General features: G+C 42.7%; 1 protein-coding gene and 1 pseudogene across 1 annotated transcript; both read left to right on the top strand.

Annotated features, from left to right (window-relative positions):
• The first annotated feature begins 24,052 nt into the window (after positions 1 to 24,052).
• On the top strand, positions 24,053 to 149,942 carry C4H8orf34 (chromosome 4 C8orf34 homolog). The gene is made up of 13 exons (XM_066624407.1): positions 24,053 to 24,126; positions 46,817 to 46,964; positions 47,390 to 47,521; positions 57,483 to 57,611; positions 68,485 to 68,513; positions 70,424 to 70,593; positions 71,605 to 71,771; positions 91,679 to 91,814; positions 114,440 to 114,525; positions 119,250 to 119,317; positions 133,171 to 133,291; positions 143,358 to 143,860; positions 149,820 to 149,942. Exons 1-13 carry the CDS (start codon positions 24,058 to 24,060, stop codon positions 149,940 to 149,942), a joined length of 1,881 nt encoding a protein of 626 aa, XP_066480504.1. The 5' UTR covers positions 24,053 to 24,057.
• A 53,022-nt stretch (positions 149,943 to 202,964) lies between these two features.
• On the top strand, positions 202,965 to 203,081 carry LOC136649845 (5S ribosomal RNA; annotated as a pseudogene).
• Positions 203,082 to 240,767: the final 37,686 nt, after the last annotated feature.

The following is a 240,767-nucleotide window of genomic DNA, read 5'->3' as shown; positions in this document are numbered from 1 at the left end:
ATGTCTACTTTAGGGTGTTAGAAAGGACCTGAGCTGAGAAGGGCATTTCTTGTGTAAGGCAAGCTATACTGAAATCCATACTGGCAACAAAAATATCAACTGTTCACGCTTTGTTTAATTTGGAACTTACACAGAGCCATCATATTGTATTCCAAATGTCTTTTAATCCAACAACTAATCTCAAAGTTGGATCTGTCCTCTGCTATTCTGCATGATTCATTCCATACGTAAATAAGTTTTAAGGTGTTAAGTGTCTAAATAATCCAGTTTGTTCTGTTCATACTTTGAACAAGGGATTCTATACAAATTGATTCTTAGCTCTGTTTCTGATGAAGGCATTGACAAATCTTCATATCGTTAAGGTTTAGGAGATGCTTAGTTCACAACTCAGGAAAACTAGAAAATGGGAATTTTACTCACCTGTTTCCTGTTTCTGGTATTCTGGAATTCTGGTTCTGGAATTCTTGTTTCTGGTAGAGGAAGAGCATTCCTAATGATCTGGGAAAGCCCCTCGCACCAGCATGAAGTAGGGTTGACTGTTAAGAGCTTCTCCTCTAGGCAGGCTGACCATTTCTCCAGACTATATTAATGAGCTGAAAAAACAATCATGCCTCCAACCAGAAGTGCACCTTACATGTCAACCCTTGACATCTCCAGTTGTGTACATCCTATAGTTTAATTCTTTTTAACTCTTTCAACCTCCTAGCTTCAACCCTGAAACAATTCATACTGCCCACCAGCCATGGAGCAAACATTATCCTCCATCAATAGTGCTTACAAAATAGCAGGTGGGTGGAATGCCCTTCCTCTACCAGGAACAGGAATTTACCTGGTAAGTAAAATTCCCATTTTACTTAACAGTTAACAGTTGTTAAGTCAACCCTACCTCGTGGTGGTGGTGAGGGGCTTTCCCAGATCGCTTGGAATTTCTTTCCTCTTAATATTTGCTTCCTCTTAATATTTTAATTCTTGGATGTTGCATTTTACAGTCCAATCCTAACTAAATTCCCATGCGGTGATGCAGGCGCGGGGGAGTGGCCTACATTACATCTCCTGGTGAAAATTTGGCTCCTGGAGGTCTCCTTGGGGCAAGGGGATATTTGTCCCTGGGCAAGCTCCAGCAGCTGCAATGGATCAACCTGGACCTGCAGCTGCAATATCGCTGGTGCAAGTCCAAGTTGATCCATGCAGGTGGATTGGGCCCAAAAAGAGGAATAGGATATGGTGCATGCAGGCTATCCCTGCCCCATTCCTCCCCTTCCTCACCCTCACAATGGGCTTACCTGGTCAGGTGGGCATTCCTTGCTTTGCTGGTATGCATAGAAAGACTCCAGCCTGCCCACTGGTATGCTGGCTAGTAACGCTGTCACAAAACAATTTGCAGTGCTTTTGCAACAGCATGTGCTGGTGGAACATGCATTCCACCAGCTCATTACTTAGGATAAGGTCATTAATTTTCTTTCCTTGTGAAGGCTTGCCTAAGAGTAGTCATCAATTTTATAAGTATGACTTTGTTTCTCCAGTCTTTTGTGGATGGACAGCAAAGATTAATCCAAACCATTTTGGCTGCTACTGGCTTGTGCTCCTTTATTGCTGGAACCTGCCTAGTATCAGATTTTTCTACATTTTTAAAAAGTTAGGGGTATGTGTTTTTTGTATTTGCAAAATAAAATGAAAAAAGCTAATTTTTGTCAATAAAATAAAATAAAGCTTTTGGCTGATATATTGCTATCCCCAATTTCACCCTCCACAATGCTGATTGACCATTCTTTGATCTCTTCCATGTGCCTTCCATCAACTCAGACAGTGCAAGGTCTCTTAGGGTGCAACTCCTCAAGTGGGAATAGGCAGGTGTAGGCTGCAAGGGCAACTTTTGGCCTTGGCCTGAAGAAGGAAGGCCTTCCTCATCATGTCGCCATGCCACACGACTTCCAATTCAGGCTGGAAGCAAGTGTAGACATGACTCTGCCAGTGCCGCAGTGGCAACGTTCGACTTTGGCCGTACCTGGGAAGGTTGTGGATGGGACTTCATTACTCTACTGCCACCCCATGCCAGCAAGTATGACCTGGGGTCAGTAATCTTAGGTGTGATTATGCAGGCACCATCAGGTAGCTTCTGACCTCATCCCAGTACCACACCAGCAAGTCTAGATGTACATTTAGGTGCAACTCTGTAAATGCAACTAGTGTCCCTCATTCCAGACAAAACTCATTCCAAATGAGCAACTCTCTACTGGTTGTGGACTGTGTCGGTATTTTTAAAAAGCAAATGTAAGTTATAATTGAATAAAAACACAAAACATATTTTGCATTTTTTATTCAACAATTTTTTCTTTCTTAAAAAATCCATTTTCAAACACCCCTGCTTATAACATCACCAGGACCCTCAGAAATACCAGGGTTTTGGATGCAGTTACCCTGAAAATACTTTTCAGCAGCAGATGAAGACCTTTTCATTTGCCCAGTCTTTTTAGATCTGTTGGTTTTAATCCTGGAACGCTGCCTGTTCTGTTAAATTGCATTGATTTTTACTGTTTTAATCATTGCTTGAAGTTCTTTTGAGAGTACTTTCGGACTTAAGAATAGGGTATCAAATGCTATAATTTAATAAACAACAAAGCATTTAAACTGGCTACCCCATTGATTTCCCCCAGGGAACAAAGTCTGCTCACATTCAAACAGTCTGGTTTAACTAGTTGTTAGGATCAGTGGGTAGATCATGTAATGCAGTGGTTCCCAATGATTTTTCACTTGTGTACCCTTTGGCAGCCCATTTCCATAAACTGCACCCTTCATATTAGCAAAATGTTTGTAATTAATATAATTGCTGTTATTTCAAATTTATGTTTTCAATTTCTGAGCCATATCTGACAATGCACAATTTGATGACCAAAAGCTAGCAGCTGGTGGGGCTTTTGCAGCCAGCTAGCTGCTTTCCTTCCTGCCTTGCCAGCCCCACAAGACATTCCAATACAGGCGTGCCTTTTCCTGCCATTAGTCAGTTCTTTTTTGAGTACCCCTAAAGGTCCTGGCAAGTACCCCTGGGAATACACATGCCTCAGGTTGGGAACCACTGCTGTAATGCAAACAGCTTGATTAACCAGTACTGCTGCTATACTATTGTATTGGCAACCTTCAGTCTCGAAAGACTATGGTATCGCGCTCTGAAAGGTGGTTCTGGCACAGCGTCTAGTGTGGCTGAAAAGGCCAATCCGGGAGTGACAATCCCTATACTATTAGTTTTTAATGCCACATGTGAGTGGTCTGCAAATCATGACCCAAGAATACCTTAAAGCATCAGCTGTTGAAATGAAATATACTGAAATGTTGGATTACGATTCAGTACGCAGGAACTTATTTAACTTATGTTCATGTATAGAGTCTTGCACAGTTGAGAATTTTATATAGTGATGAATAAGTGATGGCAATGCTGTTTTACAATCAACCAGAGTTATTAGAGCTTGTGTTATATATGAAAATTCTGCCTATAAATTCTACATTTTGGTCCCAATCACATTGGCTATCAGCCAGAGAGTCCATTTTATGTAAGAGACTGCTTGTACACCACAGGGGTTTTAATTCCCTCTCATTATGCACTGCAAGCTGCTTTCTAAACTCACCCAAGCTGCTTGCAATGCTGTGTGTAGGTGAGAGCTGAGCAGATAACTCACATATTTTTCTTGATTGTGGTTGTTACATTGAGTTGCTTTGAAATTAGTGGAACTTGATGATTCCAGATAGGGCAAACGACAAAGCATGGGATTGCACAAGTGATGCAAGCCAGTACGTCAGTCAATGAATAGGATTGGAGTCCAGGTGTGTAAATATAGCTGTAGTGAGAAAAACAGAATTTTATCTACAGCGTCATTGCCTGTTCGACCAATATTACGCAGATATACAATTTGAATGTACCCAAATTCATTTATTCAAGAGCTCCTGTGTGTAAGTACAACTAGCTGAATTTTCAGATCTAAGATTTTTATGTGATTGTGTCATTTGTTTTCAAAATAGAAACAGACGTATTACAATAAACATGACCCTTTAAAGTACCTACATTGTGTGTGTGTGTTTTAAAAAACAGTTTTTTAAAATGTATCGCAATCGTAAAACTTTGTTCTACTCCACCCATTTATTTTCATTCTTTAACTGTACTCTACAAAAAGAACTCTTGATTGACACACTATATAGCAAAGAAAAGCACTCTATTACTCCTTCATCATTCATAGCCTATGAGGTTCTAAAGAAAATTCATATCAACAATCTAATGTTTCAATACATCTTGCCTTATGACATTGGCGTCACTATGGGGGTGCAGGATACACCAGGTGACGCACATGGGGAGGAGACACCACTATTCACCAAAAATTTTTAATACTTGGTATTTTTGAATAATACCATCATGTTATGTATCAATCGATGTGTGATTTAATGCAGAATGCAATGAAATAAACCACATTGAAATAACTCAATCCTGTCAAATGTTATAGCCAAAAAACCAGCAATGGTGGGATTATGGTACATTACCATGCCCACCATCTGGGATGTTGTTCTGCCCACTGCATGGGAAGAGGTCCACAATAGTGGTGACCCACTGGCCTCATGACCAGGTGACGCAAACTCTAGTGACACCACTGCAGCAGTGCTTGCTGGTGGAGCACAAGCGGGAAGGCTGGAGTCTTCCTGCAAGCTCCAGAGAAACCAGATGCTGCCGCCAATGGAGATAAGGTGGTGGTGAGAGGCGGGGGGGGGGTGGGGGAGGGTGAAATGAGGCGATGATAGGAGTGGGGGTTGGGCAGACCCCGTCCGGGAAGGGGATAGGTTTGGAAGCACCAGTGGCTGCCAAATTGTAATCCCATTCCTGGACCTGATCCTGCAGTGCAGATGCATGCAAACCAGTACCAGCTATTTCACTAGGACAGGGTTGAGTAGACTCTTCCGCACCATGGAAACGATGGGTTTCCTTTTCTAGAGCAGACCTCCGCAACTAGCCCCCCACCCAGGATGCAGTGATAACTACTTTTGTGCTCACTCATCGGTGAGGAGAAGAATAGGATCGAGCCAACAAATCCACTATGGCATAAGATCACCCAATGGTAGCAAGAGCAATTAGAGAGAACAGAGGAAGGGAAATGTAGGATCAGTGAGGAGGGAGGTCCAACATAACTATTGGCCTGTCCTATTGGAAGACTCTTTCCTAATACAAATACCAGTCCAGGAAATTTTTTTCTACCACAATGACAAAACCAAAGCCAGCTCTCCAAGCCCAAATCCTTACGTATGTATTTCCAAAGCAGCCAAGGACAGCAATATTTTTCACTCTGCCAGGCATAGCAATCTATGCATCAGAAAAATCTTGTACAGTACTCTGTTATTTTTATTTCACTTTCACCTGGCCAAATATTTACGTATGAAATAACTGAAATTCTTGAAGATGAAAGTGCTGAAGTCTTTTATCTTTGTCAAACATAACTTTTTTGCCTTGTAGATTAACACTAGTTTTTCACAGGCACATGTGGAAAAAAATGTATTATTTCTGAAGAGATTCTGTGGAAATGGGGAGAGTGCAGAAATTGTTTTCCTGCTTATATGACCATAGACCAGCACTGATTGCTAATAGTGGCAAATGTTTATCAGCGTCTTGCAGCCTCAGTATGCTGTGATTTGTTGGATGGAAAACTAATGCTACCTTGTGCATTAATATTTTTAGATTACTTTTAACCCAATCTTACTTTCTGTTGTTTTTGTCAAAAAGCTTTTACCAAAACCTCTCACCAAAAATGTATCAGATATTGGATGACAGATTTTATTGATCAGAACCAGGGATAGGCACTTGAGTCCTTAAGACTCGACTTGAATTACAAAAACATGTGTAGGCATTTTCTCACTGACTATATGCCAGTCCTAACTAAGCTTGGCACCAGAGCAATGCACATTGCAGCAATAGTGGCTGCTTTATGGCAGTCGCAAAGGAGCCGATGCCACTGCATACTGCCAGGCCACTGATGGGGAGGTTGGAGCAGCCTCCCACATGCTGGAAGATGACCAAAGACCCGCCAGAGCAGGTAAGGCCGTGCAGGAGGTAGAAAGGGGTGTTCAGAAGGCAGGAGTGGGCAGAATGGGGGAGCAATGATACAAGTCTTGATGGCCTCTTGGGTCTACGAAACAGGTTATACATTTTCAAATAAATATATTTAGTAATACAATCAGTTCTCTTTATACATGAATTAGCGATCTGTGAATTCGCTTATCAGAATTGCTACCTCCCTGTTGCAATTCTGGTGCACTCAAGGTGGGGGGGGGCTTGGCACAGCTATGAGTAGGCAGGCAATGGCAAGAGAGGTTGCAAGGCGATGAAAAGAGACAGTGGCCTCCTCATGAGCAGAAGGCAGCACCAGAGACATGCAGAGGGGAGAGGAAGAGACGTCTATTCTGAATAGATGAGGGAGGGGGTTGGGGTTGCAGTAAGCCACTTATACTCCTTGTTTTATAGAAAGTTGTCTGGATTGGGTCAATTTTTATGCATCAAACGGGCATTGGTATTGGCAGGTGGGGAATTGTGGGACATATTTATGTCTGCTTCCAGACTTGTCCACCATCTTGGGGACTCCAGCTGAACCTTCACAACCCTGGCAATGATGAGAGGAAGATGATGAGAGGTCTCTGGAAGGTTACTTGAGGGCTGATTTGGGGCTGGGGCAAGCCCAGGGAAGAAGCCAAGAGAGATGTGGAGGATGAGTGAGGCCCCCCATCTCCACTGCTGAACTCTGTTGGGTCAGCAACCTTCAGTGAGTCAAGGGATAGCCAGCACTGAGAAACCGTTATCCCCACAACCTTCAATGCTTTGAGGGACATCCAACATGGAGAAAGAGGCATCAGATGTTGATGAGCCCTCTTTACCACCCAGCCTCATAGACTTCAAGTTAAGATTCAGGTTCATAAAATTCAAAGAGTGTATGGTGAAGAGGGTCCCCTGGAACCTAACTCTATTTCCCCATAGGCTCAATGATTCAGTATCTGCTAATTTGGCATCCACTAGGTTTTCCAGGAACCTAACCCTAGAGCAGTGATTTTCAACCTTTTTCATCTCACGGCACACTGACAAGGCACTAAAATGGTCAAGGCACATCACCAGGTTGTTGACAATTGACAAGGCACACCATGCTGCCAGTGGGGCTCACATCTCCCATCGGCCCTATTAATAAATGACCTTCCCCCAATTCCTGTGGTACACCTATGAACCACTGGCGGCATACCAGTGTGCCATGGCACAGTGGTTGAAAATGGCTGCCATGGAGGATAATGAGAACTGAGGATAAAGTTATGAGGATAAAACTTTTAACTGTTGACAGGCTGGCTGGCTCTCCTTCTTTTATATTAGAATCCACGGGGTTTGTTTTAGATTTTTTTAATTATTTGAAACTGTTTTAATTATTGTTTTTAATTGTGAATTGTGTATTTTTATTGTTGTAGGCCGCCTTGTGTGCCCATGGGCGAAAAGGCAGGATATAAATTAATAAAATAAAATAATAATAATAATAATAACAACAACTGACTGAACTGTCTTTCTTCATATGGTTTCACTCATTTGTTAAGATCTGGGGGGATTCCCTTGCACATCCTGCAGCCTTCTGAGGCTAGGCAGAAAGAGATACATGAGAGGCTCTTCTTGATAGTGCCCTCAACTCTCTTGAATTCTGGCCTATCTTTCACCAGAGACTAAAGACCTGCTCTTTCAGTTTCCTGGGGACTCTTGATTAGTTGCTTCTGGTTGCTTTGGTTAATGTGTTTTGCTGCTGCTGCTTGATATCTGTACTGATAGTTTCAACTTCTTATTATAAGCTGCTTTGCATTCTCTGCATGGGAAAAATGCAGGGCATAACATTTTTAAATAAAAATATCGCATTACACTTTTGTTGTTATTAATTCCCCTATATTTCCAGACTTAGATATTTTTTAAAGTTTAAATATTGCTATCATTGTAATCAGCCTTTTCTTCTTCCCTTTATTTCAAAGAGAAAAGATATAACCCACATTCCTTTACTGTCTAACAACCCTATCCTATGCATGTCTATTCAGAAGTAAGTCCCGTTAGAGTCAATACGGCTTACTCCCATGAAAACATGAATAGGATTGGGCTGTCAGTCAGCTCATCCATTCCTTTCTTTTTATTCACAACTATAGTCCAGTGACAAAATCTGTTATTTTTCCCCCCTGCTATTTTGACTGACAGCAATGCATTGCATTGTGCTCCTGACAATAATCTTATAACAAAGTCCATTTTCTTTTTCCTGTTCCATTAAATTGTCCACATCTTTCAGCCGAATCTCTAATGCTCTATATATTCCCACACATCATTAACTCCCATTTTTCATGTTATAGTAAAATCAGTAATTCACATTCCTTCTCCTCCCATGAAGTTTTGAACATTTTCTTCCTCAAATGTTTATGCAGCTTGGGCATTTTATGCTTTTTTACTATTAATTTTTTTATGTATGGAGTTTTATACCTATTCATTTCTCTACCTCTCTCACAACTAAGCACCAATAGTCAAAAAGTCAACTCAAGTGTCCCCCAAAGTACACCTAGAGTGAATTTCATGCAATAAATATGTAACATAAATATTTCATTTAAGCTTGACCTGGAACCAGGTTACTTGAAGGACCACCTCCCCACATGAACCTGCTCTGCTCCGTGGTCTATTGGCTACAGAAGTTCAGCTGGTGGGGATGTAAGGCAAGGTCTTTCAGTAACAGTATCCAGACTGTGGAACTGCTTCCTTTGTGAACCCTGGTTTGCCTCTTGAAACAATGGCTAGCTTGCTCAATTTCCCTTATGAAAATCTTGTTTTGCATATCATTCTGTTCATTAGTTTTTGGTTGTCAAATGGCTTTTTTGGTCTCTTTTTGAGTTTTGTCCAGTTTTAAGCTTGTTTCATCGCATACTGTGAGTCGACCTGATAGTCCCTTGAATGGTACAGAAAGATGGCATATATGTATTTTGAGTAAATAACTATTACTATTGTTATTTTCTTATCTCTTTCAAATAATGCATATGTATAAGTTTGTATCTATATTAATGATATATTTCTTCTGTTAATGTAGTGCAAGAGCCCCATTCTACACATCATACAATCTGAAAATTTGACATAACAAGACAATATGTTTATTCTTTATTTACATTATGCCTTCTCATAGACTCAGGGTGAATTACATAAACATGCTGAACATAAAAACCATTTTTAATGGGGTTTTAAAGAGTTATTCCATTAGAAAATCTATAGAACTTCAGTTTCTCCAGGTGTATGTCCCTTCATAGTGCAGTAGTCATCCTGGCTGCCAACTTTCACTTTTCTAAGCTCTTGCAAAAAGCTACATCAAGCATCAGAATGGTTTCTCAAAGCTGTTATCTGTTCTTTTGCTGGCTGACTCCTTCACACTCCACTTCTCCACAGAGATACACCAGCTGCCTCAGTCTCCCATCCAAGCAACTGATCCAGCTCAACCTCCAGACCACAACCCTTGCCCAAATCTGTTTTCCCCCCCTGCTATTTTGACTTGATCAAGTATTTGTCATCTCATTCATGATGTTGTCAACACTGTTCACACACACACACACACACACACACACACACACACACACACACACACACACACAATCTCAGGTTTACCCAACCCAGAATTAAAACCAAATTTTGGCAATTTATACTTAGTAACAGAGAAGCCAGGATGCAGCAAATGGTTGTTTGTGGGGCTGTTGATGGGATAGCAGAACAAACAACCTCCAAGTGCCATTAACTAGGCTAAAAGTAACCATGAAAGAGAATTTTTGAAAATAATATAGATTTTAGTGAAAAATACAGAAAAACAAGGGAGAAAGCAATATTTATTTATATGGCCAATTGCTTAAGAGTCTAAATATTAGTCAATAAATACTGCTTTCTCCCTTGTTTTTCTGTTTAGTGGTTGTGGATGGAAGATAATTGAAATAGGCTTGGACAGGCACAGGTTAGGTGAGCAGGGAGGCTGTGTTGGGCTGTGAGTTGGGCTGAATTTGCTGGGCTGAATAATCTTCAGAGATGACCCAACAGGAGGGAAGGCGATTAGAAGGAGTTTTAAAGCAGGCACTGGGACCTGGAGGCGGAGGGTTTATAAGGCACAAAGATGTGTTAGAGGAAGGAGAGAGAAGGGAAATTACTAACATTACCATAAGATGAAGCCAGGCTGCACAGCTTCAGGTCCTGAATAAAACATAGCCAAAAATGTGCCCCTTGGTGAGCCTGGAAGAAAGTTTCTCTGAAGTTGACAGCAGCTAATGTGGCTGGAGGCTTTCCAAGCACCGAACAAACCTCTTCAAAATGGACAGACTGGAAGTCTCTATTGGGTAGAGACTACAAAATGGGCAGTGTGATCTCTCTTGGTGTAGAAGGAAAAGAAAATACCGAAGTTCTGCTACCAGAGCAGCCATTTTCAACCACTGTGCTGTGGCACATTGGTGTGCCAGGAATGGTCTGCAGGTGTGCTGTGGGAGTTCAGGGAAGGGTCATTTATTAGAAAGCCCATTGAGAGATGTGAGCTCCCCACTAACAGCATGATGTGCCTTGTCAATTGTCCAAAAACTGATGGTGTATCTTGACAATTTTAGTACCTTGTCAGTGTGCTGTGAGATGAAAAAAGTTGAAAATCACTGTTTCGGAAAGATAGTTAAGAGGGATCTGAACAAAGAATACAAACATTCCAGGACAAATAATGTTAGTTAGAGCATCACTTGTTTGTGCAGCCAGGAGCTTCCTATGATTGATTGAATTGATTGTCCTTCCAGGAGAGCACAAAGGCTTAACTACACCCCAATTGCAGAGGTTCCTGACAAAAGGTATGGCAGGGTGTATGCAGTACCCATGCTTGGGTCATTGTTAGGAGACATATTCCAGAGAGTAGTTTGAAAAGACTATTCAGATGCACTGGGTAGTTATTATTTAGGAAGATGTGTGCTTGTAAATGAGACTATGCCAAGGTGGAGAGACCAAATTTGCAAGACATTCAAGAAGGGTGACACAAAGATGACATGCAATGTTGCAGCCTTTTGCTCAATAGCCCTTATCTAGCGTGATCTTGATTAGATGTGCCTCACCCCACAAAGGCAAAGCCCTGGATGATCCTCTGGAATGTCTTCTAAGGAACCAAGATGAAGTCAGGCAAGACTATGCACATTTGAAAAGGGAGGGCACTGGCACCAATAAAAAGATAAAACATTGACAGATGCTTTAGATAGCAATGCTACCTCTTTTCTTTGGCATGGTGACAGGCTTGCTCTTTGCTTCCAGTCCTTTTTACATTTTGGTTACTATGTTTAAAGTAATAGCACCTGGGTCTTTTTGTATTATTTTTAGCGTGAAGCAAGTAATATCAGCTAACTGATACATTCTGATTCCTTTTCAAAAAATGAAATCCATGTCTTTCTTTGATCTTTAATGCCAATCAGAATCTGATCTCTTATGGAAGAATCTCTTGTCACTGGCTCATCAGCTTTACCTTTGTTTAAAAAAAATGTATCTGAACTCACTTTCCCTCCAAGTCCTCCTGTGAACCTTCTGTCTCACTACTGTTTCACTTTTCTTTGGAATACAAAACTCCAACATTTCAGTTACCTATATAATAGTTTTGCCCTCTCAGCCTGATTTAGCTGCATGTTACGAAAAACATCAACTGCTTCTGATTCTGCAGTATTCAATAACACAGCTATCATATTTTTCATAATAACCTGCTGCCTTTCACAGTTTCGTTTGAATCCATTCCAAGATTCCAAAGAATTACATGACAGCTTCAGGTCACCTCTTCAGATGTTGCATCTCTGCAGCTTCCTCTGTCCTACAGTAGTCTTTCAGACATTTCTGTGTACCTTGCCACGGTGCTATGTTATATTCTGCTAAACTCTGATTAAACTGGAGGAAGTCTTCAGATTAAACTGGTTCTATTACAAATACAAGATAAATACCATCTGTATTTGTGAACTATCCTCCTATTTCTGCAGACTAGGATATGCTAAGTCTGATTCTGTATAATAATAAAACATAAATTTGCTTTCTGAAAGGAACAATTTATTTATTTACAAATTTATACCCTGCTTTATCTCCTGGTGGGCATTCAAAGCAGCTTAGTTCTTCAACATGCCTAACTTAGTATGTTAGGCATGCTACCAAGCCCAGCTACCAATCTTAATTGGACACATGCAGGCTTGAGCCTAGGACTGTACTGTTGTACATAAGGTGCTCTATTACTGTGTTAAAAGCCCCTCCCAAATATTTATATATGCATACAAATTGGGCCAGGAGAAAAGACTGGTTGACGACCTCTACCTTCTCATACTTTCTTAGGAAGACTGACAAAATAGAATGTTGAGAACACTGTCAGATGGTTTGACCCAATAATTTAGGAAAAACAGCTTATTTCATTCTAAATTTAGTGGAAATTGGGTTTAACTTCTAGAAACATTTGTTATGAAAGTTGACTGTGAAACTAATTATTCCAATTTCAATTCCCAAACCTTGTTAAACAGTAATCAATTCACAATCCAATTTATTTGTACAAATAAAATGAAAACTGCAAGGAAGTAATTTTATTAAGAATTATATTATCTTGCAGGGTGCAACTAGCAGAAATGCTGATATATCCATGATTGGATTGCCTTTTAAAAAAATGGCATATAGGTTGGGAATATGGGAAGTGAGATTTTACTCTTCCCCCTTGCTGTTTTTCCAGTTGAAATACCCCTTGTAAAGCTGCTGATTGTCTCATTTGGTAAAACATATAGGAATCTGTGGAAAGGGTTAAAGCCCATTTGGCATCGTCCCCCTCCCTCCCAGGAGGAGAAGCTATTCTAGACAGTCCTAATACAATACTGTAATAAGCTTAAGTACATGAACATGAACTAGTTGCATATCCTTCCCCAGCTGATGCTTGCTGCCACTCCCCTCCCTTCCCTGTTATCTCCCTTGAGTTGATTTTAAATTGTGAATCCACTGGACAGACACTTGTATTTTTGTGATGCGTCATACTTCTAAACCCCTTCCTGCTGTAGGCCCCTGCTCATGAGAGTCTTTCATGCTTTAGGAGCAGAAATTCAAGAGAGAGACAGGGGCTGTGGAAGGAATAAGAGATCATCAAAAATCATTCCCACCATTTGTGTGAATGAAGATGCTTCCATTCACAGAAAACGCTCTTAGGATGCAGACCTCTAAAAACCAAGGTATGTAGACCATAAGTCATAAGTACTGTAGTCCTAGGACATTATCCAAGAAACAGGAAATTTCCATTCCTTACTATAATCAGAAATATTGGCATCTATTGTACAAATTCCATGTACAAATGCTTTTACGCGAATGCTCGAAGTCTCCAAGCAAAGATGGGAGAACTGGAATGTCTGGTGACTAGGGAAAACATTGATATAGTGGGCATAACAGAAACCTGGTGGAATGCGGAGAATCAGTGGGATACTGCAATCCCAGGCTATAAACTCTACAGGAGGGACAGGCAGGGGCATGCTGGAGATGGGGTGGCCATTTATGTTAAGGAAGGGATAGAATCCAGCAAAGTAGAGATTGAAGGCAGATTCGACTCCACCATAGAATCTCTGTGGGTTAAATTACCAGGCCTGTGGAGCGATGTAATACTGGGGGCGTACTATCATCCTCCAGACCAGAAATCGGAAGGGGACCTTGAAATGAGGAAACAGATCATGGAGGTGACATGGAGGGACAGGGTTGTAATCATGGGGAACTTCAATTACCCTCATATTGACTGGGACAATTTGTGTTCTGGTCACGAAAAGGAGACCGGATTCCTTGAGGTGCTAAATGACTGTGCCTTAGAGCAGCTAGTCATGGAGCCCACCAGAGGACAGGTGACTCTGGATATAATATTGTGCGGTACACAGGACCTGGTTAGAGATGTCAATGTTATGGAGCTGTTGGGAAACAGTGATCATGCTGCGATCTGTTTCGACGTGCACGTCGGGGGAAGAATACCGGGCAAATCTCTCACAAAAACCCTTGACTTCCGACGAGTGGACTTCCCTCAAATGAGGAGGCTGGTTAGAAGGAGGTTGAAAGGGAAGGTAAAAAGAGTCCAATCTCTCCAGAGTGCATGGAGGCTGCTTAAAACAACGAATAATAGAGGCCCAACGGAAGTGTATACCGCAAAGGAAGAAGGGCTCCACTAAATCCAGGAGGGTGCCTGCATGGCTAACGAGCCAAGTCAGAGAGGCTGTAAAGGGCAAGGAAGCTTCCTTCCATAAATGGAGGTCTTACCCTAATGAGGAGAGTAAAAAGCAACATAAACTGTGCAAAAGAAATGTAAGAAGGTGATACGGGATGCCAAGCGAGACTATGATGCATGGCCAGCAACATTAAGGGGAATAATAAAAGCTTCTTCAAATATGTTAGAAGCAGGAAACCCGCCAGAGAAGCGGTTGGCCCTCCGGATGGTGAAGGGGGGGGGGAAAGGGGAGATAAAAGGAGAATTAGAAATGGCAGAGAAATTAAATGAGTTCTTTGCACCTGTCTTCACGGCAGAAGACCTCGAGCAGATACCGCTGCCCGAACGGCCCCTCATGACTGAGGAATTAAGTCAGATAGAGGTTAAAAGAGAAGATGTTTCAGACCTCATTGATAAAATAAAGATCACTAAGACACCGGGCCCTGATGGCATCCACCCAAGAGTTATTAAGGAATGAAGTTGCTGATCTCTTGACTAAAATATGCAACTTGTCCCTCAAAACAGACATGGTGCCAGAAGATTGGAGGATAGCAAATGTCACGCCTATCTTTAAAAAGGGAAAGAGGAGGGACCCGGGAAACTATAGGCTGGTCAGCCTAACATCTATACTGGGTAAGATGGTGGAATGCCTCATCAAAGATAGGATCTCAAAACGCATAGATGAACAGGCCTTCCTGAGGGAGAATCAGCATGGCTTCTGTAAGGGTAAGTCTTGCCTCATGAACCTTATAGAATTCTTTGAAAAGGTCAACAGGCATGTGGATGTGAGAGAACACATGGACATCATATATCTGGAATTTCAGAAGGTGTTCCACACGGCCCCTCACCAAAGGCTACTGAAAAAAACTCCACAGTCAGAGAATTAAAGGACAGGTCTTCTCCTGGACTGAGAACTGGTTGAAGGCCAGGAAACAGAGAGTGGGTGTCAATGGACAATTTTCACAATGGAGAGAAGTGAAAAGCGGTGTGCCCCAAGGATCTGTCCTGGGACTGGTGCTTTTCAACCTCTTCATAAATGACCTGGAGACAGGGTTGAGCAGTGACGTGGCAAAGTTTGCAGATGACACCAAACTTTTCCGAGTGGTGAAGACAAGACGTGATTTTGAGGAGCCCCAGAAGGATCTCTCCAGACTGGCAGAATGGGCAGCAAAATGGCAGATGCGCTTCAATGTCAGTAAGTGTAAGGTCATGCACACTGGGGCACAAAATCAAAACTTCACATATAGGCTGATGGGTTCTGAGCTGTCTGTGACAGATCAGGAGAGAGATCTTGGGGTGGTGGTGGACAGGTCGATGAAAGTGTCGACTCAATGTGTGTCGGCAGTGAAGAAGGCCAATTCTATGCTTGGGATCATTAGAGAAGGTATTGAGAACAAAACGGCTAATATTATAATGCCATTGTACAAATCTATGGTAAGGCCACACCTGGAGTATTGTGTTTAGTTCTGGTTGCCGCATCTCAAGAAAGACATAGTGGAAATGGAGAAGGTGCAAAAGAGAGCGACTAAGATGATTACTGGGCTGGGGCACCTTCCTTATGAGGAAAGGCTACGGCGTTTGGGCCTCTTCAGCCTAGAAAAGAGGCGCCTCAGGGGGGACACGATTGAGACATACAAAATTATGCAGGGGATGTACAGAGTGGATAGAGAGATGCTCTTTACACTCTAACATAACACCAGAACCAGGGGACATCTGCTAAAATTGAGTGTTGGGAGAATTAGGACAGACAAAAGAAAATATTTCTTTACTCAGTGTGTGGTTGGTCTGTGGAACCCCTTGCCACAGGATGTTGTGATGGCGTCTGGCCTGGACGCCTTTAAAAGGAGATTGGACAAGTTTCTGGAGGAAAAATCCATTACAGGGTTACAAGGCATGATGTGCATGTACAACCTCCTGATTTTAGAAATGTGCTATGTCAGAATGCCAGATGCAGGGGAGGGCACCAGAATGAGGTTTCTTGTTATCTGGTGTGCTCCCTGGGGCATTTGGTGGGCCACTGTGAGATACAGGAAGCTGGACTAAGTAGGCCTATGGCCTGATCCAGTGGGGCTGTTCTTATGTTATGTTCTTATAGATAAGTCTACAGTACATGGACAGAACGCATATTTCCCAACTAATCAAAAGTCTCATGCACTCACAGAGTTCCGCCAGCGCACTGGACTTCTGAATTATGACCTGATGCAAAAAGAAATCAAACCAAGAGCTAAAAGCTGGTCATAGAATATTTGTTTACTGGAAGTTTGTAATAATTGGCATATAGCAATATACAACCGTACAGAGAATGGGGCTCTTGCCCCCTCTGGTGTCTAATGTGGTACGACTGCTTCTGGGGTATGAATGTGCTCCAGTCAGTTGAAGGTGTTCCTATATAAATGTTGAGAAAATCCAAGTTTCAATTTCTATGAAGATCCATAAAGCTTAGCACAGCTACTCCTGCTTCCTATTCCTATAGTAAGGCTGAACTAATGACATGCCTTTGAGTCAACGGTTCACACACTACTCTCATTAAGGGACTCATTCTGTTTTCTTGTGCTTCACTGTGCTACCCACAGTCAGGAGGAGTATAGAAATTAAAATGAAAAATAGGATAGACAAAAGTTGGGTCTGCTAAGACTATGATAATGAACACTTCAGTGTGGATATAAAGCTCACCAACCTAAAAGTAAGTCTCAAGAAAAGCATATATTCTTTCCTAATCTCTACCAAACTGTTATTTGTATATGCTAAATACCATATTTTTCACTCCATAAGACGCACTTTTTCTCCCCCAAAAAGTGTGTGTGGGGGGGGGGGGGAAGTGTGTGCGTCTTATGGAGCGAATACTGCAAAAAAAACCAAAACTCCGCCCCCGGCCCCGCCCCCTGCCCGCTCTGCTCTGTTCGCCTTCCCAGGAAAGTGTGGGTGGGATGGCAATCTTGCTGAGCAAGCCCTCCTGTCTACTCAGAAGTAAGTCTCAGAGTCAATGGGGCTCACTCCCAGGAAAGCGTGGGTGGGGTGGCAGTCTTGCTGAGCAAGCCCTCCTGTCTACTCAGAAGTAAGTCTCAGAGTCAATGGGGCTCACTCCCAGGAAAGCGTGGGTGGGGTGGCAGTCTTGCTGAGCAAGTCCCTAGAGCAGGGGTGCTCATTATGTCGATTGAGAGCTGCCAGTCGATCTCCAGGCAAAATGAGTCAATCACAGGCTTCTCTCCTGTCCAAGCATCCCTAGGAGTGAGCCCCTGGCAGGCTTGTGAGCCCAGGGAGGCAGCCTAGGGAGTGAGCACCTGACAGTTCTGTGTGGTTCTGTGTGCAAGGGGTTTTGCACTGGTCTTGCTGTGATGTCTATACAGAGATCTTCCCTCCCCCACACCTTTCCCCTGCTTTTGCACTGGTATGTATGGAGATCTGCGCCCTCCCCCCACTTCCATCTGTTGGTTCTGTGTGCAAGGGGTTTTGCACTGATCTTGCTGTGATGTCTATACAGAGATCTTCCCTTCCCCACACCTTTCTCCTGCTTTTGCACTGGTATGTATGGAGATCTGCCCCCCCCCCCAACTTCCATCTGTTGGTTCTGTGTGCAAGGGGTTTTGCACTGGTCTTTCTGTGATGTCTATACAGAGATCTTCCCTTCCCCACACCTTTCCCCTGTTTTTGCACTGGTCTGTATAGAGATCTGCGCCCCCCCCCCCCTTGTATTGGAATCCAGGAAGATCTGGTGAGGAGGTAGATGTGGTGTCAGCAGTGGCCCCTTTAAGGGTAAGGCCTGGGCATCCAGCAGATTGTGCTGCACAGCTGCAGCCACTGGAAGGCAATAGGGCCCTCAGGGATATAAGGAGTACCAGAGGCAGAAAGGGTTTGTGGGTTTTGAAGGAGTGCAGGTTGGAGAGGAGACTGACTGTGGAGTGTGACTGGACTTGGATACCCTGATGGATTTGACTGACCTACCTGGAACCTGACCTTGGACTAATTTGGCTTATTGGCTCTGGACTCTGATTTGGTGACTCTGATTGATGGGACTGATTTACTTGGCATCTGTGGACTGGAACTGGACTCACTTTTGCTTGCTGCACTGGTGAGTTGCACAAGGGGGACTGATCAGCCTTAAGCGGGCACGAGGCCCAGTGGTTTGGAATTTGGCAGAACATCATTGTAGCAGAAAGATAATGTGATCCCCTATTTGAGTGCACCTGCCTTTGTGAGCTTCATAAATTCTGACTCTAGTGATGATGAGTTCTTGGGGTTTCCAGAAAACTAGAGTACTCAAACCTTTAAGTCTCTCCATTTGTTAATGACAGTGATAATGGTTCTTAATGCCACTGTTGACTGCTGTTCACTTTACATGGTTCAAATGTTATTCTGTTATAGTTTATTAAATATTTTATTACACTATTTGGTTCAGAATATTTTTTTCCTTGTTTTCCTCATCTAAAAACTAGGTGCGTCTTATGGTCAGGTGCGTCTTATGGAGCGAAAAATACGGTAGGTGAAAAGCCAAGACACTTCTCCCAACTAATCATTTAATGCAGAGGTGTCCAAACTTTTTGGCAGGAGGGCCACATCAACTCTCTGACACTGTGTTGGGGGCAGGGAAAAAAGGAATTAATTTACATTTCAAATTTGAATAAATTTACATAAATGAATATATTAGAGATGGAACTTATATGAATGAATGAAGGTCTAGCAATAGCTCAAGGCCTATAAAAGGCCTTGCACAAAGCAAGGCTGGCCTTTCCTTCACTGCTGCTGTTGGATCACAGACGTGAAACAGCAAGCAATGGAGGGAGCCCTTGTTCCACAGATCACGCAAGAGGTGGAACAGTTACCCTCATACTGAGAGTAGTTGCGTCGGGCTAGCATGGGCTCCAGCAAATCTCCAGAGGACCAGAGGGCTCTCCGCGTGCCAAATTGGGAGTCCTTGAGGGTCACAAGTGGCCCCGGGGCCGGGGTTTGAGCACCCTGATCTAACGTAAACATCTGTGTATATGCTATGTTATTGATTGATAATGATGTGACCCAATGAGATAGTCCCAAAAGATGGCATTTTGACTAGTGCTTCTGTTGGTGGGATATCATGGAAACGGAAGCTTCTTTTGTGAGAGGAATGCTCCCACCATGAATGGGGAGTTGATGGCTGGAGAGCTTGTCTGGATGCCTTCTCCAGTCAGATTTCTTGCTTCATATCTGAAAAAATTTTCACGTTTTGCTGATCTTTACCTAGATGAGAATTAGTCCTAGGAGTCAAGTTATTTTAGTTATGCTTTAGACTAGGATTTCAATATTTTCAGATCTCCTGAATAGATTATACTTCCCCCCCTCAAAACTGACATTGACCAAAAGTGTAGTAATCTTCCTTGACATTAGCTTCAACAAGGAGACAGATTGTTGGCAAATGGTAACTGAGGACCTTTAATGTATCACTCTTACTTCAGTTTTGAACAAACCCATATCTTGGAGTAATTCTGGAGATATTAAAAATACATTTTGGAATATCTGTCTTTAAGATAAAGGGCAAATTGAGAAACACTGTAAAAAGAACACAGCGAATTTAATTTGTTTTCAGACAGATTATCTGACCCAGACTACCAGTGTTAAAAGAATAATAAATGAGAAACTAGATAACAATTTCCTAGGTCAAGAACTGCTATACCTGCATTACATAAAGCTCCAAGAAATGGTCCAAATTCCATTGTGACATGTGGAAGACACTATCAAAATTATTTTTTAAAGGAGCTGCAAAAGGTCAATGATCTCTTTCAGGGAAAGACAGATCTATTCCAGATACACAAGGGAAGAGATATAATTCATTTTGCTGGAAGAAAGAGACAGAAATAAATATATCCAAAAATAAGTGGGTGATATTCTTCTGAAAAATAAAGTTCATTTAAAACATCATAAGCAACTCTAATTAAAATTAAAAATGCCTGATGTTTTCCTCTTAGACTTGGAGCCTGAGGGTCTGGAGGGCAAAAGGGGAGTGTACTGAAGTCCTTTAAGTATCTCAGGGTCAATCTCCAGGATAACCTCTTGTGGGCTCCTCATCAGAGAGCAACACTCAGTCTTGCCACTTATACTATCCATCCTTCACTAAAGCAGGGTCACAACTTTATTCTGGCCACGTTAAAGGTTATTAAGGCAAAGGTGATCCTGCAACTCCTTTATGGCTCCCTGGTTTGGATGGGATCACTTGGTCAAGCTTTTGGGTTGCTACAAGGCAGTGTTCTTTAGGAAGCTGATGGGTCTTCCTAGATGCACCTCTAATGCTATGATCTACCTGGAATTAGGCCAGTCACTAGTTGTGACCAGAGTACAGCAAACAAGATTTAAATACTGGTTGCATGTTTGCTTCCATGCTTGCCTCAACACTCTCATTTTTCAAATGTTATCTGATACTGTGACTCCCAAGTTGCTAAGCTTAGTGTGGAAGAAGGTAAGACTAAGGTTTCTCCCTGGACACCTTCTTTATGCTCCCAGACCCAGAAGCATTTATTTAGACTGTTGAAGCAAAGACTCCTTGAAGACTCCTTGTTTCAAACTCTTCACTCTACTGCTTCCAAGGTCTGCTCCCCCTTATACTTCCATATTCTGTCACCCTTTGGTCAGTTATCCTCTATTTGTTGTTCTTAACAGACTTGAGGGAGTACCAAGCGGTATCCTGTGCCAGATTTAATGTCACTCCCTCCCAAGTTTCCCTGGGAAGATACCATAAGATTCAGTTCCCTAACCATTGTTGCCCTTGTAACTCAGGTGCTGTGAAGACCTTAGCCCATATCTGCTTTTATTGTGTAATCCATGCAGATTCTCGGGTCATCTATTTGGATTCTACCCTAGAGAGCAAACTAGGGGTTTTGGACACAGAGAAATTGCTTTTTCTCTTCAGTGAAGGCCCCCCAGAAGTAACTGGGTGAGTAGCAAAATTTTTTTTGTTAGTGGACCAGAAGTTCCACACTAGACCTCAGTAAACTGACCGTTTGTATGGTTAACGCCTCCATGGAGGGAGTAGTTTGCTTGCATGCTAATAAAGCTTTATTTGATTTGATATAAAGCTGTTTTTTGTTTTGGTATAGGTTAAGATTTTATTCTATACTATAATGAAGTACATTTACACTGCAATTCTATACACACTTTCGTGGGAGCAAGCCACATGAATAGCATGGGCTTACCTTTGAATAGACATGCATATGATGGTGTTGTTAAAAGATTAATGACTAACATACATTTTGGCTACTTGAATGGTCTTAGGACCATATTTGTAATAAGATTTGATAACATTTATACAGACTTCTTGTGCATTGTTCTTTTATGTAAACATAAGTTACAAATATCTAGAAATTATTTACTTAACAGTATCACAAATTTCCAAGGATTTACTTCTAATTATGCTTCTGATTGTTGCCAAAGGGTAATTTTACTGTGCGTATTATAGACAATGTACGCATACAAGAATTACTGCAGACACCCACCCATAAGCCGGTCCCACAGATAAGGGCAGGTTTTGAGCCAACAATCATGGAATTTTCTATGACCCTCAGATAAGTCGGGGGTTAAACTTAGGGGGGTGTCTGACTATAGCTTTGTCTGATTCTACTGGAGGCCAGATCCTGAAAAATAACCCACCACTAATTGTTACCTAAGAACGGTAGTCTCTAATTTATTAAAAACATAGTAAAAGATCATAAGATACATTTTTATTCTTTTTAAATTCTGGTCTTCATCACCTTTTTGTAAGCACTATCAGAGTAAGTGCACTGTAAACATCATACCAGTAAAACAGTGGTTCCCAACCTGGTATTCATGTACTCCCAGGGACACTCAACAGGACCTTTAAGGGTACTTGAAAAAGAATGAAATAATGGTAGAAAAAGGCAGGTCATGCTCCAGAATGCCTTGCAAGACAGGAATGCTTTGCAAGGAACAGCAAGGCAGGAAGGGAGGTAGCTAGTTGGCTGTGAAAGCCCCACCAATAGCTAGTTTTTGGCCATCAATTCATGTATGCACCAGTGATTGAAAACCAGCACAGTAAAAAAGCTGAAACATAATATGTCAAGTGATCCATCACCCAGAATTTCTCAGCACACTTCTGGTGCAAAACAGTGTAAAGGCAGAGTCTTCTGCTCTTTGAACAGATAAAAAGAGAAAGCACTGTGATAAATACATGAATTCTGGGCTTTCATAGAGAGGAGATAAGGGCTTGTATTATTAATTACAAACATTTTGCTAAGATGAAGGGGACAATTTATGGAAATGGGCTGCCAAGGGATATGCAAGTGAAAACAGTTGGGAACCACTGCAGAGATACATGAATCAAATCCACCTTTAAGGTGTCTGGTGTGTTAAGTCAGAAGCTCTATGTACAACATACACCCCATAACACATAACTGGGAGTGTGCAATTCAATTCACAGCAGAGAGATGCAGCTGCATATATTTGCAATGCTTTTTACTCAGAAGAAGACCCACTGGTTTCCATGGTAATAAAAGAATACTTTTATTCTTAAGTAATGGTGCACTGAATTGTAGCCTGGGAAGGAGGGTCCCATTCTGGTGTTTCAAAAAACAGACCTGCTTTGCAAGCATTTGCAGTACAGAACCAGGCTGCAGCAGAAGGAAGGAGAATAAAAGGTTAATGAATTGCTTCTAAGGAGCTGTGCCTAAAACTTGGCACCTTTCTGCCCTTGAAAAACAAAACTTTTCAGAGTTGAAAGGTTTTGCCCTCTGATTGACCCAGAGATAAGGCCAAGTGAGAATTGGAGCTTGATTACTTGGCAAAAATTTCACTATAGGCAAGTATCTATGTATTTGCCCTAGATATAATGAAATTGCTTTCATAAATCCAATGGAATCTGGAAAACAAGTTCAATGTATAGTACATGATTCTCCTCAACCAGCAGATCCCCCCCAAAAGTGGCACTACATATTTGTGACCTAAGGATACTTTTGTAAAAAAAACCAAGTCATCACTTTAAATGCTTGGTGTCTGAAGAATTTTTGTAATGACTAAGGCTGCAATCCTATCCACACTTACCTGGGAGTAAGTCCCATTGATTCTAAAGGGACTTACTTCTGAGTAAACAAGCCTAGGACTGGACTCTTAGGCTGCAATCCTATCCACACTTACCTGGGAGCAAGCCCCATTGATTCTAATGGGACTTACTCCCGAGTAGGCATGCCTAGGACTGGACACTTAGGCTGCAACCCTACCCACACTTACCTGGGTGCAAGCCCCATTGACTCTAATGGGACTTCTGAGTAGAAACGCAAAGCATTGGGCTCTGCAGCGTCCCTGGCCGACGCTGTGAACAGGCGGTGTCCGCGCACACTCCAGCCGTTGTGAGGGTTTCCCATTCATTCTGCAGGCAGCGCGCAGAAGTGACTGTCGGGAAGCTTGCAGGGAAGCAGCGCCCCCGTCTGGCCGCTGGGGGAGGGGCGGGGAGCAGCGCTTCTGCCATTGGCTTCGCGTGAGGCGCTGCCTGTCGCCAGGGAGGGAGCTTGGCAGGCGGCTTCAGCCAGAAGCGGGGCTCCCTCACCGTAACAAGGAGCAACAGACACACGCACCGCACCGCACCAGCGCCGCCGCCTCACCCAAGCCGAGCACTCCCATTCCCGCCTCCATGGAGAGAGGCGCTCCGGCGTGTTCCCTCCTCGCAGCCTGAGGCTCGCCGGCACCCGAGTTAGCCTCGGGCTCCTTCACCCCTCGGTGTCTCCGCTCCGCCCCGCCCCGCCGGCTCTTCCCCTGTCCCCCCGCTCCGCTGTGGAGAGCCTCGGGCCACGCTGTGACGGAGCCCCACGCCAACGGTCGCCTCGGAGGTCCTCTGATGGCGTCTCACCAGCAGAACAGAATTCAAGCCTACCTGGAGAAGAACAGGATCGGACCCCTCTTCGAGGTAAGGCGCTTCCAGTCGGGGAGGGGGGCGGGGGCGGCTCAGCTCAGCTCCTCTCAAGGGGTAGCGCGCGCGCGCGCGCCCAACCCGTCCAACGGCGAGCGCGCGCCAGGCTCGCCAAGTAAACTTTCATTGGAACTGCGCTGCGCCTTCATTGGAACCGTCAGCCGTTGGGGAGCCGTTGGGGAGCGCGAGCGCGCGCTCGGGACGGGGCTCAGGTTGCACCTGCACGCGGGCGTGCTCCACCTCGTCAGTGCACGACATGCGCACGTGCCTCCCCCTTCTACGTTCACTTCCCTCCTCAACCCCTTTCAGGGTGAGGCGTTTGCTCCTCCAGCGGTTGTCTAGAAGGGGCTGTCACCGTCTCTTCAGATGGGAGAAGCTGCACTGGCCAGAACAAGCCTTGTCCTGTCCGCGCTTCCCTGGGAGTAAGCCCCATTGACGCTAATGGGACTTACTTCTGAGTAGGCTTGCACAGGATTGGGCTGTCAATCAGGCAGCCTCACTAGAGGCTTCCTTTCTCTGTCATGTACACGACTCTTCCTCAGGCTTTCATTATCATTATTAATAACAGCGACATCATTATTAATAACAGCAACAACAGGGATGTGCGGGTGGGTGGGGAGGCAGGGGAGGCAGAGCCTCTCCACTGGAGTCTTGCCGTGTGAGGCGCGCAGCCACACAACCCACTTGCAGGTGAGGCAGGGGAGGCAGAGCATCCCCACCAGAGTCCTTCGAAAAGCATCACCTCTGTGTGAGGTGCCCAAGCACACACAACCCACTTGCAGAGGAGGCAGGTGAGGCAGAGCCTCTCCACCAGAGTCCTTTGAAAAGTGCCACCACCTGTGAGGCACCCAAGCACCCCACAGCCCAAGCCCTCTGCCTGCCTGCTCCTCAGCCTTCTCTGCTCTGCCCATGGGTTGTGGGTGCTTGGGTGCCTCACACAGCTCTGCCTCCCCACCCACCTGCACATCCCTGTTGTTGCTGTTATTAATAATAATGATGGTGTGTGCAGAAAGAAGGTACTTTTCAAAGGACTCCAGTGAGGAGGCTCTGCCTCACCTGCCTCCCCACCCACCACACTTCCCTGAATAATAATGATAATGATAATAACAATGATGTTGTGTGGAGAAAGAAGTAGAAAGGACACACACGTTGAAGTACTATACAGTAGTTAAACAAAATGAGATCATTAATGCTTGAGGAAGAGCTGTGTGCATGACAGAAAAAGGAAGCATTATTATTATTACTTTTATTATTGACAGTGTTTATATACTGCTTTTCAATGAAAAGTTCACAAAGCGGTTTACAGAGAAAATCAGATAACTAATGGGTCCCTGTACCAAAAGGACTGACAATCTAAAAAGATGCAAAAAGAACACCAGCAGACAGCCACTAGAAAAGACACTGCAGGGGTGAGGCGGGCCAGTTACTCTCCCCTTGCTAAAAAGAGGAGCACCCACTTGAAAAAGTGTCTGTTACCCAGTTAGCAGGGGTAGCAGGGGCATATGCCAAATGTGTCCCCTTGACACATGGTCCTTATTTACCCCACAACCTATCTTTTCTTGCTCGTGCTTTTGCTTCCCCACTCTTAAATGGTTTTTTCTTTATGATTTCCTGTATATGTGTTCTCACTAATGTGTCTCCTCCACATGTGCTCCCTGCGCATATCTCATTGCTAACTCTTTTCTCTCCTTACATGTGTCTGTGTATTTTAAACAATACAGCTGAGCTGTCACTTAAAGAAATACAAGTATATGCTTCTGCTGATGCTGCAGAAGGCACCCTAGGTTACATTTTTTTTTTCTGTTGCCACATATGCCCTGAGTCAGGGAAACCAGACTGAGTTGGAATCTGGAGTATCTGTCACCTTTGGGCTGTGATCAGAGCAAGCCTGTCATGGATTACTGCTTGGCTATGTGCATGCATTTACTGACAGGAAAAGCATCCTGTGACTTGTCAGGGCACAGAGTCATGGAGTCACTTTGCACAGCCTGGCCACAGAAGACAGCCTGAGGCAGCCATGCTTCGCATTTTCTGTCATTTTGATGTAAGGGATGGACATTGTTCTAGAGTCACACTGGACTGGGACTGTTTAGGGCTACATGTGCAGAGTCAGCATATTGGAGTATTTGCTTCAGGTATAAGACCAAAACACTACTAGACTTTGATAAATCAGAGGGTAGCCAGAGACTTATGCATGCCAGACTCCAGTATGGATGGCACTCAAGTTGTTATCTTCTTTTGAGTAATATGAAACAAAAATATCATGTGAGAGATTAATTCAGGATTATTGGAAGCACAAGGCATATTTTTTTTTAAATGTAATTATAAAAATGGCCCATTTTATTGCAGCATTTTAAGGCATCATTTCTCTCTGACCCTTTTTGTATTTGCAATTACACTCTTCACCATACACTATAGTATACATCAGGGGTGTCCAAAGTTTTTGGCAGGAGGGCCACATCATCTCTCTGACACTGTGTCGGGGGCCAGGGAAAAAAAAAGAATTAATTTACATTTAAAATTTGTATAAATTTGCATAAGTTTACATAAACGAATATATTAAAGATAAACTTATATGAATGAATGAAGGTCTTTCAATAGCTCAAGGCCTATAAAAGGCCTTGCACAAAGCAAGGCTGGCCTTTCCTTTGCTGCTGCTACCGCATCACAGACGTGAAACAACAAGCAGTGGAGGGAGCCCTCATCCCACAGCTCACTCAAGAGGTCAAACAGTCACCCTCATGCTGAGAGCAGTTGCGTTGGGCCAGTGTGGGCTCCAACAAATCTCCGAAGGGTCAGAGGCTCATTGGAGACTGGGGGCTCCCTGAGGGCCGCATTGAGAGGCCTTGAGGGCCACAAGTGCCCCTAGGGCTGGGGTTTGGGTGCCCCTGGTATGCATTATAGCATACAGGCTTCTCAGTTTATATTAGCAAAATTTACAACATCTTGAAATGCTTTACTGGTAAAAATCTAACTTTCTGGTTTCCACTGATACTGTAGTGTATAAATTATCAATGATTAGTCATCAGAAAATTGCCAAGTTTGTCCCACTTGCTCTTCTTTTAAAATGTGGATACACTTTTAGTGCTTTCTTCATTTTTTGTCCTTACAATCATTGTGACGAAGGCCCTTGTTTTGTACTAATTCATCCTACATATGAAAAAACATCATATTGGTATTAATTCTGGGAGATTAAACTGCTTTTTTTGACTTCTCCAGAAACCAGTCATATGGTACTATTGAACTTTAATGAAAAACACATTCACTGAACCACAAAGCATGCTCTGAAATGGATACTATTATTAGTGATTCCAGTTTGAAGAGACGTCAGATAGTTCTAGTTTATAAGTTACAATCAAAAATTGTGATAAACCAGATGCTCTAGTAATTTGTGTATTTATGTATTTTCATGTCAGATAATCACATCTAGAATTTAAACTACTTTGGCCTTTGTGACTAGAGTTGCATAAATTTGTGAGCATAATATTAAGAAATAAAACACTTTACATGCTAAATACTGAGCCTTTTTTTTAAGCTATCTGATATTACTTGGCTAAATATGGCTCAGCTATGTTCATGAGCTACAGATGGCTCTCAGTTGGTGTGATCCCCATATGCTCTGTGGGTTTTGAGTACACTGATTCAACATATCTGATATTTGTAGCTGTAGTCTATTGAGTAGGACCATTCTGGTCTTTGCTGAGTGGGAGTAACCAATACAGTATGTTTAAAACTTAGCATTTATATTGTGTTTTGGAATCATTCAAAATGCTTGACATACTCTATGTCAGTGATTCTTAAAACAACTTCGTAAGTTAAATGGTACAGTCCACATATGTGGGAGGAGCTGAAACTACATAGTATGGTTCAGGTGTTTCAAAAAACTGATTTGCTGGATTCGGATCATACTGTGCATTCCACCCCCCCAACTCTTCCCTCATATGCCAACTGAATTCAGAGGTTCCTGGTTTGTTAAAATGGTGTTTCCTATGACTCTGATGAATTTGACTGAAATATTTAAGCCAGTTTTCTAGTCTGAATGTCATGGGAAATTGGTTTAACAACCATGGAACTTGAATGAGGCAGGTGCTTAACGGGATCAGGTAAGGGGGGGAGAGACCATGCACACAAACAGCTTGTTTCTAGTCCAACAAACCATAGTTGGTTTGATGGTCTGAACTGGATCAGGGAGTTCAGGGCTGATTTGAAATTTGAACTAGGGATTGTCCCTAGTCTTGTGTACTCCCTGAGGCATTTGGTAGGCCGCTGTGAGATATAGGAAGCTGGACTAGATGGGCCCTGGATCTGATCCAGCAGGGCGCTTATGTTCTTAAACTTCCTGTTTTTAAGCTGCAACATTTCAACCCCTATTTACTACTTTTTCTTATACTGTATAATAAACCTTTAGTTATATGGGATGGTGGAGAAAGTTCATGTTCCATTTCAAATACTAGGCTGCATGTCTGAGGGAATGCAGAGGGTGGTTTGCTGCATGATGGAAGGGTAGCTTCTCCCCTTTCCCCTATTACTGATGCACATGTCTAATAGCAATGATGTTTTTCTCATTAAATAATTATATATTTATTTAGATTTCTGATCTACCATAAGTATTAAACTCTAACAATATTTTCAGTCGTTTTCTTATTTACTTTTCTCTGTGACCCACATAACTAACTTTTTACTGCTTTCCTGAAACAGGAGAAGTCTAGGCCAAGATGTGTCACAAGGAGTATAGTTATGTATAGGAAAAATGCAACTGACTTTGGTAAAATAGTAGATAAAGTTACCAAGCTAAGAGTAGATAAAGTTACCAAGCGAAGAAGTTTTGTTTTGTCCCTTTGCTTGGGGACACAGGACCATGCTTAAGGACCCCAACTTTGACAAAAGTGTTGTCCTGGATCAGAGTCCTGCCTCAGTATCGCCTGCAAAAAGTGCAGTGTTGCAAGTCATTAACTTTCCAACATTCTTTCCAAGTAAAAACACCCAGTTCTTGCTAGCCCAACACGATCACTCCTGTGTGAAAGCAGTAATGCAGCCATCTGTAACTTCAGCAGCAGTAACTCAGGGAGCCAGTATAATTCTAAAGACTTTCCTCTGGGCAAAGTATGATTCTTGGGTGTCCACTGGAACAAAGCAATTACAACATGGAAGGGTGCTGTTGTAAGAATGTTCCTTTGGTCTTAAATTTTAGTCATATTAAATCATAAGGTTTAGGGCCCAATCCCAATTCTTTCCAGTGCTGATGCAGCTATAATGCAGTCCTGAGATAAGGGAACAAATGTTCCCTTGCCTTGAGGTCTCCATGACTACTCCACTACCACCACAGGATGCACCACACACCCTGTTGGCATGGCTGCATCAGCGATGGAAAGTTGTATAGAATTGGGCCATTAGATTTTCTCTGTTTGCTTTTTAAAGAGAGTAGATGGCATCAGTGGAAGGCCTGATCAAACTAAACTTTAACCCTCTTCTCCCTTCTTTCCTACTGTCTTTCTTACTTGGTTGGGTTAGAAGGTGGCAGTGTTTTGTTATTCAGTTATTTTTGTTATTCAGTTGTCGGCGTTGCATGCGTTCTGGCTCCCTTTTTTCTTTCCTTATTAATGCTCCCCCCCCACCTGACAAAATCTCAGGTATCCCTATGCCCTATTATGACTGCTTCCTTCATCCTCTCCCTCTCTTTTGCCCCTAGGAATCCCCAGATTTTCAGTGTTATCTAATTGAGCTGTTTCTCTTCATTGAACAGTAAAGAGTCACTATTTTCAAAATAACTGAGCCGCTTCGGTTGCCTCTAAGCAACTTCCATTGTTTGTTTTGCCAAGGTCTTCATAGCTGCACCTGCTTAAAAGCGTCAACCAAACCTGTTTGTAACTTAGATATTCATAACTTGAACAACTGTAATTCAGGGACTTTCTTTTCCCCTTGTTTTATTTCATTGAAAACCAGTCATCCTGTCTTTCTTAGAATATGAACCAGAACTAGGAAGATGTCAAACCTTGTTTGACAGCTGGCTCATTAATGTGTCTTAGTTTATTCAAGATGTTCATGAGGGTGAACCTAGATTAATGATGCCTTCCCAACTTCTAATTGAAGTATATGAGTTGCAAACAATATATATTGAAAAAGCCCAATTTAGCTTACATTAATGTTGAACTGAATAATCTTCCCACCTAGCAATTCAAATACATTTCAGTAGAGAAAAGAGAAATAATATTTAGAGTTAATTTCTGCCTAGCAAATCCGCAATATGCTTGGCAGCTAAATGGTTACTAAACAGACATGTTTTTACACTTCTGCTTACACTTTCAAGGAGGTAAGGATTTTTAAAAATCATAACCAGTATAGCAGTGGTGGAATTCTTCAGTAATCCAGACTGTGGCTCTGAACTATTACCTTCACTGGTCCTTGTGACAGAGGCCATAAAAAGCTTTATTATGGTTGTGTGTGTCCGTTCTTGTACTTTAGATTTTTCTGTATGTTTTTCTATATATTTGGTATTTTTATGTTTAAGACTAACTATATGGTACTGCTGCAGTGCCAGAATGGCAGCTTTGGCATCCTATTGCTGTTTGAGCAGCTGGCAGCAGCTCCTGACGCCTCCTTGGGGGAAGGGGACATACATCCTCTTCACCTGAGTAAGGGAAGGAGCCCTGCGATGGGGCTACTCGTCCTGGCTATTTAGCCAGCGCAGAGTAAGGGACGCCTCATGTCAGGCTGCAAGGCCTGACACAGGACTCTGGATCCAGCAGAGCTCTCTTTTGTCCCACTCACTCCCCCGCCACGCCTTCACCCCGCCCTCTGCCCACCCCGGAACGTGTCTTCCCTACTCCCCTTCCTTCCTGACTTAGCTCTCCACCGCCCAGTGCTCCGAGCAACCACTGGGCAGCGGACTGCTGGCCTCCGACTGGCGCTGACCCAGTGCAGGCTTGCGCTGGGCCAGCTCTGATGCTAATGCCCGTGAATGTGCCTTATGGCACTCAATAGGATTGGACCCTAAGTGTGTTTGGCTACAATCCTGTACTCACAATCCTAGGAGTAAGCACCATTGAACTCAATAGAACTTCTGAGTAGACATGCATAGGATTGCACTTTTAGTTTTTACAGGAATATTTTTCTGCATTATCTGCATAGGTTTCTCATCTCCTTCCCAGGGGCCTTTCCAGTTCCTTCTATCTTTCCTGACCTCTGGCAAGTCTTCCTCACCTGTCATTTTTTCTTTCCAATCCTCTGCTTTGTACCTGGACTCCCCCTCCACTTGTCTCATCCCTTTTCTTGACCTCTTCCATTTTCTCTTATCTGTCTCATTCTTTATGCTGGCGCCATTCCTCCCCTCTTCCATGCCAGTTCTCTCCAACCTTTTCCCCTGCTGTATGGAACTTCTGAAGCGCTGGAAGCAACCCTGTTAGCTGACTTGCAGCCCAATCCTATACCTGTCTACTCAGAAGTAAGTCCCATTCTAGTCAATAGGGCTTACTCCCAGGAAAGTGTGGATAGGATTGGAGCCTTAAGGCCCAATCCTATCCAACTTTCCAGCACTGCAATGCAGCCCCAAGGTAAGGTAACAAATGTTCCCATACCCTGAGGAGGCTTCTGTGATTGCCTCCCCACCATAAGGTGCAGTGCATTCCCAATTGGCACAGCTGCACCAGCACTGGAAAATTGGACCTAAGGTCCCAATCCTATGAGCCTCTGGCTCTGGCACTGAGCTGGGTGTTGCAAATGTGCTGTAAGGCATGCCCGAGACACCCAGAGAGAAGTGAGGGCTGGCCCAGTGCAAGTCGGTGCTAAACCTAGCACTGGCTGGACAAGCACTGTAAGAGCTCCAGGCGGCTGTCAAGGGTCTTAGGAACAGGTGGAGGTATTCCAGAGCGGGGAGAGGACAGGGCGGGGGAGGAACCAGAGCCCTGCTCTGCTGTGGCCCAACACAGAGTTTCTTAAGTCTGCTGGTAAAATAGCCAATGCGGACTTGTGAAGCCCCATTGCGGGTCTTGGGGCTTTACCCAGGGAAAGGGAAAAGACCCCTTCCTCCGAGAAACCTCCAGCGACCCCAATGGTGCCACTGGCTGTCATTCAACTGCCCAGCTGATTGGCGTAGCCTCACCTCCTCTCAGTGCTGCTGTTCCTGTCCAGGGTTCACAGGGGGTTATAGGACAAAGCAGATTGGGACTGCAGCCGAGAGTGAGTGGTAGGGTGCAATTAAGACTGAGAAAAGGATTAGTGAGATTGCGGGAGGCTGTAGAGATTAGATAATTCAGTGCTTCTCAATGTTTGTCCTCTGCTGTACCACTTCACATGGTCTCCCTATTCGAAGTATCACCGGAAGTAACTGACAGTGACATCATTGCCAGTTACTTCTGGGTTGGGAGGCCAATTGTGACACAACAGACATCATTTAGAGGCTCAGGGTGGATGGGAGAGCTTTTTCGAGCATGGAAAAGCATGCTTTGGCGCCTCCTACCGCTGTTTATTGTGTCCTGTTCCTGATCTAAAAGTGCCTCTAACCCCTGCTAATTGGGTAAGAGGCACTTTTTCAAGTGGGTGCTCCTTTTTTTAGCAGGGGGAGAGTAACCGGCCAACCTCACCCCAGCAGTGTCTGTTCTAGTGGCTATCTGCTGGTATTCCTTGGCATCTTTTTAGATTGTGAGCCCTTTTGGGACAGGGAGCCATTTAGATATTTGATTTTTTTTCTGTAAACCGCTTTGTGAACTTTTAGTTGAAAAGCGGTATATAAATACTGTTAATAATAATAATAATAATAATAATAATAATAATAATAATAATCTTGCTGCTGGGTGGCAGGGGTCCAGGGGTCCCACGAGTACCACCAGACACCATATCAGGCACCACTGGTTGAGAAACACTGAGATGTGGTGTAGGACAGAGGGTTTTCAAGGGAGGATAGAGGAAAAAATAGCAGTGGGGCAGGAGAAATATTGGTATTGGTCAGTATTGGGACTTAGACTTAACTTGTGGCTGTCCATAATTTTACTAATTACATAGATAGAATTGCATTAAATAATTACAAAAGAGCCCTTTCAGAAACCAAATTATTTCTCAGAGTGGCTCAAGTGCTGGAGGTACTTTTACGATCACTGCCCAAGGAATAAGTAACCCGAAGTGACAGGATTTATTTGTCTTACTCTAGAGATGAGTAGATTTTAAAGAAATTCTCTGAAGACTGTTCTTTAACCTCTTATACTGGTTGAATGATTTTATTTTTGAAATCTCATGTCAAATTTTAGTTTAGTGAGTGGAAAGTGGTATTTGAAGACTGTCCTATGACTCTAAAATTTTAGTGAGCTTAGTAAAAACCTAGACAGTAATATATTTTCAGGTTTTCTTTAACTTCTGTTTTTATTCATTGTCAGTTTACATTGTATCGTTTCCTTTGTATTTAAATTCTATGTAAATTTTGACTTTACTGTTAATTCTTTGAATATGAGATCTTGTCCGTACGTATGTTGTCTCGGTTCTGCCTGCTGCAATTTTGCTTTTGGTTGTCTCTACCTCCCAAATCTGGCATGTCTCCTTCCAGTGTTTTTGTTCTCTCAGTTATGTGTGAGCAAGTTTTACTGTTGCCTTTGTAAAATAGTCTTTAGAAATTTGGAAAATTTTAGTTATTTGGAAAAAAGGCAAAACTGCATATTCTTGCTAGAGTTGACATGATAGAGAGGCAGTACTGCTTCAAGGTAATAGGCAAAATGAGAATCCTGCCCCAGATCCTAGTAGAAATAGATTCATTCGAATGCAAACTCATTTGCTGTTGGACTATGTGGTTTGGAGCCCCAGGTAGTGAATAGCTAACACCACCTGTGAGGATATTTAGAGGGAGAGAACAAGGAATGACTTATGGCTCATTTGTGAGCACGATGGCAGAGTTGATTATGTGTGCCAGGGCCAGATTCAAAGACAGGGACCTGAGGAAAACTGTGTATTTTATGAAGAAAATGTTTTTTCCTGTGTGTATGTTGCACGGCGAATCAGGTTTCAAGAACAAACTCAGCAGACTGAAGTTGTGGTGGTTTCCAAGCTTTTATTCATTGCCAGCAATGAGCTTCTCTTGGTGGTTCAAAATGGGAGACACAGAGTGCTGTGGTAACTCTCAGTGCCTCCAGAGAATAGCAGCCTTCCATAGGTGTCCATTGTTTAAATACCCCTAAGGTCCTTTGTTTGAAAATCTCACACTCTCATTGGCTTGAAATTATGACATCAGTGTTAGCTCATTTTACAGACATCTGGTTGGCTAGGTTTAACTGACCAATAAGAAAAATAGAAATTTGCATTAAAACATGTCCAGAGGCGGCACTGTTCACCCAATTATTACTGTCTTTGCCTATCTCTGCTTATTCTTCTATTGGCCTGACCTTGACTTCATCTCTTTAACATTCTTAGTACCAGGCTTCTTAGGGCTGTGTGCCAGCATTGTTTAAACTAAGTTTTCTCTTATATGTGTACTTTAGGAGATGTTAGTAAGGTATAGTAGTAAACATATATTTATTCTGTATAGGGAAACTAACTTTTAAATAAAGATTTCCTTTTTAGAACTCTTTTCCTATTTATTTTAATTAAACTTAACTTTTCTGTCAGCTTTTAGAGGCTTCATTAATGTTTTGCTGACCAGTGGACTTTCAAGAATGTTGGCCAATTAGACAACTTCATAGACAATTTATTACCTCATTATTTTGTTCTTATGCAGGTGTTTCTTTTATCTTGGGGACTCAGTGTTAGTTAGCTGGACTTGATTTACAAGTGTCCTCATTAGAGTGTCTATGTCCAGTCTTGTTAGACAAGATTAATGGCTGCTTAGCTCAGACTTTCTTAAAATGATTTAAGTTATGTCTCTTTATTTTACGCATCGTGGTGCTAAGAGATAAGTTCTTTAATTATCTCATTTCCTGGCCAGGTGCATCTTTGACTTCTCATTATTTTCAAATCTCCTTATGAGTTATGTTTCAGTTAAAACATCAAACAAGACTTTGAATCTTACAGAATTGGAATGTACTCCAACTAACTTTAGCCTTTCAAGGTTGCTTCTGGCTGCTACTTGTCAATTCTCACTTCTCTGTGTATTCTTACAATTAACCTATTAGAATTAACTTAAACGACCATACCTGTATCAACTATACTTTAAAGAATAGCTTCAATAATTATTAAAGCTGTTTTCCTGGTTTAATTATGTCCAAAATGCTCCTTTTGTCCAGCTTGACTTTCAAGCTTCTGGGGGTGTATTTTCTGTTCAGCCTGGTTCCATTTATCAATCCAATTAACTTTTTGACAGCTGGATATTCTGAACTCATCATTCTGGCAGGCTGCCAAGAGCAACACCCTTCAGGACTGCCTGACCAGCTTTCATTCTCTGTCCTCTGAGCATCCCCCTAAATTTGCCTTTGTTTATTTGTGAAATGCTTAAACACTCAGGCTTCTAGCATTTGTAATGTTCTAAGCATGACTGTATACTTTATATGTTTATTTGGCTAAAAAGGGAAAACTTGTTGAATCACATTCTAACATTCAACTTAGCTTTTCCTATTGCATCCTTTTAGAAAGGAAAGCCTATTAAAACTGTACAAAATACAACTTTTGCTAATTAGCTACTCATCTTGACATATCTGTTCCTTTGGCAGTTTGCCTGGACATTCCTTAAAACTGGACATTCCTTAGGCAGTGCCTGCTTGAAGCTGGGACCTAGCATTTGATTTTTTCCCTATCATATTACCAATAATTAATCCATTGGTGTATTTAATCCTAGAGAAGCCTAAATGAATTTTATTTCAAACCTTTTCTTCTCCCTGGGTAACTTATTTAAAAGGGGAATTTTCCTGCATTTTAGCTGGCGTCCTCTCTAATTCCTTCAAAAGAACATTTGCTAGCTGTCAAATAACACTTTAATTGGGCTTATTTATGGCTAGCTGTACCTTTGGCCTACTTCAAACTGTTTCAAACTGAGAGAGAGCAAAGTTGCTTTTCTGGGCCTGCTTGAGCAACCAAACAGAAGGCTGCTTCTGAGCAAACATACATTTTGGCTTACTTTGGGTATGCTGAACTCTTTAAACATACATCTTCTCCTTACATAACAGAACATGTATGTAGTTTGGATTACTTCTGCCAGCTTGCCTCATGTACACTCGTGTGTACATGAGTGTTTCCCACTGTAAATATGTAATATATTAATCATATATAAACATGTGCATGCATCTTTAAACACTTGTGTATACACCGTAAAGGTTACCCAATCAGTGTTTCTATGTACTTGGTATTTAAAGTAGGAAAATACGTATTGTCTACACTTTATGTGTTTGCTGCAGGCAGTTCCAGTTTACATTCGATAAGCATCCTTACCATGTGTAGTGTCAACATAGTTCAAATGCATCTACATTCACATAGACTCTCTGTTTAATTCAGTCCATTCTTTGCCATCCCCAAAATTCTCTGTAATTCATAGTGTACTGCTTTTCATGCTGGTCATGCTAACCACATTGTGAATTTTCCTCCAGCTGGTGAACACAACACTGTATTATGATAAGGAGGCAGATATCATGCTCTGAGTTCTTAAAAATTTATAAGAAGTTTGGTGAAAAACACATTTTTCATCAAGAAATTCCAGACTGCTAAATTAGTTGAGCTGGATCAGACAGCATAATGTTTAATAAGGTTTTGAGTAAAGGGATTTCTGCTGCCTATACCATCCATTTTACTCCACATGCTATGTTTACTAGTGGGACAATACTTGCCCAGTGTGGTGCGTTCACAGAGTCTTTTTTATTTTATGTGAACTGGCCCATAGTTTTCCTGCCTCCCTGTCCTACAACCCATAAACAAACTGTAAGAGGACTTACAGTTGATAGGTGATGTATCAAAATTACCATCAGCTAATGCAAGTAAGGGTGCAATCCTAACCCACTTTCCAGCACCAACATAAGGACAATGCAGCTTCTAGGTAAGGAAACAAACATTCCCTTACCTTGAAGAGGCCTCTGTGAGTGCCCCCCCCAGTTGCAGGATGCAACACATGTCCCATTGGCATAGTTATGCCAGTGCTGAAAAGTGAGTTAGAATTTGGGCCTAAGTACTTCAATTCTAATAATTTTCAAGAGTAGTATTTTGCAGATATTGTATAGGTGCCAGATTTGAGTTTGTGATTATTGTATATATATTGTACTGCAGAAAAAAAAGCAGACACAGTATTCCTCACCTGTGAGCAAAGAGGATTATGAGTGAGAATTGGATCAGCAATTATATGTGAAATCATCTTTCCTGATTGCTGAATCAATATAATTAGTTTTGTCTAAAGACTTCCTATTATACAAAACACCTTTGCCAAATGTAGATTCCACTGATAGGAATATCTTGCTTTTCTCTGGAAATGAATTTCCATGTCATTTTAAGGCTACAGGGCATTGACTTTTTGGGTAATAGTCTAAGATTAGAATTATTCCTTATGGTAATGAAGACTATGCATTCTAGTCATGCTCAAAGTAAAGAAAAAATGTGTATAAAACAGCATTTTGTGGCAATTTGATCCCAACTATGTTTACTCAGAAATAAATTCAGTTGACTCTAATGAGATTCATCCCAAGTTTTATTTCCTACATAGGAGTGCAGCTGAGCAGCTCAAATCAGTGCATGTTTACTCATAACTTAGTCCTAAGCAAATGTGCATAGGATTGTGCCATTATATTACCTGTAAGCTGTACCACTGAGGATATGATTGAGAAATACTGTACTCAGAAATACTGTACTGTACTCATTTAAGCATATATGTTTATAATTATTAATTCATTTGGGTAATATACTGTTACAGCAGTGTGTTGGTATTTGTTAACAAAAACATTTTGTTTCATTTTAATTTACACATTGCTACTAATATTTATATTAAAGTACACATTCTTTATCTGGACACATTTAAAAGCTTTTATTTTTTAAAAAACAGGAGTCAGAACCCAGAAGTGTACTTGTGGGGGAAAAAAACACTGAAGCTTTCATTGTTTTTTTCTCTTCCCAATGCAGTTCACATGGCTGGGCCGGCATGCTATTCCTTATTTCAAATTTTGTTTGGATTGGGTGTGGGATTTAAAGCTATTCTTCTTAATTTTCATTTCTAATACCTAAATTGTAGTTTTAACAAAGCAATTTTCTGTGGCAAATTGGGTGCCACAGATGTTCTGCAGATGTGCCACAGGAATTTAGGGGAGGGTAATTTATTAGTGTGGCCATAGGGACGTGAGCTCCCGACCAGCAGGGTGGTGTGCCTTATCAATTGTCAAAAAACTGATGGTGTAGCCTTGTCAAACAGAATTGCTGAGCATACATCATAGTCTTGCAAACCTTCTGATTTAGACAAATGTGTGTAGGACTAGAATGTGAGAATCTGGCAGGTAAAATCTGGAACATTCCTGCAGCACTTCTCTGTCTGCCCACCTCCTACTCGTTCCGCTAGTGCTCTGAATTTTTTAAAAGATACTTTGATTTTTTTTAAACCTCATCAAAATGGAAATCAATGAAACACTTGAAGAGAAGTTTGCTATAGCCATCTGAATTGTTATTGGTTTTCTTATTGTAGAATTAATGAGGTTTTATTTCTAATGTTTCACTTAATTCTGAAACAATTAACATTTCAAATCTACCTTGATTTAGCATGTTGATTAAAAACATTTGGATTTTTTTTTTTTAAAGGTATGTATGTGTGTTATTTGTCTCTACTGTGGCAGTGATATGTTTTTATGTGTTTATTGGAAACATAACCTTTCCCCCCCTTTCCCCCCCATGCTTATAAGATGGTCTAACAAGGACATAGTGATTTTTGATGGCCTGCAAGAAGAAATTTTCAGATACTGTATAATCTCAAGTCCTAACCTGTGCTGGAACAGGCAGGTCGAGTGACCTGACTGTATCCAGTGCAGGTTGAGAGGTGTCTGGAGGGCATCTTGGGGTAAGGGGATATTACCTTGTGTCGAGTCAGCCACCCCTATGAGGCTCCTTGGATCTGTACCAGAGATTTTGCTGGCACAAATCCAAGCAACCCATGTAAGGCTGCAGGGCACGGGAATGGTGGTTACGATATGGCATGGGTTGCTGCTGCTTATCTTACCTCTTTCTGGGTCTGATCTGCCTCCATTCTGCCCTCCCACCCCCTTTTCCCACCCCCTGCACCATCCTGCCCGGGCTGGCACAAACGTCTCCCTTTTGACTGGTGGTGGCAGGCCGGCACATGTTGTTGTGCCAGCCCAGGTGGCTCAGGAGTAGTTGCAAATGTGCTTTTTGGCCCATTCACAACATTCTTGGGCCAGTGCAAGGGGCCTGTGCTGGCCTAACAGAAAGTTAGGACTGGGCTCTAAGAGACCTTAGGCAAGCCACTCCCTATCAGTCTCAGTTACCCAGCTGCAACTGAATTCAGTGGAACCTATTTTTGAGTAAACATGCATAGGATTGTATCATTTCTTGCCCTACAAGATTATTGCAAAGAATTCCCTCAAGATAGTTCATGGAAGCACTTTACACTTACATTCAGAAAGTGCTGTGGAAATTATTATTAATATTCTTCAGATTATGGTAGACTAGAGCATTGTCTGCATTTAGTATGTTCCTTTGCAGTGGGATTGCATCTGGGTATCTGGAAAGTAATAAAGGAAATCATAAGTAGTACAGTGTTATACCACATTATACTTTAAAAAAAAATCATATTCTGAATCAAAGTTTGAACTCTGTTTCAAAATCCTAGAAGTACAGTGGCAACTTGGAGTTCTTTTAGAGGTATCCTCTTTGTAGGGAGGTGTGGATTTGGAGAGCTTATCTGTAGTTGACCCTTGGAAATAAATGACATTTCAGAAACACAGGATTAAAGTACTGAAACTGTCACATGGGTGAAATAATAAGATAACATAATTCAGAAACAAATTTGCAGAGTACTGCAATACTTTTAAAAGAAGTTGATAGTTGTTTCAGGTAAAAAGCCCACCACAAACATGTGAATGATAAAGATGAGAAAAATCAATGGAGTTGGAGTGTTGATGAGGATTAAGTATGAACTTAAGTAAAGAACTTACCAACAAATCTTTCCTGTGTTAATGAAAAGAAATACAGTGAAGCTGTGTGGTTGTTATTGATGGCGAGCAAAAAAATAACTCTGAACATTTTGTACGTAGTATCTGAAAACATCCAGTTAATCGTTTCATTTGTCAATGTTCTTTGTCTTGGGTGAAGAAAATTACATAATCATCTTTATAAAATGGTTAAATATAGCTTTTGAATCATTTCGAGGTGTACCATATGGAAAATAAAAAACTAACCTGAAACTGGTCCTATTGCCAGTTATGAAGAAAGATAGAACATGTTTTAATTAACTCAATAGTCTGATTGGTACACTTAGATATGAGCTAATTAGAGTTTTCTTGAAATTTGGTTTATAATTTTTTGGGGCCCCTCCCAGATGCCCTGACCCCCAGCTTACCCTGGAGCAGGCACCCCATGCCCAGTGTGGGGAGGTTTCCCTGCCCTTGAGGGGGGCAAAGAAGGTTGGCTCACCCCAACCAGACAGAGGAGGCTGGCCGGGCAAACAAGGAACACTGAAGGAAACAAGCCAGCAACAGGGAAAGCCTTTCTGCCCCACCTGGAGGAAGGGGAGGGGCCAAAGGGGACAGGCTTTCTCCATAAAATAAGGAAGCCAGGGATGAGAGGCAGTCAGTGTGAAACAGGGAGCTGTGAGATGAATGGTTCCTGCTCCTAGGCAAGGTTTGGCAACTCTGCTAGGGAGGAGGACAAGGGTGTTGGAACCCCTTCCCCTCCAGCCAATCTGAGGCCTCTCTGGGGGTGGAACAAGCCTGCTCCAGGCCCCTCCAGGGCAGGGACCCTACATAATTAATAGGCTGTTAAGTCATTTCATTTGTTTATTCAATGGCAATCATAGGACACCTTGAATACTGTCTTGAACTGAATAGCTGATGGTGCACTGTATGGGAAATTTAGATCAAAATAGATATATATTAAAAGCATGATGTTTAAAAGTGGCTAATTCTATGTTTGTTATTTTTTGTTAGAGCAGAAAAATAATTTAAGATCTGTGTATAACCCATAGAAATTCATCATTCAGTGATGGAAACATTTAAGAAAAAGTTTTCATGTATGAATGGAGGCAGTTGACACATTCAGTTGTGAATGAATAATTAACTGAAGAGTGATACATACATAAATTAGTCTTAAGAAGCAAATCCTATATATCGAATGAATAAATATATAGAGATGCACCCATATAATCAACTAGGTGACCAGTACTGGTCATAATTTCTGGCAACCTCCTGTTGCTAGCATTCCCAGCAGAAAATAGGAGAGGTCTTTCACTTCATGCTGGGTGGGAAAGACTTCACCCATCCCTGACATGCTGTAAGCCCTGGCCAGCATGCCAGGCATGTCTGGGAACCAGTTGCTTTAGCAGTCAGTGGTGATGTCACTGCCAAGTGCCAGCCTCAAAGGTAAAATGGACAGCAGCAGAGTTGCTGGCAAGATACCAGCTGCTGGCATTCCCCCTAACGAGAGACTGGGCTGGTACCTGCTGATAAAGGGACAGCAGGGAGGCCACAAGGGAAAGAGATGTGGAGTTGAAGAGACTAAGAGTGGACACAGGGAGAAGTGAGGCAACAAAGAATGAGGTGAAGGAGGAGACTGAGAGGGCGATGGAGAAGGAGAAGTTCAGTAAGGAGATGCAGAGAGACATGAGAGGAGAAATACAAATGGTGGAAGAAGCAGGTAAGGAAACCAAAGGCACAGAAGGGGGATCCAAAGGGAACAGAGCAGAGAGAGGAACAAGAGAGAGACAGGGCACAGTTTGAGAAGGCAAATGAGGAGAAGAGGACTGATAGTGGTGCTGGTAGTGGTGCTGAGTAAGTAGCACAGAGGCCCAGAAATGGGCAAGGCTAGTGTCTAGCTGGAAGGAGGGAGCAGAAGGCCACAGAACTCAAGGGGGCAGGGGCTTCCTAGAGGTCCAGCCATGGACTAGGGCAGGGGTGTCAAACATAAGGCCCGGGGGCCGGATATAGCCCCTGGAAGCTTTTTATCTGGCCCTCAGGCTCTCAGCTGCTAAGGTGTTACAGCTGAAATGGCAGCCCACATGAAAATTGGGCTTTCCCAAATCTTGAAATATGATCAAGATTTGCGTACTTTTTCTTTTGTCATTTGCAGTTAATGAGCTTTTATGTGAGAACAGGGTCTGATTTCTGACCATTAGCTGCTTAATGATGTCACTTTCTGCTTAATGACATCACTTCCGGCCCTCAGCTGGAGCCCTGAATGCTAACTTCGGCCCTCTGTATGAAACAAGTTTGACACCCTTGGACTAGGGCTTTCCAAATAGGCGGAGGGACAAATGCCACTGCCCCCACCCAGGGTGCTGCGCAAGTGCAGCATATTCCTCCCAACTTGGTGGCTCCCACAATATGAGACCCTTTGATAAGGCTTCAGAGGAAAGTGAACTGGGCACTACATTATCTATACTGGCCCTTGCTCCAGGGGTGATGCAAAACTTTTACCAAGGAGGACAGGACTGAGACAGGCCAAATGAGAGGACTGAGTGAAATAAAGAAATATATCAGGGATGAGGGAGTTACCCAGTTTTTAGTTAGGGGTGAGCAGCCCTGATTCATTTTGGTGACTGTCAGTCAAGCCTTGTAACCAGTCAAGCCTGCCTTTCAGACTTTAATTTTTGGCCCTGGTTGCTGTGTCTCACCACAACCCTTTTGAGACTGTATTGTCCTGATGGAGGGAGGAGGACCCCCATGGTTACATGTGTACAGAAAACTCAGAAGAAGGGTTTGTCTTACTTTGCACTCTACTTTGGAGACACTAAGAAGTAACAAAAATATTTGTTGCTATTTGTGAGCCCATCCAAAGGTTGACATGAAGTGAAAAATGAAGTAAATGACATGAAGTAAATTGTAAATTTTACTCGTCAAAGTAAAAATGACATGAAGTAAATTAACCAGGTGCTCCTCCAAATTCTCTGCATATGTCAGATAACTCAGGGAGGGATGGGAGTCATGATCACAAATAACGACTATTAAGCTGAGTCAAAATTTGTGACCTCCCCTCTAGAAATACATACTTCCCTAAATTCCCACATTCTCTTTTATTTATTTATTTGATTACATTTAATTACATTTAATTTAGTTAGTGAGTTACGTAGTTAGGGCCCAATCCTCACCCCTTATGTCAGTGCTTTCCAGCACTGGCATAGTGGTGCCAATGGGACATGTGCTGCATCCTGCAGTTGGGCGTCACTCACGGAGGCCTCCTCAAATTAAGGGAATGTTTGTTCCCTTACCTCAGAGCTGCATTGCCCTTTTGTCAGTGCTGGAAAGCACTGACATAAGGGGTCGGGATTGTGCCCTTAGTCAGTTAAAAGATTTTTATCCAGCCTTTCCTCTGCCGGAGCAGATGCCCAAGGGAGCTTACAATTTAGAGATTTAAAAAATGCAATTTATAAAAATAATGAATAAACTCAGGGGGAATGCTGGATCTCAACCCCGTACTCTGAGCAGCATAGAATGGGTGCAAGCCGCTCCGCTCTCCTCTGACATGTCACCTCCTGAGGTGACACAAGTCCGAGGAGACCCATTGGGGCTGCGGTGGCTTACCTGGGGGTAAGGGGAAGAGTTTTCCCTTACCTCTGGCTGAGCCATTTTGGTCCTCTATCTTGCACTGAATACAGTGCAGGTCTCCTAGTCAACCTCTTCCAACGCAAGATAGGATTGCACTGCACATAACTCTGCTTAGAGTTTGCTGTCGCACCAAGATTTTATAAATTACTTGAGGATGTAATTACTCTAGAATTTATTCTTGTGAAAATTCAGTAAGTTTTTAGTTTGCTTTAGTTTCATATACTGGTATTTAAAAGTTGAAACATCTGTAGTTATATGAATGTGTATCAGCTTTTCATATTAGTAAACCAATTTATTATTAAGCATTATTTATAAAGTGCCATAAGTGAGCATAGTACTATAAGTAAAAGATGGGTCTGTACCATGAAGAGTTTTCTGTCTAACAACCCAATCCTAACCTGCACAGGAACAGGCAGGCAGGTTTGCCTGCACTTAACTAGCACAGGGTTGGAAGTGACTTTGATGCAACTCAGAGCAAAGGGTATTTTTCCCCTTACCCTGAGCCACGCAATGGGGCTACTTGGATCTGTGCCAGCTAAATTGTTGGCGCAGATCCAAGCAGCCTGAAGTTAGACTGGGGTGCTTGGGAGGGAGGTTGCATCTGGCCTAAGTATCAGAGGCCAGTCCTGCTGCTCTTCCGGGCATACCCTGCCTTCCAGTCTGCCCACCCCCAGCCCCAGAACACCCCCCAAACACCTTCTCCTGGCATCCCCAAACCCCTGTGCCAATGGCCTGCTGGTGGCACGAACTTACCTTTACTGGGGCTTGCTCTGACACGGGGAGGCTGGCGCACATCCTTGCACCAACCTCCCAGACTCCTGCGGGAGTGCTTTATGGCACATTCCTGTGGGAATGTGCTTTATGGCACATTCGTGACACCCAGAAACCAGCAGAAGGGACTAATGCTGGTTTACGTGCATTTCTTGATTGCATTCTAAATTTAGATTGGGGAGAGAAGGAGAACAACAGAGATGGGGAGGATGAAAAGGGGAAGCATTGGAATTTGTAACTTTATAATGTATATAGAAATATAGACAATTTTTAGATATAGACTGGTAAGAACTGGCGTTGTTTCCAACCTGTGGTAGGAATAGTAAATTAATTGTCAGTTAGCCTTGAGATCAATACAGCAATCACATAGGTTCTTATTTGCTCCTTTGAGCACAATGAAGGTGGCAAAGATTAATGAACACCCTCCAGTTGCCATTTATCTTGGGCAAATACACACATACGATAAAAAATCCACAAAATCAGAAGTCCCACTTTCAATTTCTTGAGGTTCTTTTGCTATATATTAAACTGTCTCTCAAATTACCTTCTGTTCTATCAGCTGAGCTGCTGAATCCAATGTGACAGTTCCCACATGGGCAAAATTGTCTGCATAGCATATTGGCTGGATTCTGAAGCTCCATTTAATTCTGATTTGTATATAGAACTTAATTCTGATTTGTATACAGAACTTTGTATACATTTGTATATATGAGCAGGAACTACAGTTCACTGTTGGGGTATAGTTTCATTGGGGAGCATTTCATAAGAACAAGTAATCACAGAAGAATTGCAAAGTTTACCTGTATAACATTTTTCATATAAAAAATAGGATAAGCTTTCCATTAAACTTTTTCAAATGTTTCTTATTATTAACAGTATTAACAGTATTCTTATCAAAATATTGTGTAGTAATGTCTGCAAAACCCAGAGGATATATTTAGAGAGGGCGCAAAGGTTGGTAGTTGTGTGCATGCTTTACTTACAGAAGGTTCCAGATTCAATCTCTGAAATCTTCAACTGGCATCTTCTGAAATCCTGGAGAGCCACTGCCAATCAGTGTAGACCGGTGGCTCCCAAACTTTTCAGCACTGACCAACCTCGTCCTCTACAGTGGATTACAACATGATGCTCCTGGTGATGCTGGAATGCCTTAGGCCCCAGGAGGCCTCTTCCATGTTGTGCTGGGCCCATGAGCCACTCTTTTGGCTTCTGTGGCTTCAGAACATCCCACAAAAGCAACCTGAAGCAACTTTGGTTAAACCGGAAGTTGTGTCTGCAAACCAGAAGTCACTTTCGGTCACTTTTGTGAACCATTCTGAGGCCTGTGGAAGTTAATAGAGTGGGTTGTGTGCCCATGAAACCCAGAAGAGGCACCTGGGCATCCGGCCTACCACATACAACATAGCAACCCACTGCATGTGTCTGGGAAATGCTGGTGTAGACAGTACTGAGCCCAATAACCTAACTCAGTATAAAATAGCTTCTTGTGGGTGCTTCTCTTTTTTAAGCAGGGGGAGAGTAACTGGCCCTCCTCACCCCAGCAGTGTCTTTTCTAGTGGCTACCTGCTGGTGTTCTTTTGCATCTTTTTAGATTGTGAGCCCTATTGGGACAGGGAGCCATTAGTTATTTGATTTTTCTCTGTAAACCGCTTTGTGAACTTTTTGTTGAAAAGCGGTATATAAATATAAATATAAATAAACAAATAATTGTTACTAGATTTCTTAAGTAGGTAGTACTATACACATACACATTTTTCAAAGATTATTGTGAACAAGATAGAATTTAAAGTATTGAAAAACAAATATCTACTCTAATAGGCTTTGTTTAATGAACACCACAGGGGGCCCCCATATCCACAGGTCCTGTATCCATGGATTCAGTTATCTGAGATTGGGTCCTTGGCTTCCCCACGCTTGCCTCCAGAGGGTCCTCTTAGCTCGACAGTTTAAAAAATGCAACTTCTGGTTTCTCTGTGAAATTGGAAGTGATGTTTTTAATGCCTTATAAGGATTAAGAATGAGTGGGGAAGCCCTGGATGGTCTCCTAATGCCTTTCATGGAGAAACTGGAAGTTTTTTTAACTGTTGGGCTGAGAGGATCCTCCAGAAATGTGGGGAACTCTCAGCTCCAGAGGATGGGGGGAGGCGTTTGCCTGTTTTTGTGGTTTCACAGAACCCCCGTGGATACGGAGGCATGCTTGTATAACTTTCAATTTTCTTATCAATGCAAGTTAAAGTATATTGTTAAGACTTCTTTGATTTGATATTTTAAAGGAACTGATGACCAAGCTGATAACAGAGACACCTGACCATCCAATCCCATTTCTTATTGAACATCTCCAATCCAAACAGGGGAGTTGTGGCCAGCTTCAGAGGACGCTGTCTGGATCTGCTGCTCTCTGGGCAGAAAGTGAAAGTTCAGGTATGCAGAACAATAATTGTATATTGAAGAATTCTAAAATTATATTATTGTTACAGGTGGGGCTCCCTATCCATAGTTCCAGGGGACCCTCTACCCCCACTCGTGCCCATTAACATTATTTAAATGCTTAGCCTAGCAGAAAATAATTCTTTATCTTATAGTGTTGCTATAAGCATGCAAGCTTATAGCAATGAGCAGCCTGCCTCCCACAGCCTGAGCACTTGAAAAGACTAGATCGAGATTAACGGGTAACAGTTCACAAAAACACAAAGGAAAGAAAGTAGTGGTTAACATGGTTATCTTTCACGGTTAGACATGCATTTTCCTTAGCGTTCCATCCTGGTTTTTTGGTTTTTTTAATCAGGCTATATTTGCAGGTCAATGTCAAAATATATTATGCAAATCCAATCTTTTTTTTCTAACAGAAAACAAGGGAACAAGAAGGGATTTCAGAAGTTATGATAAACCCTGGCAGACAAATGCAAAGAAGCCTAAAAAATCAAAGAGTGACCTTGCTGTATCTAACATTTCTCCTCCCTCACCAGAGTCCAAATCATGTAAGTGTTAGTTGAATTAATTTCAAGTGAGCTTTTGAAAACATGTACTTTGTGGTTGAGCTGAAAGAAGAGCTAAGCAGGGACTGTTCTTTTAAGCTGAAAGGAATTAGTTTGAAAGACACTTGACTCAAATCTAAGGTATAACTTATAGATTACTACTCATTTTATTATGACTGAATATATATGCTAAGAATTTCATAAAAATGCATATAGTGAGAACTACTGTACTCTTATTGAAAAGCAGAATATAAATATTCTTATTAATAATAATAATAATAATAATAATAATAATAATAAAGTGCAAGAGGTCTTTTCTTGCACTTTGGCATTTTTGAGGATGTTCTATAATGTAGCAATTATGATTATAGTGCTCTGATTTCGTTCTCAAATAAGAATCATAGACAAAATATTGTAGAACTGCTAACTATATTTAACTGTATGTAAAAGCAGAAGTGCAGGATTGATCATCTACAGCAATGGTGCTAAGGAAATTATTCATTTACAGCCAAATTCTATCCAGTGCTAGCTTAGCGGGGTCTCACATCCCATGCTGTTTCCAGTACTTGAATTGAGCAGGCTGGAGATCTCTTTGGTGTCAGGGAACATTTGTTCCCTTGCCTCATGTTGAGCCCCAGCCTGCCCAATGGGCTACTTGGTTACACACAAGCAAAATCACAAGTCCGAGTAGCCCTGTGTAAGGGAAAAGGCTTGGGATGGGGAATAGGATATGGCAGAGGCTTCTTCCACAGCTCCCACCCCCTCCTGGGCCTAATCTGCCAGGTCTTCCCCATCCTGTTACACCCCCCTTCCTGCTCTCCCCACACCCCTGCATAGCTTGTCACAGAACTTACCCACACTGGTGGCTGTTAGTTGCAATTCAGCTTTCCCACTCTGCACTCCTTACTTGCTCTGTGCCGCAAACATACTTTATGGCACGTTTGTGACATCCTACACCAGCAAGCAGAATTGCACTATCCTGAGTACTAGCTACTAATCATCTGTGAGTGTTCCTTTTGTTGGAAGTGGGAAAAGTAGAACATCACTAAAGGAGGCAATATAGCTAGTGAGCTAGCCAGATGCGAGTTACCCTCTCTTTGTAAGGCTCTAGTAAAGCTCTCTTTGCATTGTTAATCTCAGGCTATCCTTTCTTTTCCCAGAATTCCTGTCAAACCTCAAGCAAGCTCAGAGATAAGCCATGAGATCTAGGTATGGCTGGGGATCTAGTTCTGACATAGGGTCCAGATGAGCCATGGCATATTACATGATTGAGGACTGGCCAATTGTCAGATTCTGAAGCAGGCAAATAAGGATACACATAGCCAAAGACAGAGGATGTGGTCCAGGGGAGAATGATGGACAACTTCTGGAGCAGCCTCAAGTTTTATGTGGGTTTCAGTCAAGGATTCAGGCACAATGGATTGTATCCCAAAGAGTGCATGTGGAAATAAGATGCCATTTTGCGCGGTTCTAGTCGTGTGCAAAACAAATTGCACAGCACTGAAATAATGACAGTTTTATATGCAGTTTGTTGTGCAACACTGTCAAATGCAAAGTCAAGGGAAGATTCCATTTGAATTTCTTTGTACAAAAATCTCATGTTATTATGTCCACCCAGCAACTTAAAACTAAACTGATAGTTCCATTTTGGATGTATCTACACTATAAATCTGTGGTTCCCAAACTTCACTTCAGTGCCTCTTGGTGCTGTAGCAAACTGAGGAACATCTGGGGTCTGTGAAAAAAAATTCTGACAACACAAAGGGTACCATGAACAAAGAAACCCTGGGAGCCTGTGCTGTAAACTCAAAGAAGATGAATGGCTTCCTCTGCTAGACAACTAGAAATTATAATCCAGTAAGGGAAGGAGAAATTGGTTGCAAAATTCTCCATTGTATTGCATAAACTCTTGGTCAGGAGTTCCCAATGCAGGTATTTGATCAGCAACCTGTTATGAGTAGGATGACACTCCCTCTTTAGGAGCAGGTCCTCAGTGGGGGTGTTCCTGGACTCATCCCTACTCCTGGATGCCCAGGTGACAGTGCTGGCCAAGAGTGTCTTTGTTCACCTTCAGTTGTTGCACCAGCTTCATTCTCACCTGAATTGTTCAGTCTGTACATTGGTGACATTGAGGCTGAATTACTGTAATAATTCTGGAGCAGCCCTAAATGGGGCTGCCTTTGTTAAAAAACTGTAATTAGTGTAAAACGTAGCAGCCCATGTAGTGATGCAACAAAGCAGTCTGACTCTTGACTGCTTCTGCAGACCATCTGGCGGGGGAGGCTTTCTGTGTGTGCCACCAATCTCTGGCACACAGACTTGGCTAGTGATAATGAGAGGAAGGTCCTTCTCCATAGCAGCACTATAACTGTGGAAGTCCCTCCTTATTGAATTAAGAGCTGAAGCTGCCTTTGAACATAAGAACAGCCCCACTGGATCAGGCCATAGGCCCATCTAGTCCAGCTTCCTGTATCTTACAGCAGCCCAACAAATGCCCCAGGGAGCACACCAGAAAACAAGAGACCTGCATCCTGGTGCCCTCCCCTGCATCTGGCATTCTGACATAGCCCATTTCTAAAATCAGAAGGTTGCACATACGCATCATGGCTTGTAACCCGTAATGGATTTTTCCTCCAGAAACTGGTCCAATCCCCTTTTAAAGGCATCCAGGCCAGATGCCATCACCACATCCTATGGCAAGGAGTTCCGCAGACCAACCACACACTGAGTAAAGAAACGTTTTCTTTTGTCTGTCCTAACTCTCCCAACACTCAATTTTAGTGGATGTTCCCTGGTTCTGGTGTTACGTGAGGGTGTAAAGAGCATCTCTCTATCCACTTTATCCTTCCCATGCAGAATTTTGTATGTCTCCCCCCTCAGGCATCTCTTTTTTAGGCTGAAGAGGCCCAAACGCCGTAGCCTTTCCTCATAAGGAAGGTGCCCCAGCCCAGTAATCATATGTCCTTTTTGAGATGTGGCGACCAGAATTGGACGCAATACTCCAGGTGTGGTCTTACCATAGATTTGTACAACGGCATTATAATATTAGCTGTTTTGTTCTCAATACCTTTTCTAATGATCCCAAGCACAGAATTGGCCTTCTTAACTGCCGCCGCACATTGGGTCGACACTTTCATCGACCTGTCCACCACCATCCCAAGATCTCTCTCCTGATCTGTCATAGACAGCTCAGAACCCATTAGCCTATATGTGAAGTTTTGATTTTTTGCCCCAATGTGCATGACTTTACACTTACTGACATTGAAGCGCATCTGCCATTTTGCTGCCCATTTTGCCAGTCTGGAGAGATCCTTCTGGAGCTCCTCACAATCACTTCTTGTCTTCACCACTCGGAAAAGCTTGGTGTCGTCTGCAAACTTCGCCACCTCACTGCTCAAACCTGTCTCCAGGTCATTTATGAAGAGGTTGAAAAGCACCGGTCCCAGGACAGATCCTTGGGGCACACTGCTTTTCACCTCTCTCCATTGTGAAAACTGCCCATTGACACCCACTCTCTGTTTCCCGGTCTTCAACCAGTTCTCAATCCATGAGAGGACCTGCCCTCTAATTCCCTGACTATGGAGTTTTTTCAGTAGCCTTTGGTGAGAGACCATGTCAAACGCCTTCTGCAAGTTCAGATATATAATGTCCATGGGTTCTCCTGCCCACATGCCTGTTGACCTTTTCAAAGAATTCTATAAGGTTCATGAGGCAAGACTTACCCTTACAGAAGCCATGCTGATTCTCTCTCAGCAAGGCCTGTTCGTCTATGTGTTTTGAGATTCTGTCTTTGATGAGGCATTCCACCATCTTACCCAGTATGGATGTTAGGCTCACCGGCCTATAGTTTCCCTGGTCCCCCCTCCTTTCCTTTTTAAAAATCAGTGTGACATTTGCTATCCTCCAATCCTCTGGCACCATGGCTGTTTTAAGGGACAAGTTGCATATTTTAGTCAAGAGATCAGCAACTTCATTCTTCAATTGCTTAATAACTCTTGGGTGGATGCCATCAGGGCCTGGTGACTTATTGATCTTTAATTTATCAACGAGGTCTGAAACATCTTCTCTTTTAACCTCTATCTGAGTTAATTCCTTGGTCAGGAGGGGCCGTTCGGGCAGCGGTATCTACCCAAGGTCTTCTGCCTTGAAGACAGATGCAAAGAACTCATTCAATTTCTCTGCCATCTCTAAGTCTCCTTTTATCTCCCCTTTCCCTCCCTCACCATCCAGAGGGCCAACCGCTTCTCTGGCGGGTTTCCTGCTTCTAACATATTTGAAAAAGCTTTTATTCCCCTTAATGTTGCTGGCCATGTGTTCCTCATCTGTTCCTCATCCTCGTCTCTTGGCATCCTGTATCACCTTCTTACATTTCTTCTGCCACAGTTTATGTTCCTTTTTATTCTCCTCATTAGGGCAAGACTTCCATTTACGGAAGGAAGCTTCCTTGTCCTTTACAACCTCTCTAACTTGGCTCATTAGCCATGTGGGCACCCTCCTGGACTTAGTGGAGCCCTTCTTCCTTTGGGATATACACCTCTGCTGGGCCTCTTTTACTGTTGTTTTAAGCAGCCTCCATGCACTCTGGAGAGATTGGTCTCTTTTTACCTTCCCTTTCAACCTTCTTCTAACCAGCCTCCTCATTTGAGGGAAGTCCGCCTGTCGGAAGTCAAGTGTTTTTGTGAGAGATTTACCCGGTATTCTTCTCTCGACATGCATGTCGAAATGGATCGCAGCATGTTCACTGTTCCCCAATGGCTCAGTAACTTTAACATCTCTAATCAGGTCCTGAGTACCGCACAATATTAAATCCAGAGTCACTTTGAGCAGGTCTTTATACCATTTTTGTTTCAAATTGTGTTTGTGCCTTGATTATTATTGTTTGGTCTGCTTGTTAGATTTCTGCTTGTGCTTTGATTTCTTGGAGTGCTTCTCTCAATGTTTTATTGCCAAGTTTTTTTAGTATTGATTGTATTTTATACTGATTTGTTTGTATTATGTTTTTATTGATTAAGTATTGAGGATGTCAATAAGGAGAATGGTGGGATATAAATATTTTAAAATAAATAAACCACAGTTACTGGGATTCTTTCTGTGAGAGACAAGAAATAAAGCAGTTTATTTCTATAATGTAAATGTCATCTTAATAATAACCACATGCACATTTGACAAATGTTTTTATGCATGTTTTGTCTTGTGATGTGCCTGTTTTGAAATGAATTTTGTAGAACCAAGCAAATGCCACTGCTTTTGACAAAGTGCAATGCAGACACACCCTTGTTACTCTAGTGATCAACTCCGTCTACAATGAAACTTGTATTGTTCATTTGTTTTTCTGAAATGCATCTGATTTGCACTTATGTACACACAAAGTAGGTAATCATTTAACAATCTGTGTCTGCCACTCCCTGTAAGCCCCTCTGCTGGATATCTGGACATTTGCTTGGTTGCAGTTCATCTGAGAGGACAGCATGTTTAGCATCTTTACTGCTAATTTGCTTACTTTATGCATCTTTTGATTCTGCTGTATAATTCAGATGTGCTCATTTGGTGGTTTTACAACAAAGGCAGATAACGCACAGCATTTGGGGGAATAATAGGAGCTAAAGACCATTTAAAGCTATATTCACATAGAGGAAAAACAAAGAGTGTGTATGTTATACAAGTGAACTCATTGCCTAATCTGAAGGCATACTTACAATGCTGGAACTAGCACTGCAGTGGTGTAGAGCACTTTATGGTGGTTGCAAAAACAAACTGCCATCGGAAGTAACTCAGTGTGGAAGGCGGGAAGTGGGAGAAATGGGGGGTGGATCAAGGGTTGAAGGGGGCAGTATTGGAGACAGTGATGCCACTGATATATCCCGCTACGTGGCCTCGATCTGCCTTACTGGGTCTACTTGGACTTGCACTAGTGAAATTGCCTGCATAGGTCCAAGTAAACCAGTTCTGGTGCTGGAGGCCTACAAATGTTTCTTTACCTATAGAAGACTTTTGGGATAGCCATCCCTGCAGGATGTAGCATGCACTTCAGCAGCACAGCTGCATTGGGGAGGAAGGATAGGATCGGGCTCTCATGGTATGAAATATTTATTTATTCATACATACGTACCCTGTCTTTCCCATGCCGAAGCAAATGCCCAAGGTGGCTTACAGAGCTTTGTAATCAAGTGCAAAATGTCACAACAAGTAAAAAACATCAAATAAGGCATTAAAGCATTAATTTTAATATCGTATGGTGAAAGACAATATCAAAACAGAGCAAAAAAATAAGGCATTAAAGTGTTAATTTTAACATTGTATGGTGAAAGACAATATCAAAACAGAGCAGAAAAATTTTAAGGGAAAAAAGAAAAGAAGTCAGTGAGCCAATGGGGAACTGATGAGTCCAGGAAGGTAGTCAAGTCACCACAGTATATCAGAGATACAGAGGGCAAGAATCCACTCAGCAGCTAAATGCCTGACGAAACAGGAATGTTTTGAGGCTTCACCGAAAAGCCATGAGAGAGGGAGTTGTTTTCAGTTCCTCTGAGAGGGCATTCCATAGTTGTGGTGCCACCATAGTTGTGGTGCCCCTGAGCCACCACCCTTCTCACTTGGGACAAAGGTGGCACTTATAGAAGAACCCCTTCAGCTGAGCTAAGAGAGCAGAAACGGCTAGAGCAGGGGTGCCCAAACCACGGCCCTGGGGCCACTCGCGGCCCTTGAGGCCTCTCAATGCGGCCCTCAGGGAGTCCCCAGTCTCCAATGAGTCTCTGGCCCTCCGGAGATTTGTTGGAGCCCGCACTGGCCTGACGCAACTGCTCTCAGCGAGAGGGCGACTGTTTGACCTCTTGCGTGAGCTGTGGGATGAGGGCTCCCTCCACTGCTTGTTGTCTGTGATTGTCTGTCTTGTCTGTGATGCAGTAGCAGCAGCAAAGGAAAGGCCAGCCTTGCTTTGTGCAAGGCCTTTTATAGGCCTTGAGCTATTGCAAGACCTTCATTCATTCATATAAGTTCATCTTTAATATATTCATTTATGTAAACATATGTAAATTTATTCAAATTTAAAATGTAAATTAATTCATTTTTCCCTGACACAGTGTCAGAGAGATGATGTGGCCCTCCTGCTAAAAACTTTGGACACCCCTGAGCTAGAGTAACTAATTACTGCACCGTAGTTACCTGCTTTGAATACTGAACATTATCCATCTCTGGAAGAAGAGATAATGCTAATTCAGGCAATATGATTGGAGATTTAATAAGCTGCCATACTAACTTTAATAAATGACTGAATGTAAAGTAAGTCAAGGTCAATAGTATTAGTAAGGAATTATTTTATATCTTCCATTAAGAAATTACTCCAGTGTTACAGTGATAAGCAGTTAAACTCATGCCCCTTCTATTGAGGTGAATGTCAAGAATAAATGTGAAACTTGTGAATAGAGGCATATATCTAAAACTCCGGATGAAGTTTTCAAAAGCTACCATAGATACTTGCCTATAAAGTGAGAGCTTTCTGCCAATTTCAGTAAAGCAAGGAGACAATCTAAGGTTTATTTATTAATCAGAACTGAGAAGCATGAACTGAGGAGCAGAACTGAGAAGAATGTAGAACTTTATCACTAAGTTCTCTCCTCCTTCTCTCCAGGCTATTCCATTACACAGAAGGGCGGAATGGCACACAGTACTGCATAAGCACCTTGTTAAGCTCTTCAAAAACAGTGGTGAGGCTCAGATTCTTTTTCCCCTTTCAATCAGTCTACAGGGCAATTAGTCTCCAGGGCAACCAGGCTCCAGGGCAAGCTGTAGCCAAAGTTAGCATTTTTACTTCTGAGAAAAAAGTAAGCAAGGGCTCAACACTTCCATTTAAATCAGGGATGCTCAATAGGTGGATCGTGATCTACCGGTAGATCGCGAGGCAAAATGAGTAGATCGCGGAGTGCCTACCCCCACCCCTTCAGGTGCCTCTGGGAGGAAATGCCGGGAGTAAGGCCCATTGTACTCAATGGGGCTTACTCCCAGGTAAGTGTGGCTAGGATTGCAGCCTCATCCTAGGCACGTCTACTCAGGAGTAAGTCCTGTTATACTCAGTGGGGCTCAAGGTACACCAACATACATTGTACACATAAATGTTATATGTTATGATGGCGCGAACACTGTAAAAAAAACTCTGGTAGATCTCCGGGCCTTGCTGGGTTTCAAAGTAGCTCTCGAGCCAAAAAAGTGCGAGCACCCCTGATTTAAATCAAGCACACCTCATTGTCTTTGACAGGATCACACCTGACCCTTCTGCATTCTCATTCCATTTTGCAAATGTTTGGCAGAGGTCTGGTTTTTCAAACACCAGGATGTAATCCTCATTTGCATCTGAAACAAAGTCTGAGGCTAGAATTCAGCCCACCTTTATGTAAGAATAACACCAATGGAAAGCAATTGGTCTACTTCTGAGTAAATTGCAACTATGTGTAGCTGCACTAGCTCACACTCATTCCTTATTGCTTGTCTCTCAGCTGTGAATTGAATTGTACACTCCCAGTTATGTGTTACATGTAGAGCCTCTGGCTTAACGCACCAGGCACCTTAAAGAAGGATTTGATTTAATGGTTCTACTGGTATGTTTTTTTTTACATTTCATTTACTTTGATAGTGTTTACAAAAAGGTTCTGAAGAATAGAATTTAAGAAGTTAATGAATAAAAATATAACTTATGATCTTTTATTATCTTTTAAATAAATTAGAAACTGTACAGTTCTTAGGTAACAATTACTGGCTGTATTATTTACTACCAATTATTTTTCAGGATCTGGCTTTCGGTAAAATCAGACACCCCCAAAGTTTAATCCCCTTACTTATCCAAGGATTAGAGTAAATTATGTGATTTTTGGCTCAAAATCTGCCCTCAATTTATCTGTGAGATCGACTTGTGCTCTGGTGTGGTAGATTCTTCTGTTAATTCTGGTGGCAAGCTGCAGTTGCACTGTTCTTTACCTAGTAACCACAGTAATATGAGAACCCCCAGACTGTGCAGCCATATTGTTGCTCCTCTCCATCCCACGGTTAACCCAGTTTTTTAGTCTGTGTGTTTTTATGCTATCTAAGCTCCATAGGAAAGAGTTGGTCTGTGATTAGAAAGACAAAGTGATCCTCAGTAGTAGACAGTTGGAGGTGATGCATCTTGAAACTGCAAGCAAAGTTCAACATTGCACTGAAGGTCTGTGTTACTCATACACCCCTGCTGTTCTAGGATGGGGTCATAGCTCAGAGACAGAGCCCATACTTTGCACACAGAAGACTCCTGTTCCAGCCTCTAGTTAGGACTAAGAAAGACCATGTCTGAAAACCCATTGCCAGTCAATGTGAGCAATGCTGCACGAGACAAATCAATAAGGAATAAGACAGATTTTTTCCTATGCTATTAGAATGACAGAGTTAATATAACTATGAGGGTCAGGGAGGAGTTACGTGCTTCTCTTGCCAATTCAGTCCATTGCATAAGAATGACATTATGCATCTGATGAAGAATGCTGTCCTTAAAATACACAAGTCCCTTATTTGTTCTCTGAACTGTTCTGTAGTGATGGCTTTTGTTCAGTATTCTTTGCTGTCATATACCAATCTTTCAAATCTCTTAGGCAGTATCTTGGTAACCCTCTTTGCATGCTTTAAGTTTCCTAGCAACTTAAATTAACTTCTGCTCTCTTAATTATCTCAATTCAAACAAGTTGTATAGACTTGTGTGTTGATATATCAATAGAGAAAACAAATTCACACACAGGTTTGTAATCTAGAGACAAAGTCTTGAGTTTGATTTTTGAATTTTCGAATACATATTTAATTATCAATTTGTATCCAGCAAAATAGGAATAAGAGGGAATTCAGTAGTATCAGGAGTGTTCATATTGTATAGTATCAAGAGGAGTGCCTTTTGTATTGTTATATAGATTTTTATAACATAAAGCAAAAAATTGTGCTTTGTTTTGCTTAGTGCCAAGATCGGCAGAACACCCCAAATGGGACTGGAGAAAAAAATCAGAGCATCATGATTTTGATGAATTAAATCATATTGTTCAAGAAAGTAAGAAGCTGGGCAAAGCCCTGGAGAGTCTTTCTCGAAGTAAGTTGATTAATACAGAATGTTGGCTGCATGTCAGAAATATACTGGAAGGGCATGAGACTTCTTTTCTTTAAGAAGAACCCAAATCTGGAACAACTGTACTGAAGGTAGTGTTCCTATGATCCTAAGGTCAGTGAAACTAAAAACTCATTTAAAATATACTTCATAGTGTTTGTGGCAGAATTAGGCCTGAAAAATATTGTTGCTGAATTCAGTCAATAATTTTCAATGATAATGCTTTTTTATGCTTTTGTTTTTTCCTTTTGGTAGAAACAATAATGCAGCACACTAAGAGCTTTGCAAGAACTAGGATGTAGACTGCTTCAGGAAACAAAGGAATGCCTCGTAATTTAATCATAAAATGTACATTTTTTACTATTATTGTATCCACCTGAGTTTCTCTATGTGGGGTCGCCCTTGAAGACAGTTTGGGAACTGCAGCAGAATGCGGCAGCCTGTGTGCTTGCTAGAGGAATTTGATTTGACTTTGTTGGGTCACTACTGCTGTGGTTGCACTGACTGCACATTCATTTCCAGGCCCAATTCAAGGTGCTGATCTTGACCCTTAAAGCCCTATATGGCTTGGGGCCAGGTTCGCCTACTTCTGTACAATCCAGCCCGTCCCCTCATGTCATCGGAGAAGGCCGTTTTACAAGTGCACCTGCCCCTATGGAAGCGGGAGGGGCAGCGGCAAAGAATAGGACCTTCTTAGTAGTGGCACCAAAGTTATGGAATTCCCTTCCTCTTAGCTTACGAACTGTTCCCTCCATAGAGGCTTTCTGGTGGGGCTAAAGACATGGTTATTTAGATCAGCCTGCTGAATCCACGTCACTTTTAATTTTGAATATTGTGGGGTTTTTTTTATGTGGGGTAGATACTGTGGGTCTTGCCTTTGTTTACTGTTGCTGCTGGCTCATTAGTTTTTTCTTGGTTGAATGTGATACTTTTAATGCTGCCTTGTTGAGTAGTATTAACTTTAAACTTTTAATGTTTATAGTTGTTTTTTTTTACTGTGACTTATTTTTACTGTGTTCTTTTACTGTGTTCTTATTGTGACTTTATGGTTTTTACTGAGATTTTATATTGTAAACCACCTTGAATGCCCTTAGGGAGATAAAGCAGAGTAGAAATTCAGTAAGTAAATAAATAAAATCAGTCTTTTCCTATTGTATAAATTTCAGGAAAATGACTTATCGTGGCTCCTGGGGCTGCTCACTCCTCCAGCCTTCTGTGTCTCCAGGTTCAGCCCCTTTGACACCCTCAACAGCCAGCAACCTCAGGGCAGCCCATTCCATCTGGCAATTTAGACACTGCCATACTAGCATGTATATACCTCTGAAAGACAAATTCTTTTTTTAAAATATAATCCAATACATTGTTAAGGTAAAATTATCTAAGGCCACAATCCTAACCAATTTTCGAGCATTGACATAAGGGCAATGCAACTCTGAGGTAAGGGAACAAACATTGCCTTACTTTGAGGAGGTTTCCATGACTGCCACTCAACTGCAGGATGCAGCACATGCCCCACTGGCATAGCTATGCCAGTGCTGGAAAGTTGGTTAGGATTGTGCCCTGAAAAAAGTGAAGTTTGCAGCAGTTGCTAAGTGATATTGCTTTTATTGAAATCCATTCTGTTAATTTCATCAATTATATAAATGACATCTTGATCCAAAGCACATGTGTTTTGAAATATATCCTTTTACCTATATAGGAATCTACTCTCAGGTGAGTGTGCTTTGAATCACAGTTTGAAAGGCGAACCCATGAACCATAATTGTTAAGTGTTCCAGAGCGACATGACATTGAGGATACAGCCATCTTGAAATGTCTTCCATTTAATATTTGTCTTGCCTGTATGTCTGTCTTGGAATAAGTATTACGCAGGGAGCTGGTCATGCTCCATCTGGTCTAAAAAGTAACTGAATATTGCTACCTTGCATAAGACCAGTCTGAAGTCTTACCAGGTGGCCTATTTTGTACAGCAGGGGTCTCCAAACCCCGGCCCGGGGGCCAGATGCGGCCCACGGCGAGCCTCTATCCCAACCCGCGGCCAGCCTCTTGAACCCTGAAAGCCTCTGGCCCACTTGACCGAACATGACTGGAACTGTGTTCTGGTTGCGCCTGGAGGGTTGCGTCTGGTCTGAGAGGCCAGAGAGGTTGAATGAATGAGCTCATTCATTCATTTATTCACTCATTTAAGTTCCATCTCTGATTTAGTTACATATATTTTATATTTAAATTTTTTTTCTGGCCTTTAACACTGTGCCAGATATTTGATGCGGCCCTCTGGCCAAAAGGTTTGGAGACCCCTGTTATACAGTGATGTAGATCTGTTCTGAAATGTGTACCAGAGAACTGGCTCTTTATTGGTTTGTGTTGGATTAAGAAAGATGCAGCAAAGTATCTGAACTTTGCTGCAAAAGGTAGTTCATAGGTGCTACTTTCCATTTTTGTAATATTTTATTTTTTCACATTGTTGTATTGCTCGGTGGTATGTTTCTGTAATAGCCATTGGATCCTTGCAGCTGTGCTTCCTACCAATTTTATATTAATATTAATTGCTTCCTACCAATGTAATATTAATAGCAAGTGACATGGGAGATAACGTATATGTAAATACACACACAAGGGGTATGCATGCATTCCTACATTTTAGTTAATTTGAATCATGGATGCCACTGAAAAACATGTGTTGGCCTGTTATAAGAAAAATCTACAATCTAAGGTGAGGTGAAGCTTTGTTTAGGACCAACCAAAACCAATAAAGTAAAAAAAAAAAAGAGCTTTTGAATAATTTGTCGCCAGCCAATGGTCAGCAAAAGGGTAGGGGAATGGGAAAAGGAGGCCATGTTGGATTAGCCCCAGCAGCTTGAAGCTTGTTCATGTTGGTCCCTTTCAGTTAAAACACAATTGCGCTTATATCGCTAGGATAGAGGAATTATGTTATTTATATGCAGGATGAGCAGATTCTTCCTTTTCTTTAGCAAAATATTGTTTTTGGACCATACTTGTACAGGGGTTCCGTCTTAGCCAGTAGAGAGTGAAGATTAGTCCTCTGATCCTACATATTTGCTTCACTATATCTTCCAGCAATACCATTTCAATACAGTGGATAGCTTACATTATATGGTTGATCTCCTTTGAAACTAGGAGAGACTGCATTAGAGTGTAGAATAAACCAACCCTGAACCAAATGATACAAAAGTAATATTTTATCACCCAGTGCTGGATAAATGCGGCTATTTTACTCACTTGAGCCTAAGCCATTCTGATAAAGAGAATTGATACCCTCTCTAGAGACTAAAAATTTTATTCAGCAAATAGAACCATGGGATCTTTTTGTAAGTCCATCTGCTGGCTATTTAGAAAAATGCATTGACGTGTATCCCTTGCAAGTCCAGTAGATTTCTTTGTAGGTGTGGGGGCTTACCTCATGCACAGCCTCTCTTCCTCACTGCATTTTCAGAAATATAGGGGTGTTAAGATTAGCTCTGCAGACGCGTGTGGCCTCTGGGAACCAAGTGCCTCTGGGAACTAAGTGCCAGGTAAGGCACAAGAGTTTAGCATCTGGGCGAGGAGAAGGCAAGGAGACCTCTGAGTTTTGGAGAAGGAGAGGAGGAGGAGCAGGAGGAGGAGGTAAGTGTACTCATTCTAACGCTTTGTCTTTCTAACTCCCTGTCTTCTAACCTTAACCTTACCTTTAAAGCAACCTTAAATCAAAATTGAAAGTTAGCACCTAAGGGAGGTACATAGGGCTACTCTGAGCAGGAGCAGAGTCCTACTCGTGAGTAAGAGCAGCGTCCTACTCATGAGTAAGTACCCAAGGGTCAGGCATTTAAATCAAAATTGAAAGTTAGCTGCACCTAAGGTAGCACTTAATCGAAGGAAGGGAGGAGGATAAAGTGAAAAGCAGGTTTTCTACTTGTTTAAATTAAACCTATACTTAACCCAGGTTAAACCTAATCTAAGTTAGAACATAACCTAAACAGGTCAGTAAATTGGGACACAGGATCTAGAGAGCAATAAATAATTAAACAAACCCAAATAAAAACTAGCTTGAGGTTACAAAAACAGTCCAGCCTAAGAGAACAGAACTAGGAGGGAAAGGACCTAGGAAGGGCCAATTCCCAACCCATTAAGAGCCCCATTAGGCTAATCCAAGCAGTCCATTCAGGAGCCTGCAGAGTAGGTCACGCCCATCAGCAGCCATTTGCCTTCCTGAGCTTTTGTAAACTCACCTGGGAAGGCCAGCCCCCCTTTCAATCAGGAAGGAAGGAGGGGGGAGGAGCCAGCCAGGAGTATAAAGCTAGGCAGGCCATCGCGTGAGGCTCTCTGCAGACGCGTGTGGCCTCTGGGAACCAAGTGCCAGGTAAGGCACAAGAGTTTAGCATCTGGGCGAGTTCAGCAGCAGGGCGAGGAGGCCTGGGCCCCATACACTGCCCTTCCTCTTCCCTAGAGAAAAGGGCTGCTATCCAGTGTACGGTTTTTAAAAGGACCCCTAAATAAAACAACAACAACAACAACAACAACAAAAAAGCTATGCAGTCAGACAGCCAGCAGCAGGGTGGGGGCTATCCAGTGTTCTGCATCGAGTGCCACATGTATGACTATATGCCTCTGGGGCATAAGTCATGGGTGTGTCCTCGGTGCAAGGAGCTCCAGGCTCTCAGGGAACGCGTCCGCTCCCTTGAAGCCTTGGTGGCCGACCTGGAGAAGCGCAGGCAGCCAGAGGAGGACCGTGGGGAGACTTCTGGGGACGATCAGGCTTCGTCCCAACCTCAGGCGTGCAGCTCCTCGGCTGCCCGGGTGGGAAGTCTCGGGACTGGAGGACGTCATCCTGGAGAGGAGGGAAACAATCCCCTAGGGGGGATCCCTTCTCCAGGGGATGGGCCCGTATCCGAGCGCACTCGGGATACTCCTCGGCGGGAGGGGGGTCGTGGGCTTCTTGTAGTGGGGGATTCAATTATTAGAAACATAGAGAGGGGGGTTTGCGACGGATGTGAGGACCGCATGGTGACTTGCCTGCCTGGTGCGAAGGTTGCGGACATCACTTCTCGTCTAGACAGGCTAGTAGACAGTGCTGGGGGAGAGGTAGCGGCTGTGGTGCATGTCGGCACCAACGACGTGGGCAAGTGTAGCTGGGAGGTCCTGGAGGCCAAATTTAGGCTTTTAGGCAGGAAGCTGAAAGCCAGGACCTCAAAGGTAGCGTTCTCTGAAGTGCTACCTGTTCCACGCGCAGGACCAGCTAGGCAGGCGGAGATCAGGGGTCTCAATGCGTGGATGAGACGGTGGTGTAGAGAGGAGGGGTTTAGATTCGTTAGGCACTGGGGAACGTTTTGGGACAAGCGGGGCCTGTACAAGAGGGATGGGCTCCATTTGAACCAGAATGGAACCAGACTGCTGGCGCATAACATTAAAAAGGTGGCAGAGCAGCTTTTAAACTGATCCCTGGGGGAAGGCCGACAGGAGCCGAGGGGCATCCGGTTCGGGACTCCTCATCCCTATGGGATGAGGATGGGGAGGTTAGAGAACAACAAGACAAAGGCAGGGTAGGAGAAGAAATTGGGAAAGGTAGGGAGATGGGATGTGATAGACAGTTTGGCACAATGAGAGGATGCGGGGACAAAGGAGCGAATAAGCAGCCCATCCTGGGGCATTCCGTGTATAAATGCTTTTATGCGAATGCCCGAAGTCTACGAGCAAAGGTGGGAGAACTGGAATGTCTGGTGACAAGGGAAAATATTGACATAGTGGGCATAACGGAAACCTGGTGGAATGCGGAGAATCAGTGGGATACCGCAATCCCGGGCTATAAACTCTACAGGAGGGACAGGCAGGGGCGTGTTGGAGGTGGGGTGGCCCTTTATGTTAAGGAAGGGATAGAATCCAGCAAAGTAGAGATTGAAGGTGGGTCCGACTCCACTGTAGAATCTCTGTGGGTTAAATTACCAGGCTTGAGCAGCGATGTAATACTGGGAGTGTGCTATCGTCCTCCAGACCAGAAATCTGATGGGGACCTTGAAATGAGGAAACAGATCAGGGAGGTGACAAGGAAGGACAGGGTTGTAATCATGGGGGACTTCAATTATCCTCATATTGACTGGGTCAATTTGTGTTCTGGTCACGATAAGGAAACCGGATTTCTTGACGTGCTAAATGACTGTGGCTTAGATCAGCTAGTCACGGAGCCCACCACAGGACAGGTGACTCTGGATTTAATTTTGTGCGGTACGCAGGACCTGGTTAGAGATGTAAACGTTACTGAGCCATTGGGGAACAGTGATCATGCTGCGATCCGTTTTGACGTGCACGTTGGGGGAAGAATACCAGGCAAATCTCTAACAAAAACCCTTGACTTCCGACGGGCAGACTTCCCTCAAATGAGGAGGCTGGTTAGAAGGAGGTTGAAAGGGAGGGTAAAAAGAGTCCAGTTTCTCCAGAGTGCATGGAGGCTGCTTAAAACAACAGTAATAGAGGCCCAGCAGAGGTGTATACCGCAAAGAAAGAAGGGTTCCACTAAATCCAGGAGGGTGCCCGCATGGCTAACCAGCCAAGTTAGAGAGGCTGTGAAGGGCAAGGAAGCTTCCTTCCGTAAATGGAAGTCTTGCCCTAATGAAGAGAATAAAAAGGAACATAAACTGTGGCAAAAGAAATGTAAGAAGGTGATAGGGGAGGCCAAGCGAGACTATGAGGAACGCATGGCCAGCAACATTAAGGGGAATAATAAAAGCTTCTTCAAATATGTTAGAAGCAGGAAACCCGCCAGAGAAGCGGTTGGCCCTCTGGATGGTGAGGGAGGGAAAGGGGAGATAAAAGGAGACTTAGAGATGGCAGAGAAATTAAATGAGTTCTTTGCATCTGTCTTCACGGCAGAAGACCTCGGGCAGATACCGCTGCCCGAACGGCCCCTCCTAACCGAGGAGTTAAGTCAGATAGAGGTTAAAAGAGAAGATGTTTCAGACCTCATTGATAAATTAAAGATCAATAAGTCACCGGGCCCTGATGGCATACACCCAAGGGTTATTAAGGAATTGAAGAATGAAGTTGCAGATCTCTTGACTAAGGTATGCAACTTGTCCCTCAAAACGGCCACGGTACCAGAAGATTGGAGGATAGCAAATGTCACGCCTATTTTTAAAAAGGGAAAGAGGGGGGACCCGGGAAACTATAGGCCGGTCAGCCTAACATCTATACCGGGTAAGATGGTGGAATGCCTCATCAAAGATAGGATCTCAAAACACATAGACGAACAGGCCTTGCTGAGGGAGAGTCAGCATGGCTTCTGTAAGGGTAAGTCTTGCCTCACAAACCTTATAGAATTCTTTGAAAAGGTCAACAGGCATGTGGATGCGGGAGAACCCGTGGACATTATATATCTGGACTTTCAGAAGGCGTTTGACACGGTCCCTCACCAAAGGCTACTGAAAAAACTCCACAGTCAGGGAATTAGAGGGCAGGTCCTCTCGTGGATTGAGAACTGGTTGGAGGCCAGGAAGCAGAGAGTGGGTGTCAATGGGCAATTTTCACAATGGAGAGAGGTGAAAAGCGGTGTGCCCCAAGGATCTGTCCTGGGACCGGTGCTTTTCAACCTCTTCATAAATGACCTGGAGACAGGGTTGAGCAGTGAAGTGGCTAAGTTTGCAGATGACACCAAACTTTTCCGAGTGGTAAAGACCAGAAGTGATTGTGAGGAGCTCCAGAAGGATCTCTCCAGACTGGCAGAATGGGCAGCAAAATGGCAGATGCGCTTCAATGTCAGTAAGTGTAAAGTCATGCACATTGGGGCAAAAAATCAAAACTTTAGATATAGGCTGATGGGTTCTGAGCTGTCTGTGACAGATCAGGAGAGAGATCTTGGGGTGGTGGTGGACAGGTCGATGAAAGTGTCGACCCAATGTGCGGTGGCAGTGAAGAAGGCCAATTCTATGCTTGGGATCATTAGGAAGGGTATTGAGAACAAAACGGCTAATATTATAATGCCGTTGTACAAATCTATGGTAAGGCCACACCTGGAGTATTGTGTCCAGTTCTGGTCGCCGCATCTCAAAAAAGACATAGTGGAAATGGAAAAGGTGCAAAAGAGAGCGACTAAGATGATTACGGGGCTGGGGCACCTTCCTTATGAGGAAAGGCTACGGCGTTTGGGCCTCTTCAGCCTAGAAAAGAGACGCTTGAGGGGGGACATGATTGAGACATACAAAATTATGCAGGGGATGGACAGAGTGGATAGGGAGATGCTCTTTACACTCTCACATAATACCAGAACCAGGGGACATCCACTAAAATTGAGTGTTGGGCGGGTTAGGACAGACAAGAGAAAATATTTCTTTACTCAGCGCGTGGTCGGTCTGTGGAACTCCTTGCCACAGGATGTGGTGCTGGCGTCTAGCCTAGATGCCTTTAAAAGGGGATTGGACGAGTTTCTGGAGGAAAAATCCATTATGGGGTACAAGCCATGATGTGTATGCACAACCTCCTGGTTTTAGGAATGGGTTAAGTCAGAATGCCAGATGTAGGGGAGAGCACCAGGATGAGGTCTCTTGTTATCTGGTGTGCTCCCTGGGGCATTTGGTGGGCCGCTGTGAGATACAGGAAGCTGGACTAGATGGGCCTATGGCCTGATCCAGTGGGGCTGTTCTTATGTTCTTATGTTCTTATGTTAAGTAGGTCTCTGGAAAAGAATAGGGCATTCTTCTGGTCTTGACTTCTGCATCTGAATGCTTCAACTTGGTCAAAATGCCAACCTCATACAAACAAGTTGCCCAATCCTACACCCCTCCATCTTCCACCATGCAACCACACAAGATGGAGCTTGTGCTGCATGCTGTGGTGGGGTGGGTGATCAGACAGCCTCTGAGAGGTAAACAAAATATTTTTACTTACCTCCTGGTAGGCCACCTAATTGTCAGTTATTCACTTTGGAGTCCCACCAGCTTTTTTGCTGGCATAAGTCCAAGGAGAGGCAGGGGATGCCTCAGGCTGGAAAAATTGGGATAGGATCCCAGTGCTTGCTGTTGCCACCAAGATCCACCCCCAAAGAGACTCTCCCCCTCCTCGCCCTGAACACCTCTTGATCCACCCATGCTGCTACCTTAGCTGCTGTGATGCAGGCTGGGTCAGTTGGTGATGGGCAGGTAGAACTGTTGTCCGTTTGTTCTGGTGGCTTCAATGTACATCAGTAGTGTGCCATTTATGGCACAGTTGCAGTCTTTATTACAGTGAATGGCAAGATATGCTGTCATAAAGGCCTAATTGGATTGGGCTGTAAGATTATCATTTGAGATTCTCAAATCTGACACCTTGTATTGGTTGAAACTAGACCTGAAGAAGGCAGATTTTGACCAGCATGGAGAGCTACCTCAGGTTGGTAAGAGCTGAAAGGGGCATTCCAAGGAATATGTCCTGGGCGATGCACTGTTCACCGCCAATACTGATGATTTTGATGGGGTGTTGAATATTAACATTTTTTCAAGAAATGAATGGCAGATAGGAAAGATAAAAGCTAATGATAATACTGGCATAATGCAATTAGTAAAAGAGCAAATACTATGTTCTGGAAAAATCTTGTGTGTATATATATAAAATTGGGATAGGTTGAGGCAATTGTTCTCTCTTAGCTCTGTCAAGCAGGCATCTGAGTGAGCTAAATTAGGTCTTCACAGTTTAGTGCTATTTTCTATCTCATGTAAACACCCACACAACTAGAAATAGAGGGATGTAGTTCTGTTGCTATATTAATCCCTACAGGTTTAAAAACAGATAAACGGCTGTTAGCAAAGTGTATTTTGTTCAATATGTATGTACTTTGTAAATGCCAAGTGGGAAAAAGGATTCTGTTAATAGCATTTTGTTTTTCTTATTGATTTGGTCATAAAATGTTAATTACTGTACTCTGTACTACACTAAACTGTTTTTCAGCACAGAATTCAATAAAAAGTCATCCAGATTGAGAAATTCATTAATATGTAGGGAGTTTTGAAAAGCTTTTATGAAAATACAATCCAAACATCTATTTCTAGCCTGTTTTACACATGCCATATGGATTCTACATATGTAATTCTGAGGATACAACCCAGTAGTCTTTCTTTTGGAAAATGTAAATAGAAGCTAATCTAATTATTATCTGTATAGAATTCTGTAATACCATTATTACATAGAAACTCATTTGGATTAATAGGCATTGAAACATTCAGAACATTGTCTAGTCACTTGTATTAATTGAACAGACTGTCTTACGGCTGAATCCTAAGGGCTGTTTGGCTTGTGGAATGTGTGATCCTCCAGCGTAAATGACTTTAGGGCTGGTACAAACATGAGTGTGCCAGTGTATGTAGCCTGGCTGCCAGCACAAGCAACAAGCAGCTGGGCCCACGGGAAGATGGACACTGGACGCCTGCTAGTGCAGGCGAGGACACACAGGGGGTGAGGAAATGGGGAGGGCGTTGAACAGAGTGGATGTGGACAAAACAGGGTGGAGACGGGTGAGGAGGAGGGTGGATCAGGCCTGGGAGGGGGGCAGGTTTGGAAACCAAATCCTAACCCTATTTACTGGGCCCGAGCCACCTTCTTGGATCAGCACAGACTTATGCCAGCTATAGAGCTGCCACAAGTCTGAGTTGAGCCATGGCAACTGCTGGGGCTTCTCTTGGGTCAAGGGAACAAATATTCCCTTTCCCAAAGGAGACCTCAACATGCTGAAACGCCCCCTCGGGAAACAGCGGCAGCCATGTTGGTACCATTGCAGTGCCACATAGGGAGTTGAAATTTGGCTGTTAGTTCAAACATTGTGTGAACATTTTTTCAGATGCATCTTTAAAACCCATATTTACTCTTTAAATATACTTTAATCTTGTTTTTGCTTTATTTTTAGGCATTGCAATTACCGATGAGCTTGATAAGGTGAGAGCTCTTTTCTACCTAGAAAATTAATTTGTTGTGTCATTCAAGTCTCAGAATTTGAACACAAGCAGCCCTGAATGAGGTCTCATTAAGGTGGTTTTGTTTTCAGAAGCTAGTCAGAAGTGAAAGTGGAGCAATCGTTCTCCACTTCCAGTTTTGCGGAAGTGGAGCGTGATCGCTCCACTTTCACTTCTGATGACCTGGGGAGCCTTGCAGACGCTCAGGCAAGGCTCTGCACACCTCCAAAAGGCTGCTGCAGGGACTGGTGAGTGCAACCCAGTCCCTGCAGCCCTACTGAGTGGCGCGATCCTAGGTTCCTCACTGCACCCGTCCCTTAAGGGGAAAGAAGCCAGGGCCCTAAGGCTGGGGTGTCACAACGCCCCAGTCTGAAAACCACTGGTTTCCACAATAAAGAAGCTCTTAACGCAAAGAGACAATCTATCTCCAGTAGCCTGTGCAGCCATCTAGTTTCTGGCAGGGAGTGTCTGTTTACACAACAAAGGCACTAGATTGAACTGAATGTTCTCTTGATAACCTTATCGCATAATAACACAGGTCAATACACATTTTGCTTCCATAAACGTTACACCAATTCCTGGGTATATTTGGGGTGCCGATTTTAAAAATGGCATCCGTTTTGCCCTATCACACCTAGATTTGGAGACACGGCATAGCCTCTTTAGTGAATGGTTCAAGCAGCTTCCTCATGAGGAAGCTACACCATGGCTTCTTCATGAGGAAGCTGCTTGAACCATTCACTAATGAGGCTATATTGTATCTCGAAAACTAGATGTGATAGGGCAAAACGGATGCCATTTTTTGAATCGGCACCCCAAATTCATATCAAACCACCATAAAGTTTGGGAAAAACTTTTCTGACCCTCAGTTTTGTAGGCCTGTGTAATAGGAATTGAAGAACATATCCCTGGCGGTCAGAGAACGTATCTCCATTGTTACGTGGAGCACACCTTTATATATATGGAAACACACATTTTTCTATACCCCAGAAGAAAGATGTCAGCTACAGTTGTTGGAATAAAGCATTCTTGAACACTGATGTAGGAAGAGCATTAAAATGTTAATGTTCCTAAAGCTAGTCTACCTGGTTTTCTTTTTCTGTACAGTGTGTTTTCCTTGATGATAAAATATAAATATTTATAAATCATTACCAATATAATTGAAGTGTTGTGAAAGTTCAGCTTTGGGAAGAGCATGTATACCTACATGCTAAGTGATGTTAATTCTCTGATTGTTAGCATTGAGCTGTCATAGTAATGTAATGTCTCAAGTCATTCAACAACTAACAAAGAATGTTGGAAGAGGAAGGCCAAAATCACAATTTCTTATGCCTCTTCTCTGTAAGCAGCAAACTTTTCAATTTTTATATAATTTCATTACTCTGCATTCTTACAATTGATTTAAAAAACAATTTTTGCTCTTCTGTAGTCATCAGTAACTGCTGATTCAAGTTCTTGTCCAGTAATACATAACACAGAGAAAGCTGTTCATTGAATTGTATCCAGTTCACAGTTGTTTGCACAGGCAGGACTGGCCCATCCATGAAGCTGTAGAAAGATCATTCAAACTCCAGCTCACAGTCTAAGCCATGGTGGCCCATCAGCAGGGGGCAGGTATAACACTAAAGAGTGACATCAGAGCAGTTAACTTCATTTTTATTTCTGTCTTCAATGCCAGTCACATTGCAGTGCCTACACATATGCTTAAAAGTGAGAAAAACAGTTAAATACTTTGTTAGACTGCTCAAAACTGTAAAGATTTCAGTCATGAAATTATTTTTCCAGTCACAAAATTATTTTTCTCATTACAGATAAAATGGTATGTGTTTGTTTCTATCCCTCCTTCTGTCATATTGCCACAAATAGTCAGGAGTAATTTTTTTCCCTTTTTAGGATGCAGCAGCCTTTAACGCTCCTCTTCTACGACCCCGTGTTGTTGGTGAGTGGGTTGGCCGTGAAGAGAATGATGCCGATCCATTAGCTGCTGAAATGCTGCAACCTCCAGTACCAAGAAGCAAAACAGAACAATGGGATAGTGAAGACAGCAGCAGTCCTGGAGGAAGGTAAGATTTGTTGCTGTTCTGAAGAACTTGAGTAGAGACAGAGCCACTGGAGTTTTCCCCTTATTGGTATTCAGTTGCAACAACCTGTTTCTAGCTGATGCAGCGATTTACATGGCTCTCCTTGACTCTCCTTATGCTCCAAACTTAAGTATTTTACCTCGGGCAGAAGTTAGGATTAGATGGAGATATGGCATGTACAGAGCTTCCATGTCTCCTGATATCCTATTGCACTGCCCAGGTATGTTCCTGTATATGCATTTGAACAGAGAGATGAGAAAAAAAGGCTCTGTTGTGGCCTACTGGAATCTTCTGCACATTGACAACTGGTTGTGCCTTAAATCTGTAGCACTTTGTTTGTCCTTGTATTGTGTTTGCTAAATAATGAACGCTGAACATTTTATAAGCCTACCTAATGAAATGAGTAAGGGCCCAATCCTAAAGAGTTTAGTAAGGCACGTTTGCGGGCCCTAGCACCAGTAGAGCGCTGGTGCTAGCCCAGTACTGATCGGTGCTGGGCTAGCACTGGTGGAGCATCGGAGCTCCGCCACTCGCCGCTATTCATGTGCTGCCTGCACTTGCCTGCCGGACTGATAGTAAAGTTAGACACTCTACCCCACACAAGTGATCAGAGGTGATACAGCCCATTTTTTTTGGTTGAAATTGTACTTGTGTTTCCGATGATGGGAATCATGTGCTTAGCCCAAATAAACCACTTTGATTACCTGTGTTGAAAGTAGGGCATAAATGATTTGAAATAAATTTTCTGGATGTGTTGATTAGATAAATGCAGGAGAGGTCTGTTGGTGTTTACTGGATATGTTCAGAAGCGGTATGTTCTTGAATATGATTTCCAGTTCAACAGGAGATATATGTACTGTCCATATGTACTTCTCCCTATCTGGATTGGGCTAAAATATTGTTTTCCCTGGGTATAAATAATCTAAAATAAACAGACTATGAACTATTTATGGAGTAATCAACTAATCAAGGAGGCAATTCTTTCTTTTATAGCTTAAAGATGGAACCAAAGACTAAAGGATTGAAACAGCAGCAACAACAGCATAAAAAACTACTAGCTGCTATGCTTTCACAGGATTCATTTGATTCTATACAAAGCACAGCCCCATCTGTAACAGAAGAAGATATTGACAATGAAGATGATGCAATGGAACTGTTGGGTAATTAAAAAGTTATTTCTCTTATGGTGATTTAATATTCTGTTGAAAGCATAAAGACACAGCATTAGCAATTTGTACTCTCCTCCCAAATTATGTTCACATCTGTGATTAAGCATGGGTATGTTTAAAAAATCTTGGAAGAGGAGGCTTGGTCCTTTAATATCTGCTAATTTTTAAAGAAATGTGAACCTCATTCTACACACTTTCATTTTTCTCACTTGATGGGATGTGTGTGTATCTTGTATGTATAACCAAGTAAAAAAAATAAAAGATAAACTAATAGCACAATCTTATGCACCACCACTCCCAGTGTGGCTGTATCCTATGGATGATTTTTGTATCACTTGGGGACATGGCAATCTCATTTCCACGCAAGTAAAGCTTTGTGTCAGAGAACAGCATCCCAATGAAAAAAGGACAAAGAGTGTTAGATTTCAGGCTTTTTAGATCAGCGTGTCAAACTTGTTTCAAACAGCAGGCCAAATAACATTCATGGTGCCTACTGAGGGCCAGAAGGTGATGTCATTAAGCAGGAAGTTATGTCATTCAGCAAATAGACCAGAAGTACTTTTTCTCACTTAGGAACTCATTAGCTACAAATGACAGAAGAGAAAATATGCAAATCTTGATCATATTTTCAACATATTGGAAAGCCCAATTATCACACAGACTGCCCTTTCAGCAGCGACACTTCAGCACAGCTCAGCAACAGAGCTGGTGGTGGTGCTGGGAAAGCCCAAGGGCTAGATAAAGAGCTTCCATGGACCGCATCTAGCCCCTGTGCATTATGTTTGACATACCTGATTTAGATGATGTGGTAATTCTAATTTTTTTAAAGTGGGTGCTCCTTCAGACAAATATATGAGCTGAAAAAATAGACCATAGCAAAATAATCCAAACATTTCCAAAACTGGAATGCATATTTTCTCTCCTCTATCACAACTAAATTGGGTTGCCATCTTTCGTTTAGGAAGATACCCATTTTTCCACAGTTTTGCACCAATGTTAGCCCTTGCATAACATCATATAGCCTTCATTGTACTTGCTTCTTCATTCAAATGATTTGTTTCCACGCTGTCAGCTGCTTACCTAACCTTGGCCGCTGCTCAAGGAATATGGTGTGCTTATTTTTCTAAAAGCAGTATATAAATTTGCAGTTGGTAGCATTCATGTGCATCCCTCGTTTTATCTTTGCAAATTAAAAGACTTAATTGATGTTGTTAGATTCTAAAAATTAGTGGGTAAACCTAGCCTACGAATATCTAGCAAATGTCAGGCTAATATGAAAAGGGAATATGATAATTAAGTGTGCAGCATTCACACTGAGCAGTGTCATTTAAATTGTGTTCTGGAAAACTTTGTTGTTCCTTGGAGACCTGTCAGGGTTTTTTTAAAAAAATTGAGAATATCAGTAATGGGAGGCAAACTTTCCTCAGAGACAGCTTTCCTAACACTACAGAAAAGCAACTTGCCCACCTCCTTGAGTTGCAGTAGACCCAAACACCTACAGGGAAGTTAGGAACCACATAAGTAATTGTGGGGAAAGAGTAAAGGCAGCAACGCAATCGCTAGGATTGTGCCACTGCTGGGGGAAGAGTTTTTTTAAAAACATATTCTCTGTATTGCTGGCCTCCTGGGGGTGTTTCGGGACCTCATAGATGTCTCTGTAGGGCTCCCCAAGCCTCACAATGACTAAAAATGGATATTGCAACCCTCTTCTGGTTTGTAATTGTGAATCCAGAAGTGGATCACTATCTCTATTGTTAATCATTCTGAGGCTTGGGGAGCCCTGCAAAGGCATCCATTGGCTGCCTATACCCTCAGAGGCCAGCACCTCGAGAAGTAAGTTTTAAAAAACCTTTCTTCCCTGGCAGTGGCATAATCCTAGTGATTGCATTGCTGCCTTCCTACCCCTTAAGGGGCCACAGACAGGCTTGGGTGGGGGCTGGTGGGTTGCGACCCACCAGTTTATGAACCGCTGCAGTAGACTATCATGTGGGTGCTGTCTTAGTTGAGACTGAGCATGAATTCACTGTACACCCTAGGACCTGAAATCTTCTGAAACAAGTAATAATTCCTTGTGTGTCAGTGTTGAAAGGTTCCCTGAAGATGAATGGTTTGAAAACCACTGACAGAAGAGAGAAGTGTGATTATAATTTTTTTTTAGTGCTTGTGATACTTTTTTCTGCTGTTTGGTTCTCTTTCATTTTATCCCGTTCATTTTGGTACAGTAACTTTGGTAGGTTAAGTATACTTTGAATGCATACTTCAAGGTATGCACTTGAAGTACGTTTATAATATATATTCAAGATTGTTTATGCCATGATTTTAATTAGCACATTGTAATGAGTTTTAGTAATGGTTGTATTGTTGGGATATAGTGATACTGGATTTATTGTGAGACAGTGGTTAAGTTCTTTTCCATGTAACATGGAAGTACTTAGTAAAAGCCACAAAAAGAAGTTTGAATTTAATAATGGTTTGTTTGTTTTCTGTATGATTTTATTAATTCAATTCTAAGTTTTTACAGAAGCTAATATATTTTAATGTTAACCATATTATAAACTGTAACCTTCACTGCATTTTTGACAGGTTGCTCATTTCATTAGTTGGGTGCTCAACACCACATGTTCTTCTTGACTGTCTACTTGAGATATTGATTGGTCAAGCAGAAGTCAACCCTAATATGACATTAGTGTGTCCAGGGATTGGTTAGTTACAGTGAAATCCTATGCTGAAGTTGCATGGACTTTCATTGTATCCTAAACCCAACGAGCGCAAAGTTGGAAGGGAAAACAAGAGCCCAGGCCACTCCATTATGGTACAGCATTCTCAGTAATGCCATCAGCATCCATAGAAACCTTGACACAGTCCACCAATCATGGAGTGGCAGCCTGATGTCAATGTGATGTTGACCTCATGTCAGCCCAACATTGGACCAACTTGTAAGAAGCCAACAATTGCACTTATGGATCCTCAAATCTGCTGGCCAGAGAAGTGCCACCAAGTTGAAACAAGCAGAGGGTGGGGGCAGGCACAGGTCTAGTGAGTGGCCATCGCTGGGATGATGCCCCTCCACCAGTTCCTAGGTTTGAGTACTACAGTGACAGTCACCACTGCCAGCCATGGGAAGGTGAACCAATGATGCATCACACTCATGACACAAGGATATTGCATCACCTCAAACCCTGCAGGAGCTACAATGGCAGAGACATTAAAGGAGGCTAACAGTCCAATCCTGAGCCGCCCGGAGTGCCCAGGCTCGGCGGCACTGAAAAGGGCTGCTGCTGAATCCTGTGCCTCCCGCGCTACCACAGGAGGCTGCTCGGGAGAAGGGGACATTCGCCCCCTTCCCCGGAGTAAGGTAAGCAGCCCCGCAATGGGGCTACTCACTTTACCGCCGACCAAAAGTTCTGCAGTAGAGTAAAGGTGCTCATGTAGGGCATGCAGCACTGCACAAGCGCCCTGGATCCTGCGGAGCTTAGCTCCCCAGATCCTCCTCCCACTGCAGGATGCAGCACACACCCTGTTGATAAGGCTGCATCATCACTAGAAAGATAGGATTGGTCCCTCATAGACGTGCAACACAATCCTATCTTGTGCTGGAAAAGGCAGGCCAGGAGATCTGCGCTGTATCCAGCACAAGATAGGGGCCCAAAGTGGCCCAGCCAAAGGCAAGGGAAAACTCTTTCCCTTACTCCTAGGAAATCTACTGCAGCCCCAATGGGTCTTCTTGGACTTGTGCCACCTCTGGAGGTGGCATAAGTCAGACGAGAGCAGAGTGGCTTGCAGCTGTTGCACTGCTTGGGAATGCGGGTTAGGATCTGGCATATCTGCCAGGTCCCAGCCCTGCTTCCTGCTTCCCATCCACCCACTCCGGGACCAGCCTCTGTTCACCTCGGAACACCTCCCTCCCGTCTCCTCCCCACCCACCCCAGAGCCTTGCATTGGCTGAGCTCGGCAAATGCAAGGCTCCCTGTCAGAGTAGACGTGGAGGCTGGATTCAACCTCTGCAGGCTGATGTGCATCCCTGCACCGGCCTGGCCAACTGTAGAGGAGGCACAAATGTACTTTATGGCACGTTTGCGATCCTTCTGGACCGGCGCAAGTGACTTGTGCCAGCCCAAGGACGAGCTAGGATTGCGGAGAACTAAGTGTATGCTTACATCTTCTTCCACCAAAATCTGTCAATGTGTATTTCCTTAATAGTGGCTCAATGCCTTGTATATTCATGCCTTATATATTCAAGTGGCTCATGCCTTGTATATTCAAAATAGTGGCTCATGCCTTGTATATTCAAAAATATTACAGAATGGAATATTCTGTAATAAAACAGAATGAAAAAATTAGTGGATTTCCACATACAAGAATATGGCTGGAAGACAGTGTGAGGTTGATCTCTGCTGCCAGCTATGGACCTTGGAAGTTCAATTGTGCTAAAAATTTGTGAAGATAAACTAGAAAATGTATTTGCATAGTAGATATGAAAAGTGTTTTACATATTGTTTATTACACTGTTCTGTAGTTTTATAATAAATAAATGTGTATTGATTTCTTAGAAAAAGAGGCTATTGTTGTGATCCTGTGCAGTGTTGTAGTTAAGGCATCAGGCACTTGGAGGTACAAAAATTTTTATAAGCCCCCCCATACCCTCTATAACACCCCCCTATTTTTAGCATACCCCATACACTGAATACTCATACACTGAGTACCTTGAGGGGGTGTCTTAGAGGCCTCTGAAAGGTGGTTTTGTGAAAAGTGCCTCTTAAGACACCTCCTCAAGGCATGGTACCTGGGTCAATGTACCCCCTCCATCCACCCTTAGCTACGATACTGATCCTATGAACATTTATTTAGGAATAGGTTCCATCGAAGTCAGTAGGGCTTAACTTTCAACATGCATAGTAGTGTTCTATCTATTAACTGCTGGCTTATCCTGGCATGTAATTTATGGAGATAAACCTGATAGGAAATGAACCTAAAGAAACAACCTGAGAGAATTATAAAGTTGTGAAGAGTCCAGTTTTCAGCTAAATGCGAGAGTAAATCAAGCGCATTCAGTATTTAGATGGCTAAACTAACAAATATTTACTATTTAAAATTTATTAAATGGTGCGGGTCTTTGTAATCCAAGTATGGCTGGAGTTTAGGATTGTCTGCCTTTTGACTTATTAATATATGCTTTACAGTTCATTAAGCTACTTGCCTTGTTGTTCACATAGGATATTACTCTTTCCATCACCTTACAGAGAAGATTAGGAAAAAATCCAAACAGAATCTCATTCAGCTGATGATGGACTTCCATGCTGGGAAAAATTCTGCTTGCTGACTCTCTGCTATAGGTGCAGGGAGTACTCAGTGGTGAACATGCTCCCACGGTGCCCCAGAACCCAGGTCCACTATGGATCACCACCTTTCTGTAAGCCGGCACCCCACCTACCTGGATTGCGATGGAGCCTTGTGCGATACCAGGATCAACTAGGGAAGCATTCTGAAACTTCCACATGGTCTTAAACTGTGCTTCCGGAAAACCAAAAGCAGTTTCCGACCGCATTGGGAACCTCAGGAGGCTTCCTTCGCAGTCCTAGTGGTGCGCAAGGCTCCACACCCAGGGCATTTGCCCCTTGTGTTCAATGGCAAGCCTGCTACTGGAAGTACTTCCAATCAAAAGACTTGCAGAATATTTACTCCTCGCCCCCAATATTTTCCACTTTGCCTGTATCTGCATGGTACCTGTTCTATACCTTCACTGACTTGAGAACTCCCATCACAAGTTATTTTTTCCAGAGGACAGTAGTCTGCCCTTTTACCTGCATCTTCTCTTGTAGAATGCTCCACTCTCTATCCATGCTCTTTGCCATTTGCCATTTTTCTTTCTTTCTTGCACTGTAATTGCATATATATCTTCTGCCATATTGTACCTAGTGCCTGTAACAAGCTAACTATGTTAAGACTGCCACAAGAAAGCTACTTTAAATCTTTCCTCATTTGTTATCTTATTGAGTATTAATTGCTAACAATAGCTGGCTTCTGTACAGAATATAGAACCCAAAGGTAGTACAGTTGTTGTGCAGAAACTGTGCAACCAAACTGTAAATTTTCCCCAAAAAGGTAATGAAAGAGGAGATAACCCTCATTTTCCCCAAGCTTAACACATTGCAGATGTTTCTCTAATTTTGCAGTGAATTGTTGAGACTTGGCAGCCAAAAATCACATCAGACAATCTGCTGCCACTTTGAAAAGTTTTGTTGAAGCAGAAGCTTTATTGAAATGCATGGGGCTTGTGCCAGTGTAGCACTTTGAAGATCAGTGTTTTAATAAGGCAGATACTATAATAGCACTGGAAACAATGTTTTCAGTTACTGTAATGGAAGTTTTGCCTGCAGTTGTTTCTGATATTTTTACATTTTCAAAGTCAGCCCTATTTCAAAACATTTATGAAGGCTGCTTTGGGGACTGATCTCCAAACAAATGGAGCCCATTTTCCAGAATAGTGCTGTGATACTTGTTAGATAGGTATAACATTTAGTATTCTTGACTTAGACTGAATCCCAGTAGCCAGCTCTGTTACTGTGAGGTTTCACTGAGACAGTTTGCATCGACTCAGGCATCGATGAAGCAAAATCTAGATGTGATTGAACATGCTTTGGATTACCTGAATTTTTTTTGCTGGTTATGATAAGGATGAATATGTGGAAAAAAGATTCAAAATTCTATTTTTATATATAATAAGTGCGGCTAGAACACAGTATGCATAATATGGGAAAACTGCAGACATTCCATCAATAGAAGAATGGTGGATGAAAGTTATGGACTTCGCAGAAATGGACAAACTTATGACCTTAAAGAAAAATCAACAGAAAATTTTATGAAGAACTGGAAATTAATTACTGACTTTCTGAATTGGAGAGATAATAATGAGTTAATGAGTTGTGGATTTGAAGATTAGAGGAACAGAGAACATTAATCTAAAATAATAATCTGAAATGGAATACTCCCAACAAGTAGATAAGAGGGATTGTTGGAGAAATACCGCAAATACTCGCCTATAAGTCGATCCCACAGATAAGCCAAGGACAGGTTTTGAGCCAACAATCATGGAATTTTCTATGACCCTCGGATGAGTCCGGGGTTAAACTTAGGGGGGTGTCTGACTATAGTTTTGTCTGATTTTACTCGAGGCCAGATCCTGAAAAATAACCTACAGCTAATTGTTACCTAAGAACTGTAGTCTCTAATTTATTAAAAACATAGTAAAAGATCATAAGATACATTTTTATTCTTTTTAAATTCTGGTCTTCACCACCTTTCTGTAAGCACTATCAGAGTAAGTGCACTATAAACAACATACCAGTAAAACAGTGGTTCCCAACCTGGTATTCATGTACTCCCAGGGACACTCAATAGGACCTTTAGGGGTATTTGAAAAAGAATGAAATAATGGTAGAAAAAGGCAGGTCATGCTCCAGAATGCCTTGCAAGACAGGAATGCCTTGCGAGGACCAGCAAGGCAGAAAGGGAGGTAGCTAGTTGGCTGTGAAAGCCCCACCAATAGCTAGTTTTTGGTCATCAATTCATGTATGCACCAGTGATTGAAAACCAGCACAGTAAAAAAGCTGAAACATAATATGGCAAGTGATCCATCTCCCAGAATTTCTCAGCACACTTCTGGAGCAAAACAGGGCAAAGGCAGAGTCTTCTGTTCTTCAAACAGATAAAAAGAGAAAGCACTGTGATAAATGCATGAATTCTAGGCTTTCATATAGAGAAGATGAAGGTTTGTATTATTAATTACAAACATTTTGCTAATATGAAGGGTACAATTTATGGAAATGGGCTACCATGGGATATGCAAGTGAAAAGGTTTGGGAACCACTGCAGGAGAACCATGAATCAAATCCACCTTTAAGGTGTCTGGTGTGTTAAGCCAGAAGCTCTATGTACAATATACAACCCATAACACATAACTGGGAGTGTGCAATTCAGTTCACAGCAGAGAGATGCAGCTGCATATATTTGTAACCCTTTTTACTCAGAAGTAGACCCACTGCTTTCCATGGGTGTTATTCTTAAGTAAGGGTGCATTGAATTGTAGCCTGCTTCAAATAGAAAGGAGGATTCCCATCCTGGTGTTTCAAAAAACAGACCTGCTTTGCAAGCATTTGCAAAGTAGAACCAGGCTGCAGCAGAAGGAAGGAGAATAAAAGGTTAACAAATTGCTTCTAAGGAGCTGTGTCTGCCTGCTGCTTGAGAAACTTGGTGCCTGTCTGCCCTTGAAAAAAAAAAACTTTTTAGAGTTGAAATGCTTTGCATTCTGATTGACCCGGAGATAAGGCAAAGTGATAATTTGAGCTTGATTGTTGCACGGTGTTTTTAGGGTTCAAAACAACCTCAGCAGCCTGAAATTGTGGTGATTTCCAAGTCTTTATTCATTGCCAGCAATGGGCTTCTCTCGGTGGTTCAAAATGGGGAACACAGAGAGCTGTGGTCTCTCAGTGTCCCAGAGAAAAAGCAACATTCCCTTCTGGGTGTGACCATATATACCTGTAGGTTCTTTGTCTCGAGAAAACTCCAATCATATTTGTTAGAGCCTATGATGTCGGATATGGGGATTTTTCCATTGGCTATTGCCATATCTGGAGCATACATTAAATATCTCAGGTTACTGTATTTGCCATTTTGGAGAACTCCTCCCCTTTCTGTAATGTCAATACTATTTCAAAAGGGGGCAGTGTCCCTCTATCTTAATTTTCCCAATTACACTAATCTGGTAATAATTCATTTATTTAAATCCGTGTTTATACTTATTTTAATCACCTTTTTATCTTCTCTTCTAATCTAATTTTAATTATTTTGTAACTTTTTCCTACAAGAAGTTATTATAGGATTTCTGATTTCCATAAAATCTCTCTTCTCTGATATAAATTGCATTTTCAAGAGAAATCTCTAGCTGGAGGCCTCTCTCCCACATTCCTGAGACTTCCTTATCGGATTCTGCCAACTTTGATTTTGAACAGACTCCCTGTTAATGAGTCTGTGCCTACCAAGATTAATTATTCTTATTACTAGAAATATTCTTAAATTCACTATCTGTTCTGGCGCCTAGGAAAGTCTGGGCCTTTTAGTTGTCAAGTTTGAAATACTCCTGCTTAGATAAGAATTTCACATTCCACATTAGCTGTACTGCCTTTATTTTGCAAGCCTCACTCTAAGGCAGACTTAAATCCTTTTAACTTTGTTTTCCCTTATTAATTTAACTAATATTCAGCAAAGAATATACTTGCTAACTTCTGAGTTGACAAACAATAAATTTTGTAACATCATATGTGCTACTTTTCCCTTTTAAATGACTTTAGAACAGCTTTTAAAGTCCCTTTTTGGTGCTTGAGCTACAGAATCAAACTGTTCAGAAGCTGCATTTTCACTTGTGTACTTCATGTGGCTTCTGTTGACCTCTAATCTCTTCCTACTAATTATTTTACAACTTTTACCTAAACAAAACACTTCTGCTGGTAGCAGAATCTGTCACTCTCTATCTACTGTTATTGCTCTGGCTAATTTTGCTACTGTTTCGGAGATCATAAAAGGCTGCTCTGTTGTCTAATTGTAGGCCTTTCAGTCTGCAGCCTAACTTTTAGATGTTACACTGTTTCTCTGTAAATACATTATTTTAAACTTTATTTTGGTTTAACAATGTCTTTTGGCTTTTAAAATAATCCAATATGCTCTTCTGTGTGTTTTTCCTTCCTCTGCTCAATGCTGTCTTGGAATTGCAGATGAAGAGGGGGGGGATTCCAGCAGCAAGCAGTTAGTCAAGGGGATTCTTTGAAGCTTCAGCTTGAATCTATAAATTTTACCTACTTAGCTTGACAACAAATTGCTGTTATCTTGAGTGTGTCAAATTGGTTTATTGCTTAAGCAATTAACTACCTCTGTTTATCTATCTGGGACCTCTCTGTGTTAGGCTAGCTTTGACTCTGAAGGGTGACACAGAGTTCATTTGATTTCTCTATTTCCAAACTTATTTACTAACTTATCTACCCATTTCCTCTACTGATTATTCTTCTCTTTTAATTTTTGTTCTTATAAAAGAGCAATTAGGAAATATCCTTGATTCCTTCCTAACAGACTTTTCCTTGAGGACTCCTAGCTCGTAGTCCTTCCTCTAAGGCTTCTGGGTAAAATGGATCTAAACTCTTCTTGGCAACTGTGCTTGTGAACATGCTAACATACATATTTCTCTCTAACATAACATAACATTTGATTGATATAAATTCTGATATCCCAAATGCTCTCTCTCATGAGTCTTCTTTGTGAGATGTATTTGCATCTAAAATATTTTGGTTCAGCATAATGGCTACATACAACTTGTAACTTCCAGGGCCTTCCCTCATGATTACTTGGCAAAAATTTCACGTACTATAGGTGAGTATCTATGGTAACATATATATGGGTGTTAATTTAGATTATTAGGAAACAAATCTGTAAGTTAATAATAATAATAATAATAATAATAATAATAATAATATTATTAACAGTATTTATATACCGCTTTTCAGCTAAAAGTTCACAAAGCGGTTTACAGAGAAAAATCAAATAACTAAATGGCTCCCTGTCCCAAAAGGGCTCACAATCTAAAAAGATGCAAATGAATACCAGCAGACAGCCACTAGAACAGACAGTGCTGGGGTGAGGGGGGCCAGTTACTCTCCCCCTGCTAAAAAAAGGAGCACCCACTTGAAAAAGTGCCTCTTACCCAATTAGCAGGGGTTAGACTTCGCCTAGGCTAATTAGAACATTCGACTTCGCCCAGGCTACACTATTAGAAGTATTCTGTGTACTCCTTAGTTTTTTTTACATTTTTATGTATCTTTAATTTTTTTTATTGTGTCTTTCCTTCCCTTATTATTATTATAAATAAATGAAAAAAGAAACTTCTAGAAAAAGAAAGAAAATGCTTTGGATCCTTTTTTAAAAATTATTTATTTTTTTAATTAACACATACAAACATACAAGCACATAACATACATTTAGGAGTGCTAAATACCATATACCATAACTAATTAATCATACTATATCTCCTAATCTATTTACTCATCTATTTCTACCTCTTATTGATTTCTCCATTTATTTATGTAATATACAATAAATTTTCCCTAATGCCCTATACTATATTTTCTAAATATTCACTTTCTACCAAGCGTAAACTAACTTCAGTTGCTCATTAATATTAAAACAAAAAAATCTAATTACCAAAATTATCACTTCAGCTATTTCAACTCCAATCTGATTCTCCAATCTAATTACACTTTTTTCTTTGACATAATAACCACATATAAAACAATTTTTCCACACGTTTACACTTCCAGCTATATTTTTTTATACATTCTAATTCATATTTATCAATTTCATACGTATTCTTTTTTTTTCTTCAAATAAATTTGGACCATTGTTATTAGCTGAATAAAACCTCCAATTTTCTTTAACCCCTCAGATTACCCCTCAGGGTTCTTTTTCTTTCTTACTTTCCATTTTTTCTCCTGTAATATCTTTAATAATTTATCTGTTAGAGATAATTGGGCAAAACACAGAGATAGCAGAAGCGCAAACTGGCAGCTGCAGAGTGTGGTGCTCAGAGCACAGGGAAGGACGCCAAAAAAAGGAGGCAAGACCCAGGGAAGTACCAACACCAGAGTCTATTTACAGGCAGTATTTACAGGTAGAAGGCAGTTCCAAAAATCAGCAAGCAGAGGCAGTCCAGCAAACAGTCCAAGTAGTCAGTAAATCAGGTATCCATCCAGCAGAGATTCATTCAGCAACTCACTCCTACAACTCACCCAGTGGAGTGTGCTTGTTGGCCATTTATACTCCTGTCAGCCAATGGGAAAGGCCATGACCTCATCCCTGAGGAATGTCATTGCATCATCCTGGATGGGGATTGCATAAGCTTTTCCCTTCTCTCCTTGTTCTGTGCAATGACTCAGCACTTTGCCCTGATTGGTCCTTGCCCCATTGTCTGACAGGTATGCTTACATTTGCTTATACACAGCAGCAGTCTGGTAGGCCTGCCTTATCCAGCCACCAAATTGCCTTGCTGTATGGGGCACATACTGTAACATTATCTCTATAACAGATTCTGATAAATCCATACTTTCTTATATAGGGTGTGTTCATTCTTCTAGTTAACTGTGATATATTTTCTCCTTCTTGTTCCAACAAATTTTGTGATTTGTGCACTCCTTTTACCCTGTCCATCTTTATCTTTCTTAATCTCCATCAGCGCCTCTTCTTCGTCCTGTTGATCATGCTTTGGATCCTTTGGGGAAACGATTGGGATTCAGGCACTTCATTATATTTGCTTAAGTACCTTTTATTTCATGGTTATCTTTACCTGTCTATTTCTAGAACAGAAGACCTACTATTTTCTGCCTTGATTTACCCAACAAACTCAATGCATATTACTGGAAATGATCGCTCTTTCAGGAGGATTTTACTGCCATCTAAGTATTTGATAAGTGAGAAAAGTTTGAAAATATTGAAAGTGAAAAGTGAGGACAAATAACCAGTTTTTAAGACATCTACAATGTGGGAAACTAAAGGGTAGAAATAGGTGTATGAAGATGACCTGACAGAATATGTTCCAGGTCAGAGGATCTGTTGCAATAGAATTTGCATTAAATAAAGCTGTCAGTTGGAGGTTGTTTAGGCCCCCTGGTATTTGTCTTTGCATCAAGTGACCTATATGTCAGAATACAAGGACTTTGTGCCCTTTAGGAAGAGTAAGTACAGTGGCACAGTTTGCTCCAAACGTGTTCCTTCCTCTCGATACATCAGAAAACAAGTGCAGTAGTATTTCGTCTGCTGACATTGCTTGCCTAAGCCTTGAACCTGGAAGCTCTTGAACCTAAGTGATTGCTCTGTGCTTACACCTATGGGAGGGGAAAGGAAGGAAAATTTTCATTGCAATCAATATGGAAAAGTAGATCCACTTCCTTCAATAGCCAGTAGCTAGTTATGGCAGAAGATAAGGCAGAAGTTAAGATTCTTCCCACATGCTTTTATAGCTCTTATACCTTTGGTCAGGAAGGGACAATTTCTCCTTTTTACTGTCAAAGTTGCTTTGAAGTGAGCTGGGTTTTTTTTTGTATTTGTTTCAGTGTTGCTGTCTTTTTGGAGAAGCTAGCCTATAGAAAGCATAGGAAAAGTCCTATAGAGATCGGTTGTAACAGATTTATATAAATATGAAATATAGAAACGGAATATGCAGCTAATAATATATTTGATATGTATTCAGCTTGTTATGCATGTACATGCTTATTGTAAGACCTGCTGTTATCTTTTAGCAAGTAGCTTTCTAATACAGGTTGGCAACCTTCAGTTGAAAGACTATGGTATTGCGCTCTGAATGGTGGTTCTGGCACAGGGTCTAGTGTGACTGGAAAGGCCGATTCGGGAGTGACAATCCCTTCCACCCTGGGAGCAAATGTAGTGTGTCCCTGGTCTGTCTCCTTGGCTATGGGCCTTCCTTCTTTGCCTCTTTGCTCAGTCTGTTACTCAGCTTACTAATACTATAGTGTAATGCATTATTTCCAACGCTAGACTGCTGCCACTTGAGGGCACTAATGCATTTTCTTTATGAATTCAGTAATCTACAGTTTCAGAGAATTTAAATATGTGTATGGAAAAGGCTAAAAAGTTAATGCTGCTTATATGCAAGAAATATATAAGGTAGCTTATAGCCATGGGATACAAAGGTAGTTTGATTTAAAAACTAAATAATATCTTGCAAACTCTTTTTATAAGAATATCCAAAATATATTTCTTTGGGTTCAAGTACATCTTCACCTTTCTAATCAAACATTACTAATAATGTAGGTGATAGTTTTTATAATTGTCAAGTATTTCCATACAAAAGAAAGTTAGAACCACATATGTCAAGCCATGAGCATCTTCATTGTTTGCAATGTAATACTTTTGCCACATGGAGGCACATTTATATTTAGCTGACCCCACCACCACATGGGACAAACACAGAAGAAGAGTAGTACTAGCAGTAGCAGTGCATTTATATAATCACTGACCACTAGTCACTGCTGAATAGCTTTGTAAATATGAATAGGTAAACTCCCTTTAGTTATCTGTGTTCTTAATGCTCCTCTATACTAGACACTGGAATGTCTAATTTTAATATTTTTGTCCCAATTTCTTTTATTTATTTCAACACAGGAATATCCAGTAATTAGTAATGCATATCCTGATTCCAAAATGAAATGATGTTAATTCCATGGATGCATCTGTTCCTGAGCTCATGGTTCATTTCCTTATAGTTTTGTCCTCCACTGTCCTGTAACAGATTCCATGAGGCATACAAAATCTTTTGGGAATGTCTAAAGCAGGGGTGCTCACACTTTTTTGGCTTGAGAGCTACTTTGAAACCCAGCAAGGCCCGGAGATCTACCAGAGTTTTTTTTACAATGTTCGCGCCATCATAACATATAACATTTATGTGTACAATGTATGTTGGTGTACCTTGAGCCCCACTGAGGATAACAGGACTTACTCCTGAGTAGACATGCCTAGGATTAGGCTGTAAGGCTGCAATCCTAGCCACACTTACCTGGGAGTAAGCCCCATTGAGTACAGTGGGCCTTACTCCCGGCGTTTCCTCCCAGAGGCACCTGAAGGGGGGGGTCAGCACTCCGCGATCTACTCATTTTGCCTCGCGATCTACTGGTAGATCGCAATCCACCTATTGAGCACCCCTGGTCTAAAGTAACCTTTTGAATCCTAACCTGTGGCTATTTAAAAATATGTTAGTACCAGAAAGGTTTATAAAACAATACCTCTTTCAGCATTGTGCACAGCAGAGCTTACAAATGGTTACTGTTAGATTATTTTCATGATTTGCCCTGGCTTACTAATTTTAGAGTGGAAATGGTAAACATTTCCAGCAGATCACTTGGCAAACTAGCAAAGCTTTACTCCATTGAGAAACTGGTTGCATAAACAATGAGGACATAAAGAAATATGAGTGTGGCTTTCAAGGTTCAGGCAAAATTTGATTAACACTATGTAAACACGTACACGCCATGTAGGCATATATCTGAAAAATCCAAAATGCAGCAAGCTTAACTATATATTGAAGGTAATGAAGTCACTAGTTCAATGTTTGTTAATCAGGAATGATTCCTTAAAATGTAGTTATTGAATGTGACTGCTTTCTCCACATTTTGCAATGGAGATTTATTGAAGAAACATGTAGAGATCAATTTCTTATGAACTTTAGCAGTCCGGCTTGATTTTCAGAAACCCATATGATTTACATATTTCTTGAATATAATGGTGGGCTCTTTTTGTACCACCAATAATAAGGTTTCTAAAAATGCTCCACATATCTATACAGTTGCTATCATTGCTCTCTCTCAAACAAACATAACCACCATATGTGTCTATCACTACGTGTGCAAACAGGTTAGATTCAGGTTTGCCCCGCCTGGAATTAAAACCAGTTGGGGGAATTTATACTCTGTAACCTGAAAGACCAGGACACAGTAAATGGCTCTTGTGGGGCCATTGACTAGAAAGCAGAGTGAACAACCTCAAAGTGCTTCCAAGTAGGCTAACAGTAATGAGAGTTTCTTAAAAGAATACAGGTATAACCTAATTACCTACAGATCTTTTAACCTGCAGTGTTAATGAAATGAGAAGTGCACTTTAAATTAAAGGAAAAAAGTTGTTTAACAGTAGCCTCATTAATGCAAGACAGGACAGCCAGCTGACAATCCATCAATCATCCTCTCTCCAGTCACTTAGAGCAGCTTCTCTCCAAGGCAAGCGACCCCTCTCTTCCCCCTGAGCACATGAAAGAAAATCACTTTGCTTTCTTTTCCAGAGCTATGCTCTGGGTGAAGGGAGGGGTCATGGCTCCGAGTGAAGCCTTTCCAAGTGTCTGATGGAGAGACTGATGGATGTATTGTCTGCCTAATTACTCTGTCTTACATCACAAAGGCAAGCAAGGCTGTTTTTAAAATTGCCTAGCAAAGAGACATTGTTTTTTAAATGGATTTGCTTGAATTTTGTATCATCCATGTGAGTTCTGGGAATGGAACCCTTGTGAATACAGAGACTCATCCTGTATAGGTTTTACTGAAAGATAGAAAAACAAGGAAAAGGCAGGGTTCTCTTATAAGGCCAGGTGCATTGAGGTTTAATGATTGTGAGTGAATGATGACTGAAAATAGTTCCATTTGGACAAGCACAGGTTGAAGTGAAAATCAGGGCAAATGTTATCAGCTGGACTGAAAATCAGGGCAAGGTTATCAGCTGGACTGAGTTTCCTCTGCCTGAGACAACCCAGCTAGAGGGAAGAAGGACATTTTTCTGGAGGAAAAATCCATTATGGGTTACAAGCCATAATGGGTATGTTCAACCTCCTGGTTTTAGAAATGGGCTACATCAGAATGCCAGATGCAAGGGAGAGCACCAGGATGCAGGTCTCTTGTTGTCTTGTGTGCTCCCTGGGGCATTTGGTGGGCCACTATGAGATACAGGAAGCTGGACTAGATGATCCTATGGCCTGATCCAGCGGGGCTCTTCTTATGTTCTTATGTTCATTGTGAGATGTTTAAAACAGGCAGTGAGGCATGGAGAGAGAGTTAGGGGAGTTGGAGGAAGGCGAGAGAAGGGAAATTACTTCTCATTCTACTGGGTAGACTGGGGTATGCTGTCCTTCTGCCATGTGAGTCCAGACTGCATTCTTCAAGTCCTGAGGGAAAATGGAAGAACACAACCAAAAAAATGTCACTTAGTGGGCAGAGTAAGGCAATTTCTCTGGAAATGAGGAAACTACCATGGCTGCGTGTTCTCCAAGCAGGGGAAAACATCCCAGGAATGGACAGAGTGGAAGTCTCTACTGGAGAGGGGCTCACAAAATGGGCACTGTGGATGCTCTTGGTAGGAAAGGGAACAAAAACACAATTGTTTTATTTCCAGAACAGAACTGCAAGTTAGTTATAGGAATCTGAACAAAGAATACAAAGGCATTCCTGGATGAATAATACCATTCGGAACATTGTCTGAGTGTGCAGCTAGGAATGTCCTTCCAGAAAGGCACAAATACTTAACTGAACCTTGGTTGAGAAGGTTCCTGAAGGGACTAAAGGTATGGCAGTTTGTGGTCTACACTCATGCTTAGGAAATACATTCCAGACAGGAGGCCTGTCCATGTGCTCTGGCCATGTACTCTGGGCAGTTAAGTGTAACTTATTATTCAAGAAACCACAAGCAAGATTATGCCAAGGTGGAGAGCCTGAATTTGCAAGACCCTAAGGGAGGATGACACACAGATGCCCTGCAGTGCTTCGGCTTTCTGTTCCAATCAATGGCCCTTGGTTAGCATGATCTTGATTAGAAGAAGCAGTCGTGTCTCACCTCCTCCAGGCGAAGTCCTGGCTGGCCCCCTGGAATGTCTTCTAAGGAACTGGGATGGAAATAGAAGAGACTGTGTGTATTGGGAACGGGGAGAGGGGGGCGGGGGCGGGGTCATTGAAACAGTACACCCTCCTGGATGTCCAGATTTTCTTCCTGTAATACTTTGCTGACATTGGGGATAATATTGTCAAATTAACAGTCCAATCCAACCAAATCCACTCATGGCGATGGCGCAAATTATGCTGCATCCTGCTGGGGATTTTCAGCTGCTGGAGGTCTCCTTCGGGTAAGGTGACATTTATCCCTTTGCCCTGAGATAAGCCCAAGCAGCCACAAGGGGTAAGCTCAGACTGTGCTAGTAATATCTTTGGCACAAGTTTGCATTGATCCGTGCAGGTGGATCAGGCCAAGGAAGGGGGTTGGGATTTGGTGTGTGCTGTCACCACCGAACCCACCCCACCAGGCCTGTCCCATCTCTTCCCCATTTCACTCTCCCCTACCCTGTTCTGCCCCATTCCACTTCTGTCGCTCAAACAGCAGGCCTCTGTTGCTCAGACTATATGCACAGGAAGGCCCTGGCCTTCCTCTTGGTGCGCTGACTCCCTTCACTGCTGCAAAGCATTTTATGGTGCTTCTGTGGCAGCCTGTACTGGTTGAATATGTGTTCTGCCAGTGCAGGCCTTGGATAGGATTGGACCATGATATGTGTTAAGATAAAAGGATATAATTGGAAAACCTACTACCTATAACTTGGGAGAGAGTTCTCCAGATATCCCTTTTCCAAGGAACCATTGTGGAAAAACTCACCAGCAATGCTGTGTCAGTATGTTTAGTTGAGTGACTCTGTGACATCAGCAGACAGTAAATTGCCAATCCCTCCTCTCTATCCTTACATATCCCTAGCTTTGATTGGCAAGCAAATGGTAGGTGTTCTATGCTGGCAACTTAAACATTTGCTTATCAACTTTGTTGTCAGCTAGCCACATGCACTGAGGCATTGTCAAAGAAAAGATTAACTGCATAACAGGCCAAGAAATAAACAAAATATATACACATTTAGAAGGAAACAGTAATCAGCATAGCTGATTAGTAATCAGTTTGGAATAAACAAAATAAAAAACTTCTGTTCAATATGTAAAGGCCCATGTGTCCCTGGGACCTATTTTTTCTACATTTTTTTTCAAATTATAACTCTAAAGCTTTTGGTTAATCAGGAAGCAAAAGGAGATAATTGTGCAAGATCATTAATCATGGATCATTATGCATCCAAACAAGTAATTGCTCAGGTGTTGAAGTGCAAAATACTGCATAATTCTGAAGCTTTGGCTAAACACTGCTTCCTGTAGTTTCGGTTTAGTGCTGAATCATATAACCAAGCATTCTTAGGGCGTAATCCTAACCCTTTATGTCAGCACTGGCATAGCGGTGCCAATGTGCCATGTGCTGCATCCTGCAGTTGGGTGTCACTCATGGAGGCCTCCTCAAAGTAAGGAAATGTTCATTCCCTTACCTCAGAGCTGCGTTGCCCTTATGTCAGTGCTGGAAAGCACTGACATAAGGGGTTAGGATTGCACCCTTAGTGTCATTGGTTCTTCTTTTGATAAAGAATGTTTGGTTGGTTCATGAAGAATGCAATCAACAAGGACTTTTTTGTTTTCTGAGAGTCAAAAGTATTTAGTATACAGAATTCATGACAATTCATTGTTTTAAACGTATTCACATACAAAAGTATATTTATTATTTGTATCAAAAAGATGGAACAATCGAGCCAGGTATTTGGTGTGCAAAAAGATGTTGTGAAATCCTTGATACTTGTCAGTAAGTGCCATGCCAGATGAGGTAGGAATTTGATCTCACGAATTTGGCTTCATGTAAAAGCTTATGAGGTGGGATGGGGAGATTTGATCAGAGAGATAGGGGAGGGAGGTTATAACAGGCCCTGAAGCTGGTATTAGCTCTGCAGTTAAAAACAAGACTGTACTTTGCCATTGCTTTTCAAAGCCAGATATGGACCAGGTGCCCACATGTTTGTATATGGAGTAGCCATGGGAATCCTCAAGGCCCACAAGCTCCATGTGGTCCAGCAGCCACTTATCCCCAGATTCTGCAGAACACTTAGCTAGGAAAAGGTGGCATGTCAGAGGGCCACTTTAGCATGTCAGAAGCATGCCACTTTAATCAGCTCCTTGACCCCAACCTGGGAAAGACTTCATATACTTGAATATTCACTGGGATGGTCTGATGTGGGAATGGCACACAGACTTTCATGCCCAAATATAATCCGTTTACATATACATTATGAATACATTTGTACATTACATAAGAGTGCATTTGTTTTTGCAAATAGTGTTGTTTGCGTTCCAGCTCTTTTACTGCTGGGATTTCCCTAATGATTTTTAAATGGATTTGTTGTTAGGTACTGCAAGTATTTATTTAGTAGTACATTTTTGTTTTCTTTTCCCCCTCCTAATTTGCAGAGGATCTTGATGATTTAAGAATGGAAGGGGTAACCAGTGCCATTTCTTCAGGAAGCAAACTTAACCAAACTCGAAGTTCATATACAGCTGAACCACAAGCCAAGGTCACGCTGAACATCTGTGCAAGGTGTGCCAGGTAAATAATAGGCAAACATGTTCACAAATAGGTTGTTTTTAGGCTTGAAACTGATATTATGCTTCCTTAGGGACAAATGGGTATTGCAAAGTGAAATCTAGTAGACTCCCATACAAAGATTTAAGGAAAAGGATTCATTCCTGTTTTACATTTGGAAAGAGGAACTATCCCATCTGTTTTTTTTCTCCTCCTCATTTAAACTGCTATTCATCAGAAGTTAATTTTCACCTGGGAATGAGCTGCCTGGTTTCCCCTTTGAAAAACAGGGATACCACAGGTAGAGCAACCCCTGATCTTTTGTGGGGTGCGGAGACTATACTATTAAAATTAAATCTCAGGTCAAATTCATCAAGTCATATTGAGGTTATGGGTTCAAAAGGCGGAGTTTCAGCTTATCTAAACTGAATGGAGCTTTGGGAAAAGGAACTTGTTATTGGACTCTTACTACTACCTCCTATTTTATCGGATTAGATCAGGACGTTTTGAAGTTATCATGGTCTGTTGCACCATCCACACTAACAATGTATCAAATTGTTTCAAATATCTATGAAGGCCCCCTGCATTGGCTCCTGAGTTTCACAAATGTGCCATAAGGCACATTTGCACCCACTCAGGAATCTGCTGGGCTGGTGCAGAGGCCTGTGCTGGCTCCTCAGGCCAGATCCAGCCCCTGAGCCAGTTGAATGGGATAAGTTTGTGCCAGGTGGTGGGAGGGTGGAACAGAGGCAGGGAGGGGGAATTTTTGGTTAGGGGAATGCAAAAGGTGGAATGGGATCAGGAAGGGTGGGATTGGCAGCGTGCACTGAATCCTAACCCCCACCCCTGTGTCTTGCAGGCTGAAGTAGCCTGCTTGGATTTGCGAAATAACTGGCGCAGATCAGAGTAGCTCCACAGGGAAGGTTGGGACTTGACATGGAGTAAGGGGAAAAATATCCTCTTACCCCATGGTAACCTCTAAGTTGCACTGGATACAGCCAGTTCTTGTGCAGGCTAGGATTGGGCTGTGAGCCTTATGTCACAGTTTGGAACTATTTTCAGTTTTTCTGCCTCTGAATTTGATTAGTTACCAGAATTACTATGGCTTTTCAAAAGATGATCCAGGGTATTTATGGCCTCAAAAACCATTCTAAATGCACCTGTGTAAATGAAGATTTGGGTGTGTGGGTGATTTTTTGGATTTCACACAGTTGCCTCATAACACTTCATAATCCCATACTTTTGGAAGGAATCTAATCAATATGAAATCTCTCTTGCTTTGGCAGCTGAAAGTATTTTTCCATCTACAGTATGAGAGCCAGAAAATATAACAGCCAAGTAAACTAAGCAGCAGCATTAACTGCAAGTCTTTTTTTTTAAACAAAACTCATTCTGAGAAAGAATTTTAAGTGATACAACCACTCAATTCAACCTTTTGTTACTGATGTAGATTATCAAGAACATTGTTTTTAAATATCTACTCGTTGTATCTTGTTTTGCTGTTAGTTGCATTGGGTTGCCTTAGAAGAAGTTTTAAAAGCAGCATGGGATGGTATTAAGCCAAATTTGAGCATATGTCACTCTACTTTTATACTTCATCCTTTTTTATTTTGTGGCTGCTCTTTTTTGAAAGGCTGACTATTTGAAAGTGCTGATTGAATAATACCCAAGTAGTTTAGTGGCTAACAGCCCAATCCTATCCACACTTTCCTGGGAGTAAGCCCCATTGACTCTAATGGGACTTACTTGTGAGTAGACATGCACAGCATTGGGCTCTAAGACACCAAGCTGAAAATGAGGATGTCTCTGGTTTGAATCTAACCTCTGCCATGAACTCACTAGGTACAAACCACTCACCCTCAGCTGCATTAAGGGAACAATAATCCTTACCTTACAGCAGTGGTTCTCGAACTTTTCCAGCTCGTGCCTCCCCTGATCCTTGTAGACATTGGCCACGGCTCCCCATTACTACACCTCACCTCAGTTACCCCCAAAATGGGGATGAAGGTGTTATAATTATATACTAGAAACAAGGCTGCCAGCACTTTGGGGCTGCAATCCTAACAACACTTACCTGAGAGTAAGCCCCATTGAACAAAATAGGACTTACTTCTGAGTAGACCTGGTTAGGATTGTGCCCTGAGTTTGTTAGCAGTACACCTGGAGGGTTTTGGAAAGGGAGGGGGGAAGTGATGAATTTGCAGGAGGGGAAGACTTTGTTTCTATCTGCTAATTGCAAACTGAGATCTAGAGACTGTTTGGCTGGAATCCTAACCCCACTTTCCTGGGAGTAAGTCCCATTCAACACAATAGGACTTGCTTCTGAGTAGACCTAGCTAGGATTGTGCCTTTTGTCTTACAATAGCAGCCAACAAGAGTATCCCCCCCCAAAAAAAGGAGGCAGGAGGAAAAAGGGGAATGGCTAAAAAGGAATGGGGATTTTAATTTTTAATCAATTTTTGGAGACAAAGCCATCAAGAGTGGCTTTTTTTCTTTTTTGAAGGGGGAGGAAAAAGAGAAAGGTGAGGATCCTTGGTTAAGCTGACACAGACCCCCAGCATAAGAACATAAGAACAACCCCACTGGATCAGGCCATAGGCCCATCTAGTCCAGCTTCCTGTATCTCACAGCGGCCCACCAAATGCCCCAGGGAGCACACCAGATAACAAGAGACCTCATCCTGGTGCCCTCCCTTGCATCTGGCATTCTGACATAACCCATTTCTAAAATCAGGAGGTTGCGCATACACATCATGGCTTGTACCCCGTAATGGATTTTTCCTCCAGAAACTTGTCCAATCCCCTTTTAAAGGCGTCTAGGTTAGACGCCAGCACCACATCCTGTGGCAAGGAGTTCCACAGACCGACCACACGCTGAGTAAAGAAATATTTTCTTTTGTCTGTCCTAACCCGCCCAACACTCAATTTTAGTGAATGTCCCCTGGTTCTGGTATTATGAGAGAGTGTAAAGAGCATCTCCCTATCCACTCTGTCCATCCCCTGCATAATTTTGTATGTCTCAATCATGTCCCCCCTCAGGCGTCTCTTTTCTAGGCTGAAGAGGCCCAAACGCCGTAGCCTTTCCTCATAAGGAAGGTGCCCCAGCCCCGTAGTCATCTTAGTCGCTCTCTTTTGCACCTTTTCCATTTCCACTATGTCTTTTTTGAGATACGGCGACCAGAACTGGACACAATACTCCAGGTGTGGCCTTACCATAGATTTGTACAACGGCATTATAATACCAGCCGTTTTGTTCTCAATACCCTTCCTAATGATCCCAAGCATAGAATAGGCCTTCTTCACTGCCACCGCACATTGGGTCGACACTTTCATTGACCTGTCCACCACCACCCCAAGATCTCTCTCCTGATCTGTCACAGACAGCTCAGAACCCATCAGCCTATATGTAAAGTTTTGATTTTTTGCCTCAATGTGCATGACTTTACACTTACTGACATTGAAGTGCATCTGCCATTTTGCTGCCCATTCTGCCAGTCTGGAGAGATCCTTCTGGAGCTCCTCACAATCACTTCTTGTCTTTACCACTCGGAAAAGTTTGGTGTTGTCTGCAAACTTTGCCACCTCACTGCTCAACCCTGTCTCCAGGTCATTTATGAAGAGGTTGAAAAGCACCGGTCCCAGGACAGATCCTTGGGGCACACCGCTTTTCACCTCTCTCTATTGTGAAAATTGCCCATTGACACCCACTCTCTGCTTCCTGGCCTCCAACCAGTTCTCAATCCATGAGAGGACCTGTCCTCTAATTCCCTGACTGTGGAGTTTTTTCAGTAGGCTTTGGTGAGGGACCGTGTCGAACGCCTTCTGAAAGTCCAGATATATAATGTCCATGGGTTCTCCCACATCCACATGCCTGTTGACCTTTTCAAAGAATTCTATAAGGTTTGTGAGGCAAGACTTACCCTTACAGAAGCCATGCTGATTCTCCCTCAGCAAGGCCTGTTCGTCTATGTGTTTTGAGATCCTATCTTTGATGAGGCATTCCACCATCTTACCCGGTATAGATGTTAGGCTGACCGGCCTATAGTTTCCCGGGTCCCCCCTCTTTCCCTTTTTAAAGATAGGCGTGACATTTGCTATTCTCCAATCTTCTGGCACCGTGGCCGTTTTGAGGGACAAGCCTATGTAGGTCTACTCAGAAGTAAACCCCATTTGATTCAATGGGGTTTACTCCCAGGAAAGTGTGGAAAGGACTGCAACCACACCCAGCAAGATTTCAACTCACCCCAAAGTAGATGGGGGCTGCTCACACACACACACCCAACTTGCAGATGCCACCCCTGTTCCCCCCAGGCAAGATAGAGGGATGCAGGCTGGGCATTTGGACACCCCCCACTAGGAGCAGGCTGTTTTTTTCCTTCCTAAGCAGCCTTGACCAGTCCCAGGATGAGGGGCATACTGGGAAATGTAGTCCTTGGGGAGAGGTTGCACATGGAGAGAGCTCCATGGTGAAATGTGGCACCTCTGCCTGCCTGCCCAGCCAGCCTTCTCTCCCACCTCCCCCCACCATGTTTCACACACACTCCCAGCCTCACACTGCCCCACCCACCTTGTTCACAGCTGCAGAAAAGCAGCAAGTCAGCAGACAGCACGTGGAGTGGAGCAGAGCAGCCTCTCTCCCCGAGATGCCTGGCGACGTCCCTGGAGGCTAGCCATGCCTCACTAGGGAGGCAGGATGCACAGATTGAATACCTCAGCATTACAGGGTAGTTGTAAGAATTGCATCAGGATAGCACATGTGAAATACTTTGCATAATCAGAGATCACTTTGCGAATACTAAATATTAAAACTTCTGGATACCCCGGAAATACTCATGGTCTTACTTTTAAAGATATAATATGGTGCTTTTGTTTTTGGAGAACCTTTAAAGTTTAAGCGTACCATATGAGTAGTGCTGATATTTTGTACCCCTGACATAAAGCTGTTACAGGCAGTTTTCAAGGGAACACTTTGCTGTCCTCTTTTACTAACAGCCCAGTCCTATGCATAACTACTTGGAGTTTAGTCTCATAATAGACTTAGGGCCAAATCCTATGGTCCGCACCACACCTCTGCGGCACGGACCACAGTAGCAAATGTGCCATAAGGCATGTTTGTGGGGCTTACCGCCAGGCTCCCACCGGAGGTGGCTCATTCCACAGCTCAGTGGTGCCTGCCACAGCTGGGCTGTGGATCAGCAAACGGGGCAGAGGCAGAGGTGTTCCAGGGAGGGGGGAGGCCGGCGTGACGCGGGGAGGGGGGCATTCCAGAAGCATGCCTGGGGGCGGGCAGGAGGAGGACCAGCAGAGCTCCGCAGGATCCTTGGCGCTCATGGAGGCTGCATGCCTTACACGAGCGCCTTTACTTTAGCGGCACCCAAGGGGCGCTGCTAAAGAGAGTAGCCTCATTGTGGGGCTGCCTCCCTTACCCAGGGCAAGGGGACGAACGTCCCCTACTCCCGAGGTGCCTCCCACAGTAGCGTGGGAGGTGCTGGATGCAGCGGCAGCCCTCGTGATGCTGCCGAGCAGGGGCGCCCCGGGCAGCTCAGGTTTGGGTTGCCCCTTAGGATTGGGCTGCTGCTCCCTGGGACTTACTCCCAGGTCAGTCTGGATAGGATTTTAGCCTAAATCAAAAGGAATAAAATGCATCATCAATGTAATCACTTACATGATGTAAACTGAATTGATAGAATTATCCTACGGCAAAATCTTGCAATATAAACATTTAGAAAGGCTTAGATTTCTCACAGGTTATATTCTTTACTATTATTGAATTCACGTTCTGGTTATTTTGCAAAAATGGCTACCACAGGCACTCGCCTACAAGTTGATCCCTCAGATAAGTCGAGGGCAGGTTTTGAGCCAGCAATCACGGAATTTTCTATAACCCTCAGATAAGTCGGGGGTTAAACTTAGGGGGGTGTCTGACTATAGTTTTGTCTGATTTTGCCCGAGGCCAGATCCTGAAAAATAACCTACAGCTAATTGTTACCTAAGAACTGTAGTCTCTAATTTATTAAAAACATAGTAAAAGATCATAAGATACATTTTTATTCTTTTTAAATTCCTGTCTTCACCACCTTTTTGTAAACACTCAGAGTAAGTGCACCTGTAAACAACATACCAGTAAAACAGTGGTTCCCAACCTGGTATTCATGTATTCCCAGGGACACTCAAAGAATGGCATAATGGCAGAAAAAGGCAGGTCATGCTCCAGAATGCTTTGCAGGGCCAGCAAGGCAGGAAGGAAGGTAGTTAGTTGGCTGTGAAAGCCCCACCGATAGCTAGTTTTCGGTCATCAATTCATGTATGCACCAGTGATTGTAAACCAGCACAGTAAAAAAAACCTGAAACATAATATGGAAAGTGATCAATAACCCAGAATTTCTCAGCACACTTCTGGTGCAAAACAGTGCAAAGGCAGTTCTTCAAACAGATGAAAAGAGAACATATGTGATGAATACATGAAGTCTGGGTTTTCATAGAGAAGAGATGAGGGCTTGTATTATTAAAAACATTTTGCTAATATGAAGGGTACAATTTATGGAAATAGACTACCAAGGCATATGCAAGTAAAAAAGATTGGGAACGACTGCAGGAGAGCCATGAATCAAATCCACCTTTAAGGTGTCTGGTGTGTTAAGCCAGATGCTCTGCATACAACATATAACCCATAACACATAACTGGGAGTGTGGAATTCAATTCACAGCAGAGAGCTGCAACTGCATATATCTGCAACCCTTTTTACTCAGAAGTAGACCTACTGCTTTCCATGGGTGTTATACTTAAGTAATGGTGCACTGAATTTTAGCCTGGGAATTTATTTCAAATGGAAAGGAGGATCCCATCCTGGTGTTGAAAAAAAAGACCTGCCAAATGCATGCATTTGCAAAAAGGAACCATGTTGCAGCAGCATTTGCAAAATGGAACTGAGGAGAATAAAAGGTTAACTTTGGCTGGAATTTCCCAGTTACTATAGAAACAAATGATCTCTGCATCTCGTCTATGAGCCTGCCTGCTGCTTGAGCAAGAAATGAAGCTTTTCAGAGTTGAAAGGCTCTGCCCTCTGATTGACCTGGAAATAAGGTGAAGTGATAATTTGAGCTTGATTACTTGGCAAAAATTTAAGTACTATAGGTGAGTATATAGTTTGGTCTACCAGTGGTTCTCAAACTGTGGGTCCAGGACCCAACAGGACCCCAAAAGTGGGTTGTGACACAATTTTTGTTGGATCGAAAAACTGACAGGGCAGATTAGGCTATGTGCTACTGGGCAGGAAGCACTGCTGCCCAATCACCATTATAGTCACACCTCTTGGCATTTATCAATCAGGCAGAAGCCTCTAGAGTAGCAGTTTTCAACCACTCTGCTGTGGCACACTGGTGTGCCACTAGGCTGCCTCAGGTGTGCTGCAGGGTCAAGGAGTCAGGCGGCGGCGGCGGCAGCTGTGCACGTGGGAGAAGCAGCCACTTGAAGCCTTGCGTGACAGCAGGAGAAAAAGGAGCAGCCCACGAAGGGGCTCCTGCTGTTGGTGGTGCTTGCCCTATTGCTGCAGCTGCAATCCTAACCACACTTTCCTGAGAGTAAGCCCCATTGAACAAAGTAGAACGTTCTTCTGAGTAGACCTAGTTAGCGTTGTGCCCTCAATGTATTAGGCTGCAATCCTTACCACACTTTCCTGAGAATAAGCCCCTAACAATAATGAATAAGCCCCTAACAAAATAAAACTCACTTCTGAATAGACCTGAATAGTTCCTGAATAGGCCTTACTTCTGAGTAGGATTGTTCTCTTAATTATTTAATTAAATTAATTGTAATATAATAATGTAATTAAAAACTAGTAGTGTGCCTTTACAACTTTAGTGCCTTGTCAGTGTGCTGTGACCTCAAAAAGGTTGAAAATGGCTGCTCTAGACTAGAGCCTCTAAAAATGTTTGGGAACCGCTGAGCTAAACAATAAAATGAAACATGCATTTATTAGTGGTTGCAATCTGAAACTCATCTATCTTTTGCTGTTGTCCCAGAATGTATGGCAAATAAATTCTTGATGAGAATTTGTTCTTTACAGTGCCTGGAATAGGGAAACATAGTCTGCATGAAAAAATATACTGACGGAACCTGCTATGATTTATATACCGTTTTATATAACGTTTATATAGCGTTTTAGCATTTTATAACGTTCCTTGAATCAGGCAGGAAGTGGATGTGGATAAATGTCAACCACCTTCCTGTCATTCCCAGCCAAGGTGACCATGTGCATTTTGTATGATGCAAATCAGTGGCGTAGCTAAGGGGGTGCAGGGGGTAGCAGTTGCACCAGGCATCAAGCTTTAGAGGGGCAACAAGCTGAGCTTGTCACTAGTGACCAAAATTGTGAAAATCTTGGTATGTATGAATAATACCATCATGTTACATATCATTGGAAAGGTAATTTAATACAGAATGCAGTGAAACAAACGGCACTGGAATATCTGTTTTCTATCAAAAGTTACGGCCAATTAACCAGAAAATGAAAACACAACTGACTTGTGGAACAAAAAATGGATTTGCTTAACTCCTAACTGACTGATGAGACTGTTCGTTCTGCTTGCCAATGAGATGTTATTATGATTCAGCATGGAACCAATAACTTTTTATTTATTTACTTAATTAAATTTAATTTTGTCGTGCGGGGGTGGGGGCTACAAAATCTTCTTTGATCCCAGGTTGCAGATAGATGCCTTAGCTATGCCACTAACTGGGGGGAGGCAGCAGAGCAAGTGGGTGGTGAGCTACTGGGGGGGGGAGGCGGGTTCCTCCCAATTTTCACTTTTTAAAAAGCCTGGGTGTGATGTCACTTCTGGTTGTGACATCACTTCCAGGGCAACATTTTGAGCTTGGCACCTGGCTACACGATCATTAGCTATGCCACTGATGCAAATATTGGATAGCAGTTGCTAGAGATGCAAGCTTCTGTTGATGCATGCCTCTGAGGTGGAATGTTTTGCCTTCTGCTGTATAGTTTCTAGCATTTCTTGGGCAGTGTTGTGCCTTGACATCCAGTTATTGGTAAGAGCTTAGTGTACCACATGATCTTAACAGGAATGTGGGATACCTGTTGTAAAAAATTATATTGCCTTGGAACCGTGTGCAACTTGCACATTCCTGGGGTAAAACATTGCACTACAAATTACAATATTAGAGTCTGTAACCCATGTGGGTTCCATGATCTTAGATCATGCTGCTACTGTTAGACCTAATACTACAATTTGCTATGGAAATTGGATATGTTCAATCATGACAAGATTCCTGTGCTAACTAGTATGTAATTCCTTGCAGTCTTTATAACAACACTTTTTGATGTATCTCTGTTTACTGTCATTTGTGCCTTGGCTTTAGATGACCAAGTATCACATACATCTTTACTGGAAGCATCCTGTTGACATGAGAATGAGGAGGAGTTCATGACCTGAACATGGACAGAAAGACAAACACTTGGTTAAAAGAGGAACTTGTCAGAAAGGAATGGATGAGATGTCAAAGGCAATGTGTTTAGATTCAAAGGATGTCATCCTATGCACACCTACTCCAAAATATATTCAATAGGGAATAAATCCCATTGAATTTATTTGACTCATTTCCAAGTAAAACATGGTTAGGATGAGACTATAATGCTGTACTCCGGGCCCACAAACTTAAGTCTTGTCAGTTTCAGTAGTACATGTACACTAACAGTTCATTGAATTGTGTCTAAATGAAAAATGTGTACAATACACCAAAAACTACTATAGTTTTGAATCCCATGCTGCTAAACCAATTTCATGGTGAACTCCCTGTGAATTTCCCCCTTTTAAAAGAAATGGCTCACCCTCATTATTTCCAAATCCTACCTTTGTCATGGGAAACAAACAACATAAGACAGGAGATTTATGTTGCAGCTTAACCAAAATCTCATGGGGCATAGAATTTCCCTAGCTGACCACATTTTCCCACTGAGTAAATCCAGAAACAACACTTGGGGGGAAAAAGGCTGATGTGATAATCAAAACATTCTCTGTTATAGAGTTATAGAGTCTGTCAAGAAGAATTGGTCTCTATGTAAGGGAAAGAAGGAATAACTGTAGTCTTAATTGTCCTTCTGTTGCTTAATCTGTTTAGAGTTTACACATTCGTACTGGGTCTGTCTTAAAGTTTTTCTAGCCCTTACAAAACAAATTGCAAGTGTCTTCTCTTTGTTATGACAGATGCAGTTATTGCTGTTGAAAATCTAGGGTTTCTGTTTTTATAATTTTTAAACAAAGAAAATCAAAAAATAGTTGTCCCTTGAATGTTTGGTAGCGCTTGTTTTTATTGTTTGTTTCACAACTGCAAACACTCGTGAGTAAATCCCACTCAAGTCATCACACTTTAATACTGACCAGTTGTGTATGTGATTGCAACCTATTGTGAATGTAAACATTTGAGTACTAAGGTAGAATATTGCTTGTCACAAATGACATTTCATTTCAATTGAAGGGTGTTGCATTAAATGGGCAACCCAATCCTAACCTGCGCCGGCACAGGGAGGCTGGCTGGCCCGCCCTGTATCCAACTCAGACTTGGGGGTGAAAGTGACTCAGCTTGGGGCAAGGGGAATCAAGAGATCGTGCAGATCTGAGCAACCTGGAGCTGCCCCGGACTGCCGGGGACCAGGGTCCTGCCCTTGCTCACTGGTCCTGGCCTTGCTCACCCACTGCCTGCCCACAGACCTGCCCGCTGTCAGCCCTCCCCTGCCACAAAACACCCCTTCCCCACCCTCCCCGGTCCCCGCACTGGCCTGACTTGGCCAGCATGGGCTTACCTCCTCTGCTGTCCCAACGGGGTTTGGGCCAGCATCTGGATGCCAGCACATGTCTGGCCTCCCTCCACCAAAGGTGACGCGAAAGTGCTTTTCAGCACTTTCACAACACTTTTCAGCCAGTACAAGGGACTTGCGCCAGTCGAGGGTGCCCTCAGGATTGTGCCCTAAGAGAAAGGCCCTCTGACATGCCTCCTGAGACAAGGGTGGAGGGTGAGGATTGACCAAATAGCATTAGTGGGACACCCGGCAGCATGCCCAGTGACTCTGAACAAAGTCAGCAAGTGGAGGAGGAAGAGGGTGGTTAAAACCCTCTGGAAGGCTCTGCAGAGAGGCCGAAGGATTCCAGGAGGGCTGTCACCCCCCCCCACCAGGCACCACCACAGTGTGAATATATTTGCAGTGCAGAAGTAAATGTCTAGCCATCTTTTGTTGTTTCCCTTCTCTTGTCCCAAATAACTGTAGACATGTGAGAGGTAATGGTTTGTGCCAACCCTAACATGAAAAATAGTATTGTTTGCAGTGCAGTAGTTTATGTAGAAGATATGCTCCAGATAGGAGCCCAGCAGAGTTAATTTACACAACATTATTTTCCATCATGAAGTCACCTTTCGTCAGTTTTTGTAGTCACTTGGTTCCCAATCTTGTGAACTTCTGAGCATATTGTCAATTGTAGACCATTCTGCCTTGAGCAGGATTGATTGTACAGTATGTAGTGGCCTGCTGTGGAATTGCATGTTGAACTATTTGGCAGGCAGGGATCAAGCTGTACGACAGTGGTCTTCCTTGAATACACCTCCTCCCCCCAAGCAATTGATTATTCCATTGCCCAGTTTCGGTAGAGCCGCAACAAAATTTTCCCTAATTCACAAGCTTATTTCTAACTTTACACCAACAGCAATTACTATTAAACACTATTAAGGTTTTTGGAAAACCAGCTGCTAATCCATTAAACTATTATTTATGGAGTGATAATTTAGGGGGCTCATTTTAGCATGAAATGAAAATATCAGTAACAGCAGGATCTTAGATGACTCTATTCTAAACATATTGAGATGATGGCAGAGAAACCTGGAGAGACTTGCTTGCCAATGTTTGAATTTCTGGAATGCACTTTACTGTAGCTCTTTAAAAAAAAGAGAGAGAATTCTTTTCCAACAAGCTTTAAAAGTGAAATGGTTCACAGGGAAAGAAAGTATGAAAAGACTGAGTAATTTTTCTTATGTGAGATAATGGCTATAAACAAGTAGCACAGTGCTTCCCAAACTCCTACAAGGGAGGGCGTACTGCAGTGGCGTCACTAGGGTTCACGTCACCTGGTGCAGGAGGCCAGCGTGTCACCCCCATGCAGTGGGCGGGGCAACACTTCAGGTGGTGGGTGTGGTGATCTACCATCATGCCTCCCCTACTGGTTTTTTGACTGTAGCTTTTGATAGAATAAAGATATTTCAATGCAGTTTGTTTCATTGCATTCTGCATGAAATTACACGTTGATTGATATATAACATGATGATATTATTCTTACAAACTGTGATTTTAGTGATTTTGGTTACAAGTGGTGTCACCTCCCCCCAGGTGTCATCTTACTAACACCTTATTGAAGCAGTTCTCAAACTTTTAGCACTGGGACCCACTTTTTAGAATGACAATCTGTCCAGGACCCATCATAAAGCAAATTAAAATAAATAATTATAAATAATTAAATTAGGGGAAGCCAGCCCTGTTCCACCAAGTGAATTTTCTCTGTAATCTGCCTGCAATAACACCCCCCCCCCCAAAAAAAAAGAATCAGTAAGATTTTCACCCCTACCCAGTACAAAGTTCAATTTAAGTTTTTATATTTCAAGCTTATCACTGTCAGGACCCACCTGGCTTTACAAGTCTGAGAGCCCAATCCTATGCCTGTCTACTCAGAAGTAAGTCCCATTATAGTCAGTGGGCTTACTCCCAGGAAAGTGTGCATAGGATTGCAGCCTAAAATAGAAAAAAATTCACCTTACCCTGTCAAGCCTCTGTTTCATTCTTTTTATGTGGGGGGCTGCCTTCTGGAACATTTGTTGAGCTCCAGTTGCATCAAACCAGGACCATTCTGGTGGCCTCACATTTCCCTTTGCCTGACCAGCCCAGGAGCCAAGGCACGTTTGCTTACTTGCAAGTAAACACGACCATGTGGCATTTCACTTAGTTTCACTTTCCATAGGGCTCAATACATTCGCCAGCTTAGAGGGAGGGACCTATTTCTCGGTTGTTTTGGGGGGCTACATTCATTGGATCAGGACCATTCTGGTGTTGGATTCCTCTCAGCCTGCCTTTGCCGACGGACTAAGGCAAGTTCACCTTCTCACAAGTAAACGCGTAGTACAGCTTGGTTTCACTTTCCATTGGGCACCATGCATTTTTTGTTTTCCGGTTTTGTGCCAATAACTTTTGATAGAAAGGAGATATTTCACTCTGGTTTTTTTCATTGCATTCCACGGGAAATTCTGCATCCAACAGCATATCACATGATGGGGTTACTCCTAACCACTGCGATTTTACCGCTTCACCCCCAGTCTGCATCATCTCCCTTGCGCTGTCACCCAATGCGGCCCACACCACCCCCGTAGTGACGCCACTGGAGTACTGTATTTTGTTGGTGGGAGGGGGGAAGGCAGCAACATGATCCCCAGGATTGCACTGCTGCCGGGGACAGGAGAGGAGTTTTCTACTTACTTGCAGCCAGCACTGCAGTCCTGGAGGATTCAGGGAGTGCGGATAGCCTTCCACAGGGCTCCCTGTGTCTGCAAAACTGTAAAAAGAAAAAAGAAAAAAAAATGGACAGTTTCAGTTCAGTTTTAGTGTGCAAACCGGAAGTGCCCGGTTTTTTCTTTTTCTTACAGTTTTGCAGGCACAGGTGGGGTCTGAGCTGTAGGTCAGTGGTAGAGCATGTGCTTTGCATGCGGAAGATGCCTGGTTCCATCCCTGACATCTCAGATAGGGCTACAGAAGACCTGTGTCTGAAATCCTAGAAAGCAACTAACAGTTGGTATAGACTCTGATCTTAGTCAGAAGGAGACAACTTCATTTGTTCATTAGAAAGCATAAGAATGCCTTTCTGAGTAAAACAAATTAACTGAAATACATTACTCCACTTGTAAAGAGGTCTTTACCATACAGTTATAATTAGGAAAATTTGCATAAATGTGTTAATTTGTTTCGTTTATTCCACAGTTAAGCAGCATCTTCTGGATTTATCTTTCATAGCCTTGTTGGCTAGGACCATATATTTGCACCTAGCACCACCACGCTTGCCAGTTGTCCTGGAACTCTCATCAGCTGCTGAACCCATTCATAAAACCTTGTTCTGTGCAGATCCCCAAATCTGCACTTTAGACCTTATCATTATTATATTAAAACTGTTACTGCCTCTGTCCTCAAGGAATTCCAGTAGTGTAGAAGGTTGCTAATGTAAAATTAAGGAGAGTGAATTATTTTTGGAGATTGTAGACAGTATTAATCAATTTTTCCATCAAACATGACAGGTCAGAGACAGACTAACATTAAGAAAAGGATGACTAATTCCATTACACAGGCTGTTAATTCCAGTACTAATACTACCTTTTTGGTGGAGGGGGAAGGGGGAACAGAAGAATGTCTGCTGTAGTTGCTTCAGTAAGGTTGTTTTGAAGGTGTATTGTTGGAAAGAAATATCCTTCATACAGATAATATTTCTGCCCTTAGCTTTGTGTTTTTTAAGGCTGAAATAGAAATTTTATTAGATTGTTTCACAAGCTGGTTACATGTCAGTGTTTTGTTCATTATAAGGATGACATTGTTTTAAAACTACAGTATTTGCAAATAGCCTTTCATATGGTTTTGTAACTGGCCCTTTTAATATGGTATTTTACTGGCAGTGGAGTGGGGATGATAAGCAACTGTTTTTTATGTTAATCAGGAATGCTACAACAAATTAGGAATATTACAGCCAGGGTGACCAGCTACAGTGGAGGACACAGTGCCTGTACCTTTTACCATTATTTAGAAGTGGGAATGTTGGCAGGGGCAGCTCAACATGGAAGGGTTGAAAAAACTGCACCTGCCAAAATACCTGCCTCTATACCATGGTTATGGTATAGTACCATACCATGTTGCAGTACACAGCCGACACCGCAGCTCCAGAGACCCAAAGTCAGGCAAGTACTCCTGGAAAATAACGAGGCACACGGCAGTGCTCCACCACCAGATGTTCCTTTACTTGAAGTATGTACAAGATATTTACAGTTCAAAGGCAGTTTTGCAAGCAAACAGCACAGATAGCTCTCTTTCTTACTCTTACTCCAATCACCAACCTCACCGACGTAGCTTCCCGCAGACACTCCACATATCATCTTCCACACAGCAGCTTACACAGGCTGCAATATATACTGGCACTGGCCAATGAGAGACGGGCTACAGTCTGGTGATCCTATGACTCACCATCTGGTGACATGTCTGGTGATATGGTAATGCATCAGCCACTCCCATGATGCAACAGTGCTTTTACATTGTATGTATGCAGGCCAAGTCATCAGGGCCTTGCCTTGTTCTATCCAGCCTGTAAATTCTCTGCAGGCCTGGGGCATATAGCATAACATATAGGCACTCTGTTCTGCATTGTAGCTGGTCACCCTGATTACAGCACAATCCTATTTATGTCTGCTCAGATGTAAATTCAATTTATTTTGTTGGAACTTTCAGGTAAATCTGTATAGGAATGCAGCCTTACAACCCAATCCTACCTTAATTCCTCTACACTGGTGCAGTAGCACTGGCAGGGGCTTCACCACATCCCATGGGGGAATTTCAGCTGCTAGAGTTCTCCTTGCAGTAAGAAGACATTTCAGGGCCTCTGAGGGGAATCTTATCAGGAGGTACAAGTTTCTTTAGGCTCCCTTCCCTTCTCCATTGAATCATAATTTCATATGATCATTGGAACATAATTTCTACAAATTACGACATATAAAACGATGTAGGCTCTCACACAAAATGTGTATGCTAATCTTCACACTATTTGCAAACTTTTTCTGAGATACTATGAAATTTCTATCTTCCCTCCTTTGGGTCCCAGGCTTTTTGACCCTGGGCCTGGCACTCTGCGACCCCTCTCATGGGCCCTGAGACATTTGTCCCTTTGCTCTGGAGTTATCCCAGCAGCCATAACCCGCCCTCCCAGGGCCTGAGGGAAGGAAGGTGTGTACAGTAGGTTTCATGTTAAACATTGGTCACTTGTTTTTATAGTGGCCCAAATTAAACCCATGTGCAGTGTGGTGTCTTTGTTGGGGTGTGTGAGGTTTAATAGAATGTGCCAGATGCAGGGGCGTGGCAGTGAGATGCAAGTATCTTGTGGTCTTGTGTGCTCCCTGAAGCATCTGGTGGGCTGCTCTGCAATACAGGAAGCTGGACTACTACTACTACAACTACAACAAACCTTTATTAGGCATATAGTTTTATGAGCACCTGATTAAAAGCACAATGCAGAACAATGTGTGGAAGAGAGTCTACCTCTCTGAGACCACAACTGCAAAATCGTACTTCCTTCGGGGCATTTCTAAACCTACCAAGTAGATCATTAGAAGGCAACACGTTGCATCAGGCTAATGTAAAAGCCCTCCTTTCAAAGGGGCACTCTAAGAAGGACAGGTATTTTGGTTGTAGACCAAAGGTATTGTTAAGATGGGAATTTAGGGGCGAACATTTTTTTTGTGCTGCAGCCAAAATCTCTTGCCTTTCTATGTCTGTTGGTCTTGTTATCAAGAGCCTGATAGAAATCTCAAGTGTAGCAGCTGCAATCCAGTGTGGTTGTGTTGCAAGAAGAAGAATGTGCACATGGAGAACATCCAGTGTGGTTGTCTGCCCTTGGCCAGATCCCAAGAGATCTCCTCTATGGAGAACTCGTGCAAGGAAAGCGCCCTACAGGTAGACCACAGCTGCGATACAAGGACATCTGCAAGAGGGGTCTGAAGGCCTTAGGGATGGACCTCAACAATTGGGAAACCCTGGCCTCTGAGCAGCCCGCTTGGAAGCAGGCTGTGCAGCATGGCCTTTTCCAGTTTGAAGAGACACTTTGCCAACAGTCTGAGGCAAAGAGGCAAAGAAGGAAGGCCCATAGCCAGGGAGACAGACCAGGGACAGACTGCACTTGCTCCCGGTGTGGAAGGGATTGTCACTCCCGAATTGGCCTTTTCAACCACACTAGACGCTGTGCCAGAACCACCTTTCAGAGCGCGATACCATAGTCTTTCAAGACTGAAGGTTGCCAATACCTGTAGCAGCTCCTTGTAGATCTTCCTCGAGAGCCATTTGTCTGATTTTCTTATTGAATAGAGCTAAGCAAGGAGACAACAGCGAGTCAGTCAAAAACCCCTTTGGATTTTGGTCAGCCCTGAAGCACACTTTGGCCCAGTATTTTAAGAAACTGGACCAAGCTAGAAACTCCAGCCTATATTGGCCTGTCTCCAGGCAAAGTGCTGTGAAGAGAATGCAATGTGGTACACCTAAGATCTTGTATAGAAAATTAGAATGTATCTTTTCAATTGAATCATTTAATGCTGGCATCCAAACAGGAGTGCCATACAAAATTTGAGGTGTAACTTTGGCATTAAAAGCCTGGAGAGCAGCTGGAATGAATGAGTTACCCCAAGAGAAGAAAAAACGAGTAATAGCCTGAACAGCTAGTTTGGATGAGTTAATTACTGTAAGACGATGGGAAGACCAGAAATGCCGGTAGTGAAACCGGAGACCAAGGTACTGAAATTCCTTTACTTGTTGTATTGATTTACCATTGAAAAGCCAAGACTGTGGTTTCCAAGAGTGCCCAAACACCACAATCTTGGACTTTTCATAGTTCAGCTGAAGGGCATTGTTGGTAAAATATTCTATGCAGGCATTAACCAGTCTCCTTAATCCTATTTTAGTTCGGGATATCAGGGCCATATCATCAGCATACAAAAGAAGAGGGGGAAGCTGGACTAGATGGGGACTGGGTCTGATTGAGCAGGGCTCTTATGTTCTTAAGACCCACCCGCCTTGTTTCAACCCTGTCCATTCTACCCCCCTGCCATGCTCATCCTCCATCTGGTGTGCATTGTTCCTGCTGCTAGTGCATGGGGGGAAAGAGGCTCTGGCCTTCCTGCTGGCACATGCAGCCTTCACACCATTGCAAAGTGCTTTACAGTGCTTTTGAGATGGTAAGAAAGCCTGGCCCACTAGTGGAGTGCATGCTCCACTGGCACACCATATGGATAGGACTGGGTCTCAAGTGCATAGAAATAGACTGAAAATAAGACACCTGCACACTATTGCACTCTATGTTCAGTGTAAAATAGAGAATAAAAATATTTAGTTCAATGAATAAATATTAGAGGAGCTATTCTAAACATCAATCTGCTTATATATTTTAATGTTTCATATATTTTAATATTTATGATAGTGATTTATTCCTACCAATTCCATATCCTGACAACATGGTATTCAATGCTTTATAAATAGTTCATATTTATGCAGTATCAGTTTAAATTCCTTCTTCTTTTTCCGTTTTACATCTTACATGGAATCCATTTTACATATGAGCTATTGTAATGCTGTTCTTATTCTGACTATAAATGTCTGCTTATTTAAAATTATGAGCAGCCCAATACTAACCTGTGCGAGAATGGGGAGGCTGTCTGGCCTGCCCTGTATCAAAAACAGAGTTGGGACTGCTGGTGGCTCAGCCCGGGGCAAGGGGAATTCATTCCCCTTACACCTGGTAATGCCACAGCAACTCCAATGGGGTTACTCAGATCTGCGCCATCTAAAGAGGTGATGCAGATCTGAGCAACCTGAAGCTACTCTGGGTCATCTGGGACTGGGGTTAGGATCCAGCACAAGTGCCCTTCCTAGACTTCCATGCCAGCCTGACATGCCTGGTGCAACCTCACCTTTTCTCTGGAACAATGGCACTTTTGTGACATTCCAAGGCCGGCACAGGGGACATGTGCTGGCCTATGTCAGGGCCAGGATTGCGCCCTGTGTGAAACAGTACAAACACCTGCTATCATAAGGTATACTGTATTAATTCTGTGTTTATATATGTATTTTCTCTGTGATTGATAATGTAGTAATGCATGGTATTCTGGAGAAGTGAAATTTGTTAGGCAAAATAATAATCACTTAATAGATAAAGAGAAATTCTTTCAGCCCTTGGTGGATCTCTGTTACTGCATTTCAATTTGTGTTAATTTAATCCTAAAAGGGTTAGAGTCAGGGCAGGTTAGGATTGCACTGTGAGTCAGACAACTGCAAGCTGGACAGGCATGAAGGGATCAACTGAAATTGCTTTTCTCTGGTTCACTTCCAGGCATCTAGCATACTTAACCAGCAGACTTGAGGAAGCTCAGCCTCTTGTTCACATGTTTCTTTGAGGCATAAGATAACAGAGATGGGGATTAGAGTTGGCAGTGTCCTGGGATGTAAGATGCTAACCAAAGAAGAAAAAGAAAGTAGGAGGCATTGTTAGATGGCTCCAGTGGCATGATCTGGGCACAGGAAGCCCTAGGAAATGTAATAGGGCCAACATAGGTATCAGGACTTGAATTTTTTGTTACGCATGTATACAAATGAACATAATTATAAAAATTTGAAAATAAATTTTAGGAACTTTGTAAGAAAATTCAGGTTGTGAAACATAGTTATACCAGTGAAACTTGTGGTTGCCCCATAAAACAAATGACAATTAAGCAGATATTCCAAATGGATTTTCTCCTGTATTTCTGAAGCTCTGCAGGACCCTCAAAACAATTATTTAATAAAAGCAAGTGGTAGTATGTTGTTCTTTAAATGAACATTCTTTTTCATTGTGCTAATCTGCTGAAGAAACAGTATCTGACTTCCCTTAGCTTCTCTAGACTCTGAATTGTCCCTTACTCTTTCCAGTAAGTTCTGTTTATTAAACGTTATCGGTGAAATTGATGAGACTGTCAGGAAGCAGAAAAATGTAAAATAGTTCCATGAAGCATTGCTTGTATTCTGATTTTTTTAAATAAATATTTATCTCCCAGGAATGGTTGTAGAAACTAATACAAGGAGGCATTTTAGAGGACACTGTTGACATACACAGGATCACATCCTTAGTAAATCAGAGTTTGCAAAGCCATTTTAGATGTTAACAAATAATTTTTTGTTAAAAAATGAACAATGATATTGAATGTTGTAGCATGCAGCAAGAATGAACTCATTCAGAGTGATTACAGATTTATAGGCTTCATGTTTGTAAGGCAATGAAAGGTGCTAGTTATAAAGAAATAAGAATTTTAATGGAGAGCAGCATCTAGGCTATGCGAATAAATGCCACCTACAACCTCTTTCATTTCACAGAAGGAAAAAAGGACCAGACCTATTTGTTTTTGATCAGTCATTCATATTTATATTCCTGAATTTACTGCCAAGTGGCAGCCAATCCTGAGCTGCCCGGGGCGCCCAGGCTTGGTAGCACCGAGAACGGCTGCACGCCCCGGGCTACCGCAGGAGGCGCCTCTCCTCAGGAGAAGGAGACTTTCATTCCCTTCCCCGGTTAAGGTAAGCAGCCCCGCAATGGGGCTACTCACTTTACCGCTGACCAAAAGGTCGGTGGTAAGGTAAAGGCATTCGTGTAGGGCGCCAAGCCCTGCACGAGTGCCTTGGATCCTGTGGAGTGGAGCTCTGCGGATCTGCCTCCCTCCCTCCACTGGCATGCCTCCAGCCCGCCCCTCCCTACGTCATGCCTCTGCATCACACATCCCCCCACCCTCTCTCCGACCCCCGCCGGCCTTCCCCCTCCCTGGAACGGCTCCACCCCCACTTACCGTGCCACAGCTCAGCAGTCAGGTAGACCACCGAGCCATGGAGGCTGGGTGACTGCCCCGCACTAGCCTAGCACCGGCTGGCGCTGGGCTAGCACGGGCTGGAGCCCAGCAGAGAGGCTTGCAAACATGACTTATGGCACATTTGCAACAGCGCTCAGTGGCACAAAGCTGTGCCGCTGAGCACAGGATTGGGCTCTAATTTAGCACTGTAAAGAAAATAGCACCTAAGAGCAAATATATTTCTGACATTTGAGTAATACATAATATTTTTAGACTATACATTTCATTTGTAACTACCTATGACTACATATTTCATATGTAACTACCTATGTAACTACCTTGTGTGTATGTGTAACATTTCAAAATACAAGATCCCAAATGTAGTCATACTTTGCATATTTTTATAATTTTATTTTTAACAAGGAGCTACAGATTTGTTATCACTTCGTTAACCCTAATAATTTCAGACTTTGAGACAATAATTGCACTTGTAGATCTTTTAGGAGTATCGATAAGAAATGTGCCCCAAGACAATTTGATTTGTTTTTCCTACGTTGTTTATTATTACTTAGAATAGTTATTATTTTCAACAAAAGTGGTTTGTGAAGTAGCCAAATAGCAAAAGGAATTAGAAGATGTTGCTGTGTCTCAAAGGGGAGGGGGTAATAATTTAGAAAGAAACACAAGGGAGATACCAGTAACAGCTAGGAAGTAGGAAGAATTGCTCTCCCTCTCCAATATGTAATGGAGCCACCACTTTAACAGTTGCTTCTGTCCACTTAGCACAGATTTATATGTATTTATTTTATTAGTGGTCTTTTTTGTACATTAATAATCAGCACTGTTTTTTTTTTAATGAAAAGGTGAGGTATAATTTTCTAACAGCCATTCCTAACCTGTATTGGCGCAGCCGGGACACGTGGCCTGTGCTGTATCCAGTATAGGTTAGGAGGTGGCTGGAAGTGTCCTCAGGGTGATGCTTGCAGTTCTCAAACTTACCTGGCCAGCACCACCCCCATCAAGTTCCAGACCCAGAAGTAAGTGCTGGTGACACACAGTGTGATGTCATCAACCCTTACATCAGGCTCGCACCTGGAAAAGGCACCCAAAAGCATGTTGAACAACCAAAGGAGGGTGGGTAGGCCCTTCCGAAGCTTGCCAGACAGCCCAACCTACCACTCTAAACTTCCGCATGCCGCTCCAGCATGTCGTGTGGTACTCGCACTGCTGAGCAGCTCAGTCAGCACAGGTCCCATGATGCCCCAAGACACACCTTGAGAATATCTGAGGTAAGGGGATATTTTTGACTTTACCCCATGTTGAGCCCCAGCCAGCGCTGTGGGGCTTCTCTGGTCCATCCAGCTATATAGCTGGTGCAAATCCAGGAAGCCCAGTGTAAATGCTGGGAGGGGGTTAGGATATGGCAGAGGCATTCTCGGCCAATCCCACCCTCTTTCTGGGCCCAGTCTTTCCCCTGTTCTGCCTTCCCCCTGTCCATGGACGTCCCCTTCCCATGCTTCTGTACTGGTCGGCTCTAGCCTACCTGTTTAGGCTGGCGCTGCTCTTGGATGCAGTGCTGGCAGGACCTGCGCTGCCAGCTCACGAGTAGTCACAAGCATGCATTACAGCATGTTTGTGACACTCTGAGCTGGAGATGTTAGGATTGTAAATTAAACTAAATTTACAAATGCGATTAAAAAAAAAATTAGGGCCCAATTCTAACTAAATGCAGTCCTCAGGGCTCAGTGGCATCCGCACAAGCTCTGCTGCATCAAGCAGGTGACTAGAAACTATGCAGCGGCAAGAGGTCTCCACTGTCTCCTTGAAATTCTCTTTGGTAATGGCCCTGTCTTCATGCAGTGTCACTCTGCAGTGGAAGCTGATGGTCCTTTAGTGTACTGCCTTATAAACTCCTGCTTAAAAAATTATTGCTGCTAGTTGTTAATCCTATGAATAGTCTGTTCAATTTAAAAATTGTTTGTGTTCCAATTTTCTAGACTGCAAGGAGATAATTTGTCAGAAAGAACAGAAAACTTATCTGTGGCATCTCAGACTCTTGAGGAAGGAGTATCAGAATCTGTTGGTAAGTTTTTGAGAGAACAATACTCATAGGTACAGATGTTCTTAAAGGTTTTTATTTTTTTGCAGATTTTGTTTTTTCCCCCAAGGGAAAAGTGCAGAAAGTGGTGTTATATGTTTTTATCCAAGGGTGCATTTGTGCGAATTATAATTAATTGCCTTTAAAGTGTACTAGGTAGGAGATATAGGTGGCAGCATCAACAAAGGCAGCCACAGTCATTACTCAGTCAATTAGGCGTTAGAACATTGTTGTGTTTTTTTTTTGCAGATTTTGGGGTTTTTCCTTTTACAAAATGAGGTGTAGAAAGCAGTGATGTATTTTTATTTCATTATCACCAAAAAATCACACTTCTACTCATAAAGAACATGCATGAATTACAACTATGGTATGTTAGGGTTAACTTCTTATTCAATCAACAGGTCACCTCTTGCCAATTGAATCTTCAGTTGTCTATTTCTGACCATGGTCAAATATTATCAGACATTCCTGTATGTGTAGTTGGCAGGTTATCTTCCTAATATTGTTATGGTGCCTTTGTTAGCAATGGCAGGTCTAAAGGCTGCTTATTCTCTTGCTTCGCATTAGTCATGGGCAAACCTATTCACATAGCTATGTTGTTCTCCTTGTCACCTGCTATGAGTGCAGGCATCTCTGAACAGGAAGATAGGCAGTTTTCATTGACAAGGAAAACTGTTTAGGGCCACCCATGACTCTGTCTTGCTTGCTGTAGTAACCAGGGAATTTCTCTTCCATGCTGAAGTTCATGTTGATGATAAGAACATAAGAACAGCTCCACTGGATCAGGCCATAGGCCCATCTAGTCCAGCTTCTGTATCTCACAGCAGCCCACCATGATGCTTGAAAGTGGCCTGCTACCTAACTTAAGGATAACTTGAAAAAGACTTTTTTTAAAAGTACCTATTACTTTGCTTAGTTTCTGGTTTCTTCCTTTTTTCAATTTTGTAACTCTAGGCTGACTCTGGTGTTCCAGGATAAAAGCCAAGCAGGAGAATGGTTCTATTTTATAGACCCAATGTACATCACTTAGCACTTATTAACATTGAACTGATTGTTGCCCATTAAGTTTGGAGGGGTCCTTTGGGAACAGTTCACAATCTGCTGTGTTTTTTAAAATCCTGAATAGTTTGGTGTCATCTGCAAACTTGGCCACCTCTTTGTTCCCCCACAGATCATGAATAAATGAAGCCCCATCCCAAGTCACATCCTCAGGGGACACCACTTCTTACTTCACTTCACTGTAAAAATTGCTCATTTGCTATTGCTATTCCCTGTTTCCTCTTCTTTAACCAGATACCACGATCTGCCCTTTCATTCCATTATTTAGCATTTTACTCAAAAATCTTTGATGAGGAATTTGTCAAAAAAAAGTTTTGGAAGTCCAAGTACAGTTGTACCTCAGCATCCATGGGGGATCCATTCCTGGACCCCCCCCCCCATAGATACTGAAACCCATGGATAAGTAAATCTGTGGGTCCAGTCCCATATGACCTCTGAATGTGACCGGAGATGTTTTCTAGTCATGTCCGGAGGTGTTCTGAAGCCCAGAGAGACTGCATGTGGCCTCTGCAGGCCTCTGAAAGGCCTCCAGAGGTGACGAAAGGCACTTCTGATTTTCATAAAAACTGGAAGTGCCTTTCCAGCATCTTTGGAGGCCTTTCTGAGTTCAGCAGGGGCTGCGTGTATACCCTCCAAGCCTCAGAAAGCCTCCTGGATGCAACTAGAGAACATCTCTGGTAGTATCTGGAGCTCAGGTCTGGCCTTCCACTGTGGGTTCAGAACCCATGGTGAGTTAAATCTGCTGGTTTAGAACCTGCAAATTAACAGGGCAGACCAGTATGCTATTGTCCACGCAATTGTCTCTATCATGTGACTGTTGACACTCTCAAAGTGCTACTCTTGCAGAAACTATGCTTGTAATTTTATAAGCTTAATAATTTTATCTTCAATTATACAGGGTGTCCACAAAAACACTCCCTGATTTCAAACAGATATAACATGCAACTTTATTGTAATAATCTTTCACAGTTAGTAGCTTCAGGATGCAGGATTTCATTCAGTTTCATGTGGTAATGAAATGAAATGAAGTTTTATTATATAACCATAGGTCATTACAATAGATAAGAGCACATATCCCAATATGTACATATAAAAGCACAAAATAACATTTCAGCCTACATAACGAAAAGAATAAGGCAAGGGATTTTAATACTTAACATGGATCAGAACCATAAAATAAAGATATTTTTTAAAAGGTTCAATAATAAACAGCCAATTATCAGAATCTTGCAAGCTAATAAAGAGGACAATGAAAGTTAAGTTTGAGACAGCAAAAATTTGGCTCGTATTTTCTTTGCCGACAGGGCAAAGATAGCCACTTTATAGGTGACCTCAGGATCCGAGTCAGCAAGTAGCCAGCAAATCAAGGCTAAAGTGGATCTCACTTGAAACAAAGCAATAATATTTACAGTTTCATGTGGTATAGGGTAGCATTAAAGGCACTCAATGTGCGCCCCTCTGGTTGCTCGACAAACATCGATGCGATAGTCCAGTTCGGTCCAGACGCTCTGCAGCATATCTGGAGTTATCATGCGAACTGCTTCAGTGATCAAAATTTTCAGCTCCTCCAGGGTTGCAGGTGGTGGTGGTACGTAAACTGTGCTCTTCACGTACCCCCAAAGAAGGAAGTCACAGACAGTTAGGTCCGATGACCTCGCAGGCCACTTGCAGAACACCTGATCATCTCATCCAGCATGACCAGTCCATCTGTTTGGCAGGTGCTCATTGAGAAAAAAATGAAATAACTGTTGTTAGAGAATCCATTCACAACATGTTTATCAATATATTTGAATTAGTTTAGATATCATAACATCGTGAAATCAGGGAGTGTTTTTGTGGACACCCTGTACTTTCCATCAGTTTACTAAAAACTGACCAACCTGTAATTTCTCAGATCCCCTTGGATCCACTTTTAAACATTGATGTTACAGTGGCTCCCATCCAGTCCTCTTGCACAGAGGCTGATTAGAGGACAAGCTAACTATTTTTGTTAGAAGATCAGCAATTTCATATGTGAGTTCCCAACGAACTCTTCTCCCCCCTCACTTGGTTTTCACTTCTATTTGTGCTGCATTGGCTGCTGAGATAAAACTTTGCACAGTGTTGAAAATGCTGATGTAAATCTGTTTTCTGAAGACACCAGCACAGTGCTGAGGCTTGGCAGAATTAAACTGCTTATGTTGGCTTTTTGGGTAATGATGTATCACTTGGTTAGCAGGCACAATGCTATTAGACCCAAAATACCTCTCTTGTGACACAATGTTCATTATTAATTAGCTTTTAAAAAAGTCTCAAAACTCACAACAGATGTTAGTGAGAGGAACTTCACTAACTTCATCCTTTTGTATCAGGTCAAGTAATGTGAGAATTCAAGGTCCTGTTTCATCTATTACAGCTTCGTACTGATATAATCTCTAAAGAGCTGTAAATAGGAGCATATAGGCACCAGTATTGAGATCTAAGATATTGCCATCTGAACACTGACATCATGGCTCTACAGAAGATTTTATAAGTGTGCTGTCTCTGTTCTCTAAACCTCTGATAGCCCACAAGCATTGTTAATATGCTACGTGCAGCTAGTGGATCTGTTACTTAACAAAATTTCACTGCTGCTTTTTTTGAATGCTTACATAACGCTTTTTAGTTCTGCTTTACATTATTACAGTTTGCTATTCATAAACTATTGTTATTCTACTTTGTGTCAGAGCATAGCCAATACAGTTATTATTTCCAGACAATAAGAATTATTTCCGTGGTTGATGGTGTTCCCATTTTATGCGGATGTATTTGGTGTTCAGGTGGCAAATCAAGCAAAACCCAACTGGACACCAGTCAATGATGCAATGTATAGATGGTTATTGAGACTGTGTTCCCAAAAGCATGTTTGGTTTAGAAAAATTATTCAATATTTTATTTATTATGAGGTGTCTTTCCCATAAGCCTTTTGCATGATGAAATAATCTTATGAACACACCTTAAAGAGAGCAGATCAGCATTTATCATGTCTTGGCAAATGTTTGAAACTCTAAGGGCTTCCTGGATATGGTAAATCTCACATTTCACCATATCACCATCAATATTTTGTGGGAAATTCACCACAAATTTTCCACGACACAGTGATGATTAAGTTTGTGCAAGTTACAGATCTTTGCAAAGGTTAATTAAATAAAAAGTCTTCAATGCCTTTGCACAGAACACTGATATTTGCACAAATAGTCTCTTTGAAAGTGTCTAGCAAATGTTTCAAGTTATTATCTAGTTGAAAGACGCTTCACAAAGCAGGAACTTTACATTTGTAAACCAAGTAAGTCATGTCAAGCCCTGTTCAGTTCAAGCTGAGATGTGGCTGACAATGGTATATATTGCAAAGGTACAATAGCTCCCCACTGCTCCATGAGCCTTCCTGAAAAGTTGGGGATGGGGGCTCAGCAACACAGTATGTGGTGGCTACAAGGAGAATGGGGATACCTGAAAATCAATGGTGAGAACTGTGAATCAGTTTGTTGCTGAAGATGACATACACTGACTGGTATATGCTATGGATACTTCACTACATTTTTATGCTTTAACATTCTGATAAAGTTAAAAGCTAGTGGTTATTCTTCATTTGGTTGATGAACATAACATTTGCCTCTTTTGAATAGCTTCAGTTCCTGGGACAGAAATCTTGATGGAAAGCAGTGATGAAATGGAAAATACACGGCAAGAAACAGAACAGGTAAGAACAGGAACCTTATGGATATTGACTTGAGTTCCATCAAAGCAGAATATAAAAGTAATGTTTATTATTATTATTAATTTCCCAGTTTGTATAGATTTATTTTTATTTAAAATATTTATATCCTGGCTTTCCCTATCCAGTGGAGGCATTCAAGATGGTGTACAACAGTATTAAAAACAGAATTTTAAGATACAGAACAACAAACATTCATTAAAAATAGAAAAACAACAAACTGCTCAAAAATGAATAGAAAATTGACATTAGTGGCAAAAGAAATCAGAAAATCAGAGGAAGCAGAGAGAGAGGAAAAGAGAGGTTAAGCACTGCTGAAAGGTTGCTTAGGGAGAGGGAACCAACCTAATTCCAGCAAGAGGGAGTTCCTCATGTGTAGTGCCATCACAGAGAAGACTTTTCCTTGTGTTTCCACCAACCAGACTTCTGACAGCAGTGGCACTCATAGGAGAGGCACTCCAGCAGACCTAAAGGGACAGGCCATTTCATACAAGGATAGGCGGGCCTTCAGATACCCTGACCATAAGCCGTATAAAGTTTTAAAGGTAATAACAAACACCAGGAAATGCACTGGAAATCAGTGCAGTTGTTATAGCAGTAGGGTGACTGAGCCAAATTGTCTAGTCCCAGTTACCACATTTATGGCCGTATTCTGCACCAACAGAAATTTCCAAATGGTCTTCAAGGATAGCCCCAAGTAGAGTATTTTTTTATAATTATTCATTCAGTCAAGTCCAGTACTTGGCGGTTCCATGAGCCAGCTCTCTCCATGATTTCCGATCTTGCACAACTTCCTTCAGTTGTTTTATATTTTGGCCAGTGTCTGCTTTGATTACATCCAGCCAACATGTTCATGAGTGTCCTCGTCATCTTTTGCCACTGACCATTCCAAGCACAATGTTTTTCTCCAGTGGTTTTGACAGCATGATATGGCCAAAGTAACTCAGGGTGCAATCCTAACCCGCACTGGAGCAGGCAAGCCAAGAGGCTTGTGCTGCATCCAACATGGGATTGCAGCGAGCAGCGGCTCAGCCAGGGACAAGGGGGAGCTCTTCCCCTTACCCCTGGGTAAGGGCTGCGCGCCCCTATGGGTCTCCTCGGACCCGCGCCACCTCCGGAGCTGCCAGGTTCCAGCCCCACCCCTGGCTCCCTGTGCACCCGCCCAGTAACGCCCCTCCTGCCTACCTGCCTACCACATTCCCCCACGCCTACCTTTGCTGCTTGTGCCGGTGCACTTGTGCCAGCAGAAGCAGCGGCGCAGGAGCCACGGTGGAGGCTTTTGCCTCCCGCGCATCTGGATGCGCCAATGCAGCTCCTGCTTAAGGAGGTGCAAATGTGCTTTATGGCATGTTTGCAGCTCCTCCAGAGCACCTATACTGGCATAAGTGCCGGTTAGGATTGCTCCCTAAGTCTATTATTTTGCCTTCCAATGACATATCCAGTTTTATGCGCTGTAGCATTTCTTTATTCATTTTTTTTCAGTTTATGGAATACACAAGAGCCTCCTCCAACATCATAGCTCAAGAGAATCTTCTTTCGATCTAACTTTTTCATTGTCCAACTTTCATAACTATATGTAGTTAGGGCAAATACAATAGTACAGACTAATCTCCACTGGGTCATTAAACTGACATCCTTATTTTTCCATATTTGATTCATGCTCATCATTACTGCACGACCCAACATAATTCGGTTTAATTTCTTGGCTGCAGCCACCGTTTTGATTAATTAGTGACCCTAGAAAGACTAATTCTTCCACACGTTCAACATCCTCTCCACCAATTACTATTTGATATTTCCATTCTTTGCAGTTGTCTTAAGTTTGGTCTTTGTGATGTTCAAGAAGAGTATGTTATAGTAATCTAATTTTGATGTATATCAATACCTATGGTCAAAGCTGACTGAGAGCCCAATCCTGTGGTCCGCAGCACGGCTCTGTGCCACGGACCACAGTCACAAACATGCCATAAGGCACGTTTGCAGGGCTCACCGCTGAGCTCCTGCTGGTGCTAGCCCAGTGCCAGCCGGTACTGGCCTAGCGCCGGGTGGTGGCCCAGGTTCCAGAGCTCGGCAGTCTCGTGGATCGCCAGGCTGCAGAATGGGAGGCAGCGGTGTGGCCAGGGACGTGGGGGAGGCGTTCTGGGGAGGGGGAGGCCGGCGGGGGCGGGCGGGAGGCATGTCGGGGGAGGGAGAGAGGCGGATCTGCGGAGCTGTGCTCCGCAGGATACAGAGGGCTCATGCAGAGCTCTGCGCCCTACACGAGCGCCTTTACTTTAGCACCGACCTTTTGTTTTGCGATAAAGAGAGTAGCCCCATTGTGGGGCTGCTTCCCTTCCTCGGGGGAAGGGGATGAACGTCCCCTTCTCCTGAGGTGCCTCTTGCGGTAGCGCGGGAGGTGCAGGATTCGGCGGGAGCCCTCCTTGGAGCTGCCAAGCCTGGGCGCTGCGGGCAGCTCAGGATTGGGCTGTAACTCATTTATGGATGCAGTTGTCACACCTGCCAAGCTGTGCAAAGGCTTTGCTGTGCAAAGGCTTTGTTGGTCATTGCTGCTACCTGGAGATCCAGAAGCAATGCTAGGTTCAGGAGAACCTGAAACAGCAGATCTGCTCCTTCAAAATGAGTGCAACCGCACCTAGAATAAGTCAACAATTCATTATCTACATCACAGCTCTGACCAACAGCACCTGTTTTATCCATATTTAATTTCAGTTTGTTTGCCCCCCATCCAACTCTTTATTGACTTCACACAGATGTTCATGATTTCCATAGCTTCCCCAGCATTCAATGAAATGGAGGCAAGGAGCTAGGTGTTATTGTTAACATATTTATGACACGTGCAGCGCAATCCTGAGCTGCATTTGGATCGGCACAAGGGAGACCAGGAGGGTTGCAATCGTGATGTAAGGAGTAGGCCTCTGTGCCAACAGAGGCTCTGAGTCTTGCATCGGCCGACAAAAAACTCTGGGGAGGAGGCGGGAGGGAGGCGTTCCAGGATGGGAGGTGGGCAGCCCCAAGGGCGGGTGGGTGGGGAGTGGGAGGTGGGGCTGGACCCAGCACTTATGCCAGTTCTCAACCCCCGTTCCTGGGGAGTTTGGAGTGGCTTCAAGCAGAAACACAGAAACAAGGAATGAGGAATCTGCGGATTTGTTTTCCCATTTCAGGCTTGATCCGGGGCATAAATGGAGTAAATGGAATGGCGGGCAGAATTGCCTGCATTATTTACACTGTTGTTGTTCTGGGGGGGGGGGAGCATGTATGTGCAAGTCAGTAATGAATAGGATGTGGGCTGACTGTACTATATTTCCATGTGGTATTTGGTAAAGCGTAAGATTTTGTTCAATACAAGATTTTCAGCCTCAGAATCACAGTTGTTAAAAACACAGAGATCTGCTTCCCTAGCAGTGATTTGTGTAGGATTTTTGTTTTTGTTTGTTTTTGTCCCTGTCTACATTAGCTTGACTCCTGGTTTGGGGAGGACTAACTCAGTATGCTTTTGATGTAAAATATGTTGTCATGCTGCCATACTGAGCAGAAAGCTTGTAATTTCAATCACATGGCATTTCAGGTAGAACGGACCCTAATATTGTACATATGGATTAAAAATAGTTGCCAGTATTGCAAAGGAGCTCCAAGAGAGGATTATTATTTTAAGATTACATTTTGAAAGAGTTGAATAGCTCACTTCACATGCATGAACAGTTCATGGAAGCAGAAAGACAGAACAGTTGCTGAACTTTAATAGAAAAATGAATGTGGTACAAAGATCCTGCATTCAGAATATTGCTTGGACACACTTGTTACATGAATAGCAATTGGCTTTCTTAGATCCTCAGTTACTAAAGACCCACAAATGGTTTTCTTTGTTGTGGAATTATGTCAGAAAGCTGATGATAAAATCAGAAATATGCCAAATAAATTCAGGGCACGGCCTCTGCAGCGTGGACCACAGTCACAAACGTGCTGTAAGGCACGTTTGCAGGGCTTACCGCCGGGCTCCTGCCAGAGGTGGCTCAGTTCCGGCCAGTGCTGAGCCACCGCCCAGCGGGCACCCGTGTTCTACAGCTCGGTGGTGCCTGCCACCACCGGGTTGCGGAATGGCAAACGGGACGGGGACAGGAGCGTTCCAGGGAGGGGGGAGGCCAGCGTGACACTGGGAGGGGGCGGGGAGGCCAGCGTGACGTGGGGAGGGAGGGTGTGCCAGAGGCGTGCCTGGGGGTGGGTGGGAGGAGGACCCATGGAGCTCCGCTCCGCAAGATCCTCAGCGCTTGTGGTTGCTACCTGCCTTACACGAGCTGCTTTGCTTTAGCGGCGTCCAAAGGGCAACGCTAAAGAGAGTAGCCCCATTGCAGAGCTATCTCCCTTATCCAGGGGAAGGGGACGAATGTCCCCTACTCCCGAGGTGCCTCCCACGGTAGTGCGGGAAGTGCTGGATGCGGCGGCAGCCCTCGTGCTGCCAAGTGGGGGCACCCCGGGCAGCTCAGGATTGGGTTGCCCCTTAGGATTGGGCTGTCAGCCAACAAAATAAATCACCGCAGACACTCGCCTATAAGTCAACTGCACAGATAAGTCGAGGGCAGGTTTTGAGCCAACAATCAGGGAATTTTCTATGACCCTCAGATAAGTCGGGGGTTAAACTTAGGGGGGTGTCTGACTATTGATTTTACCCGAGGCCAGATCCTGAAAAATAACCTACCGCTAATTGTTACCTAAGAACTGTAGTCTCTAATTTATTAAAAACATAGTAAAAGATCATAAGATACATTTTTATTCTTTTTAAATTCTAGTCTTCACCACCTTTCTGTAAGCACTATCAGAGTAAGTGCACTGTAAACAACATACCAGTAAAACTGTGGTTCCCAACCTGGTATTCATGTACTCCCAGGGACACTCAATAGGACCTTTAGGGGAACTTGAAAAAGAATGAAATAATGGTAGAAAAAGGCAGGTCATGCTCCAGAATGCCTTGCAAGACAGGAATGCCTTCCAAGGACCAGCAAGGCAGGAAGGGAGGGAGTTAGTTGACTGTGAAAGCACCACCAATAGCTAGTTTTTGGTCATCAATTCATGTATGCACCAGTGACTGTAAACCAGCACAGTAAAAAAGCTGCAACATAATATGGAAAGTGATCCATCACCCAGAATTTCTCAGCACACTTCTGGAGCAAAACAGCGCAAAGGCAGTTTTTCAAACAGATGAAAAGAGAAAACACTGTAATAAATCCATGAATTCTGGGTTTTCATAGAGAGGAGATGAGGGCTTATATTATTAATTACAAACATTTTGCGAATAGGAAGGGTACAATTTATGGAAATGGGCTGCCAAGGGATAAGCAAGTGAAAAAGGTTGAACCATGAATCAAATCCACCTTTAAGGTGTCTGGTGTGTTAAGCCAGAAGCTCTACATACAACGTACAACCCATAACACATAACTGGGAGTGTGCAATTCAATTCACAGTAGAGAGATGCAGCTGCATATATTTGCAACCCTTTTTACTCAGAAGTAGATCCACTGCTTTCCATGGGTGTTATTCTTAAGTAATGGTGCACTGAATTGTAGCCTGGGAAGTAGGGTCCCATCCTGGTGTTTCAAAAAACAGACCTGCTTTGCAAGCATTTGCCAAGCAGAACCAGGCTGCAGCAGAAGGAAGGAGATTAAAAGGTTAACTTTGGCTGGAATTTCCCAGTTGCCTGGTGCCTGCCTGCTGCTTGAGCAACTTGACACCTGTCTGCAGTTTGAGAAAGGAAACTGTTCAGAGTTGTAAGGCTTTGCCCTCTGATTGACCCGGAGATAAGGTGAAGTGATAATTGGAGCTTGATTACTTGGCAAAAATTTCACGTACTATACGTGAGTATCTGCGGTATATGTATTGTTTTGAATCAGACAATCATTGGTTAATAAGGTTTCATGGACATAAATCCCCATTTAATGTCATTTTCATCTTAGAGTGTTTTAGTTGATTTCTTTGATTTTTTATTTTCAGCCTGGTGTTAGTCATTATGAGCTTCATGTACAGTATATTGTCCATGTCTGAGAAGTGGAAGATCAGATATATGCTTGGGCCACATGTGAAAATGGTTTGGGAAGAGATGATCTTGAGAATGAAGTTATCCTAAAATTCCTGTGCCAAACTTGTTCTTGATTTTTCTTAATGAGAAATAGCGTACTACAAAAACGTTTGTGCCCTGATCTTGGGAGGGTGTTATAAGTGCCAAAGTAGATTTCTACATATGTACCCCCTGCTGGGCCAAGAGCTACATGTGCTGCACCATGTGTCTTATTGATTATTAAGGACAGCGTAATTCAATTTGCTGTTAAGCATGCTGATACTGGTAGCAGTTGAAATATTGTATGTTGCCAGTGGTGCAGAATCTTGTACCTTTGAAGAACCTCATGTAAGTTTTGGCCTAACGTTTGTTGTAGTTAATGACTTTCATTGGTGTGCTTTTTTCTGGAATGGAAGAGTGATAGTGCGCTTGTGTCTGATTTCAAATGCAGACACATGTGGCTGTTGCTTTTACTTTTAGATACGTTGATATGCAAGTATCTTTCCCCACTTTCTCAGATTATAGTATTCTCCAAAAGATAAGGAATTAATTAAAACGGTGAATTGATTTGGGTCTTTTCTTTTGTAAATGTTCATGTCAGGAAGAATTTGCCATAACCTGAGTAAAGACAAAAATAAATACCATGTATGTGAAAAAATAATGAAGACGTGGGGAAAAAAGCCCTTTTAAACACTGACATATGGCTGACCTCAGCTGCTGGCAAATACATCTTTAAAATATTGCTGTAACAGTTTTCCATTGCTATGATAGCAAGGGCCACTTGAAAGTTAGCTAAGGGGGCAATCCTAACCGGCACTTATGCCGGTATAGGTGCTCTGGAAGAGGCGCAAACTTGCCGTAAAGCACATTTGGACCTCCTTAGGCAGGAGCTGCATCAGCACATCCAGATGCGCCGACACGTGGACGGAGTCAGAAGCCTCCGCCGCGGCTCCTGCGCTGCCGCTTGTGCCAGCGCAAGCGCACTAGCACAAGCAGCAAAGGTAGGTGTGGGGAGGGGGCATTACTGGGCGGGGGGAGGGTGGGGGGAGGGCGGGCCCGGGGGCGGGTGCGCGTGGAGCCGGGGGCGGGGTTGGGACCCGGCAGTTGGTGGAGGTGGCACGGGTCAGAGGAGACCCGTAGGGGCGCACAGTCCTTATGCAGGGGTAAAGGGAAGAGCTTCCCCTTGCCCCTGGCTGATCCGCTGCTCGCTGCAATCCCGCGTTGGATGCAGCGCAAGCCTCTTGGCTTGCCTGCTCCAGCGCGGGTTAGGATTGCGCCCTAAGAGTGGTGAAAAGTTGATTCCAAAGGTAATGTTGACAAGGAAATTTTAATTACCTACTTTGCCTGAAGAGCATAAAACACCTTGCAAATGTAAGCCATTAAATTATATTCTAACAAAACATTAAATAGTAGATAATGACCTGTAGCCGTATCTTCAAAGAGGTTAAAAATGAATAGGTTAAAAAGTCTACTTGCAGTACCAAACAGAAAATCAAGAAAACTTGGCTGCAATCATATCCACACATCTGGAAGTAAACCCCATTGATTATAATGTGACTAACAGCCCAATCTGTTAACTTGTTCAGTATCCAGGTTTGCGACGGTGCCAAAATGGCTGCTGCTGCATCCTATGGACGCCAGGCAGCTGTAGGCAGCTCCCAGCATTCCCTTCCCCCAGGTAAAGTAAGACGCCCTGCAATGGAGCTACTTGACTCTGTGCTGGCTATTTAGCCAGTGCAGAATAACAGCCCAATCCTGAGCTGCCCAGGGTGTGCAGCTGCAGCGGCGCTGAAAATGGCTGCTGCCGCATCCTGTACACCCAAGGCAGCCGCCAGCAGCACCTCAGAAGAAGGGGACTTTCATTGCTGCTACTTGGAGATCCAGAAGCAATGCTAGGTTCAGGAGAACCCCAAACTGCAGATCTGTTCCTTCAAAATGAGTGCAACCTCATTTTGTGCCTTATGGCACATTTGCAACAGTGCACACCGGCGGTGAGAAGTATGCCAAGCCCTGGATTAGGCTCTAAAGCAGCTCTGTGTCAGGCTGGGAGCCCAGTCATGGGGCTCTGAATCTGGCGAAGCTGAGCTATAACTGAGTTATGTAACTGGAATGGAATGATGAAACAGATTTTATCCGAAATGTCCAGACATTTGGCAAACTGATTACAAACTTTACAATAATTTTTTATCATCTATAACAGTGTTTCTCAAACTGGGTCGGGACCCACTAGGTGGGTCATGAACCAATATCAGGTGTTTCCCCATTCATTTCAATATTGAATTTTACTATATTAGACTTGATGCTACCATGGTATGTAACTGCAATTGGGGAAATGTCACAGATCTGTTTTTCTAACAGGCTACTGTGAATATGCTTTTGACAATGATATAAATGGAAATTACTCCTATGCATCCTAGGATTGCATCCTAGGATTGTGAAAAAAATTTCTGGCTGATGATGTCACTTCCGATCATGACATCATTTCCGGTGGGTCCTGACAGGTTCTCATTCTAAAACGTGCGTCCTGATGCTAAAGGAGTGTCAACCACTGATCTATAACATTACAGGCAAGTGCTTATTTGCATACTTGAGACTTTTAGTAGGAACATATATTTGCTACATGGTTCATATATACAAACATTTCCAGTCAGAGATACACATAACAGTTAAATGTATGAAATGTATGCATTTCATTTGTTTGTGAACCAACCAGATCATGCCGTTTTTGCCATAAATGTAACTGCTTGATGATATTAACGTACAGAGTTCTCAGAGTTGACAGAGGTAACTGTTCCTTTCAGGGGAATAAAACTTAGCTGATCTTTGTCAATATGACTGGTTCTGTTCTGTAGGTATGTTTGCTGAAGTTGTGAATGATTTGTTTTTGTTGATAGGGATGCCTCAAAGTAGTATCAACAGAAGGCTGAAAAACCCTTGTCCAGCCACCAGATGTCACTGTAGTCAGATTTTCAGTGATCAGGCTCTAGTTAGTATTAGCCTCTGCTCTGCCTTGTCCACCTGCTCAGAGTCAATTGTGAGGAAAACAACTACAATCCAATAGTGAGCAGTTTATAAAAAAAAGATTTGTAATCTCACAGTTTGTGTTTCAATTCACTCATTTGTCAGAGTGGCCCAAAACCTCCTTGTGCCAAGCTAGGTCCAGAAGCTAGGGTCAGAAGGATTGCTGCTGCCATTCTCAGAGTCTTCAGGCCTGTACATCTGGACCACTCTCCTGCTTCCCCTCTCCTGGTTAAATAAAATAAATAATAAATAAATAAAATATTTATTCTCCTCTGATGGATGAGCACAATCCTGTGCATGTCTCCTCAGAAGTAACTCACATTGAACTCAATGGGATTTGCCCCCAAGACAGTGTGCATTGCATTACAACCTCAATCACTGGAGAGACTGCAGTCAGCAGCTCTCCTTTCACCAGTTCTCCATTACCAATTACTTTTTCTTCAGGCAGCTTTGCAGGTTATAGTCACCAGCAGGAAGCAGTTTTGTGAGTGAATTGTGCAGCTGCCTCTTGCGCTTCTGGTATGCTGCGGGGAGATGTCACTGCATCTGCAATTTAGATAACTCCTGCATCTCACCAGGGGGGAAATGTTGGAAAGTTGATGCTTGTTTGTGTTATGCATCTGCTTCCAGTAAATTCTTGTAACCTCCAAAGTCATTCTCCCAGCCTGCAAAGATACTTAAGGGAAACCGCATCCAGTCTCTCTACTCACACACATAGACAGGATATTACCCTTTTTTACTCTGTTGTTTCCATCTTCCAGCTAGAAAAATTAAACCCTTTGACTAACAAACTCAGATCCCCATGCCCACTTTGATGACACTGATTTTGCTTGACAACCTTATTATTTCAATGCATGATGAATGACACATTGGGATACATGTTATTCCAAGTAGCGGATGCTTGGTAGGAGAGCATAACCCAGACCAGTAACATAACTTTAGAATTGGACAGATGGCAGGAGACTTCAGATGCCACAGGCCACAAGGGAGGCAACACTTTTAATTTGTGTGAACAGTCACCCCACCCCAGCAGGCTGGCTTGGGAAGACATCTTACCTGACTTTTGGTTCCTGGAAAATTCCATGAACAGCTGGCACCTTGCTTTCACAGCACATTTGACCCTGTAAATCCACACCCTGGAAATTTCCTGATTTGAAATACACAAAGTTGTTAGTGACACACAAGAAGAGTGTCCAATCCTAGCTGCTCTCATCAACTCCATGGCTAAACTCAGTCAAGGACTCCATGCTAATGAAGCAAGCGGCCTCCAAAGCTAGCTGCTACACTCTGAAGTAGGGCGCAAAAAATAACAGCACCTAATTAGGATGGGGGTGAGCCATCAAGTCACCAAACAATTGTCCTTGATGGTTCTCCCCACAAAGGTTTCCATGAGCTCTATGGCAGGAAAAGGATATAATAAGCTGGGTCACAGAACTTCACTTGTGTTTCATTTGTCCCTTATGTATCTGCCTTGCTGTTATTGTGATTGTTCACAGACCCACCAATGCTGAGTCAGGCTCCCCCATTGGCCATACTCAATGAACACTGTGCCAAGACAGTACCCAAAACCAAGTGCTCCCTTCTGTTTCCAGCCTTTTCCCTTTCTTCCTGTTATCTTTTCCTGAGCAAAACAAAGACACTTCTGCTGTAGCATCAAGGAAAACCTCCCTTCAAGCTACTGCACCAATGCCTGCTGAGCAGCTGTTCTTTCATGGGCCACCTCACATGCCCCTTCTCCAGGGAAAGCAGTCTTAACTTCCTTGCTCTGCTTTCCTCCTTGAACAGCTAAGGCTGTTGCCTAGCCTCTGAGACACTTTAAGCCCTTTTCAATTTTAACCTGCTTGGTCTTGGCAAATTAGGCCCTCAATCTCTGCAGTGCTTCGCACACAAACTAGCAAAAAAAGAACAGGCATACTTGGTCCCTGGTGCAGTCTTGCCCTTGATCCACAAAACTCCCTTTCCTTGTCTTGTGTGCTGTCAAACTGATGACACACTTAGTGTGCAATCCTTTCTCACCTGCGTGTGAGTGCTGTATGTGCATGTATGTTTAATAATCATTAATTGCTTGTTATTTTTGATCACATTTTCCCTGCATTTGTAGCCTTATCCCCACAATAAAGTTTTGTAGTTGCACTGTCACCCTCACCTCCCTGTTCCTTCCCCACTGAACCACTGAGCTGTGCCGTTGGATCTGTGTTTATGTAGTGTGCATGTTCTGAAAAGCACATTCAGTAACACAGTCCAGTCCTAACTTCCATGGATGATTCTGTGTAAATTTCTGGCATATGAAACGAGCACCAGTGTTAGAATCCACTCTTAAGTGAGTAGTTCTTGGTTTTACAAATATCTATGCTAGCATATTATTATAAGAACTTGACTAGTTACAATTAATTTAAGGGCACTGATTTTATGTTGAGTGCTTGATATTTACAACTGAGCTTACTTTACACTACAGGCCCATTAAGAGCCATTTTGAGCCACAAGAGCAAGAAGCCATACCCAAGAATCCTTAGTAGTTTCCTTAGTCTTGGGCCCATACCTGTTGTGCCTCTTTGTTTCATTTCAGTCTCTGCAAGAGGGGAAGAATAGATCAATTCCATGGTAGTTCTTGCTTGCCATGTTGGAGCCTCCTACCTTTAGCCAAACATTTGAGAGAGAAAAAGAGCATTGTGTAGTTCCTGTTTGTTGGTTTGGAGATACAGGTTGAATTTAGGAACCTTCTCTCTCTCTCTCTCTGTTATAAAACCTTGGCTGGAGAATGATGATGCTATTTTCAGGCATATGGCTGGGTTCTCTAGAGGGTGCGTTTGGGATATGTGCCACTTTACCTTTCCTCTCAGGGTTCTCTGCACTCAATAGATTTCAACTGGCTAGTTGCAGACCTGAAATTACTACAGCAACGTGTCTTTGCATGCTTGAGAATCTCACTATATAAATGTTCAATCATCTTCAGTTATTTCACTTATATAATTAATAATTTGAGGGTTGAATGCTAATTGTTCAGTTGGGGACAAAAATTGAGCTTTTCAAAATTAAATCAATTCTGCTGTGGGAATAAATTTGCAAAGTCATTTGGAACATTCGCATTCCAAGTTCTGCATTAGTAAGGAAATATGCCAGATAAAATCTTTTAGCAGTTTTTATAAAGTTGATTGATGTGATATTTCAATGCAGCCAACTTTTTTTCCTGTACTAATGTAGAACTTCACAGTTTAGATATTTCTTTATAAACACAGCAGTTTATGGGTTTATGGCTAAATAATTTTTTTTTTTTTCAAAATTCCAGTTTATGGATGCATTTAATTAAATGGTATTATGTTCTTTGTTGTGAACAAATTAAAAAAACCCAGAAAAGACACCTACAATTCTGTGATTGAACTGCATTTTGCTGCTTCAGAACTGACAACAGCCCAACTATACAGTCTAATCCTGTCTATGTTACTTGGCATCAAGTCCCATAATTTAAATGGGATTACTCCCATTTAAGTGTGCATAGAATTTCAGCCTATTTGTTTATTTTGAAGGTTTTAAGATCAGTTGCTGATTATCTTGGCTCTATGGCAGATAACACCCCTTGTGTTTCAATGAATAGCTATCTTAAAAAAAAAAAGTTAATCAACAATCTCATTGTTTTTAAGAATCACCTTCCACATCTGGTCATATGTTTTTTGTTATCACCACCAAATGCATTAAAAATGAAATTTATTTCATGGTTCCTCATTTTAAAAACCAACTTTAAAAAGTCAGTTGACCAGGTTCCAATAAATATAAGTAATTCTGAACACCATAGTGTTCAATAGCCAAATGACAGAGCAAGTCTTTCCCTTGCCAACAGCCTATCCAAACTACAGTAATACTGTCATGACTTGTTCCATCTGAAAGAAATATTTTTTGCAGTGATACAATAGCAATGGAAATGCTGTTTTGTCCCCAGAGGTGGTGGAATTATATAGATACTGAGGCCAATTGCTTGTTGACTTAAACTGAAAGCACTCTGCTGAAGTCAATAGGATCACACAAAGTATAAATCACTGCAGACTTTGGCCCAATATGCAGCCTTAGTTTGTGCCAGTACATGCACAGGTAAGCAGTCCTGTACTCTCTAAAATAATTAAATCAATGTGCTGCTCAAGTTGAGATTATGTATAACTGTGGGCGCAATCCTAACCGGCAGTTATGCCAGTATAGGTGGCCCTGGAGGGTCGCAAACATGCCGTAAAGCACATTTGCACCTCCTTAGGTAGGCGTTGCGTCAGCGCATTCAGATGCGCCGACGCATGGATGCAGAAGCCTTCGCCGCGGCTCCCACGCTGCCGCTTTTGTCAGCATAAGCGCACTGACATAAGTAGCAAAGATAGGCGTGGGGAGCATGGGGAGGGGGTGTGGGGCGTTACTGTGCGGGGAAGGGCAGGCCCAGGGGCGGGCGCGTGGGGAGCCGGGGGTGGGGCTGGGACTCGGCAGTTATGCCGGATCCCAACCCCCGTCCCTGGGGTGAGCGGAGCGGTTTCAAGCTGCTCTGCTCTCCTCGGACTTGCGCCACCTCCAGAGGTGGCGCAGGTTCAAGGAGACCCATGGGGGCACGCAGCCCTTACCCACGGGTAAGGCTTCCCCTTGTCTGTGGCTGAGCCACTGCTCGCTGCAATCCCGCATTGGATGCAGCGCAAGCCTCCTGGTTTACGTGCTCTAGCTTTGCGCCCTGTGTGTGTTTTAATGAAGGTTGGAGTGCACACCCAAACATTTTCATATTCTCCTTTGCTTTCTATTGCTTTAGAGTCAACCAGTTTTGGATCTTGACATTATGGGTTCCAAAAGTGGAGACTCTTCAAGCCAGAAGTTGTTAAAAGATTCCTTGGCGGCAAAAGAACTGCAGACAATGGAAAAACACCTTGCTGGTAAGTATAGTGGCATAAATCCCTTGAATTTATATGAACCACTGCTGAAACATTTTGACTGAGTGGGCAAGAAGGAGTTAACTGAATTTTTCTGAACCTTCATTTTGTGTTACTTTGTTGAGTCCACAGAAATGCTCATTCCCTGTAAGAGGGAGGGGGGCATTCATCACTGTTGGGTAGTCCCTCCCACTGCAAGAGGCAGGGCCAAAATGGATTTGGTCTCCTCCCAGAGGGAGGGCTTCCCAGTCCCCAGTTTTGGCACAGAGCAGGTTGTGCACAGAGCAGGTTGTGTGGCAGCTGAGCTCTGTCTAGCTCAGCAATCTCCTGGAATTCTGCAGTGTTTTTGCCTTCCCTCTTGCCTCAAATGCTCCTCTCCCTCCTTAGCCAGGAACAGGTTCGGCATGGAGGGCTTGGGGCTTGCAGGCCTCAGTTTAGGCCTACAGGCCTCAGTTAGGCCTACAGGCCTCAATAGCTTCTCAACTGAAACAGGAGGCCTGAGGGATCCTGCAGACACTCTGAACCTTCATTTTGTGTTACTTTGTTGAGTCCACAGAAATGCTCATTTTAAGACAGGCACTGAAGTTTGACTGTGTATTGTAATCAAAATTTATTTAGACAACTTTCTTACACATTTATTTCCATAGCTCAGTAACTTGTCAGTATTGGTGAATTAATGTTATTACTGTGAGTTTATACTGCATAAATCTTTCCAAATGAATCCAGGAAACCCAGAGTTTGAAGTAAATATTATCCTCTAAAGCTTTTTATCTTATTCTCCACAACCTAAAAAATAATCCTTAGATGCTTGGCTTTGAGCAAATTGTGCTATGAATGGGTCACAAGATTACCCCATAAAAGCACAGAATACTTATTATTGAGACAACAGGGCAATAGGAATTTTCTTGTTCAAAGACAGACTTCCATCATCAGCATTTTAGAATGTTCATTTCATATGTTTATTTCATTTCTTTGACCTAAAGCTACCTTGATGGAGGCAACTTCTAGAATGGAACTGATTCCAAAGGCTTATGTCCCTCCCCTTAATTTCCACAGTTTGAAATTTCACCCTGATTCTAGCTAGGGAGACTTGTATGTGGCATAAGTGTTCCTGACTTGTGCATTTCCTAGAACAGGGGTGTCCAAAATTTTTGGCAGGAGGGTCACATCATCTCTCTGACACTGTGTCAAAGAATTAATTACATTAAAAAAGAATTAATTTACATTTCAAATTTGAATAGATTACATAAATGAATATATTAGAGATGGAGCTTATATGACTGAATGAAGGTCTTGCAATAGCTCAAGGACTATAAAAGGCCTTGCACAAAGCAAGGCTGGCCTTTCGTTTGCTGTCGCTGCTGCATCACAGATGTAAAACAGCAAGCAGTGGAGGAAGCCCTCGTCCCACAGCTCACGTGAGAGGTTGAACAGTTGGCCAACATGCTGAGAGCAGTTGCATCAGGCCAGCGCGGGATCCAGCAAGTCTCTGGAGGGCTAGAGGCTCATTGGAGACTGAGGGCTCCCTGAGGGTCGGATTGGGAATCCTCGAGGACCACAAGTGGCCTCGGGGCCAGGGTTTGGGCATACCTGTCGTAGAAGAAAATGGGTCTGCAAATGTGTCGCTTGATAGGGGAGCAAGGAATTGTTTTCTGAGTTGAAGGGTATGTTTGTTTGGATGTTGTTCAGTCATTAAGTCTTGTCCAACTCTTCGTGACCCCATGGACCACAGCACGCCAGGCCCCCCTGTCTACCACTAACGTCCGGCAACTTCCAGACAGATGGTTTGCTTGGATAGATGGTTACTGATTATAGCATATCAAAAGTCATTCCCTGTTCTTGTTGCTTTGACTTCATCACATCCCTCCTTAAATTCCTGCATTGACTCCCTGGTCACTCCCAGCTCCTTTCCTACTTAAGCTTCTTATCCCTACCTTGCCTCCCCTATCTCTCCGCTCTTACATCTCATCACATCCCTGCCTGACTTTTGCTCCTCCAACTGCAAAACCCTCAGCTGTCCAAAGATGTTCTGCTCTCTAAAACGTCTCCACTTTTCTCCCTTGCTGTCCTGGACCTGTCTCTCACAGTGTCTCCTTGATGCCATCTCCCTTATCTCCTTTAAATTCTTTCTCAAAACCTACCTTTTTCATGAACTCCCTAATATCTATACCAAATTCTAACTAAGCCTAAGTGCCTCTTATTATTATGGTTTGTGGTTCTGTGAGGGACCAGTCTACATTTTTAGTCTATGAAGTACTGGGCTCATAGATGGCAATATATAAATAATAATAGTTACAGGTGGAGCCTGATTATCTGCAGATTTTACGTCTGAAGAACTGGCTCAGCACAGGTCCCATGGACCCGCATTGGGCCAGACTTGGCCCCACCTGAGCCCTCTGAGGGGAACCAGAGCTGTGCTTCGGTCCCCTCCAGAAGGCTTTCAGAAACCCACAGAGGCAGCATGCATCTGCCCCCAAAAATATGATTTCCAGTTTCCTGAGGGAAACCGGAAGTGATGTTTTAATGCCTTTTGAGACATTCTGAGCCCCGGGAAAGCCCTCCAAAGGCTTCCCCAAGCCTCAGAATGTCTTAAAAGGCATTAAAACGTCACTTCCGGTTTCCTTCAGGTTTACCTCAGGAAAATGGAAGTCATTTTTTTCAGGCTCTAGGAGCCAGTCTGAAGCCTGCAGAGGCAGAGGACAGAGGCGTGCTGCCTTTGTGGCTTCAGAAAGCCCTACAGCTCCGGTCCCCTTCAGAGGGTTGAAAGGGGTGGAAAATCACGGATTTGTATATTCACAATTTTCAGTATTCGCTTGGGGTCCAAGAACAGATACCTCGGCCCCACCTGTATTGATATTAAGGTTGCAAAAGTGGTTAGGAACAGGCAGGTATTTATTTATTTAATAATTTATACTCTACCCCCTTCCATTATAGGGGTGACCAAGGCAGCTTCTGGTACAGGATGCTAGAAGAACTAGTGTTCTGTGACAAATGGATAACTGTGACAAACTGTGACAAATGGATAACTATTTTTTTTAATCAGTAGCTATATTTTACAAAATGATTAAGTAAGATTTTCTAAGTGTTCCTAACATGCTCCTGCATCCACTTTTTTGCTGCTCTTATGTCTCTCTAATCACCTCCCTCTTTTGGAGTAGAGCACTCATTCACATCATTGTTACTTGGGGATGATTATACAATGAAGTCACTAAGCAATTAATTTGGGATGGGGGAGGATGTGCTTGGGAATTGCTCTTTGGATATCTGTCAAGATAATAACTTGCCACTTCCTTGCTAATTTCGCATTTCAAAAGTTTTTTTCTGCAGATGCAACATATGTCAGAGATAGTTACACTTATAATGAAAAGTTGCCCCACCCCAAATTCAGCTCATGCATTCTATGTGATGTAATCACTTTGTTTAAAAGTGTTGCTACCCTGGTTGAGAAAACAGCTGAAGCAACAAAAGTGAACAACAGACATGCTGAAATCCAGAATCTGGTGATAGGAATGAAAGATAGCTTCAAAGTTATACAATTTGTCATTATAGAATTCATTTCAAGAAGATGTGAGAAATATCACTTGTGCTTAGATAACTGAAGGTCCAATTTTAAGAACATAAGAAGAGCCCTGCAGGATCAGGCCATAGGCCTATCTAGTCCATCCTCCTGTATGTCACAGTGGCCCACCAGCTGCCTCAGAGAGCGCACAAGACAACAATAGACCTGCATCCTGGTTGCCTCCCTTGCATCTGGCATTCTGACGTAGCCTACTTCTAAAATCAGGAGCTTGTACATACCCATCACAGTTTGTAACCTGTGATGGATTTTTCCTTAAGAAATTTGTCTAATTCCCTTTTAAAGAATCTAGGTTAGATGCCATCACCAAATCCTGTGGCAAGGAGTTCCATAGACTAATTACACATTGGGTAAAGAAACATTTTCTTTTGTCTGTCCTAACTCTCCCAATTTTAGTGGATGTCCCCTGGTTCTGATGCTGTGTGAGAGGGAAAAGAACATCCCTCTATCCACTCTATCCCTCCCCTGCATAATTTTGTTTGTCTCAATCATGTCCCCCCTCAGGCGCCTTTTTACAGCCCCAAACGCTGTAGCCTTTTCTCATAAAGGAGGTGCCCCAGCCCAGGAATTATTTTGGTCTCTCTCTTCTGCTCCGTTTCCATTTCCACTCTATCCTTTTTGAGATGTGGCGACCAGAACTGGACACAATACTCCAGGTGTGGCCTTACCATCATTTTGTACAATGGCATTATAATATTAACTGTTTTGTTCTCAATACCTTTTCTAATGATCCCAAGCATAGAATTGGCCTTCTTCACTGCCGCCGCACATTGGGTCAACACTTTCATCGACCTGTCCACCACCACCCCAAGATCTCTCTCCTGATCTGTCACAGACAGCTCAGAACCCATTAGCCTACATGTGAAGCTCTGATTTTTTTGCCCCAATGTGCATTACTTTGCACTTACTTACATTGAAACGCATCTGCCATTTCGCGGCCCATTCTCCCAGTTTGGAGAGATCCTTCTGGAACTCCTCACAATCTCTTCTGGTGTTTACCACTTGGAAAAGTTTGGTGTCCTCTGCAAACATGGCCACCTCGCTGCTTAACCCTGTCCAGGTCATTTATGAACAGGTTGAAAAGCACCCATCCCAGGACAGATCCTTGGGGCACACCACTTTTCACCTCTCTCCATTGTGAAAATTGTCCATTGACACCCACGCTCTGCTTCCTGGTCCTCAGCCAGTTTCTAATCCATGAGAGGACCTGTCCTCTAATTCCCTGACTGTGGAGTTTTTTTCAGCAGCCTTTGGTGAGGGACCATGTCAAACACCTTCTGAAAATCCAGACATATAATATCCACAGGTTCTACTGCTTCTACTTGCCTGTTGACCATTACAAAGAGTTCTAACAGGTATGTGAGGCAAGACTTACCCTTACAGAAGCCATGCTGATTCTCCCACAGCAAGGCTTGTTCGTCTATATGTTTTAAGATTCTATCTTTGATGAGGCATTCCATCATTTTACCTGGAACAGAAGTTAGGCTGACTGGCCTATAGTTTTCCGGGTCCCCTCTCCTACCCTTTTTAAAGATTGGTGTGCCATCCTCCAATACTCTGGTACCATGGCTGTTTTAAGAGACAAGTTGTATATTTTAGTTAAGAGGTCAGCAACTTCATTCTTCAATTCCTTAATGACTTTTGCGTGGATGCCTTCAGAGACCAGTGACTTACTGATCTTTAATTTGTCAATTAGATCTGAAACATCTTCTCTTTTAACCTCTATCTGACTTAATTCCTTGGTCAGGAGGGGCTGTGAAGACAGATGCAAAGAACTCATTCAATTTCTCTGCCATCTCAAAGTTTCCCTTTACCTCCCCTTTCCCTCCCTCACCGTCCAGAGGGCCAACTAGTTTTCTGGCAGGTTTCTGCTTCAAACATATTTGAAGAAGCTTTTATTATTCCCCTTAATGTTGTTGGCCATGTGTTCTTCAAAGTCTTTTTTCACCTCCCGTATCACCTTCTTAGATTTCTTTTGCAGTTTATGTTGTCTTTTATTCTCCTCATTTGGGCAAGACTTCCATTTACAGAAGGAAACTTCCTTTCCCTTTACAGTATCTCTAACTTTGCTCGTTATCCATGCAGGCACCCTCCTGGACTTAGTCGAGCTCTTCTTCCTTTGTGGTATACATTTCTGCTGGGCTCTATTATTGTTGTTTTAAACAGCCTCCACGCAGTCTGGAGAGATTGGACTCTTTTTACCTTCCCTTTCAGCTTCTCGCTTTCCCTTTCAGTCTTGCACTGATGCAGCCATGCCAATGAGGAGTGCGCTGCATCCTGCGGTGCAGGAGGAGGGGTTTGTCATGCAGCCCTTCTCAAGGTAAAGAAATGTTTGTTTCCTCAACACAAGGCTGTATTGTGGCTGCATCAGCATTGGAAAGTTGGCCCAATCCTATTCATGGTTGCTTAACTTGATGAAGAATAGAGTGGGGTGGGCAGACTTCAGACTTGCAAGATCGACTGTGTGTTTACTAGAACTTTGAGGCCCCCCAATTAAAGCAGGTGCAAAATAGTGACAGGGAAGCAGAGTTAGATGCAAAATGGTGGAACCAGTGGTACAGTGAGCTTCATGAGTCATACACTTGGGTAATTGCCAATGCAAGTACAAATTCTCATTGGAGTTGCAACAGATTAGGAATTTAAACAAAACTCTGAAACTTTTCAGCAGGTAGCATTATCTCTCCCCACATGGTCACTATCTTTCAAACTTGACCAGCAGCAACCATGTTTCAGCAGCTTCCACATCATAGAAGATATGTTCAGGTCTCACTGCAGGCTGACTGAGTAATGAGGCTCCCTGCTTGCCTTTCCTAAGCTAATACCCATTCAAGACTTGAATGGCTTCATCATCCTGCCTCATTTTTGAAACTTTAAGCATTTTTTGCAGTCTGTCTCAGAGCTGTTTTGGGCAAAATATATTTTATCAGTGCCCCATGCCAGTGCATGTTGTGAATTAAACATATTTGCATTATGAATACTGAGATTTGTTTGGGAAAGAAACCAAATTGTTGAACTTGTTCAATAGAATCATCTTTTTTGAATTGTACACAATAGTTAGAGAATCAGGCCTTCCACATGATGACTCATGAAATTTCAGCAAGTGAATGTATTGGCTTGATTTCAAGTCTTCACTGTTGTCACAGAAGAAATTTCTGTTCATAAAATGAGATCTGCAGTAACAAAAGGATCCTTGCTATAAATGGAATTTTCCTTCTGTGAATGGACTGAAAACTTTTAGATCCATTCCATTTATTGCCATGAGATGTGCACTCACACATGCTCATTTTTACATGGATTCACATATTCACACACATACATTTACCAACTTACAGGGAAAGTCGCTACTTGACACAATGAAAACTAAACCTTTTCTACATGCAAGTCCACTCAAGAGGAAGCTGCTGGGCCTATAGTGATTACCTCAAGACTGTGCAGCTTCTTTACATATAGAAAGACAACTGAGGGAAGTGGCATGCTTGGCCATCATCACAGGTTGGTTGAGATTATTGTGCATGCCTTTTTTTTGCCTACTGGTATTCCATTTGCCACCCCACTCCTGATGCTTGCAATACGAGGGTTTCAAGGTGGTTTTATTTATTTTATTTATCTGAGGGTTCCTATCCTGCCTTCTGGTCCTAAAACCTTACCCATGCTTTTCACCAATGCTTCCATTGATCATATATCTCCCCACCTTTTATTTGTACCTCTCAATTTGCTTTGTAATATGTTTTTTCTCTTCCAAATGCTCAGAATGAATGGAATGAACAAATGGTGTTGAGTTACTGTCCTTGCAAAGATTTGAGGGGAGTTAAAGGTTGTTTCCAATTATTCCTCTGCAAATCAGCAGGTGCTAAGTTCCTTGCAAATGTCCCAATTGCTCAGCAACAGTGCCTTCACAGCATATAGATTCATGTTAGTAAAATGCCCATTTAACATCATCACCATTATATTAACATTATGACTATTTATATTTTCAACACCAAGGTTCATAAAACTGTCTATATAATTTAATAAATAAATGGTTCCCAAAAGGTTCACAATCTAAAAAGACACAGAAAAAATACCAGTGAATAGCCACAGGGAAATATACAGTGCTGGGGTGAATAAAGAGTTTCTTTATCCTGCTATCTGTCCTTATTTCCATTCAAATGCCACTACAAGAATTTCCCTAAATAGCAAATGCCTGAAATATGTCATCAGAGGTATATGTGGTGGCTCTATTCTCTTTTGAGATGAGATGCTAATTTTTTCAGTTGTGAAGAGTTCATGCTGAATCAAAACGAATAAATATATTTTTTGTTAAATAAATGTAAACAGGATTGTAGTGGAAACCTTTAAATACCCATGGAGAAGTGATTAAAATGCTTGGCTTATCAGCAGAACCAATCGGTTTTTGTAGATAACTGAAACTGAGCCAAAATTATGATGTTTATTGAATCTCACTGAAGCATAAATATTACAGATCAATTTTCTAATGTGGCTTCCTCCTCTTCACTGCAGATAAGTCAATGAACTCAGTCATTTGCAAAAACACAGGTTAATTTAATTGTAAGAACTCATTCCACATTTGATTTAATTTATGGCATCCACATTATCTTCTGTTGACCTAAGGATTTTAACAGATATTCTGCAAATTCTGATGTGATATGTATTGATTTTTTAAAAGCCTAATGCATAAGACCTTAAAAGCAAAATCATTAAAAGTGAAAAAGCCCTCATTTTATGGATTAATTCTTGCAATCAGATCATTTTAAGATTAGACCCACAATAAGAAATACCTATTCTTGTCCTTTATTAAATAAGTAAAATATAGTATGTGTCCCTTAAATCAGTGTACTGCAACTACCATCATAGGACTCTCCAGGAACAAAACATTGCTCAGAGATTATGTCCCTTTTGAGTTTTTGCTAAAACTGCATTTATCACATCCTGCATCAATAACATCTTTTATGGTGTTAAAAATCTTGCTTTAAAATAACCATTTGGGAGGCAGCGGAAGAAATGCTGACTGCACTGATGGCAATCATATTATTTAGTTGACACAGAATCAGGCGTTTCACCTTAACTATTTTCCTGCTTTTAATGAAAATCCTAGAATTTTTAAAAAGCAGGTCATCTGCTCCAATCTCTTGCCCAATTGAAGGCCCATTCGCACACACTACTCTCCTTGAGAGCTGCACCATAGAACAGACACTTGAATTATGGTGTCGGAGAAGACTTTTGAGACTGGACTGGACTGGAGACTGGACTGCAAGGAGATCAAAGTCAATCGTACAGGAAATCAACCCTGACTGTTCATTTGGAAGGACAGATGATGAAGCTGAAGTTTAAATACTTTGGTCATCTCATGAGAAGGGATTACTCTTTAGAAAAGTCCCTGATGCTGGGAAAAATTGAAAGCAAAAGGAGAAGGGAATGGCAGAGGATGAGATGGTTAGATAGTGTCACGGAGGCAATGAACATGAATTTGGACATGCTCTGGAAGTTAGTGGTAGACAGGGGGGCTTGACGTGCTGTGGTCCATGGGGGTCACGAAGAGTCGGACACGACTTAACGACTGAACAACTCCCCTTGAAGATCAGGTACGTCAATCAAGGATGCAACATGCCACTAATTGAGGGCAGATGCACAGCAAGATGTGCTTACCTAAAAATGAATCTAGATTACTCATGCAATCAAACCAGGTTTTATGTTACTGGGGAAGGAATAACAAATATCACTACTGTCAATGAAAGCCAATTATATTGCATTCATTTAAATGTATTTAAAACTGATTAATTCTTTTTCGTTAAGATTCACTAATTAAAAGTATAAAGTTTTATTACATTAGAAAAGTATACACAAATGCGACTGTTTAAAATGCCATCATATGGAGGCTGCTACATGCAAGAAGGGTATTTAAGTAACCATCGTATTTCAATAATTTTTCTTGTACATTCAACCTAAACAAGTTATTTGCAGCACAATCATATTCATCTTTACTCAGCAGCAAGTTCCACTATGTTCAGTGGGGCTTACTCCAAGGGAAGTGTATATAGGATTTTGCAGCCCTATACTACTTTTAATGTAATGAAATCATCATGAATTAATTTTTCTCTGCAGTCTCAGTGTGCTGGTCTCCTGAATGCTACAATATGTGATGAAACAATGATTCATAATGTTCATGAAAAGCTTTTAGTGTGGTAGGCTGAACAAGCATCTTCTTGTACTTGCCAAATTGTTAACATGACTACTAAAATATAAAAGAGAAATAAACTTCTGAAATGAAATTATTTTGAGGCTTGAGAACACAGTGATTTGCCTGAAGTTAGCTGATAAGTCCATGGCTGATTGAAACCCAAGTTTCCTAGTACTAGAGCAGCAGTTAGTTCGATGTCTTCTCAAGTTAAAAGGTGTTACATATCAATGATGAACAGAACAATAATACAGATATATGTCTTTGTTTCCCACCCAGTCTTCCTTATATTGTTTTGTTCTTCTATGTACGCACAGACATTGCTAAGGACCTAGCACTATGGGAAGAAGGAAGACTGTCGAGGAATATCAGTAGCTCACAAACTAATTTAGTTGCACTAGATCATCAAGGAAATTTTAAAGTCACATCAGGCCAGGACTCAGGACCTCAAGTGCCAAGTCTAACTGGGAAAGATATTCAACTCCAGCTTCAAAAAAACAAATCACCACCATTGTCCAGTAACAATAGACTGCAGGTCTCCAGTGTCACAAACAGTAGGCCTCAATCTCCCAGTACACAGACTACCAGGTCTTTAGTGCTGCCAGCTCCAGCAAACAGGTCTGCAACCCCAACTACTTTGTTACAAAGACCTCTTTCCCCTAGCAACCAAGGAAACAAGGAAGGAATCATTAGTATGCAAAGAAGTCGATCATTAATATCAAAGAACCAACTTGGGAGGACCTTCAGCACTCCCTCAGGATTCCTCGAAACAAGCGGAGACGCTCTAGGAAATGTCACTCAAAGAAGCAGTTTATCTGAAGTAAGCTATTTTTAATTCTACAAATGTATAAAGTTGCAGTTTGATGTTCACTCCTGATTGTGTGTTAATTTTGAATTGGAATTGTGCTTTGTTCCACATTACCTTTTTATGATTAATTAAGAAGAAAAGGCATCAGAAAAATTAGAATCTTCAGTAAAGTTCTCTTCTCTCATGCATGTTGGCAGAATGACTTGAAAATGTCACAGATCCAAGTTGCAACAGGGAAAAATGCATGAGTGCTAGTAGCTTTGTTATCTGTTTGAAAGTTAAACATGCAAAAAGATAATTGCTTCATAAATAACAATTCTTATTGTTAGCATGCTTTCTGGGGGCAGTCTAGGATGCTTTTCAGCCTGCATTCAGTTTCTGTCCTGTTTTTCTTAAATACCTTACTTGGGTAATGACAAAAAAGAATAAAACTAGGAGATGTATTTAAGAGTGAATGCTGAATGATAACATAGCTAGATTGCTGAAGAAGAAAAATCAGAGATTAATTGTTCATGGTGGAAATGCAAACTGAAGAATCAATAAAAATGCCTGCTTTTCGCCCACCACAAGTTCTATGCATAAGTTCTACAAGTTCTGAGGTGTTTTGTGAGATCCATTGTGTCTTCTTTGGCATTTCAGTTGCCATGCAAATAGAGCATTCCCTTACCTTCAGGGTCCCAGCCCATCTGTTGCATGCACATAGGATATTGTACTACTGAGGCTAGCAGGAATGACATGTGAATGCTCAAATGTGGTTGACACAATCCTTATTTGATTGTATAAGGGAGGCATTTCTGTGGTGAAGAGAAAACATGAGCAAGCCATGGTTCCTTTACAGTTTTGTTAGTATTTCTGTTCAGAAACTTTACTTGAAAATGCAGTTGGTACTGTGGTATAAATATGTGCCATACTTCAGCATTGAAATTTTGAACATTGCGTTAATCTTATGAAACTGATTGGCAGGAGATTTAGGACAGACAAAAGATATCATTAATCAGTGTTGTTTGCTACCACAGGATATGGTGATGGCCTCTAGTTCAAAACAGTTTTAAAAGGGGGTTGGACAAATTCATGGAGGACAAGTCTATCAAAGGCTAGTCATGATGGCTATACACTAGCTCAGGGCTTCTCAAACTGGGGCATCGCAATGCCCCAGCCAGAGGGGCCTGGCCTCTGCCCCCTTAAAGGGTGGGGGCAGGGGGGAGGCAGAGATGTGATCCCTAGGATAGAGTTGCTCAGGGGGCTGCAGGAACTGACATTTACTTGCCAGTCCCTGAAGCAGTGTCCTGGGGGGTTGGGGAGCCCTATGCAACCCTTTGCAGGGCTCCCCAACCTTCTAAAAGTGAAAGCAGAGCGATTGCACTCCACTTCTGGTTTTGTGGAGGTGGAATACGATCACTCCACTTTCACTTTCTGGAGACTGGGGAGCCCTGCAGACACTCGCACAAGGCTCCCCACACCCCCAGGATGCTGCTGCAGGGACTGGCAAGTAAACTCTCTATGAGAGTTTGAGAGCCGCTGCACTAGCTCTAGGGTCAGAAAGACTATGCATCTGAATACCACTTGTAGGAGAGCAATGACGGGTGAGGGTATGCTTCATCTCCTGTTTGTGTGTTTCCCAGAAGTATCCTGTTGGCCATATTAGGAATCAGAATGCTGAATTAGAGGGGCCTTTGGCCTGGTCCAGGAGGGCTTTAATTGTGTTATTATGCCTTAAGATTTTCCATGAGTTTTTATTGTTAATCAAATTATGGGCCTGCAACACACACACCTCCCTATCCCAGTTCTAACAAATGAAATTCTTTACAGCTCTTTCTGTTCTTGCAGGAGAGACCATGATATAAACATTCTTTTGTTTTTAAACAGGCATAAAGCAACTCTTGGTAAAGATTAACATATCAGCTGTGAAGTTCATTTTGTAAAAAGACCAAAATTTTAGTTTTGTAATTCCCATCTAAAAGACGGGTTGCGTGATTATCTGAGTCCGTGTACACTTGCCTACAGCTGTGTTGGCATGGAAAATATTGTAGGGAAGATGCAGGTGTGTTGCATTACCAGCTCAGCTTAAATTCAAGTCAAGCAGCATAACATAGATAAATGTTTTTTTATTATCACTTAGATATGAGTAAATAAGGTTTTCTTTCCTGCATGCAGTTATACATAGTCTTTTAGATCTTCAGACTTTCCTGCAAGTGCAGCCTCAAGTGAGACAAATAAGTTTTAGGATCAGAGCGTTCTTTTTTCTTTCAGTGTTTTATGAAGTGTGACAACAGACTGCCAAATCTGCTTCATCTCATTGGGACAGTATTTGTTGCAGTCTTTAATAGTTCTTAATATCCTGATGTTAGGGAAGCAAGACCTAAGGTTTCAGACTTCCATGCTTTTTCTGCTAAAGTGTGCTGTTAATAATAAAACAAAGGCTGTAATCCTGTGCACACTTATCTAGGGGTATTTGAACATAGAGGCTTACTTCTGAGTAAACGTGTTTATGATTGGGCTGTAAGTGTGCTGTCTTGCTTGTTGGTTCATTTTTATTTGTATTTCAGGGCAATATCCTGCCTCAAGGCCTCAAAGTAAACTAAAAATAATCTTACACAAATAACTAACATCTCAACCCTATTGAGGATTGAGTGTTGCATGCAGACTTTTGCAACAGTAGAAGCGACTTTATTTATTTAAAACATTTATACCCCGCCTTTCCAAATACTCAAGGCAGCTTACCATATGTGACAAATACATAATACAATATAAGATTTAAAAAAATAAAAATTTAAGTATTTAAAACCTAAAACATAATTAAAAAGCCAGTGTAGCAAACAATATAACAATTCTAAAAATCCATGTGGCGGTAAGTAAAAAGCAACAACACAACAAGCTAAGCAGATATGTAAATACATGATAGAAGCAACAGGCCAAAAAAATAAATAAAATCAAAATATCCCACCCTTACCCACTTGAGACTGTAGCGCTCCCAGTCCACCAGTGGATTGCCAGCCACCCACTGTAGCAGGTAAAAGTGGGGTGGGGAGGGAGCAAAACTGGGCAGGGAGAGGGAGAATGGGCAGAGAGGCTGTGGGAGGAAGTGAATCTGATATTAATGGTGCATGCTGGATCCTATCCCCCTTTCCTCAAACTTGGACCAGCAACTTTGAAGCAACTCTGAGGAAACCCATTCTGGAGCAGGAGGCTTCCAGAGGTGTAAGGAGATTTGAATCTACTTTCCCCTCTGAAACCTCCTGATACCCTCCCCCCCAGCACACCCATATTTTGCACAGTTGGGGGGGGGATGATAGAATTGGGTTCATAGTGTCAAAGTAGTGCAAATAAGTTGCAGAAGCTAAGAAAGGAAACAAAGCAGAAGACAGGGTTTAATAAACCATTGAAATATTATAGTCTGATTACTTCTTACTGTGAAAATGTGAGAGAAAACAAATTACGTAGTATCACTTCAGTACCATCAATTATTCTCTCTGCAGGCTTCACTCCTCCCTTCCCCCAGCACATGAAAGAAGGCTAAATGGCAGCAATTATCATTGCAGTGAGGTCATTCTTTCCCCCTTGCTGGGGCTCCTGGGGCTCCTGGTGAAGGGAGGGATTGCTTCCTCCTAGTGAAGCCTAAGCTCCTGGAGAGAGACTGAATGACTCTGTAAAAAGACTTTGGGAGCAATCCTAACCAGCACTTATGCTGGCATAGGTGCTCTGGAGGAGTTGCAAACGTGCCGTAAAGCATGTTGGCACCTCCTTAGGTGGGAGCCGTGTCGGTGCATCCAGATGCGCTGACGTGCAGACAGAGGCAGAAGCCTCCAACGCGGCTCCCACGCCGCTACTTGTACCAGCACAAGCTGCAAAGGTAGGCATGGGGAGGGGACGGGAGGGGCGTTACTGGGCGGGGGGCGGGCCCGGGGGTCCCAACCCCCGTTCCCGGGGCGAGACTGCCGGGAACATAGCTGCCAGGTCCCAACCCCCGTTCCCGGGGCGAGCGAAGTAGCTTCAAACCGCTCTGCTTTCCTTGAACTTGCGCCACCTCTGGAGGTGGCGCGGGTCTGAGGAGACCCATAGGGGTGCGCAGCCCTTACCCACGGGTAAGGGGAAGAGCTTCCACTTGCCCGTGGCTGAGCCGCTGCCTGCTGCAGTCCCGCATTGGATGAAGCGCAAGCCTCTTGGCTTGCCTGCTCCAGTGTGGGTTAGGATTGCGCCCTTTGTTTTTTAAATTGATTTGCTGTAGTGTGTTTTTTGCCATCCAGGTGAGTTCTTGGAACACAACCCTCACGAATAATGAGTCTCAACCTGTATTTATTTCAATAGGGTGTGAGTTGCATACTTAAAATACATGTTTGTCTTTGCCACATCTATTTTTTGGTCTTGTTTTGAAAGCAGTATTTTACAACACTTTTTTAAAAGCTGCATTGAAGATGATGTTTGTAACTCTGCTGAATTATAAAATGAATAGAGCTCTCACACAATTAAAGAAGCAAATAGTTCCTTTATTTCTAGATAATGCATGCCTGTCTGGTGGCAGGCATCACATTAGAAGAGGTATTCCTCTCTGGGTGAAACGAGAAATGCTGCTTCTTAAAATGATGGCTGCCATCCAGTCTTGGAAGAAATATATTTTAAAAGTATATATTCTGCTCAGTTAGTTAGGATAATCTTTTAGCTAATCAAAAGCATTTTTAATACATTAAAGTTACATCTCTAAACAGGAATTAAAAAGCAGTTTTTTTAAAAAAAAATTTCATTTATATACCACCCTTCCTGCAAGGAGCTCAAAGCAGTGTACTTCATTCCTCTCATTTTATCTTCAAAACAACCATGTGAGGTCCCAGTGACTGGCCCAAGGTTGCCCACTAAGCTTCATGCTTGAGCAGGAATTTGAACCTGCATTTCCCCAAGTCAATCCAGCATATAACTACCACCCTGCCTCTGAATTGAGTTTAGTGGTGTTAAAACCTTTCCAGTCCTAAGCTTTGTTGCATGCTTAGTAAATGGTTTGTTTTCCATAGCTTCTTTGCCTGAAGTTGTCTGAAAGTCCCCTGCAAACTTTTTTTCTTAAAAATTGAGATTCATGTTCAGTTTCTGACTCCTTGCGTGTCTAAAGAAGCATCTTATGAATCTCAGAATCTTTAGTACTCTGTTTTGTTGACAAAAGTTTATTTAATGAAAAAGAACATTCATATCTACTCTGGTTCACTTGTTGTTGGACTCCCAGCACAGTAACAGCAGTCCAAACAACATTTTTCCAGACAACGTGTCCAGGAAGCCTTCCTAATATGAATTCTGAGTTAAAATTACATCAGCGTCTCTCTCTGTGAAATCATGTCCTCCCTGATCTGAAAGTAATTTAAAAATTGGGCTATTTTGTAGTGAGATCTGGATTTTATTAAATCTTACATCTGTTCAGTGTATACTAAGATGCATTTATTTGCTATTTTTCAGCCTACCTGTTCCATTGATGTTACACCTGTCACGTGATCAAAGAAAACACAATCAATTAATCATATGAGTTTGAGTTGATCATTTGCATAAATTTGTATGTGCATAAAACCAGCAGTGCTTTCTGCATTAGTCTTTGGGGCAGCAACTTCATTGTCCCAGCAACTTCATTGGGGCTAACTCCCAAGGAAATCTCTAGAATTGCAGCCTCCTAGCTTCATGAGCCCAATGTGATGCCATGCTTTGGTGATAGGATAGATTAATTATCCATTTTCCTTTCCAAGCTTACTTCCAAGAGGGGAAGTAAAAATCAACAATAAAAGCAGCGCATGAGATGGCTTCATGCCTTCACCTAACTCTTCCCGATCCTCTCCCCCAAGAGGGAGACGGGAGGATGGCAAGCATACATCAGAACAAAGAAGGATGCCTAATTAATCAGAGGCAGCACCTTTTGGAATGACTTTAATTGGTTTGGTTAATCAATTTAAACAGTGCAGACTTTTAAAGAAAATCTCAACTGCATTTCTGTTTGTGACAGGATGAATTCTTACAACAGCTTCAGCTTGCTCACCATCAGCCCTGGATGTTGCCAAGTGATACTGAAAGTGAAACAGTGGAAGCAGATCCAGATAAACGTGAGCAATTACTGCTTGTTTCTTAGAAATTGGTGGTAGCTCAGAGAATAGGTGCCCTATTTTCATGAGAACATTTCACCCAGCCCAGTTCTGAACTGCAACATACATTTTATTTCCAATGGAAGTGTTTGTGGTGGTGGTTATTTATTAACAAGGATAAAGATTGGCTGGTTTTTTTGATGGGAACCCCACTGTAGGACTGGAAGTGGCCTCAAACGCATTAACATAATAACTCATCTCTTTCATAGATAGAAATGAAAAGTGCGCTGTGCCAAAGGCCTTTGTTGAACAAGTGTAGTAAAACACAACCATATGGCTTGTGAAGAGGCTCTGCCAAGCATTCTGAAGTGCTGTTCTAAAGGACGTGACTACAGTGTTATGTCAGCACAATAAGTTCTACAATCACGTATTTCTCTGCCCTGGTTTTAAAAACTCTGGTTGTCTGAGCATTCTTCTTGGACAATACAGACTTGGGTCAAGGGTGCCAGTACAAAAAAGCATCATTTGAAGGTTAAGGATTTAAATAACAAGCTAAGACAAGGAGCACACACTTATTTATCTTTATGCACTAAGTTTATAACAAATTATATATGGTTGTACAGTAAACATAAATAATCTTGCTGGAAATGTGAATGTTTCAGCCAGTTGGCCTTTTTGTTGTTGTTTTAAATCACAGTAGTTTGTGATCTGCCAGGGTGAAAATGTGTGTCATTTCCTAACACATTTTAGATTTTATAGCTACAGGAGACCAAGCTGTTTAACCAGGCACTCATCGCACCTTCTGCATGGAATTGAAATCATTTAAATAAGTCATACTGACATAAGAAATGTCAGCCTTATGGAGAAACTATTATTTGCTGGAGGCATGCTGGAGCCATGCCCTACCTACAGGGAAAACTAATTTTATAAAAATTATTAAATATTACATTGCTATGACAAATCTCAATTTAAACATAATCTCTAAATCTAAGTATTTCAATCTCTAAATAATATTTAATTTATTTCAGATGGTAATATAGAATTGTTTTAATCATACTTCCTACTCACTTGTGTCAGAGGTGAGGTCACAGCTAAAATCTGGTGCAACAACCGCTTGGATTCCCACATACCACTCTGGTCTTGGAAATTATTTACTGAATTGAAAGAGTTGTGCTCTTGCACGGACTGCTTCTGTGGCAAGAGGAGCAGCAAGCTGGTATCCAAGCTAGTGATTTTTTTTCTAAAGAATTATTTGAGTTCACATGGAATTGAGATACTGTGGCCATGTCCTACGCCTCTTCATCCCTTGTCCCATGAGGAAGTTCCATTGGCGATCCTGGTCCCTGTGCCATCCATGGCCAGGACTGTAGAATGCTGCCTCCCCCAATGAACACTGCTGCCACCCCTACAGGGCCATCTGAGGCTTCCGGAAAGCCTAAAACCCCACTTCCAGTTTTTGGACAAAAACCAGAAGTGGTGTTTAAATGCCCTCTGGAAGCTTTAGAAGGTCTTCAGGGGGCTGGAATAGGCCGTGCTTCAGTCCCTGGCAGGTTCAGTTCCTAGTGTTTTCATGTGGGGCTGGGAAAGAACCCTGTCTGGAACCCAGGAGAGCTAAGGCCTAGTCAGTATGGACAGTAATGAGGTAAATGGACCAATAGTATTACTCAGCCTTTATTCCTCATACTAAGACCAATACTGATTTTGCACCTTGTATTGCTGCTACAAAACAAATTGCAAAATGGCAGATGGACTAGCCATGTGTAAATAATCCTTCCTGAGTTTTATGGTGAGGCTGTCACCCATGCCTAGTTGTCACCAGATTATTACCTAGTCATATGATTTCCATGTAATCCCTGAGAATTCAATGGCAATATTAACCAATTTTGAGCTTATTATAGTTTAAAATAAAGGATGATTGACTAAACTTTAAGAATAATCATTTTTAATTTTAGTGTTATGAATAATAAAGTGTGCATACAAAAAGAAAGTCTCTGCTGCTGAGCATGTATCTAAAATTTTCATTTGCTTCATTGTGAATTCTTGGAGTAAATTTACCCATGTTAAATCCCCAGGCGTTAAAGATGAATGGAGAATTAAGTGACAATGAGTTAATGTTTGCACTTTAGAAAGACCAAATTTTCATGTTACCAACACCTCTATTCTTACAGTAATTTCACTGAGTTCAGCCTACTGAAATGTAAATACAAAATTTGTTTCTTGTTGTCAGGCTGCCAAACTGTTTACTTTAGTTTGAACCTGCAACACAAAAGGCAGAGGGGGTAAAACAAACTCCGTAATTATGAATAATGGTTACCTTCTTACAAAGGTTCTAAGGCTTCAGCAGCCTTGCCTCTTGATTTAAAACCCATATATCAATTTTCATAGTTACCTGTTTTTATTGTATACAGTAGGCTGTTCTTTGTACTATTTTTTTAACCATAGAACAAAGTTTATTTGATCTAAGCAATATAGTATGTATGTGACATCTAAGAATTGTAAATTGGTTAAAGAAATAACTAAGTCTTAAAAAAATAATTATATGGGGTAATAGCAGCCATCTGGTTTTGGAATGCAGTTGCTGTGGCCAAACTCTCAAGTGAACGGCAACTCCTGGAAAATGCGGGCTGCCAGCACCCAGGTGCTGAAATGTTGGCGAAGTGCAGAGGCTATAAAAAGCCTGGCATAGTTTAGAGTGCCAGCTTTCAGTGCAGGTAAAGGACCTGGCCTTGCAGAGACCAGTTTCGTTGCATTTTCAAACTAGCATGAGCTGGGATTTCTCACCCTGTCCCCGGCTGTGCCACCAATCCAAATCTATCTTGAGAGGCTGGGAACCCTCCTGAATAGTGTTGGATATGAGGACTGAACCAGGAAGAGAAAATAGCAGATATCAAGGGGGTGCCTTGGATGAGTGGAAGTGTCTTTCTGCTCAAACAAATCATCTTCAGATAAAAGATGATACCATAGTCTGTCAGCATAGCGTGTACTCAAGTTAACAGTTTGTTTTCAGGTTTTTGCTTATGGCATTGTTATTGTAATTACAAGGCTCTTAAAATTAACAATGTAAGCAGTGTTGGAAATACAAAATTAAGTGACAAGTGCTTTTCCATAAAACACGCCACTATAAGCAAATTAACTACATCACTTTATCTAAATGTGAAATGAAACAAATGCAAAAAAAAAAAAAAAGCAAGTATAGTCAAGGTATCTTGACTTCACACAGACTTCTTGATTTCACACAGAAAGGTTCCTAATTTATCTCAGTTTCAACCCTCAAAATATCCTCCATAGGAAATGCTAACATAAACCATACTGGAGATATAAATGTTTAACTTGTCATTTTGACTTAACAGAACTTTCTTGCATTCAGATAAACATTTCCAGTGGTATTCCAGACTTTCCATGTCCTGTATTTTGTAAAATTTTACTTCATTTATGAAACACATTTATAAGCTGTGGCAAATAAGGAATGTGCAGTGATAAGTTCAAGTTTAAAATATTTATTACAAAATTCTATTTTGAAGACTTCACTTATTCATAATAACTATGATTGTGTCACAAATGCATACAAAGGCACAGGAGATATAAATTTGCAGTAAAAACTATACCATTTGCTCTATATTAGCATGTCTATGTTCATTTTAGCAATTTGCTTGATCTGTCAGGTCAGCGGTTCCCAAACTTACCTGGCAGTTCCTTTTTTCCCTAGGATACACTGTGAATGACTACTTTGTGATGCAACAACATCATCTTCTGTCCAGTACATTCTGGGGGAAAAGAACAGTCAGTAGAAAAAGGCTCCAGTAAGATAGCAGTGTTTCAAGCACTACTGCCACCTTCACTTGTGGAGGTGGTGGCATTTTCAATTAAAAATTAAGAACAGATGCAACCATCATTGGTGTCTCTGGTTAGCCACCCTCCCCCCCAAGCCTATCAAATTTTCAAAAGTTTTGTTGGTCTCCTCCACAGAAGTGACAGACCTCCCCTATTCTTGCTCTGTCAGAGAATGAACCTTTTGTCTTCTCCGTTACAGAGGGCCATGGATGAATCAACACAAAGACAACGCAGGAGCAAAACCAGAAGAGAATCATGTGGCACCTTAAAGACTAACAAACCACAGTCCTAACACTTATATAGGAGTAAGTCCTACTGAACTCAATGGGATTGACTTCTGAGTAGACATGCATAGGATTGTACTATTAGGCTGCACTCCTATGCATACTTTCCTGAGAGTAAATTCCATTGACTGTGGTGAGATTTACTTCCGAGTAAACATGCATAGTATCTATTACTGTAGCATAAAACTTTTGTGAACTATAATCTACTTTATTAGAATGAATTCTTTGTAGTAGGAGCAAATGGAGGTGAGAATTGCTTATCAGGCCTGGAATGGCTTTCTGGTATATGATTTCTTAAACAGACAATAACCTCATACCCATGTTTATAACATTTTTGTACCCACTTTTTTCCATTGTTAAGTGATCATATAAACTGATTACTTAAAGCAATCATATGGAATATCCACATAAAGTAGGCAACTACTACTTTTTTCATGTTTCTTTAATGATTAATAATTGTCTTTTTAACTGATCTTATATGTTTTCCAGGTTTGTGAATGAAATCAGTGGAAGTAATGAAGAATGGTTTCCCATAAATATGTAACTTGCAAGAAAAGAGTTCTTTCATTCATGTAAAATAAAAGCTTATTTTTATAAATTCAACAAAACTAAATGGAATTATTATAATGTGTGGATGCTAAAATGCACTGAACCTCACATTTTACAATGGTGCAGTGGCCTTAAGTACAGGTGGAGGACTGTCACTTTTTAATACATGGTCCGTAATACAGTGTATTTTGTTTAATTTATACCCCTATTATTTTGAATTGACATTTGATATATTCCCCTTTGTCTGATAAAAAGAAAGTTTCCTCAGATATTTTATGCATTTAACTTGAAGGAGGTTTTCTACTCCTTATATTTTTCTAAACTTTCCTCATTTTAGATCAATCATCTTTGAAGCCTTTAGCCATCTCTGCCAGTATGTATGTATAATGTTTAGCCATCACAGCCACGGAGCTGGCTGTTCACTCTTAATCGTTGCAGAAATTGGCTGAGACAATAGAAAGAAGAGAGTGGTGCATCTGTATTTGTGCATACACAGAAACAGAACTGATAGGGAATGATGGTTTCACATTGCTTTTATGGAATTCTAATTAAATTTTGCAGAATTTACAAAACAGGCTGCTAAATGAAATATCATGTGGAATGCAGCATGCATAAGTGGTGTATTAATTTCATATATATGATAACATTTACCCATATTCTAAATGCCCTCAGCATTTGAAAAATAATTTGACAGTTTATTAAATGTATTTATATGTGTTTGAAACAAACTGACTATTCTGTATGGAATTTGAGCAGACATATCTAACAAAGGAGCTATCAGAATGACTGCATTTGCAGTATTAATTTAGCTGTTTATTCTGTTAAGCATGAGTTTGGTCTAGTGCCTTCTTTGATTTCTTTTTCTCAGCCATATCCACATAATAAGATTGCCTGCTGTTACAATTGATATACATTGTGAAATTATTGAAGAAATAAAAATGAAATTCCTATCACAAATATTAAAGCATGTGGTTGTGTTTTCATTCATTAAACTAATAATTGGTTAAGAAGAGTACTGTATCTACTAACAGTCCAATCCTATATATTTCCTTAGAAGTAAGTTCCACTGTGTTTTGGGGGGCTTAGTCCCAGGAAAGTGTGCATAGGATTGAACAAGTAAGTCTTTCCAGGCAATTAAGGAGGGACATAAGAAAATTACGTCCCTCCTTAATTGCCTGGAAAGACTTACCTGTTTGAGCTCAAACTGTAGTGATACCAAATCCTGTCAATATGATGGAAGGGATCACATTGCTGCAAGGGGGATAGTTCTACTTTTTACTCAGTCCAATAGTCTGTAATAGGTTTGCCTTCTGCACAAGTGACACAGTGGCTAATCATTGCAGCAGATGAGCTTTTCTATATGCCGTCAAGAAATGACGGTCTTATTAAGTAACATGTGACTTTTTTGTTCATCCCCCCCCCCCCATATCTCTAATTTATGTCATAAAGTGCATGGCTGAAACCTGTGCTATTTTGCATATGGAAAATGTCCCAACACCGAAAGTGTAAAGCCTGGCACAGTTTTGGTGGGACTTGGCCAAAATAAAAAGCTTCCCCTTCCCACATACTTTCTATTTATGTCATAAGACACATGGTTAAAACCAATGTAATTCTGTGTGGAAATTTGTCCAACTCCTAATGCAGAAAGTATAAAATCAGACACTATTTTAGAGGCACTTTGCCTGGTCCTGGCTTTAAAATTAGAGGAAATGATTGTGGTAGAGGGTGGAGCACAGCCTCTAATCAAATAAAGTGGGACGGGGGAAAGATCCATGAAATAGTAGGCCATTTCTGTGGCTTAGAATGGGGAGCATAGCTTTGCTAATGTTTATTATTTTGTTATGTTAATAAATTTTATGAATGAAATAAATTATTAAATTAATTGGCAGCGAAAACATGATTCATGGTGAAAGCATGCAGTGGCCCAAAGATTGCTGAAAGGAGGTTTGGCTAGTATGGTGACATGCCCCCTTGAGCCCCATGAGCCTGGGACGATTGCATCCACCCCCTCACCATGTTCTAATAATGACACTGATGAGGGCATCTTTGATGTGCTATCTTGCATTTGATACATTAGTAAAATATGCAATCACAGGGACTAGAAATGAAATTCTTAAAGAAATAACACTAAAAACAAGAACCCCAAGGCACAAACAAGACCCCGGAGATTCCAAAGAACATCTCTGGCGTCATATACTACAAGCTGTGTATATATACTAGCCTTTCAGAAAAATACGAGTATGTTCTGTATTTCACTCACTCTTACATGGCATTGAGGAAGGGAAAGATTCCCAATTATGCTTGAAAGCAGTTAGTGATAATTCTCGTTTCTAGTCTGCCTGTTTTAAAATGTATTCCTATCCTATAACTAAAAGAGAATGATGAAAAAGTAAATGCCCTATCAAGCTTACCATCTTCAGTCATCACAACTGTATCTAAGGAGTGCATGAGGAACCCATAAGTTAATTTCAAAAGGTAAGCAAAGAATTCTCCTTGGGGCATATAGAAACACACACAAACACCAAATTTCTCTTTGAATGCCTGCAATCACCATTTTCTTCCTGTTGATGTATGTAATCTAACACCTAAGTGCTCATAATTTCAGTTTTAACAGGTATGGGCCCTTTGTTCAAATTCCAGAGCCATTCCTTGATCTTTTTCTCTTCAGTGTCGCTCCCTTATTGTATCCAGAGCATGTTATCTTCCTGTGGTTCTGCAGCTGGACAAGCAGCAAATCTCATGTACTGTAATCCCCTTCACCAACCTCCATTTTGTTGTTGACAACGGCTAAGGGAATTCCCTGTAACTGAACAAATAGTTTTGGAAATATATAATCACCAATCTCAGCCATAATTTCACATTCAAGTTATTTGGATGGTGATTTAAAAAAAATGCTTTTTCTAGCAGATCATAGCAAATAAGGATCAGTAGATACTTTGTGGGTTTTTTCATCATGTGGAAAAACAGAAATCAAATTTGTCTTTTTCACAATCTTGTGTTAGTGAGGGCAGGAGGTCTGGTCTAGAGGGTAGAGCCTCCCTTAGCCCGAAGATAACATCAGAAGGTCGACAGTTCGAGGACACCGGGCAGCTCCCTGAATGGTGCTCCCGGGCAGCTGAGAATGGTGAGACCTTGAAGCCCAGCTGAGTGATTCCACCTGCTCTTGGTGTGAGCAAGAAGTGTCTTGGCTGCCCTCCATGTGAGAGATGGAGCTGCTTGTCAGCCTGCGTGGGAGAACTGGAGGCCAGAAGTGGGACCAAACCAGGAAGATCCATTCTGAAATGTTGGTTCTTGAAAGAGAGAACCTCTATGATTGTAAAAATCCCCTTGAGGGATTTAGAAATGCCTGCCTATGTAAACCGGGTAATCCGATGACCAGAAAGGTGGTATATAAATACCGAGTTATTATTAATATATTAATCGCATGTTATATCTTCCCAATCTCAAGAAAAGTGATGTCACTTTTGGCACACTGTTTGCACTCAGGCATTGCTTTGATTTATTTTATTTTGTGGTTTACACATTGCCACGTGGCTTCAGGAAGGAACCCACAGGGTGACTGATGACTACAGGGAAATATATTTAAGGCTAGATAGGAAGAATTTCTTAACTATAAAAGCTGTTCAGAACTGAAACAATCTGCCTCATCCAGTCGTGGGCTTTCCTTCATTGGAGGTTTTCAAGCAGAGGTTGGATGACCACCTGTCAAAGATGCTGTAGCAGCTGCCCACACTGAGCAGGAGGTTGTTGATGACCTCCAAGGTCCCTTGTAACTCTTAACATTTTACGATTTGATGAATGAATTGGTGTTCTAGGTATGAAATGAATAAATTCACCTGATTTAAGTTTAGTTATAAATAATGTCGAAAGAATGTAATGCTTTAACTGAGTGACTCCCAACACAGAATGGAGAAGATGATTTAATGAACTATTATTGCCATGCGCCTATGACCAAAACGTTAGTCTTATCAGAACAGTTGATGGAAGGAAGCACAACTCTTCTTCAATTCAGGCCGCAATCCTAACCAACTTTCCAGCACTGACGTAAGGGCAACGCAACTCCGAGGTAAGGGAACAAACATTGCCTTACCTTGAGGAGGCCTCCATGACTGCCCCCCAACTGCCTTACTGGCACAGCTATGCCAGTGCTGGAAAGTTGGTTAGGATTGCGCCCTCAGTCACAGGACCGCCCTCCATATGCATTTTAAAATGATGTGATAGCATTTTTAGGTTTCAACAGGAAAAAAAATATGTCATGGAGGAAAGGTAATCTAATAATGGCCTTCTGTCACCTCATTAAAGCCACCAGTGCTTACCTAAAAGTATGGAATAGGTTAGGATGGTCGTAAGTAGGATACTTGATAAATAAAACTGTATATTTCAAATGCAATTTTAGCACATTTTCACCCATTTTTTGTCATAAACTTGGAGCATTTATCTGCAAGTAGAGGGCAACATAAATTTGTAGTTATGGTCCCATAAGTATGTGATTGCTTTTTGGGGAGTTGATTAAAACACCTCACTACCACATTTTGTTGTGTCTGTTGCTCTTTTGAAAGCTTTCACGAAATGAGGTTTTTGTGGCAGAAATGCTGAATTCCTCTTGCAAACAGTTCTATCATGTCTGTTGTATACTAAGACACTTTAGCCTCAAAAGAATCTCAGATTTGATTCTCAGTGCCATAAAATATATACTGAGATGATGCAGCCCATTAGGTCTTCTGAGAAGTACTTCTCTCATACTGCAGAGAGAGAGAGAGAGAATTTCTTTTTTTTTCACTGATTTTATTTATTTCAGATACAGGTAAGGGGGGAAAAATAGACTAAGAGGAATACAAGGGTTACACATCAGGGAAATAACCTGGGATTACAACATGTCAACCACTAAAATTAAAAAGCCATACATATTTTATCTTTCTTCTCCTTATAATAATTAGTAATTAATCTGAAAAAACCAATATTTATCTAAAATTATCTTTGCATTCATAAAAGGCTTCCAATATCTTCTATTTGAAACATCAATGAATTTCCACATTTACGCATATAATATTTTTAGTAATATATATAATATGTATTTTATAATATTTATAATATTTTTATATTGATATATACAATAGAGTATTTCTTATGGAAATCTTTAATTTCTGAGAGAGATAATTTCTATATATTCAGAGAAAAGAACTCTTTTCATGAAAAATTGGAAATGTTTTTTTGTTAAAAGCTAACACTCCCTTTAACCTTAAAGAGGGGTGGGCAAGTCGATGGGACTTACTTCTGAGTAGACATCCCTAGGATTGTGCAATTAGTAATAGACTTTGGCAGTCATTCAACTCATAAAACAGCACACTGGCTAGCTAATAACAATAATAAATTTGAAGTAAAAAGATAAAGAGAAAAAGGGGGAGGAAGAAAGGAGAGAATAATCTATGCTTTCCAGTTTTGGAGGGTAGCCCCAGGTGCATTTTATTTTAATCCTCAAAAAGAAGGGCATTTAATATTTTTTTAAAGAGAGCAATAAGGGGTAATTTACTCTTTTGTCATAGGGAAGTTCTTGTGCCTCTAGTGTGAAGAGGCATTTTAATGTGGACATGTATACCTCTTAGGAGAGGGTACTGAATCCATTCTTGCAGTTCTCCATTCTGTTCTGCCCAGGGAGTGGCAATCAGACCCTGTTTTCCCACACCTCTCTCAGGGGCTGGGGAGGCAGTAAATCCATTGACCAGCTGCCACCATCATGGCCAAGTGCACTGATCAACAGTTCCTGGGGTCTGGCTGCTTGCCCACATGTCTCTTCCAATCTCCAGCTGAATGTTCCAACTCCTGGCTGAGACCCCCGTGTCATTAAAAGTGGTGGGGACTTTTGAATTTGTCACCGTTTCTGCTGCAAGTTCTGCTATTTCCAGCCTCACCTACCTCAAGTCTCTGTGAGGTCTTATGAAGGTGCAGAGCTAGCTGGGCCTCAGGTGATGAAGATGAACAGGAAGTTGTATGACTGAACAATGAGTGGGGGAAGCAGCTCAAGTAAGGTAGAGTAGCAGAGAGCAGTGCCTGTCATGGATCTCAGCACTGCCTATCTTATACACTTGTGTCTGTATACGGACACATTACCAACCCATGCATTTAAATTGGTAGTGACTGCAGACTTTAATTGTAGTTCACAGACAAGTACTCTGGCAGATTCCTAGTGATTTCCATGGCAGGGCTTTGAACTAACAGCTCAATCCTGAGCTGCCCGGAGCACTGGGCTGCCCTGGTGTCAGAAATGGTTGCCACGGTATCCAGTGTGCCCCAGGCAGCTGCCGCTGGCACCTCAGGTGAAGGGGACTTTTGTTCCCTTCCCCCTGGGTACAGGAAGTAGCTCCTCAATTCTGTGGCAGCTCTTGAGCCAGCACAGAATCAAGGAGACCCATGTTGGGCCGCGAGGTCCAACACAGGGCTCAGGATCTAGTGGAGCTGAGCTCTGCCATTACCAACCCCTTCCTGCCCCACTCTCTTCCCCACCACACCTCCTCCCTGCCCTCCCACCCTGGAATGCCTCCTTCCACACTCCCACACACGTCTCTGCCACCTGGTGGTCCAGGTGAGCACTAGGTGGCAGACAGACAGCCTCCCACTGGCGCTTTTACTCAGTCGCTCCACCATCGGAAATGCTTCAGGGGCTCACTGCCTTAGTAAAAACCACTTGTGGATGCCTCAAAAGTAAGCAAAAATGGTGTTATTTTGTGAAACAAATGGTTTTTTGTGTCTTGAGCTGAAGCCATTTCTGCCCAACTTGCATATACGCAACAGGGATCAAATGTGTACACCTGTGGGCTGGGCAGAAATGGGTTAATATTTTAAATTATGATTTGAGCAGAAATTCTCATTATTTTGCATACTGTGTTGGTCACCGAAAAAACACCCCTAGGCATAAGTCAACATCCAGGCCAGGGCTTTTCAAGTGTGGGGGGGGGGGTTGTGATGCCCCAGCCTGCAGGCCCTGGCCCCTGCCCCCTTAAGGGGCAGGGGGCAGCCTGGAGGCAGGGAGGAGAGAGCAGCGCGATCCTGGGGATCACGCCGCTGCCTTCCCCCGCCCCTGCTGCCTTCCCCCTCCTGCCCACGCAAGAACTTAGTGGCTCTCAAACTCTCCCAGAGAGTTTGAGAACCACTGATCTAGGCTATCATCTTTTGCAGAGCTATCTAAAAAAAGAGTACTGCATGTAGCTCATGCTAAAGAAAGTCCTATGCAAATTTATCTGGGAGTTAATCCCAGATTAACAAATCCACAGTCCTATGCAAATTTATCTGGGAGTTAGTGTCACTGAACATAGGGAGACGTACTTCTGAGTAAATGTGCCCAGGCTAACAGGCTACCTTTTTTAATATTTAGTGGTGGATAGCTGTACTCAAAAAGGGCTGAAGATGGGGGAGTTGGTAATTGATGGTGTGGAGAGCAGGACTTTAAAAGGGATTTTTCTTGCCTCGAGGGGGGGAGGGGGAGCATTAGTAATATTTTGCCAAAGCTGGATGCACAAATGTAAGTGGCAGGGGCAGAATAGAACAGGGTGGGAGGATGTCAAGGGCGGGGAGGGGGGAACAGAGAGTGTTCTGGTTTGTACCCCAGTTTGGACAATCAAACCTATCTACTTAGAGTGCCATGTGAAAAGAAATGCTTGAGAAAGTGGTAGGTGAGGCCTAGGACAGGGTTTCTCTGCTGTACCACTTCACATGGTTCACCTATTAGAAGTATCACCAGAAGTAGCTAATGATGACACCATTGCCAATTACTTCTGGGTTGGGAGACCAGATGTAACATGACAAACACCAGTAAGAGGCTCAGGGTGGCCGGAAGGGCTTTTTTGGGGCGCAGAAAAGCATCCTTTGGAACTCTAACCGCTGAGCCATGCCTCCTGCTGCTGTTTGTTGCATCACGTTCCTGGTCTTGCTGCTGGGTGGCAGGTGTTGCGTGGTCCTGTGAGTACCACAAACACTAGCTCAAGTACCACTGGCGGTATCCATTCTACTGGTTAAGAAACACTGGCCTAGGACTGGTAGTCCTCCTGGTGCTGACATGGAGTCTTGCCTACCCACAAATGACTGTCCAACAACAAGGCCTCAGTGTGGAAGATTCTTGAATGGAGACTGCTGAAAGCCTTCTTGTGTTTCTTTAGCACTTCGGTCCCTCCTTGCTGCCATTCTTCTTAAACAGGGTAAGTTCTTCTCTTCTGTTAGTGGAGTTTTTGTTTTAAAGACAGGATAGAGTCTTTGAAGAGCTGGGCAGAGGAGAGATATTTTTTTAAGGAAGACAAGCTGTGAGATTGAGTTGGAAAGGAAATGGAGGTCAGTTTGTTTAAATAGTTTAACCCTGATTAAGAAAACAGTCCGTTACTTTGAGGCCTTCCTGGACATTTGGGTCTAGAGGTTTCCCCCTCTGCCTACTAGCTGAGCAGCTATTTCAGAACAGAACCACTGCATATTGCTTGCTTGCTTATTGGATTTGCAGATTCAAGACAGAGAAGCTATTTACTGAGCTTATATTGTACATAGTTCAATTGTTTCAGCAAACACCTAGGAAAGAATCACAGTTTTGTAACTGTATCTCTTTTCAACAGAACTAGCATAATGGTAGACTCTAGTAGTATAAATGTAGACAGATCCAGAAGGTCTTGGACAAAGGCCATTCTTGGGTGGGCCCTCCAGTGCCATGGACCCTTGTGTGGAGTGGGTAGGCCCAGGTGTGTCAAGTGGTGTTAGCGGCTTCTGCTATGCAGCTGTGGCAGTGGCAATAATGGCAGCAGCAGTATTCTTAGCACTGGCTTGGCTGGGGGTGCATTTCAATTTTTCTGCTGTGGCCTGGCCCCCAAGATTGGATCTCTAGAAATGACTTAGTGTTAGGGGATCCAACGGCAGTACAATCATCAGGGTCGGTGGGTAAGATTGCTTCTGATTTAAGCTATTCTTGGAGATGTTTTCTCCTAACATGAAGAAATGTTGGAAATTCCTAGGAGAGACTGTTCTCCAGGATTGCTTTCAGTAGTCAAGATTGTTGCTGATTCATGGGGGCTCCAGACTAATTGTGGAGGGCTGGCAACTCTATTGGTGGGTCATCTGGGACCATGGGGGGCAGCATTTGCTATATGCCGATCCTGACACTGAGTGTGGGGGAAGAATGAATAAAAATAGCAACATTAATTTTAGCTATTTTCTTACAGATTTAAAGCAACTATGGTTTTGATATTATGTTGCATGAAATGTATATAAATGGGTTTAAAACTGGTTCATAGCGTCTGAAACAGTTCCCTAACCATTTTTTAAATGGAACTGAACCAGGGTGTTTAACAGTACTGATGAACCTTAATCCAATTTTGTAATGGTTCGATTCCCTGGGAAGAGTCCCACTTCCCTTCCAATCTGGCCGTGTTTCATATTCATATTCTTCCCCCACATCTGCTAAGGAGAAGTCAACAGTGACCCAGTTCTGACACAGAGATTTGCCACTGCATCTTGTTTGGCCATGAGATTTCACAGTACTTCCAGCAGGAAATCGCTTCCAAAAGTGTTAGGCTGCCACTGCAACTGCCTCTTCCTAAGAACAGCCATATCAGCCAGAAAGTGCACTCCATCAAGGAAAGTTTTTGCTCTAATGACTGTTGTTGCAGCAACAGCAATGGAGAATCAAGAAATAAAGCATTCTTTACTTTTTAGACTGATGTGGGGTATTGGAGTCCATAGTGCAGTAGATCTGAGAGTACTCTGGCTATTTGATAAAATGATGGATCTAGAGCAGGGGTTTCTAAACTCTTTGGCCAAAGGGCCCATCAAATATCTGGCACAGTGTCAAGGGCTGGAAAAAAATTAAATATAAAATTTAAATAAATACATTAGAGGTGGAATTTAGATGAATGAACAAATGAATGAATGGGCTCAAATGTCCAGGATTTCTCCAAGCACCAATACAGCCCAAGAAATAAAGCACACACTTAAATGGACCCCCATTCCCCCACCCCACAAGCACAACTCTGATTATGTTTGGTCAGCTGGGCCAGAGGCTCTCAGGGGATCAGAGGCTGGCCACGGGCTGGATAGAGGCTCGCTACAGGCTGCAGGGTTTGGAGACCCCTGGCCTAGAGTGACCCTAAGGATTCTCCCTTGCTATTTTGCACCCTCAGATCTAAGGACCACTTCCATGAAATGCATCCTTATGCTGGAAGTGGTTTGAGGATAGACTTTGGGGAAAATCCATGAACGTCTGCTGTGCAACCTTTGTTTAATTTAGAGAAACTTGTACAAGAACCTTCATGAAAATTAATGGAGATTTTTAACAGCTGTGCTATTAGAATACTTTTTCTTGGATTTTCAGCAAATCCTGAGGCTTTCGAAAGGAAACACATGGAATTTTGCAAACAGATATCATAGTAAAGTGATAAAATGATTCATCTCACATCCTCTGCCATGACTCCTTTTTTTCTTTACATTTTTGTATGAGAGGTTGAAAAATTAGTTTGTGATTCAGGCCAGCAGAGAAGCAAAACAAGCAGCAGTCTTTGACCCTTTCGAAAAGCCATTGCATAATTCTAGCGATGACAACAAACACCGTGTTTGATTTATAACCCAGCAACCTCCATTTAATATTCCCCATATGGCATTTCTCACCCCCTACTTTGTTCAAAACCCATGTCAGTCACATACAAAGTGGTAAAGTTCATTCCCACGGGGGTTCACTAAGATAGAGGATGCGGCAGTCTGACATATTGATCATGAAAAGGACTAGTGATTTGAACATTCTGGAGTTCTAAAGAACTCAGCTCTGTGTTCTCAAATCTTCACATTGCATTACACTGACACTACTGACATTTAAAACCAGAGAACCTTGTTTTGACCCTTTGTGGGTGAACATGTGGGAACATCATGAAGAAAAAAAAGGTTGCTATAAAGTGCGTGTGTGCATGTGTGTGAAACCAACACACATACAAATACTGATTTGAAATGGTTATAATGAAGAGATTCAGTTCTGTTTTGCACCTGCACTTTCTGCTAATGAATGATACCAAAGGGAAGGAGTTACACATAGTTGCCACACTTTCCATGTTCCAGCTACAGTAAACATTTTGTTAAGCAGCTTCCATGGGGAATGGGAAATATGCAAGTTAATGAAGTTTTTACAGTCCTTATTAAGCCTCCCCCTTGTTGCTTACCAGGCAGGGCTCCCTTTGTAATGCCCCTCTACCCCCTTATCCCCCTGAGGGCCTCCAGAAATGGAGGCTCTCCAGTTCCTACACAGTGCCCTCTTGGAAAGAAATGGAAAGTCTTCATTCCTAGAGCACCTTCTTGAGAAGCAGGGAGAGTAGATTGGTACCATAGAGGGGGCCTTGTCTATTAAATGATGAAGAGGGATGAGAGATGAGTGGCGACTTGTTAACTGATGCTTCGTTAAGCAGCAAACTTGGTTAACTGGAAGGAGATGCCAGTTAGCCAAGCATAACCGTTTAACAAAGTGCCAGTCAAGCAAGCTTGTACTGCATTTCTTTAATTGTTTCAAAATGAGTCAGGATAGCTACTAAACAGTTGACAATCATCAAAAAGAACCTTAGCATTCAAATGATAAGAAATTTTGTTCTTACCAAACATTAGTCTCAAACTTCCATTTTCTGTTCTTGAACATTACCTTCATAACAGAGTTAGACCGTTGGTATCTGCAGCTCAGTGCTGTCTGGCTATTAACAAACACCCCTGTCTACCTAGAGATATTTGGGAATGAACCTGGGACCTTCTGAATGCAAAGCATGTGCTAGAGCAGGGCTCTCCAAACCCCAGCCTGCGAGCCAGTTCCAGGGTTTGGAGAAAAGCTTCCCACCCCATGAGCAGAGCTTACCATTCTGCCGTGGCACCACGTGTTTTTCAAACAGAACAGTTCACAGGGATGCTCTGGCAGTCACATCTGTTGCCCGGCATCCCACAAAGCTGTGCCACAGATGTGACTGCCTAGAGCATCCTTGTGACCTGTTCTGTTTGAAAAACAAGTGGTGCCATGGTGGAACAGTAAGGGCCACTCGGGACAGGAGGGCTTTTTTGAGACACGGTGGTCTCCAGTTTGGAGACCAGTGTGCTAGAGCACTGAACAATGGAATCATTTCATGCTCACAAATTCTGATCCTAGCGTTGCTCCTTTTCTTGCTTCGCTCCATGGCGCTGCATGCTTATTCTTGGTTCCTCATTTCTGCCAACTCATTATTGCTTCTCTCCTTTCATCTGCTTCATCAGCCTAGGATGCCTTTCCATGATCATTTTGGTTGCCCTGCACTCTTTTCTCTACAGTATCCTTTTTGAGAGATGGCAACTAGACCTGTACACAGCATTCAAGGTGTTGCTAAACCGTTATACAAATCTATGGTGCACAGAAATACTTGGGTGTTCTGCTGATCTGCTGTTGGAAGCAGCTGCTGGTTTACAGAAGGCACACCCACTTACTTACCAGTAACACAGGGACTGAGATTCCCAGGATAGTGTAGGTACCAAACACTAGGGACTGTATTTCTAACTAGACCCACTGAAGAAATTAATTTCCTTTTGTTTGTTCTTTTTAGTTCAAGCCACCCTGAAAACTTCAGGGTTAATGAAGCATTGGGATTTTATGTGTTTTGCTCTTGAATAGCATCCCAGTTCCCTCTGCTGGGCCTTAGTAGTTACTGCATCCAAGTTACTCAGACTATCCTGCTGAGTTCAGGCATTTTCTATCAGCCTCCTTGTTGTACATTATACCCACCCCCTGTTTGGTTTAATTCCTTTTTTATTTTGGATGTTTAAAAAACTGGTTATATTTTGACTCCTTGCTTGGCGAGACTCATGGATAATTCAGTGCGTCGTAATGTCTGATAGCTTGCAGTCGCTACTGAGATTTGATTTTAAATAAGAACCCCTGGGGTTCTGTGCTCTCCTGGAAGGGGTGGTTTTTTTCCAGATTCCCCCCCCCCCGCCTTGCCTCTTTAGTTTGGGATGGGGGCAGCAGATACATCTACCAATTTCTTTCCCAGGCAGCTGCTGACCCAAGAGAAAACAGAGAGCAGGGAGAGATGTGTGAGCATTAACCATTAAAAATAGCTCTCCTTGGCCTGTGGGTTTCTCCTTCTCTGACATAGATAGTTTTTACTGATGTCAGAGCAGGTCATCTTTTGTCTGTCTTTGGAAAAGAAATATTTCATTTAATAAAAAGAGGATTTATTAATAAAAAATAAATCTTAAACCAGGGGTGCTCACACTTTTTTGGCTCGAGAGCTACTTTGAAACCCAGCAAGGCCCGGAGATCTACCAGAGTTTTTTTTACAATGTTCGCGCCATCATAACATATAACATTTATGTGTACAATGTATGTTGGTGTACCTTGAGCCCCACTGAGTATAACAGGACTTACTCCTGAGTAGACATGCCTGGGATTAAGCTGTGAGGCTGCAATCCTAGCCACACTTACCTGGGAGTAAGCCCCATTGAGTACAATGGGACTTACTCCTGGCGTTTCCTCCTAGAGGCACCTGAAGGGGGGTCAGCACTCCGCGATCTACTCATTTTGCCTCGCAATCTACTGGTAAATCGCGATCCACCTATTGAGCACCCCTGTCTTAAACAGATACATCCATGTCAGGATTTATTAGCCCCAAAGTCTTAAAATAGTGGCCATGGTAAAACTTGATGTAACTTTCAAAAGTCCTGGAAACATTTGGATTAAATATATTTTACTTTAGTCTTTGGTTTGTACACTTTAGCTTCCTGCTTTTTCTTGGCAGGCAAAATAAGAGAACTGTGGGTGATTTGACCAGAAATGGCCTTACTCTGAGACCAATGTGGAATTTACAATTCCAGATCTTCTTGGTTTCAATTGTTAAATAGGAAAAGAACACTTCAGCTGAATACAGAAAATTCTGTATCCAGAATAATAAAACCTTCCAAAATACAGAGGCATTAACACATACTATCATCACAACCAGAGATTACTTTACAGTTAATTATTGTCTTTATAGTAATTATAATGATGCCAACATTATACTCTTGCCTCTTCTGCAAACAGATTATAAAGTCTGGCTCCTTGGCTTAAGCACTGGAAACATGTGAAGTCAGGCAGCATTAATTATTCCATAATATTTTTATTCAGCTGCGGAAAACTTTAAAACTGATTTTTCTTTTGTAAAGACAGAAACAAAGACATGTGTTACCATATGATTTTGCCAGTTAGATGCACATTCATACCTGGAAATAAGTCTCATTGTACTCAGTGGGGCTTACTTCTGAGTAACAATGCATAGGATTGCCTGTTACGGTGCAATCTACTACGCATCTGTTCAGAAATATGTCTCTTTGTGTTCCATGGTGCTTACTTTGTAACCAGCAGTGCTTTTGAAAAAAACACTAGTAACATGTGCATGTGAGGGGAAAACCAGCTATGTGCGGGGATCCTGTGTTGAAGCACATATGTGTAATTTGGTGAAGGAAAATGAACGCAACGGTGAAGGTACGCAGCCGAACACTGTTGAACTGGGATCTAACAAAAGTAGCTCACTCACACTTCATTCTTAATTTTGGAATCAACCAGTAGCATTGCACACAATTTAGCCCCAAGGAAAGTTGCTAGAAGGGGTAGCAGAGGGAGGAGGAGAATGGAACTCTTTGGAAGGAAAAGGGGGCAGGCCAAAGTGGCGCCAAATGCTAGGGAAGAAGGGACAGAGGTAGAGTTGTTGGGCTTTCCAGAGCAACCCAGGAGAAGAAAAGGAGGGTTTTGGGGTACAGGGATGGAAGATAGAAGGGAGAAAGTTAGGGCGCAATCCTAACCCCTTATGTCAGTGCTTTCCATGGGAATGTCCAATGGGACATGTGCTGCATCCTGCAGTTGGATGTCACTCACAGAGACCTCCTCAAAGTAAGGGAATGTTTGTTCCTTTACCTCAGAGCTGCATTGTCCTTATGTCAGTGCTGGAAAGCACTGGCATAAGGGATTAGGATTGCACCCTTAGTGACATTAGTAGGGGTGAAAGAGAAGGAAACAGATAGTTTAGGTTGCAGTGAATGGTTGGCAACTGCACATGCACACCACTGGAGTATCCAGACACTGCCAGAGGAGTTACATTGGCAGTGGGGGTGGGCGGAGTTTAGGGAGGAGAGTAATAGGGCATTTGGGGGGAGGAACCAGGGCGTATCAGGGAAGAGAGAGGCTGGATCCAGAAGCAGGAGCACATGCCGGATCGTATCCCCCATTTTTCTGCCTGCCATTCCCCCGGCTCTCCTTGGACATGCCAGCTATGTAACTGGCATAGGTCTGAGGAGTCTCATAGGCCATCAGGGGCCTATGCCTCTGACAGACCTCCTGATTCTCCCCTTCTCGAGCATGCAGCATGCATGCTCCATTGTGTGGCTGCATGCTTCAGTGTGACGGGGGATAGGACTGGGCATACAGTGAGACTTCTTGATGAAAAACAGCATATAAATATTCTTAATAATAATAATAATAATAATAATAATAATACAGGTATTTATATACCGCCTTTCTTGGTTGTCAGATTTCTCCTCAGATTTTATTCAAGGCGGTTTACAAAGGCAGACTGTTCTAAATCCTGGAAGGGATTTTTACAATTGAAGAAAGGTTCTATCTTTCAAGAACCACAACATTTCAGATGGATCTTTCTGATCTGGTATCACATTCTGGCCTCCAGTTTCCTCCCATGCAGGTTGACAAGCAGCTCCTTCATCTCTCACATGGAGGGCAGCCAAGACGCTTCTTCACTCACACCGAAGAGCAGGTGGAATAACTCGGCTCGGCTTGTCAGCTGCTTCAAGGTCTCACCATTCACGGTGCCGGTGGCCTCAAACTGGTGACCTGCAGATGTTATCTTCAGGCAAACGGAGGCTCTACCCTCTAGACCAGACAATAATAATGTTGAAACATTTTGCAATTAATCGTTTGCAGTCTTAAAGCCTAGCCGGTCTCCCAATCCTTCCTACACATATAAGGAAAGCCCTGCTGGATCTGACCAAAGGCCTACCTAGGCCAGTATCCTGTTTCTCATAGTGGCCCACAAGACATACTTTTCTGCCGCCATTGCTCTGCTGAAACTGGTATATTGCCAATTTGCCACTAAACCCGGAGGCAGCGTATAGCCCTCATGACCAGCAACCATTCTAGACGAGTAGCTGTTTTTCGTGAATGTGTTCAATCTCCTTTTGAAGCCATCCAAGCTAGTGGCCTTCAGCACATTGTGTGGTGACACATTTCACAGACTAATTGTGCACTGTGTGAGGAAGAACCTTCTTTTGTCTGCCCTCGATCTCCTGCCAATCAGTTTCACTGGATGACCCCTGATTCTCATACTGTGAGAGCAAGAGAGAAACTTCTCTCTATCCACTTCCTTTGAGTTACCAGAGACTCTACTGCAAGTCTGTATAAGCAGCCCTTGCCAGGGTTCTATTCACAGAACCCTGTGAATAAATGAGAAGTTGCTGGCACTTGTGTGGAGCTTGTGTGTCCCCCATGCATGCACACATTCCTTAGTGATTTAACTCTCTTGTATTAAAAACAAATTGCAAATGCTCCAGCAGCAATACAAATTATTATGCTGTGCTGCAGATAGAGAGTGTGACTGAGAGAGGCATGGGACTTCCATTCCTTAGCTGAAATTAAATGCTCCTACTAGCTACATTTCCCCCCCCCCACACACAAGAGTATCCTTCATTATTCATAGCAAGTCTTCTGTGTCAACCTTCAGCTATCTCTTAGCCAATTAGAACCATCACTCATGCCACCATTGCCTGTATAGCAAACGCAAGGGATTCTGGATTTGGGACTTCACTGCCAGTTTTAAATAGGACAGTGAATGACAAATGACTGCACATGTAACATTTTCAAGCAGCGAGGTCACACTGGAAATCCCCTCGCTGTGTTCAGTCCAAACTTATATTGAGTTCCGGAAAATAAAACCAAAACAAAATTGCAAGTTTGGAACAGAAGCTGTGTTGCGGGAGGTTTGGGGGTGGAGTGTAGGAGTCTCCAGCAGAGCAAAATCAAACGGCAGCACAACAGAAACTCGAGGCTGATGTCCAAGGCAACTCTCAGAAGGCAAAGAGGCACTTGACATGAGAGTTAGGTTCCATCACCAAGATATATTATATACAAGGATATTTACAGCAACACTGGTCAATCATACAGCAACACACATATACGGCATCCTGATTCCTATTCCTTAACACTCACCACCCTACACGCTCACCCTCACTCACCCCCTCACTCACCGAGGAGTGTTTGTCTTCGGCCTTGGTATATGCACAAGGCACACCCACAATCAGCTGCACAGAGTCAGCAATCAGGAACAGCTGCTCCCTGTTACTTGCTACAAACTGACTGTTCACCACAGCGTTTGTTGCATTCCCTCCTGTGCACAGGACCTGAGTGATTTCCTGGGTTCAGACCTCAACAAGCTGGCTGTGTGCTGTGCTGATTGCTTACCTTACTCCATTACATCATTCAGAAATATTGCCCACCCCCATCTCGGGGGTGGGGCACCATTAAAAACATTCCTGGTGGAATTAACTATTTAAACAACAAGTTGTTGTTGTTGTTGTTGTTGCTTTCATTAAGAACTAGGAAAGGTTTTCTGTTACCCCATTGCTCTCTTGGAAAGCTCCCTGGACCCTGCTTGAATTTCTTAAATGATACAGTCCATGACTGATATGCCTATGAAACTAGAGGTAGGGCAGGATAAAAAGCAGGCTGGCGCTGAAGTAATAAGATCACAGGCCTGCAGCAAGGCTAGGGATGGAAAGAGGCCAGTTCTGTATTAAAAGCGTGTGTCTTTCTGTTCTGTTTTACAGAAAGAGCTTGGCATATTCGAGTTACTATGTATGGATGATATGGATCAACTTGGCCATATAACACTAGAAAACCACCCCCTTAGATGTAGCTATCTCTTGCTACACCTTGCGCATGGTGTTTTCCATAGACACTGTAGATTTTGATGACTGTGAGGTTCAGACATAAGTGTGTGATTTCCCAATGCAAGTAGTCACAGCATGCTTTAGAAGGCAACTAATTTGCTCCCAAACTGTTTGAAAAAGGGTCCTGTGTAATTACAGGCAATGTGTGTTTAAACAGTCTTGAAAGATGATTTTGGTATTTGAACAGGGTCTGGGGTGGAGCCTATTTGGTTCAGGGCATTACCCAAGAAGTCAGGAGAGGAACTGTGTGCCAAGGGGATGGAACCCGGCAGCATAGGCCGGTCTCAGGACACATATTGCAGCAGTGTCGTTGAAGCTAAGCAGACCTGAGTATGGCCATGTCTGAATGTGAGAAGGCTTCTGAATATCAATTACATTGTGCTTCTAGAGATATCAAGCCACCACAGATCAATCTGGATTATGACTTTGTTACAAACATAAAATGAGGACTTCAAGTGCATGTGAAGAAGTTAACTCAGGTAAAGTCAGTTGTAGGCTACATATCAAGTCACATGTAGAAAACAAACTGTATATATAGCATATTATTAAGCAATTAAGCATTTATATGACATTCTGGCAAGAAAAATCTACTCCTAGATAAGAACATTGAGGCTGAGTCTAGTTTTAAAGCTAATCCAAGGCTGAAAACTCAAAATACAAGTTCAGCCTTTTTATACACGGATTTTTTATACACTGATTTGACTCAACAGGAATTGCCCCTGCAAATGAGAAGGAATCTGCTGATCCCTGAAGAAGGGGAAAATGCACCCCTTTAAAATCAGTTTAAAAAACTGAACAGCCCTTTAACAATAGCCTTGTTAATGAGATAGAGAGAGGGCAGCTGGCTGACAATCCTTCAAGCCTTCTCTCTCCAGCGGACCACTCCCTTCCCCCTGAGCATGTGAAAGAAAGGTGATCATTTTGCATTGGTGAAGGGAGGGGCTAGCTTGGAGGACAACTGATTGATGGATTGTTTTCTTAATGACTCTTATCTTACATCACAAAGGTCAGCAAGGCTGTTTTTAAATCACCTGAGCAAAGAAACTTTTTTTTTTAATGGATTTGTTATAGTGCATTTTCTGCCATCCACCTGAGTGCTTGGAACATACCCCATGCGAATAATGAGGCTCAACCTGTACATCTATAGAAGTTCATTCAAGAAACTAGGCCAGGCTGCAAACTACAGGCTAAGTCACTATACATGTTTATGTGCAGTTGCGTAGCCAGGGGAGGTGGTGGTGGTAACAGCATGGCAAGTATTGTAGGTGCGGCGACGTGCCATGTAAGCAGCACCTCCCACTCACTGTCAGAGCCATGGGGCAGCAATGGCAATGCACACACATGCATGTGTGCACCCACCCATGACCTTCTTTCATATGCGCACATACTGTACAACACACCCAGAAGACTACCTGCCATAAACTGGCTGCTGCTTTCATCTGCTCCATGGCTGGCTGGCTTGGGATCTGTTGATTCAGCAACTATCATGTATGTCTCTTCACCACATAGTCAGAATGGCGGCAGCAGGCTCAGAAGAATCCAGCATTGCCAGGGAAATGGAGTTTCCACTATCTCTCAAATGCATCTATTGAGCCAGGAAACCTTAGGACTTTGTTTCTCACTTTCTTGGCAGCTATCTTGGGTATGCTCGGAAGAAACAAACAGTGTCTATGCCTTACAGTAAACTCTTGGATGCTGGTAGGAACGTTTTTCACTGGCCCCTGCTGCTGGATTTTTCCCTCCCTCTTACCAGAGCAGGTTCTGGGAAGGGGAAGAACCAGCAAGAAGAGTTGTGGTACCAAGGCATATGTAAGCTAGGGCAAAATTGAGAAGGTTTTAGGGCAGGCTGCAATTGCAGTCTGTGTTCTGTAGTTTCACTTCTGAGTTCAGTGCCTTTACTAGTTAGTATACCAACTGGTAGAAATAGGGCCTGTACCATAATCGCCCTAAGGCTATTGAGTCACAGAGGATATTCTTTCCTCTGCTTTTTGCAAAACTTGTAAGACTTCTTTTGTTTTTGCTTGCAATTCGAGAAACAAGTTTCTTTTCTCTGCCGACTTTTATTGTCTTGAATATTGTTCAGTTGTTTAGTTTCCTATTTTAAATGTGTTACCCGGGATCTTTTAAATTTTACTTTAAATTGTATGTTCCTTAGAACCTAAAAAATATGAAACAGCAGTATCCCAGATACTTAAATGCCTCCCTTCGTTATTCTGTTCCATCTGAATGATCCTAAAGTTTTTTTCCACAGCTGAAATTAAGATTTATTTTTTTTTACGTCTTAGGTTACAATGGTCACAGATATAAATTAAATCAAAATTAGCTCTTTTAAAGACTGCTATCTAAGGCTGCATACTTATCTGGGGGTAAGTAAAATTGAAGTCAGTGGGACTGATTTCTTTGCAAATGTGCCTGGGCTCAGGCTGTAAAATGTGTTTTTATTTTTCTCCTTGTGCTGCTGTTAGCATTTTGTCTTTACCGCCAGAACTGCAACAAGCTCCCATGTTACTTTCAAAGCCGAGGCAGACACATTGAAAGTATATATTTAAAACCACAATAGTTAGAATATTTTATGTTGTGGAGTACATGAAAGCATTTAAAAGGCAGATCGCATCATCTTTAGTTCAATCCACTTTTTTTCCCCCCCCTGCTGTACAACAGATTAAAACCAGGCTTTCTGGCTGTAACCTTTTCGAGATCTGAATTTCATCAGTGATACAGCACTGGAATGTCTGATTTGAACTATTTAAGATTTATGACTTTCAGTGTTTGCACATGCAAAGTCACACCATCATAACTTTGAGGCTACCTGCTTAAGCCCCCCCTCCACCCACCTACTGCCTACCCACCTGAAACTTTACTTCAGAGAAAAGAAAGATTTACTTGCTTCCCTAAAGAATATTTTTATGAATCATTCAGAGATGTAATAATTATGATCAAAGCATATTTTATAAATTGGAATTAATTACATTTTTAGTGCTGGCCCATGAACAATAAACATGTTCTTGTAGGGAGCCACATTACAGATTAGTGAAAATTCAGAACTTAATTTCTCTCCAGTACATATTTTTGCAGGGTAATAAATGATTTCATACAGACTTTCTGGCTCTGCATGCGTTTTCTTTTTGGCACAAGTTTGCTTAAAAATATAGAACAGACAGTAGCTGTATTTCATAAACCATCCTTTTTTTTTCTATTCCTACTTGTATTGTCTGTGTAAACTGACACGAGAAAAGAAAACTTGGCAAGAGTGCTAAGTAATTAAACTGTGATATTCTTACAGTAATAAAAGAGTTAGTAAGTAGGGAAGCTTGTTGGCACTTGGCACCTTCAGCAAAATGTTATTACTGGTTTTCAAACAGCCTTTGCCTCCAGTATACAAGAGCTGTAATCCAAAAAGTTCACAAGGAATTTTACTGTTGTGCTTTTGCAGGACATATAGCTTGCTCCATCTGCAGTATTAGTATGATATATGAGAAAGGTATTTTTTTGCAAAAAAATAAATCCTTTAAACAAACGTTGCCACCAAGGCAAAGGGTAAACATCTTCCTGAAATACAGACTTAAGACATTTATTTAGAACTGTTTAAATAGCAAGAAGAAATGCAAATTGAGCAATTGTGGGTGCAATTCTAACCCCTTTTGTCAGTGCTTTCCAGCACTGACATAAGGGCAATGCAGCTCTGAGGTAAGGGAACAAACATTCCCTTACTTTGAGGAGGCCTCTGTGAGTGACACCCAACTGCAGGATGCAGCACATGTCCCATTGGCACCGCTATGTCAGTGCTGGAAAGCATAAGGTGTTAGGATTGCGCCCTTAATTAATTAAATTTGATTTTGTTGTGGAAGGGGGGGCTACAAAATCTTCTTTGACCCCTCCCCCCCCCAGCAGATAGATGTCTTAGCTATGGCATCACTTTTAAAAGCCTGGGCGTGACATCACCCTGGGCAATTCAGTAAGTCTGTGAGCAGCAAGTAGCGTGGACTGTGGACCTAGGCCAGAGTTGGCCAACAGGGCCAGATAGGACCCTTTTGCCTTCTCATGTCGCTTGCTTACCACTTGTGCCACTGGTACTTTGGGGATCAGGGGTTGGCCATCTGATGGATTTGGACCCTTGGCCAGTGCCTGACCTGATCATCCACATGCTGTCCCTCCAGTCTGTTTGTGTAAAAGTCCCAGGGAACAACTTGCGCCAGTCTCCAGGCATACCCCTTCAGCTGCTTATAATGGATTCTGTATCCTCACACTTCTGCAATTCAGGGTGCAGTCCTAAACCCTTATGTCAGTACTTTCCAGCACTGACATAAGGGCAATGCAACTCTGAGGTAAGGGAACAAACATTCCCTTACTTTTGAGGAGGCCTCTGTGAGTGACATCCAACTGCAGGATGCAGCACACATCCCATTGGCACCGCTATGCCAGTGCTGGAAAGCACTGACATAAGGGGTTAGGATCGCACCCTGTTTCTTTTACTGGCAAACTATTTTTGCACTTCACTTTGAAAACTGTGAAAGCAACACAGGTATATCTGGACAGCCCCACAAAGTAATGCCACAGAAAGTCTCACTTCCAGACACCGTATCCCCCCCCCCCAACTTTAACTAGCAAACTGGTTAATGATCAGATACCATAAATAAAAATATCATTCTCTCCTAAAAGATACATTTCACGTAGCAGCTGGCCCCAGTCCAGAGACACAATAAGGGGTTCTACACAACTATTAAGTTGTCGTTCAGTGCAGAGTGTAGTTCCTTGTGCAGTCAGGTAACTAGGAGATCCTGCTGTATGACATGCAGCTCTGTAAACAACACTTTACAGTCTACCACAGAAGAAAAGTCTATCATAGGTTACCTGGTTTGTAAACAGTTACAGGCTACACAGGTTACCTACTGGTTTTAGAAGCAGGCTACCTCAAAATGCCAGGTGCAAGGGAGTGGCACCAGGATGCAGGTGCTGTATCTTGCTGTCTTGTGTGCTCCCTGAGGCATCTGGTGGGCCACTGTGAGATACAAGAAGCTGTACTAGATGTGCCTTTGGCCCGATCCAGCAACTATTCTTATTTTCTTATGTTAAGATCTGCATGTGAAACTCCCCCCCCCCCCATGGCTCTATCTCTTTTGCAGATTACAGCAGTAATGAAATCAAGAAAAATCTTGCTTCCTTTGTGAAAAAAGAACTTTCAGAAAACACAATTTTGATATTGTGAAGATAAACTTATGTTTACAAGTGACCAAGAAGGTTAGGAGTTTGTCAGTATCTGCAGATCAGTGAGACCAAGAGCCCATTCCTATGCATATCTACTCAGAATCAATTACCATTATAGTCAGTGGGGCTTACTCCCAGGTAAGTGTGGATAGGATTGCAGCCTAAGGAAACCTACGAGATCTAATCATCTGGTTTGGGTTCATAAAATCTATGCTAGAAATGGTTGCAGACCTCCCCTTGATGGAATGGGTCAAATGCCCTGGGCATGGAGCCTTGTGTACCTCTAGGAGCACGCGGGAAGCCTTTTGAGGCTCCCAACGCGGTCAGAAATTGTGTTTCCGGTTTCCCAGAAGCACAGTTTAAGAGCCCATGGAACTTCAGTAGGTTTCCCCAGTGTGTTCTAGAGTCATACAAGGCTCCACGCACTCCAGGTAAGTGGGGGGGGGGGGTTTGGATTTGCATGAGGGGGGTAGCAGCATCCCACAGGGGGCGTCATTGCAGACCTTTACCCCAAGGCATGGGGCTGGGGAGGTCCACCACAGGCTAGGAAATAGTTTTTGGAAGATGCTGTGTCATCATGCCATTGTAGTAGCATTAGAATTGGATTCATGAATGAGCTTTGTCAGCATGGTGATTGGTAGTTCAATTCTCTGCTAAAGACAGTGTTCAGTGGTAGAGGTTTTATTTACACACACACACACACCCTGACAATGCACACTGCAATAGTAAGAATTTCTCTTTCTCAACCTGTTTTCTCAGGCATGTTTTTAAAAATGCATTCCGTTACTGAGAGCAAAATTTTAGTCTCTCCACTGAATGTTCTCAGGAATTTGGGGTGAATGTCTGAACCAAAGTGTGTTGAAGTATGGCTAGACAGGTTACTGAAGTTTAATATCCATCTTTAAAAGTTAACTGTAAATTAGACATAAGTCCAGGAGCTACAAAAATAAGAGAGCTGTCATTTCATAAACACGTATGGTTTCGTTTATGGTGCTGTTAATTTATTGCGGTGAAATCATGTACACTGTTGCCTTTCAGTCTGTACTCATTTCATAGCTGACAATTCTTTTGCTTGCATTACATCATCATGACTGGAGAAAATATAATTAAAGACCCTATACACAAATATTATGCTTTTGGAAGTGCAATTTTGGACCCCGTCATGGGTTTCAGGCTTCAAAGCAGAAACCCTTTCACAGCTTGTCAAGATGCCTTTGCACGCAGAACTACCCTTTCCAATGTTAAGGTCTTTCAGCTTATGAGTAAGCTGTGGCTCAGTGACAGAGCACAGGCTTTGCATGCAAAAGGTTCCAGGTTCAACCCCTGGCATCTCTGGAACAAAAAAATTCCTGTCTGGAACCCAGCAGAGCCGCTGCCATTCTGCCCAGGCTAATGCTGGCCTGGGGGAAACCAATTATCTCATTCGCTTTAAGGGTGAATCCTATGAACTGCCTGTTCTAGGATTGTTTATACCTTTGTGATTTCAGGACAGTGAAGTCTGCACCCCAGACACATTTACTAGGGAGTAAGCCCCATTGAACAGGCAGGCCGATCCTATCAGGCTATCCCACCCACCCCCAGCAGAACTTGCATTCTGCCAGTGGAAAGAGGAGGATGCCAGCGGAATGTCAATTCTGCCAGCTAGGGCTGGAAAGCCTCCAGTAAAAAGTGGGAAAATTAAGTAGAACTGGGCTGGTCATAGGACTTATTTCTGAACAAGCTTGCATAGAATTCTGCTAGTCACTGGTTATTTAAGCAGCCATTATTTCCTCTCCTGTACAGGCCCATTGAACGCATCTCTGTTCATTACCAGGAAGAAACAAAAGAGGAAGTGTGCACAAACCATCCTTCTGCTTTTTAGAATGTGTGAACTGAGAACTCATGCACCTTCTTCCTGTTAATGTTTGATCGAGTCTCTTCAAGCATTCAGGCTGCCTGCAGGTCGCACTGTAAGCTTGCATGTTTATAGTGTCCTGCAAAAGAAAGAAGCATTTTACTGCAGTAAGCATCTGAACACTGTTAATGGATCTGGGGCAGCATGAGAGGATGCAGAGACAGCTTCCCCCGTATCCATGGGGGGTGGGGCCTGGAATGGATCTCCTGCCAGGTACTTAGAGATGCCTCTACATTTCTTTAACAAAAGCATGACATGGTGGAACTATAACTCAGTAATAAAGCATATACTTCGTCATGCAGAAGGTTGCAGGTTCAATCTGTGGTATCTCTAGGTGCGGCTAGGAAAGATCCCCGAGTCTGAAATCCTGAAGAGCCACTGTCAGTCAATGTTGATTGGACTTAGTTATAGACCAATAATCTGACTAAGGTAGCTACCTAGATCTGAATTGACTTGCTCTATGCCAAGAAACTGACATTCCTTAATTGCACCCATAAGACAGACAAGATGGTTTTGATTGACATCTTGACGCTTACCAGTTTCACAAGTTCTACCATTCCTGATATAAGTCCCTTATACCAGTTGCAAATGCAGTAACACAATACAGACTTGCTTTCCTCAAGATTCCAGTATGATGTAAAACAGAAATGCTGACCTTGGCAATAAACCTCGGTGTCTGTGAAACATCTGCAAACTCTCTGATGGTTCCTTCTCAGTGAAGAAATGTGTGGGAATGGGTTTGGGCCCAATCCTATCCAACTTTCCAGAGCTGATACACCCATGCCAATGGAACATACACTACATCTTGCAGTGAGGAGGCAATCATGAAGACCTGCTCAAGATAAGGGAACCTCAGGGCTGCATTGTGGCTGCATTGGCACTTGAAGTTGGATAGGATTGCACCAAAATCTGAATTGTAATAGTAAGCAATAGAATGTTGCTATTGCTGTTTTGCTGTACTTTATAAGAGCGCAAGTAGCATTTCATCACTTCTTAACATGATCTGATGGCATTTAGCAATTGTATTCCAAATGTATAGAATTGTTTGTCTTTCGAAGTAACATTAAGTCCACATTTTTCTGCTGACAATTCCTTTTATAGTTGAATAGGATGACTACAGTACTGAAAGCGGACAAGGAGGATAAATTTAACATGCGTTGGAAATTTTGTGATTAGCATCATGACTTTTCTAAGTCAGTGGTTAGTCACTCTCAGTGTTTGCAGGGATAGGGCACGTTTGATAGGGATAGGGTGGTTTGCATGATAGGATTATGCCGCCACCAGGGACACAGGGGCTTTTTTCAACCTTACCTGTGACCCTGCCAGCCTCCCTGGAGTGCAGGCCTCCCTCCCTGCGCAGTCCTCTGTAGGCCTCTTGTAAAAAGTAAAGAAGCTATCACAACCCACTTTTAAATAAAGAAAAATGCTGTTGCAAAACCATTGCAGAATTGAAGGGCTGGTGTTACTGGAAGTAACCAATCAGTATCAGTTGTATGCCTACCATAGATTTCCCTGGGGCTACTAGGACCCCGCAGAAGCCCCTCTGAGGCTCCCGAAGGGGCGTGGAAACTGTGCTTCTGGTTTGCTGGAAGCACAGCTTTTAGCACCGGGGAACCTCACAGAGGTTACTCTGGCGTGGGCTGCAGTTGCATGAAGCTCCATGAGCCTCTGGTGAGTAGGGGGGTGGCGATAGCCCGCAGGGGGCGCCATCGCAGAGCCTTGCCCCAGGCGCAGGGCTGCGGAGGTCCGTGGCTGATTAGCACTCTGCACAGCTGACTCCTGCTACAGTGCAGAGGACTATGAAGCTCATTTGGAGATGCCTAAGTACATACGCTTCCACAGTAGCTAGACTGCTCAAATGAATGTACATTTGGACATACCAGTGTGATGCTGATGTTGTGACAAGGTGAGCTCAGAAAATGTTTAGACTGGCTGACATCTTAAGGCCACTTCTAGTCATAAATTCCAAGGGTATCCTGCACTGCAGATTACAAGAATAATCTCTAATTAGAATAATCTAATCCTCTTTAACAAGAATACCTTTAGGTATTTTTCTTCTTCTCTACAAGGAATTGAGCTTGATCATCTGTGATAGTGAATGGCAAGAAATGTGCAGTCCAATTCCCAATGCCAGCAAATAATTCTGAGGATAAAGTGTCCCAGGTACAACAATTGGTGAATAATACTGGCATTGTAGAGATGTTACACTGAAGTTGTGAGCAGATGAGCTCAGGCAAGGTTTAGGCTCAGGATGCCAGAAACAGCTTTCCCAAACAGAAGACCAACCACACAGCTTAATTGAAATTCTGGAATCACATTCGTGTTAGACTTTTCAAAATGTTATTAATAGACTATAAAACAGAAATATTCTGAAAAGTTGCCAGCATTACTTATCATGATTATTTTCTGTCTCAGATGTGTTTTATTGGATTTTAATGATTTAAATTCAAACCATCTAGCATGATGAAATACAGTTGCCGTAGGCTTTTAAATATCTCTTCACAATCATCTATATATCATCGTTAGCATTAAATTAGTAGATATCTGTGTGAAAATTACTAATCTTGGGTGGTCTTAACGTAGTGGACCTATGTATCAATATTTTGTTTCTCTTTATTTTCCTCCCAAAATAAACGCTTCTTCTCTTAAACCCATGGAAGATTAAATGGATAACTAGTTAAGTCCTTCTTCCTGAGATGAATTTCCACCCATTACTTGCTGGAACAAGTTAGGTTGAATTCGCTGGATTACGTTGAATGAAAATGGCTTCCACTTAACTGATGAAATGTTACAGCATTTAAGTACAAATATTACCATACCTTAAAAGTAGTTTGAAAGCCATTGGAACTAGTTTTGTAGCTACTTTGAAGTAGTTTCAGTTGCTTTATAAATTATTATTCCCCCCCTCCCCCAAGTTGAAAATTAAAATATCTCTTGGACATTTGAGTCCTGTAAGGAGGACTCAATGTCACTCTGGTGCAACTGCTCTCCTTCTGGGCCAAAGAGAATGGCTAGAATACTTTGATTGTAGCCTGCCCCCTAAGCAACTAGCTCTAAGAATATGGTCAGAGCTGATACACCCTCTTCTGTAACTGCAGACATGCCTGTACAATGCAATCCTATGCAGGTTTACTGGGAAGTAAGTCTCAGTGGGAAGCCTCAGTTGGTACCTAAGTCCTATTGTTTTCAGTGAGGCTTATTTCCAATAATGTGTGCATAGGATTGAAGCATCGGTGACTGATCTGGTATTTCTTCACCTATTTATACAATTGCATGACAATAAGTAGTTTAAAAATAATAGGGTCTTCCCCCCCCCCCCAAATGAATCAAAGTAAGAATATTGAACCTACAGCAGTTAACTTCCAACAGAAATATTCTTACAGCTAGTTGTAAAAGGATGGGAAGAAGGAGCAGAGGAGACAGGAGAGAAGGGGAGGAGGAGGTGAAGAGCCAGGCAAAGAAAGGAGGTTGGTGGTCAACAACAGGAGGGAATGGTGAGCAAGAAAACAGATGTGGAAGATGAGGACAAAGAAGGTATAAGAGAGAGAGGTAGAGAAAGAGGAGGGAGAAGAGAATGGAGAAAGCCCTACAGAATGGAAGTGATGAGGGAGAGGATATAAAAAGAGGATGACAGACGGGGGGGGGGGGCAGAGAGGAGGAGTGAAGACAACTGGGGGGAAAAGAAAAGAAGAAATGCCCAAGGTTCTTGACATCCAGGGACTAGGATGAGACACTAGGGCAGGTTGCTAACTAGGCTTCTGCTGAGATTTCCTAGAGGAAGGCAGCAGACTGTGGGGCAGTGTGCTTGGTTGAGAAGTGACTCTTGAGGCTAAAGAGCATCCCTTTAACAGAAGCAGGGCCCTCACCCATTTTACTTGCCATCCACATGAAATTAACAAAGGGAAGGAGGGGGCTTCGGATGTGGAGAGGGAGACTAGTATTCACTAAGTAACAACCTCTCCACCTGATTTATATATCCAGTTGCCTTAATAAACCCCTTTCCTGAACTTCTCCTGCAGGCATCCAAGCATCTGTGCCTCAAAATCTCTACAGCATGTAATTCCCCATGCCGTTTGACATGGACCTTCCCCCATGGGATGAGAAAGGGGGACAGGATGCACATAGGGTATGATCCCAATTTCGTCCCTCTGATCATAGGAGTCCTATACATAGTTCAATGCATGAAACAGGTGAATGTGATGTCAGTACTTGATGTTTCCTTGCCAACCAAAATAAACCTTTCTTAAGTGCAGATGGGCTCTTGGATTCTATCCCAAGATGAATGATCCACTTCTAGCATCCTACAGATAAGAGTCACCCTTGCCAAATGGTGCTGGGTGATAATGGTAATTATCTGGCCCACATCAGGCAATGCTATAATGTTTCTGCTTTGAAGACATTACGGAATCAATTGTTTTAAACTATGTCTAGATCAGTGCTTTTTAACCAGTGATATTTGAGGTGGTGTCTGGTGGTACTCGCGGGACTCCTGTATACTTGCCGCCCAGCAGTGAAACCAGGAACGCAACACAACAAACAGCTGTTGGAGGCTTGGCATGGCAGGCAGAGCTCCAAAGCATGTCTTTCCCCACTCCACCCTGAGTCTCTTACTGGTGTTTGTTGTGTCTCATCTGGCCTCCCAACCCAGAAGTAACTGGCAATGTTGTCATTGCCAGTTACTTCCGGTGGTACTTCAAATAGGTGGTCCAGGTGAAGTGATACAGCAGAGGACAAAAGTTGAGAAACGCTCATCTTGATAAATGCTCTAGTGGTGTGATTGTTTTAATGACTCGAGTAATTGTTCTATTTTAGATCAGTGTATCTCCTTCCATTTGTTTCCATTCACTGAATCTTTCCCGGATTTCAATTTTATTTCATGCTGTCTTCTTCTAGAACATGGATACTACAACTATTAAAATTTTTTATAGCACATGTAATTTGTAAAGGGGCTTTTCAGTCCTCATACCATCTTCCTCCTATCATTCCAATTTTGTAGATGGAGAATTAATAATTTGCACAAGGCCATGCAGTGAGTTCGTGCCATCAGTGAGATTTGAACTGGGATAAGCTGAGACTATGTTCAACAAACAATGTTGGTATGGAATTTTTTCTTTCTTTCTCTCCTAACCTATTCCTATCCTATTATTATTATTATTATTATTATTATTATTATTATTATTATTATTATTAACAGTATTTATATATCGCTTTTCAACTAAAAGTTCACAAAGCGGTTTACAGAGAAAAATCAAATAACTAAATGGCTCCCTGTCCCAAAAGGGCTCACAATTTTAAAAAATGCAAATGAATACCAGCAGACAGCCACCAGAACAGACAGTGCTGGGGTGAGGAGGGCCAGTTACTCTCCCCCTGCTAAAAAAAGGAGCACCCACTTGAAAAAGTGCCTCTTACCCAATTAGCAGGGGTAGAGGAGTCAGCCAAGTCATTTCCTGCTAAGGTGCATAGAAATTGTAGTTTTCTACATGGGCAGATAGATCCTAATAGTGCATTATGACACTGGCACAAGCATTCAAGCAGCATAATACACTTTCTGGCCTTCACAAAAGGTAATGCTCTCAGTTGCACACACAGATGCTCCCAGAAGCAGTGACCGGCAAACTTCATGTCAGCTGCTATCAGACATCCGCCACTGATGGTACAACTGTGCAAGGCCAGTAGGGAGGCAGGGTTCCACAGGAGATGGGTGGAACAGGGAGAGGTAGGAAGGCAGATCATGCCCAGGAAGAGGGTGGGTTAAGCGGAAGATTCATAACCCCCCTTCCTGGGCCTGATCCTCCTTCCCAGGTCAATAAGGATTTGCCCCAAGGGAAAGGAACAAATGTTCCCTTACCCCAAGGAGGTCTCAGGAGGCCAACCCCCCCCCCCCTTTGCAGGATGCAGTGGATGTTAAGTACCACTGTGCAGAGAGTTACAGTGAATTGGGCTGTTAGTGTCTCAGAGCCCAATCCTGAGCTCTTTAGCACCAGTGGTATGGGCATACTGCAGGCACTGGGTATTGTAAACATGCCGTAAAGCACATTTATGGCACCCTCCATATAGGGACTGCTGGTGCCGTCCCAGTGCCAGACAGACACTGCCCAGAGCAAGAGAAGAACTCTGGGCAGCGATAAGGTTTGTCGAGGTCAGGGAAGACATTCCGGAACATTCCAGGAGAGGGTGGGGTGGGAAAGGGGTGGGACTGGTGACAAAATAGCTGGCACAGACTGGAGATCCACTGCAGGGCTTTCCCCCGAGGAGACTCGGGGCAGCTGCCATGGTGCCCATAGGATGCAGTGGTAGCCATTTTGGTGCCACTGCTCCTCTGGGCGTTGGGCATCTTAGGATTGGGATGCCCATGAGTTTGGCCAGTAACCAGAGAAAGCTACATGTATAATTTATCCCAGCAGGAAATGACACTTCTGCGCAAATTTAGAAATATGCAGGCATTGTGGGTGAGGCCCATAAAACTTCTATTTTCAGCAAACCCTCTCCACCTCTGGTTCCCTTCACTTTTTCATGGGAAAATTTGCTTGTGAAAAAAGGTAGAAGCAGAAAGAACTGACTTGTGGGGAACTCAGTATTAGCTGCAACTGAATTCTGAAAAGGATTTGGGCTCGACTCTTTTTCTCAAGTGACCCAAATCCAATTGACTGTCAGTACTAAAAATGAGTTGGGCCATTCTGCCCATTTGCATCCAGAATCCTGTCCAAGCTCTGTAACCTTTTAATACTTAGCTCCAATGACGTTCGTTTGCTCCAGTGGGATCTACAATTTGCCAGATATTTAGGATTGTGGTCTTGGAGTTCACCCGGGTCTTTCTTCTCCATTTGGGAGATCTGGTTACAATATAATCATTGACTTTCATAACATTATTATCTGTCCTAGCTAAATGTTTTGTTAGGACAAAAGCCAAGTGCTATTAATTTATATTTCCTGTGTCTGTAATGGCTGTAGAAACTACCTTGTAGCTTTTCTTGATGGTTTTGTTCTTCAGTATCGTATATCATGAACAGAAAACTTTAGTGTCAACTAAATAGATCTGTGATGGAAATATCTCACGGAGACAAATAAAACAAAACACCACTTGGGAGCACCAAGGCAAAAGAACAGAAAAATGCAGCATATTATCTTGGATTTCAAGAGCTTATAGTCAACATTTTCACTCTATGTCATTCTTCATTGAGAGCTGGTATATTATAGCAGCTAAGAGACTTTCTTGGTTCAAACTTCACCCCTGCCATGAATGCACCAGGTAGCATTAGGGCAAACCCTTTCCTGTGACCTCAGCTTCAGTGTGGGGATAATAATAGCTTACAGCAGTGATTCCCAGACTGTGAGCCATGGCTTCCTGGGGAGCTATCGAAACCAGCCAGGGGGGCTGAGGAATCCTCATTGAAAAACCTGCTGCCCTAAGCAATGGGGAGCCGTGGCCAATGGCCCAGTAGGTCAAGGGAGCTGCCAGTCAAAAAAGTTTGGGAACCACTGCCTTACAGGTTTATTGTAAGAACAACATTGTCCCCAGGATCCGCGGCCTCCAGTGGGACCCAGTAGGGCACGAACCTAGATATGTCCATCCGTATGGCATTGAACACAACTGATCTCCTTCCTGCTGCTCTCTGGTTGCAGCAGCTGTGCAGGAGAATCTATTCCTGGTTTGATTCTGGGTATGGGCATCTACAGCCTTGTCTGGGCTCTAACAACAAATCACATATGAAATATTTTGGGAAAACAACCAGAAAAATATATCTTAATGGGAAACGGCCTTTTTATTACATTTTCATCATTTCTTTTTGCAAACAGCCCACAAGGAAATACCTTGCTGAAAATTAAAATGCAAAATTGAAATGTGATTCAAAGTGTCAAAACACTTTATAAATGTGTCACACAAGTGTATTTGACAAACAAATATGCAAGGTGCCGGACAGACAAATCCTAAATGTATCTGGCCATGATAATGTTATTGAAACAACTAGTGATGGGGAAAACATTTATTTTCCCTGGTAGGCATGGAATTGACCTCAGCAAAAAAAAAAGGGGGAAAGCCACTTTTTCAGAGACTCAGAAAATATTTAAATTTATTCCAAGGGCAATTTGGACCTTGTCATGCTCCCCCCCATGTCATTGGGAACACAACAGTGTCTGATTCCTGTTAAAGTCTTCTCCCCAATGATCCTCCATGCCTTCCTTTTTAAACCATTTTCTCTCCCCCCCCCCATTTACTTTTGTTGCTACTGCGATACTAGCATGGGAAGGGAAGGAATTCTTTCTTCCACTCCCCTCCCCTCTCTGATGGCTGGCATACTGCTATGTCCATATGCCAGGTGCCAGGGCTGTTGGGAAATGTTGTTTGTCAAGTGCTACTTTCAAGGCTGGGAGGGACTTTAAGGTCTATTCTGGCTGAACTGAAAATCCTACTCTGAGGAGAATGTTTAGTCCTACAATGTTAATCCAGTATTTGAGGCAAACATCAGACTTCCAAATTCATACTCCCAAACTAAGCAAGTCTGGATACATTACTAATTGAAACACAAATCTTGTCTCTTACAGCACAGTCCTACGCAGGTTTACTCGTACATGTCTACATCCAACTGAATTTAATGGGACTCATTTTTGCCCAGTCCACAGATGCACACATTTGGTCCCTGTTGCATCTATGCAATGTTGGGTAGAAATGGCTTAAGGCCCAGTTCTGTCTTGGAGGTATGATGGTGTACAACGCAATGACAGATCTGCTGACCTCCTGTGTCAACCCATATTTTATACACCCAAAATATACTTTTGTTTATAAAAGAAGTAACAGCGTCCTGAACTTCTTTGGGCAGAGTGGGACAGGGATCCCCTTCCCTAGCTACACATGATTCCTGACCCCATCCACTTAGCTGGGGTGTGGCCAGTCTGTGCTACCCAGTGGTGCACTTGCCACACAGTGGTGACAGGCTGGTGGAGCCCATGGTGAGAAAGGATGAGAGGGTCCTGGCTAACTTTCACACCCAGGCATGGTCTGCACCAGTTAGAAAGGGTGAGGTGGACTAGTTGGACAGACCCTTGGGAGGGTGAGCTTGGGTGGTTGCATAATGACCTAGACTGAGGCCAACTATGCCTCCAATTTATTGGAGCAGGAGGTTGTAACAAGGGGGTCTGGGAGGTGGTGAATTAGGTGGGGGTTTGGATAGCTGTTGGGAAGCACACATGACTGTCCATAAGTCATCAGGGCAGCACCTGCAGCATTGCTTAGTCTCCAGGAGCCACTTGGTCCAGGCATGTGTGTTGCTCTGGGGTACGCACTGGCATTGTTTCAGGGTTGTTAGGGTGGCCTGGCTCCCCTCTGCCCCAGTGCTGGATGCTATTCCACCAGGTCATGTCACTCTGCACCTTGTCAATGTGGGCCAGCAGGTAATTGCACTACCTTTGGACGGGAGGTGAATCAGGAGGTCAGGGCAGCTGGAGCATATGGGAACCCAATCTGTTCATTGCAGCCCCTGCCTGGTACAATCACATGAGCCCTGAGTGTAGCCACTTATGAGGGCACTTGGCTAGGCCACCTGTCTTAGACCTCTAGTGGGGATTGCTGTGTTGAGGCCTGTTGGTGTGGCATCCAAAAAGGATTGGACAAGTGTGTATAGGATTTTAACTTCAGTTTGACAAGTTGCACTGATGTGCAGCTTTTCCTCTCCCTGCCCGTTCCCAACATTTATGGACTGTTATAGCAGGTCTATGAGAAATGACTGGAACAATCTTAGTTTTTTAAAAGGATGTTTTATCTTTATAGATGGGAAATATAAAACCATTATAATTTTGCAAGTCTGAAAATGCAGACCTTTCTCCTATAAACTGCAGAAAAATGACATCAGCTTTCTGGGTGAAATTCAGAAAGCTAATGAATGACTGAAGTATACCAAAGAGTCACGTAAAGGTGATAAAATTCAATGTGTGACATGATGTCTGCCTGCTAGTGGAAAAAAGCAAGTGCAGAGCACTTGAAATGCCCACTTCTGCTGTTAAATATCGACTTGTCTCTTAGACTTGCTGACCTCTTAAATAGAAACATCTGGTTCAGATGTTGATTGTCTAAATGAATTTCCCACCTAAGGCTTACCGTTCATAGCACTTGAAAACATCCCCTTACCACAATATACATGTCAATTATGTAGCACTGTAGGCCAGATTCATACAAAAAGTTGTGCTGAATTAACCTCAGGTGATACGGAATCATTGCTGGTGGTGTCATTTGTGAGATGACTGTTTCACACATGCAAACTATCACTTCATGTTGCACTTGTTGAGTGATGACAAGATATGACTCAAACTTTCATTATGGTAATAGGGTGGTGGATGGAGGTATATATTCCTTTTAATGAAGCATCAACCGACCAGTCTAGCAAATACAGTAGCTTTACAAAGGGTGGTCTATCAGCAGCCATAATAATAAAAATTAGTGGGATTGCAGCCAAATACAACATTTAAGCTGTTAATGATGACACTTAGGTTAAAAAAGATGGAGCCGTTTGAAAATGGGTTTAACATAACCTTTGTCTTCTTCATCTTCTGTTTTTTCCAAATTGTAGCAACCTTGACAATAGGGTCAAAATAAGAGCAGATGGCTTTTTAGAAAAACTAGATTTAATGTCTCTCATGTTAAAGGTCATTAATAACAGTGCTCTGTTAGCATATGGGTTCGCTCATTCACCAGCTAAGTCAAAAAAGGAACCTTCTTTCTCCCCACCCAGAAACATTCCTACCCTACTCTGAAACGCCCTCCTGCCACCCTTCCTCCTCCCCTCTACCGCCTGGCACAAGACCTCTCTGCCCTAGGGGCTATTGGATGGGATGCAGCACCCACAGGATGGTGCAGGCCTTCACACAAGCACTGCTTACTCACTGGGTGCTGAAAAGCGCTTTACAGCACTGGCAGAGCTGGTCAATAGGACTAGGAACTCAGTGACCAGCAGATAATGAAGGCGTCCTATGGGCTGGTGCTCGTATAACTTTACCCAAGTTACCAGATTACCTAAGTTTATCCCTTCTATCCCTGGATTTATCATATTCCAAGGAAGAAGATGATTATTTGGAGTAGCAGCATGTTGGGTAAACAAGCAGTCAACAAATTGAGCAGGTGAAAGCAGTTCATGAAATATTTTAGTCCTTGAAAACCTCCTTTCTTTCTCCAGATTACAAAACGGACAAACATTTGCTGCAGCCCTAATTTTTTTGCTGACAAGCAACAGATTTTGGGCAAATGATTCAATTTACATTATTTGAGGATTGGAACCAATGGGGTTCACCAATGTATAAATCACAGTCTTGACGGATTTGATAGATGTAAATGTAAATGTCAAGTTTTGTGCTTGTGATAGAGGTAAGCTGCTTTCATATCTAAACTAAATTATTCATGGGTTCAGAATCAGCCATTTTCAGCCACTGTGCTGTGGCACATTGGGGTGCTGTGAGAGGTCTACAGGTCTGCCACAGGAATTTGGGAGAAGGTTATTTATTAGTAGGACCAATTGGGGATGTGAGCCCCCCACTGGCAGCATGGTGTGCCTTGTCAATTGTAAAAAACTTGATGGTGTACCTTGAGAATTTTAGTGCCTTGTCAGTGTGCCGTGAGATGAAAAAGGTTGAAAATCGCTGTCATGAATACTTAAAATGGTACCTGCTGCCTCCTCTGGCTGGTTGGGGACCTGGGGCTGGCTAGGAGCAGTAAGTAAAGAAAATTTTGCTCACCTCTCCATCTGCTCTGTGGTCTTCTATGGGCCTACTCAGGGCCCAATCCTATTCAACTTTCCAGTTCCAGTGCAACCGCAATGCAGCCCTGAAGAAAGGGAACAAATGTTCCCTTACCTGGAGAAGGCCTCTGTGACTGTTCCCCTACTGCAGGGTGCAGTGCATGCCTTATTGGCACGGCTGCATGAACACTGGAAAATTGAGTAGGATATGGCCCTCAGTTATCTAGGAGCTCTTTTGCTGATACAGATCTATTAGGCTGAAGGGGGCATGTCAGGCCTGGGATGGGGAGTATAGGATACAGTAGTGCCAATGCTGCCAAGATCCACCCCATCCTACCTACCAGCCTGTCTCAATCCCTACTCAAATCTGCCTTACAGCCACCATGATCACATCAACAGCTAGCACAACTTCCGACCTTTGCACAAGGAGCAGCATTTTGCAGACAGAAGGTGAGGCTGTTCCAGACCTTGTGGTATGCTGGCAGACCTCAGAGATGCCAACATACTGCAAGGATAGAATTAGGCTCCAAATATATTTCTGCAAGTCTTGTGGAGGTATTTCTGTTGCCAACACTTCTCTCTCTCTCTCTCTCTCTCTCTCACACACACACACACACACACACACACACACACACACACTGCTCAGGTCTAATCCTAACTGGCACATGGAATGCAGTGAATGGCTGTTCTTGGGCCATTGATGAGATAGTGGAGCAAATAACCTCAAAGTGACTTGTGACTAGGAAAGTGAGTTGGAAACCAGGAATTCCCTGGTTTGAATATTGCCTCTGCCATGAACTCATCAGGTGGCCTTAGGAAAGCCACTCCCCCTGAGCTGCAAAACAAGGTTGATAATTCTTCATTTCCTTACGAGATTGTGGTCAGAATAACAAGATGCTCTGAACACTTGAAATGCTATACAGGTGATGATGGTTATTGTTATTGTTAAATGTTGTCCTTATTTTTGGTTTTGACTTGTTCACTAATTTGGACCTAGCAGTCTGACAGATAGGTATAGGTATTTACTCAGCACTAAAGCTGATGGAGTTCAAGAGAACTTACTCCCAGTGTGCGTAGGATTTAAGCTCTAGCCATGCAAAGTCCAAATTGTAGAAACATTGCACATCTGTCTGTGTGAACATAGGTTTTCTGCAAAAGAGTGTGTTAAAGATTGAAGATGAAAGAGTGGTACAGTTGGCCATCCTTATCTGTGGGTTCATCACTCATGGATTTGACTCAACGCAGTATCAACCTTGCATCTGGAGGGCCTCAAGGACCTCCCAGAACAGTCTTCTGGTTGCATCTGGGATGTAATGGAAATGTACAGGATCCCTCAAGCAGATAGGATGTGATGTCAACACTAGCCACTTGCTCTGGCAGGCAAGCATGGGGTTAACACCAAGGCTTTATATTGCAGTGAGTGCAGTCACTTGGAGTACAGCTGCAGTCACTTGGAGGCAAAAAGGCACTCAGGGTTAAAAGTGGCACCTGCAGGAAGACAAAGGGGTGTGGCTAGTAGGAGGATGAAAGCATGAGCAAGCAAGATACAGTAAACTGACAGATTAATGAGGAACTACTGGACTTGTTGACTGACCAATGGACTAACTGACTAACAGACAGACTGGAGACCAGCTGGAGTCTGGTGTGTGGCTACCACACACCAGACTCCAGCTGGTCTCCAGTCTGTCTGTTAGTCAGTTAGTCCCCAAGACCCAAGACCAGCTGAGGACCACCCAAGACCAGCTGAGGACCAAGGTGTTGCTGTGGTCATTGGAGAAGTTGCTAGCAGGAGAGGAGAGGAATAAGGATCTCTGCAGGTTGAACAGGCAAGGGGTCCTGCAGTGCAAAACTAGGGCCATTGTTGGGGAACAAAGGGGAACAAATTATGTAGTTTAAAATGGACATAGGTTCTATAGGTGAAGCTTGGACTGGGAATTTGGCAAAACAGGGAGGTGTTCTGAGGAATGGGGAGGCTGCTTGCAGCTTCCCTGAGCCTCAGAAGGCATCAGAAAGAAAGGCACTTCTGGCAAACCCAGAAATGGCTTCTGGAGGCCTTCTTAGGTTCAGGGAGGCTGCACCCGGCCACCCTGTACCTCAGCACACCTTCTGGATGCAACAGGAAGACGCTTCTGGTCGCATCTGGGTGGTCCTTGAGACCCTCCCCATGGATTTGATTATCCTCAGAAATTGGTATCTGTGGGGGAACCAGGAATGGATTCCCCCTTAGATACTGAGTACCCTCAGTGCTTTATAAAGTACTGGCAAAGTTGCCAACGCAGGTCTGAGGAGACCCATTGCAAGCTGAGAGGCTTATGTAGGGGTAGGGGGATTTAAAAACTCTCTTCCCCACTGAAACCTCCTGCCTGCCCCTCCTCACCATGGATGCAGCTAGTTTGGCATTGCTGCGAAGGTGGTGTTGGTGGTTGTGGAGAAAGCATAAGATTGGGCTGAAAATCGCATACCTTCTCAAGAAAAGGCATTCCCTGATGATATTTTTTGATTTAGTGTTGCTGTTTTTTCTCACTAAAAAAACAAAAACAAAACAATGTTATTTGCACTTTGCTTTCATGGGTGAAATGACACTTTATTTATAGGCCCACCACCAACCTAGCTAGAGCATAATGTTCTCCCTAAAATCAGTAACCATAAATAACTAACATTGGAGGGAATAAAATCGAGATACATTTGTTGTATTTGCACATCTCCTCTATTTATCTCTGAGCTTTGACCTGTGTAATTCTTCTTTTTCTCTGTCTAGACAAACTTAACACTGCAAGATTGAAACTTCAGATGACATTTATTTCTGCTAAGCAAATATGTCGGTTTGTGAACTTAACCAAATATAAATTATGACACTAGCGCTCACACAACAAAAAAATTATATATTTGTTCGACAGAAATAAATGTTTACTCATACTTTAATTCGCTAAAATCAAATGTTAACAACTCAAAGTACAGTACATAAAAATAAACCAAGTTCATAAAAATGTTCTTGTTAATTTAATCAAGATGGTAAAACTCAGTGTTTTGCCATTGTTTATAGCAAGTGATTTTGTTTTGTTATAAAGAGAAATCAACTATATTACAATGCAAGAAATGTATTTTAAGAAGTGTCTCTTATACAATTTTTTTAATTGCACAAAATATTTAGCTTCAAAGAGTATTCTTTGAAATTCCCAGTTTTGGTCCATATAATCCTTAGCCTTACTTATATTTCTAACCAGCAGAAATAATTCAGATTTTTCCTGTATACATGCATGTGCATGCATGCGCGCACACACACACACACACACCTCTGTAAGCATCCTATTCCACAATGGGTCTGCTTAGACTTGTGCTATGCAATTTCGCTTATGAGTCCAAGGAGAGAGGACAGGAAAGGATGAAAGAATCCAGTGTGCACCATCTCCGCCAAATCCATACCCTCCCAAAGTCTCCCCACCCCCGTTATGCCCCCTCCCTGCCCAATTTTCCCCCCTCCGGCCCATTTTGCCCTCCCACCTCTCTTACTGACTTACCTGCTCCAGCGGGCAGCAAGAGAGCGAATGACAGGCAGGAAGCTGCTGGCCTTCCCACTGGCATCCTGACAACATCTGCCAGAAAGCATTTTCTGCAAAATATAAACAAATCGTTCTCCCCATTCCAAATTTTAACACCACCTCCTGCCAATATACTTCACTTTCTTTAGTTCTGATTTGTATTAGCTGTTTTATTTGTATTAACTGTTCTGCAGCAACTGTCTTGTGAGTCTTTTAGGTAGACCCTCTTTGGAGAGGACCAACAAAATAATCTTTTATCTCTTAATGAATCTCTTCTACATGCCTTTATTGGTTAAAAAAAGCAATGCTTCTCTTTCTGGGGCATTGTCACCTGGTGTACACTCACCCATGGGAGGTGGTTTTTCAGTTCCTCCTTCCAATGGCAGCCCCTTACCCTCTATGTAAATCTCCCCAGGTTGTAGCCTCTCTAGAGCGGCCTTAGAGTCTGCCTTAGAGTCTCTGGCTGCTGCAATAAGAATATACCAAGTGTTCTTTGTTCATGTATTGGGAGTTGGGGAGGGAATGGATCCTGACCATTCATTTTTACATGTTCTTCTGTTGTGAAACTGAATGTGGCTCCTTCAATTCCCTGGCAGTCACCCATCTGACCGGACTATGACTGGTCTCAGCAAGGTGGCTATATCATGTGTCCCTTCCCCATGTCCTGGGTCTTCATTTTGTCAATACGTGCTATGCGTAAGCTATTTCCTAGCAGAGTGTGTGTTAATGTAGATTATTTTTTCTGTAATTCTAAATGCACTTGATAGTAGATTCTACAGAAGTTAATGGAACTGGATTTAGGAGAAAATGCAAACCGATCTCACTTCAGTAGCATTTTGCAGAATCAACCTGCCGAAAGAGATGTGTGCTTTTACTGTTAAAGTCATTGGTAAAGTTCAGTTAGTAGAAACTATATCTGTCTTCATCGTTTGCCTGCCCTGGTCTCTGTCCTCATATTATCCTCTTCTAAAAACACACCCAGTCAGTGTTCACGTTAGCTGATATTTCCTTTCAGTGTTTTGAGTAAGTTATCCTTTCTTTGTGGGTAAGTAAGAGTTTGCAAAACTTTGCACCCTTATTCTTAAATTTAACACTGACAAGGAATGGAAGTGTTAAGCATGCTAATAAGCAGGACCTCCCTGTGGGAACCTGTGATAGAAGACTGTTTCACATTGAGAGGCAGACAGTACTGTTGACACTGGCTGTCAAAAAGGCTTCGCGTCTTTGAAAGGAAATCTTAATCTTCTTTATTCATGTGTGAACAGGTCCAGGCCTTCATCCCCGCAGCTCATACACATAGACTGTTTAAACCACAGGTTGCTAGGCTGTGGGTAGGGTTTGTTTGGCCGTGTCTACATTGTACGAACGGATGAGGACTGAAAATTAAAATCTGTTGGACACAGAGTGCTGCTTTGCTGTCTGTGTTTGAAGAGACATGGCAACCCGGGGTGAAATGAAAAGGAATTTTATTGAGCGCAAAACTGCTCAGTGTTCAAATGTTGGGTGTCAGGTCTGAATGGTCAATTTGGGAGGTTTGCGGATTGTTTGTAGACAGTGGGACGGCTGTCAATCACCACACAATGGCAAAATTTACGTTGAGGAAGGAAAAAGTTGCTTTTTAGTCCCTGAACTCCTGTTTCCTGTTAAAATGTTGAGATCAATAAACAAAAAGAGTTTTTGTCTGAAGTTTACAAGCAAGGAAATTTCAAAATAGCAGGGCTGCTGTTACTATTGAGCCTTCTTTTGATCCCTGCAGTGGTGTTTAACTAACAATTTAAACCCAATTTTACACAATAGTATTCTACCATGCCATGAGATTGCTTTTGTTTTTTTTCTTATACTGCTTAAAAATCCACTGAATTGATGAGATTTTTTTAAAAAGCACATGCTGTGAGACAACACAGCAATCTCTGATTCTTGCTTTGCAAATTTAGCCAAGTAATAAAAGTCATTGACTTTTTGTCTTCTTTTTAGATTTCTAGTCAATGAAAAAGAAATAGAATTACAAAGCTATGAAAGTACAACCCTGTGCATATATACTCAGAAGTAAGTCCCATTACATTCAGGGCAAGTTACTCTAAGGCTGCAACCTATACTCACTTTCCTGGGAGTAAACCCCATTGAACATAATGGGACTTACTTCTGAGTAGACATGCATAGACTTGTGCTGAAAGGGTGTAAAGTAGTGGTTCTCTAACTGGGGCGAAGCGATGCCTCAGCCAGAAAACCTTGGCCTCTGCCCCCTTAAGGGGTGGAAAGTGGAGAAAGCAGTAACATGATTGCCAGAACCACATCACTTTTGAGGGGCACAAGGGCTTGCTTTGACTTACCAGAGCCTGCAGCAGGCTCCTGGGAGTGCAGGGAACCCTGCGTGAGCCTCCAAATGACTTCCCGACATGCAGAGTCACTCAAAATAATGAGAATGGAAATGTACCTATAAAATTTTCTGCCAGTTATTAATTGTATTCTTTTAGGGCAGTGTTCCCAAACATTTTCTACTGGTGGCTCACTTGACCTACTGGGCCTCCCATTAGGGCTACAATTCTATCCTGTACATTGTATAGGGCAGCGGGTTTTTCATGAAGATACCACAGCTTCCCTGGTTGCCCTGGGGAGCCACGGTTCACAGTTTGGGAACCACTGATTTAGGGGAAAGGACTGTTTTGGGGTCTGTGTGTGTAAATGTTTACCCTGAAATCCCACCAATGCTTATTCTTAAGGTTCTGTTACATACATTCAGCTTTTTCCTTTCTCTCATTGGAAGGGTCTGATGTTAAGTTCAGCAACAAAAATGCTACTCATGGCAAGAAGTGGCCAGAAGGAAATATGCTACTATAAATTACGGTATTTCAACTGTCAAAACCAGATATATTTGAACTATTAAACAACTTCTGTTTATACCTGGGTGTGTTTGCTGAACATTTAGTGGGGGGGGGGGGGGAGGGAGGAGGAGGAATAGGATCACAACAGCAGGCCTGGTTTCCATCCTACACTTGTTCAGTAGTTTGTTAGAACAGAGCCTATACAGTATGCAAACTATAAGTGCATAGATTTGTCCACTCAATCAAGGACTTGTTTTTTGTGCTGCAGCTACCCCACAGCACATTCAGTAAATATGGATTAATCTCATGCATGGAGTTTGTGTGCTGTCAATTTATTTCATTGTTTGGGGTTCAGGTCAGAGCAGTATGGAGTCTCTACAGCTGATCTGCTCCATACGGTCGAAGAACAGGGAGGGGCAATGACAGAGAATTCTGTTGCCCAGCAGAATAGATAGATAAGGAAACATCCCACCAGCCAAGTAAGCAAAATCTGCACTGCAGTCCTAACTTCATAAAAGTTTGAAAGAGTTCAATTTATTAAGATGGCTTATGAATGGGTTCCCCCCAGAGGTCCTCTCTCTGTCTTTATGGTCAGGTATGTGAACTTGATTCCTCCCTTTCTGTTTATCAGATGGCCATAGAGAATGGAACATGGTGACATGTCCTACCATCTACAGATGAAAGAGTAAATTTTGAAACCACAGCATCCAAGTTTTGTGCCCAAGCTATTTGATCATAATGACCATTATTCATTTTTTAATGACTGCCCACAAATTTTAGTTTTTCAAACTAGCCAAATTCTTTATAATTTTAAAGATTGTCAGGAATTGGCTCAATCTTTTTTACGCTGTGCACTTTTATACTTTCTATGCAGTCCTTCCTCTGGTTATTATTTCTTGCTTTTCTTTAACCATATCCTTCTGCTTGCTTGAGCTCAACTACTCCTACCTGTTAGCCTATTAATCTACCATATATAGAAAGTTCCTCTTAGATCAGTATAGTCTGGAGTTTTTGTTAATATAAGATTTGGATTATATAAGCGGTAACCTTGTGTACTAAAATCAGCAGTGAGGAACAGTGTAACTAAATAATAATAATAATAATAATACACAGTATTTATATACCGCCTTTCTTGGTCTTTATTCAAGACTTTATTCAAGGCGGTTTACACAGGCAGGCTTATTAAATCCACGCAGGGATTTTTACAAATTGAAAGAAGGTTCTCTCTTTCAAGAACCACTACATATTCAAGATGTTACACTCCGATCTGGTTTAACATTCTGGCCTCCATCCTCCCACGCTCCGAGCAGATGGAACAGCTCAGCTGCAGCTTGTCAGCTGCTCCAAGGACGCACGGTGCCGGTGGCCTCGAACTGGCGACCTTGTGGATGTTAATCTTCAGGCAAATGGAGGCTCTACCCTCTAGACCAGACCTCCTGCCTTTGACCAGATAAGATAAACCTGTTGGGCCTTGAGCCCACTCAGGCCATGATTGTTATAGGCCAGGATGCGGCAGGAAAAGTCCTGATGTCTGGGCCTGGCTCTGTAACATGGTTATATTATAACCCATATGTTATAATGAGAAATGCTGCACACCTGTGTGAATAATTAGGAGTCATGTGACCTCGGGGAGAAAATGCTGAGTCATGTATGGGTAATGCAAACCCATGAGAAAGGTGGTGCAAAGGACCATGGGATACCAGTCACAAGACTGAGTCACCCTCACTGTGATTGGTGGACTCCAATATATAAGGTAGCTGCTTCAGTCACTGGTTGTGGGTTGTTCATGGATGTCGAGGGGAAGTGCTGTTGGAATCATTGCTGATTTGATCACTTGCTGTTGTTCTGCCTTGGAATGTACCTGACTTTGGATTCGTTTGATGACCATTCTTCTGCCTGCTCCTTTACAATACAAGCCTCTTTATGGGGAAAAACCTGCTGTGTCCGTGGCTTCTTTTGGAACTGCTTGCTTCCTGCGCTGTCTCACTACACTGCAATACTGCTGTGCTGCCAGGGAGACACCATCCTCCCCTGCCAGCCCAACAAAACTCTTTGCACCGCACCTCCCCAAAAATTCTAAAGCTGAATTCTAAATTCTAAAGATTGAAGCTGTACTTGGTCTAGCATTCAATTTTGAGCAATGCCCACCTATATGATTCTGGGAAGCTTACAACTAGGCTCCAAAGAGAACGACAGCAAAATCTGGTATATATATCGTTATTGCTCTGAATATGGAGATTTCATTGCTTTGAGCATGGAGGTTTCATTTTGCTGTCCTGGCCAACACCCATTGATAAACCCATCTTCCACACTTTTTTCTAATCCCTTTATACTAGTATGGTACACTTGCTGTATTGAAAATCAGCACAGATTTTGTAGAATAACCCTTTGCACTATTTTATTGTCCAAAGATTTTCCATTACTACTACTTTATAGCAGTAAACCTATTTGTGTATATTGGTGGTAAACTCAGGCTATTCTGATGAAATTCTGAATAGGTCCTCAAAGGGCAGATGTGGAGTGAGGGAGAGAAATTGGGCTGAGTCATGATGTGTCATGCTGAAGGTGGCTACTGCACATTTTATTCTGAGGTTAAATGGCTTAAGACAGGAATCTCCATACTATAGCCTGGGGGCCAGATCTGGCCTGCCACAAGATTTTATCCAGCCCTCAACAACGTAAATAATTTTTTCCCAATCACACAGCCAGAATTAACATGTGCAGTTCTGTCCTCCACACTCCTTTCCATACGGCCAGAGTAGTATCAGCCTAGCTAACTCTCATTTTCAGTCACCTTGGTCAAGACCTTCAAACCATAATTATTCAATGTTAACTTCATTCCTGCTGATAAAACAGATTGGGTTTCAGCATGTAAAAATGATTGTGGTGTGGAAATTGTGGTTTTTCCACACGCATAAACAGATATCAAACTCTGTTGTGCTCCCCTGCCTGGAATGGCTCTGAGGGGAGGGGCTGCTTGCATGCTGAAGTGAGGCTCCCTGCAAAACTTAGTGCTTTGCACCCTGTCTAGCTATGCCACTAATGTGGCCTTCCTGCTGAAAAGTTTCAAGACCCTGGCTTAAGATACATTTTGTTATCCAACCTAAGACTTTGGATAAGGAAGGCTATAAACTTTGATAAAATCAGCTAATGGCAATTTCTTCCATGTTTCTTTAAATGAGTTAGGACTAATGAGTCCTATCCAATTTTCCAGTGCAGGTGCAGCTGTGCCAATGGTGTGTGCACTGCATCCTGTGGTGGGGAGGCAATCACAGAGGCCTCCTCAAGGTATAGGAATATTTGTTCCCTTACCTCAGGGCTGTATTGAGGTTGCACTGGTGCTGGAAAGTTGGATAGGACTGGGTCCTTAAAGACCACAGTTTCTCAACCAGTGGTACAGGTACCACTGGTGGTGCTTGAGGTGGTATCTGGTGGTACTTGTGGAACCCTTGGGCAACTGCTGCCCAGCAGTGAGACCAGCAACAGAACACAACGAAAAGCGGTAGGAGGCTTGGCTTAGCAGGCAGAGCTCCAAAGCATGCTTTTCACAGTCCTCCGTCCACCCTGAGCCTCTTACTGGTGTCTGTTGCATCACATCTGGCTTCTCAATCTGGAGGTAACTGGTGATGACATTATTATTAGTTGCTTCCGGTGGTACTTTCAATAAGTAGACTATGCAAAGTAGTACAGTTTGTCGTACTACAGTGTAGGGGACAAACACTGAGAAAAAACTGTTCTAGACCATTTGAAATGAAACTGGTGCACTACCTACTTGTCAGAGTTTCCATCTTCTTTTAAATACAAATTTTGTCGAGTTTACAGTTTGTCAAACAATGAACATTTGGAAAAACCAAACTCAGTAGCAGTTCTTCTTTTGCTCCAAAACAAAATGGAAAGTGTGGTTTCTGGCAGAAGAGTTTGAAACGGATATATTTGAAGGATAATAAAAAAAACCCACTGTCACTTCTGGGAAGATTTCATTAGTATTGAAAAAAGTGATGAGAACACAAATAGCATGGGCAGAACATCCCAAAGAAATGCAAACTTGACCCTGAAAACATCACACAAACATTTTCCCATCCTAGGCTGAATATACCATGTCATTTTTTCCCCCAACCATCCTTAACCTTTATCATCATTCCTGCCTTTTCATGAGAAGGAAAATACAAAATTATTAAGGCATATTTTCTTTAGTTCTAGAGAGATGGAAGTTTATGTAGCTTTACTAAGACAGTCTTTAGATTTACAAAAGAGCCTGAGCAATGGACAACAGATATCAGACACATCCATCAAATGTAGTCATCTATCTTGAGAAGAGTAAAAAGTACATGTAAAATAATGGGGATATGTATGATCTGTTCTTCAGAGACTGGATGTGCTCCTGATGAAGTATATCAATTTCTTGATGCAACGCTGGGGTGTTCAGCCTGCATCATCTCCATATGCCTCTATAAAAGATATGGCAAGTGTAGAGCTCTGTCCAAGGTGTGATATTGTTGTGTGTCATACCACATCATTCTTTCTTAAGGGAACTTTACCAAAACACCTGGATGAACACTGAACTGATAAACTGAGCTGAAGGATCTTCCATGGACGGGTCTTGTGAAAGAAAGATTTACACTTCTTACATTTTGCTTCCATCTTAACCATGACATCAATATTTAAGTGCTGGGCATATGACTAATTTTTGTTTGTAATTAGCATCTACTTCTCACAAGATGATGTTGCTGAGTGGATCGTAGTCCCTTTTGCATGTACTTGGCTCATTATTTCATTTTGACTGTGTACTTTCTCTGTTTTCTTTTCTCAGGTTATTAAGCCATGAATTATCCATTCACTTTAAAGACATCCCATGTGATTTCCAGAATAAATGCAAGACAGGAAGTAGGATAAATAGTTTCTTGTTTTTGGTCATTAAAATTCACTTTAAAAAAAAAAGAGAACCAAGTATGTGGGCTTGGGAGAGAACTCTCCAGATCTACTAACTCCACAATGATCTGTGGAAACAGCCTTTGTTGCATAGGAAACACAGATCACATGGATCAACCTTATACAATAACTTGGTTGATGCTAAGGTGGTTGATGCTAATGAGATTCTGAAATTTCTAAGCAGTTACATTTTCCTTTTCTGATGCGAAAATATTACTTAAGTCTTTCATTAACCATTGTGAATCCAAAAGCCAAAATTTACTACTAAATTCCTTGCTCCAAAGACAGCACAGTGGCAAGACTATACTGCTGGAGTAAAATGAGATTTCATTATTTACTGTGACAGCAACTGTTACCCTGCACATGCCCAATCTCATCTGATCTTGGAAGCTAAGCATGGTCAGGCCTGGTTAGTACTTGGATGGGAGACCGCCTGGGAATACTGGGTGCTGTAGGCTTATACTGTAGTCTTTCAAGACTGAAGGTTGCCAACCAACCATTATTTACTGTAACAGTTCTCGCTTATAGAAGCCAAAAAACACTGGAGTGAGGTCCACACGTTTTTGCCTCACTGGCTAAATTTGCTTTCATCTTTTTTCTTTCTGCCACAGTGGGCTTTTGCTGTGTGCTTCTAGTTCCTCAGCTATTGCTGTGATATCTATAAAAGATGATATCTATTAAAGTGTTGATATCTATTAAAGAGTTAATGTGACAGATCAGGCAAACTTAATACCCTCTTAATAATTCAAGATCCACCTTTTCCTTCCTAGTTTGGATATTGGTCTCCAACTTTCCACTATTTAAAAATGAGCAGCATGTGCTGTAAGAGGCCCTGCTTCTCTCTGCTATGCATTCTGTTTATCAGCTGCCCCATTTAAAGGGCAGGTGAACTGCAGCTGTATATGAATTGTTGGGGAGGTCTGTCGCCATAAAGTTCACAGCCTAATCCTATCCTTCCCCATCTCCCTGCAGATTAAATGGTGCCGAAATGACTTGCGCTTCATGGGGGGGGGGGAAATGCAGTCACAGAGGTCTCCTCTGGCTAAGGGAACAATTGTTCCCTTTCCTAGGAATAAGTCTCCAAGGCATGGGTCTACTTGAACCTGCACTAGTAAAATAGCTAGAAGGGGCCTAGCATTTAGCTGCCATCTCTGCTGCCAAACCCACTCCCTTCCCTGTTCTGCCCTTCCTTCACCCTGCCAGGTCTTCTCCGCTGCCTTACCTGTGTCAGTGGGTCCACAACAATCCTCCAGCACATGAGCAAAGCTCTGGTGTTCCTGCCAGTGCTTTGGCCACATGCAACCCTGCGGACTGCTGGAAGGGCTTTTACAATTGCTGTAAGGCAGTTAATGCTGGCAGAAAGCTCCTTCCACCAGTGTTGTAGCACAATAGGATTGAGCTTCTGTCCAAAAAAGGCACTGGGAGTGGTGGAAGAAAGCGATGAATTTAAAAAAACCAATGACAAAACCAGAATTTAAAAGCTTTGAATAACAAATGAAAACAACTTAGAGCCAGTTCTGTCCCCCACCACCCCCACAGCAGGCAGTGCTGCTAATGGAGCATGTGCTGCTTGCTTTGAGGATGTTGACAAAACAGCCCATAAATGATAAATAAAAATCTTTGGGCGCAATCCTAACCCCTTATGTCAGTGCTTTCCAGCACTGGCATAGGGGTGCCAATGGGACATGTGCTGCATCCTGCAGATGGGTGTCACTCACGGAGGCCTCCTCAAAGTAAGGGAATGTTTGTTCCCTTACCTCAGAGCTGCATTGCCCTTATATCAGGGCTGGAAAGTACTTTGTTACTTACCTCCTTTGTTACTTACCTCCTTGTAGGCTATCTGTGATCAGGAACAGTGACGTATAGGGAAGTGGGGTTTCCTACAAAAATCACCCCAAAACACTTGCTATTTGTTCTGAGAAGGAAGTTGCATTGGCATCAATCATTGCTCTAAATGAATGCCAGTCCAAGTCCTCTTATGCAGCTTCTGTACAAGTTACAATACAATACAAGAATACAGGTGCAGCCTATTTATCTGTGGATTTGTCTCAAAGCAAATGGTGTGGGGGAACTGAAAGTCACACACACCTTTGCCTCCTTTGCCCTGCATTGGGGTCTTGATCCATTTCCAAGCAGCCCAAAACACTGCAAAAAGGCTCTGCCTCGCCCAGGCAGGGAAATAGCCCTGGAAGAGGTTCCCCTTGCAAAGGAACAGTAACACTCCTGGAGCCCCTGAGTCAGCAAAGAGGCTGAAGAGGGGAAGGGGGGGCCAAAAATCTCTGTAGCCAGAATGTGCAGCAAGGTGGAACTCTCACTCTCTCACTCACACAGGAGCAGGTGTGGTAGCAACAGAGGAGATTGCTTTAAAAAACCGAGGGAGTGTTTGCCAAATCCCCCGCCATTGAGATGGTGTAGGCAATTACCGACACAAGCAACCCCCCCCCCAATGGTGCAGGCAATCACTGAAACAAGCAATCCTTCCCACCAAGCAAAGCAAGCCTACAATCCTCTCCACACTTTCCTGGGAGTAAGCCTCATTGACTGGAATGGGGCTTACTTCTGAGTAGAAACGCATAGGGCTGGACTCTTAAAAGATCAACATCCCAACTGTGAAAGAAGCCGGGCAGCTGGCAATGGGGAGGGCTGAGTTCATAGCAGAGGGGAGGGGATTGATAACAGCTGCCTTAGTTTCCTTCCATCCAGAAGTGTCAGGCTGCAGTGTATTTGTGTAACTCTATGGAATTTAGCACAACACATTTTTTGTTAATTGCGACAAGTCACGGAATGGAACTAACGTGGATAAATAGGCTCCACCTGTATTCAGTATCAGTGTGATACTGGAACAGATACTGTATTTTTTACAAAGTAATGCATAATACAAATGTGAAAGCCAGACGATAGATTAATGTTACAATCTACAAAAATATTATGGAGCAATTAGCAAAGTCTTGGCCCTTTTAATGCAATGATTGTTCTTAGCCCAGCTGCAGCAAAAACATATTTCAAGTGAATAAGATATTAATACTGCCATATTAATCACAAGTTCATTACAGAACATTTTTTGTGGTTATTATAAATTAAATATACGGTAATTCAGATAAAGGTTACTGATCCATAAGCAAGATGTGTAATTGGAAGGAAGAAATAATGGGACATTAGAGCATTTGGTGAAAGAAAAAGTTATGAGAAGCTGTAAGGATGACTTCATTGACTGTTATAAATCTGGCAGTGTAGTGATGTAACAAAGTGCCTTAACCTTAAAATACTAATAAATATTTCCAATCATCTCAAAGTGTGGACCAAGGAGATTTAAAGTGATAAGTGAATTAATATGAGTTCAAGAAGCCATAGTTATATAGGGAAAATATATATTTTTTAAATTACAGGGAAAGTCTACCTTGTAAATTGTAGTTAGAAGTTTATTTTAATAGCATATTAATAAATGTTTTTAAAAGCTTACTGAATGTTTGATCAGTGCTTCGTTTAAAACCATCAATTTATTCACTGGTTCTGCTTTAAATAAACAGACAAGAATTTTAAATGCTTGTGAATATTTAAAAACAAACCTTTGAAAAAAATTGACTTGTTCAATTATTTGTCCATTTATTACTGAGCCTTGCTTTGAGTTATTTGTCATACATTGAAATGAAAGCAACATTGTTCCCATTGCTGATACAATAGCTCAAAGTAGAATAGAACAATGCTTCCCAAACTCCTACAAGGGAACTTAGAGCACTGTTAAGTGTATATGAGGGATGGGTATGGCTGCAATGCGATCCCTAGGATTGCACTGCTTCCAGGTACGGGTGGGGGTTTTTACTCACCAGCAGCCAGTGCTAGAGTTCTGGGGGGTCTTGGAGGTCCTCTGCAGGGCTCCCTGCACCTCCAAACATGTGAAAAAAGGAAGAAAAATGGGCATTTACAGTTTTGCAAGAAAAGTTGGAAGTGCCTTTTTTTTTTTTTTAACATGTTTGGAGGCTCACAATCTAAAAAAGATGAAGAAACTTCAACAAACAGTCTCTAGAAAAGACACGGTCAGTCTGGCATTTATACGATTTAGGGTTCCCATGCCTACTTTAAACACTTCTGATTCCTAATTTAACATATTTTCCTACCTTTACTTGGCTTTTGTATTGGGTGTTGGTAGGTATGTGATTGTAGCGCCTTTCTATTTTTTGAATGCAGGGGCAATTTTTTCACCCACTTACATTTCCACAGTGCTGGTCTCAACTATGTACAATGCCCATAAGACATGGACTGCTATTATTAGACCTAAGAGAAACATAAGACCAAACTGCTATTATTATGGTATTATTATACCATTCGCCTTGTATCATTTCCAAGGGCACCAGCCTTTGACCTGCGCATGTCTTCAACAACAGGGATGTGTGATTCATTTTGATGTCTGTAAAAGATTTTTCATACTCTGTGGAATAACAGACACTGCAGCCTCCATGTCCAACTGTGTCTTGAGCACTTTTCCAGCTGCCCTTGGTTTCCAGCTAACCAAAATGCTGATTTGTCATCTTTGCTCGTATTCCCAAGCTTGCTAGATCCCTCTCACTGTCTGAATAACTGTTGTCTTTATCGGGGCAAGGACTTTGGCCTTTTTTTACTTACGCCATGAGATGCCCTTATCTGTGCTCTGTTGGTGCACATACTCTTTGAATAAGTCCTTCTTGACTGCATTTTCTTCAGCATACATCTTTAAATCTGCACTCCCCAGGGAAGTGGAATCCATTTCCATACCGATACATACCTTTTTGAATAAGCTGTTCCTTCTGTTCAGCAGCCATTTTGTTTCTTCTCTAACACTACTTTGGAGTTCCACAGCATGTTTGAAATTAAAGTTTTCCTCTCTTAAAAGTCTCTTTTAAATACACTCACTGTGCAGTCCACAAACAGACTTGTCTCTTCATGAATCATTAGGCTCTCCTTCAAGTCACATTATTCGGAAAGGCTTTTAATTCTGTTCCTAAAGAAGAAACAGATTCACCTTTATGCTAGTGCTTTTTGTGAAATCTGAACCTTTCTGCTTTTATTGGATTTTGGTGATAGAGGCTGCTGAATAATTTGCACTGTTTCTTTAAAAAAAATTTGCTTGCAAGCTTCTCTTGAGCAATCCAATTGGGTACAAGAAGACTATAGGTTTTACCTCCTATAAGACTCAACAATGCTGCTACATGTTTTGTTGGGGGATTGTCATTGACTTTAAGAAACTGCTTCAGCAGCCTTTCTACATAAGCAGATTTCTGCAGCACTGTCAATGGCTGTGGCTCTGTTTGTCCAACATTGCCAGCCATCTCACAAAACTTACAGTTCTGTACTGCTCAAGTGTTTAATTCTACTTTCATCACCAATTGTAAGACATTTGTAAGAAATCTTACAAGCAACCCTAGGAGACACCCACACAAGGCTGGCTTCATAACTTGGCATTCTATTACCAGTATGGCAGCTGCTGTATCCTGTGGGGGAGTTTTGGCATGTTGAGGCCTCCTTGGGTGAAGGGAACACTTGTCCTCTGGTGGTGTCACATTTGTGGCAGCCACAAAGCATGTTATGTTGACAGAACACCCGTTCCGCACTTCAATATAGATAACACTCAATATCAATAAATTTCAATATAGATTAACAGTATTTATTAACAGTATTTATATACCGCTTTTCAACTAAAAGTTCACAAAGCGGTTTACAGAGAAAAATCAAGTAACTAAATGGCTCCCTGTCCCAAAAATGGGCTCACAATCTAAAAAGATATAGATAACACTCTCCCCTGCTGGTGACCCCCTTTTTCACTTCTTAAAGGTAAATTTTTGTAGGAACGGATGAGTATTGGCAGAAGGTTTTCTGCCTCATCCACTGGTTTTTGGGAGTGTTTCTTTCTTTCTTTCTTTTTTTTTTAAAGAAGAGATCTGTATTGGTATTTCTTTTCTTCCTTAAAGTCGATTTGCTGGACAATGCCATTCATAGAAAGATGTGACCTGCAGAGAGTCTGCCATTGATTATACTTTCTAATGTGTGTCTGCAGACCCTTCTGCAGTATAGGCCACTTGCCAATAGCTTGGCAGAGGAAATCTATTAGAGAAAGGCAGAATAAAACATGCAAAGTACATTAGAAGAACATAATTCTTCTTACTGCACTTCCATTCTTTGACACAGAAACTTTGTGCTTACTAATGAAGTGAGCCTGCTTAGTAAAATACTGTTAGGGACTTTGGGGCATAGAACCAGAAATCTCACTGCCTGAAAATGAAACCTAGCTTCCTGATCCATATGGGACAGTTATATGCTCTGCTCTTAGGGCCTTTGATGCAGAATGGAACAGTGATGTGCAACATCAGGCCCTGTGATGGGCAGGCATAATATTTATTATTTATTATTATTCTGAATATTTATATGCCATTTTTCAACAAAGATATTTACTTTTATATTGCAAATGAAATGAGAAGATGGTTCCTTGCTCCAAGGGGGCTCACAGTCTAAAAAAAGGTATAAGGGAGAGGCCAGCCAACTGCCAGTGAGAAGGGTGTTATGCTGGGGTGAATAGGAACAGTTAGTTCTGTCCCTGTTAAATATAAAAGAGTGCTTTATAGCTTGGAAGCTGAACCTGAACCAAACCTGAACCCCAAAACTGATCCAGACATTTTTTTTGCAGTGAACCGGAACTAAATCCAGATCAGATGTCTTTGTTGCCTCATAGCTGAACTGGAATGAAACCCCCAAACTCAGAGTGTTAACCCACTCAAAAGAAGTTCAATGAGAAATAAGTAAAAATAACCAACCAGTTAGAAGATTCTTCTGATGAATAATAGAATGCCTCTCTGCTACAGCTATATGTGGAGTCACTAAATTTCCCAGCTAGTCCTAATAGTCCTCTTGGAGCTCAAGAAGAGGGTTGCCCAAGTTGTTGTCCATCAACAAGTCCTCAGTCTTGAATGAAGGCTGCTGGAAGCAATAGGACAGGAAGAAAATGTCAGCCTGATGTATGAAGTAGGTAAATTAATCTGAAATACAAAAGCAAATAGAAAATATAAGGCAAATGTCAATAAACACTGAATGAAAATCACAGCCTATATAAGTAGACTCTCCTGTAGTCCAAATACAGCTTGAAACCAGAGATACCCTAGTTGAAGATGCTGGAGAGGTCAATCTCCTGAAACAGTCTCCATTCTATTTTTCCTTAGGGCAATACAGTTTGATTTGACATTGGGAAAACCCTATAAGGATATCAGGCACTACTTCCCAGTGAATGAGGTCATTTAATTTTCCTTGTTAAAATGTCAAGTCTAGTGCACTTTTAAAATCAGTGTTTAGTAATTTTATATAGCCATGACTATTAAACACTTTGAGCTGTCAATTTCTCTTAAAAAATTTTATTATCTGTTAGCTGGTAGAAAGGTTGCATTTTATCATAGGAAATGCTGTTTCATCCAGGCTTGTAAAACAGAGAATTCTAGCCTACAGGAAGCAATATAAGCTTCCTTTGTTTCAATCTTAATTGTGTTCTGGAAGTCTGATACGTATAGCCATCCTTTGATTCTTCAACTGGATCTTATTAAAAACCAAATAATCTTTTATCTCAAGCAGTGTTCTCAATGTTTGTCCACCACCTTACCACTTTGCATGGTCCACTTATTGGATGTAAGCCGGACATAAGGTGGAAGCTGCCTTGCGTCCCCTTTGGTGTGGGAGAAAGGCGGGATATGAATAAATAACTATGATGATGTCATCACCAGTTATTTCTGGATTGGGAGGCCAGATGCAATGCAACAAATACCTGTAAGAGTCTCAGGGTGGACAAGCGGGATTTTTGAGCATGCAAAAAGAGTCTCAGGGTGGACAAGCGGGATTTTTGAGCACGCTGGAGCTCTGCCTGCTAAGCTTAGCTTCCTATGGCTACTTGTCACATTGTGTTGCTTGTCTTGTTGCCAGGCGGTGGGGTCTGGGGGTCTTGTGTGTACCACCAGACACCACTTCAAGTACCACCAGTGGTATGAGTACCACCGGTTGAGAAATGGCGATCTAAAAATAAAGGCTCCTTTAAGGAAAGACTTTGCTTTGTTCAAATGTTGCAAGCCAGATCTCTAGTCTATATGGAACTATTTATTTGGCTGTTGGTTTGTGTTTCATATAGGGATGTGACCATTTGTGTTTATAAGGGATTTCACTAGTGGTAACAGCTTTTTAAACAGCTTTTAAAATAGCCTATAGAACTGTTGAAGGTCAGTAAGATTTTAATTAAGTGATTCCATGTTTGTGTAATTTAATTAGTACGTTTAAGTTGTGCTTTGGATATTTTACAAACTGGGATGTGTTAATTAGGATGATAATGCAGGTTTTGACATAAACTGTATTCTTTCAGGGCACAATCCTGAGTGCGCCTTGGGCTGCCACAAATCCCTTGCTCCGGCCCAGGAGAGTCACAAACGTGCCATAAGGTATGTTTGCGCCTTCTTGAGAGTTGGCTGGGCTGGCGCAGGGATGTGCGCTGGCCTGTGGAGGCTGAATCCAGTCTCCTCAGTGATCCAGGCAGGGAGGGTTGCATCAGCCGAGCTCGCAAGGTTCTAGGGAGGAGGCGGGAGGAAGCATTCTGGGACGGGGGAGGGTGGTTCCAAGGGCAGGCGGGCGGGGAGCGGGATGCGGGGCTGGGACCCAGCAGTTATGCCGGATCCCAACCCTGTTCCCTGAGCAGTGTGGAGTGGCTGCAAGTCACTCCACTCGCCTCAGATTTATGCCACCTCCTGAGGTGACGCAAGTCCGAGGAGACCATTTGGGGCTGCTGTGGCTTTTCCAGGGGTAAGGGAAAGAGTTTCCCCGTGTCTCTGGCCGAGCCGCTTTGTGCCCCCATCTTACGCTGAATACACCGCAGGCCTCCTGACCTGACCCGCTGTCAGACACCTAAGAACTAGATACTTGCAAGGCTTGCCTACAGGAATGTCTCATGCACGTATGGAAACATGTCACATGGATGTGGTTGGCAGCTTGTGATGAGTATCAGCTAGGTCCATTTTATAGCAGAAAAGTGGGGAGGGGAGTATTATGTTTTCCCCCTCTGGAGTTCATTAAGTTCCAAGCAGCAATTGTTGGAATTGCCATATATCTTAGAGGCAGGATGTGTGATTGAAGTCTTCAAGGTGTGTCTTTCTTTGGCAAGGAAGGATCAAAATAATAGCACTAAAATACTGCATAATATGTTAATATCATGGAATCATTTATCATTTATTAATGTAATAAGAAATTGCTGACAGAAAACTGCTTTTTTAATGGCACTTGTATGTCACATTAACTAACTACCATTTCCTGTTTCCTGACTACCAGACCAATGAAGTCAGTCATTTTGGCATGCCTCCAGCCTGACCTGGGGACAAAATACCACACAAATAGCTGTCATAAGCAAAAGTATAAATGCAGTTGTCTGGGGAACCAAGCTGCGTCCAAGTTACATCAGTGTGGTGTTTTCATGATGTTGTGCCAGTTTCTGTGGCACGTCTGTTGGCAGGGGAACATCTGTGCCAGCAGGGCTGTTGTTGCTCTGGCTTACAAGGTGCTGTGCTGGCAAACAGTATCTTGAGGATAGGATTGAGTCTTAAGGTTCTGAGTGAACTGAAATGTGAGGTAATCTGGAATACTGGAAGTATCATAGGCTTCTACTCAACTCATTTACAAGGCAATTATTTGCATGTCTTCTCAGAAGTAAGCTCCATAAAGTTCAGTGGGCTATACCCCTGATCCCATCTTGACCTCTTTTGGGTCCTCATGCACAGGAAAGTTCCTTTTTTTCATCTATTGAAAAAAGTTGCTTGAACATTCTTCACCTCCATCCTTTATACATTATGAGGGAATAAAAGTTGTCAAGGGTCACTTAAGAGTTCTTTGGAAGTTGTTCATCAGGAAGTTTAGAGTGGATGAAAAAGAGAAGGTTTTATAAACTACGTAGGCATTCTTCCTGTAGGGATTATGTCCAGGATGTTAAGATGTTGCACACAGGGGTTTGTGGTTTTTGTGTCTTCATAATGGTATGATTCATCCCATTGTAAACAAAAGGCTTGCCTAACACACCTGCACCAATAGGGCAGTCATATCTGTTTTTCACTAAACCATCCATTCGGGCTTTCTTAACTCTGTGTAAACATATTCACAACGAATCAAAAAATACAGACATTCCATTAAGTGTAAAACTTTAATGCAATGGATATTTGTGTTTCTGTGTTTTTTTTGTATAATTGCTTGTGGTTTTGTTAGATCTTGTTGTTTCACCAACCCGTCATGTTCATTTAGTGTGATAAAAGTTTGTTAAGTGTATGAATTCCTAATATTGTACTGCAACCTTTTGTGTGTGCATGAAATAAACTTTAGTTGCATTTTTGTTATACTTTTATACATATTTGTTTATTATTATTGTTCATGTTTGTATGCATTCCTCATACAACTGGCCAAATTGGCAATTAGATGTCATTCTGGACATGTTGACTTTGCCCAGAGAATTGATGGATGAGTTTTATTATGTGGGCTGTTCCTTATGAATAAGTCTGTGCAGTCAAATGACTACTTGTCTGTGTGCTGTGTCAAAAATGCCCAGTTCCCAGCTACATCACACAGATGAACATATACTACAGGGGGCCCCTGTATCCATGAATCCTGTATCTGTGGTTTCAATTAACTATGGCTTCATGGATTCATGGATACAGGGGCCCCCTGTAGTATATGTGTGTGATGTAGCTGGGAACTGGGTCTTTCTGGGTCTTCTGAGCCTAGCAGAGGCTGTGCATGTCCACCTGTGGCCTATGAAGGGCTCAGAATAGCTGTTTAGGCCATTAAAAAGTCACTTCTGGTTTTTCAGCAAAACTAGTAATGTTTTTATGCCTTTAAAAGGCATTATGAGGGCCAGGGAAGCTACTGAGGGCTTTCTCACACCTCAGTACAACATCCCAAGCAGCCCCATGTCATGAAATCAAGCCTGGAAAGGCCTCTCCTACCATTCCCAGCCCTCCCAGGACTGATCCACTCCTCCCCTACCCAATACACCCTTCCCTCCTCTTTTCCACCCTCCCCCACCCCCTGCCAGCCCACAGAGACCTTAACTGCTCCGGTGGGTGCAGGCCTTCAGCTGGTGCCAGCAAGCTGGCGCAGGCCTTTGCATCAATGCTATGCGCCTCCAGGCTGCTATAATGTGCCTTATGGCATCTTTGTGACAGTACTGTACATGTGCACATCCTGCTGGTCGAGGCCAGCATAGGATTGTCCCACAACTATTGTAAGCAGCATTATCATTTGGTAGTACATCAGATATTGGATTCCAATATGGAAAATGTTACAGTTCCATGTAGCTATTGGCCCCAGGGCCTCTGAGAAGAATCTTATCAGGGGGTACAAGGTTTCTTTTGGGCCCTTTCCAAAGGGGGAGGGGTGAAACAGAGCAGGAGAGGGTGTGATGGGTGAGCAGAATGGGGGCAGACAGGTGTGAAACAGGGTGGGGGGAGGGTAGAGACAGCTAGAAAAGTCTTTGGAGCACAGGTCTACCCAGCCGTGTGACATCAGCAGCTAGATACAGTAACATGGAAAACCAAACACACTCCTAAGTCTCTCTAAAAAATTTTAAATATAGAAAATCATGCAGAAAATTAGCATGATTACATTTAGGCTCACACTAGAATGGAAAGTGTCCTGATTGCACCAAAGCATACTTCTGCAGTACCTGTAGCCCCACAGCTGTGTCCCTGATCTCCTATATAGTCCTTCATGGTAAGCAAATCCACAAACCAAAGAGCTACTGTAGCTGGTCAATTTCCTCCCAGATCTGACACTGTGTTAAGGAGTGTCATTTATGCATTCCTCTGCCCAGCATATATGGCTTGCCATAACTGCAGCCGCATGCTCGTGGTAGTGTCACCAGCATCCCATGTGGGCAACAAGTCTGAGTAGATAGAAAAATGTAAGATCCCAGGAAATTTCTGGGCCCCCTCCTTTGGCTCCTGGGCCCCCTTTTTGACCCTGGGCCTGGGTACTAATTGCCCCCTTTAACCCCCTCTCCTAGGTCCTGATTGGTCCCATAACTGATCTTATATAAAAGCTAGGGTTTCCCTCCTTTTGGGTGGGGGGTTTGTTTCCATTTCTACTACTTTATATATTTTCCCCTACTGAGCTGTTTTGTATTTGCTAGCAAAATTTGTATTTTGTTTTGTATTTGTATTATACCTCTTTAATATAACTGTTTTGTATTTGCTAGTGTGCACTTTAATATCATGCAATAGCCCCCTCTTGCATATGCAAATACTTCTGATTGATTGATGCAAATACTTCTGAGGCCCAAATCCTAACCCACTTTTCAGCACTGGCATATCTGTGCCAATGTGACGTGTGCTGCATCCTGCAGTTGGGGGGCACTCACAGAGGCCTCCTCAAAGTAAGGGAATGTTTATTTCCTTATCTAGAAGCTGCATTGCCCTAATGTCGATGCTGGAAAGTGAGTTAGGATTGCACCCTGATGGATACAAGTGAGACCTCCCACTTGTATTTCTTCATGGGAAATAAACAGAAAGGGAACAGGAATGTTGCCCTGTAACACTAGGTGGAACAAAATGGGATATCAAAGTGCCACTCTATTTTTCCACTCATGGTTCCATTTAATATGTTATACTTCAAAAAATGTGCACAACTCCACCTAATATTCACAGCTAACAAATCACAGATATGCTGAAGATGTGAGTAGATTCATGGGCTTTGAACTTATGCTGGTTTGCAAAAATGTAAGCATTGCATAGCCAGTGCTTTGCTTCAGATGTCACAGAATCAATTCCATTTTATATTCCATGAGTTTCATATTAGGGTGGAATTCCAATTGGAAAATCATTGGGGTTTTCAGTCTTCCGAGGTTTGTAATGTGGCTATGCCTTAACACCAAGAATGTTTTTCTTTAAACTTGGATATCCATGCTTATTCTATTGGTAAACCACTTGGTTGCTGAATTGAGATTTTATTTACCACTGGAACAAATATTCTACCAAGGATACACTTACTCAAAAACCACATGAGAGAGCTATTCACAGACTACATCAGCTGCAGCTAAGCTGTTTGAGATATGTTTTTGTAGGATATACGTTCAACCTGGAAAATGTGTCTATAAAAAATTTAAATCAATATTTTACTTCCTTCTGTGTATGTTGCTACTTTGAATCCAAGGGCCATTACATTGCTCTGATCACCCTGTTGCCTTGCATCTGATTTTTTTTTTTTCCTTTTCTTTTGCTCAGTTCAGAAACTTTCACACATGTGATCTTTAGGCTCTTGAAAGTTGCTTTTGATAAGCATTATACTTGATATCTGAATAACTTCTGGTTCAGTGGAGGGTGATTTTTGTCAATTTCCCCCTTCCCTGCACCTCTAGAAATCAGACCCCCCCAGGAACATATTTTTGGGGAGAGGTGCACACAAAAAGAAGGAATAATCCACCAAAATCTCTTTGTGCAAGAGGGAGCAGAGAACTTTTTTCATGAAAATAATAAGTTCTTAAGTACAGTTCAACTTGTGCAAAGTTGAGCAACTATATACCAGTTGGTGGGAATGGGTCATTAACTTTTTGCCCTGCTTGTAGACTTCCCGGAGGCATCTGATTAGTCAATATGGCACAAAAATTATTTTCTTTTTAAATTGTACTATTTGAATCTTAGAAAAAGCAATTTAAAAATCCTAACAAGATCAGAAAAGCTGCATTATTTCCTAGGTATAACTGCCGGGTCCCACCCCACCTCCCACTCCCCGCCCACCCCCTGGAACACCCTGTCCTCCCTATGCCCCGGAACGCCCCCTCCCACCTCCACCTAAGTGCGTTCGGTGCACTTAGGCATCTAGTCATGCCGGCCACATGACCATGGAAACTGTCCATGGACAAATGCCGGCTCTTGGGCTTAAAAAAACAGATGAGCACCGCCCCTAGAGTCGAACTTGACTAGGCTTAATGCCGGGGGGAACCTTTACCTTTTTACCTTTATTGATTACCGGATGATTAAAATATGATATATTGCCTCTATAGGTTGCTGATAATCTTGCTAAATTTTGAGAAGAAGGAATGATATGTGGGAGGTATAAAATAATGGGAAAAATTATTATATTTGTTACAGACAACACAGTGTCTTTGTAACTGTATGATCTCTATTGCTAAACTTTTGTTTCTTTTCTATTTGTTTGAAATATTCGTAAAATATCATTTTCATTGGCTGCTGCACCTGTCATAATATCTGTATACAACCTATATGTCTCTTCTGCCAAGTTACCTCATTGTTTACAATGTGGTTAGTAAAAAAGCATGGCATCGCTTTACAATCAGTCTCTTTGGAGCTAACAAAAATATGTTAATCTTCAAGAGACCTTTATAAAGAGTCAGTTATGCATCGGAATATTGGAAATGGATTGGTGTTGTGTTAAAAAAAACAACAACCCAATCAATCATTTTGAATCCCGTTTCTTTTCTCCAAGTGTTTTTGTTCTGGACAATTAGCTCATCAGAGTTTGTTTGTGTAAGGTGTGTGTAATATGTTTATAGAGTATAGCAGCTGACATAATGTAGTTCTTGGCTAGCAGTTGTATTCCCTCTTTCCACAAGTAACTTCTAGAAATGATAACACAACATTCATATGAATAACTCCCCATCAAGAAGGAAAAAAAGTCATAGGAACTCACATTCTCCAATTATATTTTAAATCTGTCTTGTTAAAGGTTTTCATAGGCATAGCTATAGCTATACATAGCTAAACAATTTATTTCAACTGTAAATTCTTCAACCAGGCTTTGGAAGGCATAAGTAATGCTCCAGTGTGTTTAGTGCTGTGTTAAAGAGGAATGTGCTCATTCTGAAGTAATTAAAGCAAACACTAACTTAAATTTTATTTAGATATGAAAGGAGAAGGGAATGAAATATGGTTCATGCATATACTGAGAGTGGCTTGTTCTGTATCAGCATTCTTCAACCTTGGGGTGGGACCCCAATGGGGTCGCAAAGCCTCAGTTGTGGGATTGCCACAATTTATGGGAATGAAAATCCAATGGATGAAGACCACTGGACTAGAGCAACACCAGGTAAAGGGTGAGGCAATCTGGTGCATCCCTTTAGGTACCAGGAGATTGTGTCCCAGTCTTGCTCAGGGTCTTAGCAATTGTTCTAAAATAGCTTTCAGTAGTGCCAGGCTTCATGATGACATTTTCTGCTCTCTCTAATATCTTGTTACAATGAACAGTGTTGGGAGTGGGTGGCAATGGGGGCAGAAAGGGTCCGGGGGGGGGACAAGATCACTCTCATACTTCTTTCTTTCTTTCTTTCTTTCTTTCTTTCTTTCTTTCTTTCTTTCTTTCTTTCTTTCTTTCGGTCATGGCACAAAAGGTTGAAGGCCACCGTTCTGTATCATGCAATAAAACCCTTGAATCAAAGCTCTGTGTGTGGTGCAGTGCAATGCTATCTTGCGCTGGAACAGGCAAGCCAGGAGGCTTGCGCTGTATCAGCGTGAGATAGGGCGCCAAAGTGACTCAGCCAGAAGTAAGCCTGGGTAAGCTACTGCAGCCCCTATGAATCTCCTTGGACTTGCACCATCTCAGGTGGTGGCACAATTCCGAGGAGAGTGGAGAGCCTTGAAGCCGCTCCCTGCTGTTCGAGAATGGGGGTTGGGATCCAACATAGCAGCCGAATCCTAGCCCTGTCTCCCACTACCCTCCCACCCCCGGGACTGCCTTCCCAGCCCTGGGACGCCTCCCTGCTGCTTCCTCCCTGGCCAACCCATAGCCTTGCCTTGGCCGAGCTCGGCTGATGCAAGGCTCACCCCGCAAGTCACCACGGTGGCTGCATGCAGTCTCCGTGTGCCAGCACACCTTAATGTGCTGGCGTGTCTTACTCCCGAAGAGGCACAAATGTGCTTTACAGCACATTTGTGACCCTCCTCCTAACTCATGGTTAGGATTGTGCCCTTAGTTGGTGTGTATATAAGTACGTATATGTAAACACAGTTGAAACCCCATGTTCAAAACATATCATATATATAAAGATAGCATTCTCATTGCTTAGGGCGCAATACTAGCCTGCACCAGTACAGCCAGGCCACAGTGGCCTGTGCTGTACCAGCACAGGTTAGTAACAAGCTGGAGGTCACTTGGTGCAAGGGAATAGTTTTTCCCTTACCCCGTGTCAATCCTTACCCTGTGTCGAGCACATCCTGTCCTATGGGTCTACTTGGAACTGCACCAGCTATTTACCTGGGGCGAGTCCAAGCAGCTCATGTAAGTCTGCCAGGCCCTGAAGTAGGAGTGAGGATACAGTGTGTGCTGCCACCACCAATCTTGCCCCCTTGCTGGGCCCTTGTACAGCTCTCCCCACACCCGGAACACTCACCCCTCCTGCCATCTGGAACCTGCACTGACTCAAGTGGATATTAGGATTGGGTTGTTAGTGCTTCCTGATTCAGTGCTAGTTAGCATGTCTAACTTGAAGTTCAGTGATTATAGAAGTGTTGCTCAGTGTACACTGAATTTGAGTAATTGCATATTCACCAGGTACTCATATATTCATATATTTTTACACTGCTTACAGTGATCTGATGATTGCTCTCCTAGCACTTGTAAGTGCGCATTCTCCTTGTCTCAGTTGAATCAACATTTGAATCAACATGAATCCTCCTCCAAGACAGGGAGGAATGATAACTTTTTCACAGTTTGCTGAGAGCTGTCTCTTTTCCCTTCAAGAAAATTCCTGTCGGCACCCCTTGAGAATACAAGCTATCTTGGGATATAGCAGCTACATGCTCCACTGATATGGGAACATGAATGAAAGAGAAAAGCAGTCTTTCTTTGAAGGCCACGTGCAGTTGCATGTAACAGAGTTCTGCTCATGAACAGAGTTCACCTTGAAAGCTTCCAGAGCTCTATTGAGTGTTTCTGTCCCTGCCCTCAAGTGGGGGAAACCCGTGCATATGGTGTGCTTTGAAGATGGGAAGAATGCCCAGTCTTTCATTTCCTTTTTGACTGCTGCCTCAGCAGCATCCTGAAAGGATTGCTTCTGGCTTGTATTTTCTCCTCATTATTCTGAAATGAAGAACCTTTTACCTTAGTTTTTAGCCTTATTTTATCTCTTAGTGTCAGCACTAGTTAGTTTTCTGCAAAAAGAAAAAAAAGAAGATAAACAGTATATGCTCTGGTGCTAAATTTCCCCTCCCCACACTCATCCCGATGAGCACAATTCCAGCCCGCAGTGTCTTGTGGGAACTCGTATAATGGACTTCTGTGCCCATTATAAATGGTTCTTTTAACAAATCAGGAAAAAAAAATTGTTAGCTTTGCCTGGAGCCTGCACTGTGGGAGTTGGTGCTTATCTTCTTCCCCTACGGGGAGGTCCACCAGTCACAGACTTTGTCTAAACAGGCTTCATCTTGGATGCTCTATCGAGGAAGCTGCAGGGACCCATGGCGGCTTCCAACAATGGTTAAAAATCCCTCATTGTCATTGGTAAGCCGCTGGCAGGGGCAGTTCAGGGGGAGAATCATGGGCGGATTGAGGCAAGGAGCAGGAGGGGGATGATCTCAGTGGCAGGCTTACACATCGAGATCCCCTTCCCAGCTTGGACTCACCTCCAGGAGTCTCCTCAGACTTGGCATAGGTCTGAGGGGACCCATTAGAGAACAGGCGACCTACGGAATAAGTAAAAAAGGTTTTTACTTATTTCTCCTGGGCCGTCTGGCTCCCCACCACCCACAGAATGCAGCACATGCTCTCTCATCAGTGTTGCATGGTCTGAGCTGGCAGGGGATAGAATTTTGCCCTCAGTTGCTGAAGCAGGTTCTATCCAGAGAGGGATTCCAGCTTTCCAATTCATGTGGGAAGCATCAAGCCAGGTTGTGGACATAAAGTTTCTGTGCCAAAGCTTCCTAAGCAGGCTGTATTCCAAAAGGGATAGCAGCATTCACATACATGTGGAAAGTGTGAACTCCTGGCCAGGCATAAGACTTTCTTTGCAGTTATAGGCTTCCCATAACTATTTAAAAGGGTTCCGTTCCTGGAAGGAATTTTGATTCTCACACTCATTTGAGCTGTCAGTCAGCTTCTGTCTCTGTCATGACAGCAGTCATCTGCCTGTCTAAACACCAATGCATCTCTGAGGCAGAAATTGATATTTACAAAAACCAGTTAGATCTCTCTGACTGGTCTCATTCCCTCAGGCAGGGGTCTCCAAACCCTGGCCCAGGGGCCAAATGTGGCCCGCGGAGACCCTCTATCCGGCCCGCGGCCAACCTCTGATCCCCTGAGAGTCTCTGGCCCAGTTGACCAAACACAACCAGAGTTGTGCTTGTGAGATGGGGGATTATGGGGGATTGTGCTTGTGAGATGAGATTATGTTTTTATCTGCTTTTAAATTATGTTTTTAACTGTTTTAACCTTGTTTTGTAAGCCGCCTTGAGTCCCTTCGGGGAGAAAGGCGGGGTAAAAATAAAGTATAATAATAATATAATAATGGGAGAATGGGGGTCCATTTTAGTGTGTGTGCTTTATTTCTTGGGCTGTGTTGGTGCTTGGAGAAATCCTAGACATTTGAGCCCATTCATTCATTCATTGCAGTTATTCATCTAAGTTTTTATATTTAATTTTTTCCCCGGCCCTCAACGCTGTGCCAGATATTTGATGCGGCCCTTTCGCCAAAAAGTTTAGAGACCCCTGCCCTAAGGGATCCGTTCCAATATAGGTTCCAATATAGGTTTTCTCCTTATCAAGAGTTCTCGATAGACATCAGTGGATTTGTTTTGGCTCCCCATATTGATTACAGTTTTAAGCACAATACTCTAAGCTTTGGTACCAAGTTCTGTGCCTAGCTTTTGCCTTGGTACCAGGGATGGAAACTTGAGTCCTGATGACTCAAGTTCTGAAAACACATGTTTTCCATGACTTGTATGAAATTGAGTCACCCACTTCACTGACGGTGTCCTGACTCGTGGCAGTGACTTGGAAAAGAGGCATGACTTATATATATTTGAGTCACAAAGACTCATGTTTTTTGTGCCCGCAACTCAGTTTTGTATCTGTGTGCTTGCTTCCTTTTTTATTGCTTCTACTTCACCCTGAAAGATCTTGTGGGCATTCCTGAAGTCAGCAGTCAGACTAGTGTGAGCAGCAGATGTGGTGGAAGAAGGATAGGTTAGTTCCAGGAGCTTGGGGGATGAGAGGCGATGGGAGGCTTAACAAGACTGGGGGAAGGAACCAGAAGAAGGAGTAATAGGGGGGCTCTCTTGTCCATCTCAGAAGGAATGGACGATTGATTGGCCAAATAGATGGTCTGATTTTTTTCTCTGGACAAGGGCAGGGAGAAGGAGAAGTCAATAGATTTGTTCTTGCAATAGGAACAAATGCCAGGATAACCTAGGGAGGGGGCAAAGGAGACAGGCAAAAAAGGGAGGGGGTGTTTCCTTGCAATAGAAGAGGAGGAAGGAAGCCCCATTGACCGCAATGGGACTTCTGAGTAGAACTGCAAAGGATTGGGTTGTAAGCCTCCCAGCTGCTGCAGACAATCCTCTCTCCCACATGCTGCTTCTGTTCCCTCATGCTGTTTGTCCCCTTCCACCTTGCCAAGCTCAGACCCCTTCCTGTTGATCTGTGGCATGCTGTTCAGCAGGCCTTCTAAAGAGATAATCAAAGTTGTGATGTGAAGGGGGGGTAATCTCTGGGATTTGAATAGGGAAACAATTGTTCCCCTCCCCAGAGGAGGCTTCCACAACTCCCCTCCCCCAGGCAGGATGCAGAGGTAGCCATTGTGTCACCCCTGCAACAGCAGGAGGAAAGAATAAGGACATAAGAACAACATAAGAACAGCCCCACTGGATCAGGCCATAGGCCCATCTAGTCCAGCTTCCTGTATCTCACAGCGGCCCACTAAATGCCCAGGGAGCACACCAGATAACAAGAGACCTGCATCCTGGTGCCCTCCCTTCCATCTGGCGTTCTGACATAGCCCATTTCTAAAATCAGGAGGTTGCACATACACATCATGGCTTGTAACCCGTAATGAATTTTTCCTCCAGAAACTTGTCCAATCCCCTTTTAAAGGCATCCAGGCCAGATGCCGTCACCACATCCTGTGGCAAGGAGTTCCACAGACCAACCACACGCTGAGTAAAGAAATATTTTCTTTGTAAATATTTATTTTCTTTGTAAATAGGGTTGGGCTTTCTGTATAAGGCAGCTTTCTCTCTCCCTTGCATCCTCATATTTGTATTGAGCTTTCTAAGGTTTCCTTATGTGGGAAGCAAGTGTTATCTGAAAGTCATATGTAGTCACTATGATGTACACAGAATTCTCAAAAAAAGAATGTTTGGGAAATTTTAAGACACATTAGTAGTAGCATTTGTGGGGCCATGCAGACAGCATTTGGTTAGCCCTGGCGCTGCTACATATGCTCAGCTGGATAAATATTTTTATTAAGCCTTCCAATCCAGCATCTTTCCCAGCCAAAAGTAAATAAATGAAAAAGGAGAGAGATGAACTAGGTTAATAATTCTGACTTGGCCCCCTCCTTTCAACCTCCTCCTAAATCAAGCAACTGGCATATAGCATGTCCCATAAGCAAAGTAATGCCAATACACACACACACAACCCTCTGCATATTAGACTGAGCATAAAGACATTTGATTTGGTTTGCTACCAAACCGTGAAAACATTTCATAGTTGTTCTTGCTTCTTTCGTAGATGTCAGAGAGCTTCCATGCATTTTTTAAAAATCTAGGTAGGAGACTCTTCCTCAATCTGTCTGTGAGGTTGTCAGATCTTCCATAATACAAAGTATGGTATTATGAATAATAATTACATGGTTGACATTAGCAAATTCTTCTCATTCAAGAATGAGAAGAAAGTCTCCTGTTGCTTTCTGGACACATTTGATTTAGTACAGTGGCTCCCAAACTGTGGGTCAGGACCCACTGGTGGGTTGTGGCCTGGTTTTTGGGTGATGGAAAGATGAGATAACTGATCACCAATGGGTGATGGAAAGATCAGATAACTAATTTTTTCAAATCCTGAGGCTATTCAGAAATCAGATACTATAGCTGCTAATTACCATGCAAAGAGCTGAGCTCCTGCAATTTGCAAGCATGTGTAAATATAGAGAGATAAATGTTTGAGGGTCTTTTTCTGAGGGTCTTAAATGAATAAATAAATATTATTTCTAGATCTCCTTTTTAAAAGCTGGTAAACGTAGGTGGGTCCCAACAGAGTGTCATTTTAAAAAATGGGTCCTGGTGCTAAAAAGTTTGGGAATCACTGATTTAGCTGGTATTGATCAATTCATCTATCAAATTTTAAAATAAATGTTATGGCAGTGATTTGCACATTAGTGGATTAAATCCTGCATACTATGGAAGGGCAACTGACAGAGCAATCCTATCTTGCGCTGCAACACGCAGCCTCTGTGGGCCTCAAAAGATCCCCCAGAGGTAAGGGAAGCCCAGCTCCCCTTTCTTCCAGGGTGTGGGTAGCCCCACAGACCCAATCCGCAGTTACCTAAAACTGAGATTATGGAATTCACGGATATCGGGCCCCCCTGTACGGGTTTCATGTTGCTAGGGGCATCCAGGGGTAAGGACACCGCTTAGAAAAGGGGTTTATTTGTTTATACAAATAGACTTATTTTGCTTTTGATGGCAAGATGTCACAATGTTTGTACCATGTCTTTTTGTCCACTTTCAGCATAAACTGTGATCATCTTTGGAAAATTGGGCTATGTATCAGAATGCCAGATGCAAGGGAGGGCACCAGGATGCAGCTCTCTTGTTACCTGGTGTGCTTCCTGGGGCATTTGGTGGGCCGCTGTAAGATACAGGAAGCTGGACTAGATGGGCCTATGGTCTGATCCAGTGGGGCTGTTCTTATGTTCCATCCTCCCTGTGGCTTTGCATGAAGGTTGGGGGCAGTGAGGGCAAAGCAGGGAAAAAAGAGGAAATGGATTTTTAACCATACTTCCTCATCTTGTTATCCCGGCATTAATCCTAGATCAAAAGATGAGTATCGAATGCCCAGTATGAAAAAAAATAGGTGTAATACGGGGCTGAAACAAAATTTTGATCTTGCCATCAAATTGCATTCTTAAATGTTTAATTGCATCCCATTTATATCCATGTCAAGACAGCAAAATCTAACCTGCAACAACTAATGTGCAAATTTTAGTCAACAGAAGATTTCTGCCCTCTGCCTCCCCCAACCCTGCTGTTTATAAGATCTGTTATTCTAGAGCACTGATTTATAGTGATATTGCATTACTCTTTGAGGTTAACAAGCTCACCCATGAAGTTATAATTCACAAATTCTGACATTTTAATAAGGCTTAATAGAACAATTTTAAAAGTTAGGATGGACCTCATGTACGGTTTCTTGCATGGAGTGAACACCTTTTTGACTCTGAAGTATACAGCAATACTTAACCATAAAATATATTTTAAAACTCCAAGGTCTTTTAAGGATGATACTTTCTTAAGGTTATTGAACATTTCCAAATGTTCAACCCCTGCTAATTGGGTAAGAGGCACTTTTTCAAGTGGGTGCTCCTCTTTTTAGCAGGGGAGAGTAACTGGCCCACCTCACCCCAGCACTGTCTGTTCTAGTGGCTGTCTGCTGGTATTCATTTGCATCTTTTTAGATTTTCCCCTGAGGGCTGGGGATAAGAATAGGCCCTCAGTTTGGCTGTACTTGTCGTAAGAGGCAACTAAACAGCCACCGGGTAGATGGGGCTCGTCAGCCTGGGAAGGCAGCTCATCTGAGAGAAGGAAAACTCTGATCCCAAACCTCCACTGCCTTGTGGCTACATCCAGTTATGGAAAAGGCTTCAGGAGTCAACCTCGAGGCAAAATCCAGAGCCGGAGTCCCTGAGGCAGTTCATGGCTGAACACAGTCACGTTCTGGCAACTCCTGCGACGCCGCTGGAACCAACCGTATTGGCCTCTGCCTTTCCATTGGACCATTTCAGCGACATGAAGAGGGGGGATTTGCTGCATGGGTAACAGCCTATCCTCCATACCTACTTTACCCAGGCTTCGCGCACTAGAGAGGACACTCTGTTCCAGAACCACCATTCAGAGCGTGACACCATAGTCTTCCGAGACTGAAGGATGCCAACTCAACTCTTTTTAGATTGTGAGCCCTTTTGGGACAGGGAGCCATTTAGTTATTTGATTTTTCTCTGTAAACCGCTTTGTGAACTTTTAGTTGAAAAGCAGTATATAAATACTGTTGATTGATTGAAATGGGTGACTGGTGCCAAGCAAGATGCTGACACTGAGATGTAAAGGGCTATCTGATACATATTGAAGGCCACAGCCCTCTGCTGCATAAGTTGTAGTCCAATAAATGCTGGGTCTACATGTGTAGTCAAATGAAATAATAGAATGCTGAGATGTTAGAATGAATGGTATCATTTGGGAGTACAGGTGACAGACAGCACTTCAAAGTTCTTCCCTAAGTAAACAGCTTTCCACAAATCAAAGAAGAACTAGGCTCAGTGCTGTGCCTACTAAACTGTCTTCTATTTGCATTGAATATCCATGTAGAAGAGTATTCAAAAATGGGATTTCTCACCTGCAGTCTGCAATCAGTTCTAGCTCTTCAACATTCTACCACCTCGTTCTCCTGCATCAGAGATCAGAGAGACCTGTGTTAGCCAAAAAGCTCACTGTGCAGTCTCATCTGCCTTAGAATAGTGTTGTGAGTAGCATAAAATTACTCAATAACTTGAAGCATTAAGAGTCGGTGAATTGTGGTAACCAGCCACAGATGCTAGAATTTGAATGTGATATCATATATGGGTCTTGAACTAGATTGAAGCCGGTACCCTTCTTAAGTTCAAAATCCCCAGAGAGTTAAATCTTTTTGAGGAACAGGAGAGGAATTTCTTGGACATGAAAGAAGCATGATGTAGTGCATCATGCAATAAGTTATGAAATCAGTATGCATAGCATTTTTATTTCTTGAAAAGAAAGTTTTATGGCAGGGGTGGCCAAACCATGGCTCGTGACCCACACTTGGCTCTTTGACATATAATATGGTGGTTGGCAACCTTCAGTCTCGAAAGACTATGGTATAAGCCTACAGCACCCAGTATTCCCAGGCGGTCTCCCATCCAAGCACTAACCAGGCCTGACCCTGCTTAGCTTCTGAGATCAGACGAGATTGGGCATGTGCAGGGTAACAGTTGCTGTCATATAATATGTGGCTCACAGAAATAGGTTGGCTGAGCTCCTTTTTTGTATTACAATTAATATAAAAGGTAAATAAAAGTTTATCGAGTTTTATAATCATTTACTGAGTCCACTGGATGAAAAAAAGTCAGTTTAATGTTCATGGTGAGTATTGTGTGCTGGAACAGGCAGCCAGAGGCTCAAGCAGGGGCAAGGGGAAACTTTTCCTCTTACCCTAGGGAGAGCCACTGCTGTCCCAATGGGGCTATTCAGATCTGCACCACCTCAGAAGGTAGTGCAAATCTGAGCAGCCCAGGACTATCCCAGGCTGTCTGGGAATGGTGTTAGGATCCGGTATGGCCCGCCTCCTGCTTCCTGCCCACCTGCCCCCAGGAATGCCTGCTGCCTACCCTCCCCCCACCGCAAAATGCCTCCCTCCCACCTTCTCCCTACCCTCTCCATTCCCCCCCCCCCCCAGATCCCTGGGCTAGCTGAGCTCAGCCAATGCAAACTCACAATCCCTGGAGCAAATGTCCATGTGCTGGCTTTTCTTCCCCCAGAGTGGTGCAAAACTGCTTGATGGCACTTTTGCAACACTCCTGCACCAGCGTAAGGGACTTGCATCAACCCAGGGCTCAGTTTGGATTGCGTCCTTAAGAATTTAAATGCTTCTTAAATACTGTGGCTCTCAAACATATATCTTGCAACTCTCAAGTATCTGAAGTTTATTGCATGTGGCTCTTATGTTAAACAAGTTTGACACCCTGTTATTTGGAGTCAAAGGTAAGATGGACAGTCAGACAGAAGAAGATGAGAGCTGAATAAATGCCTACAGCAATTTTCAGTCTCTTTCATCTCACGGCACACTGACAAGGCACTAAGGCGCAATCCTAACCCACTTTCCAGCAGCGACATAAGGGCAATGCAGCTACGAGGTAAGGGAACAAACATTACCTTACTTGAGGAGGCCTCCGTGAGTGCCACCCAACTGCAGGATACAGCACATGTCCCACTGGCACTGCTATGCCTGCACTGGAAAGTTGGTTAGGATCTGGGCCTAGAATTGTCAAGGGACATCATCAGATTTTTGACAACTGACAAAAGAAAAGCAACTTGTTTTATATCTTTTCCTTTAAAGAGTACTGAAAATGTAAACATGCTTAGAATTTTTTTTTTTAAAGAGGCAACTAGAAGGTCAAAAAAATCTAAGCTGCTGTATATATTATAATAAATCTTGATGCCAATATAAATGGAACAATTTTCCATTTTCGAATAATTTTTATCATGCTGGATAAGCTTCTTTGAGGTTTATGGTAGCTAATGGAATATCCTTATCACATTGTAAAATGGACACTGCCAGAAAAAGAGGCATTCAAAAAGACCTTCTCCATTACATTTGTCAAATGTTAGAAGAGATAAGATGCCAATGAATTATTCAACTTGCTAGAAATTTGGGTCAGCACTACTGGCAAAACAATTTTGAATATAATCTCCCATCTCTAGTTAGAACGTTAATCTTTGCATTTCTATACTGTTAGAAATCATGCGTTCTTTATCAGAGAGTCAGAAAGTTTTAAACTTTTATAATAGTTGCATTAACTTAATTCTAGAATATATTTTTATATTAATAGAAATGAATTCTGTACAATATTTCAAGATGTCTTCCGTTAAATGTTAGTTATCAGATCAGGAGTCAAGACTGGGAAAATGTTAAGGTTTAAAAATCAATAAGTTGCAAAGAAACCTATTGTATTGGCAACCTTCAGTCTCGAAAGACTATGGTATCGCGCTCTGAAAGGTGGTTCTGGCACAGCGTCTAGTGTGGCTGAAAAGGCCAATCCGGGAGTGACAATCCCTTCCACACCGGGAGCAAGTGCAGTCTGTCCCTGGTCTGTCTCCCTGGCTATGGGCCTTCCTTCTTTGCCTCTTTGCCTCAGACTGTTGGCAAAGTGTCTCTTCAAACTGGGAAAGGCCATGCTGCACAGCCTGCCTCCAAGCGGGCCGCTCAGAGGCCAGGGTTTCCCACTTGTTGAGGTTCATCCCTAAGGCCTTCAGATCCCTCTTGCAGATGTCCTTGTATCGCAGCTGTGGTCTACCTGTCGGGCGCTTTCCTTGCACGAGTTCTCCATAGAGGAGATCCTTTGGGATCCGGCCATCATCCATTCTCACAACATGACCGAGCCAACGCAGGCGTCTCTGTTTCAGCAGTGAATACATGCTAGGGATTCCAGCACGTTCCAGGACTGTGTTGTTTGGAACTTTGTCCTACCAGGTGATGCCGAGGATGCGTCGGAGGCAGCGCATGTGGAAAGCGCTCAGTTTCCTCTCCTGTTGTGAGCGAAGAGTCCATGACTCGCTGCAGTACAGAAGTGTACTCAGGACGCAAGCTCTGTAGACCTGGATCTTGGTATGTTCCGTCAGCTTCTTGTTGGCCCAGACTCTCTTTGTGAGTCTGGAAAACGTGGTAGCTGCTTTACCGATGCGCTTGTTTAGCTCGGTATCGAGAGAATGAGTGTCGGAGATCGTTGAGCCAAGGTACACAAAGTCATGGACAACCTCCAGTTCATGCTCAGAGATTGTAATGCAGGGAGGTGAGTCCACATCCTGAACCATGACCTGTGTTTTCTTCAGGCTGATTGTCAGTCCAAAATCTTGGCAGGCCTTGCTAAAACGATCCATGAGCTGCTGGAGATCTTTGGCAGAGTGGGTAGTGACAGCTGCATCGTCGGCAAAGAGGAAGTCACGCAGACATTTCAGCTGGACTTTGGATTTTGCTCTCAGTCTGGAGAGGTTGAAGAGCTTTCCGTCTGATCTGGTCCGGAGATAGATGCCTTCTGTTGCAGTTCCAAAGGCCTGCTTCAGCAGGACAGCGAAGAAAATTCCAAACAAGGTTGGTGCAAGAACACAGCCCTGCTTCACTTCGCTTCGGATGTCAAAAGGGTCTGATGTGGAGCCATCGAAGACAACAGTGCCTTTCATGTCCTTGTGGAAAGATCTGATGATGCTGAGGAGCCTGGGTGGACATCCGATCTTGGGGAGAATCTTGAAGAGGCCGTCTCTGCTGACCAGGTCGAAAGCCTTTGTGAGATCTATGAAGGCTATAAAGAGTGGCTGTCGTTGTTCCCTGCATTTCTCCTGCAGTTGTCTAAGGGAGAATACCATATCAGTGGTGGACCTGTTGGCTCGGAATCCACACTGCGATTCTGGATAGACGCTCTCTGCAAGTACCTGGAGCCTCTTTAGTACAACTCGGGCAAACAGCTTTCCTACAATGCTAAGGAGAGAGATGCCGCGGTAGTTGTTGCAGTCACCCCTGTCACCTTTGTTCTTGTACAGCGTGATGATGTTTGCATCCCTCATGTCTTGAGGTACTCCACCTTCTCTCCAGCAGAGACAAAGGATTTCATGCAGCTCAGTGACGATGATCTCTTTGCAGCATTTTAGGACTTCAGCAGGGATGCTGTCTTTTCCAGGTGCCTTGCCAAAGGCAAGGGAGTCCAGGGCCACGTGAAGTTCTTCTAGGGTTGGTTCACTGTCAAGCTCTTCCAGCACAGGCAGGCACTCAATGTTGTTCAGTGCTTCTTCAGTGACTACATTTTCTCTGGAATATAGCTCAGAGTAGTGCTGCACCCAGCGTTCCATCTGCTGCGCCCGATCCTGGATGACCTCGCCTGTGGCAGACTTCAGAGGGGCAATTTTCCTCTGTGTTGGACCTAGGGCCTGCTTGATACCATCATACATCCCCTTGATGTTGCCCGTGTCAGCTGCTATCTGTATCTCGGAACAGAGCTGGAGCCAGTAGTCGTTAGCACATCTCCTGGCAGTCTGTTGGACTTTGCTGCGAGCAGTTCGGAGGACCTGCAGGTTGCGCTCACTGGGACAGGCCTTGTATGCTGCTTGAGCTCTCCTCTTTTCCTCAATGACTGGTGTCAACTCCTCAGAGTGGGCTTCAAACCAGTCTGCCGCCTTGTTGGTCTTCTTGCCGAATATGGACAAGGCGGTGTTGTAAACGGTATTCTTGAAATGTTCCCATCTGTTGGATGCGTTTGCGTCGACCGGGCCTGGAAGAGATTCCTCAAGCGCTTGTGCAAATTCCTCCACTTTTCTCTGATCCCGGGTCTTGCTGGTATCAATGCGAGGTCTTCCTTCCTTTTTCGTGTGATACAGCCGCTTTGTTTGCAGTTTCACTCTGCTGCACACCAGGGAGTGGTCAGTGTCGCAGGCAGCACCATGATAACTGCGTGTGATCTTGATGCTGGGAAGGCTGGAGCGTCTGGTGAGGATCAGGTCGAGCTGGTGCCAGTGCTTTGATCTTGGATGTCTCCAAGAGACTCTATGTTGGGGCTTTGTGTTGAAGAATGTGTTGCTGACACAGAGACCGTGATGACAGCAAAACTCTAGCAGGCGTTGGCCATTTTCGTTCATCCTCCCAGTGCCAAACTGACCTAAGCAAGTGGGCCATGAACTGTTATCAGCACCAACTCTAGCATTGAAATCGCCGAGGATGAACAATGGCTCTTTTACAGGGATTTTCTTGACAGTGGTGGCCAGGTCATCATAGAATTTGTCTTTGGCTTCTGCTGGAGACGACAGAGTCGGTGCATAAGCACTGATGAGAGTGATAGGTCCTGCTGATGACTGGAGCTGCAGGGACAAAATTCTTTCACTTCCCACGGTAGGTGGGATGATGGATTTCAGCAGGGTATTTCTGACCGCAAAGCCAATGCCATGTTCCCTGGTTTCGTTTGGTGGTTTTCCCTGCCAGAAAAATGAGAAATTTCTCTCCTTGACAGATCCGGAATCTGGCAGCCTAGTCTCTTGAAGGGCGACGATGTCCATCTGCAGTCTGCTCAGCTCCATGTCGATGACAGCTGTTTTGCGTGCGTCGTCTATTTCTTGCAGGTCATCAGAGAAGCCAGGTGTCATTGTCCTAACATTCCAGGTGCCCAGCTTTAGGGCAGTAGTTTTCTGTTTTCTGTTGCATGGTGCAGAGTTGTCGATCCGCTTGTCGGTTTTCACCCTAAACCCCACGCACCCCATGAGGTTAACGGACCGTGGCGAGGCAACACCTTACTGGCTGGGGACTGCCCAGCTTAAGGCGGGTGGTAGCTGCCCAATGAGATGCAATGATCTCTCCCACCGTCGGAAGCAGCCCCTGGCGTCATGCTCTACGCCAATCGAGCAAAGACTTATAACCGGTAAACTGCTGCTTCCCGTGTTGTGCCGACGCCGTATGGCGAAGTTGGAGTGTCCTCTCCAGTGCGCGAAGCCTGGGTAAAGAAGGTATGGAGGATAGGCTGTTACCCATGCAGCAAATCCCCCCTCTCCACGTCGCTGGAATGGTCCAATGGAAAGGCAGAAGCCAATACGGTTGGTTCCAGCGGCGTCGCAGGAGTTGCCAGAACGTGACTGTGTTCAGCCATGAACTGCCTAAGGGACTCCGGCTCCTGATTTTGCCTCGAGGTTGACTCCTGAAGCCTTTTCCAGAACTGGATGTAGCCACAAGGCAGTGGAGGTTTGAGGTCAGAGTTTCCTTCTCTTAGATGAGCTGCCTTCCTAGGCTGACGAGTCCCATCTACCCGGTGGCTGTTTAGTCGCCTCTTATGACAAGTACAGCCAAACTGAGGGCCTATTCTTAGCCCCCAGCCCCCAGGGTATTTATACAGGCATTTATTTAAAAGTAGAGCCAGCTAAAACCAGATTACAACAACCAAAAGAAGAATAATACAGTTGTTTATGCTTGTAGGTACTCACAGCTGAGAGTCTATGTCAAATGCTGCATAGATTTATTAAGACTGTATTCTCACTATACCAATTTGGATGTGTGAATTGGTTTTGAGAGCCCAGCAGACTGAACGTCTACTGTCTCCCGTATTTCATTATCATTGGGTTGTATCCTAAGGATACCCTCTGCAAACAGAAGCATTTCAACAAGAGAGGATGAGCATTTTGTAATCATTTCCCCCTCCCCTCTGCCCTGAGTGCATTGAAGATATTCTTTTGAGATTTGAGGGTTTGGCACAGAAGGTCACAAAAGGAAGGACTGGTATAAATTGCTCATCACCCTTGTATGAACAGAACTTCTTATATTTGATGGCTGGTAGGCTGCAACCCACTGCTGATTCACTATATAGAACTTTTAAACTTGTAGAAATTGCACTATTTCGATGGAGTAGGAAGTCACTCTTGTTCCCATTTTGCATACTGGGACAAAAAAACCCTTAACGTATAGGCTAATGAGTTCTGTCTGTGATGGATCAGGAAAGAAACCTTCGGGTGCTGGTGAACAGCTCAATGAGGGCCCAGCACTATCCAATTTTCCAGTGCGGTGCAGCCGTGCCAATGGGGTTTGCGTTGCATCCTTTGATGAGGAGGCAGTTACAGAGGCCTCCTCAAGGTAAAGGAACATTTGTTCCATTACCTTGGGACTGCATTGTGGCTGCACAGGTCCCGGAAAATTGGATAGGATTGGGCCCTGAAAGTGTTGACTCAGTGTGCAGCAGTGGTGAAGAAGGCCAATTCCATGCTTGGGATAATTAAAAGGGGAATTGAGAATAAAACAGTCACTATTATAGTGCCATTGTACAAATCAATGATAAGGCTACATCTGGTGCATTGCATCCAGTTCTGGTCACCATGTCTCAAAAAGTACATAGTGGAATTAGAAAAGATGCAGAAGAGAGTGACCAAAATGATTACTGGGCTGGGGCACCTCATAAGGAAAGAGCCTTCATTATAGGGATCTTTAGAAAAAAGGTGCCTGAAGATGATTAGAATATACAAAATTATGCAGGGGATGGATAGAAGTGAATAGAAACAGTGATTTTCAACATTTTTCATCTCATGGCACACTGACAAGGTGCTAAAATTACCAAGGCACACCATCAGTATTTGACTACCAGCAAGGTACACCATTCACATCCCCCAATGGCCCTACTAATAAATGACCCTCTCCAAACTCCTGTGGCACACCTGTGGACCACCCGTGGCACACCAGTTTGCCACGGCACAGTGGTTGAAAATGGCTGGAATAGAGGGATGTTCTTTTCCCTCTTAAATAACACAGGAACCAGGGACATCCACTAAAACTGAGTCTCAGGAGAATAAGAACAGACAAAAGAAAATATTTCTTTACCCAGTGAGTAATCAGTCTGTGGAAGTCCTTGCCACAGGATGTGGTGATAGTATTTGCCTACATGGGATTACATGCCTTAAAAGGGGATTAGACCAATTTCTAGAAGAAAAGTTCATCACAGGTTAAAAGCTGTGAAGCATATGTGCAACCTCCTGATTTTAGAGTAGGCTACCTCAGAGTGTCAGATGTAAGGGAATGGTAGCAGGATGCAGGTCTCTTTTTGTCTTGGACAACTGGTGGGCTACTGTGGGATGCAGGAAGTTGGACTGGAGGGCTGTTCTTGTGTTCTTATGTTCTTACATTCTGAGGCTTAGGTATATTGATTTTGGTCTAGAAAACCTGCAGCAAGTTTAAAGTTTGAGTTTAGGATCCAAATCCAATTTCAACCCTGTGCAGCACTTTTAACTCTCATGCACTGAATATGAACCAGTAGCGCAACAACAATCATAATTTTATTTTAAACTGCTTAATAATTATGAATCCTACTTTGTAATGTTGCATTTAAAATTGCAAACTAAGGCCAAAACTTTTCACTCAGTTGCCTGAGCTTTAGAAGCGTCTTTGTGGAATAGAAAAAAAGGACATTTAGGGTCCAATCCTATCTAACTTTCCAGCACCTCTACGACTGCTACCCACTGCAGGATGCAACATATACCCCATTGGCATGGCTGCATTAGCACCAGAAATTTGGATAGAATTGGTAGAAGCCAATAAATATTTACTCAGTCCTATTGTGTTCAATGAGACTTACTCAGGAAAGTTGTGAGCAAGAGCTACCAGTGTATTCTATCATTATGAAGAGGTAAAGCCAAGTTTGTAACTTATGACATGCATGTTTGCAAAATGTTTGTTTGCATTCCCACCTTACATTTTTAGTTACATACCTCAAACATTTTACTGCACACCAAAAAAAATATGTAAAGTGGTTTTGTGCATGTGTTTGTATATGCGCTAGATTCTATACTATTAGGTTTATGGATCATTATGGTGGAACTTTTTCAATGATCTAGATAAGCTTCTGGTTCAACGGAAAACTGAAAAAGAACAGATCAAACTTGAGATGGTCAAAATTGCTTCTGTTCCCTTAGCTGAAGTCTTTGCATGCTTTCAAAATCCATCCCTGGATCCCATGCAGATACCAATATCAGCGGATAATGGAATCTGCAGGGAGGGCTTCAAAGACCTCCTGGACATGACCAAAAGTGCCTTCTGGTCACATCCAAGAAGTGTTCTGAGGCCTGGGGAGCCCATGTGCATCGCTCAGAAGATTTTCTGGAGGCCTCTTAAAGGCAGATTTGGCAAAAACCAGAAGTGAGTAGACCTTCTGAGGCCTAGGGAGGGCCTCAGAACACCTTCCAGACAGAAGCAAAAGACCCTTCTGATTGCGTATTGGAGGTCAAGTGAGGCTGTCCAGTGTGGGTCAACACACAGCGTGGGTCAGCACCCATGCCAAGCCAAATCTGCAGATGTGAACCCATGGATAAGAAGGTTCTACTGTATCCCTCTCTATCAATATTATACTTTCAATGGCAACAAAAGATTTTGAAGTATTGTAACTGCTTTTGTCTGCATAGGAAGCTACATTCGTCTGCATAGGAAATGTGAGTTTTGATTATGTTACACAATCCTACTTTGTCAGTGACAGGTTGAACTATCACATCCCAGCCAGCTGTCTAGAAAGGTATAAAAAGTGAAAGGTAGGTGACTCTCTGACATAATTTTTACTTAAGGGTGCAATCCTAACCAACTTTCCAGCACCAAGGTAAGGGCAATGCAGCTCTGAGGTAAGGGAACAAACATTGTCTTACCTTGAGGAGGCCTCTATGACTGCCACTCAACTGCAGGATGCAGCACATGCCCCACTGGCACAGCTATGTCAATGCAGGAAAGTTGCTTAGGATTTGGACCTAAGTTATCGTATCAGAAATCTGTCAAATTTCCTCCCAGAAATTTCACACCATCATTAGTTCAGATAGGTTTCATGACAAAACAATAAAAATTCACTGATCAAGTACAATATTGTACTTATAATATGTATGCAGCTCTCATGAGACACCAGATTAGAATTTATCTTACTATTTATGGATCTTCAGTTACTGAAAAATGCATGTCTTTAAGTTTGCTTAAGAAAGTAGAAGTTGAAAGAAAAAATAACCTTTTTCTTGCTTTCTGTGCCTGACTCCATAACCATATTAATCATCCCAGCCTGAAACAATCTTTGGCGATATGCCCTGAAGAACAAGGGAATTATTTCACAAGGCTAAGGAAGACATTTCAAATTTCATTGTGGAGATCCTCAGAGTAAGAAACAATCTCTAAATAATAGAGAAATACAGGTGCAGCCAATTTATCCACGGATTTTTATCTGCGGATTTATCTCAAGGCGAATGGGGTGGGGCACTGAATAACACACACACAACTTTGCCTCCTTTGCCCTGCACTGTCCTCTCTGTTTCCAGGCAGCCCAAAACACTGCAAAAAGGCTCTGCCTCGCCCAGGCAGGGAATAGCCCTGGAATCCTGGAAGAGGTTCCCCTTGCAAAGGAACAGTAACATTCCTGGAACCCCTGACCCAGCCGAGGCTGAAGAGGGGAAAGGAGGGCAAGAACCTCTGTAGCCAGAACATGTGCAGCGGGCTGGGGCTGGGGCTGGGGCTGGCTGGCTGGCTGGCTGGCTGGCTGGCTTGCTTGCTTGCTCTCTCTCTCTCTCTCTCTCTCACTCTCACACACACACACACACACACACACAGAGGGGCAGGTGCCGTAGCAACAGAGGGGATTGCTTTAAAAAACCCAGGGAGTGTTTGCCGAATTTCCCCTCCCCCCATTATGCAGGCTCTTGGGAAGCCTTGGAGAGACAGGTGATGGTGAGCAGAGAGCTGGACTAAAAGTCCCAGAATGCTCCAGGGCAGAGGAATTTCCATGATGGTGGTTGGGAGGGTTGCAGGAGCAGTGGCAGCAGCAGTGAGGAGGAGGAGAACCTGCAGTGCTGTTGGGAGGCCGCCTGGGACACAGAGGATGAAGCTTCCCAAGCAAGCTCACCATTCCAACTGTGAAAGAGGCAGGACAGCTGGCAACAGAAGGGCTGAGTGGAGAGGGGAGGGAATTAAGAACAGCTGCCTTAGTTTCCTTCCAACCAGAAGTGTCAGGTTGCAGCCTAATTGCTCTATGGACTCTAACTCTATGGACTCAGTTTTTTGTTAATCATGCCGAGTCACGGAACAGAACTAATGCAGATAAATAGGCTCTACCTGTATATCCTATCAAGAAAAGTACTCACAAGCAATACTATTAAAATAGTCAGATTTATCTGAATTTTTAGCTCTAGTGTCCAAACACCTGGAAGACACTCTAAAGTCAACAGTAAGCAGTCCAGTTTGAGTTTACTGAGGAGATGAAAATTAACCTCAGCATTTTATGTTGTCGCTACTTTGGGCTTCAGGATTATGGACATCAACCTTAAATAAAAACTCTCCACTCATTTAGAAATTTATGCCCCTCCTGAATAGAGTGGCAGATACAAGATGCCAGGACTGAAGATGTGACTGACGTTGAAGGGAAAATGCTGGAAATCAAAGAGATTGGCCAATACTGGAAATATCTTTCTCCTCCTTGGCTAGGTCCGTAGCAGAGGAAAGGTGTGTGAGCATGAGCTGTAGAGTGACAGTAGGTTGAAGTGGAGGCAGGGAAGGGGATGAAATGTTATATCCTGGAAATCTTTTCCTTCCCAGTTTTCCCCCACTATCCCTAGCCATCCCACTGCTTTTAAGTTCCTATTGTCAACATCTGGGAGCAATGCCCTCTCCCAGTACATGGGAAAGGGATATCTGGATCATGCTTCCAATTTTGAATATGCACTTTTTAAAATTAAAAAGTAGGTACCAAGTTATATAATTTCACATGTTCCATCATTTTAAAAATGAAATGTAAATACATTTTTGTTTAAGTGACCTGTGAACATGACCTTGAAGGTATTTATGTGAGATTTTTATAAGATACTGGGCAAGACAACCATTAGTCCACACTCAGCTTATCCCCCAAAGAACTAGCTTTGAGATTTTGGTTTCTGGCTTTTGTACTCATGGAAGATGGTACCTGCTGGTGCCAATCAGGTGACCCTATAGGGCAAGCAGGCTGGGGTGTTACACAATGTAATGGGAAAAATATCCCCCTATCCTGATGTGACCTCCAACCTGCTCCTAACCTGTATTGGATACAACACAGGCCATTGTAGTCTGGCTGTACCAGTGAAGGTTAGGATTGCACTGTAAATTGTACAAATCCATGGGCAGTTTGTCTCATCTAGTATGTTTTGTGTATTTATATAGACATTGTGGAAAATTAATGGGTTGCATATCTACTAGGTGTATAACAAAACAGAGAAACTTGGAGTTTTGATTATTCCCCTTTTCAGTTTGTTCCTGGAATTTATAACCTCTGTAGGCAAGAAGAGAAGAGATAGAATTACATTAATCCCTTCTCAGTTTCTCCACCTCTTTGTTGTATCTATCTTTGCTGCCTATAGCCTAGAGCAGGGGTGCTCAATAGGTGGATCGCGATCTACCGGTAGATCGCGAGGCAAAATGAATAGATCGCGGAGCCCTGTCTCTCCAAACTGTTATTATGTCAGTTTCGTCTAGTGACTAGACGAAACTGACATATTTAGCTGACACTAAACTGACACTGAAACTGACACTTTAGCTGCTCTTCAGGCATGCAGCAACAAAACTGATGAAACTGACTAGACTCCAGCAGGGGCTCCATACATTAAAGGGGGTGTCTGTCAGACGCTTCCTTCCCCCCTGGTAGATCTCCGGGCCTTGCTGGGTTTCAAAGTAGCTCTCGAGCCAAAAAAGTGTGAGCACCCCTTGCCTAGAGGCAACATGGAATTGTTTCTGCAGGGTCATGTGATATTCCTGCACTAAGTAACACTGTGTGGTTGTGATGTAATAACAAGGTGAACTGCCTTCCTGATGGAAAGTTGACTTGGAACCATAGATATATATGCCTATATTGTGTATTGGTTTTAAGGAGCTGAGTTATTTGATGAAGTTGTGGTGAAGCAGCATATTGTAGCTGGACTAAATGCCTTCATTATTTATGTTGAGAAAAGGAAGCCTGCATTCATTTTTCACATGTGCCTTTTTCACATTTTAAGCAGAAGAAACAGTGTATGTGTATTCAAGTCACTGAAAGCACTGCACTGTAAGAGCTAAGTGACATTACAATTAATGTATGAGCTAGCCCTTTAAGTGCTTAGTTTTGCTTAAAAATAGCATGTAATTAGGCAGGTACTCCAGAGTGAAACCACAATGTGGGTATAAATTTATTAATTTTTTAGCTGTCTTGGGTGTCCCTCGGGGAGAAAGGCGGGGTAAAAATCAAATACATAAATAAATAAATCCTTTGCCCCTACTGTGATTTTGACTTTAATTGAACACTCACCCTACTATTTATAGTTGTGAAAAGCTTCCATAGAAGGAGGGGCAAAATATTAAAGAATCTGCTCACACAGTAATTGTAACTTGGAACTTGGTCTTCCATTTTGAATTAAAGATAAAGGACCATGACCAACTTAACTTTTTAAAATTTTATTTGTGACACTTTTGGCTCACCGTTCTGTTTACTCTTCTGAGGCTACATGGTAGCTGGTTCTTTTCCCACCATTTTATCCTACATGTTGCATTACTACTACTACTACTACTACTACTACTACTACTACTACTACTACTAATACCACCACCACCACAACATTTATACTTATACAACACGGGCAACCTGATCCTAACAGGTTGGCCCATTGGCAGAAGTGACTTTCTGCCAGCATGTGCAACAAGGCTCCCAGTGCAGATAGCTGGTGGTGTCGTGTGGATCAGTAGAAGGGGCCTCTCACCTGAGCACAGATGAGCTAGTGGCAATGACAAGGGTGTTTCTGGGCAGGGAGGTGAAATAGGGAAGAGAAGGGATGGTTACTGGCAGCATTTGTGTTCACGGGTATCCTGAACTCCCTCCTTCCCTCTCCATTAGTCTTCTTGGTTCTGTGGCAGCAAAACAGCTGGTGCCGAGCCAAGGAGACCCACTGGGGTAGCAAAGGCTCTTTTTTTTGGTATTGTATTGGCAACCTTCAGTCTCGAAAGACTATGGTATCGCGCTCTGAAAGGTGGTTCTGGCACAGCATCTAGTGTGGCTGAAAAGGCCAATCCGGGAGTGACAATCCCTTCCACACCGGGAGCAAGTGTAGTCTGTCCCTGGTCTGTCTCCCTGGCTATGGGCCTTCCTTCTTTGCCTCTTTGCCTCAGACTGCTGGCCAAGTGTCTCTTCAAACTGGGAAAGGCCATGCTGCACAGCCTGCCTCCAAGTGGGCCGCTCAGAGCCAGGGTTTCCCACTTGTTGAGGTCCATTCCTAAGGCCTTCAGATCCTTCTTGCAGATGTCCTTGTATCACAGCTGTGGTCTACCTGTAGGGCGCTTTCCTTGCACGAGTTCTCCATAGAGGAGATCCTTTGGGATCCGCCCATCATCCATTCTCACGACATGACCGAGCCAACGCAGGCGTCTCTGTTTCAGCAGTGCATACTTGCTAGGGATTCCAGCACGTTCCAGGACTGTGTTGTTAGGAACTTTGTCCTGCCAGGTGATGCCGAGAATGCGTCGGAGGCAGCACATGTGGAAAGCATTCAGTTTCCTCTCCTGTTGTGAGCAGAGAGTCCATGACTCGCTGCAGTACAGAAGTGTACTCAGGACACAAGCTCTGTAGACCTGGATCTTGGTATGTTCTGTCAGCTTCTTGTTGGACCAGACTCTCTTTGTGAGTCTGGAAAACGTGGTAG

The sequence above is a fragment of the Tiliqua scincoides genome, chromosome 4 (genome assembly GCF_035046505.1).
Source record: "Tiliqua scincoides isolate rTilSci1 chromosome 4, rTilSci1.hap2, whole genome shotgun sequence".
In the NCBI taxonomy this organism is placed as follows: Eukaryota; Metazoa; Chordata; class Lepidosauria; order Squamata; family Scincidae; genus Tiliqua; species Tiliqua scincoides.
The sequence above is the reverse complement of the archived record's forward strand: the minus strand, read 5'-3'. Positions and strand labels throughout refer to the sequence as shown.

Coding starts and splice junctions, on each gene's coding strand:
- C4H8orf34 (XM_066624407.1), top strand. CDS start 24,058: ATGGCGTCTCACCAGCAGAACAGAATTCAAGCCTACCTGGAGAAGAAC. Junction 24,127..46,816: donor GGATCGGACCCCTCTTCGAG/GTAAGGCGCTTC, acceptor GATATTTTAAAG/GAACTGATGACCAAGCTGAT. Junction 133,292..143,357: donor AATGGAAAAACACCTTGCTG/GTAAGTATAGTG, acceptor ATGTACGCACAG/ACATTGCTAAGGACCTAGCA.